The sequence below is a fragment of the Callithrix jacchus genome, chromosome 1 (assembly GCF_049354715.1).
Source record: "Callithrix jacchus isolate 240 chromosome 1, calJac240_pri, whole genome shotgun sequence".
NCBI classification, from domain to species: domain Eukaryota; kingdom Metazoa; phylum Chordata; class Mammalia; order Primates; family Cebidae; genus Callithrix; species Callithrix jacchus.
Window position 1 is genome coordinate 143,795,767 of NC_133502.1, and position 288,358 is coordinate 144,084,124.

General features: G+C 47.7%; 2 protein-coding genes, 2 long non-coding RNA genes and 1 pseudogene across 26 annotated transcripts in view; 3 read left to right on the top strand and 2 right to left on the bottom strand.

The window, feature by feature from the left end:
* Nucleotides 1–18,548: 18,548 nt before the first annotated feature.
* PAX5 (paired box 5) lies at nt 18,549–203,862 on the bottom strand. 3 transcript variants are annotated; one of them, XM_008999523.5, is made up of 10 exons: nt 202,694–203,862; nt 196,846–197,011; nt 191,544–191,741; nt 183,353–183,417; nt 179,126–179,254; nt 143,305–143,480; nt 105,399–105,528; nt 66,782–66,883; nt 32,636–32,722; nt 18,549–25,495 (listed from the first exon to the last, which is right to left on the bottom strand). In XM_008999523.5, exons 1-10 carry the CDS (start codon nt 202,734–202,736, stop codon nt 25,419–25,421), a joined length of 1,173 nt encoding a protein of 390 aa, XP_008997771.1. In that variant the 5' UTR covers nt 202,737–203,862; the 3' UTR covers nt 18,549–25,418. The 3 variants fall into 3 exon arrangements, 2 of the variants coding, with proteins under 2 accessions (XP_008997771.1, XP_017830260.2); XR_013526846.1 differs by lacking the exons at nt 18,549–25,495; nt 32,636–32,722 and adding exons at nt 52,092–59,023; nt 59,752–59,998; XM_017974771.4 differs by lacking the exons at nt 18,549–25,495; nt 32,636–32,722; nt 66,782–66,883 and adding an exon at nt 85,104–87,621.
* LOC144579407 (uncharacterized) lies at nt 162,994–169,961 on the top strand. Its single transcript, XR_013526847.1, has 3 exons — nt 162,994–166,110; nt 166,466–166,619; nt 169,708–169,961. It is a non-coding gene; the product is annotated as an uncharacterized LOC144579407 (long non-coding RNA).
* Nucleotides 203,863–249,270: 45,408 nt separating the features above from the next.
* On the bottom strand, nt 249,271–254,497 carry LOC144582538 (uncharacterized). Its single transcript, XR_013535434.1, has 2 exons — nt 254,117–254,497; nt 249,271–251,311 (listed from the first exon to the last, which is right to left on the bottom strand). It is a non-coding gene; the product is annotated as an uncharacterized LOC144582538 (long non-coding RNA).
* A 336-nt stretch (nt 254,498–254,833) lies between these two features.
* Nucleotides 254,834–288,358, top strand: part of ZCCHC7 (zinc finger CCHC-type containing 7) — a 264,591-nt gene continuing 231,066 nt past the window's right edge. For 4 of the 21 annotated variants that reach the window (XM_078372398.1, XM_078372378.1, XM_078372382.1 and 1 more), the window contains exons 1-4: nt 254,834–255,997; nt 265,280–265,404; nt 267,128–267,655; nt 277,450–288,358. The exon at nt 277,450–288,358 is cut by the window's right edge. The gene's annotated coding sequence lies outside the window, so the exon portion shown is untranslated. Of the gene's footprint in view, nt 255,998–265,279; nt 265,405–267,127; nt 267,656–272,755; nt 272,990–277,449 lie in introns of all 21 variants that reach the window. The other 17 variants (XM_078372414.1, XM_078372389.1, XM_078372442.1 and 14 more) reach the window with 17 other exon arrangements.
* LOC100409428 (coiled-coil-helix-coiled-coil-helix domain-containing protein 2 pseudogene) overlaps nt 270,994–288,358 on the top strand; it is a 24,041-nt pseudogene continuing 6,676 nt past the window's right edge.

Genomic DNA, 288,358 nt, shown 5'->3' on the forward strand with positions numbered 1-288,358 from the left:
CCCTACCAGCTTTCTTCTGAGGACTGCTGGAACAAGTGATTTGCGATTAGTTAGGAATGAACTAAAATTCAGTGTTCCTGGAGGCTCCTGGCCCTGGCCCCACTGACGGGAGCCCACACAAAGGGCAGTTACCAGCTGTGATTTCTAAGAAGCAGATGCATAGAGTCAGAGACCTGGATTGGAAGGTCCCGAGTGGTTCCTGAGCCAAGACTCCCATCCTATGCTGGAGGTTCCTCCCCAACTCCAGGAAAGTGCTCCTTTAGTTGCTGCTGTACACCACCACCCGTGACACGGGGCTCACTTCCATCCTTGGACTCCTTGACAGTCCAATTTACCTGTAACATCTCCCTACAGATCCCAGTGCAGAGAAGGGGATTCCAGGCAGCGGGGATACTGTGTGCCAAGGCCCCAGTGTTAGGGGTGAAGGACAGGAGCGAGAGAGAGACAGAGAGAGGTCGGAGGGAGCTAAAAGCTCAGTGGTAGGAGCAGGCAAAAAAAATCGGTCAGACCTCAAAGGCTGGAAAGGAGCCTGAATTCTGTGCCTCTGAAAGGAGTCAGGGGAGAAGCTTTGCCCTTTGGAAGGTCCCCCAAGTGTGATGTGGAGGGAACTCTAAGCCCGAGGGAGGTGAGAGTTGTCTGCGCTGGGGAGCCAATGGGGGATAGACAGGTGGGAAGGCTGGAAGGTGGGCTGTGCCACATTTGGTGACACATTAGACACAGGGTACACTCGGGTTGGCGGGTGGGGCTGCCGGTGCCACTGGCTGGGATGGGGAGCCCAGGGAGGCTCCGGGAAGGAGCTGTGTTCACTTGAGCACCTGGGCACATGGGATTTACGGGGAAGCTTCTGGAGGTTTCAGGGATAGTAATAGAGGTGGGAGGTTCAGACCAAACCCCCAGATTCATGCCAGCCCCAACAGAGGCCTCCGTAATGTCTTACCAGCCCTGGGCCTTTGAAAGAAAGAGTTAGTCCAACTTTAGCTGGTGCCACCATTTCTGAGCAGGCATCCTGTTTAAAACAGGGATATCATGAGCATTTTGGGAGGCCGAGGCAGGAGGGTCGCTTAAGCCCAGGAGTTTGAAGATCAGACTGGGCAACATAATGAGACCTCAACTCTACCAAAAAAAAAAAAAAAAAAATACAGAAATTGGCCAAGTGTTGTGGTGTGTGTCTGTAGTCCCAGCTACTTGAGGGTAGGAGGCTGAGGGTGGAGGATTGCTTGAGCCCAGGAAGTCAAGGCCGCAGTGAGCTGAAATTGTGCCACTGCGCTGTAGCCTTGTTGGAGACAGAGCAAAATCATGTGAAAGAAGAAAAAGAAAGAAAGAAAAGAAGGAAGGAAGGGAGGAAGGAAGGAAGGAAGGAAGGAAGAAAGGAAGGAAGGAAGGAAAAAGGAAGAAAGAAAAGACAGAGGAACCCAAAAAAGAAACAAAAAGCAGGGATTTGACTTTCTTCTGGATCTCCCTCTGGAAGGCTCTGGATCATGGGGTCCTAGGGGTAGCAGGGCCTGTGGAATGTGACCAGCTGGGGACCTAGGCAGCCCAGAGTCGCCCCTGGCTCTCTGGGGACAGGGAGATGCTCTGCCAATTCCCTTCCTCTGAGGCAGTTCCGGGGCAGCTTGGGAGTGGGTTGAGGCTGGAAAGGGAGGGTGGCTGAGGTACCAGCTTCCCTTGTGCAGGCTGTCCAGTGGGCAGGGCTGGCCTCCAGCACGCTCTGCGAGCGTCCATTTCTATTTTACTAAACATTCCTTTCTCATGAGCAAGGGGCCGACTGAGAGAATATTAGCACTTACCTCTGCTTGAAAACAGACACAAGCTTCTTGGGTCTGAATGAAAGGAAATCAGAGTTACAGCCCTTTAAAGGTTTTAGAAACTGCCAAAGAGGGGAAAGAACAGATCTGAAGGCTGTAAAAATGAGTTTACATAAAAAGAAAAAAAGTTACGAAATTATCAGGCAAGCAAAGCATTATTTTATTTGTGAATTAGAAGGTGTGATGTGGGCCAGGTACGGTGGCTCACGCCTGTAATCCCAGCACTTTGGGAGGGAGGCTGAGGCGGGAGGATTGCTGGAGTCTGGGGAGTTCAGGTCAGCCTGGGCAACATAGAATCTCAGGAAAAGGAGAGCACCTCGGTCTCGGCCTCCTACTTCCCTTTAGGCCTGGGGCAAGGGAGGGCCTGGGTTCCCCACCCTGGTCCAGGAGGCCCAGCTGAGAACTCCCAGAGGGAGGCTGGCCCGCAGCTGGCAGGCCTGATGCTGTGGCCCTGGACTTGGGCCGCCTTCTCCGGAAAATGGGATGAGAGGAGGCACCAGCAGGAATGGGGTACTGGGGTACTGGGGGTGTTGCTGGCAGAGGGAGTGTGGGGGCCGGGCTGGTGACGGCATGAAGCAGGGACAAGGGAGCTGCTGGAAGCTGGTAATTAATAAATGAAACGCCCTGGGACTGCCGCCTCGCCGCCTCCGATGACATATCTGTCTCGGGCTCGGCAAACCATTAAATGACCATTTTCTGACAGAACGACTTCCCTGCCGCTGCAAGCTGCCAGGACTTGCAGGGACACGTTTTCTTTCCTCGCCCTCTTTTCTTGTCCATTCCCCAGCCACCTCTGGCCCTTCCTGGACTGCCCCTTACAGCGGTGACAACTCTGTCCCCACTCCTAGGCCACCAGTCCTGGATGCCTCTCTCGTGCTGTCTCTCCTCACTCTGTCTCTCTGTCTCTGTGTGTGTCTCTGACTGTCTCTCCCCACTCCCTGTATCTGTGTATCTGGGAGTCTCTTCCTTCTGCCCTCCCAATCTCTTCATCTCTCTGTCTCAGTCTGTCTCTGTGTGTCTGTCTCTTTCCTCCCGCTCCCACCCTGATGTCTCTTCTCTCTTTCCTGGGCCTCTGACCCTCTCTTCTCCCAGGCTGCTCTCTCTCTCCCACCCCCCCCAGGCCCTGGCTCTCTCTTGTGCTCTCACTCTCTCCCTGCACTCCCCTTCCCCCACCAGCCTCTCTGTGTCTGGCTCAGCCTCCCCCTCCCGCATCCCCTCCCCGGCTGCCTGACGGCTCCAGTTCATTTCTGCCTGTTTAATTGGGCCCCGGATGAGTTTGGTCGACAGGGCCATTCATCATGTGGCCGCGGCTGGCGGCGGAGCCCGGGGGAGCGGGGCTGACAGCTCCGCCAGGCTGGGATGCGGCCTGCGTCGGGAAGTTCACATATTTGGGCATTAGTGCAGCTATTAGTTTAACAAGCTTCGTTTATCCTTGTCACTACCACTTCAGCTTCCCATGTAATCATTTGAAATGTAGATTACAGCCAGACAAATGGGACAGCGCAGGACGCGCAGGGTGGAGGGAGTGACACGCAGCAGCTCGTTAGGGCCGCCTTCCCAGTCCCATCCCTTCCCAAGCAAGGCTTTGATTAGCTTAATATTCGCATGATTTCAGTGGGAAACTCCTGTCACCTGTGCTGGTGGAGGTGCCTGGGGTGCTCCAGGTGAGGGTTCAGGTCCTGCCAGGGTGGGGTCAAGTGGATCCAAAGCCCCACCCCCAGCCCTGCAAAGACACACATGGGTGGCCAGGGTCTGCCCTGGAATCCCTCCTGAGGGGGTCTTTCATCCAGGACGAGGCGGCTCCAGCCCCTGGCTGTTCCGTTTCTCCTCTCCCTGATCCCAGGACACTGCCTCTCTGTGTGACCTGAGCAAGATCTGGCCCTTTCTGGGCCTGTGTCCTCGTCTGGAAAATGGGGGTTTGGATCAGCTGGTATAGGTTCACTTCCCCCATTCGGCTGGCAAGCCACCGTATCTTAGTTCCTCTGAAGGAGTAACCTGCCTCCTGCTCGATTTGTGTTCCCCACGCTGTGGGCAACGGGCTCTTTTACAAATGTAAATCTGGCTGAGAATAAAGGCAGAACCCCTTAGTAGGGCTTGGAGTGGGGTAGGGAGGGCTGCAATTCCGCAGGCCCCCTTCACAGCTTTCTCTCCCCACCCCCCCGCCCCCCCATCCCTCCTCTGTGGATGCACTTCAGCTCCCGGGGCAGGTAGGGCAGCTCTCAAATGCCCCCCTCCCTACTCCTGATCTTATCACCTCTGGGGATTCCTGCACGCGGTTTCCTCCATAAGAAACACCCCTGTCCCTGCGCCTCTCCCCCAACTCCTTTTCTCAGACATCTCTTTCCCATCCTCCAGATTCTCAGTGTGGATGTTCTTCCTCCTAGCTTCTCACCCAGCGCCTCTCATCCTCTGCTGCTCAGAGCCTGTGCCTCCCACAATATCACCTAACCCATGACGGTAAACTCCTTGAGGGCAGGGCCTGCCCAGCATGGAAACCGGCCGCCCCCGCCCCAAGCTACCCAATCAAGGCTTGCTGAAGGCATAGAGGAAGCAGGCACAGTGTCTTGTGGCAGAAGCCTCGGCCACAGGGGCACCCCAGCACCGACATTGCTCACGGAGCATTTGCCCTAAGCCCCTGCTCCTGCTTCCACCTCCCACACGCATGTGGCTGTGGACGACCAGGCTCCTCGAGTCAGTCCCTCCCAGGAGAAAAGGGTGGGCCCACTCAAAGAGTTTAAGGGAGGAAAGTTTAACGATGAGATGGCGTGCGGTGGTGCAAGCTAGCGGGGCCTGGGAACCCACTGTGGGAGGGTGCAGTCCCAGTGAAGAGCTGCGCTCACCCTTAGGCCTGAAGGACAAGGGGCCGGAGCATTGTCACCGGAACCAGGAGAAGGACCAGGAGCTCCAAGAGGGGCTCCAAGAGGAGGTAACTCCAGGAGACAGCCACTGTCGGAATTGGGGTGAGGCAAGGACGGAGTGGGGGATACATCCTCTGACCTCTCACTCCCCTCTCCAGTCCCCTGTTGCCTCCCATTGGCTGGATCCATCCCAGCAGAAGCTAGAGGGCCAGGGAGTCGGCCGATGTGGTCCTCAGAGATGCAGAACAGGGCTGAGGAAAGCCACGAAGCTGGGGGTGTTGGGGGCAGATGGAAAATGCCCGGCACGCCCCCCCACGGCACCTCAGACCAGCCCCTCAGAGGGAGGCCGTAACCTCTTCAGAAGAGCCACAGAAAACATATATCAGGACCACACGGAGATGCGTCCACAGAGGGCTCTGATGATGTGGATGCGATCACCAATGCCTTTTCTATTCGTCCGCTTGTCTTCTGCCTGCCCAGCCCAGCTCGGCAAGAGCCCGTCCTGCACTCTGAGCTCCTTTTTTTCACCTCTCCCCCTGCTGAGGAGCTTGTCTCCGTTTCCTTCCTGACACCTTCTGAATAATGACACCAGACCTTGAAACCAACGAGTCGTGAATCAAAGTGGCTTCTTGCTATCATAAAAGAGATGTTCTAAACCCCAAACATAAAGATCGTTTTATCTTTATTAATAGTTTAATGCATCTGAGAAAGCTATTTGACATTTTTTACACCTCCAACTCTTTCCTTCATGCATTGCTGGTCAGATTACACCAGGGTTCAGCCACTTAAATCCACTTAATAACTGACTAAATTCTACACTGAATTTACATTGAGCTACAAGCTGATTCTAGGATACAGATGAATTTTCTAGCCGAAAAAAAAAAAACACCCAACACCCTGACTCCAAAGTTGTAAATCTGTTGTAATAATGAAAAAGGAATTAGTCAATCTATTGGGATTGGTGTCATGTTTAACGACATTTCGTGAGGAAGACTCTGCCTTGCGTGGTGTAAGAGGCACCTTGATGAAAAATTGGGAGTGAGACATTTTCTTCATCTACATAATTAAAAAACCACACATGGAAACATACATGTGAAATTAATTGAGAGCACATGGAATTTGAGGCATCGAGAACAATTTGACCCTTCCCAACCGCTGGCAGGCCCTGCACACATGCGTACATGACATTGTGAGCAGAAAGATTTGGTCATTGATGACATCTGAATTAGAATCACATCTAATTGGCTGATTTTTCTTTTGTACACACACACACACACACACACACACACACACACCCACCACCATCACATCACAAGCATACATCCAATACATTGCGCTATACTTAGCATGTCCATGTACACACAATGTAGCCCAGCAGCCCCTACACAAACACGTAGCCTCACAAGCTGCACACACACATACACCATTCTTTCTATAAAAGAGGCACAGGCACAGGCTCATATGATGCTCACACATACTTTCAAGCAAGACTTAATGGGAAAAAGGGAAAAACACGTTCTCTGCCTCTCCCCAACTTCACAGAAAGAAAAAAAAAATTGTAACTGTCAGAAATGTGATAGGAGTGTCAAAGACATATGGAAGAAACCCAAAGAAAGCGTGGAAGTTGTGAAACATAAATCCCAATTCTATTTGTTCTACGACAGTGTATAAACCACACATTTTTCATCAAGATAGAAAATTAAAACCCTCGCCAGGCTCAGCATTGCTGTGCAAGTTGGATAGAAACCCTAGTGTCCTCACAGAAGGAGAAGCAGCTGCTGGCGGGCCTGGGACTGAAGGAAGCTTCTCAACCACGGACTGCAGGGCTTAGCTGCCTCCCACTCTCCACGTTTTAGTACCACTGTGACTGTGTCCACATACCCAGGGCTGTGATTAGGCAGATATGCCATGGGCATATTCCCTATTTTAAAAGTCCCTTGATAAAGCATAGGTTCAGTGTCTGGGGAGCTCCCAACCAGCCTTGATGTCCACGTGGCTCATGACTGTGTCTTCTACCCTCCAAGCGATGGGCTTGGACATTTGAACCTGTCACATCTCCCTGCCCAAGCCCATAGCTTGGAGTTCTTTTCCCCACTGAAGCCCACCTGATTCACCTCCAAGTAGCCTGACACCTCCTCCAGAGCCTTAATTCTGATGGGCTTAACTTCTTTATCACAAGAAATTCTCCCCAATACCTACCAAATATTAATTAAAACCAGTTAATTCCAGTCCCTAGAGAATTAGACAGTGCTACTGTCTTCTGTACAGAGAAGAGTCTATTTTCCCCTACTTTTGGCTTTTCTTTCCCTAGGCCAGTGTGTTAATCATGAGGAAATGTCCCAAGACTTCTTGAAAAATGCTGTTTTTAGTGGATTTCCCATGGAAAGTCTCCAAGGCCATTTAAAGACTAAATAATAACCTCTTTCACTTTATTCTCATTCAGCCATCATTCTTCCTCAAAACACCTCATGGATCAGGCAGGCAGGCTTCTCTTTGAAGAAGTCACACTCCTTCTTCATAGTCTGGACCTTATGAACCCCCAATTTACCATTTTTAATAGTTCCCCTTTGGAAACTTCTGTTGCTGAGCAGTCTGCTGTATTTTAGTTTCTCCCCAGCCTTTGGTGGATGCTGGTGTTCACTGAGACCTAGCCCTTTGGCTCAGCAGAATAAAGTGCCTGAGGGCTTCAAATGGCCTCTTGAGGGATGAGGGTCACCACAGGGAAGGCCAACTCCAGGGGCCCTTGGTCTCTTTGATCTCTCACCCTTGACTTTCAGTCTTCATGGTGAATGCTTGGTCCCTTGACTATGATTCATTTAGAACTACACACTCATTGAGATTTTGAGATGGAAGGACTGGAAATCATGTGGCTCAAACTTATGTCTCCAATCCCATTGTTCAGATGGAAAGACGGAGTCCTGGGTGAGGATCTTCTGATACAGGTATGAGAGTAAACAGTTCTCTCATACCTATATCAGAAGATGACAACAGTTCTCTCTAGGGCTCAAGGGTGGTGGTCTTAGCTGGTCCCTTGTGAATTTTTGAAGGAGATCTGGGTCCTCTGTTATCTCTACACAAGTCCTCTCCTTCTGCCATCTCCCTTTAATCCAACAAACATTTATTTAATAACAATTGGTTGAATAAATGAAGAAATATGCCTCTACTCTGACCAACTGGGCAATGGAGATAGAACAGAAACTGCTACTCACAATCCAATATCCATTCTCTCCTTTTCCCGGAATAACGGAATTTGTAGCTGGACAAACAAGGCTACTCAGAGTAGAGATCAGCTTCCCCAGCCTTCCTTGCTGACAGATGGGGCCTCGGGCTTCGATTCTGGTCTGTGGCATACACGCGGAAGTGCCAGGTGCCAGCCTCCTGGAACCTCACTCAAGAGGCAGCAGGTTCTCTTTCCTGTCTCTTCTGTTCTGCTGTCTGCAGTCCTAACACTGCCGTCTTGGGCCTTGGGGCCGTGGGGTGCAGTCTCAGGAGGGCCACAGATGACTGAGCCTGGGCCCTGTGGGCCCCCTCCGCCAAGTTGCTGTAGCAGCCATGGATCACTGGCCTCCAGGCTCCAGATGTGAGAGAACATAATCTGTCCTGTTTTAGCCACTGCTGTTCTGGACTTTTCAGTCGTTCATAGCTGATCCAATTCTGACTACTACAGGCAGTAAAATAAATATGTAACATGGGTTTGAAAAAAATACTATTCTTTCCAGCTTTGCCAAGGAAAAGTTGGACTTCCTCAAAAGGAAATTTGATGAAGAAATGAGAGTCTATGGCTGAGAATATTTTAAATAAAGAGATATGTGTATAAGCACACAAATCAGCAATCTCTCTCTCTCTGTGTATATATATATATACATATATAACATATGCATAAATTATCTCTGGAAGAATACACAGAGACTGGAGTCATGAGAAAGAGATCCGGGAGCCTCAGGATTGCGGTGGGGGTGAGACCCACTGCCTACTTTTTGTTTGAAATTTTTAACTGTGTGTATGTGATCTTTTCTTTTAAACACCAAAATTTAAAAATAAACGAAAACCTATTTTACACATAGGGGGCCTCAGTCCAGTCTCTGTCAGATGGGACTCAGTGTTGCCAAATGGACATTCAGCTCCAGCTTGGGCATCTCAGTGACAGGGTGCTCGCCTCCTCCCCAGACAGCTCCATCTGAACCCGTTTCCTCATCTGGGAAACATAGAGACTCTCCTAGCAGGACTGTGGCGAGCACACCCTAACTGCTCAGAAAAGGTGCTGGTTCCCAGTGCCACACCCCTGTCCCTCGGGAGCCTGTCATTCTTGCAGTCCCACAGTGTCTGCCTCTTAAGATACTGCTCGTAGACTCACAGATCTACTGCACTGCTGTGAATTTGCTCCTCCACCCCATGTGGGGCACTCCCTGAGGGCAGAGACCACGCCTGTTCCTCTTTGTCCCTGGGGTCCCTGTGCCTAGCCAAGACCCTGGCACGGAGCAGAGATCAAGGAGGGCTTACTGGCCCAAAGAAGGAGAAGACAGCCGGCAATTCATTCTAAGATGCAGACGCTGACACCAGTTCCAAGTCATCCCAGTTGATCCATGATTTTCACTGGAATTTTAGTTTTTCCTGGATTCAACTTCCAGCCGCCTCAGAGCTGCCTAGGTGAGATGAGGTAGAAGGGCCCTGGGGACTCTGCCTGGAGGTGTCACCAGCCAGGCCCTTTCTTGTGAAGGGTAAGAAAATGCCCTCCTATCTCCACTGGGACTTCGCTACCTGCTGCAGGGTTCAGCTGCTGGGAGTTCATGAGCTGAGTGGGCAGCAGCAACTCCTGGGGACCCTCCATTCTGGGCACACATGGCCTGGCTTCAAGTCTTGGCCATGGCTTACCGGCTGTGTGACCTGGGGTGAGATAGCTGGACTCTTCAGCCTGAGTTTTTACATCCATAAAAGTGAGGATGGTAAAAATTGTCAGTACCTCATAGTGTTATTGTAAGGAGTGAGATACTGCATGTGAAATCCGCTTATGAAGGGGCCATAATTCTTTGGGGTGTAAACATGACATGAGCTAATTTCTCCCCCAGTCATGCTACATGGAACGACTCTCCTCACATTGCTGGTAGGGTGGTGGCACCTTTATTGACATCTTGGTCAGATTCAGAACCTTTGAACAACTTTCAGTTATTAGAACAGTTTCGTTGTGGTATTTCACATTCTGTCCTGTTTGTTTTGAAATTTCAGTCTCAGACGTAATCCTAAACCAGAGTTCTCTGCCATCCCCCGGGGCCGACTGGCCCTCACTGTGGCTCCAGCAGCTGGTGGAAAAGCTGCATTGGTTTTCTGCTGCTCCGTAACAAGTTACCAGAAACTCAGTGGCTCAAGACAACATAAGTTGATTTTTTCAGTTTCCGTGGGGCAGGAGTTGGGGTGTGACTTATCTGGGTCCTCACCCTGGGGTCTCACGAGACTGACATCAAGGTGCCAGCTGGAGCTGCAATCTCACTTAAGGCTGGGGTCCTCTTCCACATTCCCAGGGTGTTGACAGAACTTGGGTCCTTGTGGTTAGACAGCAAGGGGCTGCCCATCAATCCCTGCCATGCGGTCCCCTCCACAGCCTGACCCTCTGCTTCTTCAAGACCAAAGGGAAGGCATCTGTTTCTCAGAGAGCTAGACCTTCTTTTAAAAGGACCGCCTGGTCAAGAGATCGAGACCGTCCTGGTCAACATGGTGAAACCCCGTTTCTACTAAAAATACAAAAAATTGGCTGGACATGGTGGCGCGTGCCTGTAATCCCAGCTACTCAGGAGGCTGAGGCAGGAGAATTGCCTGAACCCAGGAGGCAGAGGTTGCGGTGAGCTGAGATCGCGCCATTGCACTCCAGCCTGGGTAACAAGAGTGAAACTCCGTCTCAAAAAAATAAATAAATAAATAAAGAGATCGCCTGATGAGGTCAGGCCTACCTAGGATCGTCTCCCTTTTGGTTAATTTAAACTCAGCTGACTGGGGGCTTTCATGACATCTGTGGGATGTGTCATCTTTACTCCCTTTTTTTTTTTTTTTGAGGAGGAGTTTCACTCTTGTTACCCAGGCTGGAGTGCAATGGCGCAATCTCGGCTCACCGCAACCTCCGCCTCCTGGGTTCAGGCAATTCTCCTGCCTCAGCCTCCCGAGTAGCTGGGATTACAGGCACGCGCCACCATGCCCAGCTAATTTTTTGTATTTTTAGTAGAGACGGGGTTTCACCATGTTGACCAGGATGGTCTCGATCTCTTGACCTCGTGACCCGCCTCGGCCTCCCAAAGTGCTGGGATTACAGGCTTGAGCCACCGCGCCTGGCCGCCATCTTTACTCTCATTTGGTTATCCCATGTGCCTCCTTTCCTTGACCCCTGCATGCAGGTCCTGGATGGTGGGAGACGTGGCTCTGTTTCTTCTGTTCCTTCTCCCAACCCTCATCAAAGACCATCCACCGCACAGCTTCCAGATGTTCCCAGTCCAGGGAGAGGCTTTTGGGGTGGCTCTCATCAACGGTGTCCCACAGCTCACAAGGCGTATGCATATCTTTACCATTCTCCTTTTCCTTGCTTCAAGAAATGTAAGGACAGGCCACCAAATCTTTTGGCCAAGCAGATGTCCATACAGAAAGCAAAATCTCAGGCTCCTCTTTTTGAAGATATCTCCAAACTGCCCAGGGAGTCTCTTAAAACCATTGTCCCCTGGCTTTGGGGAGAGGAAGCAGCAGCTCTGCCCACTAGCCTCTCTCCTGAATCTGCATCTGCCTCAAGCTGACCGTCTCATCCTCCCTCAGTCTTCACGTGTGTGGTGATGCTGGTGGTGGGTTGAGTGGGGGGTGTAACTGAGGGGTCAACTTCATTCTCTGAATTGTCACCTCCCCACACTGCAGGACCGGACCCAACTATTGGAGGCTCCATGAAATTTCAGTTTTCAACTTTGGCTTTGGCTGTGCAATTCTGGGACAATGGGAAAAATTTCACTAAGCATCAGTGCCTAGTAGATAGATAGTGTTCAGTAAATGCTAATAGATATGCTTGCTAACAACTCAACCCAGAGTCCTGTGTTTAGAATCAAGGCAGAAGACCAGAGTAGACCAAGAGCAGGGCTGCTGATGACAAGTTCAGAGACTCCCTTCAGTTCTTCCAGGCCATGAATGTGCTTGTTCTCCAAGCCTGGGGTCAGCTTGAGTTCAAGCAAGAGCAGAACAAAGGTGAGGAGCAGGGTGCTGAGCCGGGCCAGGCATAAGCATGCCATTCTTTTGCTTCAGCTAATTCTGCCTTCCACTGCCCCGGAGATGGGAGAAAAGAACTGAACGAAGCTGGGGTTGAAATTCTTGAACTCACGAGAGTCATGAAAATACTGCTTGGCTAGCTATCCCGCAGGCCCATGTCTTCCTTATCCTTAGAAGAGAGCTAGGCTGCATTTCTCAACCTCCTTGAAGTTGGGTAGGGCCACAGGACTGGGTTCTGGTCACTAGAATGTGAATGGAAGTGATGTCTACCACTTGAGCCCTGCCCATGAACACCACCCAGCACCTGATCCTCCGTGCTCTCTTTTTGCAGGCCAGATGCAGACAAACAAGATGAAGTTGAAGATGGCAGAGGCAAAACAGTAAGGGAGCCTGGATCCCTGAGCCACCTTGTGGAAGGCTGCCTGCCCCAGGAATGCTGCATTTAACATGGGGTGTGACTTGTGGGGGTCCTCTCCCTCATGAGACTGACATGTGAGTGAGAAACAGGTTTTTACTGTGTTAAGATGTTGACGTTATGGGGTCTGTTTCTGAAATGAGCTGGTGTTGCCTTAACCAGTACACAGCTTTGCACTGTGAATGAGAAAATGAGTCTGTATCCACATTGCTCACACATTAAGAACTTCTAGGAGTTTCAGGAGTTTATTTGCCATGCTCTATAAAGTCTGCACAATGTTTTAATTCCACTTCACAGAAAGGTTTTCTTTCCAAACCCTCTTCAGGGGCCTTCCCTATTAAAAAAGCTCATTTATAGAAACTACTACTTAGCATTTTTGGAACTTGTTATCCTATTCAGCAGAGTCTAAGTCAGGAAGCTTTGAACTTGGACAATTACTGCTCTTGATTAACAACAAGAACTGATGAGTTGGCCTTTCCAGTGTGCTAAGCAAACTCAGCCAAGCAGAAAATATCACTGAAGGGGAAACAACGGGAAGTGATTTTCTTGGTTACATTACGCGCCGTCGCGATATTTACACATGTTTGTGGATAATGTGGGAAGCTCTGCTGCTTGCATGTCCTTCCAGATGACACCACTGGGCTTGAAACGCTGTGTTTCCCACCTGACCTGGGCTGTAAATGTCGTTCTGTGACTGCACAAAGCCAACCCCAGGGTAAAACCCACAGCACTGTGGGTGGTCAGGCCCCCTGCAGGATCCCCACCCCAGCCTTTCAAGTCCCAGCCCTCCAGGGACCTTGGGGCCAGCACCTAGACCTAGAGATTTCTTTTTCTTTCTTTCTTCTTCTTCTTCTTTTTTTTTTTTTTAGAGATAGGGTCTTGCTATGTTGCCCTGGCTGATCTCAAACTCCTGGCCTCGAGCCATCCACTCACCTTAGCCTCCTGAGTAGCTAGGATCACAGGCATGAGCCACCCTACCCGGCTGGGGGTTAGAGAGTAACAGCAGTCTTGGCCTCTTATTGTCAGACAGCTCAGCGGCAGGGTAGAGGGGTGTTCATTTCCTCTCACCCTCACCAGCAGTAGGTGTTTTTTAAAAATGATCTTTGTGGGCCGGGAGTGGTGGCTCAAGCCTGTAATCCCAGCACTTTGGGAGACCGAGGCGGGTGGATCATGAGGTCAACAGATCGAGACCATCTTGGTCAACATGGTGAAACCCCGTCTCTACTAAAAATACAAAAAATTAGCTGGGCATGGTGGTGCGTGCCTGTAATCCCAGCTACTCAGGAGGCTGAGGCAGGAGAATTGCCTGAACCCAGGAGGCGGAGGTTGCGGTGAGCCGAGATCGCGCCATTGCACTTCCAGCCTGGGTAACAAGAGTGAAACTCCGTCTCAAAAAAAAAAAGATCTTTGTGAAGTGGAATTGTGTTTTCCGTATGGGGCTGAACACTGTGTTCATTCATGAGTGTTCTGTGCACACCTTTACCCATGTCTCTATTGAGGGTGGTAGGATTTTTCATAAAATTGCAAGCAAATGTTTCATGTATTCAAGGCATTACACCTATTCCCATTTCTTAGATTTTCCAACTTCTTTTTCTTTGTATTTTGTTAAACGTTTTTGAATACATAAAACAACAACAAAAAAGCAAATCACATGATCAAATATTTTAATCTTGTCTTTTGAGACTTTTCCATCTTTTTAAGTTTATAAAGTCATATTTCATATAGAAGTCTGAAATACATTCATCTATAACCCCATTCATTTTATCTATCTATATATCTATCTATATATTTTTTTGACACTGAGTTTTGCTCTTGTTACCCAAGCTGGAGTGCAATGACACGATCTCCACTCACTGCAACCTCAGCCTCCTGGGTTCAAGCAATTCTCCTGCCTCAGCCTCCCGAGTAGCTGGGACTCCCAGCTAATTTTTATGTTTTTAGTAGAGACGGGGTTTCACCATGTTGGTCAGGATGGTCTCGATCTCTTGACCTCGTGATCCACCCACCTTGGCCTCCCAAAGTGCTAGGATTATAGGCCTGAGCCACTGCGCCCGGCCTATCTATATATTTTAAAAGAAACTCTTGGCTTCACTAGGAATTTCTTTGGATGGATGGTATGAAGTAATGATCTTCCTGGGGGTCACATTTGGGAGTTCAGATCTGAGGGGCAGAAGCCTCTGGCTTGGACAAACAGGGGCAGATGTCCCTGGGTAGAGGTGACATAGCACAGGCAAAGTTGGGGTTGAAGTGTGAAGAGCAGATCCCAGCTGCGATTGTTCTTGGATCTGGGGGCCTCTTTCTTCTCAAGTAGTGTTATAGACTAAATTGTGTCACTCCAAATTTATGTGTTGAAGTCCTAACCCTCAGTACCTTAGAATGTGACTGTATTTGGAGATTGGGCCTTTGAGAGGTAATGAAGTTAAAATGAGGTCTTCAGGGTGGGCCCTAATCCAGCATGACTGGTGCCTGTGTAAGAAGAGATTAGGACCAGAGACGCATACAGAGGGAAGAGAGTGTGAGGACACGGAGAGAAGGCTAAGCAGTAACCAGCCCTGCCTGACACCTTCATCTTAGACTTCTAGAATTTGGAGAAAATAAATTGTTGTTTCAGCCACCCAGTGTCTGGCCCTGGGCCATGCAGCCCTGACAGGTTCACACAGGCAGCTTCTTTGCTAAATGTCCTCAGAGCTGGTCTGTAGTGGAGCTTGCAGAGGCCCCATCACCATAGGCTGGGAAGACCAAGCAAAGAGAGCAATGACAATTTTTTAAAATTATCTTCAAATTGTGTGTAATGCATGTCCACTGAAGAAAAACCAGGACATGTACATAGGTAAAATAAATCACTAAGATCACCTGGGGTGCTAATGGCCCCAGTGGTCTAAAATCATAGCAGCTGTGTCTCCTGCAGAGCCGGCCTCCCAGTGATGGCCTCCATCAGGGTTGTGCAGGCAGGCGTCCCTTCCAGAGACAGTTATTGAGGCAGCGTGCTGAGGAGACCACAGCAGCGCTCAGTCGGCCAGAAGGGTCCCCTTCTTCACATCACCACACAGCTATGGCCAGGAGGCTCCACAGCTATTGGATCTTCCGGGCTGGAAATCCACCTGCTCCCACCAGCATCTGAAACATGCTCCCCTTTGCTGCCTCCTAAGGAAGATGGTCACCCCCTGCTTGAGTTTGCCACCTCCTCTCCTCCCTGGGCAACCCCATTGCTAGGAAATGACATGAGCCCAGGCTAGCCCTCACCTTTGATCCAGAACACAGGCTACCCCTTACCTTTGACCTGGTGGCACCTACAGAGCCTCAGAAGGTAGGCTTTGGGAAAAGGCCACCGTGCCTGCTTAACTCAGGGGCAAGTGGTTCAGTGTCTCCTATCACATCCAATTTCCCACCCTGGGGCTTTGTTTACACTATTACCTGTGCCTAGAATGCCTTCCCTTCCTGCCCTTTCTAAAATTTCCTATTGAAATTCTGCCCGCCCTTCACAGCTCAGCTCAAAAGTCATCTCCTCCAGGAAGCTTTCTCTGGCCACCCCTCCCACAACTGAATGGAATCCCTCCTCTAAGACCACACCTTCCTGTCTGCTCCAACTGTAGGTGATACTGACCATATTAGGCCTGGAATTCAAATACACACATCACCTGCCCCCAGAGAGCAGGCTCCTGGTTGGTTCATTTCTGCATTCTACCCTCCTTCTGCACCTAGTAGGGAGGAGATTCTGACTAAAGTTTGACCTTGGGGCATAAAATTTTGACTTCTTTATAGTGGAGAAGACATCCTGGCAAAACTCCCATTTGTCACTTGGAAAAACGTTCACACAGTGCATGACATTTGTTTCTCATAACACCCTTCAGGTAAATGTGTCAGGTTTACACCCACTACGCAGATGAAGAAGAAACTGCTTGCATCAGCAAACTGACCACCAAAAGCTGGAGCTGAGACTCCCAGCCTGGCTCTCGGGATGCTTTATCTTTCTGCCCTGTGGCAGTCTCACTCCCCCAGGGAGACTTCTGCCCCAGCACCCAGCAAGGGGCCTGGCTCTGGTGTGGGGGAGGGGTTTGAGGAACACCTCCCAGGCAGATCTCAGGTTTCTCTCTCTGCTCCTGCTTGTCCCTGAGTGCAGAGGGGCTGCTGGAGGCTGCCTGAGCCGGTCAGGGCTGGCACTTCCACCTCCATACCTGGAGGCCTGTCCCACAGCCTCCACTCTGCTGTCATGTGGGGGCTGCACATGCCCTGCTTGCTGCAGAGACTCGTGCCCCATTTCTGGGGAAAGCAGGCCTGAGGCTTCTGTCCCCAGAAAACCGGGGACAAGAGCCACGGTGTCAGGAAATGGAGCGCCTGGCCTACCTTGCCAGTGCTCATAGGTTTGGGGTCCGATTTCAGTTAAAAAACACACCTACTTCTCTTTGAAGTCTGTGCTCTAAGTCAGGAGCACAGAGAAGGAAGGCGCCAGGCCAGCACTCTGCCATGGCTCACTCTCACTCCCTCAGGAATCACCTTCGCCACCATCCATTGCAGAAATGAATGGAGGCCGTGCGCTGCTTTATTAAATATGAATGAGTTGCTGTCCACAGCCCCCACGCGGTCACTCGCCCACTCCATCTCTGGCAATTACTGAGTTGCACACACTGTGCCAACGGGCGCAGCGGTCCCTGCCTGTCCTTGCGCACTGACATCGCCCGGCAGGGGCAGGACTCAGGTCTGCAGCTGCCCTACCCCCTGACGAAAAGCCACCTCTGGGCTCCTATGCTCCCGAAATGCTCCGTTTCAAAGGCTTAAGGACAGGATGGAAGGATTTCGGACTCTTGCTCTCTGAGCTTTGACTGGATACGGCCTATGGCTTTGGGGCCCAAAGGCGAGGAGGTCTCCTGGTGTGAATGACTTCTAAGTTCTGCCTGCACTCAGGCATTTTAGGTTTAAGAGGCTTGACTGGATCAAAGTGAAAAGCACATATGGGATGGGGGCAGTGGCTCATGCCTGTAATTCCAGCACTTTGGAGGTGCTGAGGCAGGAGGAATGCTTAAAGCCAGGAGTTCGAAATCAGCCTGGACAACATAGCAAAACTCAAGTTTTAAAAAATTAGCTGGGTCGGGCACGGTGGCTCACGCCTGTAATCCCAGCACTTTGGGAGGTCAAGGTGTGCAGATCGAGACCAGCCTGGCCAATATGGTGAAACCCTGTCTCTACTAAAAATACGAAAATTAGCTGGACATAGTGGCACGGGCCTGTAGTCCCAGCTATGTGGGAGGCTGAGGCAGAAGAATTGCTTGAACTCAGGAGGCAGAGGTTGCAGTGAGCCGAGATCGAGCCACTGCACTCCAGCCTAGTGACAGAGCAAGACTCCTTTTCAAAAAAAGTTAGCTGATAATATGTTAGTTTGTAAATAGGGAAAAAAATTATTTAAAAAACTAGCTGGGCTTGGTGGTGAACACCTATAGTCCTAGCTACTTGAGAGGCTGAGGCAAGAGGGTCGCTTGAAGCCGGGAGTGCAAGGTGAGCTATGACTGTGCCACTGGCAGCAGAGTCCTTGTTGGCCCTGTTCACTTCTGTGTCCCCAGTGCTGGGGACAGAATAGATGCTCAATCAGTATGTGCTGAATGAATGAATGAATGAGGTGGGAATTATTGACCACTGGGAACTGAAGAAGTTGATGTTAAATCACAGTTAGGCGTCAAATCCAGAGTGGAGGCTCACCCACGACTCCACCTGCCAAGCCTGGGCACATCTCAAGGGCAGACTTTACGGCTGCTGCTCCCTGCCCAGGACCGAGCCCGATTCTGCAACACGTCATTCTGCATGCACGGATTTGTTTTGACCTCAATGTAAGCGGGAGAGCCGTCAAACGCCCCACAACCCGCTACGGTACAGTCAAAGTTGTCAAAGGCAATCCTCAAAATAGTAAAAACAAATGGGATCAAATTCTTTTTCTGAACTTAAAAAATTACTTTTATTTTAGGAACCAATAAAATTATGGCAAATATTTACAAATAATTATCTCACATAAAGGTTACATAAAATCAATTCTTCACAAGTAACAGCCACTCATGAAAAGACACACAGATATTGAAACTACGCCAACCTTATTGCATGTTTCTTCAACTAATCTAAAATAAAAGTGTTGCAACCATTTAACTTAAAAGGAAGCCACAAATTTCAGGTTTGACAAGGAAAAAAAAGTGAAAAAAATTAAACCAAAACCCCACCCCTGTGTTCTCCCAAATCCCACCCCTAGCCCTGCCCTCCTTCCCCAAAAAAGAAAAATATGTCCAACATCTTTGGCAAATTGGCACTGCTGTAATTACATTCAAATATTATTACACACAAAAGCAACACACGTCACTAAGAAAAAAAAACCACCAATATTTCAAGTCAGTTATTTTCTACTAGAAAAAAAGAATACAAAACATACACATTTTTTAAGAAGCATTTTTTTTTCAATCTGTTGGAGACAGATCATCTCCCACTTTCAAAGGCAATTCAATTGTGGTTTTTGTTGTTGGTTTTTTTGTACTTTTTTTTTTTTTTTTTTACAAGTAAGCGTCTATGCAGGCATCACAAACTTTGGCGGATACAGTAGATATGTATTTCTTTGATGCTGAAAGGTCGGTCCCTAAGACAAAGTCAAATGTCTCAAAGAATCAAAAGCAAAATCCATGTGTCCTCCTGGCAAGGGGTTCCATTTGCAATGTAATCTGCATTTCTAAAAATACTCAAGGCCACTAGAGGGTGAAAAACCAGGGCAGCATCTTCCAGCAGGAGTCAGGGCAAACCCAGAGCCAAAACTCCATCCTCAGCCCAACCCTGGAGGCCCAAGAGCTGGGGCTGAGAAGCGAGGCCCAGGCAATGCCAGGCCCTCACTGCCGGAGACCCTATGCTGTGCTGGGGGCTTGGGGCCAGGGGATGGGCCTGCCTCTTCCCAAGCCCTGGGACAGGCTGCTGCCGGGTCTGCTCACCTTCTCTGACCAAAGTCAACAAGAGCAGGCAAGAATCGGCATGGGGAGACTCAGTGCTGTTTCTGAGTTTCGAGTATGTCTGAGGTGTAGGGGAGTGAGTGTGTGTGTGTGTGTGTGTGTGTGTGTGTGTGTATGTGCTCATGCATATTAGGAGGGGAAGCCAGATTCTGAGGCTCTGAACTTTTTGCAGAGTGTTTAAAATAGACTCAGGATTTATTTATTTTCTTTTTAGCTTTATAGCAATTAATTGGCTATTGATTGGTTGGAATGTTCAACTCTCTATTTCCTCAAATACAATAAAATAGTTTCATTAAAATGTATTCATGCTTGAAAAGAAGGGCGCCATTAAATGGTTTCCTTTCTGTTCCACTCCAAGGGAAATGCACCGTTTGTAAATCAAAAATCCAACATCCAAAATCACTTGTTCTTAATGATGCTTTTGGAGAAAGATGAGGGACATGGCCACAGGCATGGTGATTTTGGGGACAAGGGTGACCAGCGGCCATAGCCACAGGGTCACAGCAGGGGACTCGGGGGTGGGTCAGAGCAGGTGAGGCTGGCATGGCCTCCTCCTGCCAGGAGTCAGGGAGGGGGTACATGACTGTCAAGTCACCCCCACCCTGGGCCCCCTTTAGCCACCTGAAGCTGACAGGCGGGTGGGTTCCTGCCTCTGTCTGTCCTGCCACAGGCCAAGTACCCTACCTGAGACGACTCCTTTGAGGCTTTCCTGATTGTCCCTCAGTAGATATTAACAGGTAAGCAACTGCATTTTCTCCTTGGGTTGCTCAGGGGTCTAAGATGTGGGAAGAAGAATTTCTGGGCTTGCTGAATGGTGGCTATGTTTACCCGTCTTGGAGATGAGCTAAAGGGGATCCCTTAGATTGAAACTCTAGAATGGCAGGGACATGATTCTGAGGTCCCCTTAAATCCTGGGGTGCCCAAGAATGGTGCCGCAGTGCTGAGGAATTAGCAGAAAAGGAAGGACAGATTGGTGCCTGCCTGCTCCTGTCCAGCAGCTCATTTCAGAGAAGCTGCTGCCTCATCAGGGGAGCAGGCAGGCAAGGGGCTCACGGCCTGGCCTCTGCAGAGGCCCCTCGGGGACCTGGCGCCACATGAGGTGCAGCCCAGCTGACAGTGGGGAAGTGCACATCAGCACTGTGGTTCCCTCATGAATATGCAAGAGGGAACCCTGAGGTTGGGGCAACAGGGGACAACAGGGAGCAAGGGGCTGAAGGGGCTGCTGGGAGAAGGGGCACCCTGTGGGCTAGGAGTCATGGCCTGACTGTCCAAATTTCCGATAATGCATTTTATTACCTTTTAAGAAATGGACTTGCCTCGGACCTCTCTGAGGCCAAAAGAATGAAGGAAACAGATTCCCCAGGAGGACTGGTGTGTGGCTGGGAACCATCAGCACAGCCTCTCGATGGGTGACAAGGCCAAGCCTTCAGGACTGGCATCATAGCGGGGCACTGTGGAGCTGGTCTAGCCCAGAGCCCTGTGGGATCCACCCACGCCTGCCTGGGCTGGCCTGGCCAGGGGCTGGAGTTGCTCTCTCCGCCCTCCCAGGAAGCTGTATCTCAGACTCATCGTGTTTCTAGGTCTGTGTCAGCGTGGCCTGGTTTGTTTTTAAGATTTGCTTCCCTGGCTTGGAGCTCAATTCTGACTGAATATCTTGAGGAGCGGGTGGCAGGAGCCATCGGCTGCCAAGGCAGGGCAGTCGTTCTGGGGTGTGACTTCTGGTGAAGGGATTTCACCCCTCAGTGCACTGTGGTCACTTCTGAGGTTCTTCCCTGCACATGTGAAAGGTGTCCAGGCAGCACTGTCCCCCCCCGAAAACCCAGCAGATCCCCCATCTCCCATCCCAAGTGCCTCTGACCTTGCACCTAACTCCACCTTCGAAGCACAAGGTTTGCAAGAGCCCCAGATGAGAGCTGGGGGATTGGCAGGCTCGGGGTGTGCCTGTTTCTGCCTCTGCCTTGCTGGACACCCTGAAGCACATCTCTCACCTCTGTGGGCTCCCATGTCCTCCAGATCTGCAACATAGGACAGGAGGTGAATAAGAAAGGGGAACTGATAGGCACTGGAGCTCACAGGCTGGTGGCCAGTGGGTCAAATTTGACCCATGGACATTTTTCTTTAGGCCTTGAGAACATTTTACAAGTTTTCCAATTTGAATGCCACTCAGGGAAGCAGGCACACTTCTGGGCATCTCGGGCACTGTTGCACCATACTGCTGGGTACCCTGCCTGAGTGGCAAGGTTACCCCACCACATTCACCCAGGAAGCAGTTCATTAAGGGGACTTGGGATTGTGATCTGTGTTTCCAGGGGCTGTGGACACCCAATGGCCCTGGCTTGGGCACTCCTGCATACTATCACAGCCAGGCCTGTAGCCTGTTCCAAAATGGGAAGGCAAAGAAAGGGAAGTGAGGAGACAGAACATGACCCTCGCACCTGGATGCCTGGATTCAGGGCTGGACCCATGTCTAAGCTGGACCCATGTCCAGAAATTATAGTGTGGCCTTGAACTGGCTCTGATCTCCACCAAGCCTCAGGGACAGCTGGGAAAGAGTCTGGATGAAACCTCAGAAGCGCTGGTGTAGATTTGGTCAAAGACTCTGCAGGTTTCAATGTTCATAGGAAACAAAGCCACCAACCTCCAGGCCCCTAGATCAGGCCAGCCTCTGGGTCCCTGTTCTTTCTGGCCTTATTATGGGTCAGGGGTGTTTCTAGGGAATGGGGGTGTGTCTTTAAACCATACACTCCCATGACAGGAGCACAACTCCATGGAGAAAGAATGGGGCCTGGAGATCTGAGAAATCACTTCACCTCCATCTTGCCATGTGAGCCCCAAATGTCAGTTTCCCTGTCTATAAAGTAGGCATCACGCTCTCTGCCCCACAGGGTGGTTGAGGATTGCAAAGTACCGTACAATGTTAGTTACGTAAGGGCTAGCCCTAACTAAGGTGCCTTGGGAAAGGAATGTTGGGTTTGATATATCATCAAACTGTTCTAGGTTGAAGCTAGTATAATGGTATGAAAAATTTTCATAAAATCCATGATGTCATTTTCCAAAAGTCAGAGCTAGAACACAGAGCAGAAGGCCCATGGAGAAATGCCCCAGGCCTTCTGCCATGCTGCTGGTGAGGCCCTGAACTTGTGTTTTCCATTCAGAATTCTCTGGCATCTACTCAACGGCTTATGTCCTTTGGAACTGTCTTCACCAAGCTCCTGGGCAGCTTGCCGGACCTCGAGGGAGCTGTGAACTGGTGAGAGCAGGCGTGCGTGTGTGAGAACATCCATGTGCATCCGTGTGCGCTTGTGCTTCTGCCTGGCAGCCCAGGAATCAAGTGGTTGTCTCACAAATACAAAACCAATCTGAGGACCAGCAAAGCCTCAGGTGAGAGAGGAAAGGTATGGGGGAGCTCATTACAGGGCAACAAGAGGAACAGGATGGGGAGAGGGGACCACCGTAGGCTAGGTGGGCTTTGCCGAAGAAGGATGCTGTGTGCCTTGGGCAGCTGGTTCAGGGGAGGCTGACCTCCTCCCAACAGCCTGGAACCATAAGGAGGGGAGGATCTGAAGATGTGGGTGCACATCATTCCAAGAGAGGGGTGGCAGGGGGCAGAGGCCCAAGATCCCTGTGCTGAAGACCTCTGACTCCACCACCTCCTGCTAAATGGAGGGAGACAGGGAGGGAGGTGCCAAGTAACATACCTTCTCCTACCTTACCTGACAGGTGGAGGCTGCAGCCAGCTCACCCTGGCTCCTGGAGGTGAGCTCTGGCCCCAGCTAACTCCCTTCTTTGCCCTTCTGGGGGTGGTAGTGGTGGCTGTGCCTGCTGTGAGCCCGCTGGGCTCCATCTCTGGGCTGGGAGATTGGGCTTCCTTGGCAGTTCTTACAGACTGTCTAGGGCATGGGGCCCAGAACCCTCTCTCACTGCTCTTACTGTCAACTCTCCCCTGGAATAGGAGGTGTAGATAGACCAGGGTGACTGAGAACACCATGGATTGGGAGTCAGGAGCCTGAGCCCCAGCCCCGCCCCCACCAGTCACTGCTTGGGGACTCCACCTGCTGAGCCTTAGTTTTCTCTTCTGTTCCACCACCCTGCGGAGGGGTTTGGGGAACAAACTACTTAGCGGTGGCCAGAGAAAGTCTGCTCTGCCTCCCTGCATGGTCCTGGCCTTCCCCAAGCTGGGCCTCAGTTTCCCACAAGGGAAGGTCTTTTTCCAGGATCTTCTGATTCCCGCCCCTCCAGGTGTTCTTGTTTCCCACTTGGTCCAAATATTAGCGGGACTCAGGTTCCTACCTCCCTTTGCTTGCTTGCTTAAAAGTGGAGAGCTTGGCCCAGATAATCCTGTCACAGCCCCAGCTCCCTGGAGAGAGGAGGGGAAGGAGAGAGCTGTGGGGTGACCCTACAGGTGACCCTGCTGCACCAAGGCAGCCAAGGCTCAGAGAGGTGCAGGATTTTGTCTGAGGTCCCACAGCAAAGACCTGTGGCCATGACAAGACCTGCCTGGGCTGCTGATCCCAAGTCCAGCCTCTCTCTGTCCTGGCTCTCTGCCATCTTGGTGACATGCAGACATGGGGGACACTGCTGCATAAGAAGATTAAGCCCTGTCTCATCACTGTAATTCAGCCCAGGTTTGGACAAGGGCTCTACCTGGCTGTTCTGAGTTGACAAGAGAGACTATGCAAGGAACTGAGGCCCTAGGTAAAGAGATGGTGGCACCTGGCACCTCCATTTCAAAATCACTCCCAGGTCACACAGCAAGTCCTCATGCTCTCCTGCCCCTCCTCCAGGAGGCCTTCCTCTGTCCCCCGCATCTTCCCAGCTGGCTTCCTCTGACCACCCTAGCCCACCGTGAGTTCTCCAAGCCCCCTCTCTGAGTTCCCATGGCTCTTGGCCATGGCTCTGACCCTTGCAGCCCCTTAGATCAACAGGTGGGCATGCATTGTGCGAAATTAGGCAGCTGCCTCAGCCTCCATGCTCAGCTGCCCGCTAAGCTCTGCGAAGACGGGAGGGTCTGCTCTGAAAGGACATTCACAAGTCCTGGGTGTAGGCTGTTTGTAATCTGGGTGCAGGGGAAAGTCCTCTGTGTTAATCGTTGTCTGTATCACCGGAACAGGCTTGCCCAGAATCCACTTGCTGGGGTCCTGGAGGGTGGGTGAAGTGTCCATGGCAGGTGTCCAAAGTGACCTGAACCTGGGCATGCCTCAGAAAGCACAGTTCCAGGGCTGAGGGAATGGGGAGATCCTCAGGCCCCTCCTTGGCTGGGATCAGATGATCTCCCAAATCCCATCCAGCTCTCACATTCAAAGTCCACAATGCAAGCAACACCTCAGATGACATTCTGCTTCAGAACAGTAGCTGAGGAATCTCCCAGACAGTTTTCTTTGAGTTCTTTGATCTAGAAAAGAGCTGCTTGTACTGCATTGGCCCAGAGAAATGGAGGCAGGAAGCCAGGACATCTCCCCAAAGTGTGCTCCTCTTGGAGAGGGGCCTCCGGGGGAGCCTGCAGCACAACCAGCCAGTGAGACTCCTCATGACAATATTAAAGAAGGAGGGATGAGCAGGAGGCTGGGGCCCAAGGGGGGCATCCTCCTTCTCAAGGACAGCTCCGAGCTCACCTGCCAGGGTCGCCCAAGGCAGAGAGGATGCTCTGCCACAGGTCTAAGCTGTCCGGTGACACACCAAGAGTGCAGAAAGCATCATGGGTGGAGCAGTCTTCTCAGTCGGACCTTCAGGCCCACAGAAAAGCAAGAAGGTATTTACATGGGTGCTGCTGAAGCAACAAAAGCAAGCTCTCCTTCCCAGGCCTGGGGTGGTTATGATGGATGGATAGTCAGACAGCCGGGGGACTGGCAGGCTGGGCTGGGGCTGCGGTCATTTGCACAACAGTCTGTTGGTTTGCAGAGACCCAATGGCCACAGGGAGAATCTCATAGACTGGCTTTTAGAAATGGACAAGCATCCAGATTCCAACGGTCCCACCTTAGGGCCCCAGAGTCCCTGGAGGAAGAGGGGAAGAGGGGTGCTTCAGGCAAGTGGGGGTGCTGAGGGACAGTCTCATGGGTTCCTCTGGCTATCGTCAGGAGGGCTGGGCAGCTGTCACCCTCAATGATATGTGCCATCAGTGTTTGGTGCCCGCCTGGCTCCAAGGGTCAGTGACGGTCATAGGCAGTGGCAGCTGCAGGTGGGGCAGCTCCTCGGGCGGCAGCACTGTAATAGTAGGGGGAGCCTGGAAGAGACGGGAGAGAGCACTGAGGTCAGATCTGGGGTCCCCTTTCCACCAGTCTCCTCCACTGCTGTCCTTTCTTCCCCTAACCCAGTCCAGGCCACCATTCCCTCTCACCAAGATCTCTGTCCCAGTCTGTTCCCCAAATGACAAGTCCCATCAGGGCCACAGCCTGCTCTTTGAGGCTCCTCCCCATCTAGAGCTGGGGTCCGGAGCCTGGGCCCTTGGGTCCAACCCTCCCAGCTCCGCATAACATGATACTGGAACACAGTCTTGCCTATGCATTTGGGCACTGCCCATCACTGCTTTCCTGCTATTACAGCAGAGTTGGGTAGTTGCAACAGAGACACTATGGCCTGCAAACCCTAAAATATTTACTCTCTGGCTCTTTACAGAAATCATTTGCCAACCCCTGACCTAGAAGATAAACCCATGAAAAGCATTCCCTTTGTTTGGCCTGCAGGTGCTCTGTGATCTAGCCCCAGCCAACCTCTTTAGATTCATTTCCCTCAGGGAAGGCCCCTCCTGCTCATACTCATATATCACGCTTAAGCTGAGCAAGACTCTTTGCAGCTGTCTCAGATATACATAATGCTGACAGATGAGCACATCCTCTGGGCCTGGCCCTGCTAGGGCCTGTGCATGTATTATCTCATTTAATCCTACAGGGTAGGCATAGTTAGCTCATGCTAGCATACTCTCCTGCCTTGGTGCCTTTCCCCACAATTTGCTTCCTGCCTGGAACTCTTGGCCTGTGCCCTCACCCCTTTTCCCATCTGTTAAACTTCTATGCCTCTTTCAAATCTCAGAGCCCTGTCTCCTCCTCCAGGCAGCCCCCTGCCCTGAGCTCACACTCCCCTGTAGGCTGTCCCTTTGCTATGGTTATTTATTTCTGCACTTCCCCCATCCCTGTATGGAGAGGTCCCAAAAGGCAGGAACTGGGTTCTGCTCTTCTTGGGAGTCTGTCCCCTGTTCCAGCCTGGAGCTGTATGTGGCACATGCTCAGCTAGATTGAAGGTGTAATGAATCAACTTTGCTGAGTGAGAAAACAATAGTGAAGACAACCGCCTGCCCATTCATTCATTCACTCATTCATTCACCACTCATTTCCTGACCCTGCTGGGGGCAGGTCTGGGCAATAATAAGGCAAACGCCAGCAAGACACAGGTCAATATTCAGAGCAAGAGGGGGATCCAGGCTCAGGAAGAAGCTCTGGAGAGTGCAAGATGGTTCTAGCAAGTTGGCTTTCTGGAGGGAGTGGGGCTTGGAGGACAGGGGGACTCTGGGGAATGTGTGTGAGAGAGGGTGGAGTACAGGCCCCTTTTGTGGCCTCAGGAAAGCAGAGTGATGGCCCTCTGGCAGACACTGGGCTCCTTACATTGCCTCTGGCTGCTTTTTTTGACTGCACCTTTTGGCTGAGGCCTCCCTCTCAGGGATGAGGGGGCCTGGGAAGGCCCAGGGCCACTAGCAGATTCCTTTTCTACAGAACCACAGAAGCTGAGGCTCTCGGCCAATCTCCTCCTTTTACAGGTGGGAGAACTAAGGTTTAGCAAACCCAAGCCCAAAGTCTCGGAGCCTCTCAGCACGGGGCCCGGCCAGGATCTAGGTTGTCTGCCCCAGCTCAGGACTCTTCCTACTATAGTACAGATGGAGGCCCACACATCTATACAGAAACAGGCCTATGCAAATGAGCAGCTGGGGCTCCCCTAGCCTGTCACTGACTACACGCCTGCTGGGACATGACTCGAAAGCTTCTTCGCTCCCCACGTGAGGTGACTCATATTTATTCTGCACTCTCACCCAATTCCAAGCCAAATCCTGGCACTTCTCCCAGACACAGGCTGTGCATCCCACATCCAAACATCCGAAATCTGAAATGCTCCAAAATCGAAAACTTTCTGAGCACTGATAGGACACTCAAGGGAAATGCTCATTGGAGCATTTGAATTTCAGATTTTCTGATTTGGGATCTGAGCTGGTATAATACAAATGTTTCAAAATCTGGAAAAATCCGACACGCTTCTGTTCCCAAGCATTTTGGATTAGGGGCAGTCAACCTGTGCTGTAACTGAGTCCTGGAGTCTGTCAGTCACACTCTACAGCTTCTTGGCTAGCAGACCTTGAACAAGTGACTTCACACCCCGGGCCTCAGTGTTTTCATCTGTAAGAGGGGGTGGCAAGGGTGTGGCTGCATGTACACCATGAGATAAGGTCATGAAGGAGCCATGAAGTTTATATCCCCTAACCCTTTTAGTTTCCAATCAGGTAGGAATGATATTGTTCCCATTTTACAAATGAGGGGATTGAGACACAGAGAGGTGAATTAACTTGCCCAAGGTCACACAGCTAATATGTAATCAAGAGGGTGGGATTCAGGTGACACTTTGACATGCACTGCCTCCCCTCCCCATTCAACCCTGATGATCGATGTACTGCTCCCTCTCCCAGCAGCCCCCAATACCCCCAGGGAGGCAAGATGTCAGTGGAGGAGCCAGTGCCTCGCTGTACACTTCAAGATGGCAAGGACACCAGCCCCATGGCTAAATATTCCTGAGATGGGTTTTTTCTGTCACCTCTTCTGTCACCTCGCTGGCTGCAGTCCCAACTCAGAAACCCTGCCAGCCTTCCTCTGTTCTCTCTTCTGTGGGATGGGGACAGACACCCGTGGAGTGTCTGTAGAGCCTGCCTTCATCCTGCCTGCAAGTAAGCCCAGGGAAGGCAGAGGGGGATGCCAGGAAGGCAGGGCAATCCCAGGGGCTGCCTATACACACCCCACAGGGACAGGAAACGGGAAGTAGAGGCTTCTCCTTGGAGGATCCCTGGCTCCACCCTCCAATCCCCCACCCCGGCCACCTCTCACCCTGGGCTCTGATCCACTCCCTCCTAAAGCCAGGCCAGATCCTCCAGCGGGCCTCGGTGTGAGAGCTTGCATTTACCGTGAAAAATGAAAACATCACCTCACAAAGCACTCTGTCTTCCTGGCGCCCATTAGACCTCCATCTAGAATAAACTTGTCCTTTCTTCTGTCATTTTTCCTCTCTAATTCACATTATCATCAATTTACTGCTTGACACAGTCATTGCCGGCTCCGCTTTCTCTCTAATCCCTTTACAGCGGCCACAGGCGCTCCCATTCTAATCCTAATTGACCGCCGCTGGCCTTTCTTCCTGCTGGGACCGCAGCCACCTTGCCAGCCTGGGGCCCCTTTCTATGCTGAGTCACAGCTGCCCTGGCCAAGGGACATTCCCCCAAGTCAAAGTGCCCCAGTCCTTCTGCTGCATCCCATGGTGTCGTTGGTCCTCGCCTTGGCCAGCCATTCCTGTGAAGGAGGCTTCAGCCAGGCTGGCCGAGGTGTTGGCATCACGTGCGAGGGTGTGTGCGAGTGGGAGTAGGGATGTGAGCGTGTGTCTGTGTGTGCGTGCATATGTGTCTGTGTGTGCAGGTGTGTGAGCGTCGGTGTGCATCTGTGTGAGCATGTGTGTGTGTGTATATAGGGTCTCGCCTGTTCCACAAAGCACACCAGTCTAGCAGGAGCACGAAGGGGTCTCAGGACAGGTTTCCATACCCTGGTGCCCTCCCTAGATGGCACAAATAACCCTTCTAGGTCTCTCTGCCCTGGGTCATTCCCTCAGGCCATGCCGAAGACACTGTGGGATAGGGCGGACAGGGAGAGGTGAACCGTCCTGGAGCTATTTGCAAGGCTGTGGGGTGGGGAGCCAGCAATCTCATCCATCTTTAGGAAAGTGGGATCACGTTTCCTCAGCCCTGCACATCTCAAGAGATCACGCATGCAGCTCCTGTTGGAATGAGGCGGCAGGGACCACTATCCTCAGTTTACACCCGAGGCAACTGAGGCCCAGCCCTGACTAGGCTCCTCCAGGTTATAGACTTGGGCAGTGCAGGGACCATTTCTCATGCCTGTTGCAGCCCAATATCATTTGCACTTCTGTGTTTGTACAGATACTGCAGTAGGAGGCCTGCCTCTTTGAGCCAGAAGTCAGAACTCATCTTCCCAGCTTCCCTTGCTGCTAGGGCACAGGTGTGCTACGTGGGCTCTGCTAATTAGACTTTCTCGTATATGACCTTGATTGAGAAGGGAGTCACTTGAAGCAGCGGCCTGGGGGACTCCATCTGTTGGAAATGGGTGGCAAAGGCATTCAGCTTTGGCTGGGTGCAGGGCAGAGCTTCTGGGGCCTGGTCCCGAGCACCCTGGGTAAGGTTTCAGTGGAGGAGAGCTGCAGGCTGGGTGCCGGCTGGCAGCAGGGCTGCTGACGCTACTGCAACTCTGGCTGTGTGGTGGGTGTTGTCCTGGCTGTGTCCCATGCCTACCTCTTTTTGGTCCTCCTGAAGATTGTAGGAGTCCCAAATATCCCTTAATAAATTTGTTTTCTGCTTAAGCCGGTCAGAGTGGATTCTGTTGTTTGCAACTGAATGTCTGACAGATACAGACAGTAACCTGCTTTCAAAACCAGACCAGAGCCATTCTTATCACTCACACATAGGTCTGAGTATTCAGGACCCCCAAGGCCTGTTTCCACAGAGGGGTGAGGCCTCTTTTCCTGGCTTCAGTGTTCAAAGTATGCATCAGTCAGAGAGAGTAAAGTACCACATCACATACCGGTTCTAAAAATGGGATCTGGCATCAAGGTGACCTGAATTTAAGTCCTCCTTCTGCCACCTGAATGCTGTGTGATATCAGGTGAATTAGTTCACCTTTCTGAGCCTCACTGTCCTCTTCCGTATAATAGAGATAATAATATGTGCTCTGTTGGGTTGCTGAGAGAACAAAACCAGATAACCCATGTGAAGAGAGTTTTGGGTGCCTGGTACAATTAGCAAGTGCTTATGTAGATGCATGGAGTTTTGCTTCCTCTTCCTCCTCTCCACACTGTCTCTGGCCACCTAAAGGTACTGAGCACCTCCCAGCACAGACACCCCTGCCAGAGGCTCCCACCCACAGCCTGTGAGCTCCCTGGGACAGAGCATGCATCTTTTCCACACAGCCCAGGCCTAACAATCAGAGGTGTGAACTGGATTCATTCCAGCTTGAGCAGCAAAAGCCTCGATGCAGTCTGGTCCCACTCCCTCCCTCCCTGCCTCATCCTCTGAGACACCTTGCTGCCTACACAGTCAGGTCTGGACTCCCCAGCCTGGCCTTCAAGGGCCCCTCTCTATGCACACTGCACAGATTGCCCCACCTCCTAAACCAAGCCTTTGCCACAAATGCCTGCACCATTTCTTCCAGTTTCTCTGCTTCTTAAAAACCCAGGCAAATAAATGAGACCACTTGTAAAATGAGAAAAAGTGTCCTTTGGAGCAGGTGCAGCCCTGTGCCAGGGTTCAGGGCTTCGTGCCCTGCATGGCCTGGGGTTCAGTTTCCACTTGTCCCCTTGGGCAGTGCACAGTCATGTGTGGCAGCCCTGGGCCAGCATGGCCTCCTTGGGGTCACCTCTCCATCAGAAGGAACCTTTCCCACAGGCCAATGTCCAGGTCTCCTTTGTGCCATATCCCCTGGGGTCTCCCAGCAGGACTGGGATCAGGGCTCTGCCTGAGGCAGATTTCCTGGGAAGGACTCCCAGGTTTGGGCCTCAAGACCCATCTCCCTTCCCCCACCCCTGCTAGAAGACACTGGTTCAGGGAGCCCACAGCCAGCCCATGTCTCCTGTTTCCTGAGATGGACATCTGGGTCAACTCGAAGAGTCCACTTAAGAAAAAACATTAGGTAAGTGGATATCCTGGTTCGATACTTAGAAATGATTTTGACCAAAACCAAAAAAGGAGTCGGAGAAGAGATCAATCTGCAGATTCTGCACCTCTGGGAGACGACAGATAATAAGAACCTAGGAGTCTTCCACAAGGCTTGAAATCTCCCGAACAGGGACGCGGGCACTAATGGGCATTGTTTCTTGTTTAATCTCCAAGTTACACGTGACACACCAAGATGCTTTGGACAGCCCAAGGCCCCAAATGCAAAGAATGGTAGTAGCAAGAGAGAAGTGGTTTCTATACTATGTGTCTGTCCTAACCACCAAATCAGGTTTAGGAAGAGGTCAAGGCTGAGATTACATGGTCTCTTTCACAGACCTATGGCTTGGCAACTTGAGTTTGAAGATACCAGGTTATGGCTTTTCTGATGAAGCCTATGTTTCTCAGTCCTAAATAATTAAGGATCCAGGGAATTAAAAGGTTCTTCCTTAAGGAGGCCTTGTTAAGCCGGACAGATAAACCTGGGTGGTCTCAGAGGGCCCTTCCATGTCTGACCTTTTACTGCTCTAAGTGGAAAATTCTTAGCTGACTGCTGAGGGAGGGCTCCATGTTGCTGCCTGAAGGCTGATTGGCTCGCTCCACCTCCCAGATGGTGAGTGACAATCTTTGGGCCCACACCTCGGCTTCATGTCCCAGAACCTTTAGCTCCAAATGGCACTTACTAGCTGGTTTCACGTAAGGTCATGCCAACAAAGCAGAAGGCTCCTCTTGGCTTTTTGAGGGCTGAGTTAGCGCTGCATGGTCTTTGCAGTGGCCCAAATATCTTTACAATGTTCACAGATCAGGCTGGCACCAGTCATGTACAATCTGCCAATCTGAGGCATGGGCAGAGGGTGGGCACCTCCTGAGCCCTAGATGGCATGCCTTGTCAGACCTCTAGCCACAGGCAACCAGGTTCCAATGGAGCTGGCTCTGGTGATGTCCATGCAGACATCACTAATCAATCACTGGGAATCAGGGTCTTTATCAAGATGGTCTCCAGGCAGCCACTACCAATCAATTCAAGTTGGTATCTTTACTGACACTTACTTAGAGTCCCCACCTGAATATCTCATGATTCTTAAGAAATACACGTTACTCACAGGTAGGCACTTTTCCTACCTTCGTCTTTCTCCTCCAATGCCCTTTTTCCCCTCTGTTTCCTTCTGCACCATTTTTCCTGACCCACCAAAACATCTTGGGGAGGGAGGAGGGCATGGGCAGGGCTGGAGCAGTGTTAACTGCCCTAAGGCCCCCGTCGAAACACCTATACTTCAAGCTCCCCACTCCACCTCACTGACCAGACCTCAGGATGTCGAGGGACCCAGGCACAATGAGAAGGCCTGGATGGGGTAGCCGATGGCCCAGGGGCCCCACAGGGCCTCCAACAGTACTCACCAAGCAGCCCCGGGTTGGGGAACCTCCAGGAGTCGTTGTACGAGGAATACTGAGGGTGGCTGTAGGGACTCCCGGAAAACTCACTCCCTGCGTTTGGTGGGTGGAGAGAGAAACAGGAACCAAATGTCAAATCCAGTTCAGAAAAGGCCCTGGGTCCCAGCCAGCCTGGTTGCCAATGGCATTTGTCTCTTCTGTGAGCTACAGGCGCTTTTGTAAACAACAAAAGCAGGTCAAGTCCACATCCTTACTGAGTGGGCAGCCGTCACTGGCGTTGTCTGTCTTTCCCCTCCTTATCAGTGGGAGTGGACAGCAAACTCTCACATGTGTACCGCAGAACTCCCATGTTGCTTCATGGCCCCAGGTGCTAGGTGTTCCTTGGGCCCATTTTACACATGAGAAGGCCGATGCCCAGGGTGTCTGACAAAGTGGTCTTGATATACCTTGCTAAGTTCAAGGCTGCAGACTGCTTGGTTCTCATCCCTGACTGAAGCCACTCCAGGATCCCAGGATGGACTCAGTTCTACTCCCCACCTGCTCCCTGAGTGGCTCTGGGCAGAGAAGCCAAAGGTAATGTCAATCCTAGCCTGGCCCTCTGTGCTGTGAAGGCAGAGGTGGCTGTCCCCGGGGCCTCAGTCTCATCAGGGAGATGAGAAATCAACCCAGGCCCTCTGCCTGGAGGAGGCCCACAGAACTATGCTGAAATGAAAGGACAAGCCAAAGGGCTAGGGGAGCACAGAAGAGGGAGTGGTTGGAGCCTTCTGGGTACTGGGGAGGGGGCAGCTGTTGGCAGCTGTGGGTGTGCTTGGGCAGGAGCTGTGAGGTGTGCCAGGGTGGGAAGAGCACTGTGTGTGGCATGGTGGGATCTGAGCATGGTTCACCCTGGCTCAGGCGCTCATGGAGCAGTGATGCCTGCCTCTGGCCCTTCCCTGGTGATCATGGGGAAGTGATGCCCACCTTTGGCACTTCCCTGGGCTCTGGCTGCCAGTCCCAGGAGAGCCTCTTTACCACTGACTAGGTCACCAGGAGGAGGGTTCACAATTCTGTAGGCTTGTAGCCAGCAGGGCCGGCCTGACTTCCCCCATGGCTAGTGGCTCCCAGAGAGGAGGCTTCAGCCTGGACTTAATTGCCGGGTGCCCAGTGCCCAGCAGAGTGTGTTCAGTAGAGGTCCTGGAATGGGGCATGGAAAGCTGGCTGCTGCTGGGTACAGAGCAGGGGGGCCTTTCTCTGCTGGAGGTGATAGGAGTTACACAGCCCCATGAGCCTACCTGCAGCCCAAGCCCACCTCCACAATTCCCCACAAGGATATCTACAAAGGACTGAAGGGTGAGAGACTCTGGAAGGGGCCAGCCAGAATCTGAGACCAAGAGCCTGCCCTCTCCCCTGCAACCCAAGCTCAGGGGTGGGCCCCTGGGGCTCTGCCAGGTAGGGCAGGAATAATGAGGCAGGACTGAGGGACCAGCGGCTCCCACCCCCAGGTCTAGCTGGCCTCCCCTGCACCTCACAACCACAGGCAAAGCGTGTACACACACACACACACACACACACACACACTCTCTCTCTCTCTCTCTCTCTCTCTCTCTCCTCCTTGGGTCTCTCTGGGGGCCACTCCCAGCCTGACAGGCTGAGCCTTCCAATTCTCTGTTTTTTATGCCTCAGTGGTCAGGGTGTCAGGTTCCGGCATGCAGAAGGAGAGCCTGGTGACAGTGGGCCGCAGCCGCCCGGCCCGGCATATCCATCAGCGCCATGGAGCCTTCTCCTCCTCTGGGGCTGGTGGGGGAGCAGGGAGACAGTGCAGCCCGGAGGACAGGGCCAGCACCCTCCCCGCAGGGCTCCGGGCACCTGTGGAGCTGCCCTATCAGAGGCACTTCTTGACAGTGCTGAGCTCAGGGCATTGAGCTACTTGGCAAAGGCCACCTCTGCATTTCTGTTTAGCAACATCATCTCTGCTGCCTGGCCCAGCTCTAAGGCCACTTCTTCCAGGAAGCCTCCCAGATATCCAGCCCCCACAAAGTGCAAGTCTTAGGTCCATCTGGCTGGAGTTGGTTCATGTGGACATGTTATCCATCCCCAAACTGGCACTGGCTCCCGCAAAGGGCCATAAACAGCTTCCAACTCCTTTAGAGGAAGCACCTAAGTCAGTGTCACTCAACATCCTCGACCCTATCCCCACCTTCCTAGCCTTACAGTGGTGAGTGTAGAGGTCCTTGGATACCTCTTCTTCTGGGAAGCCCCTCTCCCACACCTCCTCAGCCAGCTCCAGTCTCCCGTGAGGTTCCACGGCACTGGCTTTGCCCTGACCTGCATGGGAGGCCGCAGTGCGTGGGTGTGCCTGGCCCTACAGGTCCATTGGATTCCTCTCTACACCTGTGTGCCACCCTCACCCCAGCTTGATGCCTGGTCCACAGCAGACGATGGGTATCTGAATAATCCCCGGTTGCTCGCTAGCTCTCTGTAGCACAGGAAGTCTTCCCTGATCACTGCATTTACAAGGGAAGCTCCTTCCACCCATCTCTCTTTCCTGCTTTTTTTTTCTCCATAGAGTTGATCACAATCCAACCTGTCTTGTTTATCCTGCTCATATTATTATAATCTGCCTCTTCCACTAGGACGTAAGCTCCCTGGGGGCAGTTTTGTCTATTCATGTCTTGATCCAGCCTCTAGCACAGGGCCTGGCATCTAGTAGGCAGGGATAATTATTTGTTGAATGAACGAACGAACAAACGAACAAATGAGACTTCTAGGTCAACCAGACACACACTTCCGGAGCAGACTCTCTTACTCAGGCAGCAGCTCTCGCTGCTTCAGTTATTAGTACCCATAGCCAGGGCTGTGTTGGACACCTGCTATTTGCCAGGATCCAAACCAATTTCTCCTATTCCATTGCCCACCATGCCATTCTACCCCTTGGTGGGAGAAATGAGCCCAGCAGGGACCAGCTTGCCTGGCATGCTAAGAATGGTAGTGTGGTGGGCAGGGCCCAACATGGGGCCCTTGCCCCGTGAGACCAATACACTCTGGTGGGGCATTTGACCATGTACAGGTCATGAGGCTAGAGGTCATGAGGCTGACCTAGAGGCTGGTTTACCCACCTGCTGGGGACCCTGATGGTGTCTGATTATCTGAGGTTCCACACAGGAAGCTGCCTGAGTGTAGAGAGCCCTCATCCCATGAGATATGGAGAAGCCAGGTCCTCAGTCACCAGTCCAGAGAAGGCCTGGGGACACACTGGGAACACTTTCTGGGAGTAGAAAGGACCACATGAATCAGGCCTTAAAGGGTGGGTAGGACTTTGATGGCAGAGAGAGGCAGACATTCCAGGCATAAGCAAACATCTGGCAGTGGGGTTGAGCAGAACGTGGCCCCTGAATGGTCAGGTCTTCCATGAGGCCCCAGCAGAGATCGCTTCAGGGCAGAGCAGGCGTGGGGCAGGAGTGTAATATTTTTCCCCCATTAGGGCTGGGATCAGCCAAGGCTTCAGACTGGAGCCTGCCAGAATCTGGACAGGCTGGAGGAGGACAGCCTGCAGTCAGGGGCCCCTTTAGGTGGCTGCAGCCATAGTCTAAGCAAGAGGGACAAGACCTGGAAGATGACATAGCAGTGGCATCCTCAGGCACGAAATGATGTTCCTCATGGGCAGGAAGGGCATTCTTGGGGAAGGAAATGAAAGCTGCTGCTTCTGTCTTTTGTTGGGGCCTCCAGAGGTGCAACCAGCAGGCCCAGGGCAAAGATCCCACAATGAACCCCTTTCAGATGACCATGCCCATCGCAAGGGACACCATGGATCCTTCTAATTGACCCATGCTTTTGACATCTCTCAAAAATACTAAACCCTGGAATTGGGAAACTTTTCTTTCTGAATCCGTTATACTTTTCTATGAATACATAAAAAAGTGGCTGTGAGTCCTGGTAGGTGCCAGCTTACGCCGGGGTGGCTGTAACTCAGTGGGCGGTGACACCCGCAACTGAAAGACACCAGCACATGGCCCTCCTCAGAGACAGCTCCTGGCACTTTCTGGAGTTGGTCACATGGAAACCCCTAAGACTCTTTCAACAACAAAACACATGCTTCCATATTCTCCATCGGCAGAAAGCAGTACTGGACCCAAAGCCTCGTGAGACCAGCCCTGGAATCGGCTCTGTAAACTGGGCCCCAAAATGGTGCTGTGGGGGCAGAAGGCAGGGGGGCATGTGGTGGGTACAGGCATTGCTGCGGTGGGGCTGAGAGCACGCTCTGCCATCACCCCCTCTGCTCACTGGTTTTGTGGCCTTGGGCAAGCGATTGAACCTTCCAGGCAGAGCCTCCTCATCTTGAATATGGGCTGAATAAAAGCACCTACATCATAGGATTGGCAAGAAGTAAGTGAAAGAATGTTACTGGAAGAACAAAATGACCCTTTCCCCAGGCCGAGGAGGCTGGGGGTGCTGGGGAGGATGGAAGAAGAAAGAGCCCTTCTGAAAACTGACCGAGGCCCTAAACATCATTCTATAGCTTTCGATGGGGCTGGAGGCAGAACACTGAAGAAGTGGGATGTCCAGGTTTGCGTTTTCAGTTGTCTGTCAGGTGGTTAATCTACCCTCTGCCGTTTCTGTGCAATCACACTCAAATGCCTTGGATGGCCGGGTGGGTGTTTTATCCCCACAGGCAAATCAGAGGAAGTAGCCAGCGGGGTTGAGGTGAAAGAAAGTGGTTGAAGAATGTCCCGAGGAGCCTGAGCCTGAGGTGAATGTGGGAAAGTGAGCCTCCACCTGGAAATGGGGCAGAAATCTTAAGGAGAACATAGGATTTTTCCCACTAGGTGGCAAATGAGGGTTTGATTTTCTGTCCTGTTGCCCAGGTTGGAGTACAGTGGCACAATCTCAACTCACCGCAACCTCCATCCCCCAGGTTCAAGCAATTCTCCTGCCTCAGCCTTCCGAGTAGCTGGGATCACAGGAGTGCGCCACCATGCCCAGCTAATTTTTGTATTTTTAGTAGAGACAGGGTTTCTCCTTGTTGGTCAGGCTGGTCTCTACTGACCTCAGGGGAATCTGCCTAAAGTGCTGAGATGACAGGCATGAGCCACCACGCCCAGCCAATCTTATCTTAATTTCAAGGTGCTGGGTGATGCTGGCCAGCTGTTGGGATTGATGGAATTAGAGGAAGATGTGGTGGGGCCAGAGGAGGCAACTGCATGAACTAAGGCAGGGAGAGTAGGGCAGGCAGATGGCCTACGATGGGATTCCAGGGCACATGAGCTGATCCCCCTTCTCCAGCTGCTGTCGACAGAACTGAGAACAGAGGGCTTGTCCCCTTCAGGCCATGTTCTGAGCCACACCCAAAGCGTTCTCTGCTCTCTGCTCTTACCCAGAGCTGCCCACACTGGAGGAGAAGACAGAAAATGGCCTTTGAAGTCACAAAGACCTAAGCTCCAGACCAGGCTCTGCCTCTTCCAAGCTGTGTGGCTTTGGGCACATGCATTCACCTATTAAGTCTCAGTTTCCTCATCTATCAAATGGAGGGAAGGAAAATCCCTACTTCTTAAGCTTATGGAGAAGATCAAATGACTTCATGTTTGCAGATGCTCTTGGCAAACCCCAGTGTGGTGGGAACTTGGTACCTTTTCTCATTGATTGGAGAGAGAATAAACTCAGAAATTCCACCCCCGCCCAAGCCCTCTGATCCTAGCTCCTCCTGTTGCCCCTGTACCCTTTGATCCTGGGCAGGTGGGAAGAGAAAACCTAGTGACGGAAAGAAATAGAGCTGCGGAAATGTCAGAACAGGAAGGGATCGTGAGATTAACATGCTTAACATGCCCTTGTGTCACAGATTGGAAAACTGAGGCTCAGAAAGGAGAAGGGACTTGGCAGGGGCTGGGCACAGGTGGTCCCACGAAGGCAGGGAAGATAGGAGAGGACGGCTGCATGGGAACTGTCTGGATGGTGGCCATCAGAGAAAGCAAATGACAGCGAGACTAGAAACAGAACGCTAGCAGGCAAGGAGCAGCTCCAAGGCCGTGGTGCCTCATCCTAACTGTGACCCCGGGGAGGAGGACATGGAGCAGAGGAGTCCGGGCTGGAACAGAAGGAACGTGGCTTCCCACTGGGCATCTCAAGGCTGACAGTCATTCCCCACATTTGGCCTAACCCTGAGCAATGCACTTCTTCCACTCTTCACTTTTGTTGAACATCACCAATCTGTGCCATCACTCACAGTCAGAGATGATCAGGCCTGGGATGAACCTTTCCATCCCCAGGGTCTTCTAGCTAGTCAGGAACAGAGCAGGGCTTGGGACCTGGCCTGTATTCCCAGGCCCCAGGGCTCCCACCATCCCAAGGAACACCTCCTTGAGTTGGGACAGCAGGGGAGAGGAAAATCTTCTCATCACATACTTCTTCACCCCGATTCATTTGAAACTTTTCAAACATACAGCAAAGTTGAAAGAATGTTATAGTGAACACCTGTGTAGCCACCACCTGATTCTACTATCAATATTCTCTTATGCTTCCTTGTCATATGTACCTCCATCCCTCTAGCCTTTCCTTCATCTTAATTTGTATTTCATTTCCAAGTAAATGCAAATATCAGTACACCTTCCCTTAAGTAATTCAGCACGCATTTGATCAACAGAAGTTCCTTATTTGTGTTATGTGTCAAATTTTTCTTTTTGGTGTCCCAAAGAAAAATTAATACTGGGACAAAGAATCTCTCAGCAAAGCAATTCTTTTTACTTCCTGCAGAAAGGGTACCCCCATTAGCAATTCTGCCACGAGAGTACAACGAACAAAGGAAAGCAGACATATTTATTTCTTATGCATTTGGGGTTGTCCTTACTGCTGTGTCTGATCTCTGCTGGCTGGAGCCAGATCTCACAATCTAAACTAAAACCTCATTGGCTAATAACTTGAAACTTTTCTAAACAGGTAAAAGCAATGGAGAGCAAAAACAGGAAGTCCAAATAAGGAAGGGGCATAGTCTGTAAGCTGGGACATGCCTGTGAGCATGTCCAGCACAGATATCTTGGTTAAAGTACAAGGACATAGAATGCACTACGTGCCTGTAAGCAAGTCCAACAGCTACACAGGATAGGGCTTAACAAAGAGCTGCTAGCAAAAAGCAAGAAGGCTTTTGAAGAAAGTGTTTAAAACAAACTATTATTTCTAACACTTACGAATTTTTCTTAAACAACAAAGGAAACTTTGAAGAGGAAATTTTCCACTTCCCACAACTTGTTTACCAGTTTTTCCATTTTTTCTCTGGATGTAAAATTTACACATAATGAAATGCACAAATCTTAAATGTGCTTTGCTGTGTTTTGACAAATGCATAGACCTGTGTGACCCAAAGCCCTACCGAGATATATTAATAGAATGTTATCAGCACAGAGAGAAAATTCTCTCATATTGAAGAAGAGGGTCTTCTTGATCAACCAAGAACCCAGCTATCTGGAGATGTAACCGAGTCATCCCTCCATGAACATAGAGCTCTGAGGTTAGCATTGCCAGCCCCAAACCCTGATGGGTGAAAGGGCCCCCGACCTGCAAATTCAAAGTCTCTCCAAAGCGGTTGAACAGAACAAAGCTAGAGGAATCTATGTTCCTTCCTCAGAGATGCAGAGAGAAAGCAGAGCCTTAAGAAATTTCAGATAAATTGTGGGTTTCCCCAAAACAGTACTGTCTTCCAAATATAGAAGACCTGACTATAAAACACCAGTGCACTAACCAGAGAACATAATTAAAATAAAAAGTTTAAAAAGGGGTATGATAAATGCACATAATGCAGCTATCCTGGAGATCCCAGAGGCAGAAACATCAGATTCAGAGGTGTTTTCAGTTTTCTCTTCGCTCAAAGCTCAGGGATGGCAAGAAAGTCAAAGTTTCCTAAAATTCTCAGAAGTGACAGGTAAACGGGCTCAGTGTAGCTCTTAATTAACCCAAAACGACACCTGCCAGATGACGGGGATTTGCAGAGCGCACTGGGGGCCGACCCTGTCTGCAGATGGTGGGCTCCCACCTCTGCTCCAGACCTTGGCCGGCTGCAATTAACATACGGAAAGTCTTTCAAAGTGACTTCACGGCCAAGTTCTGTTTCTGAAGGATTCAAACTGGGCTTTAAGAGAAAATCTTTGCAGAGGAGGAGGAAGAAACAATTTGAAAAGAAGCAGGAGGGTTCTTCAGCAACTCTCCATGGCTTCACAGAACTGCATGAAGTGCACGGTAGCTCAGGGATGGATGGGTACCCGGGATGCTGTGAGACAAAACTGTTGACGACTAGAATGAACGCAGGCACCGCACCGCACATAGGCACAGCCAGTCTTTCTTACATACACAGGTAGAGACACTCCCGATATACATGTACATATGCATATATTGTACATGTGTCTGTGCACATCATATGTATAATATATGATATACGGAATGTATGTTGGATGTGTATATTCACACACTTACACACACTGGATTCTGAAGCTATGTCAAAGCCTCTCAGAATGACCTTGAACAAGTCATTTCTCACCAAGTCTCAGTTTTCTCACCTGTGAAAGAGGCACGTTTGGAAGAAATTGAAATGAGTGACCTCCAAGTGCTTTCAGCTCTTAGAAGCTGTCTTCACTGCACCCACGCAGAGCCTCACCCCATTGCAGACCAAGGCTTCTCGTCATCCCTCTCACCACAGCAAGACCTTCCTAGGCTCCCAACAGGGAGACGAAAACCTGAGCTCAGTAAAGGTCAGCCCTGTCAGCCCCGACAGCCACGCATCGATCCATTGCTGGGAAAAACCTCTCTCCCACCAGCTCAGACCAGCCACGAAGGCCTTCAGAAAAACAGAGGGAAGAGAAAAACCGAGAGAGAAGGTGAGCGTGAGGAGCAGAATGCATAATGTGTCTCACTTCTGCTTCTCCCAAGAGCCGCAGACCCCACAGCTGCACAGCAGGGCTGGGTGAGCCCCGGGGAGACTGGTATGGAGGCCAGGGCTCTGCCACTGGCCAGCTGTGCGGCGGCCGAGTGGCCTTTCTGGGCCTCAATGTGGTCCTCTGTAAAGAAGAGGCTGCGGTGTCCCCTTCCTGCTGACTACAACTACAAAAACCCAGATCCGAGGATCCTTTAGGGAACTCAATGGAAACAAACTCCACTACTGCATCACAGCGCCTCTACCACAGGGCACGGGTCTGACTCCACCAGCTGGCTGCCCGTCACAGGACACATGGAGCCAGGAGGGACCATTGATGGGCTCCCTGTGTTTGAAAGGGGCAAGTGTCAGTAGCCACAGGGCTTCCATCTATCTAGATCTGTTGTCTTTTCCTGCAAGGCTGATCTCCTTTACTTTCTGTAACCTGCCTGGCCCCTGCAGGCATTTCCACTTGAGACCCTGGCTATGCCGTGGCATATTTTGAGCAGCTCTGGCCCAAGTTTAATGCACTCTGCTGCTGTGGTCTTGTTCCAGAATTCTGTCCTGTCCTGCCCTCATCTAACTAAGGAAACAATGAGTGTGTGCAATTGACCCCCTGAAGCCTCACTAGGGTGCAAGATAACATCTGATTTGTGTGCATGTGTAGGGGAAGGTTAAGGAGGGACTGCAGTGCCCTGTCCTGGGAGTGCCCACAGGCAGCACTTTGTGAAGATCAACACCCAAGAAGCCTCCTGGTGGTGGTCAAGGCCCTTCTGGGGCTGGTTCCCATGGAGCTTCCCAGCCACATCTCCTACTGCTGGCATCCTCCCCTCAATCCACTCCACCCACCACAAGCCATGTTCCAGGCCAACCACACCACCGGCCTTTCTGCTTCTCCCAAGAGCCGCAGACCCCACAGCTGCACAGCAGGGCTGGGTGAGCCCCGGGGAGACTGGTGTGGAGGCCAGGGCTCTGCCACTGGCCAGCTGTGCGGCGGCATCCTCCCCGCATTTCCATCTCTCATGCTGTTTTCTTCATCCAAAACACCATCTTCCTTCTCTTTCTCGTGTCCAATTCTACGATTTGTCAAGACCCAGCTCAAATACCACCTCCTCCAGGAAGCCTTTCTAGATTAATCATCCCAGCTGAGAGCAGTCCTGCACTGGTCTCTGAGTTCCCAGCCCTAGGTCTATCACTGCCCATGTCCAAGGGCACGCAGATTCAGGGCTGTCCGTGACCGTATCTTGCTTCCCCCTGCCGTGGGGTCTGGCTCCTCCTCTACAGCGGGAGCCAAGGCTGACCATCTGTGACTGACAGGTCCCCGCGGCCCCGCCCCCAGCCCAGGGCCCTGCCCACAACGTGAATGCAGACCTAGTGAGCACTAAGCGTGCCCAGCAGATGTTCCTTGATCCAGCCCCTTTCAGAGTCAGAACAGAAAAGGTCATGAAATCCATGCCAGAAAGAATTAGCGAAACACCCTGATCTTTGCTAGAAACATGGAGACAGAGAGGCAGAGACAGGAAACAAAAAACAGAAAAGAGAAGTGGGCTGTGTTTGCTGCAGGGACCACTGTGCAGGTCCCATGAGTGAAAAGGGACACTGGTTATCTCCAGAGCAGCTTAGCACTCACCCCCAGGCCTCAATATACCTCCCCTGCCACATAATGACTGCACTCAGTCCGGCTCACTTCAAAAGAGCACAAACATAAAAGCTAAAATAAAAACACACACATTTTCTAAAGGGAGAAGCAAAAAAAGAGCAGGAGCAGGCTGAAGCTGGGTGAGGCAGTTAGGAAGGCTCTAGCTTTTCTCCTTAGCACCTCTTCTCTGCATCCATTTGGCCACTGGCGGATGCTTGGTCTGGAAACCTGAAGAGTTTCTTTGAATGTCCAGAATGTTGCCAGAAGCCCCCATCCCAGGGCCTAACACACCCGCCCCAGGTTCTGCAGAGTTCAGTGGGAATAACATTGAATTGCATTCCCAGGAAAATCCAACTCACGTATTTGTGATAAGAGTCTAATAAACTCACTATGTTCTCCAGTGTCCAGCCTCAACTGGGCTCGTACACGCAGTCATACACACTTTCCACGGTTCCACTTGGAGCAACTTCAGAGTTGGAATGAATGATTTAAAAGGTAGCCCATGGTAGAAAGTAACATTTCTCCCCAAGTTTCTAAAGTTTTTCACTGTCCATCTACTCTAAATTTGGGGAAACTTACCTTAAGCTTTGATTTGGGGACTATAGTTTACTTTTAGACCCGTATACTGGTGATGCTCTGCATTTTGGTAAATCCATTCAATTCAGCATCCACTGTGGTCCCGCTCCATTCTGAGCCCAGGGCTAGGCCTCCAGTAGGGCATACTCAGTAAAATGTGCCTACGGCTTCAGTCCTCAGGGGACTCTCTGAATTAAAGGAAATTCTTAGACCCAAAACTAGACATTCAGGTGCCAGAAAAAGGCAAGGTGGATTTAGAAGCAGGATAGAAATTGAAATTCATTCTAGCTAGGGTATCCAGGAAGGCTTCCTGTAAGAAGTGGCTGTGATATGGGCTTCAGAGGACATCCAACTGTCATTATTTAGTGGGTACCAAAATCTGTCCCATCATCTGCCAGCCCAGGCTGCATTCTTGAGTCAAAGTGTACTGCCTCTGTCCCCAGGGAAGGAGTCCTCACTTTTTTCCAAGCAAGAGGCCAGTAAGCAGGATGCACACAGTGCTGGCACAGAATGAGCCACAGAGACACGACTCTCCCTGGTTTCAACTCCCCAACAAGGTGGCTGAGATTGTAGGACACTGGTCGACAAACCCAGGACCCCTGACAGCTCTGAACCATGTCACAGTTTTTGTTAATAACTGTAGAATGGAGAGCACTGATTTCTGAGCAGGTACTGAGGGCAGCAGTGGCTGCCACTCCGTGTTGGTAACTGGCAGGATACCAACATTGAATTGTGTTCCCAGGAAAATCCAACTTACGTATTTGTGGTACATGAAAAGCCCCTGGCTGTGCAGCCAGTCAGTCCTGGCCAAAGCCCAGCAGCCACTTAGCTGGGCAGCCTCAGAGAAGTCTCCTGAATCTCTGAGCCTGAGTTCCTAATTTGCAGTATGGTGATGACAACACTCAGAGGACTAAATAATGGTGCATTTCAAAGCCCTCTGTGAATTAAGAAGTATTATACAAATCTGAGGGACTATCTGATGCCTACGTCAGTCCTTGGCACATCGCACATGCTTGTGTGTCTGTTGCAAAAACAGATACACCAGGGCTTGTTTTTTGTTTGTTTTTTGTTTTTTTTTAACAAAAATTTTATTTCCAGATGTTCTCATATTGCAACTAATGCCTAAAATTCTTGATTGTAAGGAAAGCCTCAAACTTGGAGTCTGAACCCCTGATCTTCTTCTGTCTCTGCCTGTCCCTTCCAGGTTCAGTTAGCCTCAGTTTCCCCAAATGGATGCTGGCAAGGTCGGAAACAGACAAGATTGGTTTCCAGTCTTTCTGCCACTAAGGAATAGTTTTCCTCCCCTCCATTTCTGCCCAAATGACTTTTTGCTTGCTTAAATTATGAATCCAACCCCATACCTTTAAAAAATGTTCTATGAGGCTTTGTGTGTGTGGGGGGGCAAACAGACAATTTCCACAAGGCTAAAACCTGCCTCCAGCCCCTATTACTGGCTCCAAAAAATATTTTGCTCCAAAAATGGCCCAGCCCTTTCCAGCTTGGAGACCCTCGCACCTCCTGGCACATTCCCAAGGCCTTTGGGAACTCCTTCGCTCAGCCCGAAGCTGACTTACTTTCCTGTGGCCCAGACCTTGGCCTGTCCCTCAGAGCAGCCAGGGGTCCTCCTCGGAAGAAATCATCTCCCCGGGCTCGGCGCTGAGGCCTGAATGTCCCGCAGCTGACTAATGAGATGGAGGGTGAAGGTGTCATACCTTGCTGGGAAGTCGCAGTGCTAGTCCCGACCTGCACTGCCTGCCATCAAATTTTAATGCTTCTGCTGACATATTTATGGAAGGCCTCACCAAGTGTTTGCGAGGAGACCAGACAAGATTTACCTCCACAATTACCACCACCACGCTCGGGCTTGGCTGTGTGCTGAGAACTCAGCAGCGCAGAGGCCCCACTTTCCCCTGTGCCCCAAGGAACGCGCTCAATTCTTTGCACCCTTCCTGCCCCCAGCAAGCCAGTCCTGGGGCCAGGGGAGGCGGAGATGAATCAGACACGGTCCCTGCCCACGGAGAGCCCACAGTCTGCGGGAGGGGCGGGCGCGCACATAAATTACTTGCAACCCTGGGAGGCTGGGGCCAGTGCACTAGTGCAAGTACAAGAGGCTGGTGGGGCTGAAGTAGGGATGGGAGAGTTATTTCCCCTAACAGAGTCAGGGTCAAGGAGGACACCAAAGACCCAAGCTGGGCCACCCAGCTGCTTTGGCTCTCCTGGTCACTCCTCTGCTTGGAAGAGCTCTCGGGGCCTCTCCCTCCCTTCCCCTGCCAGTCTGAGGATCTCGGTGGCCCCTCTCCTTCAGCGTCTGCACCCTATATTAATTCCTTTTGGATTCATTCCTTTGGGAGAGCGCTCCCAAGGCTGACTGACAATGGGATGGGCCCCCCACCCATTCCCTGGCTCCTTACCCTTCCTCACTGTGTCCACAGATTCCTATAAGTGTTACTGCACTGCCGGCAAAGCTGCCATGAGGAGAAGCAGAGGCAGGCAGGAATAAGGCACAGTGCCCGGAGCCAGTGGCTCTCAAGCCCTGCTGCACATTAACAATCATCTGGGAAGCTTTAAACATCCAGATGACCAGGTCACATCCCATACCTGCTCATAAGGAGCTCAGGTGAGAGGGGGCCGATCGCAGTATTTGTCCCAACTTCCAAGGTGACGCCAATGTACAGCAGGTTTGAGAGCCGAGGACAGCACTCAGTACTCATGTGCAGCATGAAGGAGCAGCCTCCTGCGCCCACCCGAAGCTCTCTCAGCCAGAATCTGCTCTGTGAGGTGATCCCTGATGGTTTGGGTGCAGCACAGTTTGAGAGGCACTGATCCATGTTAAAGAGCCTCCCCAGCATCCTCAGAGGCAGGCTGGTGTCCAGTCCCCATGGCCTCCGAAATGGGGCCCCTAAGGAGGCTGACTTCTAAGCAGGCAGCCACCATAAGCTGACCACGAGGAAGGGCTGGCTTCTGTGGGGGACTCTAGGCAGGCCATGTGGCAGCTGCCACCATTACTCAGTGAGCTTGACAGGGCCATTCCAAAGAGAGAGCTGAATTAGGACAAGACTCATGGCTCCCGAGGCCGGACCAGGAGGCAGGAGCCCAATGCAGTCCTGTGCTCATGAAGAGCCATTTCTTCTAGGAGACCTAGGGGATCATATGGATCCCCTGTGACCAGTCCACACACCTGGCTGAGAGGCGGCTCTGCAGGGAGGGCATCGCCAAGAGGAGAGGGGAGGGGAGGGGAAGGGACGGGAGGGAGGGAAGATATCTTGGGAGGCCAAGGAAAGAAAAGTGAAGAAACCGCCTAGGAGAGCAAACGCAAGGCTCAGTGGGAGGGAAAGATGTCTTGAGGAGCCTGCCGCGGACAGCGGCATTTTCATCCATCCATTCATCCACCAGGCATTGACTGAGGGCCTACTAGGTACCAGGCACTGAGGATACAGCCCTGAACAAAGCAGACAACAGTGCCTGCCCTCATGGAGCTTATATTCCAGCGGTATGACAAAACAATAAACCAGGCAAGTCAAAACGAAGCGTCTGGCATGCTAGAGAATGATGCGTGCTAAAGAGAAAACACAAGGCAGGTGACAGAATAAGACATGTTGGGAGGAGGTGGGGTTTTAGATGGAGTGACTAGGACGACTCCACTGAAAAGGCGACTTTTGAAGAAAGAAGGAAGGAAGTGAGAGTTTGCCGTGTGAATATCTGTGGGAAGAGTCCTCCAAGCAGAAGGAACTGCGAGTGCAAAGGCCCCGAGGCAGGAGTGTGGGTGTGTGTGGGTGAGACAACCAGGACGCCTGTGTGGCTGGAGAGAAGGCAGAAGGTGGGGGGAAGAGGAGGCCAAGGAGGGAAGTGGGGTGGGGGAGACAGGTCCGGACATTGGCATCTGCTCTGAGTGTGCACAGGAGGGATGCACAACAGGCTCGCTGCGGCATGTTGTTGAGGATAGACTAAAGGAGCAGGCCGGCAGTGGGGAGACCAGGAAAGAGGCTGACCTTCCCACTGACGGGACAACTCTGGCCCTTTCAGGTCTAATGCCACAAGACTGGGAAGGGCCAGGCCACGTGGCTGTGCAGAGGGTCAGCTGGCCAAAGCCAAGTGCACTCCCTGAGCGGGGCCAGGTGTGTGGGGCCTTCTGGCGGAGGGAAAGCGCACTGGATTCCCGGCTCTGCATGACCTTGGGCCGGCCCCTTCCTCTCGCTGAGCCTGTCACAAAAGTCGTAAAAATGGGTACCTACGGGGTTGTGGTGAGGATTCTATGAAAGGATGGGAGTGGAAGCTCTGGGTAAACTGAGGAGGGGTGTGGGTGCGGAGTCCTGTCTGCCACACACCAGGAAGCGAGAGGACGATGCATCCCGATTCTCCACTAGGGGGCGCCTGGGCAACTCTCTCTCCCGCAGCAATGAACTTTGCAGGCAGCAGCCTGGCCTCCCTCATTTCAGAAGTCCCCAGCACCGCTCTCTGGGGTGGGAACAGATGTGCCCCTGAGCGGTCCTCATGCTGCCTGAGATCCTGTGGTTGGCAGGACATGTTCTCTCCAAAAGGTGTTCAGCACAGCCCAACAGCAGCCATTTGAGAGGTTGGCACGTGGAGCCCTAACATTCCAACATGCCATGACCCCCCAGTAAACGAAAAAGAAGATGGACAGGAAGCCAGGCACAGGGGCTCATGCCTGTAATCCCAGCACTTTGGGGGGCCGAGGTGGGCGGATCACCTGAGGTCAGGAGTTCAAGACCAACCTGGACAACATGCTAAAACCCAATCTCTACTAAAAATACAAAAATCAGCTGAGTGTGGTGGCGGGCATCTGTAATCGCAGCTACTTGGGAGGCTGAGGCATGAGAATCACTTGAACCCAAGGGGCGGAGGTTGCAGTGAGCAGAGATCACACCATTGCACTCCAGCCTGGGCAAAAAGAGCAAAACTCCTTCTCAAAAAACAAACAAACAAAACGGAAAGGAAAAGCAATATGGGAAAGAGAAGCCACCCCTGGCTGGGGGCGTTTGGTTTGAAGCAGGCAGGTGGGTGGCTTTGGGTTCAGCCCTGCCCAGGTTTGCATGCCTGTTTCCCATCTCTGTCCACCGGTTCTTTAAGGTGGCTCCTCACATGTTCACTGGGCATCTGCCCTGTGCCATGCTGTGTGCTGGGAGCAGGTGGGCGGTCCTGCAATGCAGCAGAAACTCAGGCTCCCACCTACTCCCCAAAGAGGTGGGAACCAGTGAGGGCTTATTAGGGTGTCTCTCACCTCTTCACCTCTCCATTTATCTGAAGATTCAAAAGGCCCAATAAGATGCCCTTAAAACAGACCAAGGGGGCAGGGCAGGCACGCAAGGAAGGGTAGGTTGTTCACTGCACCAGAGTCATCGGCTGACTGGACAAGTGGGGACTGAGGTCCAGCCTGCTCTCCACACGCCACACCCTATGTCCTGCTCTCCACACGCCACACCCTACGTCCTGCTCTCCACACGCCACACTCTAAGTCCTGGTGTGGGGCCTCATCTGCTCAAGATAAGGAAGGAACAAGGTGGGGACAGCCCAGGGGAAACTTTGAGACAAACCCTATTGCATGACCTCTCCCTCCTGCAGTAGCTGCTTCACAATGCTGTCATTGATCAGGGGAGGAACAGAAGGATGAATACAATGGATCTATACTTAACCTTATGTTCTTCCCCTGATCAACGACAGCAGGTTCTTTTCTTTCAATCTGCGTTTATCTTAGTCTTTTATATTTTAGAGACAGGGTCCCACTCTATCGCCCAAGCTGGAGTGCAGTGGCACCATCATAGCTCACTGCAGCCTCAAACTCCTGGTCTCACATGAGCCTCCCGCCTTGGTCTCCCAAAGTGCTGGGATTACAGGTGTGAGCCACTGTGCCCAGCCTCAACCTACATTTATTTAGTGTCAATGATGTGCCAAGTACTGTGAGAGGCACAAATGATCGGTCGGGTGATGTCATCATGCCTTTCACCAATGTGGAAGCCAAGACCCAGCACAATTCAGGAACATGCTCTGGGGCACACTGCCAGGCAGAGGCAGGCTCCAGCTTTCAGGGTCCTGTGTTTTCACTTGTTAAAAGGGCTCTAGAACCCATGAGTCTGCTAGGCTCAAGATCTCAAGTGATCTTGGTACTATCACTTGGGCAAGTTACTTAGTGCAAGCTGATGCCTCCACTTCTTACTCTGAAATGGGACAACATCAACAGCAGCCTGGTGGGGGCGCTGCAAAAAATAGGCAGGTCGGGAATGAAAGGCAGTTAGTTCGGGGCTGACATATAGACATGCTCAGTAGGGCCGGGCACGGCAGTTCACACCTGCAATCCCAGTGCTTTGGGAGGTCAAGGCAGGTGGCTCATGAGGTCAGGAGTTCGAGACCAGTCTGGCCAACATGGTAAAACCCTGTCTGTACTAAAAATACAGGTGGCATGCACCTGTAGTCCCAGCTACTTAGGAGGCTGAGGCAGGAGAATCACTTGAACTCGGGAGACGGAGGTTGCAGTGAGCCGAGATTGCACCACTGCACCCCAGCCTGGGTGACAGAGCGAGACTCCATCTCAAAAAAGAAAAAGAAAAACAAACGAAAACAAGTGCTCGGTAGATGTCAGCTATGGCTGTGAAGCAGGGCCTCCTCCCTCCCACTTCTCCTCACAGGAGCCCTGGGGGGAAGACCAGAACCATGCAGGCTGAGGTTCAGAGACAGGAAGGTGACTTCCCTGAAAGGCTGGTAAACCTACAGACAGGACTAAGGCCAAGGGTGCCGAGTCCTGGTCCATGCAGCTTCTCAGCCTCCCTAATTTTCCACTAGAGCCTGAGGAGTTCCAGGAGTGGACCTGGACAGAGATGGTCCAGGTATGGGGGAGGGTGAGGAGGGATGTATTAGGTCAGTACTAAAAGACAAAGAGGGGGAACAGGGCAGAACTTGAACTTGATCCTTGTGGATGATCCAGGGGGGAGAAGGTTGTCCAGAGTCCTCACGGGGCCACTCTCAGAACCCACCAGCTGTGAGAGTCTCTGTGCCCTAACCGGACCCTGAATCAGGAGACCCCAACTCCACCCTCACCTGCCCCCATCACCCCAGGCCAGCTAAGGCTGGTGGGCTTGAGCGTGGGCCAGCCTCCCGCAGCAGCCCACCTGCCTGCCTGCCGCCTCCAGCCCGGCCGGCATGGTGGCAGGCCCTGCCTCTCCCCTGGGAGCCCGCCGCCAGGCCTGATGGCGCTGACGGAGGGAGGGAGGCCGCCAAGCTGTCAGTCTGGAGGTGCCCCTCGGAGCCCCTCCTGGCTGGAGCGAGGAGGGTGGGCCGGCGCCGGAGCCGGGCTGTCAGGGCCTTCACAGAGACGAGGCCGGAGAGGCGCTGCCTGACAGCTCGCCCACCGAATTAGGACCATTTGCATGCTAATTTCCAGCACTCTAACGGGCTGGCAGGCGGGCTGGGGTGTGGAGAGTGTGCAGAGAGAGGCGCCGCAGCATCCCCGCCCGCGACGGAACAATGCTTGACTGATCTAGCTGCGTTAACGAGCAAATTATGGTAATTTTGTTATTACAAATGCATAGAAATTTCCAAAGCAGGCAGCCATTCAGGGCAGCTCCCTGCTCCTCCCCACTCCTAAATACAGAACCCCCTATTTGCACACACGGCCAGGTACCCAATTCAGACTATGATTTCCAGGGGCTTCCCTTAGTTTGCCCAGGGAGGCCCAGGGTGAGCCCCGCCAGAGCCGAGCACTGCTCAGGGCATCCATCAGGGTCAGCAGCCCTCAGCTCAGCCCACATCTTGCCATCTACTGTCCCCCGTAGTCTCTGCCTAGCCTCTGGGCCTAGCAATCCCGCAGAACCTCCACATGCAAGCTGGTTTCTTTCCATCTGAGAAGGTAGCACGTGTGATTCTCCTAGGTCTTGGGAAATTTACTCAGTCATTTCTGTGCCCATTCTTTGAACTAGGCCCAGCACCCAGGAGGGACTCAGGGACTGTTGTTGGATGGATGAATGAATGAGTGAAGGAAGGAGTAAGGAAAGGAAGAAAGGAGGGAGGGCAGAGGGAGAGGCTGGGGAGAGAGGGAAAGAAGGAAGAAACGGAGGAAGACCGGAACTATCCCACCAATGGAGACAATCGAGAGAGACCGCACACGGCCAGCTCACGGGTGGTGTAATTAATCCAAGACTTCACCAGAGGAGTTTATTTGCCAACCAGTAACCCCTCCCAGTATTTATAATTGTCCACTGTCAAAACCACAATTTGTCCCAGTTTTTCTGGTAGTCTTCTTTTGATTTAAAGCATGTTTTTGTAAGCCTGCTTTGGAATACATCCAGACAGGAGCTGTTTCTGAAAAAGTGAGCTCCCAGCTCCCAGCAGCAAAGCGTGGGTCGCTCCAGGAGCAGAGCTGGGCACGAAGGACCACTCAGTGGTGCCACGCTGTGAAGTCTGCCCACCCTTGGGCAGGTGGGGCGGGCCTGCATCCACTCCTGCTCCCCTCCCCGCCCCGGGAACTACTGGCAGTCCTCCTATTTTATGACAGGGATTTCAGGTTGGGTCTGATGTTATTGAAAGGTCAGGAAGCTGCCTCAAATCCATTTTGGAAGTCAGTAGGGAATAATTCGTCAATTAGGGGGAAACCAGCGGTGAGGAAGGTCTGCTTCTGGTGGCTGAAGAAGCCCGGGTGGGCCAGGCCTCACCGGGGAGCATTCGAGGCAGAGGCCTAAATAGAAACCAAGACTTCAGAACCTCAGCCGGCGTTGTGGTCAGATTTTTCTATTTGTCTGATTTTCTAACTGGGTCATGACTTCCAGAGTGAAACTGAACCCAAGAACAGAAAACAATCATTTCTTTGTGTCTGGCTACCTAACCCTGCATGCCTGCAGGTCTCAGGCCAACCTGGGCCAGGTCTGGGGAGCCCACCGTCACCTGGATCCACTCAGGCACAGAAGCCTGAGGCCCTAGAGAAGATGTTTTTGTAGCTGGCCAGGTCCCAGGACCAGGGAGAGGATCTGGGTTCAGGAAGAGCACCACAAAAGTTGGGGTGAAGGTGGGGGCCTTGATTTGGGTTGCTGTAGAACCAGGACACCCAGGAACCATCCCTTTTATACAGGTTCTACGGAAGGATAGGAGACAAAATTGCTTCGTTTTTATTGCTTCAGTGAGGAACTGGGGGGTGGGGAAAATAGGGCAGAAAGAGGGCCCCGGCTTTCCCTCTGACTTGCCATGTGACTTTGAACAAGTCCTTTCCTTGTCCTCATCTGCAAAGTCCTGGGTTGATCTTTAAGGTTGAGTCCTGTCCATCAGTGATGGATGGAAAAGCAGCTATGGAACACATAAGGGCCTCTCCAGTCCTCTCTGAGGTGGGGGTTAAACGCCCCCACCCCCAGCAGGCACAGCTCAATCTACACAGGGGCTAACAGCCTTCAAAGCTTCTCCTGCAGAGTGGATTTCCCGAAGCCAAAGGCAAGGCCCTTGGCTAGGGCCGCTGTCGAATCAATGTCTTTGCTGCTGCCCCCAGTGGCTGACTCTACAGCCCACAGAAGGTCCTGAATGGGGTGGCAGGTGGGACGTAGCTGGTCTCCTGCTTCCCAAGGCTAGATTCCAATTTCTTTGCATTCGTTTTTCCAAATGTTTCTGACTCATTCCTGGGGAGTTCTTCTCTTCCCAGGAAGCCCACACCCAAAGTGCTCATGGAAGAGGTGTACATTCACAAAGCTCCAGTGCACGGTTCTACGGACCACGGGAAACGGCGCCAACCCACCCCCGGTATACACCTGGTGTCCCTGCTTAGACCTCCTTGTGTCACACCATGAAAGCAATTTCTGAGCTGTAAAACAGTGTTTCTTAGAGTCACACTCCAAATTGGCAAAGTCCCTCCCTTGTCATCTAGGCTGAGCCACTTCCTAGCAACCCACTTAAGCCTCAGTTTTCACCTCTGTAAAATGGGGCTACCATGAGGCTCTGCTACAATTACACGTGAGAGGGGCTCGTGAATAGCAAAGCTCTGTCCAGATGGGGGTTCGTCTTCTTAGCATCATTGTGAACAAGACCTCAAGATGGCCACAGTGGTCAGGCACCCTGCCCTGGCAGGACAATGCCCACGGCAGTTTTGACCTGGGATTGCTCTTCAGGCAAAGGACGTGGTAACACAGTTGTCATTTCATATTTTCCTTTCCAGCCGCTTTCATCTCTCTTCTTTTTCTACTCCTTCCCTCTTCCTTTCTCTCTTTCTTTAAGCCCTGGATTTAGTCTCCCTGTTTCGGGCCCTTTATCTGTGCCCGTTGCTCATAGACTCCTTATAAAGAAAATTCATTTGTTCAGGGTCACCGCATGGTTTTTCATTAAAAACAAATTACCCGCATTCAGGGAGGACATCTGGGCTTCGCGGGTCCCATTAATGACTATATTTCCTGCCTCCCCAGCCCGTTTGGGCTCCCCTTGCCTGTCACCCTGCGTTCCCGGCCCCGGGAGGACAATGAGAGTGACAGTCAAGTGAAAGGGAAAACATGAGGGATGAGGGCGAGAGGCGAGTCCCCTGAGAGGGGAAGGAGGGAAAAGTGAAAAAAATAAATAACTCAAACAGAGGGTAACAAGGGCCATTGTCACAGCGTCTTCCTGTGAGAAGCCAGAGCAAATATTGGAAGAAGGACTGGGGGCGTTTCAGTGGTGCTCAAGCTCTGTTTAATTACACAGTTGGACCCTAAGCCCTGGACTCTGGACCAGGCAAGATAGGGAGGGGCATGTGCTATATTCCAATAAATTCCACCCACATCCACTGAGCACCTACTGCAGGCTGGGCCAGGATATCAGAGGAATTCCAGGCAGCCCTGACCTCAGAAGCAGCTGGGAGACGGGTGTACTGGGTCCCTACGGCAGACCATGGGCAGTGCCTTGCGGGTGCACACAGTGGGGAGGCGAGGAACTGGGGTGGGAGGCTTCCTGTAAGAGAGCGCCTTTAATCTGGGTCTAGGAGCATATGTCAAACACAGACAGGTGAGGATGGGGAGGAAGAAAGGAGTATACCGGAGTTGCAAGTGTGAGCTCCCTGGTGTCCCAGTGGGATGAGCTCTTCCTGGGCCATAAAAGAACTCGAGTTAGGAAGGCCACCCATATCCCTGAGTCAGTGCCTTCCCTGGGCCCAGAGCCCATAGATAGTCTCCATTCCCTCTCAGTGTCCATGGACACCAGGGGCTCAGAGACCCTAAGTTCCAGGCCCCAAGGCCAGCTGTTCCCTGACTGGCCATGTCCCCTGGCAAGGCAAACCCCCCCCCCCGAAGCCAATCAGCCTGCCTCTGAGATGGATATGCACACTCCAACCTCACAACATGCTTTCAAATGGCAACTGGGGCTAACAGCTGTGTGTCCCTTGACACACTCTAAAGCACCATGCAGGCTGGGGGTGGAGAAGCATGGGGCTTGTTGGTAGAATGAGCTTCCAGACATGGGAGGTTTGGCCTCGTTTGAGAACACTCTCCTTTTGGAAGGCAGGAGCCAAGCCCCACTGGCTATCACTGCCCTGGGGGCTTCAGGCACTGCCAGAAGTTCTCTGGATAGCAGTATCCCAGGTGGAGCGACCCTCAGGGCTAGAGGCCACGGTTGGTCCAGATGAAGACTGACAGCTGTCAGGGTCTTGGAGACAGGGGCTGCAGATCCCAGCAAGTCAAAGGGAGTCAAACTCCAACAGTCCCAGTAGACTAAAGCTGGGTTTCAGAAAGACGCCAGTATGTACAGAGCAAAGCACATGTCTGTCTCCATTGTCCCTGCCCGGCCTGAAACACTCAGCTCCTCCCTCCTCACTCTACCTCCCACTGGCTAACATATGTTTCTCTCTCAACAACAAACCTGAAAATTGTCTCTTCCTAGATTCCTCCCATGACCTAAGGGCAGAACCTCAGATGACTTGGAAAGCTTTAGCTGTGCCCCTATTCTTTGATGTGTTTTCTCAATCTTAGCAAAACTCTCTGCAAAAGCACCTTTAGACATGCCTCCCACCCAGCCCTGCCATACAGATTCTGAACCTCTCTATGCCTGACATCCCCAGTCTAAGCTGGATCCCCCTTCTCTGTGTTCCCAGAGACCCTGGGCTTGCGTGTTACTACAACTGGCCCCCATAGCCCTTCACAGGTTTGCCTGACAAGGGTCATGGCTTTTGATCTTGTGTCCTTAGGCTAATGCCGGGCACATGCAGATGCTCATGGCCCTGCACTCCCATTTAGGATGCTGTGGGAAGTTGGCTGGGACACCAACCACCTTTTCCAGGAGCTCAAGCCTGGTAGTGGTGGAGATGCACTTGTAAATAATGTGATAAAAAGTCAAAGAAAAAGGAAGAAGTGTGTTGGGCCCCAAGCCCCAAAGGGCCAGACTGCCACTGTCCAGTGGATGAAGGGGCTGGTCTGAGCCCCGGATACTCCTGCATCTGGTGCCCTCAAGGCAGGGGCTGCCTGGTACAGGCTCCTCCGAGAGCTTCAGCCTTTCCTTCCCATCCCACCTCCAGGTAAGCCAACCCCAAAGTACTTTCTCCTTGTTTTCCCCCAACTAAGACTCAACCACAAAACAGAGGGAATTGCCACCGGCCCTCTTGGCAGGCCTTTTGGCAAGCAGTGCTACTACTGGGAGGCACCCCTAGCAGCACGGCTTAAACCCCAGGCCCCGTGTCAGGCTGCTGTGCCACCTGCTGTGTGGCAGTGGCTGAGGATGGCTCCTGCCGCCACTCGGCCAGGCCTGTGTGTTCCTGGGCTGCAGTCCTCCTCCAGTCCTTGAAGTTTATCTCCTGGGTTCATGTCCACTCTGTCTCTGGTCGGAATCTGTCTTGGCCATCAGGACTTAGGATAAGAAGGTCCAACATTCAGCAAGGCCACCATCCTCAGAATGCCTTCACTTTGGGCTGTGTACCTCCAGGCTCCTCTCTGCACTAACTGGGGACCCCCAACCTCTCAGGGCTGGGAGAGCCTCCAAGTCCTCCAGGCCTACCCTGACCCTGCCTCAGCCACCCAATGCTTCAGTTTCTTCTAAAGCAAATTCTGATAGCATTCCCCTTCATCTCCTAAAAAGCCATCATTGTCCAGTTGTTCTGTTTGTTGTCTGTTTTTAAGAAACACCATTAGTAAAAGGACATCAGGAAGAAATGGTAAGTTAGGATTCCAAACACATGTTCTCACATACTCATGACCGGGTTGGTGCAGTTGGATCTGGGTCCTGCCAACCACCATCAGAAGGAGCTGGAAACTGGGGAAATCTAACAAGTAGACTCAGCCCAGAGCAGCATGGAAGCAGATGAAGCTGCCCCCAGGCCCTGGCTCTGAGCTCACCCAGCAATGCATGCTTCCCAGGCGGGCCCGAGAGCACCGGCTTTGGACAGGGTATTCTCCCAGTTGAGACTCTGCTTCTCACCTGTTCTTGCGATGGGGTCATGGGAAATAAGAACGTTTCCCGGTGCCTGTTGAGCCTAGGATATTCTCTCGCCTCATCTCCATGCTCCCAAAAGGGACTCTTTGCTTTCAAAGATGGAACAAATGATGGTGATCTTTACTACCTCTCTCTCACCCTAAGGCTGCAGATTCTGGTCTGTGAACTCTCCTCCCAGGTGCACAGGCCCTGAAAGCCAGTCCTGCCCCACCCCAGCAGTTTCTGGGGCCTTCTCGATGGAGACATGGGAGCAGTATGTAAGGTTAGCGAGTCTTCAGGCTCCCCTCTTTCAGTCCAGCCCTTGGAAGTGATTACCAGATTACACATGACACCCCAGGGTCACTGCCTTATCATTCACAGCCCCAGATCTGAAGGGAACTTGGAAGCATTTGCTGCTCACTTAGAACAGAGATGGCAGGGCTCAGGGAGCCCTCCAGTCTGGCCAGGAGCTGACATCAGCAGGCATAAACATCACTGACTTAGAAACCTCGAATGGCAGGAGCAGAAAGCCCCTGGGGTGCATCCAGCCCAGCCTCCCCAGGCCCTGCCTTCTGCTTTAAGAGAAAGCAGGAAGTCCCAAGGTCATGTCCCAAGATAATGCTGTGAGTATCTGGCAGCTAGAATCAGAATCCAGGTCTCTTAAATTCAAGTAGGACCTTCATCTCCCGAGTCCTTTCCATCTCTGAGGCTTTCGTAATTATTTTCTTTCCAAATGCAGACAAGAGCTGAGAAAGCCTACGTGTGGTATCAGTTCCTCCTAACTCCCAGCATCACTTCAATGCAGGGTTTCTGGATCTTCAGTCACATAGACTGTCCCGATCACATCACTCCAGACCTCGTCCCCTACCCTATGAGGGCACAGATAGCTCTGGCACTCAGACTGGTGTCCACATCCACCTGGGCAGAGCCTGCCCTCTGCAAGGGGCAGCCAGGGCTGAGTGTGAGTTTTACTGGGGTCCCTCTTCCCTAGGTTCAGCCTTCCCTTCCAGCTCATCTCCCACCAGCACCACAAAGCTTTGGTCACTCCCAGCTCCCTCCCTGATGCCCATGTTCTCTGGTCCCCCTGGGGCTTCTCACACACTCGTCCCTTACCCAACAATATCCCTCCAGCTTCACAGACTGGCAAACTCACTCTTCAAGGTCCTCCTCAAATGACCTCCTCCGAGAGTCTACCCTGATTTCTCCCACTCCCCTGCATTTCCTCAGCAGACTCAGCAGCCCTCACCTGCATTTCCCTAACACTTACAGATTCTTAGGTCTTAGCTCTTAACCTAGCACATCTGGATTCTCTTCTACCCATCTCCCCAACTAGACTGTGAGCTCCCTGAGGGCAGAGGCTGTGTCGGCAACTCCACCCCCTAGCCCAGAATTGGCAGCCATGTTCCCTCAGGAAATGTCTGGAGAATGAATGAATGCATGAACAAATGAATGGCCACCTGCATTTCATCCTGGCTGTGTCTGGAAATTCCCCAGGGTCAAGTCTATATTCCTGATGTGGCAGAGTAATTGGGGGCCACTAGAGGGCAGCAAAGAGTCAGGAACTAGCAACAGGTATGTGCCCCAGAGCCCAGGCCCAGGGTGGCAAAGGGATAGTGTGCCCAGGCCAGAGAGCTACCAGGAGCCCCAGAAAAGAGCTTAGAAAGAAAGTCAGAACTCCCCTTCATCGTGGGAAGTTAGTGCTGAGAACAAAGCCTGTTCATTCCCTGAGCAAACGCTCCCTGAGCCTGGGGCTTAGGCCATGGAGGTGCTTGGGTAGCACTGGTCCTATCTCCATCTGATGGTCAAGTCCCCGCCACCAAGTTCTCACCAGTGTCTGCTGGACCCTCGCAAGTCTTCCCATTCCAGTGTCTTCAGTCCTTGGACTGAAGGAAAGGTTCTTGATACAAGGCTGAAAAGGGTGGCCCTTGAATCCTGTTCACTGGTCCTGGCCATGCCTATGGAACTGGGCAGGATATATTTTCCCCTGGTTCACATGTTGAACCAGACTCAGAGAGCGGAAATCATATGTCAGATGGCACAGAGTGTCCCTGCTGAGCTGAGGCAGGACCCTGCCTGGTATTGCGGCCCCCACCCCTAAGCCCGCATGCTTTGCATAGGGCAGGCCTGTCAGGCAGGCAAGATGCAGAATCAGGGATGGTCTTGCCAGACCGCAAAAGAAACCTTCTCCACCCCACTCCAGAACCTCAATACCCTTTCGACCTTACACAAGCAGTGCCTCCGTGACTGCACGGCTGTCATTTCAGCCAGCAGCAAGGCAAGCTCCGAGAGCTCTCAGAGCTCGTCTGTGGTCACTGCTAATAATGGTGAAGCTCCATTCTTGCCGAAGCACCCTTCGCTTCTCTTGGGGCATCTCCACATCTGTCTGGACTGGGTCTCACACCATGCTCCTGGCCTGCTTTACCACCTATCTGCAGAAGACCTCACCTGCATGTCTACTTGGCCTCCAAAAGTTGCCAAGCTCAGATCCTAATCTTGCTGGCCATCAGCCTCCACTCAACTGGCTCCCCTCCCTGCCAATCTCACTTGCCTGGCCTGGGCTGACTGGGCTGGACTCCCACCCCTGGGAACCCACACAGCCACTAGGCTTAACCTTCTGCCCCACCCCAGAGCTCCCACCCTCCTCTCCAGAAAGCCAAGCACACAAGGTTCCCAGCCCAGCTCCAGGGTCACCTTTGCCAGAACACCTTTGTCAGCTGCACAACCACGGCTGCCTCTGTTTGCTCCAGACCCACTGCATTTGGAGACTGCCCCGACTCCTACTTGGCAGAGTTCTTGTTTGTGGCTGGATTCTTCTCTAACTGGCTCTCCCATTGAGCCATGGGCTCCAGGGGGCATGGGCTCTGCTGGAGAGCTCTTGATCTGAGCTTCAGGCATGTGTGTGAGGTTCTCCGTTCACTGCCCTATCCAGCCCAGGCCCCTGTGTAAATAATAACAGCAATAATAATGAACACTTACATGTCCCTCCATGTGCCAGTCAGAATTCTAAGAGTTTTCATGCTCAGGTTCATGCTCTTAACCACCCAGCTTTCCCCTGCTTCCCCAGATGATGGCCGCTCGAACAGTGCTACCACTCCCAGTCCTGGGTCAGCCCCAGCCTCCTTGGTTGTATCACCCCAGCCCCAGACTTGGGGCCACACAGACCTGGCAAAGCTCTCCTTGGCAGCTCAGCCTAAAGTTCCCCATTTTAATTTCAGCTACTGTGTCCTGAGTGCTACTAGGTGCTAGGCACTGTGCTGGGAACTAAGGACACAGCAGTGAACAAGACGGACACAGCCTTGATTATTGCACAGCTCTTACATATCATACAAGGAAGCCAGAGAGGAACGAGTAAACCACATGCTAAAAGACTTTGGCTGGGCTTAGTGCTGCACACGAAAACAGCAGGAAGCTCTGGGAGAGGAATGATGGGAGTCCTGGTTCAGGAGGTGTGTGGCAGGCAGAATAGTGGTCCCCCACCGAAAATGTCCACATCGTAAGCCCCAGAACCCATGACTATGTCAGGTTACATGGCAGAGGGGAATTAGGTTGCAGATGAAATGAAATGTGCTAATCAGCTGTCCTGAAGATGGGTAGATTATCCTAGATATCCAGGTGGGTTCAAGGGAACCACAGAGTTCTCTAAACAAATGAGGGAGGAGGAGCAGCCGGACAAAGACTTAGCCCAACATCACGGGTTTCAACAAGGAAGGAAGGGGCCAAAAGCCAAGGAATGCAGGCAGCAATAAGCTAGGCCAAGAAAGTAAACCATTCCCTCCTAGCACCTCCAGAAGGAACAAGCCCTGCAAACACCTTGACTTCAGCCCAGTGAGACCTACTTCTAGAATGGGAGGGTGAGAACTGTCTGTTGTTTTAAGTCACTCATTACAGCAGCAACGGGAGACTCATATATATTTGATCACTGGCAAAGGCCTCTCTATGGAGGGGAAACCCAGATGGGTGAAATGGGACCAGGCAGGCTGGGCAGAGGGCAGAGGAGGGCTGAGCCTTTAGGCACAGGAACTTGTGGGTGCCTCTCACTCCTTCTGTGGCCCCTGTGCCTGCCTGGTCCACCTCTTCTCTGCCCCCAGGCCCCCACTCCACCCTGCACCCTCACCTTCTTCTTCTTTAAAAAAATAAAAGCCATCAGTTTAGTGAGTGCCTCCATTGAAAGGCATCTAGAAAAGATGTCCATCAGTCCATGGCAAGTAGAGTGTCCAGGACCACAGGGGTCCACCTAGCGCCTTTGTGCACATTGTTCTGGCAGGTCATGTGGGATGGGGCACCCACTGTTTCCTCAAAGATAGAGCCTTGTGTCTCAGACTCACTAAAGCCAAAGGGCGGTGAACTCCCTAGTCCAGAATTTGTAAGAATTTCAAATGCCACGTCAATATCTGTTAGGTGGCAAATTATCTTCAGGCAGAAATCAGCTAGTTACACTGATCAAGACACTATGAAACCTTTGGTGCAAAACTTTCAGCATTTTCTGGGACTTGGTGGAAATAAAATTTGAAAACTGTCTCCTTTCTAAGCTAATATAGGATGCTTTCTTCAACATAACTGCTCAGCAAAGGGCAATGCAGAGTTTTCAGAGCTGCAGAGTTTACTGAATCTTCCTAGAAGTCTCTTCCTAAGAGACCAGGAAGCTATGTTTTGCAGACATGCGGATGCGCTGGAGGCAGAGGGGCAGACAATACTCTGATGACAAAATCGGAATTCAAACTGAACATGAGTCCAAGCTAACAGGCTGACATTTAATACAGAAAAATGTGACGTCCACTTTTTCAGGCCCCAAAGTGCAGCTGTGGAAGCATAGTCTGGAGGCCTGTGTGCCTTCCTCTGTTTGTCCTCCAAGCACGTTGACAATAAAAGACTTCACTTAGAAATGAAGTGGTGGCTGGGCACGGTGGCTCACACCTGTAATTCCAGCACTTTGGGAGGCTGAGGCAGGAGGATTGCTTGAGCTCAGGAGTTGGAGACCAGCCTGGAAAACATGGCAAAACCGGTCTCTACAAAAAATACAAAAATTAGATGGCATGTTGGCAGGTGCCTGTAGTCCCAGCTACTCAGGAGGCTGAAGTGAGAGGATCACCTGAGCTCAAGAAGTCAAGGCTGCAGTGAGCCAAGATCATGCCACTGCATTTCAGCCTGGGCGACAGCCAGAGTGAGACCCTGCCTCAAAAAAAGAAAAGAAAAGAAAAAGAAGTGAAAGTAGTGGCAGCTAAATGTTTTCTAAAGCCTGCAGTGGGAAACACCCCAGAGATTTTGGGTTTCCCTCTAGATTGCACCATCAGCCCACCAGAGGCCAGGAGGGAGTGAAAGGGACCTCGTAGCAAAACAGACCATTGCAGCGAGAGACAAACATGAGAGACACAGGTGTCCCGGAGCCTTGCTCCACTTCTTCCTCCAAACATGCCAACAGGCCCTCGGGGTCAGTGAATGGCATCATCGCCTTCAGCACCATCACAATTCAATGAATGCCTCCTGGATTCGGATGCCCAAGAGGTTATGAATCAGAATCTGAACAAACACTAAGTTGAAGTTCTCCAGCGGGCTGTGGTATATCCACATCCTACTCCCTGGAGCCTGATATGGGAAAGCTTCTTATATGCAACCTGTGAATGTGACTCCCGGTGAAAGGAGAAAAGGGTCTTTGCAGATGTGACTGATTAAGGATCTTGCGATAGGGAGATCATTCCAGATCCTCCAGGTAGGACCTAAATGCGTACGTATCCATATGAGAGAGTATGAGAGAGAAGAGGCAGATTTGTAGGCGACGTGAAGATGGAGCAGGGGAACACTGAAGGCTCCTGCACTGGAGCAATGCGACTGCAGCCAGGGAATGCCGGGAGCCACAAAAGCTGGAGAGGAAGGAATGGCTCCCCAGGGCCGCCAGAGGGAGCACAGCCCTGCCGACACCTTGATTTTGGCCCAATGATACTGACTTCAGATTCCTGTGCTCCAGAACTGTGAAAGAACACAGTTCTGTGGTTTTAAGCATCAGGTTTTGGGGAATTTGTTACAGTAGCCATAGTAAACTAACACACAGGTCAGTATAGTTTCCCTGGCCTTTCTCCCTTAGCCAGCATTCTCAAAGAGGACTTGATGTGTGTTCTCTTTGTGAATGTTGGCTAAGGGAGGAAGGCCATGAAGGGTGCAGAGACTGATAAGGTCCCAGTGAGAGTGATGGACGTGGCATAACTGACTGCCTTCAACCCGCTGGGCCATGTTGCAGCAGAGCCAGGCACAGGCATCTTCCACCAGAGGGGGCCATCTGGGAAGCTTTCTCTGAGCAGGGAGGTTTGTGCTCAGCCCTGAAGAGTAAAGCTGGATTCTGACAGGTCAAAGTGGGAAGCCATCCAAGAATGATGAAGGAACTGATGGGTAGGAGTCCAAGGTGTGCTGGGCACCAGAGAGCGGTCAGGGACGGGGAGCCTGGGAGAAGAGGCCAGAAAGGCAAGTTGAGGCCAACCAGGGTGAGGGCCCCTGCTCTGCTGAAAGGTGGGCTCTCTCTGTTCTGTGGGACAGTGTCGGGGGCAATGTCTGCAAAAACAGTGTGCACAGGCCACCCAAGAAACAGATTTGGAAATTTTCTTGGAAACAAGAGTCCCAAAGACCTGACCCTGTTTGGCCATTGAGAAGCTGGAACTAAGGGCTGTGCAGCTGAGCTTGGAATCCCAGCTCTGATGCCAGGCCTGGCACTACATAAGTGCTGGGGGATGTAAGAGAAAAGACAGCAAGGAGGCCAGGGCAAGAGGAAGATGGGAGAAGAGGAGGCAGGAGGAAAGAATGTAGGGAGAGAGGGAAGGAAGAGTCATGGGCTCCCGGGCAGCAGGCTCCTCTGCTGAAACGCTTGTTTTCCTCCCTCCACACTGTGCAACCTCCTCTGTGCCCAAGGACAGAGTCCCATGGGGCCCCGGGGTCACCCCTGTCCAGCTGCTGCCAGGTTGGCGAGGCTGTGCCCTGCTCAGGCCTATGATTCCTGCTGCCCAATTAATGGGCAAGGAGTCACCATCGGTTCCCACTGGAGGCTCTGCCAGGCCTGCACCCATGTGTGTCTTGAGCCTGGTAATGAGGGATGGAGAAATCCTGGGGGCCAGTGGGCAGGCTCTATTTGGATAAACTTGGCAAAGTTCAGCTGCTTCTCTGAACTCCGCCTCTGGGGTTTCCAGTGGGGAGCTGAGAGGACCAGCCCAGTAGCCTCAGCTTCACCACTGACTTGTTCTCAGAACAGGTTCCAGGCCTGTCCCTGCCCCTCTGCCATGACAGATAAGCTAGAGTTGACTGAATCAGAGAGCACACCCAGGAAGCCCAGTGCAGAGGAAGAAGTGCTCCCGGGTGTGGGGAGTGCTGGGAGGGAGGTAGAAGGGGCCAAAGACCAGGGTTCAAGTCCTCCACCTGCAAGCTGCATCGCCCCCAGAGATTCCGTGGCTTCTCTGGGTCTTCTCTGGTCCTTTTGGAAAACAGGGATTACTCTCCTGACCCTGCCCACCTTGTGAGGCTGTTGCATCATGGGACTCAGGGTAAGTCTGTGTTCTATAAGGCCCTACATAAATATGATAGGCTATTCACGGACACGGCTTGAGATCCATCTCCCAAGGACACCAGGACTTGCTAAAGGTTGGAAAATGAGGAGCCAGGGTTGGGGGCAAGGGGAAGGATGGTGTGTGTCCCACCACCTCTGTGATCTGCCATGGGTCCATCCTCACAGCAGAAAGACCAAGGTTTTGCAGGTGGAACCTGGCAGGTCTCCCCGGCATTGGCAAGGCCCAGGACAAGAATACACACGGAGGCCATTTTCCACGTGTCTCATATTTAAAAGTCATCAATGGAGCTAGCAAACTGTTAAATGAAATATGTTCCATCCTCCTACCTTGTTAAATACATCTTTGAAACAACCTGGAAGGCTAGGATCAAATGTGGAATTTTGGGCCTCCTTGGCGTTCTGTGCCAGGACATGGCTGTGGCGGGAGCCCCCCTGGCTAGGATCCATCCTGCTGAGCTCTCCATGCCGGGCTCCTCATCACCACGCGGGGCCTTGTACATGCATGTGTGGACACCCAGCCCTCATGTCCACCTCCATCCACACTCCCGACAAAGAGCCAGCCCCAGGCCCAGGGCTGCACACACCAGTAACATGGACTGGCTTTAGGAGGATGGCCCTGGGGAAGAGGCTTGGACCTATTTGGGTAAGACTCCAGTGTGAGCTAGTAAGAGGGGTGTGGGCTGTCCCCTTGACCCTGTAGGCTCTCCCCAGTGTACGGGAGACAGGGGCACGGCTTCAGCAGGTCTGGAGTGGGGCCCTCTAAGAGGTGGCTCCCTTATTTATTTATTTATTTCATTACTATTATTACTATCTTTTGAGACAGAGTCTCGCTCTGTCACCCAGGCTGGAGTGCAGTGGCATGATCTCAGTTCACTGTAACCTCTGCTTTCCGGGTTCAAACAATTCTTGTGCCTTAGCCTCCCAAGTACCTGGGATTACAGGCATGTGCCACTATGCCCAGCTCATTTGTGTGTGTGTGTTTGTGTGTGTGTGTGTGTGTGTGTATGTGTATGTATATATATATATATATATATATATTTTAGTAGAGACAGGGTTTTGTCATGTTGGCCAGGCTGGTCTTGAACTCCTTGTCCCAAGTGATCTGCCCACCTCCCCCTCCCCTGGTGCTGGGATTTCAGGCATGAGCCACTGTGCCCAGCCTAAGTGCCAGAGAGAGTCAAGAGTGTGTGTTAGGAGGAGATACAGCCCTTGGAGACCAGGCCCTGAAACCAGCTGTGTGGCCCCTGCAAATGACTCTACCTAAGAGACAGCATGGTGACTAGAGTTAATAACGCATTGCATATTTCCAACAGCTAGAAGAGAGGTTTTTAACAGTTCTCACTACAAAGAAATGATAAACATTTGAGGTGATGGGTATGTGAATTAGCCTGATTTGATCATTCCACAATTACACACTGTCGAAACACCACACTGTACCTCACAGATAAACTGAATTATTAGTCTATTAAAAATTAAATTAAATAAAAATTTTTAGAAATAATTTTTAAAAGGAGACAATGCTAACTCATTAAAGAAATGTAACAACTTCCAATCGAGGTCTGATTTTTTCCCCTGATTTTTAGAAACATCTTTCAGAAAAGAATACTTTGGGTATTTTTGCTGTGGGAATGCCCTTAACACCCAGGCAGCCAGCCCCACTTTCCCCAACACCAGGGGCGATCAGGTTCCAGTGGCCACAGGGTGTTCCGTTTAGAATCAAGTGACAACTCCACCATCCAATATTCCCAACCCCAAGGAGTAAGGCCACCGAGAGCACCCTAGAGCCTTCTACTTGCTCATGTCACACGACTGTGTGGGAGAGAGAGGGTGGGGGCCAGGAGGGAGGGAAGCTTGGGGAGAAGGCCTGCTCCACACTGGCAGGGTGACCTGAAGCCAGCCCCTGCACCCTCTTTGTTCAGACTCCCCGTGTGGCCAAGGAGGCGCTGTTTGAGTGACAGTCAAAGACCCTCCCCCCTGCCCCCAGTGTCCTCCCTGGTACGGCTGCTGGCTGGTCCAGGGCCCACTGCAGGCCCAGCTGCAGAGAGCGCAGACCTCTGCCTGATTTATTCAGGTCTGCTTCTCAGAAGCGTAGAGGTCACCCAGGCTGTTTGGGGGGATGCCCCCCCACCGAAACCCCATCCGCTGCCTGCTGCGGAGACGCCGACAGTGCAAACTCACCAGGCACCATCCCTGTCAGCGTCGGCGCTGAGTAGCTGCCCTGTCCAGCGGGGGGGACGTGTGGAGGGTACCCGGGGAGGGTCGTGCTCGCCAAGTCACGGCCTGAGGAATCAAAGCAACAAATCACAGGGTGAGCATCTCTGCGGCCAGCCGCTCATGTCCACAGCTCCCTGCACGCTTCTGCACATTTGTCACGTTTGGACGCTGAATGGCAATGTGCCCCCAGCTCCCCCCTGTCGCTCACATGCGCTCTCACAAACACACATACACACACAAATACACACACATGCACACACATCTCCAGCCACCCTGGCTCCACTCAGCAAGAACAGAGTCAGAGCTGTGGCCTGTCCCTGGGAAATTGGAACCTCCTGTTTGGGGAGGTGGGGCAGTGCAGGTGCCAGCACACTCCAGCCAGCTCTCCCTACTCTACTCCCCAAGAATGCCTGGGACCACTCCACCTCCACACTGTTGCTTCTGCTACGTCCTCTGCACAAAGTCCCCCTTCCTCCAACTGCACACAGCCCGCCACCACCTGCCTTCAAAGACCACCTCAAATGCCTCCCTCCTCCTCTCCTCAGTAGCCCCCCCATAGTGAAGAGGGGGCATATCTGCCTCAAACCCTATAGTCCCACATCTGGTCTAGTACAGAATTCTTCCTCTTTTGGCCTAGAGCTGTTTATTCATTCAGCAAAGATGCAGAAAGCACCTCCCAGTACCAAACACTGTTCTGGTGCTGGGAGATGGAGGTTAAGGCCTCGGCCCTCAGGGCCTGCACACTCCCACGGGCGAATGCAGGCCACTGTGCTTCTGATCATGAGTCCAGAGTCTCCACATGTCTCTCAGCTGGGACACAGTCACCATTGCTGATTGGTTCCATCGTGCAAAAGAAAATTCAATTGCACAGTTTTGATGGGTGTGCATGTCGGGGTAGAGGCCAAGAATACATAAGGGGGTGCTGCCAAATCTGCCTCCTAAAGATGAGGGGCATTATCCCAGTAGAAGCCTGCCTGGTACAAATGCTCACACCCTGCCTGGCTGCCTTCATTGGATAAGAGGATGCTAAGAGGGAGGGGACTTGCCCAACGATACTCGGCTGACCTGAGGCAAGGCTGGGACTGAGAGTCAGTCTCCCGCCTCCTGGGAGTGGATCCTTCCTCCAATGAGGCATTGCTCTCTGGCTCATTTCTGAAACCCAACAGTTTCTGCTGCTGTTACACATGTTTTAAAACCTGGATCCCTAGAGCAAAGGTTTAGAAGATCAGTGCCTCACCAAAGCACTCAACTCAAGAAGCCAGATAAAAACCAATAAAATGAACCCAGGAAAAGAAGGAGGAAGGAATCAACAAAATAAAAGCAGAAAAGAATGAATTAGGGGCAGCTGCAGTGGCTCACACCTGTAATCTCAGCACTTTGAAAGGCTGAGGTCAGGAATTCCAGGCCAGTGTGGCCAACACAGTGAAACTCTGTCTCTACTGAAAAATATACGTAAATTAGCTGGGCATGGCGGCGCATGCCTGTAATCCCAACTACTCGGGAGGCTGAGGCAGGAGAATCGCTTGAACCTGGGAGGCAGAGGTTGCAGTGAGCTGAGATGGTGTCACTGCACTCCAGCCTGGGCAACAAAGAGAGACTCCATTCAAAAAAAAGAAAAGAATGAATTAGGAAACAGAAAAGCAGACAACAGTACATCACCCAATAATTTTTATTTGAAAAGACCAATAAAATACACAGATCTATCAAGATGCAAAAAAAGGCACAGATAATCAAAATAAGGAATGAACAAATAATGTAACCAGAGATGATATTTAAAGATATAAAGAAATATGCTCCACACAAATAAACATAGAAATCTCAAGGTACAATTTTCTAGGAAAACAAGAATTTCCAATAGTAATTCAAGAAGAGGCAGAGAATACTAACATCCCAATAATCTTAGAAGAAATAGAATACGGTTTTGTTTTTTTTAAATAAGTGCCTCATCCGTTTAGTTTCTTGGGAAAGTTTTTGTTTGTTATTCTTTTTTGGCAAGTTCTTTTAAACCTTCAAGAGACACATACCTCTGTTATTAAATTGTTCCAGGATATATAAAACTAAAGAAGTCTTCCCAATTCATTTTTCCAAGCTAGCATAATCCTGATCTAAAAACTTAACAAAGGCAGCACAAAAAAAAATCAAAAACTAATCTCATGATTTGTTAATATAGATATAAAAAGTCTACTATCATAATGATTGGGCAATATTACAGAAAGAATAATGTACCATGACCAAATAAGTTTCATTCTAGGTATGCAAGGATGGTTCAATATTAAAGCATTGTTCAGCACATCTTATTAATGTATCAAAGGAGGAAAATTACATGATTATATAAGATATGTGGAAAAGGCATTGGCTAAAATTCAATATTAATTCCTTATGACACCTCTTAGTAAATTAGAATTGAAGTATACTTCCTTGTTCTTATATTGATGCTACATCTAAAGTTAATACCGTACTTAATTGGTGAGATACTTGGAGAGTTCCTGTTAATGTCAAGAACATGTCAAGGAAACCTATTATTAATGTTATCACTGAAAATTGTTCTGAAAGTTTTAGCCAGTACAATAAGATAAGACAGAAACACAAGAGGAATAAACACCAGAGGGCAGGGGAAAACCCAAGATTATCATTAGCTAAATAAGTCTTAGGTTTGGGAAATCATAAGAAAATTGGTTCATCTCCTAGAACCAATGGAAAACTTTGGTGAAACAGCCAGGTAATGGGCTGTGTCAGCTCTAGCCTTGTGCAGGACTTGAGCAGCCATCATGCTGGGGGTTCATTTCGTTCTCAGGTTCCCCCTCCTAGCCCACCAGGATGGCAGTGTGCACTCAGAGGAGCTAGCACATGGCCACATACACTCTACAAATCACTCTGCCTCTGTGTTCCCATTATAGAGGGGCTCCTTTGCCTTGTCCATGGCTCCAGTTTTATGCAAGCCAAGTCCCTAGAAGCAGAGGCTTCACCTGTGCTGCATCTACTCTCCTTGGACTAGTCATGAAAACAAAGGGCCTGGGTTGTCAGTTGCAAGGAAGGGCGAGAAGCTGATAGCTTTCTGTGTCCTCCCAACCCCCTGAATTGCTCCAGTGTGCCAGGCACTGGTGTGGGCTGTTGAGCAGCATTATTCCACCATAGCCTCATGGCTTACAAAATTCCCAGCATAAACCTATGACACTGCATGGGGAGGTCTCCGGGAGGCTGAGGCTCACCAGAGAAAGGAAGACAGCAGGGTACAGTGAAGAGGAGTGTCAAGTCTGCCCAGGCTCACGTCCTTGATTTGCCACTTACTAGCTGTGTGACCTTAAGAGAGTCCCTAAATCATTCTGAGCCTCAGTTTCCTCATCTTTAAAATGGGGATGATAGTAACCAACACTTATAGAGAGTAAACTGTGAGTTAGGCACACACATACTCACTTATTCCTCACAATTACCCTATTAGAGAGCTGCTATTATCCCTGTTTTACTGAGTGGGAAACTGAGGCACAGAGCGTTTAAGTGATTTGCTCAGAGTCACACAGCTAGAAGATTAAAAAGCAAGGTTTCAAATGCAGCCAGTCTGGCTTGCAAGCCTGCCCTCTCCACCCCTGCCCTGTGCTATCTCTGCAGCCACACAGCAGCATACCTTCTTCCCAAGGCTGTAGTAAGGAGGCAGAGGCAAGACATGCGAGAAGCACATGGCACAGTGTGGAAGGTGGAATTACTGGCATCAGTCCTTCATCCCGCCCTCACCACCATCGGCTTGAAAAAGAAATAGCAATTTAACACCAAAAAGTAGGAAGGACATATATTAAACTGGTTTTAAAACAAATAAATTCAGTTTTATGAAAAACTGAAAGGAACCCTTTGCAGCTTTTCCTGCTGGAGCACAGTGGCCTCCTCCGACCTTTAAGTTTAGGTTCAGCCATGTGCCTTGCTCTGGCCAGTGGGATGGAAGCAGACAGTTGCCAAGCAGAAGCTTGATGTATGCTTGTATGGCTGGGTGCCCTTCTCCCTTACCCTGAGAATGTGTCCTGGCTAGCCTGCAGATCCGAGGAGGAGGGGGCACGAGTGGAGCAGAAGTGGACCCAACCTGTGACTGGAGCCCAGCCCACCCTGGGGCAACCAATCCCCGGCCGACCCCAGGTGCATCAGCAAGAATCAGTGATTACTATGTTAAGACCTGAGTTTCAGGGGCATTTGCTAAGCAGCAATGTTGTGGGAATTGCTGATTGACACAAGATTTAATAAATGTCATCACTGTTCTCTACTTAAAAGCTTGCTGCCTGGAACCTCTAAGAACACCTATCCAAATCCAGGTAGAGGCTGCCCCCACCCCTCGCTGGGAAACCCACTCTGAATTCAAGCCTCAAATCTGCTCTGAGGCCCATCAGAACTCTCCTGGAACCAAGCTGAAGAGTCTGTGACCTCGGAGGGCACAGGCAGTTTCACCTTCTCAGTCCCTTTCCTAACATGTCTCAGGCGTCTCACCAGGGTTGGGGGTGTTTAACAACCTGTCAACACAACGCAGCTAAGGAGACACTACTGCCCCTTCTTAGCTCTAATTCAAGCCTCTGGACTGGGATGGGAAACCAGATTTAATGCTTCTAAACATGCTGTGACCTCAAGGCTCACATTTCTTTCACATTTTTTTACCAAGGAAGAAATTATTTGTATCATTTGCAATGGCACTGAATGTTATTGATGGCCCATAATACGTTTGCAAATAACCAACAAAATGAATCGATTTGAGTTCCTCTAATAATTCCTCCTATTAATGGCATGTAAGCACATCTTGTCCAACTCATGCGGGGCCTTCTCTTACCAGGGAGAATAACCAAGACTTGGCTTTGCTTACTATTGGCAAGGAGTCCAGGCGAATTGTGAAACTCAAGACCAAGACAACTCCTCCAGAAGAGACACATTTGGTTTAAAATAACTCACTCTTTGGCAATCCTGACAGGAAGGGGAAGAACTGGGACCTGGCCCTGTTGTACAGGTGAGGAAACTGAGGCTCAGGGATGAGGTTTGCCAGGCCCAAAGTCACAGAGTAAGCGGTAGAACAGGGACTTCAACTCAGAACTCATAATTTCTACTTAAATGCTACTCTTACAAGATCATTAAAAATGTTTCCTCTTGAGGGGACTAGCCCTCCCAGATGCTAAATCATTCTACATAGTCTTTATAATTAATATTGTGATACCAGCACCTGAAGAGAAAACCAATGGAATAGAATGTAAAATACAAAAAAAGGCCCCAAAGATCCAATCAATATTGGATTACAGACCCAATAATCCAATGTATAGATTATATGGAAATCCAGCATACAATGAAGGTAGGATCTCAAATCACTGGGGAAAATATGGACATTTTATAAATGGTTTTAGGACAACGGAGAGCCATCTGGGAAAAAATATAAACTAGATCAATTCTTCCTACCACATTTAAGAATAAACTACAAATAGATCTGAGAAATAAATGTAAAAAAAATAAAACTAGACAAGTACTAGAGGAAAACACAGGTGAATTCCTTTCTAATTCAGGTGCAGAAAGACTTTCTAACTATGACTCAAAACCAGATACACATACCACTATAAAAATTAACTCAAAAATGAATCAAAGACTTAAATGTAAGAGTTTAAAATACAAAATTCTTAGAAGAAAATGTAGGCATAAATCTTCATGACCTTGGATTTGGCAAAGGTTTACTGGATATGACACCACCAACAACAAAATAGATACACTGGATTTCAACAAAATTAAAAGCTTTTGTTCTTCAAAAGATACCACCAAGAAAGTGAAATGATGACCCATGGAATGGGAGAAAATATTTGCAAATCGTACATCTGATAAAAGGCTTGTATCTAGAATATATAAAGAACTCTTGCAGCTCAACAATAAAAGACAAATAAATGAATTTTAAAATGAGTAAAGCATCTAAATAGGCATTTGTCTAAAGGAAAATAAATGAAATGGCTAACAAGCACATGAAAAGATGTTCAACATCATTAGCTCTCAGGGAAATGCACATGAAAACCACAATAAAACACCACTTCATACCCACTGGGAAGGTTATAGTTAAAAAGACATATTGTCACAATCATTGGCAAAGATGGGGAAAATGGGAACTCTTGAACACTGCTGGTAGGAAATGGTACAGCCACTTTGGAGAAGTCTGGCAGTTCTTAGACATAGAGTTACCATGTGACCCAGCAATTCCCACTCCTAGGTGTATACCCTATATGTCCATGTAAAAACTTGTACACAAATGTTCATGGCAGCATTATTCAGGATAGCCAAAGTGGAAACAACGCAAATATCCATCAATTAACAAATGCATAAAGAAAATGTAATATGTCCATACAACAGAATATTTGGCAATAAAACAGAGTGAAATACCAATACAACTACAGTAGTAACATTCACAATGAACTTGAAATGACTATGCTATGTGAAAGAAGCCAATCACAAAAGACTGGCTCTTATTGTATGAATATATTCATATAAATATACAAGATAGGCAAATCTACTTACAAAAAGTAGATTAGTAGTTGCCTAGGGCTGGTGCTGGGGAATGAGGGGAAAGGAGTGACTGCTAATGACTGTAAGGCCTTTTAGAGGGGTGTAAAAATGTCCTAAAACTGACTGTGGTGATGACTGTACAACTCCGTGGTTATACTACAAACCACTGAATTGTACACCATTAAGATGACTGAACTGTATGGGATGTGACTTACAGCTCAATAATGCTATTACTTTTAAATTGCCATCTATTGTCACCATCACCTTGAAAAAGAAATGGTAATTTGACACCAAAAATGTAAGAAAGACGTAACATTAAATACTATTAAATAAATTGATTTTTAAGCCAAATAAACTTACTTTTATAGGAAAAAAGATACAATGAAGATACATTATACAGTAGAGATTGAGACACTGGATTACTTAGCAATCAAAAACTCTTGGCTGGTAAAAACAACAATAAGCAAAGTCAAAAGATAAATGACAAATTGGGAGAAATTATTTGCAGCATATACAACAGATAAAGGCCTGCTACTCCTATGTGTCAATACCTTGTAAATATTGAAGCCAAAAGATTGTTAAAATCTCACATAAAAATGGGCAAAACACATGAACATAAAACTCACCACAAATACATATATATACACATATGACGTGTATATATACAAAACAGCCCTTAAATGAATTGAAAAGATGCTCAATTTCACTCATAATGCCAGGCATGCAAGTTAGTTGCAAAATGGTACAACCCCATGTGGAGGGGCATGTGGCAATATCAAACAAAAATACACATGCACTGACCCTTTGAACAAGGAATCGCACATCCAGGAATTTACCCTGAAGACACATATACCTTCAACAATACATAAACAACGTATGGACAAGGTTCTTTGTCACGGCATCATCTGTAACTGCAAACTATTAGAAACGATCTAATCCCAAACATCGGGAGCTGGGTGAATAAATAGTGGTACATACACACATGGTACTGCACACCTGCATAAGAGAATGAGGAGCTGGTAGGCCTCAGCATGGGCAGGTGAAGCCTAGGAGCTGCCTCCCCAGGCCTCTGTGGGAGGCTGCCATCCTCTCACCACCTCAGGTCAGAACCCTTAGGGAAGTGTAAGGTCAGGTTCCCAATGAGGAACGGAAAGCCTTGTGGGGACTGTAGAGAAGGGACAAAAGTAGACTACTGGCCCCAGAAGGTGAGTGAGTTTGGAATGCTCACCAGGCAAAGAAATAAAGGGAAGGTATAAAGTCTCAGGCTGTATCTGGGGAGACAGCGGGCTGGGCAGAGGCAAGCTGTTGCTGATGCTGGTGGCAGACCTGGACTCCAGAAGGCAGACCCACCCCCAGGGAGAAGACCTCTAGCCAGCTCTGCAGGCGACAGGCTTGTGGGGGCAGGAAGTCACCCACATCTGCTCTCTCTTTCACACGGGCTCCCCCATTGCCTCCAGAGCCAAATCTAGCCCCCTGAGCATGGCAGGGAGGGGTGGAATTTGGAGTCACACAGGCCTGGCTTCAAATCTTAGCTCCACCACTTACTAGCTGTGTGCCCTTTGGCAGGTAATACAATGATCTGAGCCTTGGGCTTTCTTCGATAATTGGAAAAAGAGGGTATTTATTGGAAGTGTAACAATGGTGCTCTCTGTAACAGGATTAAAACATGTCGGCAAACTCTTTGTTACCCTTCTCATGGAGAAGTGAGGTCTCTGACCCTGTACCCTGAATCTGGGCCACCTTGGTGACTGGTCAGCTGACAGAGCTCCAGCCTTCTTGGAGGTTCCCACGAGCCAGGCCCTGGCCAGGCACTTCTGTGTCTTGCCTCATTCAATCCAGCAACTCCATAAGGTTGTGGTTATAATTCCCATTTCTCCCAAGTACTTGACGTGTCCAAGGTTACACAGATGATAATAATAATAATAATAGCAACAGCTAATATTTGTGTAGAATTTCTTGTATGCCAGACAAGGCTCTACAGTAGGCAGTGTTCTAAACACTATTCACTGTGCTTTACAGATATTGATGCATTTAATCCTCAGAAACTCTGTAAGGTGAGCCCTATTGTTATCCCCATGTTACAGATGTGGAATCTAAAATGCAGTGAGATTAGGCACCTGCCCAAGCTCCTATGGCTGGTCAGAAATGAAGCCTTATCTGAATGGAGGCATTCTGGCACCAGATTCCTTCACATTACCCCAGCACTGGGCACTCATCCTTCTCCGGCTTCTAGACTGGAAGTCCCCAGAGACCAAGAACTGCTGTCATCCCTCCTTTCCTTGCACTGGCCTGGCGCACAGTAGGTGCTCAAAAAATGTTTGCCAAGATGAAATTCATCAAATGACATTGGCTCTGCTCCTCAGAAGGAACTATGGTTCCCGGCGCATCAACGTCTCAGAAAAGCCCTTCATCATGAATGCCACCAAATAACTAGGCCTGATTTATCAGTTTTTGCTTAGATGCAACTTTTTCTTTTTCACAGAGCCCATTTCTAGGTAGGCTCTCTCTATGTACACTAATAGGGGGGAATGTGAATCCAATTAACTTCAAATTTAGCTCATAATGAACTTATCTCATTTTGCTACCAGCTCGGTTCTCATCGTGTGGCAGTAATTAACCACTGGGGGTTGTCACTCCCAGACACATGACACAGAAATCCTCCCAGTCCTTCGCTTCAAACCCTTGCAGAATTCATTACCCTGACAGTGTGAAAACCCTTCACTTTGAATACCATAGGGCACCAACCAAACTCCCCCTCCATCCACCTGACTGTGTGTGTGAGTGAGAGAAAGAAGGACGCAAGCCATCGAGCAGCCATTAATTATTGTGAACAAGAGGGGATGTGGGGGCAGGATGTTGGCAATGGCTTGATGGCCCAAGAGGGTCTGCCAGCCTTGACAGCCCTGGGGCAAGAGGTCCTGCCCAGAGGAGGGAGATTGGAGCATACAAGGCTGGGGCTATAAGGGAATATGGTGGCGCTGGCTGGGAAAGGCAGAGGCCTTTGCGAACTAGCAACTCTTATCTGCTGGAGAAGGTCCAGGAAGCCTGCACACTCCAGACAACACTGATTGCTGTGTGACCTCGGGTAAACTCCACCTCCTCTCTGGGCCTTGGTTTTCCCATCTGAACACTCAAGCAGTGGAAACAGATGGCCTCTGAGGGTTTTTTCCACAGCAACATTCTGTGAGTCAGTGGCATCATTTTACCCCCATGTTGATGGAAAAGAAGGCGGGTGTTGATTCCCATAGAAACAGATATGGCAGCGCCTGCTCTCATGACCTCCACACTCTCACCTACAGTGTCAGACTCCCTGGAGCCCCTGAGTTGAAAGGAGGGTGAAAGGAGGCTAAGCATAACGGACTTACAGAAGGAGATGGGAGTGGTCAGTCTGCAAATGAAATAAAAATCTTCATATTAGGCCAGGCGTGGCAGCTCACACCTGTAATCCCAGCACTTTGGGAGGCAGAAGGATCACTTGAGGTCAGGAGTTTGAGACCATCTTGGCCAACATGGTGAAACAGTGTCTCTACTAAAAATACAAAAATTAGCGGGGCATGGTGGTGCGAGCCTGTAGTCCCAGCTACTCAGAGGGCTGAGGCAGGAAAATTGCTTGAACCCTGGAGGTGGAGGCTGCAGTGAGCAGAGACTGCACCACTGCACTCCAGCCTGGGTGACAGAGCGAGACTCCATCTCCAAAACACAAAAAAACTTCATTATATATTGTTCACTTCATATTTGTACAAGTGTTATGATTTTAATTTGTTCTGGAGTATATTTTGACACCTGGTGTAGGAAAAGGTGAGCCATGCCATAGACAACAAAGTGAGCTGAAGATTTTCAACAAACTCCAAAGCAGATGATAGTGAACAACTGCCACCTTAGGGAGAGGGGGAGAAACAGCCCAATACCCAGGACTTGGGGCGGGGATTCGTCCTGCTACACACATGTGGGTTCGTGTGTACACGTCATGCATACGCCTCCAGGCTCATTCGTTCCAGCTGGTGTTTGAAGTGTGTGACAGTTTGAACAGGGCTGCTCCGGAGTCTCCCTTTGTCCAGACCTGCCACTAGCAGAGGATGTGCTGCTGGCGGTAGCTGCAGAGGGGGCATATTTCACCCAGAGGGGAAGGGCACTGGGAATGGTGATGTAACAGCCTACCTCTGCCTGCAGACAGAGGATGTGCTAATTGCAGATGAGCTGTATCCAGTCATTAAAGCGGATCTGGCAGGCTCCTAATGACAGGTTTATTAGCCATTAGTTTGGGTGGTGTTATTGACTTAGAAATAATAACCCAAAATTTCTTTTCCCAAAATTACCTAATCCTCACTTTTAGCTAATTCTGACTGACCTCTCTCTAATTGCCCTGGCTAAAGATCTAATTTGGATTTGCAGAGCAGGAAGACAATCTGAGAACCCACTAACCAGGGCGCTGTTTACTTTGCTGACTCTCCTCATTCCTTCTCTGAGCTGACCGCTCCACCTCCCTGGAAGCTCTGGAACTATCAGACTGTGTTTATATTTTGGAAGCGTGTTTGAATTTCAACTGCCTGGCATTTTAGAGCAGACACGGGGACTCAGTCAATATTTCCATGCACATGTATGACACAATCCCCCTAGAACCAGCAACTGTTGATCCAACTTAATGAAATGACAAAGGCAGGGTTTCTAATTAGGCAAGCAGCAAAGCAGCTCTACCATGCTGATGGCTCCAGGCCTCCCTGCCAGGACAGGCACCGCTCCAGAGACAGGAGGAAGGCAGTATTTATGGCGCAAGGATTCCCAGGGCAAAGTGGGCTAGCTCATTCATTCATTCGCTCATTCATGCATTATCTGACACTAAGTTCTAAACACTGTCCTGAGTGCTCTAGAGGATAAATCATAACAGTAACAATAACAACCACGACAACAGCAACTATCCTTTATACAGCTCTTAGCACCAAGCACTGTTCTAAGCACTTTGTATGTATTATCTCATTTAAGTACCACAGCCACTCCAGGAGATATCATCAATCTTTACAATCCCCAGTTTGCAGATAAGGTACTCAGCTCCTAGGAGGTAAGCTGGATGCATGCTGAGGCTGACTTCAGAGCCAGTCACTCCTGCCTCACACACACAATTGTTTCAATAGGTGAATCACAAAATTCAAAATGTACCCTCCCCTGTGACCAGTCAACTTCTAGGACTTCACCTATGGAAACACACAGGAAAATACACCAAGATATTTCATGGTAAGGAGGGAAGGCAGCAATATTTATTGCTGGGATAAGTAAATTATGGCACTTGCCTATGATGAAATATTTATTACACAGTTTGGAGAAACAATGAGGTAGATTTGTGGAAATTGTAGAACGATCTCCAAGGTACAATACTAAGTGAATAGGCAAGTGCAAAAGAATACTATGGACGGTAAAATTCCATCTGTGCTAGTAGAAAGAGGATAAAATCTGGAGGCTGATAGAGGCATTAAAATGTTACTGAAAATACACAGAAGACACTGCTAACTGTGGGGAGAGGGATTATAGATGGGAGGGCTTAGGCTGGGGTGGGAGATTTATTTTTCATTTTCTATTTTTCTGTATGACTTGAATATTTAACCACATGCATGTATTACTTTTTATCCCAAATTAACTTTTTGATTTAAAATTAACGTTTTCTTAAAACCAGACACAGTCTGTGCCCAAGGGGCTCACTCACAGTCTAGAAGAAGAGTTGATAATGAACCAAGATGCGTGAAGCGCAGTTGCCCCTTCCCCCACTGCAGCCTCTCTCGGGCCAGGATGTGGTGGAAGGAGCGTCTCACTTTCAACGGCAGCATCACGATGCCAGCAGCACCTTGGCCAGGTCCCATATTCAGAGCTCCTGGCCCCACCAGGCCTCTCCCAGGCCAGCATCCAGCCCTCCGTGGTGGCCTGCCCTACTGATCTGAAATGCAGCATCAGCAATCTCAGCCTCTGCAGTCCAGCTATGAGTAGCCAAAAGTGGGCACCAAGCCTGTCCCTAAGTCCTTCCTGGCACCAACTCTGGGAGGCTGGGAAGGACTCAGGGACAGGCTTTACACCCGCTTTTATTTGCACATAGTTCCAATGAGCTCAGTGGCTTGGCTTCCCAGCCCCCAGCAGATTAAAAACAGCAAAATTAGAAAGAGAGAGACTTCTAGGTCCAGGAAACTGACATTAGGAAAAGTGATAGGTGGCAGGTAGGCAGCAAGGACGGAGACAGGAAAACAGTCTAATCAGACATAAGCAGTCCAAGCTGCGATAGTCTGGGGAGGCTGGTGGAAGAACAAACCACCTACTTACAGACATGCAGGGGCTTTGCTACTGTATTAGGCGAGGTTCAGCAATGCTGGTTCCCAAAGATGAACCTTTGTCATCAGAGGAAGATGATGGTATGTCACTTTAACATGATAATATGCACCTCTTATCCAAGAAACTGATATGACAAACCAGTGTTTGACAAACCTATGTAATCATAATTAGCGGGTGGAGAAAGCCCAACTGTCCATCTGGTTCTAGAGTGGCTCCCTGGAGGGCCCTTGGGCAGTGCATGGTGACAGAAAGACCTCCAGGAGGTTAGCTGCTGATCGAGACCCACCATACCCCTACTCCTGGGTTTGATACATGCCCATGCCAAGCCATCTCCAAATTGGCTGGCAGACATAGAAGACAAACCCAAAGATGCCTCATGTTTCAGCATCACAGAGTCCCAGGGATGGACTGAAACCTGGAGGTCACCCCACGCCCTCCTGCCTGGAGCTGGCAGTATTTCTATCACATGTTTGCCCAGCACCTCTTGCCCATCCTGGATAGGAGCTAATTCAGAACATACCTGCCAAATTTAATGGTTGGGAAAATCTCCCTTCCTGGGAGACAGATTTTATGCAAACAAGATGATTGCTAAATGAAAAAATGGAATAAACAAATGAATGCACAGAAAGGACAGCGTTCTCCAGAATGGCCTTCTGAATCTGGGGATGTTAAATCTTTGTAAATGGGGGCAGCATGTGATGGTAGGCAGTGTGCGATGGGACAAGAGACACAGGGCTGGTGGTCTCCACTTGGATCCACACTTACTGGCCATGTGATCTCCAGCAAGTCGTTTCGCCTCTCTGCGTGTCAGTTTTTGCATTTGCAAAATGAGGATAATCCTATCTTCCTCGTCACATGGATTAAATTCACAAATACAGGTAAAGTCCCTAGCACAGGGCCCAGCACAGAGGGAACACTCAATAATGCCACATTGTTAATCTCCCTCACTCTACAGCCACCTTTGGTCCATGCCAAGAGCAAGGCCAGATCCGGCTTTGAAAGTGCAGCTCTGTTCACATGGAGCTGCTGTCAGAAATCCTCAATGGCTCCCCACCGCTTACACAGCAAAATCCGCATGCAGCTAAGAGCCTGGGCTCGGAGGGCTCAAATCCCAGCTCTGCCACTTACCAGCTGTGTGACCTTGGGCAGGTGACCCAGCCTTCCTTTCCTCATCTGTCTAAGGGAGGAGGAAGGGGAACTGCAACAGTTCTTCTCTGATGGAGTGATGGTAAGGGCAAAGTGAGTGAGACAGCTCTGAGAACACAGGTAGGCTGGCGCCCACAGCCCACTCACTCACCGCACCTCCCTACCACACACCTTCATTTGTGCTGAGCCTCCGCCAACTCCAGGATCCGAATAAAACATGGGATCAAGATGGGGAAGAGAGAGGCACAGAGGGAAGCAGTCTTGTGCACAAAGGCGGAAGCCTCTGGAGCGGCTCACCCCCATGCCTGTGTGCGCCCCCGAATCCGCCGAATGCATGCATGAAAAATGAAGGATGGTGGCCAGCACAGGGTTCTTTCTATTTGCCAGAAACTCTTCTAAATGCCTTACTTGCATTACCTCATTTAGTCACTGGAAGAATCCTGCGAGGTAGAAATGATTGCTATTATTATTGTTGTCATTGTTAAGAGGCTCAGCTTAGCAGTGAAGGGCTAAGGTCTGGGAACAGACTCTTTGTTTTATAACCTTGGGCAAGATGACACCTCAGTGTTCTCATCTATAAAATGGGGATAATTATACCTCCTTAGACTGTTTAAAAGTATTCAAGACTCAATGGACGTAAAGCACTCAGGAAGCCGCCAGGCCCATGTAAGTGCTCCCAAATGTCAGTGATTACCTCCGATGCCTGTTACTGCCACCAAGGTACAGAGGAGGCCATGGAGGCTGAGAGAAGTGAAGTAACTTACTCAAGGTTGCATAAGCAGAAAATGAGACAGGTTGCGGGGTTTCTGGGATTAGAAACCCTAGCAGTCTGCGCTCTTAACCACCAAGTTCCACTGGGAAAAGCCCTTCCTGGGGCTCAAATCTAGGATGGATTTACAAGGAAGCCAGGCATGGTGGGAGGGACCTACTGGACCTTTCAAGCTAAGGGGTAAGGTCAGGGCGGGGGACCAAGTGCAAAGCCCATGGTGGCACAGCCAGCCCTGGGCTTGGAGTCAGAAAGCCCTGCACTTACTCACTGTGCCCTCAGGCAGGTCCTTTTTCTTCTCTAAATATCCTCACCTGTGCACCCAATGCCCATCCCCAGGCCACCCACTGGTCGGGGGGGATAAGCTAATGCTGCAGAGACTGGAGGAATCCACAGTTATCAGCTTCTCTGCTCTTTGTCCACGTCTGGCTGACAGCTCATATTATTTTAAGAAAAAGTCAATAGGTAAGTATCCGAGCCTCTGATAGCCTTCTGATTTCTTGTAAAGGGACTGAGGCCCATCATGAATCCTAAACAGGTGCCTCGGCTGGTCCAGGGGGTAACGGGATAGTTGATGACAGTGCTAGGCTTGGAACCAAGGAAGTCCAACCAGACAACGCTGATATTTTGCAACACCGGCTCCTACACCTCCAATTGTTTTCCCAAAACAAGCAGCAAGGAAGCCCATAGACAGTCAGGCTGAGCAGGTGCATTGCTTGCCAAGGAAAACCGAGCCCATCCCACAGAGGCACCTCCCAGGGTGCACAGCAAATTAATGTGCTGCAGAGAACATGCATTAAATTGTGCTGCTGGGCTGGTGCTGCAGGCTACCGGAGTGCCAGCCCATCCCTCTCCAGCCCTCCCTTCCCTGAGAAGCAGATCAGGTGCCAGGGCTGAACTATCTCACAGAATCACCGGCTGCTTCTGCAAACCACCAGCCTAGCTCAGGCTCTTGCTTGCAAGCCAATGCCGGTTCTGGGTCTCGGTTTCCCCCTTTGTAAAACGCGATTGATTACTCCTGCCCTGCCTCCTCCATGGGCTATGGGAGCCCCAAATGGGATCGTAGAAGTGAAAATGCTTTGTACAGTGCAGGGGTAGGGATGCCACTAAACAGGGAGAACCATGTGGGGACAGGTACAAGATTCAGTCAGGCCTGGGTTCAATTTGTCCACCCAGATGGGGAAACTGAGGTTCTGAGAGGTGAAGGGTCCTGCCCAAGCTGTCACATGTAGCAAAGAGCAGACTTGAGATTCTGTTTCTGCAGACAAACTGCAGACTTCCTGGAGGAGGAGGCACTGAAACAGGGCTTTGATGGTTAGGGTTCCTCCAAGAGGACCCAGAAGGGGATTCAGGCTGAGCTGGGGCAGGGTGGGCAGTGCAGTGGGTGTCTAACTGCTGCCTCCTATGATCCTCGAGGGGCAGATGTGCCTGGGACTCAGCCTGAGCTTTCCTGAGTCCAGGCAGCAGCTAGGGGTAAAGTATGAGGGCTGTGGCCCCAGAGGTGGGAACCAAGAGCCTGGCTGAGCAGAGGACACGCGTCTGTGAGCTGCCTTCATGCTGGCTCCAAAACCAGGGCAGAATCAGGGAGCATGGAAGCTCAAAGGATACTAAAGGTCAATCAGTTTGGGAGAGGGGTCGATCTGTTCCCCTGAGCCTCCAGGGGGTCCTCAGGGACCTCTGGGGCTCCCACTCTTTCAACCAGTGAACTTCACTTCTAACTAGTTTACATCAAGCTTCCCAGGAAGATTCATCTGAATAAAGGTTTCTATACACACATGTGCGCGCGCACACACACACACACACACACACACAAGCAAGAAAAATACCAAAACGTTAACAGTTGTTTAAAAAAAAATCACAAATTGCTTATTCTGCAGGTGAGAAGAAGAAACCCCTGCAAGGGCAGGGTCTTGCCCAGAGGGCTGTGCACAGCCACGTCTGGGTCCTGGACCCAGTATGGATCCCGATCCAGGTGTCCTTTCCCAGGTTTTTTTCTGTGGCTTTCCTGCCCTTCCCTCTCTCTTCACAGAACACCTCTCAAGCTCAAGGAACTGATTCTCAATTTTCTTCCTGTAGTCCAGGGTGCTTACGTCCCTGATGGAGAGAATTACAACACTTGCTTTTGTGAGCGGATCTAAAAATGCCAGCATCTGCTTGGGCTCTGCAGATTTGGCCAAAGTCAGCCACATCCCTGGAGCCCAGGAGATGGGACTGAGCCCTCCTTGAGCCTGACGGTCAGAGCCAGGTAGGGGGAACACACACAGAAATCGGACTTCACGGAATCTGACACTGACTTTCTCCTTTGGTGCTACCAGCAAATGCCTGTGCCTTGATGAGCCTTGGTTTACAAGCCTGAAAATGGGAACAATCTCCCTTGCTCGGTCTCCCAGGGTGCGTTCCTGGGCTTTGGAAATGGAGGATGGAGACAGGGGAGGAAAGAAAATGAGAAAGAGGAAGAAGGCAGTCTTCTGGTTAAAAAAAAAAAAAGAAAGAAAGAAAACAGAAACATTCAAACGTGCAATTCAACGTAGCATGAGCTTTAGTGTTAACGCCCCACAGGCCGGTGCTTGCCAGCCCAGCCAACTGCACATTATTTATGTGGCCTCAGGCAGTTTAATCTCTGCCCCTCAGTTTTCTTGTCTACAAATTGGGGCTAGTGGCACTATCTACGCAGTGTTGTTTCAGGTCTGAGCCCCATTGCCCAGAGAAGGAGGTGTGTGGGGTCTGGATTCACATGGGTAAAGGGCTCTCTTTTTCCCTCCAGCCTCCAGGCCCTAGGACCCCAGCAACCCCTCCCATCACAGGCTCCTTCTGCCCCAGCCACCCCCACCAAATTGAAACTCACTGGGCAGGAGGACTAGGAGAATTAAAACATGCAATCAAACAGCTTCTTGACGGGAAATGCTTTGGAAATTTTCGGCTCCATTTACTTCTCAATCTAATTTTGTCCTCGGATGCACATTATGCGCGAGATGGGATCTCATGTGGTTTGCCCGCTCTCCGCACACCAGCAGGAGGCACCCAGCGTCTTGATTGCAGCTCCCGGCTCTCCTCACCGTGTGAGGGGCATAATGAGGGCACCCAGCAGGCTCTGGGGGCGCCCCTGGGCAAGAAGGGCTGGCTCGGACATCCTGGCACCCACTGGCCTAGCCTCTCCCACCAGCACCCCTGGGGCAGAGTCTGGGGGTGTCATCCACAGCCAGCTCCAGCCACACTGCAGCACCCATTGCACTGCCACCCACCTGAATCCCTGCCTGGCTCCAGCTACCTCTGATCCATGGGGTCCTGCACTCCTTGGCTCCCCATCGCCTCTGGATCAAGTCCAGACCCCTCTCCTCCTGCCTTTTCCCAGACATCCCTACTGGAGTGGTATCGGTTCCAGCATCCCCACCAGTACCACAGCCCTAAATAACTTGCTTTCCCCCAGCTTGCCTCCATGCCTTAGCAAATATTGCCACAGTGTCCTGGCAGGTACCAGGCAGACACCACCAATGTCATCTTCTGTGAAAGACCCCCCAGATGCCCCGGCCCTGTCCCCCACAGTCCCATGCTCCCTCTTCAGTGCTCTGAGAGCTGTTGCACACAGCTCCACAGCCCAGCACGCATCAGACTGCTGGGACAGCTGTCTAGTAGAAGATACTAGACCTAACCCTTCTGGTGCACGGACTATGTCCTGTTCACCTCTGTTTCCCCATGGTGCCCATCACAATGTTTGGTGCAGAGCTGATGCCAAACAAATGCTTAAGCTTATTCTTTCTTTCACTCAGAAAACATTTCGCAAGCTACTCCTCTAGCCTGTGCTCGGTGGTGGGGATTTCATGCCCATAAGGACAGGAGCCTTTTTCTTTGAGCCCAATTAGTGTTACTTACCATCCTTTCCACCCAGAAAAGCCACCAGCCAAAGCCCAGAAGCTGCCCAAGTGCTAGCCAAAGGGAAGTGCCTGCCAGCCAACCCCCAGGACTGCAGGGTCAGGGCCAGGCCACCACGTCCTCGCTTTGTCCTTCTCCCTTACTTCTTTCCAGTCCAGGCTTCCACTGCAAGTCACTCAAGTCCTGAAAGACAGCCCCAGCCCCACGGCCTCCTGGCTCAGCCTCCTCTCCTCACCAGGCCTTCCCAGAGCTTCAGGCCTCAACTTCCACAACTCCCATCCCAAATCCAGTGCAAGCATGTCCCCCTTTCTTTGGGTGGTTTCTGGCCTGTGCAGATGCCCTTGGGCTTTAATTTAATGCTGCCTCGAAACCTGTAGAATCGAATGGACCATGGGAGATAACTGGCCGGAAGAACAAGGCCCTCCTAACTTCCTAATCCAAAGGATTCTTTCCAGCCCTGTTATCTTCGATCTCTCTGCTCATGCTCTAATTCTTCAAACATTTTTGGCTGCCTGACATCACTGAACATCCTGCTTTTGTCTAGGGTATTTTCCACTTTAAGATTTCAGGCTTCTTGAGGCCGACTTCAGAGACGTGATTTCCCAGCCTCCCTTGCCGCAAGGGCACAGGCATATTTCTGGGTCCCCCACATAGATACACATGTGTGAGTTTTTAATTCAGAAGCTGGCAACACAAAGAAGCAGACATCACACAGAGTCCATCTGCTGAGGCAGAGGTCCTAGTGGTGACATCCGGTGTCCAGTGACTGTAGTGTGAACCAAAGGGTCGTGCCCACAGGCCACAGCGTGGCAGCTCCACAGAGGGGCCCTGCAGGTGTTATTCCTGGCTGTGAAGCCTCCAAGCCTCGCTCTGTGGCCCTCTTGGAGACCCTGAACACCCTAACATCCTTAGAAAATCTCTTTTCCGCTGAACAAGCCGGAGAGAATGGTTGTTTACAGTGAAATCCTGCGATTGCTACAGCCACCAAGATGGAGCGCTTCTGTGGTGGGCGTGTCATTTACCACTCACTCCTCCCAGGCTCTCCATGGCGTCTTCCTCCGAAGCCACCCTGGTTTCCCAGAGTCCTTCCCCAGCTCTGCCCCTCCCCACCATCCTCGTCTACAGCTCTTGACTGAGTGACTCACGTCCTCCTACCACCTGTGTCCATGCCTCCAGCCCTGCCCCTGCCCCCAAATGCCCTCTGGACATTCCAACTGGCCACCTCTGGGGCACCCCAAGATCAAATATTCAAACCAGCTCCTCTTCCACAATCCTCTTCTCAACCACTGGCTCCATTTTATCCAGGGTCCCCCAAACTGCAACCAGGGAAGCCATCATCGATGGCTGTTCCCCACATGTGACTATTGCCAGTTTCACCCCTCAAAACGTTTCCTCCAACCCTCTTTCCACAGCCTGGGTTCAGGTCCTCATCCGTTCTCTCCTGGGCTTTTGCAGCCACATGGAGCAGGGCAGGTCTTCCTGCTGAGTCTCATCCTCCTTACGTCCACCCTCTGTCAAGCCCCACAGAGAATCCCTTAGGGATTAGACTCCCCTCTGGGCTCCCAGCACCTGCAGCATCTGCCCCCAGGTGCTTGGTAGCCTTGGGGACCCAGCCCCTCCCTCATCGCCAGCTGCTTTCCTCACTCACCCTATATCACACTGTTCCCTCTGCCTGGAATGCTCTTCCTGGCCTGTTTCCCCAGCCTGGCTAATTCCTGCTCATTTCCATGTGCTCAGGTGTCACCTCCCTCAGGAAACCCTTACCCAACCTCAGGAGGTGGCCCTGGTGAGCGTCTATGACATCTGTCACATGCTTCTCATTATCATTTTACCTTTTAAAAACGTTACTGAGCACTTTTGATGGGCCAGGAACCAAGATAAGAAATCTGCTTGGTCTCATTTAACCCTCAGTACAACCCAATGAGGACAGCTTGTCTCACTTCCAGGTGAGGAAATAGAGGATCAGAAAATGTAAGTGGCCTTCCCAGGGTCAGCTGCTAAAAGGTAGGGGATCTAGGATTGGAGCCCAGGGCTGTCTGACCCCACACCCTAAACGCCTAATGGTGATGCTCTGCTGCTTCACCCAGGGCACTCCTCTCATCAGCCCGGGTGGCATAACCATGGGCAAGGCATATGGCCTTGCTGAGCCTGTTTCCTCTTCTGTAAAATGCGGGTCCAGTCTCTCCCTGCTGCCCTCCCAAGATGGTAGGACGATCTGAAAAGTAACAGATGTAAAATCACTTGGTAAACTGTAGAGGGTGGTGCACATGCAAGAAGGCATTAGCATACTTTTAGGAGTTTGTCTCACCAAACAATTTCCTTGCTCACATTGGAATCAAAGGCCTTCTATCTGCTCCTTCTTTGAGAGTGAGGGTGAGGGAGGGATCCCATCTCCTCCCTAGACCAGGGTGTCCCTGCGATTTTAAAATTCACTCTCTAGCTGTCCCCATCCCCACTCCCAAAACACAATTGTGATAGTCAAGCAAAGAAAGGCGAGAGAAAGGAGAAAATCCATAAAGGCTCGGCAAAGCGGTGGCCGGTGGAATTCTCCAGCTCCTGACCACCAGTTAGTGACGTCAGGATTTATAACTGTATTAAATGGTGTGACAGGCAGCCTTGATATATCAGTTCCCCCTTCTTCCCAAATCACAGACAATAAAAGCTTTGGCAGTGAAAGTCATTCATCATCATAAAGACCTGAGACATCCCAGTCATCAATTTCACTCACATCCTTAATACACTGGAGAGAGTGCAGGAGTTGAGCACCTCAAAAAGGGAGGAGGAAGAAAACACGAAGGAAGATTGAACAGGAATAATTACAAAGGTCAAAGAAGGGATTCATCCGGGAGGGTGTTGTGGGCAGAGCCTGTCCCTGCTGGAAGTGTGCTCAGGCCACAGAGAAGCTAGGCCATTGATGGGCCCAGCCCCTAGAGAGGCCCTATAAGCCCAGGTGGGGAGGGGCCAGAATGGGGCTGCAGGACCCTATGGGGAGTCTTGGGGGGATGGGGAGCCACACCCTGGCTCCACAGCCTTAGTCTGGGTTCCACCAGGGCCTTTTACTCCATCAGCCTCATTAGCACAAGAGGGATTTTAAAATAATGAAGCCACAAGTATCTGTTCAAAATCTACCCATGCCCACACTGGCATAGACAGCTATTTGTGTCAACCACGGTTTTCTTTTGGGCAACACCTTCTGAGCAACTATAGCATCTGGGGCTGATATAACTGGTTATGAAAGATACCATGAGGCTGCCAATCCAGCTAGAAAAGAGTCGCTGCCCAGAGCCCTAAGTGCAGCCTCTGCCCCCCCCTCCACCTTCCCCCAAACCCAGACACCTGGAACACACCTGGAAGACAGGGAGCCCAGAGAGGAGACAGATGCCAAAGCTCCATGGACTAGGTGAGCCCCTCACCCCTATCTCAGCATGAGGACAAGACCGCCTTGAAGAGCCCCTGCTCCCACCTCCTGGTCCTCCTCTGCTTGGGTCCCTGCTGGCCTGCCCTGGGGCCTGGGCTGAGGTTCCCCAGCCCTCACCACCAGGACTTGGCACCCTTCTTCCTCTCAGGTGGGCTGGGCAATAGAGGATAAAAAAGCATGAACCCCGTGGGGTGCAGGTGTGAAGAACTGGGGACTTAAGGACTTGTTCCTGAAGAGAACCAGACCTAAGTGGCATGACCCTTACCCTGGCGCTTGGCCTTCTCTCTCCCCAACCAAGGAAGGAGGAAGAAAGTCTGTCTGAGAAAAGCAGTTGACTGGGCAGGGTGGCTCACATCTGTAGTGCTGGCTCCTCAGGAGGCTGAGGTGGGAGCACTGCTTGAGCCCAGGAATTTGAGACCAGCCTGGGCAACACAGTTAGACCCCATCTCTAAAATATTTGTTTTTAAGTAGTGACAATTATCTTTCTTATGCTGTTATTTTTTTTCTTGAAAGCAAAAGAACAGAAGGAAGCTTTGGCCTAGGTGGGGCGTTCCTTGAAGCACAGAGCTCCCCATAGCCTGGGGGCTGAGAGGCTGCACCGCCAGGGCTGAGAGCTCTGAGGCTGCTAGGGTGTGTGCAGGTGGCTCTGCCCAGGTGGGAACATGGCGAGAACACAAGACAGAAGGAACAGTTATACCTGCTGTGTCTGCCCATCCACTCACCAAACCTTCACCCGGGGCCTGCTGAGGCCTGGTCAGGCTGCGTGAGGTCTGTCTGAGCAGGAGGCTGGCCTAAGGGGATGTCAGCTTTTCAGGGGTGAGTCAAACCACTGCCCTTCAACCAGATACCACCCAAGATTAAAAGAAGCCCCATCAGTCCCGCCCCCCAACGTGGCCTGAGATCCACCTTCAGCTCTGTTCTTCAGTCAGGGGTCTGTCCAACTCAGACTTCCTCTGGATACACTTCCAGGCTGCCATGACTCACCAGGCTTTATGAGGATAGTGTGGCTTAGAGGTCAAGTGTGTGGTCTCTGGAGTCTGCCTGCCTTCATTTGAAACTTGGCTCCACCACTTACAAGCTGTGTGACCTTGAGGAAATTTCTCTGCTTCTCTGTGCCTCAGTTATTACATCAGTAAAATGGGGATGAGAAGAGTGACTCCCACAAAGGGTTGTTATGCAGATTAGGCAAGCTATTCATAAGTCAAGTGCTTAGAACAATGCATGTTTCAGAGGGAGTAGATGGGAGCATCAGCTGTCACTCCTGCTGGTGACTCTTGGCTCATAGGACCCTAGCTTGAGCCTGCCTCTGTGGCTATTCGGGATTGAAACTAGCTCTGGGGGAATAGCCTCCTAGAGCCCTATCCTATATACCAACCTTCTAAATAGGCTGCTTGGCCACGCTATCCTTAAGATGGGCATGTCACCCCATCCTGAACCTGGGTTCACAGAGGCAAACAAAAGGAACTAATGGGTCTGAAAGGCAAACACTTCTCTGGACAGGTTCATCCAGACAGGCAGCAGGTGCCCTAAGCATTCATGCCAGAAACAGCCTTACTAAACATTTATAGATGATCTCAGGTAGGAGTAGAAGTTCTATGGCCTCACAGATGATGAAAATAAAAGCTAATAGAGATAAATTAGAGAGAGATTTTTTTCCTGAGCTGTGAACATGGCCAAGAAAAAAAAAAGGCAGCAGACCACTAGAAGCTAATGCATTTGAGGAGAAATAATAATTATGATAATATCTTGAATTCAAATGTGCCTTTATGCTAATCAAAGATGTGTATGTGAGTGTGTGAATCATGTCAATAACCTTGACAATGACCTAGAAGGGTGGAGTGCAGGGTGATTAGTAACCACCAATTATAGTAGACAGCTCATTGGCTTATTAATTCATGCATCCACCCATTCATCCCTTCATTCATTCAATAGGCACTTCCCTAGTACCTACTATATTCCAAGTCCCACACTAGGCTGTGCTGGAGAAGGTGGAGACAATTAAGAATCATGCAGACTAAGGAGAAAGTTAGGCGGGACACAAAGAATTATAAATCAAGGCACAATGGGCTAACAGGCATGATGGTGGGCTGATCAAGGGCAATGTGGCTTCTGACTGTAGGGTAACTGCAGAGGGCTTCCTGAAGGAGGCAGCACTTGGGATTGCTCCAAGGAGACATGTACTGAAGGCACATGAGCAGGGACTGTCAGGTCTGCTGGTTTTTAAATCCCTCAGCAGTGTTGCGATATCCTTTTACAGGCAAAGCCCTGGACCAGCTCATCTTCACCTTCCTGCCAGGGAGGCAGGACCCCTGGCAACAGTCAAGGTGGCCGGCTCTCCGTGAGCTCACAAGAAAGGGCCCAGCCCCTTACACCTTCTGGTCCATTGCCACACACTCTCTTTCATGTGTCCCTCACCATAGTCCTGCAAGGTAAGAATGAGCCAGGATTTATAATTCCCACTGGGCAGATGGGAAAACTGAGGCTCAGAGAGGGGAAGGGAATTCTCAAAGTTACCAGGAGTTATGGCAGAGTTGGGATGAAGATCTGTGACCCTGACTCCAAGTCAGGCCCTACTTTCCCTTTCACAGCAGACTGCCGCCACCTCTGGGCAAACGACAGAAGATCTGAAGTACAGGAACTAGCAGGAGCAAAGGCATGTCAGGGACTCCACACAGCTGAGTTGAAAGATGGCAAAAAGATGGGCTTGGATAAAGGGTTCCACTGGGCAGCTTCATAGATAGGCAGATAGGGGGTAGTGGATCAACCAGGCTGAGAAATGAGGATAGGAGACAGAAAAAAAAAGTCCCATTCTGCAGGGACAAAGGCTGAGTTCCACATGGAGAAAAGAGCACTGGAATAGGAGTCAAGGGATATGGATTCCAGAGGTGTCTGACTTTGGAAGAACTTGAGTTCTCAGTCCTCAGCATCCCCATCTGTTCAGTGACGGAGCTGCACTTGGCAATATCTAGGGTTTATCCAGCACCAATATTCCAAAGCCTCTTGACTCTGGGTACCAGGGGAGGGCACAACTTGTCTCGACATTGGGGCAAGTGGAGGAGACAGAGTGAGAACCAGCCAGTGCTCACCGAGAGAGTGGGGGAAGAACAGGCAGAAACAGAGCAAAAGAGGTGCCCATCTGACTCTCACAGACGATGGGTCAACCAGGGGAACGATGGGACGCAGGTGCTCAAGGAGGCCTTTCTATTTGGCCCTGGAGATGTGGTAGACAGAAAAATAATCTATCCCCAAGATGTCTACATCCTAAGTCCTAGAACCTGTGACTATGTGACCTTACATGGCAAAAAGGGACTTCGCAGATGTGATTAAATTAAGGTCTTTGTGATGTGGAGAATGTCTGGATCATCCAGGTGGGTCCATTGTAACCACAGGTGTCCTTAGAAATGGAGCATTGGGGTGAGAGTCACAGAGAGAAGATGCGACAACAGAAGAGGAGGCCAAGGAGGAGAGAAGATGCTACTCTGCCGGCTATGAAGATGGAGGAAGGGGCCATGAGCCAAGGAATTCCTGTGTCCTCTAGAAGTTGGAGAAGGCAAGGAAACGAATTTTACCCCAGGGCTTCCAGGGGGAATGCAGCCTAACACTGACCTCCAGAACTTTATGATAGTAAATTTGCATTGCTTTAGCCCCTGGGATTGGGGTAGTTTGTTAGCAGCAACTGGAAGCTTCAGGGGGTCAATGGAACATCCAAGGCAGGCTGCCATCAGGCCTGCTCCATGCTGGACAAATCTAGACAGATCCCTCCCCTGACAAGCTCTCCCACCAGCCGCTCTGTGGGGAACCCCTAAGTCTGACTCTCTGACTCAGGTTGTTTTCCTGAGCTCCAGATTTTCAAAGCCACACTTAACAAGCCCAGGCAGGGCTTTTAGTGCTTTGCAAATGACCAATTCACTTTATCTAGGTAGCGAGTTATATCCCCATTTTATAGATGAGGAGACTGAGGTCTGCACACGCGTGCATGTACACACACAGGTTGAGAAACTGAGGTTACCAAGCCATAAGTGGCAGAGCTGGGATTCAAAGCCAGGCAGTCTGACCCAACATCTGTACACAGGACTGCACAGCTTGATCAGTGTCCCAGATCCCGGTGTGTGCTAGCCCCACTGTGCTGCCGGTGAGCAGGAAAGAAGTCTGAGGGGCTTGCTACCAAGGGAAGCAGGACAGTAGAGGACTTGTGAGAAAACCATGCCACCACGCACTAGCTGTGTGAACTCACAAGATTTCTTTAACTGTCACTTGGGACAAAAATAGTGCCTGTGTTTCGAAGAGTAAAAGATTAAATGAACCAAAGTACATAACAAATGCTTATTATTAAACATTAGCTATGATTGTTATTATCTCCTGAGGTAGCCTATGCAGCTTTCAGAGAGCTCAAACTGCTCAGAAGTGCTGCTTCTCACCAAACTAAAGCTTCCTCCCCGTGGCCTCCCCTTGTCCTCCTGGCAGCCCCCCTCCCCGCTGAGTACAGGGGAGGCCGCTGCCAGGCCCCAAGTCAGCTGTCTCTATGCCAACAGCCCTGGGCCTGCTGTGGATGCCAAGGTGCCCTGCCCTCTCCCTTTCTTGGGTTTGTTCACCTCTGTCTGCAACCCCATGTATCAAATACTGAGAGAGATTCGCCCCCTAGCCCTGAGGATCAGGGCTGCTCAGCCATACCGCCAGAGAAAAGTCCATGATGGTTCATCCAGTTCATCAGACAGGGTGGAAGGGTGGAAGCGCTTTACCTACTGACAGCTAGGGTGTCCTTAAGACATTAATAACCTTAAAAAATTAAACAACAATGCAGAGACTATGCATCCATTTATAGGAAATAAACCATATGTGCACATCCTGACATGTTTCTTTATGCACAGTGAAGGTTCTGGAAGAACACATACCAAATTGTCAACTCTCACGACACCTACAGAATGGCTTAGGAATAGACGGAGGAGACGCAGGAACAAACTTCCGTATGTACGTCTGTGCCATTTGAATTTGTCTGACAGTGAGCATGTATCACTTTGCAACTAAAAAGGAATTATTCACTTTGGGAGGTTGAGGTGGGAGGATTGCTCAAGCCCAGGAATTTGAGACCAGCCTGGGCAACATGGTGAAACTCGGTCTCTACAAAAAATACAAAAATTAGCCAGCATAGTGGTATGTGCCTGTAGTTACAGCTAGCTGAAAGGCTGAGGTGGGAGGATCCCTTGAGACTGGGAGGTCAAGGCTGCAGTGAGCTGTGATCACACGGCTGCTCTCCAGTCTGGGCCATAGGGTAAGACCCTGCTTCAAAAAACAGAGTTTTGTTTTGTTTTTTTAAGAGGACGGTGAGAGATTAAACCAAACTTCAAAGCAGAGAAGCCAAGAGTGGATGGCTTCCCTGGAGCAGCTCAGACGTTGCTTCCTCCGTAAAACCTTCCCCAGACCCTACAAAGAGAAGCACCTGTCCCTTCCTTCATACCATCAAAAGCACTTGGCTTCTCCCATGGTATTTCTCTTTCTCTTTCCTTTCTGTTTTGTTTTGCCTTGTACATGAATCCATGTTTGCCTCTCCCATCAGACTGTGAGTTGGTTGAGGGCAGGAACTCTAAAACCCTCAAGGCCTAGGCTAGGCTGAGGTCTGCCATGAAGGAGGAGTTCAGTTTTGATGGAGAGGTGAGTGAATGGGCGATGAATGCCAAAAGCTCTGCAAATTGCCCGGGTGCTGTCTTTTGCTCCCTTCCTCCTCCAGACAATGACAAGGCAGTGGAGATCTGTGACCACTAGAACAAGCAAATGAAATCGCTATGTTAGGAATATGGACGGCAGCAGGGTGGGCTGGAGGCTGAAGGCCCCGAGAACTGCTTGAAGGCTCTTTGGAAGGGTGGGCTCCCAAGTCACTCACAAGTGTAAAAGATCTATGAGAGCATCACCAGAGAGCCATCCAGCTTCGTTTATTTTTTACCTTATAAAATATAAGGTCGGAAACAACTGGAGTACTTTCCACTGAAATTATTTTGTTAATTGACGCTCCACTTTACACAAATATTAATTCATTTTATTCAACAAATATTCCTTGGGCACACTGTGCTAACCTGAAAGCAAACCATATTTTTCTTTTACATGCATTTTAATTACAAAGATGCTGGAGTTTCATTTTGGCTTTAACATGATTGGACCTCTGGCATCTCTGAACCTCTGAGTAGCCTTTCAAACTCTAAGACTCCAAAATTCCAGGTTTCTAGGAATCCAAGAATCTATAACTGTGCATCTATTTACCAGTGAAAAAAACAAATACTTTAAATCTCAATAGAATTCACTCCAAATCGTTCTGGAATACAAATAGCTCTGTACCTCTGGGGAGAGTCCAATCTTGGACATGGAGTTTTCACGACACAGCCAGTTAGTGGCTCGGCCTGGGGTGTGGTGCCCTGACACAGTCCACTGCTTCTGCAAAGGGCCCACAACATTGAGTCTGGAGAGAGTGTGGTATCACCATGCTGGGATAAAATGCTGTGTTGCTGCACATTCTTGAGAACTTTGCACTGGCTGCTCCAGGCCTTTCCCAGTGGGTGGTTTGCACACTGAGCTGATGCTGAGGAAAGCCATCCCAGGCGGGCAGAACAGCCTGAGCAGAGGCCTGAGGTCAGGCACAGGTAAGGCCAGCTGGAGAGCCTGTGGGCTGCCCTTCCTGGCTTATCAGAGGGGTTTCTGTTGGGCAGGAGTAAGGGGAAGAGGACACAGGAAAGATGGGGTGATGGAGTTAGAACAGGGTTGAAAACCCGATGCCCACAGGGGCCAGCAGGTAAGGTAAGTGGGTGAAGCTGCCAGGTGGGCCTGGGATGAACAGGAGCCTGCTGCTTCACCTACAGGGGCAACCACTTCTCAACTCTCCTCAAGTGTGGCCACATGGGAATGCAGACCCAAGGTGACCAAGTCTTCTGTTTTTTCCAAGAGAAACGACATTTTAATTCTCTCTCTCTCTCTTTTTTATTTTTATTTTTGGATGCAGGGTCTTGCTTCTTCACCCAGGCTGGAATGCAGTGGCACAATCATGGCTCACTGCAGCCTTGACCCTCCCAGGATCACGTGATCCTTCTGCCTCAGCCTCCCGAGTAGCTGGGACTATGCGCACCACCACATCCAGCTACTTTTTGTAGTTTTTTGTAGAGATGGGGTTTCACCATGTTGCTCAGGCTGGTCTCAAACTCTTCAACTCAAGTAATCCACCCATCTCAGCCTAGGATTACAGGCGTGAGCTGCAGTGCCTGGCCAACATTTTAATTCTTTATGTTAAATCTTCTGATTTTTAAGGCACTTTTAAATTTAACTTTTTGATAGCTGATACATTGATAAGTTCAAAAAATTAAAACGTAAACGACACTCAGTAAAAGGTGCTCTCCCTACACCCTCTGCCTAAACATGGTTAAGTCCTGAGTACCCTTCTAGAGTTTCTTGAACTCTCACAAACACAAATATGCATTCCATTGTCCCTTTTTTACACAAAGGCAGGATGCTGTATATACTATACTTTACCTTGCTTTTTTCATAAATAATGTATTTCAAAGATACACTATTTACATCCCCTATGAGGATATAAGGAGCCTCCTTGTTCTTTCCCATTCCATTGTGTGGATGAGCTATTCTGTGTGTAACAAGTCCCCCACGATGGACATTTGGGTTGATTTCCTTTGGTTTTTAAAATGTTAGCTTTAATTTTTTGTCTTTTTTTTCTTTTTTACATGCAAGTGTTACCTTCTGTCATGAGTAAGTTAGGTCTAATTTTTTTAAGTTTAAAAAATACTCTGCAAATCAAGCCATCTTTGGGCTGGACCTTGGAAGCACACGCCAGGCTGAGGGACGTGTTGGGCACTGCCTGGTCTGTGAGTTCATAGCATGGATGCCTCCCTGGACTTTTAGACACCTCAGCTGCTGGCCTGACAGCGGGAAAGGAAATCACTTCAACTGAGAACAGCTTCGGGTAAGTACAGCTGGAAGAGACTTCACCTTTGGGGTAGTCAAGTCCCCAATACCGAGGTGACCAAGCCCTGATGTGGAACTGACCCCGGGCTGCGTGAAGAGTCAGGCTGCCTGACTACAGTTTCCTCTAACTCCATGAGCCTCCAAGGCCTGATTTGTGGACTGAGCTTAGCTGGCAGCAGAGAAAGAGTGGAGAAACCAGCACCATCTTTGGGCTACCCATGTCATTCATTTATTCATTTGTATATTTAAAATGCTGAAGCTATAATTTCTGCCAGAATGCCTTTCCCCCACCTCCCCACAAAATTTCTCAACATTTAGATCTCAGATCGAACGCCACCATTTTACAGAGACCCCCCACCACCACTGGACACCACTCCCTGAGTTTCTCTCCTCTCTCCCGCTTATTTTCTTCAGAGCACTGCAAACTTATCCTGTGTTTACTGTAAATTGCCTGCCTCTGCCCCACAGGTAAGTCCAGTGAGGGCAGGGACTGTCCATGAGGGGCACCATGGTGCTCCCGGCCTGGCACAGAGTAGAGCCCAATAAGCTCTACTATCTCCTTTCCAATGCACAAAACAACTTTTTTTTTTTTTTTTTTTAATGGGGAAGGTCTCCATATATTGCCCAGGCTGCTCTCAAACTCCTGGACTCAGGTGATCCCCCCGCCTTGACCTCCCAAAGTGCTGAGATTACTCTGATAGCCTGGCATCTCCTGTGGGTCCTGAGGATGCTCTGTGGCCGACACCCAGTTGCAGGGCATCATGCTGCATTGTAGCTCTTGTAATTTTTCACAGCACCCTGGATACATAAGGTGTTTCTCATATTTTGCTTTCATTATTCATTACGATTTCACTCTGAGGGAAGAGGTATTAAGTTGCATCTGATGAGCCTCAAAAACGCTCATAAAAAATGGGTCAAAGGCGGCATGGCCCATGGAAATAGGAACAAATGGCTGTTCACGGCTGCCTGGCACCCTGCCAGAGGAGAGTATGACAGAGGAGGCAGAACGTATTTCCTGAGGAGGAAAACCCCAAAGCCACTATGCCCAGCAGAGGGTCTCTACCGTGCAGCTCTCCAGCCGCTGAGACTGCCCCAGGTCTGGAGTCTGAGGGTTCACGGGCCGAAAGCAGCACCATGCAGTGCTTACTGTTTCCCTAAACCCCAAACGCACAGTAGACACCACTCTCCTGGTGACAAACACTGGGACTCTACACAATGGAAAAGAGACCCTTTAACACATTTGGAGCTCTGTACCCCTGCCCCTCAGCCAGACGTCCTGACGGGGGTCTCCAACACTCCACCACCTTCTGTGGATTTCTGCGGGATCAGGGCCCCTCTGAGAGCATCCCCATGTAGAGAGCTGTCGCTGGGCAAATGTCTCTTTGTCTTATGCCCCCAGGGCAGAGATAAGGAACTCTGGTACAAGAGCCCAGACACATGGTAATAACTCCATTTATGGGGTGTTTACCATGTGCCAAGCACTGTGCTAAGCACTCCACAAGGACCACTCGTATAATCCTTGCCAGAAGCTGTGAGAAAACTCTAGTGCTGGCCCATTTTACAGATGGGGAACTTAGGCCCAGAGGTTAGTAACTCGCCCGAGATCTCCCAACTAGAACACGGTGAAGTGGGTTTCCAGCTCCGGCAGTCTGGCTTCCTTGCTGACATTCTCAACTGCACACTAAAAGAGACGCCTGCAGGAAATTTGAACTGGGATTTTAAAAATTCCATTTCATCATATAATGGCAGCAGGCTGTGGAAGCCAGGGCTCTGAGGAGCTAGATCGGGGGCTCCAACTCTCACTCACTGAATGTGGCTTGAGTGGGTCGCTTCCCTCTCTTGTCCTCAGTCTCCCCAGCTGTGAAGTGAGGAGTGGGACCACAGGATCCTCCCGCCCTGCCCGGGTAGGGTCAGAACGTCTGCTCTGAGGAAGGCTGGGACTCGTCAATGCTGGGTCCCAAACCCCTCCAAGCCTCCTTCTCCACAACTGCCCACATGCGCTCAGATGCCTCTTCCGTGGCTCTTAATCCCCCTCCTGCCACTGGCTCATTTTATCCTTGAAACAGCCAAGAGGCAGGGGCAGAAATTGCTACCCTCATTTCATAGATAGGAAAATGAGCTTGGAGAGAAGAGGATGACCAATGTGCCCAGAGACAGGACCATTTAGGTGCAAAGTCCAGACAGAAACCTGCTCCTCTGACTCCTGTTCCAGTGCTCTTTCCCTCAGCCCTTGGCTCTTGCACAGGTTAAAAGCCAGAAGAGGGTGGACTTTCTTGGGCTACCAGGTTTTGGGTATTGAGGCCCCAAACGTTGAACCCAAGGAATGCTGCAAATCAGAGCAGGTGGACCCAGGGACTTGGCAGCCATTTTGTCTGTCTTTGTGGGTATTTCTGCTACTAAAAAGGGGCAATGCCCAGGGGGAACCTCAGTCCCCAGGGCCTGGGTCACCTACCAGGCTAGTGTTTCCCAAACTTGTTGGTCCACAGGAGGCCTCTCTCTGTCTCCTCCTGAGAGGCCAACTTGCTTATGCAAAGAGATGGGCCTCAGGGAAAGAGGCCAGCAAGACACAGTCTGGCCCCATTCCTTGGTTCTCTTCAGGCAAAAGGTCAGGTGGACCCAGCTGGGGGCAAGGCTGCCAGGTCCTTCACCAATAGAGAGGTGAGCAGAAGTGGGGGGCCTGGTGCCCTACCCGCTGTCCTCTCTGGCACTTAGGGACAGTGTCTACCCCATCATTAGGCCTGTTGCTCAAGGACGAACCTGCAGATAATTAGTTCCAATCAGGACAGGCCCAAACTGCTGACGGTGCAGTAACAGGCTGGCCATGTCACCAGTTTGCAAATGGTTAGCAGTTTTGAAACTGTGGCCCTAGCTGGTAGAACAGGTGTTTAACTTAATATGTAATGCAGCATATATCTCCTTAACTAATGAGATCTTTTCCCTGAGCAGCCCGGAGTGTGAGGGCTGAGATAGAGCAGCACAGAAGCCACCTGCCCCCAGACCCTAGGTAGAGCCCTGGGCTGGGCTCACCACCCAGCTGGGCACCTATAGCGCTCTGGGCTTTGCGGGGAGAGAAAAGGAGGGAGGTGGGGCCAGAAGGCTCTGATTGTCCCTTGAAGAGCTCCACACTGTCAGCACTAACACGGGTGGAGTTAGATGAATGCCATGTGGTGAAAGAGAGCCTCCCCCACAACTGCTTCTGGGGGCGTTACTTCAAGGTATTTAACAGTTCTCAATGGAGTTGGGAACTGCACCTCCAGAAGCTGTTTTGAAAATTTGTGGGGGCTTCTGCCTGCCTGAGGGGTGTTACTGCCTTGCAGCCGGACAATCCCACGCAGCGAAGCATTCTTCTCCATCCTGCACAATTCTCATGTCCTGCCAAACATGCAGGTAGGTGAGAAATCTGTTTATAAGTATTTGAATCTAGAACGGAACTTCATTTACATATAAATGTGAACTTGCCATTTCCATGGTCTTAATATACCCTGAATTTTCTAGGAATGCAACTACTGTGTAAATGGAGCAAAGCTTGCACTTTGTTTTACTTGGAACTTAGCCAAGGATTCCTCACCTATTTGTAAAATCATGCTTGCAGGATGAGTCAGTATCAGTCCCTAGTCCACACCTGTGCATAAGTCTATGTCTGGGGCTGTTGCTGTCACCGAGATTCTGTGCATGGGGAAAGCCCTGGACTCCCTCATTATGTCTTGCAGTTGAAAAATACAGAGTATTTACAGATCAAAGTACATATTATTTAATTATGCATAATTTTGCTCTCATCTCATTTACCTCATAGGGCATTGTTTTGATTTTATTTGAAATAAGATATGAAGACAGACCTACATTCCTAATGAACATAATTTCAGGAGAGTAAAGGGCACTGTGAATATTTGCTATCCCAAGGGGATGCTGGGTGGAACTGGATGGAGAACTCGACTGCAATGCGTCCCTACCACAGCATCATAATGCACCAAAAAGCAGAGGAAAGGGTGTCAAGCTCTCCCACTGGATCTTCACATATAAGCATCTGAGGTGTGTGTGTGTCTGTGTCTGTGTGTGCATCTGTGTGTCCATCCTTTATATTTTTTCATACAAAGTAAACACATGCCTTGTTCATATAAATGAAATAGATGAATGCCATGCGGTGAAACAGAGCCACCCCCGCTCCCCACAACAGCTCCTGGAGGCATGCCTTCAAGGCGTTTAACAGTTCTCAATGGGGTCAGTAACTGCACCTCCAGAGGGTGTTTTGAAAATTTGTGGAGGCTTCTGCCTGCCTGAGGGTGTTACTTAGAATTTACTTAAAAGTATGTCTTAGACACTTATTTACATCAGTACAGATAATTCTATTTAATTCCTTTTAGTGGCTGCATAGTATTTTACTGTGCGAAAAAGACATAATTTATTTAACCAGCTCCTATTGATAGATGTTGCATTGTTTGTATTTATTTACCATTATCAATAATTGTTAGTATTATATATATATATAATTGTGCATCTATGTGAATATATCTGTGAGATAAATTTCTAAAAGTGCATATAAAAGTTCTGAGTCCAGCAAGTAAACATATGCATTTAAAATTTTGATAAATCCCATTCCAGTACATATATCTCTAAAAAAAGTGATAGATATTGCCAAGTTTCCCTCCAAAAGAGACTGCATCAATGTATGTTCTTATAACAGTGTGCGAAAAGATACATTTCATCTCCAACACTGAACTTTAATCTTTGTTAAGATAATGTTTTTAAGTGCCTCATGATTGTTATTACAGTTTTAAAATTATGATTCAGGTGAACATGTTCTCATATACTGTTGGGCATTTGCATTTTTTGCCAATGAAAAGATGTTCAGGTTGGACAAAACTTTAAAAAAAATCAGTAGGAAAAATTAGGCAAAGGATTTTTTTTTCTTATTCATTTTTAAAAGCTCTTTGTATATTGAGGAAATTCACTTTTTGTCATCCTTGTTCTATACTTATTCTTTCATTTTGTTCTTTGTCTTTTGGATGTCCTTCCATATACATACAAAAGATTTGAATTTTTAATACTTAAATTTATTTTTTTGTCTTTTGTATTTGAAATATAGTTTAAAAGATTTTTCCCACTCTAAAATTACAAAAATTTTCCAGACCAGGCACAGTTGCTTAATTCTGTAATCCCAGCACTTTGGGAGGTCAAGGCGAGAGGATCATTTGAGCCCAAGAGTTGAAAACCAGACTGGGCAACATAGGGAGACCCTGTCTCTACAAAAATAAAAAAAAAAATTAGCATGCCTGTGGTCCTAGTTGCTTGGGAGGCTAAGGTGGGAGGATCACTAGGCCCAGGAGGTTGAGGCTGCAGTGAGCCATGATTGCACTGTTGCATTCCTGCCCGGACAAGAGTGAGATTGTCAAAAAAAAAAAAAAAAAAAACCCTTGAATTTTCTTTTTGGTTTTATTATGACTTCATTTTTTATATTGTTTTCAACCTGAATTTTATTTTAATATTGTGAGGTAGTTACCCAACAGGCCCAATTGTCTCAACACCATAAATTGAATGATTTATCTTTTTTCTACTGATTTCAAATGCTGCATTTGTGTATGCCCATGTATAATTGGATCTATTTCTTAATTCTCTATGCTGCTCCCTTTGTCTGTTTACTTCAGTTTCAGTAACAGACAGTTTTAGTTATTGTAGCTTTATTGGATATTTTTAAATATGCTAAGACTTACTCATTTCTCTATGTTAAAATTTTTCTAGCTATCACTGAGTGTTAATTTATGTATTATTTAGTATCATTTTGATAAAGTCAAAAGAAATCTGTTGGTATTGTGATAGGAATTATTTTGAATTAATAGATTACTTAGGAGGAGTTGGTATTTTATAATATTTAGTCTTTTATCCAAGAATAAACTAGATCTCTCTGTTTATTTTATTATGACCCTTAGGGGAATTCTGAAGTTAGGCTTATTCAGAGGTATTCAAGGGAGGGAGAGAAAGAGAGAGAGAGAAAAGAGAGAGAGAGAAAGAAGTTAGTTTTATTCATATATATACATATATATGTATACCTCTCTCTATATATGTGTATATATATATATATACATCTACAGAGAGAGAGAATACCTAGGAATAAACCTAACTTTAAACTCCCCTAAGCATCATAATAAAATAAACACAGAGATGTAGTTTATTCCTGGATAAAAGACTAAATAATATAAAATGCCAACCCAACTCCTCCTAAGTAATCTATTAATTCAAAATAATTCTATCAGACGGGGGAGAGAGAGAGAGAGAGAGACAGAGAGAGAGAGTTCTTCTCTTTTATTTATTTATTTATTTGTTTGAGACAGAGTCTCAATGCATCACCTAGGCTGGAATGCAGTGGCGTGATCTCAGCTCATCACAACATCCACTTCCCAGGTTCAAGCGATTCTTGTGCCTCAGCCTCCAGAATAGCTAGGACTACAGGCCTGTACCACCACACCCAGCTAATTTTTATATTTTTTGTAGGGACGGTGTTTTGCCATGTTGGTCAGGCTGATCTTGAACTCCTGACCTCAAGCGATCCACCTGCCTCAGTCTCCCAGAGTGCTGGAATTATAGGCATAAGCCACCGCACCAGGCTCTTTTATTATGTTTTCTAGCTAACTATTGTCTATTTAATTGTTTGCTTATAAGAAAGCTAATTATTATATTGATAATTCGAATATTTCTAATATATTTTAGTCAAGCATAATTTTGACTTTGGCCTGGATGTTTACATTTTTTTTGCTCTGTAATGAGATTTTAAAATAAATAAATCAAAGTATAACAGGTCATTGGTCAAGGGTTTACTTTAAAACCCAATCCATGCCCAGGCTTGCTGTCTGGGCCTACCCAAGAAGCCTTCTCCTGCAGACCCGAGGTTAGCTAAGCCACTGAGCTGGTGCAGCACCAATCTTCTAGATCAGTTTCACTCGCGTTCCTTGCCAGACTTGTAAGATACATGAGGAAGCAACTGAGTGGGGCCCATGGGGACCTGTCTTCAGGGGGCAGCAGCTACTGCTACTGAACCCCAATTCCCATGACCACATGGGAATATGACCCAGTATGGCCAGATTTTCCAGATTTACAAGGGAATACTGAAATCCAGAGTTTTATTTTCTAAATGTTGACTTAAATTTTTAAAAAGCTCTTTCTAGACCCAACTAAACATGTCTATGGGCTAGATTGGCCCTTTGGCCAGCTGGTCACCACTTGACCACTTCTGTAGACAAGATATTCAGAAAGGCAACCACAGCCTCAATTCTTACAGGATTATCTTCCACCTAAAGAGGCACGTGCATACACCATAGGATGCCCAAGTTCTTGCCCCATCTCAGGTCAAAGTCACTCTTGCCACCTGACTGGTCCTCACATAGTGCTCAGAGCCACAAATAAGACCCTGCTGCTTCCACCTGAGCCCCAGTGCTGACCCGTCAGCCCAGGTCTCAGAGCTGGGCCCTCCCTGCTTTGCTGCTTTGGCCTAAGTGACCCCATCCACTGTTCTAACCCGAGTCTAACCCAGCTTCCCAGAAGCACCCACAGTCCACCTGCTTGTCTATGAGTCCCATGTCACTGTTACTATTCACTGTGCCCTGCCTACCAGCCCAGGTGTTCTGCTACCTCAGACTGGACCCACGGCTCTGGCCCAAGTGTGGCCCGCCAGCCCCCTGTCTATTTGTGCAGTATCCAAAAGCACAGCCAAGAGCTGGCAGCTGAATCTGTCTGTATGGAGTCGGCTCCACATTATCCCAGCACAGCTGGGCCAGGGGTCTGCCCATCCCAGCCCACACATCCAGCCCTTCTGCAGCAGCAAGCCAGCAAGCCCCATGGTGACCTGTCACAGGGAGAGGGTTCTGAGAGGATCCTAACAGCTACACATATTGGGCGCTTATCGTGTGCCAGACAAGAGTCCAAGCACCTTCCACGTAGGAACCCAATTCATTCTCACAGCAGCCCCCGGGCTAGGTGCCAGCACTAGTCCCACTGTGCAGCTTAAAGCCACAGCCCAGACGCATACATGATTCACCCAAGACTGCACAGCTAGGAAATGGCACAATCCCACTCAACAGTGTGTCTCCAGGACCCACACGCCTCATCTCTACACAGACAGCTAAGGAGTCTGGCCCTGGGCCTTCCAGAGGGCAGCTACTTTGCATCTGCGAAGCACCTTCCAGCCTAAGCCGCCTGCCCTGCTTGACTCAGCCTCTGCCTGGAAATCTGAGATGCCAACAATGATCTGCAAGGAATCCCATTCCTCCTTGAAGCTGGGGCCCAGCAGGGCAGCCTTTCTCATGAAAGCAATAAACCCCAGCTCTCTGAACACTCGGCCCCACCCACGGAGGCCCCTCTGGCAGGAGCTTTCCTGCCCTCCCAGCCCCCTCCAGCCCACAGTCCATCTAGCATTTGTTCTCCCCGGCTTTGTTGGAACCATATCCAGCCATGTCTCAACACAGCTGCAACCCTGGCCCCAGCACCCGACCTGTTCCCAGACCTCATACCCTTGTTAAAACAAAAATGGCCAATCACATTCAAACGCACCAAGAAGCCACTCTTCCCACCACACACTCCTCTATCTCTCTTCCTTCCCCCCTCATCCCCCACTCCCCAGGTGCCCTCACCTGTCACAATGGGGTAGGACTGTGGGCCTGGCACGCTGCTCCCGATGTCAGCAGGGGTGGGGCTGGCCAGGTTGGCCTTCATGTCATCCAGCCCACCAGCCAGCGAGGCCATGGCTGAATACTCTGTGGTCTGAAAGAAGAAACAGAGACATCTCAGCACCAAGACTCCGCAGTTCCCTAGTCAAATGCCAACTCCATGTTCTGAGCTCAGCCACCAAGCCGGGTTAATCCATGCCTGTGCCAAGGCCCAGAGGGGACTCATGAATGCCCCCAGTGTTGAAAGGGCAGAGTCAGCTTGGTGGAACGAGACAGTTGTTCAGAGTCAGCAATTCTTCCCAGGAGATGAGGTAGGCAGGACTCAGTGCAACTTCACAGGAATCCGGACTTAGCTCCCTCCAGCCTGCAGGCTGCCCTCGCCCAGCTCCAGTCAGCCAGAGACCGCAGGCTCCTCCATGCAGGGATGGAGGGTCAGTAACCAAAGGCAAGGCAGAAATAAGTGTCTTCTTGCCGAGATAATGGAAAGAATGGTTTCTGATATCTGTGCTCTTAAACCACAAAAGTAGAATCACAGAAACAAGGGTTACCAGGAACCTGGGAGATCATCCAGCCCAAATCCTCATTTCACAGGTGAATAAACTGAGGCTCGAGAGAGGAGGGCTTTACCCACTGTCAACAGGGCAGAATACCAGTTGGGGTGGGTCACCATGAATTCCCATCTTAATCCAATATGTCAAACCAACTGAACGACCATTTGGCAAGTGTTTGTGAATTCTGGCAGCAGGTAAACACCTGTATGCTGAAAACCACGGAGTGCACACATCTGCTTTAGCAAGTGCACGCCAACCATGTGCATCTGGCCCATGAGTAACGCTGCTTTCTTTAAGCCATTTCACGAAATCAGAGTTTGCAATGAGTTATTTCCTTGCCATCCAAGCCATTGTTAGAATGTTCTCCAGAGAAGGCAGTAAAGGTGCCAACCTGGATCGTCCAACTCAAGAATAGACTAAATCATAAGCATGAGTGACAAGTCTCTTCTTCCCTCCCAACCCCAGGGCCTGTTTTCGGGTAAAGAAAATATATGCGGCTGGGCGCAGTGGCTCACACCTGTAATCCCAGCACTTTCGGAGGCCAAAGCGATGCATTGCTTGAGCCCAGGGATTCAAGATCACCTTGGGAAATATGGTGAAACCCTGTCTCTACAAAAAATACAAAAATTAGACAGGTGTGGTGGCATTTACCTGTAGTCCCAGCTACTCGGGAGACTGAGGTGGGAAGACTGACTGAGCCCAGGAGATCAAGGCTGCAATGAGCCATGATCATGCCACCGTACTCCAGCCTGGGTGACAGAGCAAGACTGTCAAAAAAAAAGAAGAAAAAGAAGGAAGGGAGGAAGGCAGGAAGGCAGGCAGGAAGGAAGGAAGAGAGGGAGGGAGGGAGGGAGGGAGGGAGGGAGGGAGGGAGGGAGGGAGGGAGGGAGGGAGGGAGGGAATTTGCAAACACTTAAGCCAACAAATTTGTGCATGTGAAGATTTGGTACGGGGAGTTTCCTCCAGGACCCTGGCATTGCTGATGGAGGACACACCCCTGTTGGTCCAGGTTTATGTCCTTGTCAGCCAGGGACACAGAAGCAAGCAGTCTTCTGGAAGGAGCTGTAGGCACCCTGAGTAAGCTGGGAGGGAAACCAAAGGAGCCACTGGGCAAGCGGCAGGCAGGAGGGGCTCAGACTCAAGCACAGTTCTGGTGTCTTTCCCTTCAAATCAGAGAGTACTTCCTGGGCAGCTAAGGTACCAACTGGGGCTGACAGTAGCAGTGAGTCCAGGAGGTGCTGCAGTCCCAGGCGTTAGATGACTCATGCTGAGGACAGCTTGTCCAGAGTTCCCCAGGGCTCTTCGGCCCTCATCCATCAAAAGCTGGTTCTGAAACATGTGGAGAAGAGCACTGGCCCAAAGCAAGCCCAGGTCTTTCTAAGGGAAAAGAACAAGGCTGGGGGACAGGCTTACCAGGCATCAGGAATCACTATAGAGCTACAGTAATTAAGACAGGGTGGTATTGGCACAGGGGTAGATAAATAGACCAATGAAGCAGAATCCAGTCAGACCCTGATCCATGCACATATGGAACTGTGATATATGAAGGAGGTGGTGTACAAATCAGCAGGAAAGGATAGACTCTTTAATAAACAGGGCAGGGGTAACTGGTTATTCATTCAGAAACGGGGGGGAAAAAAAAGAAATTGGATCTTTACATGAGACACAAAAATCAATTCCAGGTGGATTAGAGACCTAAATGTGGAGGGCAAAGGCATCTAATGTGGTCAGCAAGGACCCAGCCAAAAATCCTTGGGAACAAATCTGCCCTTCATGGAAGGAGGAGTGCCTTTTCTGGCCTGGGATTCTCACACAGGGTTCCTGCTCACTGTGGGATTAGTAGAGAGACCCAGTCATCCTGCTGCCCTGTCTCAGTACCTCCTCCTCCAGGAAGTCTTTCCTGACCACCATTCCCCAGGAAGTGTGAGTCCCATGCTCATTCTGCTGGCCCTGTCAAGTGGTGCCAGGGCAGTATCAACCAGAGTCTTCACAATTGCCTCAAACTCTCACACTCACTGAGCATTCATTCTGTACCAGGAGCTTCTGCTGTACTATCCCATTTAAACCCCTTGAAGCAGGCTCTATGACATGCCCAGTTTAAAAACGAAGAAACTCAGGCATCTGTGATAGAGTGGGAATGACTTGCCTAAGTTCATACAGCTTCTAGGTGCCCACACCAGGATTCAAACCTGGGTCCCTCTGACTCCAAAACCTGGACAATGACCCTAATGGTTTTTATACTGTGAGAACCTGATCCATTAAAACACAGTGAAATCAACTTGCTGGTCCCAACATTTTTATAAAAGGAATTGAACAAAAAATACCCACGGGCGTCCCACATAGAAAGGCTAAGTCCTGTTCTGTGAATCTTTGTTTCCAATGTCAGTGGGCATGTGTGTACAAGGTAGAGATTCAGATATATTTCTTGCTATAGGTCACAGCCAGCAAAGTTTGGAAAATACAGCCTTCGGTCCATGCAGGAGGAGCTATTGGAAAAAGGTCGCTGTCTAGACTTCCTCTTCTGTAGAACGAGACTTGGTCGTGCCATTAGCCTCCTAATATTCTGAGAATGAATTGGGCATGAATTTGGAATTCCAAACGCAAATCCTTCAGTTGACTGCTGTGTGCAAAGACAGCAGGTCAAAATGCTTCCGACAAGGGTCTTTTCCTAGATGGCATCTTCTAGAGTTTCTGGGCCCCTAGGGGTAGGTCCCAATTCCTCCCTCCTTTCTGCATTCCCGAATGCCCTAGTGAAGGCCTGAGCAGAGTGGGCATGCATTCATTCAACCTTTATTGAGCCCTGTTGGGTGCAATATAATGTGTGAAGACCAGACACACTCTGACCCTTACCCACAAACCCCAAGAGAAGACACATTGGCCCAGAAATTCCATCCAAGAGGGACAGAAGCACAGAGTCATTAATGTCTATGGGGTGTGAAGCAGTCAGGAAAGGTTTCTTGACGCAGGCTGTATTGAACCCGGGACTGAACAATCCCTAACTCCCAAGGCTGAGAACAGCCGAAGGCAGGCTCAGGGGTAATAGGACAGGAGTGACCCAGAAACAGGGCACTGTGAGGGGGTGCAAGTGTAAAGGGGAAAGATGGAAGAGTAGAGTAGCTGGACCTCAATTGTGAAGGGCTTGCACAATGAACACTGGGTGAACCGATGGAGGAGTGTTCTTCCTAGGGCCAGGCAGGATCCCAGCTAAGAGTCAGCATCCCTGCGCCCCTTCCAGCCACCCTGGGGCCTGTGCTGTTCCTAGACCTCAACCTCTCCTCTCTGACATGGGCTGGGCTACAGGGTCTGCAAGGGAAAGCCTTTATTTCCCCCAAGAAAGCAGAGCCAACCTGGGTTTAAGAGAACTGCAGAAAGGGTGGCCAACAGGATATATCCTACCTCTTAACATATTTAATTTCCAGATGGAAGAGGAGTGTTTTGCTATTTGATTTTTGTTTTAGTCAACAAATTCAGTATCAAAGCTCATCCAGCCATTTCAAAATTTGGGTTTGGATCATCTTTTTAAGATACTAAATCTTCAACTTACGTTATGCATGCAATGGGAGGTCCAAAAATTCAGGCATCCAACCGGAAAGCAAAGCAAATCTCACTATGAGCCAGGCCCTGGGAGATGGCAGGACTCAGAAATGAGTCCTCAGTTGCACTTCACCATCTGTGCCTGCCTTTCTTTCTTTCTTCTTCTCCTTTTTTTTTTGGAGTCTTGCTCTGTCACCTAGGTTGGAGTGCAGTGGCGCGATCTTGGCTCACTGGAACCTCTGCCTCCCAGGTTCAAGTGATTCTCCTACCTCAGCCTCCTGAGTATCTGGGATTACAGGTGCACGCCACCATGCCCTACTAATTTTTTGTATTTTTAGTAGAGACGGGGTTTCACCATGTTGGCCAGGCTGATCTTGAACTCCTGGTCTCAAGTGACCTGCTTGCCTCAGCCTCCCAAAGTAATGGGATTACAGGTGTGAGCCACTGCACCCGGCCATCTGTGCCTTTCACCATCACCACCTTGCAGGGCTGGAGTGCAATGGCATGATCTTGGCTCACTGCAACCTCTGCCTCCCGGGTTCAAGTGTTTCTCCTGCCTCAGCCTCCCGAGTACCTGGGATTGCAGGCATGCACCACCACACCTGGCTAATTTTGTATTTTTAGTTGAGATGGGGTTTCTCCATGTTGGTCAGGCTGGTCTTGAACTCCCAACCTCACATCTCCCAAAGTGCTGGGATTACAGGTGTGAGCCACCACACCCGGCCTCCTGTCTTCTTTGGTGGGATTCCCTCAGCCCTTACGCTGCCCCTGCATGAGCCAGAGGAAGCTGTCAGTTTTGGTGTTTAATTGTTCCCTAAGTCCTCATCACGGTTTGTCCTTTTGAGGTGTTTGTGATTTTTAAAGGCAACTGCATTCTCCCCAGTCTCTTGGGCTCCCTGGACATTGCTACAGCACAGCTCCTTAGCCATTCCAGGCACTGTCCTCTGCCCAAACCCATCTCTCCATTACTCTATCACTTAGCGAACTCTTATATTATCCACAAGACCCAGTTCACATGTCACCTCCTTGGTGAAGCCATTCTTGAGCTCCACACTTCTACAAAGAAATAATCTCTTCCTTGTCTATGCTTCCATACTTGATGGCTTTTTGCACAGACCTCCATTATCACCATGTAGAATGGCTATTTGTCTATCTCCCTCCCGGTTGCTTTGAGAGTATGGAACATGGAACATACCTAGTGTCCCCTAAGTTGAATGAATGAATGAATGAGTGAGTGAATGAGTGAATGAAGGTCCAGTAGCATGATATGAGCTACAACACTCAAAAATTAATTGAAATGTTTGAACAAGAGCACTAAGTGATATGCTAACATCCCCTGCCCTCTTTTCACCTCTACCCGACATCAAGTCAGGTTACCAGAAAGCAACATCCCTGTCCAACATGTCACAGCCCCTGGGTAGTGCTTTCACCAGTCTCTGATGGAATATCAGGCATTCAACACTTTTATGAGGAAAAAAATAAATAAATAGCCATGAAAAGAACATTGTTTAAAACCTCTGGAAATACTGCTCATTAAAATATTCAAATTCATTGCCAATCCCTCCTACAATTCAGCACCAGTTAAGTTTTTCCCCTGATGAGTCATTAATCTGCCTCTGACTAAAAACAAGAACACTGGAAACCACTGCATATCCTTTTTTGCTTTGACTGCCAGGAAACTCGGTCAAATGCAGTGTTCAGCCACCACAATCACATCATCGCTGGTTCCTGGTACAATGATCTTCCCCTTTTCTCTACATAATTTCTGAACGTTTTCCCAGACTTAACTTAGGTACACATCATTGCTTATTTTGCAGGTCACTTCAAGTCCTTTGTGAAAATAAAGACTGGGAAAGATGAACTGACAGAAAAAGAAAGATAGGAAGAAAGTAAGGAAAGAAGATCGGGGAGAATAAAAAGACAAAGGGAAGAGGGAAGGCATTCCTAGTGCCTCTTTTCCTGGTAACCATGGCACTATACTTCCACTCCTCATAGTGCTTTGGAAGCCAAGGACTGAGGGGGTGCAGAGGTGCGCACACAGTCGCAGGTGTCTAAGTGTGTTGGTGTACCTACATACTTGGGTACATTGCCCCTGCCCCACCCCAGTCACTGGCAATCACAGGGCACAGCTATGTTCTCCATGTCCTGCTTCTTGGAGCCCTCGGGATTCTTTCTTAGGATGTCATTTAGGCTTCTTCTCCCTCTTCATCAGGGACCCCTGGTGCTATCCTTGACCATGACCCAAGAACAGAAATGAACTGAAGTCATCAATTCACAGATTTCCCACTGAAATGTAACCAATTGGGTAAAACTTCCTCTGCCTGCTGCCAGAGAACCTTATTGTTCATTTATTTATTTTTTGAGACAGAGTCTCACTTTGTTACCCAGGCTGGAGTGCAATGGTGCAATCTTGACTCACTTTAACCTCTGTCTCCTGGGTTCAAAGGATTCTCCTGCCTCAGTCTCCTGAGTAGCTGGGATCACAGGCACCACCCCATGCCAGCTAATTTTTGTCTTTTTAGTAGAGATGGGGTTTTACCACGATTGTTCAGGCTGGTCTCGAACTTCTGACCTCAGGTGATCCACTTGCCTTGGCCTCCCAAAGTGCTGGGATTACAGGCATGAGCCACTGCGCCTAACAACCACAGACTCTTAAAAAACCTCAAGGTCAGGGCCGGGCACGGTGGCTCACGCCTATAATCCCAGCACTTTGGGAGGCCGAGGCGGGTGGATCACGAGGTCAAGAGATCGAGACCATCCTGGTCAACATGGTGAAACCCCATCTCTACTAAAAATACAAAAAAATTAGCTGGGCATGGTGGCGCGTGCCTATAATCCCAGCTACTTGGGAGGCTGAGGCAGGAGAATTGCCTGAACCCAGGAGGCGGAAGTTGCCGTGAGCCGAGATCGCGCCATTGCACTCCAGCCTGGGTAACAAGAGCGAAACTCCGTCTCAAAAAAAAAAAAAAAAAAAAACCTCAAGGTCAAGACCACCAGCCCAAGGACCGTGCACTGTCCTCACAGACACCACGCTCCAGATGATGGAACAGCTTGCCCTCTCAAATGTCAGAAGCATAATTGAAGGACAGTCAGGGTCATCTTTCCCAACATAGAAAAACTGGGGTACAGGGATAGGGATCCTTGAGAGGGCAAGACCTTGTCTCAAAAAAAAAAAAAAAATTAACATCCTTAGTTAATTTGTTTATGAGACAAGGTCTTTCTCTCTCACCCAGGCTGGAGTGCAGTGTCACAATCATGGCTCGCTGTTGCCTCAACCTCCCAGGCCCAAGTGATCCTCCCACCTCAGCCTCCCAAGTAGTTGGGACTACAGGCACATGCTGCCATGCCCAGCTAATTTTATATTTTTTTGTGGAGATGGGGTTTCACCATGTGGCTCAGACTGGTCTTGAACTCCGAAGCTCAAGTGATCCACCCACCTCAACCTCCCAAAGTGCTGGGATTCCAGGCACGAGCCACTGCAGCTGGCTCTTAGTTAATTTTTCTCTGCCTCATTGGTAGCCTTTGACCCAGTGGTAGAAAAAGGACTGAACTAGGAGTGATAACACAGGGTTCTTGTCCCAGCCCTGCCCCTTTCTCACTTGTGTGGCTGTAGGTGAGCTGGGCCAGTTCTATGAACCTCATTTTCACCATGAGTAAAATGAGATTTTAATTCTAGTCCCTAGCTGCCTGCCTACCTCGGCAATCATGAGAACCTGAGGGATAAGGAGAGGGACAGCACTTTGGAAACTAAGAACATGAAAGGGTCAGGAATTCTAGCAAGGGACTCAAGGAGGCACGTGCCCCAGGAGAGTGTGCACTGGGCATCATTTGGGTCCCTAGGAAATTACCTGGAAAAGGACTGCCTGGGGCTGCACCAAGTATTGTCTCATCAGCACGGGGCACCACTGCCATAGCATGGAGGAGAAAAGAAACACAGACACGTGAGAAGGAGGGCAGCACGAAGGAGGGCAGTGCATGGGGACAAGGCTGCAGGGCTGGTCACCTCAGATGGCCACCTGGGGCCAGGAGGCCTTCCCGTCACCTGCTGGGCTCTTGTAGGCTTACTACCAGGCCTCAGGTATCCCTTGGGAGCTTGGCCAGAGCCAGGCCAACCACTCCCATTCTGAAGGACCAGACACCTGTCACCTCTACACCTACCCAGAAGGAGGACGAAAGATGGAGTGGGCGAGGCGTGTCTCCAGGGCCTGGCTCCAGGGACTGAGACTGAGCAGGCAGAGGGGTCTGCAAGCCCCTCCCTTCACTGGCCTCTACTTCCCCACATGTCTGAGGACGTTCACTGAAGGATCTCTAAGTCCCCTTCCACTGCGGACGCTCTTTGCCGCTATCACTGGCCACATGACAAAGTCTAAATTCTCTCTTCAACAAATGAATGGCAAGAACAAGATATGGTGAACCTGTAAGTTAAAGAAGGCTTAGAGACACATCAGTAGATCACAATGTGGACCCTGATTCACACAAACTGTAAAAGATACAATCATGAAAAAAATCATGACATATAATGAAACAATTGGAAATGTGAATGCCAACTGGGTATTTGAGGACGTGAAGGGATGTGCTAACTTTGTGGTGTGATAATGGTAATGCGGTTATGCCTTTTAAAGGTCTTGTCTGGCTAGGCACTGTGATTCGCACCAGTAACAGCATTTTGGGAGGCTGATACAGGAGGATCACTTGAGGCCAGGAGTTTGAGACCAGCCTGGGCAACATAATGAGACCCCCATCTCCACAAAAGAATTAAAAAGTAGCTGAGCATAGTGGCATGCATCTGTAGTCCCAGCCACTTGGGAGAATGAGGCAGAAGGATCACCAGAGCCGAGGAGATTGAGGCCACAGTGAGCCCTGATCACACCATTGCACTCCGATCTGGGCGACCTTGTCTCAAATAAATAAATAAATAAATAAATAAATAAAAGATCTTGTCTTTTAAAGATTCATTCTAGAATATTTACAGGTGAAGTGACATAATGTCTGAAGTTTGCTGAAAAATAAAGTGCAGTTAACAAAATGTGGTATATCTACACAATGGAATACTATTCAACAATGAAAAGGAGTGGAGTGCTGATACAGGTTACAACATGGATGAACCTCAAAAGTGTTGCGCTAGGTGACAAAGTTCAGACATAAAGGATAGCCTAGCCTGTAGAAATGCCAGAAGTGGCCAATCTACAGGCACAGAGCACAGATTCATGGACGGTTGGAGATGGGGGTGAGATCAGGGATTAACTATAAAGCAGCATGAGGGATCTTTCTGGAGCGATGAAACTATTCTCAAACCGAACTGTGGTGATAGTTGCACAAGTCCTTAAATCTGCTAAAAAACATTGACTCACACACTTACAATGTGTGAATTTTATGGTATAAAAATTGTATTTCAATAAAGCTGTTAAGAGATAAGTGGAATATGTGGGAGGGGCATGTCAATGCAACCCTGAGTGTGGCGCTGGTCCCTGACCCGGAAGCAGAGTTAGAGTGGGAGGGGACTCTACTGCCTCCCCTGAAGGTGCATCTCAGATACTCCGTGAAGGGCCCTGGCCACACACCCACTCTCCTCCTCCAGCTGGGGGGAGAGCGCTGAATCTGCAAGGAGGAACAGCCCACGTTCTTCAAACCTGGATACAGAAAACTCCACCTGATGAAGTGTATGTTAAATAGTTCTGTCTTGATTACGACGGAGCTGATGGGCTGGAAGGGGGCCTGGACCGGGGTCTGCCCTGGACTTGCCAAGCCTCAGTGACTCCATCTGTCATGAGGGAGATGGACCAGATCCATTGGGGCCCTTCTGGCTCACTAAAGTCTATGCCCACCAAGATGGGGTCCTCACCTTGCAGAATGGGGTTCTCCGTCCTTGCCATGATCCCAGGCAGGGCTTAGGCTTCCCTCTGTGGGCTGGTGAAGATGTTGCCCATTTGACCCCAAGTCCCTGAATCCAGAGGCCTGACAGCCACCAGGGGAGGCAGCATGGCCAAGGAATCCCACCGGGCCTGGGGCCAGGAGGACAGACTTGAAGCCTGACACAGCCAAGTCTGTGCTGTGTGAAACTAGGCCAGGCACCTCTCACTCCAGGCACCTTTTCTTATTTGTGAGGGGCTGTGTGACCGACCTCGCAGGGTTGTGAGAAAACCCAGCAGGGAGATGGGAAGTCAAGCCCTGGAGGGCAGGCCTTTTGCCTTTCAGTTTTTGAGTTCCCAGTGCCAGATTCATAAATAAATATCTTGAAAATGTCTACTGAAGAAACAGCAGGAGGAATCCTTGCCGTGATAGAAATAGGCAGTATCTTGGACTCAGTGTCTATCAGTGTCAATACTATTATGGAGGGAAACTCGGTATAGGAGCCCTCTGTATTACTTCTTACAACTGCATATGAATCTACAATTATCTCTTTTTTTTTTTTTTTTTTTTTGAGATGGAGTCTTGCTCTGTTACCAGGCTATAGTACAGTGGTATGATCTCGACTCACTGCAAACTCCACCTCCATGTTCAAGTGAGTCTCCTGCCTCAGCCTCCCAAGGAACTGGGACTACAGGCACACACCACCATGCCCACCTAATTTTTTGTATTTTTAGTAGAGACAGAGTTTCACCATGTTGGCCAGCATAGTCTCAATCTCTTGACCTCATGATCCACCTGCCTCGGCCTCCCAAAGTGCTGGGATTACAGGTTTGAGCCACCGTGCCAGGCCTCTGCAATTATCTCAAAATTAAAAGTTTAACTGAATGACCCTTTCAAAAGTACTCCAAAATCTACAAAGTGCTACCATTAATATTGACTGAAGGAAGTACTACAAAGGATGTTGAAGGGCCTTTCTCTTCCAGGAAGCCCTCACTGATTTCCCCTTCTCTGTGTTCCTAAAAGAGCTGAGTGTGCTTCTCTCTGCCACAGCACTTATCATTCTGCATTGTACACTTAACCGTTTAGAGACCTCATCCCCCTGCTAGAGTGTGAGCTTCAGAAGGATGAGACTGTGTCTCCCTCATCTTTGTGGCAGCAGCTCCTGGCCCAATGCCCAACTCTGAACAGATGTGACATAAATGCCTGTGGAACCAAATGAACTGGGACAGGTACCATGGCCTGGCTCTTCCAACGGTGCCAGAGGTGCTTCCCAGGGTCATTGAGAGGATAAGTGATGTCAAGGTGCTTTTATTCATCAGAGGTTGCCATGGACAGGGACCAAACATGCTCTTTATTCATTTGTTTCTCCAGAACTGTGCTCATGGCCTGGGTCAAAATGGTTTGCAACAGAATTGAAGGGGCTTCCAAGAAGAGACTGGTAAAGTTTCAGTGACTCATCTCCCCCTGTTCTGTTTACAGTCTGCCAGGCACCCCTCCAGCACACCCCCAGATGTGTTCCCAAGTGGTGGGTGCCAGCAGGGGAAGCCCAGGGAGGCAACTGAAGTCAGACATTGTGACTTCTGTCTGAGAGAAACTTTTCAGCAATGACTAATCAGAAGACCCTTTTCTTCCCCTGTCCTCTTGCAAATCTCAGGGACTAACAGAACTCAGGAGCGCTGTAGGCTTATCTTTACCTACACTTGAAATCCACCAAATGGGTATCTCCAGTGATGGGGAACTCACTACTTTCCGAGGCAGCCACACAGCTCCAGTGTGAGAAAGTGCTAAATGCTGGTCTCCCAACATTGGTCCTGGTGTGCTCACCAGAACTCCAGTTCCAACAGAGGCCCTATGGGTGCCAGTGCCCTACCTGCCTGGATCCAGCGCGGTGCCCAGGGCCTCCCCTCCTCCCTCAGACATGCTGTCTGATGGGGCCATATGACACTTGCTTCTGCTTTCCTGGTAGCTTAGAACCTGACTGATTCATACTGTTCTCACAGTCAAGGCAGGGATCACTCTAAGTTCATTAGAAATGGAAAGTGACTTGGTATATGATTGAAAAAAAAAAAGTAAGCATTCATTTCCTCCTTTCCCTAACCAGTGTGCTATTTGCAAGCTCACAGGTCTTCCCAAATACGTGGACAGAAAGGTTATTCTGACAGGGCTTAGATCACAAAGCTCCACTTCTGGAGAATGAGAACTGGGACCCAGTGGCCCAGAACTTGGTAGTCAAAGCCTCCTGAACAGAAGATCCCAGTAGGGTTGACTCCTGCAGGGAGGAGGGATGGGGACTCCCTGTCTGGGAAGCCCCTGCACCTGCTACAGCTCTCCCTGGCTGGGTCATGAGCAGCACAGAGCCTGATGTGGACAAAGGGAGGGAAAGTTCCAGGGACAAACCTCCATCTCCAGATGGCCAAGTACCACAGGCTTCTTCCAGGCAGACCATGACAGGGCCCAGCTGCCCTTCCCACTACAGGGCTAGTAACGGGCAGGGAGGCCATTACCTCCAAGGGAGTGCAGGACTCTGGGCTACAAAGGGGCCTGAATGAGCTGCAAAGGGAGAATCTCCATCCTCAAGTAGCTGGCATGGGAGGAGAGGGAGCACCCCAAGATTCTCCTAGTTCACATTCTTTTAGCATGATTTCCCAGCTACGAGGAAGACAGAAAGGCTATGCTAGGGCCATGGAGAAATGAAAAGAGAAACCCTCCCTCTGCATGACCAGATCAATAGGGTGGCAGGGTGGGGACAGGGAGGTGGGCCTGGATGCCCCTCCCCACCACCACCACCTCTGGCCATGTGGGAATCTGCATGTGTGCGTGCGTGGGTGCACACACACACACACACACACACACAGGCACACACACACTCCTCAGACCAAAAGCCACCTCTCTGCCCTTCCACTCCCCGTCAGAAGGAACTTCCTAGCCCATGATGCTCTGCAAAGCCATACCCAGCCAGCCTCGGGAGGGAGCGCCCTCTTGGTCACCAGGGATTCCTAGGACCAAACAGAAACTGTGCAAGGGAACTACCAAAAAAAGAAGGCTGCGACAGCCAGGCCTCCCACAGCGAATTCAGACTCCTTGGCTTGCCATTCGGAAGACTCTAGCAGCTCTCCCGAGACCCTCACGCACCTTTAGTAAGGGGCAGAATAACTTGCATAGACTGGATGCTTACTGTGTGCTAGGTACTGTTCTGTGTATTCAAATGTATTACTAATAATTCATTTCATCCTTACAACAACCCACGGGGTAAGTATTACTACCCTCCCTTTACAGAGGATGAAAATGAGACACAAGGTGCCAAGATAATGTGACTAGTTCACCCCCCAGCAGTGCAACTCCACAGTCCAAGCTCTGAATACCACTCTGAATGCCCCCTGCTCCTGTTACTAACCCCATCATGTTCCAGATGAGAACTCTGAGGTTCAGAGAAGTCAAGTAAGTTGTTGAGCAGACTCAGACCCAGCTTCTGCCTGACTCCGACGCCTGTACTCTTCACTCTGATTGTAAACTGCTCCACGATGCACTGGAGTCCTGACGGGGATGCCACCTGCTAGACCAGGCTCATCTTCCCATGTTTGGTGGCCTCTTCAGACAACCCACCTGACTCTGCACCTTTGACACAGCCACACTCTCCCCATCCGGCGCCCTCTCCCTCTCTCTCCTCCAGTGCCTGTCTATCTGGCCCTTCAAATCCTGGCTGAAGAATGACCTGTAGGAAAGGTTTCCAGATAGGTTTAGCCACAGATGTCATTAACTTTCTCCTTTATTCTCCGCATTTAGACAGAAAGCTTCTACACCATCAACTCAGGACAGGGTGCTCCCATTCAAAGCCAACATTAGCAATTCATCTTAACATCGGTGTGAAACAATAGAGAAATAAACAGTAACATGTGGCACTGTTAGCAGGAAAAACCAGGCATCTGACTGTTTGCTTAGTTCAAGCCCTCTCTGTTCTTTCCTGAAGGTGCTATTCTGGCTTCTAGAAAAACCAGAAACCACAGGAAGGAGACACTAGGCTTAGGATTTAGCTATGATGTGTAAGCCCAAATTTTAGCTAATGTTAATAATCTAGACAAAACTAGAACAGTGATAGTGGTGTTTCTGCTTCTATGCCTTTTAATCAGGGTTAACTTTATTTAAGAGCCTCTGCTTTTAATTATGGAAATATATTTGCATTTCGAGGTTGCGTGTTAATTCCATGAATCTTGCATTTCATACCTAGAAACAAAGCATAATAATTATTTTTTGCTCTAATACCTATAATTGACTTAGACAAGCAAGCCATTTGCCTTGAGGTTAGATGTGTAAACAAATGCATTTCTAAAGGCTTGGTCTGAGTTGGATTTTTAATAATTTCTTCATACACACACACACACACACACACACACACACACACGCACATTAATTTAGACTCCTGATTTTATTTCCTTCATCTCTTTCCCACAAATCAAACCTCAAATAACATAAAACTGCTGGCTAGAAACAGGCTTCCCACAAACAAACAAAAGCTTTCAAGCCAAGAGCAACTGAGATGTTCCCATCTCCCCATCCAACTGTCTCCACCTCCTCTGCCTGCTCCAGCAAAACAACCTCTCTCTGCCCAATTGCCCTGGAAAACCCTAGAATATCTCATTTTTATTTCCAGGAAAGGAAGAGGTTTTATCCCCAAATAAAAGTTCAGTAATAGCAGTAGGCTGGGAAAACCCAGGCAGGAGCCTTCCTGCCACCCTCTGTCAAGCTCACAAAGAGAAAAATCGTACCATCCGACATGGTTGGGAGACTTTAATCCAAAGCAGTGCTAATTAACATCCTGGGCTTTCCAGAAACCAGTGCCACATACAGCTGCGAGGGCAACAAGGCTGTTCTCCCTTCAATTTTATGGGAAGAACATTCTCATTACAAAGCCTCCTCCCAGACCCTCCTCTCTCAGCCAGATTAGCCTCGAGAAGGAAGCGGATGATCCATATATCAGAACTCCTTCTCTCCCCATTAATTTTATTATGTATATCCCATTTTAAAAGTTTATTGGTGCAACTCCCTATGCACCTGGCCAGAGCCTTTCTGACAAGCAGCAGCCCCCTCCTGAGTCCCCTTCTCAGCGGGAGTGTGTACACTCTATCACCGAAAGGGCCAACTTTTTGAAATTTGCCCTGGAGAAAAAGCTCCAATGCTAGTCCCCCCACCACACTCTTTTTTTCTTTAAAATAAATGTGGAAGGTTCTAAACTGGCCCTTTCGTGAAATGTGTGTGGATTTTCCCACTCAGTGTGCACTGTGGGTGATCCAAAGAGACCCTGAAAGCCCTGGGGGGTGCCCTACATGTCCCCTCACCCCCAGTCAAGCATCCTTAGTTATTTGGGCAGGGCTGACCCATTTTTAACCCAAACCACCAGACCCTGGGCAGGCCTGCTGAGACCACATGTCTTGCCATTTTGTTCTGAAACCCCACGTGCTCAAGGCTGTCTCTTTCCAGCCTCCTAAAGGGACCCCAAATCCAATCTAAATCTCTTGAATTTACCTGTTTGTCTTTTATACATATAAATAGCTGCATTTCCATTCTCTCTTTGTTTCTCATTTTCATTTGGTTCTAATATCTGCATGTAAATGTCGGAAAATAGCATCTGTAATTGGAGATTATGAAGTATGGCCAGCTCCTGACAGGCTGCTAAGGAAGATGGATTATCCTCATTTTTCTGTAAATTTTGTCAATTTTGGAATTCATAAGCTATCAACACTGATCAAAATGGGACTTCACAGCTGTGTCAAAAAAAAGGGAAGAGAGAGAGCGAGAAAGAGGAAGAGAGAGAGAGAGAGTGCTCGCGGGCGGGCGTGCACTGGCGTCGTGTGGGCACAGCAGATTGGATGCCCAGCATCGTCGTGGCCACCCTCCTCCTGTCACCCTCCCCTCCATGTGGGGCCTTACTGGAACTCGGGCTGGGGCTGCCTAGTCCCCTGGCTAAATCAAATAGCTAAATCACAAGGCTGGAAGGCCGCAAATCCTGCAAGGCACCCACTCCAGCCAGGGCTTAATTTATTGCCGGGCGCTGCCTTCCTTATTTATCCTGAAGAGTCTGAGGCTCCCCTGCTCAGCCTCAGAGATGTTCTACTCCTTCCAGACCATCACGGCCCACTTGAGGCAATTGTGTTGGTCTCTCTCTCTCAATTTTCCCATTACTGGGAGTAAGTACTGTTGGGACTCTGTAATGGCCCGACTGCAGCCCATATCAATAACAGATGAGGTTTAATCGTCCAACACAAAAATTATTTAGGCGCAGTAAGGACATTCAATGTCATTTGCATAATGGCATTTCTATCGCACGCACCTAACCCGTCTTGCATAAACAAGGCCTTGGGACTATAAATAATAATAAATCATGACGTCTGCACGCCTCTTGCGGTAATAGGAGCCACTCTTTGTGGAAATTATTTCAGCAGGAAATGGGCACTGTAATTTTAAAGACATGTGGCACCGTGAGGCAGGCTAAATCATGTGCCTGCACCCACGACCCCGAGGAGCAGCCCTGGGACCCACCCTGAGCCCACGGCCACATCCCCAGGGTGCCTGAAGAAGGAGGCCAGGTCTCCAGGGCAAAACAGACCCTCTAGAAGTGGACACCAGGATGTGCTGTTGTCCCAGGAACAGCAGCGGGCAGGAGAATGCAGGACCCTCAGTGCCCGTCACCAGGGAGAATTGAATTTGGGTCTGGAGAGGCACCTAGGCCTCAGGCTCAGAAACCACCTCTGTCCAAGAGACTAGAAGCACCACGAGGGCAGTGATTTTCATCAGCTTTGTTCTCTGCTGAACCTCCAGGTACCTAGAGCAGTGCCTGGCACCTGGCAGGTTCTTGGAAAATATCCTAAAGAACTGCAATTAGAAGAGAAGATTCTGGGCCCAGGTTGAGAGTGAATAATAAGAGCCCTGAAAACAGGTGAAGTGGGATGGACAGAGGCCCAGGCACAGGGGGAATGAAGGCAGGAACCGGCCTAGAAGTGCTGGAGCTGCTGCTGGTGAGCGACAGAGTGAAAAGGCCCAGTAAACTCTAAGCCATATTGGAAGGCTGCTGTAGGGTAAGAAAAAGCACAGATTAGGTTGCCAGGGAGCGGCCTGCACAGCGGCTAAGCCAGCAGGCTTGGGAAGCAGGCAGAGCTGAATTAGAACCCCAGCTCCAACCATCGCAGACCGCTGGCCTCGTCCCTCTGTGCCTCAGCTGCCTGTCTGTGGAACGCACCTCATAACAGTTTTTCCCTTACAGAGTTGTTCTGAGCATTAAATGAGATGATGTGTGCCAAGTGGACAGCACTGATGGAGCTTTGCTATCTATTGTTTTTACTACCACTATTATTCCTCTGGAAGCAGCAGAAGTGAGTCTAAACACAAGCTCTGCCTCTTACTAGCTGTGCGACTTGAGAGCATCTGTCTTGAGGGGTACCCTGTACACCCCTGCATCACCCAGTGTGCCTGGCATGAGTCTCCTGTCCTGGCTCCAGCTCATGCCCTGGAGGTCAAGCATAACCATTGGAAATGAGGGATAGGAAAAAAACGGGAAACAGATTGGAGCCACCACCTGTGAGATGCTAGGAGCCAGCCAGGTAGGCACTGGGGAGGATCTGGGGACCTCACACTCCCCCTCTCCACCTGGGCTCCCTGCTTGTCCTGCACCCACATCGTGGTAATTTCCCTGGGGAGGCAAACTTGGTGGACCCACAAGTCAAGGTGATTCTGGTCATGTCACAGGGAACAGGGAGAAAAGAATGTGAGGCAGTGGAGGTGGAGGATAGGGGCAGTGAGGTGGAGAAATGGTTACACCTGGCCTCCAGGACATGAGACTTGAGCCAGGCTTGCTGGGCAATGCGGGGGTGCAGAGGGCACCTCCCAAGACAGATGCTCTCCAATCACACATCTAGGAAGAAAAAGAGCTTATACTTGGACTCACTTCTGCTTTCTGAAGAATAATAGTGGTAGTAAAAAAAAATGATAGCAGCGCTCAATCAAGTGCTAGTCACTTTGCACGTGTTATCTCATTATCTCATTTAACACCCCAGCAGTGTGCCTGGGGTGGCTGAAACATGAACCCGTGTGCACACCTGCATGTCCAGGAGCCTCACCCTCTCTCTCCTCAGCTCAGCCCAAGGACCCAGGCCTCCTAGGTGAGGCCCATAGCTCCAGGCAGCGTCTGAGCTGAAAGGGATTTGGGGTCACCCCATTCCCATCCCCTTGATTTTCAGATGGAAGCCGAGGGGGAAAGACTTTCTCAAGGGGATACTGTTGCAAGACAGGAGGCCTCAAATTAGAGCCTGGGGCTCAGGTAAAGCAATGCTTGAGTTAGGATGAGCAGAGAGATTGCATTTCCCTGGCTCGCACTTGCTTCGCAGGCAAAATGGGAATCATCGCATCTGCCTGCCTTCATATCACAGAAGTGTTCATAGTGATCAAACAAGGCCACGGATATGAAAGCAGTCAGGTCATTTCACAGCACCCTTTGCACACAAAGTCCCCCTCCCTGTGCGAGGCGGGCTTGAGGAGGACCCAGGGTGGGGTGTGTGCAAGTCCCTGCTCTGTTGTAAGAGTCGTGCTCAGCTGCTGACACAGCTTTCATGTTGGGCTTTGTTCTACCTCTACCAGAGGGTGTCTTCCTTTTTGCAGATGTAGAAACTGAGGCACAGAGAGATGAAATGAGTTTCTCATGATCACGTAATTAATAAAATTTTAACCTAGATTATGCAGCTACAAATGCTGATGCTGGAAGCAGAGCTTTTATCAGAGGAGCTGCTAGAAGTTGTGGAGCCCGGCTTTCTCCCTAAGAGAGTGAGCCCAGGAAGAGCAGTGCCATGGAAGGGCAGGGCCCGGTGACCAGGCAGCTCCTTCAGCACAGCTGATGCTACCCTACACGGTTGCAAGTGCCTCAGCCTTTAACCACAGAGCGCAACACCCACTGACCCTTGTCTCCCAGCTCTCCTTCTCTGCACCCAGCCCTCAGTTTCCCCACCAGAGCCTTCTGTGTCCTTGGCTTACCCTCCTCCAGTGCAGGCCCACCCCACCCACCCCAGCCCTGCCAAATCCATCTATTCTCCATCTCAGACCCACCACCCCCAACCTCCACCGCTTCACATTCTTGTTGTTGTTGTTGTTGCTGCTATTTTGAGACAGTCTCGCTTTGTCACTCAGGCCGGAGTGCAGTGGTGAAATCTCAGCTCACTGCAACCTCTGCCTCCCAGGTTCAAGCAATTCTCCTGACTCAGCCTCCTGAGTAGCTGGGACTACAGGTGCACACCACCACGCCCAGCTAATTTTTGTATTTTTAGTAGAGATGGGGTTTCACCATGTTGGCCAGGATGGTCTCAATCTCCGGACCTTGTGATCCACCTGCCTCAGCCTCCCAAAAGGCTAGGATTACAGGCGTGAGCCCCTATGCCCGGCCTAGATGCAGCTTTCTGACTACCAGTAGTGGAAGGGAAAACTATGTGCTAGAGGTAGGTTACAGTCACTGGGACTCTGCGGTTTAAGTCCATCTTAAGTTATTTGAAATCCACTGGTGAGATGGGAAGTATCCCCGGGAGACTTGAGGCAACTTCTTCACCAACCACCAGGCAGGGCCCAACCAAATTGGAAAGCTCCATGACTACTTCCTGCTCCTTACCTCCTAACCCCCAGTCCACGTGTAAAATGATGAGTCAACCACGGCCAGGGCCAAAACAGGAGGGAAATGGTCACTTTCTCCAAATCCCAAATACCCATTCTAAGCAGGATCAGAAGCCCAGAAAAAGAATAATAGCAAGAGAACTAATAGTGCTGACCCCAGGGCACATAAGATCTCTCCAGATTTATTCCATGGGCTATAATGTGACATCAGATTCTATTCATAAATGAATTTGTTCAGGGGAACCCACATAAATGAATACGCCTATTCCTAAAAAGCTGTCCCATAGAGAAGCAATGTTCCCCTTCCCAGCAGCTCCAGAGACAGCCCCATCAGGCTCACCACTGATCCTCACACTAGAACATCCAAAATCAGAAGCCCTGACATTTAAAAGATACGAAAAATTAAACTGTGGCTCCAAACCTACCATAAATGACCTGTCAGGCTAATACAACATAAAAATTTTAAACCTTGCTTTGGACCACATACCATTTCCCCAGTTTCCTCAAATTTTATGTATTCACTTGTTTATTTATTATTATTTTTTAAGTCAAGGTCTCACTCTGTTGCCCAAGTTGGAATGCAGTGGCACCGTCATGGCTTACTGCCGCTTTGAACTCCTGGGCTCCAGTGATCCTCCCACCTCAGCCCCGCGAGTAGCTATCACACCTGGTTAATTTTTAGTTTTTTTGTAGAGATGAGATCTCGCTATGTTTCCCAGGCTGGTCTCAAATGGCCTCAAGTGAAAGTATTTAAGGATATGCATACACTGTCCAGCTATTATATTACTATATGGTATTATTTTATTATATTATATCTGTGTGTATATGTGTATGTGAACATATACATACACATATTTTTAAACAGAATTTCCAGAGCCATCACCCGCACCCCCACCACACCTCATACTTTGGCCACCTGAAACTACTCTCCCTTTCCCAGACAGAACACACATGCATGTGTCTCCACGCTTTTGTTCTTCCTCTTCTTCCTCTTTCCACTTCTCCACCTGGTGCCCTCTTCCTCATCCTCCTATCCACCCACTCTCTGTGCACCCCACCCCCCTTGCGAGGGGCAGAGCTGTGTCTATATCTCTGAGACATTCCCTGAGAATATAAATAATAATGATAAATATCATCCTCTGAATGTCTCCCATGTGCCAGGCCCTGTCCAAGACTTTGGAGACACACAGGAGCCTCACACCAGCTCTGTGCCAGCACATCAACGTGGCCACCCCCATCTTGTGGATGGAGAAACCGGGGCTAAGTGAGGGGGAGGAAACTGTCCCAATCACACAGCCAGCAGGTACACACACCAGGTTCCAGGACCAGGGACTCCAGAGCCCTGGCTCTTACCGCCTTGCCATGTGGCCAACACAGGTGCAGCCCGGCCATGAGTGGGGGCAGCGAGTGTTCCCAAGAACAAGGCTACCAAGGGCTGGCAGTCCCATCCCTTCCTCCGAGAGGGACAGGACACTTTCCGTTAGGCAGGTTCCTTAGAAGTTTCACAGCCTGGGCTAAATACCTCTTCCTTCCTTTTGAGGCAGATCTAAGAGACTGGAGAACTCGTCTGCTGCTGCACCAAAAAGGACATGTGAAACTGTTTGTTTGTAGGGGAAAATCCTTACAGTACAACCCAGAATTAATAATTTATTACAGAGGTTTCTTAGCTCCTCAGGAAGAAGTTCTAAAAGTGATACAAATTGTTATTTTGATTGCTTTAATGGAATATTTCCCTGGAAGCCTCCGCTCATTTGCCTATGTAATCTGTAGCCAGGCAAACAGTAAAAACAGAGAAAGCCTGGGGAAGGAAGTTTCCAGCAACTCTCCAGTGCAAATGCTCCATCACTGCAGGTCAGATAGGGCCTTCTGGTCTGTCTCTCATCCCTCCCACCAAGACAATTCCTAGTCATTCGGCCTCCCTGTGCAAACTCCCTCCTGCCTCCTCTCCAGCTCCTTCTCTGCCCAACCCAGCCCTACCCACCTGGGCCTTCCCGATCCCTTTCCCACCATGACCCTGACTCTCTGCCCTGTAGAACCTCTGTTGTAGCAGAACGCTCCTTAATAATAATAACAATGATAATAAAGGAACATTTGGAGTGCCTATTTTGGGCTGAACCCTCTGCTAAACCCTCTTTCTGTGCACCTCGTGTAATCAGTACAAGCAACTATGACACAAGTATCGTTATTATCCCCATTTTATGTATGAGAAAACTGAGGATAAAGCAGTGGTAAAGCCAAGTAGTTTTGAAATAATAGCTTTGTACACAAAGGAAGAAAAGCTAACGTTTGTTTGAGATGCGATGATAACCAGTGTTCTCAAAGCTAGGAATAAAGGAAGAATCACATAAACTCCAGATCACTTTGATTACCATAATCTCCCAATAGATTACATGAGCTCAAAACTAACATCATAGGTTGCAAAGTCACAAGCAGCTACTTCCAAAGCCTGTGCTCTTAATCACGACACTCTACTGCTTCCAGCAGTCCTCCTGACCTGGGCCCCTGATGAACTCCCCAATAGAAAGCATACCTTTGTCCTCTCCCCAGGGCTTTCTGGGCCATGCTTGGAGTCTGCACAATTCCATGCCACTGATCACCACACCATGCTACCATAGCACCTCCTCAGAATTCCGCATCACCTGCCCAAACCAATCCCCTCATACTGCTAGTGATATGGAGGCATTCTTCCTGGCAGAATCCCCCTTCCTCGGGACATCCCACCATCATCTTCACCTACCCTCGACCTCCCTGAGCTACACCTCTTTGACTCCACTAGTCTTAATCTCCATTCCCCAGCTCCAGCCCCACGGATGGCCACAGATAGGACCTCAACCTGGCATTTGGAACTGGTCTAAGTCCCTAAGCTCCTTCTGAAGGCTTGTTTGTCACCATCTTCCCTTCATGCTCTCATCTTGATGAGGCGGCTCTTGCCAGGAACCTTGAAGTACTGTAACCAACAGGTAGGTAAAGTTATCTGCCCTCTTGGTGAGCCTGAAACACAAACATCATCAATTCTATTGCCCTGACCCAAGAATGGTCTGCATCCTCTTAAAAGCGTTGACACCAAGCTAGATTACACGATCGTCTTCAATAAAGTCATCCCATTTGGTTTCATAGCCAAGACATCGGGAAAGAATCAACAAATTCGTCTTTTCTCCAAAATAGAAGAGAGCAAATGCAACCACATGCATCACACAATGCTGAAGCTCAGAGCTGAAAGGGGCCCTAGTGATTACCACTTCCAAGCCCCAATCTGATGCTCAAAACCCTCCTCAGTCTTCCTCCTAAGTGGCCTCACTGCCCACACCAGACATTCTCAGTGACAGAAGATTCACAGCCGAATCCACATTTAGGCAGCTCTGCCTGCTTGGAAGGTTTCCTTCAACTGAGATGAGAGCTGCCTCTCTCTAATTTCCACCTGAATCCTGGGTCTGCCCCTTGGAACCACAAAAAAGTCTGCTCCTGTTCCTCTTGCACAAGAGCCCTTCTGAGCTCAGATCGAATTCTTATGTGTCCACTGAGTTTTCTATAGGCCAGTCAGTTCTATTCCCCTACAAGTTCCTTATAAGACATATTTGGGGATAGGGAAGCAGGGTGTGGGGTAATGAAAGTAAGGGGCAAGATAAAGGGGCATTCATGGAAGTATTCCTTCCACTTGTTTGAAAAGCAAATGTATTTTCTAATTATTTTCCTTTCATATATCTATCTATTTATTTATTTATTTTTGAGACAGAGTTTCACTCTTTGCCCAGGCTGGAGTGCAATGGCTTGATTTCAGTTCATTGCAAACTCCGCCTCCCGGTTCAAGCAATTCTCCTGTCTCAGCCTCTCAAGTAACTGGGATTACAGGCATATGCCAGCATGTCTGGCTAATTTTGTATTTTTAGTAGAGATGGGGTTACTCCATGTTAATTAGGCTGGTCTTGAACTCCCAACTCAGGTCTACCTGTTTAAGCCTCCCAAAGTGCTGGGATTACAGGTGTGTGAGCCACTGTGGCTGGCCTCATATGTCTATTTTATTAAGCTTGTTAATTATGTTGTGCAAATCTTACAAATATCCTTGCCAAATTTTTGTCAGCTTGATTTATTCATTAACAAGAGGGGCATTTTAGTCTCCCCAAAATATCATGGGATTTGTTCATTGACATTTTTTGCTTTAAATATTTAAAGACTGTGTTGCTAAGTGCATACAGGTTCAGGAGTGTTATATTTTCCTATAAATTGTTCTTGTTATCATTAAGTAATAATCCTCTTTGTCTTCAGCATACTTTGGGCTTTAAACTTTCTATCATCTGATAATGAGATTGCTCTATTATATTTTATTTGATTAGTATTGCCTGGTCTATATTTTCCTATCTCAGTCCTTGCTACCTTTCAGTACCATTTTGTTTTAGGTTAATTACTAAAAACACTGTATTTCTGGGTCTTGGTTATTTTACATATCTTCTATTTATTTTGCAAATCCAATCTATTTATATTTATTAAGACTACTCAAATATTTTTATTTCTACCCTCTATTATGTAATTTTATATTTTTAATTTACCATGCTTTTTCCTTACTTCTTTCTTTCTTCTCTCTTACCTTCTACTGGATCCACTAAGTATTCTAAACATTTCTTTTTGCCTCTTTTGGTTTGCACATTATGCATTCTGTTACCATAATGGTTACCCTTTCATTGTTATCCTTAATTCGCTCTCCTGCATCCCTGACCTAACCCAACCTAACATTTATCAATATATCTATCTTCTTCCTATGAAATGCAAAAATCTTAGAGTGTTTTAACTTAGCTCAGCCTCGTCTCAATCTTATATATTACTATTGCCTTTTTTTCTACTTCGCTTTAAACCTCCAAAACTAGTAATTACATTTACAGGTGACATTATTTACTGAACAAACCTATTTAGATTATTGTTCATTGTCTATGTATTTGGTTACCATCACTGCTTAAATCCCACTCTCTCCTTCTGTACTTCATATCCTTCTTAAAAGCAACATATTGTTGAGCCTTTGTGCTTTTTAATATCTCTCTTTTTTTTTTTTTTTTTAAGTCAGAGTCTTGCTCTCTCTCCCAGGCTGGAGTACAATGGTGCAATCTCGGCTCACTGCAACCTCCACCTTTTGGGTTCAAGTAATTCTCCTGTAGTAGTCTCCCAAGTAGCTGGGATTACAGGCGCACACCACCACGTTCGGCTAATTTTTTGTATTTTAGTAGAGACGAGGTTTCAGTCTCTTTTAATGGGTATATTTATACCATTCACATTCAAAGTGATTATTGATATAATTAGATTCATATCTACCATGTTTGTGACTTTTCTACTTGTTGAACTTGTTCTTTGTTTTTTCCTCCCTCCTTCTTCCTTCTCAGGTTTCGCTTGAACGTGTCATACAATTCCATTTTATCTCTTCTGTTAGCATTTTAATTTCTTTTTTTTTAAGTATTATTAGTTTCCCTAGAGTCTGAAATATACATTTATAACTAATTTAAGTTCACCTTCAAATGATACTATTCCTCTTTAATTGTGAACCTTCTAATAGAATATTCCCCTTTCCTCGTTCCTGTCTCTTAGGACATTGCTGCGATTCACTTCACTTATCCATATGTAATAAATCATCCCATACATTGTTGTGTTATTACTTTACATGGACAGTTACATTCCAGATCAATCAAGAATAGAAAATTATTTTACCTTCATTTATTCTTGCTCTAACTCCCTTCTTTCCTTATGTGGATCTGAGTTTCTGAACTACATCATTTTCCTTCTGGAGAACTTCTTTCAACATTTCTTCTAGACCAAGTCTGCTGGTGATAAATTCCCTCCATTTTTGTTTGATTGAGAAAGTCTTTATTTTTTCCTTCACTTTTGAAGGATCATTCCCCATGATACAGACTTCTAGGCTGGTGAGTTTTTTTTTCTTTCAACACTTTAAATATGTCACTCCACTCTCTTCTTGTATGCAAGGTTTCTGACAAGTAATCCACTGTAATTTTTATTCTTGTTTCTCTATAAGTAAGGTAATTTTTACCTCTGGCTTCTTTCACGATTTTCTCTTTGTCTTTGATTTTCTGACATTTGCCCTGTGACCTCAATTCTCTGATAGGCTAAGAAAATGTGTTGATTTTCCTTTTGCTCAGCTTTACTTCTCATTGTAAAGATTGGAGTGATGGTGTCAAAACTTTACCTGTCAAGAGCTGAAACTGCAAGTCACTCATATCTTTCTTGTTGAAGTACATGATTTAGCAGTTTAGCAAGAGTCTGTGAGTGGTAAACTCTCCCTGCCATTATCTGAAAATGTCTTCATTTGCCTTCACTAATAAATGATCATTTATCTGAGTATGAGGTAATTATTACTATCTCTTAACACTTGAAGATATTTTCTTTTGTCTTCTGACTTCTAACAATACTGGAAAAAGTGCCTGTCTAAAAGTTATACCTTCTCTCTGGTTGCTTTCATAATTTTCTCTTTGTCTTTGATGTTCCTCAATTTCACTAAAGTATTGTTTAGATGTCTGTTTATTTTTAATTTGCTTGGGATTTAGTATGCCTCTTCAATCTAATGATACATGTCTTGCAAGTTTTGTTCCATAAAGTCCTTAGCTATTATTTCTTCAAATATTGCCTCTCTTCTCTTTTTTTATTTTTCCAGGCCAACTATTAGGTGTATGTTGGACTTTCTCATGATATTTTGTTTTATCTCTTTTATTTTTTTCATATTTCCCAACTCTTTAGCTTTCTATGCTATGTTCCTGATAATTTCCTCAGCTCTGCCTCCTCCCAAATCACTAATTTTCTATTCAGCTACATCTTATCTGGTATTTAATCCATCAGTTGAATTTTTAATTAATTCTGACGGTCATGATTTTTATTTCTAGAAAATTTGTTTGATTATCTTTCTGGTCTGTTTCTTCTTTTTTATGGTATTTTATTCTTTTATAATGGTTTCTAATTTTTTTCATCTCTTTAATCATTTTCTAGTCTCTTTCAAATTGTCTGTTATCTTGGGTCCTTGGAGTACTTTTCCTCTTGGTTATGCCCCCTAACTTCCCCTCATTTTCTTGGGTGGTTTGACATTTTTTAATTGTGAGCTTATTTAGTAGTTATTATTTATTCTGTAGGCATGGTGTACATACTAAATTGTGGAAGGATCCAGATGAAAATTTTTTAGATGTGTCTGTGAGGCACTCAGGGATTTCACTAATATCATCCAGTTTTTATATTATTTCTATACTTGGATTTTTTTTAGAAATTTTTGTTTTTCTCTGAGTCCCATGCAGAATCAAGTTTCCCTACTGCTTCCTTCAGCCTGTAGGTAAAACTTATCTAGCGCCCATTCCATAAAAAGTGCAGTCCCTCCAGGTTTCCAGTTTTCTACAGGTATTTTGGTTCTCACTCCCATATATCACACTGTTCTAAGGCTATATCTTTTGTTTCAGCATCAGCATCAAAACCCCAGCCCCTGTTGGGGACTAAATTGAGAACCCATACCCTGGGCCACCAGGATATTACATTGGCTCATGTACTTAAAGTCTGGCTCTGAGCTACCTTTTAAATTCCAGCCCCTGAGGATTTCCCTCTTTTTCCTTCATAGATAACACACACACACACACACACACACACACACACACACACACGGTTTTATATATGTATATGGTTTAATATATATAATGCTTTATTGTTATATTTGATCCAGCATTTCTATTGTTTGCAATAGCAGGAGAGCCTACAATAGCTCAGACCTTTTTATAAGAACAAGAAATCTATGTTCCTTTTTTAAAAAATAATTTACAAAACAATAAACGTTTATTTTTATTGTTTCTTAAGAGCTTTGTAAATAGCCAACTTCCTTAAGTCAAACTTCTGATGCACTTCAAAACAAACAAGCTGTAAGACCAGAATTATCTGTCCTTTTGTTTTTTTTTTTTTTTAATTGCAAACACTGGTCAGCCTTGTTTGAGGGGAAATATCTCTACCCAAAAGTCAATTCTCACACAGTATCTTTGGCTGCATCAGTATCTTTATGCCACACAACACAGCACAGGTGGTCAATGTCACTGACATGGCATATCTGTAAAAATTTCTTGGATGAATGAATGAATAAATGAATGAAAGAACATCCAAGCAAGGTGCAGGCAGCTCTTTGACAATTTGCTTGTAATCTTTAAATCCCACACACAGAGAATTTGCCTGCCATCAAAAAGAGTGGAACAGACAGGAGGAAAAACTGTAAATAAGTCAAAATAAAAATAAATGATGGATTTCCTGTTTGTTTGATCACTCACAGAATGTTAGAGCAGGAATGGGTCTCAAGGATGATCCAGTGCAATGTCCCACCCCAAATGCCAAAACCATGAGCCAGAGTGACTAGTCCAAGAGCCATCGTTAAAGCCCAAAGCCCCATGCTTTTCACTATGGCAGCTTGCCCAGTGTTCCTCAAATACCTCCCTGCCTTACAAAACAGACACACTGATTTTTATTAGGGAACCACCTTTGTGCTTGATCTACAGGAAGACAAAAAATACTCAGCTGTTTAGAAAATATTTCAAAAGCTATTTAGAAACAAATGGGCATCCCGAGGCAATATTCTTGGCAGCAAAAAAGTGAAGAAGGCTGAGGTCCCATACAGTCCATGTAATTTTCATCCTTGGGTCACTTTGAGATGATAACAATAGAAGGATAAGGGAGAGTATGGCTGATCTAGAAGCACCCAGCACTTCTAGAGATCTAGGGAGCAACAATTCCAGAATAATCTTTGTGATTATCTCATTCCAAAGGCAAGGAAATGTCCCAAGTTAAATCTTAAACAGCTCAGTGTTCAGGAAGGTATTTCTACCTCTTCTCCTCCAGCTGGGAACAACTGGGAATGAGAGCCCCTCTCCCCGTGTCTCCACTGTCTTATAGCTCCGTGCTATGGGTGAAGTCATTTATCTTATTGGTCAGAGCCCAGAACATGCAGAGAGCTATGTTCGCTGGTGGGTGGCATCACTGCACTTTGCAACTCAGCAGTCTTTCTCCGGAACTTCAAACTTCCTGTGCTTCAGGCTTCCCGTGGGAAGGCCCAGTTAAGGCCCATCTCTCAGTGTCTTCCCCACCTGCAACTGGGTGGGGAAGCCAGAGAGGGTCTGCTCTACAGGGCAGTCAGATTTGGAAGTAATGTGCCAGAAGTTTTACTTAGGTCTCCTCCCAGGGGTGCTTAAGTTAAGCCTAAGTGGTGCTGCCCAGCTCAGGTTTTCAGAGCCCCCAGAAATGGTTGGGAAGGTATGGAGTGAGTACTTGGGTACTTGCTCAGTACCCAAATCAGCACCTTGTCCATTTTCGCTAGGCTGGCAACCCTACAGAGGAAGAATAAGAGAGAAGATTCAAAGCTCCAACCAAACCCCAACTCTTCCTGTTCACACAAGCAGAGCCTTACAAATAGTGTGCCAAGATATCCAATGCTCTCAGGCTTTGGATGACCAGGGGACATGTAGGGAAGCTAAAGCCTGCAGGACAATTGCCTTCAGCCACGAGCATCCTATTTGTCCTGGCATGTTATGCAAATATTAACACTTTCTATGTGTGCTGTGGTGAACTGGAAGTCCTGAACATAAGCACATCCAGCCTACCATCTGCTTGTTTAATCTCTAAAACATATGACTTCTCCCTCCTTCAAGATTCCCCAAGTCCCTGCATACCAAGCCCCCAACAGAGAAGTTAAATGCAAACTATGAAATTCTTGTTCTCCACAAGAGTCGAGCTGATGCAATTGATGATGACCACTTGAGGCACCTTCCTACAGATTGAACCACTTCTGCCTGAGGAGGACATTTTCCCACGGGTACTGTTGGGGCGGGAAAATGTCTCAAAGGGCAAACAGCTGCTTCCAAATCTAGAAAGTCATAAGAATATAGAGTTACAGCTGAAGTCTGCCAGATTCACATGAAACCTTACTTCAGTCCAATTACTTCATGTATCATATACAACTTCCAACAAAATATTAGGCAAGAAAAAAAATAAGAAGAGATAAAGTAAGCATCAGAACCAGACTCAGACTCTGGAGTTATTATATAGGTAATTTTTTTTTCCCTGGTGACAGGGTCTGGCTCTGTCAACCAACCTGGAGTACAGTGGCTTCATCTTAGCTCACTGTAACCTCAACCTCCCAGGCTCAAGTGATTCTCCCCACTCAGCCCCACAAGTAACTGAGACTACAGGCAGCACCACCATGCCTGGCCAATTTTTGCATTTTTTGTACAGATCAGGTTTCAAAGCCCCAAGGCATATCTTCCCAGAGCATCAAGTTGGATAATCTAGGAGGAGCTACCCTAGAGGGTCTGGGATTTTTCTTCACAAGTTGGGCTATTAGAAAGGCTTCCTTGAGCTGCATGGTCACAGTAGCCCTGCCCCTGCAGAAATGCACTGATTAGCATGCAGGTATCATACTCACCCACAAGACAAGCTCTATACAACCTGCTTTAGGGCCTCTAAATGTGCTGTTGAGGACCATAACCATTGCCTCACTGGTGTGCCCACTGAAAACTCATGTGAGAATCTCCTTTACACTCCAAATGTCAGGAAAAAAACATGGCTTCCATTGAGTAATTGGACTCTTATCTACTGGTGGACAATGAGAAGAAAAAAACTGATTGCATTTCCCATTTTGCTTTGACCAGCAGGAAGCTCAGAATCAAATTCAAGTTAATTCTAGTAACACTGGGGGCCTGGCTGGAGATTTGGAGGGTGGGTGCAGGGAAGTGGGAGGAGGTGGGGAAGCAGAAGGGAAAGGAGAGAAGCTGTGCATGATGGGGCCACACTTCCTGAGCAATACTACAGACTGGAGAGAAGCCAGCTGCAGGCAGCCATCTTCAAGGGTACAGCAATGTCGCTTACACCCTGGCAATAGCCTCCTGGTCCCTCAACCCTCCAAGTCTCATCACAGCTGCAAGAATCATCTTCCAATCTGTGTTGGATTGGATCCTGACATTCCCCAATTTAAAGTCTCACAGAGGCCTCTCTTTGCTCCCAAGATAATAAAATCCAAGTTCCTGGCCCTGGTCCATAAGTCTCCTCCCACCACACTAACTCACCACATACCGCTTTCTGCCACTGTGCTGACCAGCCCACCCCTCCCCCATGGGACCTGGCACTGAACTCCTGGGCAGAGGAGGCCACATACTGTCTGGAGGCAGCAAGGCTGACAGCAGCCACCAGTGCCCTGGCCCTAGCATCTTCACCTGAACCCCAGCCCTGCTCCATGCATTAGAGGAGCTAGAGTCATCCAATGGCCTCCCAAGACCCTGTAGCCCCCACCCGTTTACTGCTCAGGGCCATGGGTCCTGTGACGCAGACTGACCCTCTCTGCCCACCCTAATAAGGATTCCTGGGGGGAACTGCCCTTCAGTGCCCCTCCTTGTGCTTCAATGTAAAAGATCTTCTCTACTCCTCCCCCTCTTCCCACCAGACCCTTCTCATTCTTCTTATCTTAGAATCATTCTTTCAGGTTGGAAAGGCCTTGGCATTTAGATAATTAAGCCCTCTGATTTTAAACTTCTAAAACCACATATATGAAAATGAATAGATTCTACTTGCATGCCTCTAGCAATGGAACGCTCACTGATTAACAAGGAGGCCCATTCCAGTGTCAGAAAGCTTGGGCTAATAGTGAGTTCTTTTGGCCTGTCTTCTTCCTTGTTCACGACCTTAAGCCTTCTCTTCATCAGACCAAATTACCCCAATCTCTCCAGTCATCCTTCCTAGGTAAGAATTTTCAGTTGCCTCTTTTGCACAAATTCTACTTTGTCTGCAAGGAAGGAGCTTGGCCCTGACCACAGCCCTGTGAGGAGAGAAGCAGAACTAGCTCAGAGGAGAATGGGACAGTCCCAGCCCTATACTTCCATTTATGCCCCCAGAGACCACACTGGTTCATGTGGCAGTGCCAGCACCTCCTAACTCATGCTCAGCTCCTTGCACAAGCAAATGAACCCCCAGGTTGTATCTCCAGGAAACTATCCATCTCTAAGAGTCAGAGTAGCCTGACTGCACTACAACTAGGAGTATTCCAATGGCCACCAGCACAGGCTCTGGAGCCAGGCACCTGGCTTCTGATCTTGGCCCTATATTTACTGTGTGCCCTTGGCTAAGTCACTGTACTCATCTCACCAAGCCTCAGCTGTTCTGTCTGCACAATGGGGATGATGGGAGTTGGTGTGACTTGGTAATGTGGTAGGGTAAGTAAGGGTCCTCCAGAACAGAGCCAGGCAGAACAGAGCCAGGCATACCTTAAGCAATGAATACACAGTAGCTACAGCAATCATTAAAGCATTTTGGTTTTAATGTAACAATGTAACATTAAAACAAAATGTAATAATTTGTAACAATGCATTTAAGAGCTCAGATGAGACAAGTTGGTGCAGGCTGAATTGGGTCAGTGAAGGCCTCTTGGGGCAAGCAGGACTCCTCCTGGGCCTAGACAGGGTACTAAAAAAATACAAAAATTAGCTGGGCATGGTGGTACACACCTGTGGTCCCAGCTACTTGGGAGGCTGAGGCAGGAGAATTGCTTTAACCAGGGAGGCGGAGGTTGCAGTGAGCCGAGATTGTGCCACTGCACTCCAGCCTGGTGCCTGGCAACAGAGCAAGACTGTCTCAAAAAAAAAAAAGAAAAGAAAAGAAACAGGCTGAAAGAATGTTCCGGGCAGAGAAACAGTGAGCAGGAGTCTGAGTGTAAACCACATTAAGAACGTAATAACTACAGTAACTGTCACCAAACACACTCAGAGCCTCCCCAGGATTCACATGTTCCCGTGCATACACACACACACGCATGTGCACGCCAGCCCTGGGAGAGGCAAGGCCATGGGTAGCAGCCCCCTTGGACACAGGAGCAGCCCAGGCTGTGTGGGCAGTGAAGGGTCAGGCCTGGCCATAGCCCGAGCTTCTTGTGAGTAAGCAGAGGGACATGGGGACGGTGAAGGGTCATAAGGGGGATGAAGGTCTGGGGTTGGGGTTTCAAGTGGTGGAAACCACGAGGGACTCTTGTGGGAGGTGGGCTTCAAGAAGAAAGACGTCCAATGGTAGCTGCAGAAACAGGATAAGAGGCAAGAGGTCCCAGTGAAAGCTGCTTCCAAGGTGAACAGAACAATCCAGGCCACAGATCCCGGGCTCTGGGACACACTGCTCTCAAAGCAGCCACACCTCCTCACCGCTACGTTCCAGCCCTCTGAAGTAGGGTCCCCTCCTGCTCCTCCACCCACTGTGCCTGACTTCCTTTCACTGCCCGTCATTTCAACCATCCAGGACCCCTGCAGCTCCCTGCCCACACCTGCATTCCTCCAGCCCTTTGCCTGTGCCGCTCCCTCAGCCTAGAGTGCCCTTTCCAGCTGGCCATCTGCTACCACAGATCGTCATTCTGCCCTTCCCTCAAGGCACCTCCTCCAGGAAGCCTTCCCCTTTCTCAGCCTGGCACACCTGTCTCCGCACCCCTCCTCTCTTTCTCCCCTCCTCATGGTGAGACACAGATCCACAATGAAGGAAAATGAGCTCCCTGAAGAAAAAAAGCACATTCTCTTTCTCCCCAGAGTACCCAGCCCTTTTTCTGCCTCATGGTTGAGGTTCAGGCCATCCCTGACAACCAAGCTCAGTCATGTCAAAAGCACACACCAACCCCTTCGCAGGAACAGGATGCCCGCAGAAGGCAATCCTAGTTGGCCCACCAGCCTGGAGAAGTGCCACCATTGAGAGGGCAAAGTGGCTGATGAGAGCAGGAGGCATTTCTGGTGGCTTTCTCTGTTAGACAAGGGACAGACCTTCTCCCGGTTTAACCCCCCGTGACCTTTGAACTTCCTGGGAGGTCAGCAGTGCGTCCCCTTCCCCAGCTGTCTCTCTGTCTCTGGCCCAATGGGAGGGAGGGCCCTGGTCCGTTCCATTTTGCACCCGTATTGATCTGTTGGCAGCAATGGGCTGGATAATTAGCCAGGAATTAGGGTTTCTATTACAGCCAGGAGGCTGCTCCAGCTGATTTATCACCTGAATAATTTACTGTGATTGAAAGGAAATTAAAATGAACTCCATTTGACAACTGTGAGCTTTTATGGGCTTTAGTGAAGGCTCAAAAGCCAGATTAATAGCCTGGTGTTGGTTAATAGTCTGCCGAGAGTAAATACGGCAGGCTGTGCTCCGCAGCCTTCCTGTGGCGGCCGGAGGAGGGACCCACTCCCACCAGGAGCGCTGCTCCAATGACAGCATCAACGGGAGTTTTGCTGAAACAGATGCCACTGTTGGAAACACACACACACACACATATACGCACACATATGCACACATACATGCACCCACACACTCATCCCCAGCAGTTTTTTTCCTTCTCTTCCTTCCAGGTGATTTTTACTCACTCCACATGTAGGGAATACAGAATTGCTTTTTCAATAACCGTTTTGAAAAGGAAGTGTTTCATTGCCCCAGGAGCAGTCAACGTTAACCCCTTCCACCCAGGGCAAAGGGTTTACTAAGTTTCCCTATAAAAGCCAGAAGCCTGGGCAGCCCACCCAGGTAGATCTTGGTGGGAAAAGCTGCAGAGTGGGGCAGGCTCTGATCTAACAGCAGTGTCTGCCAGAACCCCCGCCTGGCCCCAATGAGGAATGTTCCTCCCATGAGGGACAGGTGGGGGATCTGGGAGGATGTGGCCTCTCCAAGACTATGGCAAGCTTCTGAGAGTTCTGGAATGACAGGCAGACTCTGGCTGCAAAAGGCCAGATCTGATAACCAACCAGACAGAAAACTGGTCCCTGGAATTGTCCAGACCTAGAGGCCCATGGAACCATCTTGCACAAGATGAAGCCAGAAGACCTTGAGATCAGATTCCAGCTCTGTGGTTCAACAATATTTTGGAAACTCTCTGAGTAAACAATCTGGGAAGAAAAATATTCCAATCTATAAAATGGGGCTCACAAATCATGCCCAGCCTGTTTGGCAGGCATCTACACTGGGGGTCCAGTGAGAAGACGGATGTGAGTGGTCTTTGTAAACTGAGTGCTATGGTGCACAGGTGAGGAGGATCGTGATTGCCACGTTCAGTTTCAGCTGCTGCTGCTGTTCTTGTTGTCATCATCAAAATCATGATTACTCCTACCACAGATATGGAAACTGAGGTCCAGAAAAAAAGTGACTTGCTCAGCAGGGTGGTGCCAGGACTCAAATCAAGCTTCCTGACCCCAAGGCCAGTAAATGCTCTTTCTTCCCCACCAAGCTACTCAACGAAAGTGACAGCAAGGCCCCCATCCATGCCACTAGACCACAGAGACACAAACTCAGACAGCACAATCTGCTCGAAAATGGAAGAGGCAGCCAGCCTCCGTGGCCAGCACCGCAGGCCCCCTTCCTGTTACCACTGCCATGCCACGCTGGGACTCACAGGCAGGGCCTGTGGAACCTTCACCTCTCAGAGAGCTAGCATGAGGAGCTCAAGGAAGCTGTACCCTTGATGCACATCCCTTCCCAGCCTGCGGCGCCTTGCTCGGTCATGATTTGTTCAAAGTGATTGGGAATCGGGCGTGAGGGTATGTCATTCATAGTCCAGTGCCTGTGTGTGTACCAGGCAGCCCCACCGCCTCACCTTCCATCTCTCCTCATTAAGGCACATTACAGGGAGGTGAAGCAGATTAACCAGAAAACACTGGGTCAGTCATTATCCCGCCATGCAGTTCACCTGCAGGCCCTATCTCAGAGCGCACACAGTCAGAGACAGGCCTGCAGATGTGCCTGCTCATTCTGAAGGACACTGCTAGATGCTGAGTCCTCGAAGAGTTTGTAATCAGGTCTCCTCCCCATCAGACCTCATCTCTCCATGAGCCCATGGGACCTGTCCTCAAGACCCCCATCCAACACTGCTCACTCTGCCATCATCCTTGATGCTCCCAGCCCAGGTAATGTCCCCCTCACTGGCTGACGCCTCATCAGGACCCTCTGAATGGTCTCTCTTGTCCTATGGGCTTTGAGTCCACAGCACACTGCCCCTGCATGACTGGGCAGAGCTGATGAGCGCCTGGCACTGTGCCTGGCTCCCAGCCTGTGTTCAGGGAAGATGTTGGGTGAGTGGCATGTGAGTGAGTAAGAGAGTGAGTCCATGGGCGGCTTCCATACCACTGGGGGATGAAGCCCTGCAGGCTGCATGGTCTTCCTGGGCATTCGAAGCTACAGGAGCCATGGTGCAGATTCTGAGTCTCCATGAGAGTCATGAGAAACACAGAGGGAGTCTTACACTGAGTGTCTGTGTTGATAAGGGGTTCATAGAAACACTTATGCTGCAGAGGCCAGGTGGAGTGCAGGAAACTTGCCTCTGTGGTTCCTGCCAGCCCTAAAATTATATGATCTCTTACGTCAGCAGTTAGAAGATAAACTTTCTTCCACTTTCTGGAGGGAAAAACAGGCTCATCCAGGAAGGTTTCTCAATCAAGTCCACTCTCACTTTCCTCCCATGTCAGAGAAAATGTGCCTTCTGCCCTCTCTCAGAAGGGTTCTGAGCAGAGGGGAGATGGTGCTTGTGATGGAAACAGCCTCTCCTCTCTGAAGCCCAGGACCTACAGTGTGTGGGGTCGGCTGTGTCCAGCACCATAACCGTGTCCTACCCAGCAGAGGCATCACTCGGCTTGTAGGAGAAAGTCTAAAATCCTCGTCCAAGTCTACAAGACCAGGCCCACCTCCCCAGCATCATTCCCTCATCTGCTCCATCCTTGAGCCACAGCCACACCAACTCTCTCCGTTCCTCATTTCTGCCACCTCCCTCTCAACTCAGGGCCTTTGCACTTGCTGTCCCCTCTGCCAGGCACCTTCCCTCCACCCCCACACCCCTTCTCCTTGCTACACCCAACCCCTTCAGGCTCAGCTTAAATACCTTTCCCCCAGGAGGACCCTGAGCCTGGCTCAGTCTTTCCTTTAGGCTCTCAGAGAACCTCAGACACCTCCTCCTCAGCACCAAGCACACCTGTAATCCATGACTCTCTAGCTAACTCTTTCATTGGGGTTCTTCCACAAGTCTGTAGGCTCCCGGAGGGCAGGTCCAAGCCCGTCTTGTTCACTAATGTGACCCGGTGCATGGCTCCATGCCTTGCACAAAGTAGACACTCGTCATATTTGTTAAGTGAATGCATGACTTGCAGGGTGGCCTTAGGCAAGTCGCTTTGCCTCGGGACCTCGATTTTACCACCTGAAAACAAAGTGGCTAGAAGGTCTGTAAGAGCTCTCATAGAAACTGCTCAGACACAGACAGTCACAGACTGGTGGCCCCAGAGGCCCTGCTCTCTCCTCACCACCCAAGGTTCTCTCCAGCACCTCACCTCTCCGTGGGAGCTGTGCAGGGAGCCTACACTATTTGGAATGACTTTTTGGAGAAAATTCAGAAGTATCCTCTAATTAGCATTTAGAGGAAGCTCATGCAGCCAGTTCTCACCACTGGTACCAGCGAGAAACGTGCTGGGGAAAGTTACTGTCTGTAGGGTCTCCCTGGTTGGCCCGCCAAGTGGGAGCTCTTGGCAATCCAGAGCCATGTCTAGCCTGCAAGGTTGCCTGCCAAGGCCCTGGCACACACTGGGTATCAGGAAATAGTCTTATGAATTGAATCTGTTACTTCAGGGGCCTTAGACCTCAAGAGCCTGTCACTGGGCCAAGTCTCGTGATCCCACCTCTATAGCCACAGGCAGTGACTACTCCGCCCAGGGTACAGCACACGGCCAGTCAGCCAGGGCTGACCCTCCCACTCTCTCCCCTCACCTGCAAATAGCCCAGGTGGGAGTTTGTGCAATGAGATATTTCTTCATCTCCAGACTTTTGGATTCAGTCACTAAAAGCATGACAGGGTGACCTGGTAAGAGGGCAGACGGTGGGATACCCACCCACTCCTTCATTCCATTGTTCAGCTCCCCAGGACACGTGCGGGTTACATATTTCCACCATCACCCTGATTGACAAGATAATGACCCAAGACCACCTCAAGTGGCCCAGAAGATCATTACACCCCTCTGTCCAAAGAGCCCTTGGAAAGGACACCAGAGCAGCCAGAGAAGTCACCCACGCCCTGGCTGGCCAGCAACAGAAACACCAGGGCAAGAAGCCACTGGAGCCCAGACAAGCCTTCCCGACCTCATGGGATGTAGTGACTGCCTAAGTTTGGCCAAGAACACTGAAGAGCCCTCTCTGAGCAGAACCTGCTACGCCCTCACCAACACCCTGCCAGATGCCCCTGCCTTCAGGAGAGTGGCTGGGCCGGTGTGGCGGTGGCCAGCATGGCCGTGGCAAGTGTGGCAGGCGTGCATTGCAGGGCGTACCTGCTCGGGCTTGATGGGCTCCGTGGTGGTGAAGATGTCCGAGTAGTGCTGCCTCTCAAACACGCGGTCCAGCACCTCCAGCTGCTGCTGTGTGAACAAGTCTCCCCGCATCTGCTTCCGGAGGAAATCTCTGCCTGGAAGTGAGTGGCCGTTTGGCACTGGAGACTCCTGAATACCTTTGATGAGCAGGAGAGAGGAAGGGTGAGTGGAGGTTATACACGTTGCTAAAGAAAGACAGGTCAGACCCTGAGACTACAAAGAGGACCTGACCCCAACTCCCTCCCTGACCAGAGGAGACATGGGCAGGGGCTCAGGTAAGGGACTGCCTTGCCCTAGATCACCTGCTGGTAAGTGCAGAGCCAGCCTCCTGCAGCTGTGTGCCAAGGACTGTGCAAAGCCCCTCCCCTTTTTTTTTGAGATGGAGTTTTGCTCTTGTAGCCCAGGCTGGAGTGCAATGGCATGATCTTGGCTCATGGCAACCTCTGCCTCCCAGGTTCAAGCGATTCTCCTGCCTCAGCCTCCCAAGTAGCTGGGATTACAGGCATGTACCACCATGCCCAGTTAATTTTGTATTTTTAGTAGAGACAGGGTTTCTCCATGTTGGACAGGTTGGTCTTGAACTCCTGACCTCAGATCATCCACCCGCCTTGGCCTCCCAAAGTGCTGGAATTACAGGCGTGAGGCACTGCACCCGGCTGACAAAGCCATTTCGACATGCATCGTCTCATCTAATCCTCATAATGACCCTCAATGTAGGTTATTTTCCCCACTCTGCAGATGAGAAGATTGAGACCTAAAGAGATTTATTGATTTTCCTGAGGATTCAAGCTTGGGCTGACCCACAGGCTTAGTCATCAGGTGCTCCTGCCCCTCCTGTCCTAAAGATCCTCCTGGAAGGTACCATTTCCCCAGAGCTGATGTTTTTACCCTGGACATTTGCCATTCATAAGACTATTTCCTGATACCCAGCGTGTGCCAGGGCCTTGACAGATTGTAGGAAACAGTACTCTCATACAATTCTGGCGGAAGTGGTAACACACCTGTGCTGGACAAGTCGGCAAATCTATCAAAACCACAAATGCACATTCCCTTCGATATAGCAATTGCACTTCCGGAAATTTATTTTACAGCTCAACTTACACATATGAGAAGTGATGTAGGTTCAAGGTTCTTGTAGCAAAAGACTGGAAACAACCCAAGAGTTTATTTGTGGGGGGTTGGTTAACTAAGCCAGGCATACTTGCATAACAGAAAACTGCAGCAGCACAAAGGAATGAGCTTCCTTCTGTGAACTGACAGGAAAAGGTCTTCAAGATATACTATTATGCAAGAAGTAAAAAACAAGGTACAACACAGCATGTAAAACATGCAACCTTTTGTGTAAAAAAGGAAGAAAATAAGACGATGTGCAGTATGTATCTCTCCAATACATGAGGAGCATTTATCGTGGTCACTCATTCAGGGAGGTAGGAAGTGAGTGAGTTGAGGTGAGTGGGGAGAGACTTTCCATGGCATGCTTTTCTTTGGTTTGGTTTCAGAAGTTTCAATGTGCTGCCTATTCCAAACGTGAATAAGTAAGTGTAAGGTTAAATCCCCTCTGTGTTCTGTGTTGTTCGCTGTTCACGCTGTGACTGCCTCTGCTGATGACACTTACGTGTCAAAGGAAACATGAGTCATCAATAAAGAAACAAATGGATGAACTGTCCTCTGTGAGTCTCAAGCTTGAACTGTTAAAAAAAAATCAAGCATGGAGGGCAAACAGTTTCTACCGAGAAAATGGCCTCCGGGGGGTACATCATCGGCCAGTGCTCTCTGGGACCACATTGCTCTCACAAGGCTGACCAGAGGCACTCTTGAAACCCAGGCCCAGAGGTGGGGCATCTGCCTTTGCAGTTGGAAAGCCCTGGGGAAACCAGCGTGGATCTGCTCTCATGCTAAAAGGTGCCCTTACTAAGGCCTTGTCTGACCCCTGCCACCACAGCACACCGCGGCCCTGGACTAGACTTCATCTGTCATGTCAAGCACCCACCCATGTGAGGAGTGAGGCCAGACTAAGGATGTGGCGTCACCAAGACTCAGCCAAAAGTCACTGCTTCCTCAACTGTACTTATCTGGGGACAACTGCAGCACAGTGGCTGACGTTGGAATAAAGATAGCAGCTTTGAGTGTTGGCCCTTCAGACCCTGGGTGGGAGCCAACAGGCTCAGAGGATCCAGCATACTCTATAGGACAGGCCTCCAGAAGCAGCTCATGAGCCCTCTGAGAAAACGGATCCCCCACCAATTTTGACCCAAGAGGATACTATAGGCTGGGCCACAGCCTGAGTGACCAAAATCCCCCACATTCAGGCCAAGGCAAAAGTTGGTCTCTCTGACCAACATTCCCCAGCCTGAACATTCCCCAATGTGCTCCTCCTCTGGCAGTCTGTGACCCTGGCCTTCCACAAGACAGGTGCCTGGTCCTGCCGACAGGACATTATCCTAGAGACCCTTCTCCCATCATGTCCCATCCCCCTGGGGACCATTCCCACAAGGTCACCAGGCCTAGCAGGTATGAGAGCTCACCGCCTAGTCTGTCTGCCCAGCAGTGTTCTTCCATTGGTCAGCACCCACCGAATGACCTTTTCTCAAATGTTCTATGCCCACACACGCACATGCACACCCACACACATACACCAGGAAAGACGGCTCAGTTTTTCCCTACTCAGCTGTTGCTCTACCAGTCATCCTGGTCCCAGCCACTCCTGCTAAAGCGTGATGTTGGCCTTGGTCACCAGTCCACTGCCAAGTTCCTCCCTGTCAGAAGGGACACATCCACTTTCAAAGGACTTCTCCCTCCACCAGCTTCAATTATACTTCCCAGCCCTGATCCCGCCAGCCAGGCCCGAAACTCAGTGATGCCACCTTCCTGTCAGCCACCTCCTAAGGACTCCCGCCGAGGCCTCACTCTGTCCACAGCCAGGCAGTGCCCGGCTCCTCCCGCCCACCCAGAATGCTCCATCAGACCCCCTCAACTCTGCCCCTCTAGGGGGCCTCTCCCTGCCAGCCAGGCCATCCTCCCAGAGACCTCCTCAGGCTTGATCCCTCTCCCACGGGACTCATGGGCCAGGCTCTTTCCACGGCTCAGAGACCAAAGCTCAGAGAGGGTGGCTTGACTGAGGGCCGCTGTGGGCAAGGTCACTGTCTGATTACCCAGTAGAGCCCAGCACAGAGTAAAGGCTCAGGGCACACAGGCCCTCAAGGGTACACACAGGGTGTGTTGGGAGACCCTCTTCCTGAGGACACCACACAGACTCTAAGCACAGGCAGCCTTGCTGGACCCACGCCCCTCTCTACAAAGTCTCCCCGGAAGTGGAATGGCGGCATCCAGCTCTGGTTCTTTGAGAGTCAGCCACAGTCCCTGTCAGCTGAGCCTGTAAGGATATCCAGGCTGCCAGGTGCAGTGGCTCGTGCCTGTAATTCCAGCACCTGGGAGGCCGAGGCAGGTGGACTGCCCTCGGCAGGCTGCGAGCTGGGCACAGCCCACCTCCCGGGCATTCACCCTGACCCATGACTGCCCTCGCCCCAGCAGCACCTTGCTTGCTTTCTTTACCAGGGAAATAAAGACAACAGTGTCTGTCATTTCCTTAAGAAGGCTTCAGACACTTCAAAACACATAATCAGTTATTCACTGGTTTAACAAATTTTGATAAAATATTTACTCTGTACCAGGTAATATTTTTTAAGTAAATACATTTTAAAAATAGACAAAAACCGGGATATAGTGCTGACCAAGACAAGCCTTTCTCTCTACAGTCTAGAGAGGGCAGCCCACTTAAGAAGTCACACGAGTAAACATAGGATTACAAACTGTGACTGATGCTAAGGAGAAAAGAGAGCATAAAAATATATCCATGTGACCAAGTAGAATGGGGAGGGGAGCAGCCTGGTGTGGGAGGAGTCAGGAGTCAGGGAAGTCTCCAAGAGGAACTGCCAGGAAAGTGAGGAGTGAGCAGGGAGAGGGGGCAGAGAGGGTGCCAGACAGAGGGGACACCTGCATACAAAGACCCTGAGAGAAGGGGATGAAAGGAATGGAGGGAGAGAGGAAAGAGGCCCCAGGAGAATCTGGAGAGGCTGGGAAGGATCCAGCCAGACAACCCCGGAGGCCAGAGAGAGGATCTGAGCCTTGCTGCAGGAGTCTTGAGGAGCTACGAGAAGGGCTGGAGAGACATGTGCCCGCCACATTTCTCAGTCCCAGGGTCCAAATCGCTTGTTCCTTAAGGACAGGCCCTGCTTTCTAAACTCTGCTTCCAAGCCTCCTCTTTTGGTAGAAACTAGGGGCCAGCTGAGGTAGGAGCTTGCATTTGTGGGTGTTGGAAGGCAATGCGGTGATTGGCCTGTTTAGCCATAGGTGATCCGCTGTACCCATATGGAATAGAAACCATTTCCCATGGACACGGGCATCATTTTCCAGACAGACACAGCCAGAGAGCACACATGCCTCCTCCTCCAGGATGCCCTCTTTCATGCCCCAGCTGGTCCTCTAGCTCACGTTCTTAGGGCTCTGGCCACTTTCTCCCCTGTCTTAGGAGCTACGTCCCCTGGGCCCTTCGCTTCCACACTGTGCTATGAGCTACCTTTGAGGTAAAGGTGGGAGGTAATTCATCTCTCTCTCCTCCAAAGGGGATATCTGTGGAATAAATGAACAAATTGCTAATACCTGTGACAAGTGTGACAAGCACCATCACTCTGCATGTCTGGTCTGAAAATGCCAGGATCCCTCCCACTGACTTCACTCATTCATCATTCTTTCCTCCACCAAGCTTAGTGAGTGCTAATGCCAGGGACACAGCAATAGGCAAAAGCTGACCCGGCCCTTGTCCTCATGAAGTCATGTCCAGAGGAGGTGGCAAACAGTAATTAAAAGATAATCACACCAGTAACGGTGCAAGCATCAACCAAGACGAGTACTCTGACTGAAAAGGCACATGGTCCTAGGAGGTGAGGGACCCTCTGTCCTGCCTCTGGTGTCGCCACAGTGGGTACTCAGTGAGAACGAGCCAACAAAAAGATTATATGCTCAGAGACAGCTACAAAAATGAATACCAAAATCAGCCCCTGCACAAGGGCAGGTCTGAACGTCCAGGCCTCCGGTGTAAGCTTCCGTAGCTTTTCTCATCGGCACCGTGAAGAGAGGTTGCTGTCCGACTTAATTGGAGAACGTGGTCTTGGAGGCAGGCTACAGAAATGCTCAGACCCATTTTATTCCAGGGAGAAAAGTCTGAGCTCACAATGTGAATGGTATGCTTAAATATATGGACAGACACGGGCAAAAGTACAAAGGTATACGGGGGCATGGTATCTTTAAATCTTTTTTTTCTACTCCAAATCAAATAATATGTAATAGACCTAGTGCTGGGCTTAGTCAACCATGGCTCGTAGAATTAACATTCTGGAAGCTAGCTTCAGGGGAGCAAGGGGCAGGAAGCCCCGTCTCAGGGAGCAAAGAAATGCTGGCTTTAAATTTCAGGTTAAACCAATGTTATTCACAACCCAGCTTTGAAGCTAAAAGCTTTACACAATCGGGTCTGGTCACGCAAAAAGGGAGGAAGCAAAATAGCCTCAGATTCCCATTTGTCAAGAGAAAGCTGTCTCCTGTGTGTCTTAAAAGATCATAAACCCATTGCATTTTCTTCAGAGCACAGCAGATTCAGGGGTTTTGCATTTTTCTTGGAGGGTTCTGGTTTGTTTCTTTAAAAATCATCATGTGCTTTATGTCTGCAGATGCTCACTAGGAGGAAAAAAAATAAAAACCAACAGGAATCTCTGAAATCCCTTCTAGCATCACGGCTTTTGGGCTGTAACCCCAGCTGGAGGCTGAGGAGCCCCAGGAAAGGAGGCTAGAGCTGTTCTCAGAATCCAGTTTCTCTGCGGAGCCCAAGCCAAAGCCAGAGCCCTTATACAGCTTCCTTCATCCCCACAGCTGCTCCTCAACATGGCAGGGCAGTGGCAGGGCCCAGTGGGAAAAGGGTTGGGAGCCAGCAGACCTGGGTTCTAGCCCCAGCTCTGCCCTTACTTGCTGTGTGGGCCCAGGCAAGTTCCTCTCCCTCTCTGGGTCTCAGAGGCCCCAATGGTAAGCTAAGGAAGCTGAGTTGGCCATTTCTAACCCCTTTCTCCACCAAAATCCACCAAGATTTTGTCTTCTAAGTAGTATTAAATGAGCATTGACTTATTTTCCCATTTTGGTTGTTGTGCAGTCTTTATAGAGGACCCTTTGCCCATGATTCATCCCACCCCTAAGAGACTGCCTGAGCCAACCAAGGGGACCCCATTTCCTTGAATGAACACTCATGCAAGGAGAGGCCTGTTGGTTGTGGGCAGTGGGTGTTCTGGGGAAAAGTCAGAGACAGGAGTAAATCTCTTTTTTCTTCACAGGGATATATTTACTCTTAAGCTGTTTGAAACTATGAAAATAGGCAGAGCACAGTGGCTCATACCTGTAATCCCAGCACTTTGAGAGACCAACACAGGCTAATCACTTGAGGTCAGGAGTTCGAAACCAGCCCGGCTAATATGGTAAAACCCCAATTCTATTAAAAATACAAAAATTAGCTGGGCGTGGTAGCGGGCGCCTGTAATTTCAGCTACTCAGGAGGCTGAGGCACAAGAATCGCTTGAACCCAGGAGATGGAGGTTTCAGTGAGCCAAGATTGCACCATTGCACTCCAGGCTGGGCACAAGCGAGATTCAGTCTCAAAAAAAAAGAAGAGGAGGGGAGGGGAGGGGAGAGAGGAGGAGAGGGGAGGAGAGGAGGGGGGGGAGGGGAGGGGAAGAGGGGAGGGGAGGGGAAGAGGGGAGGAGAGAAACTGTGAAAATAACTCCCAGATCCCATTCCTGTTTTATGCACTACAACACTCCCAGCTTACCCCAGGGTCCAGGGCCGTCTCTAGAGCAGCCCAGTTTGCTGCTTGTAACCACAGGACTCTGGCACTGCTTGTACTTTTAGACTTGCCTCCCCTGTGAGGATGGTGGACAGAGCTGGTCCTGATGGGTCATCTGCCACATCTTGACTGGCAAGATGAACTGATGTGACGTGGGGCATTTTTCCAGTTTGAGTCTAATGGAACCAAAGAGCTTGGAGTTGGCATCTTCAGGTGGCTGCAATAGCTAACTTTCAAAACAACCTATAATGCTATAAATGTGAGACCCACCACATTCAGACCATGCTAATTCGTAACTTTAAAACATTTTTTCAGGCTGGAAGCAGTGGTTCCTGCCTGTAATCCCAGCACTTTGGGAGGCCAAGGTGGGAAGATCACTTCAGGCCAGGAGTTCAAGACCAACCAGAGCAACACGGCAAGACCCTACCAGGAGTTCAAGCCAGGTGTGGTGGCACATGCTGTAATCCCATCTACTCAGGTGGTTGAGGCAAGAGAATCACTTGAACCCAGGAGATGGAGGTTGCAGTGAGCCAAGATCATGCCATTGCACTCCAGCCTGGGGGACAGAGTGAGACTCCAACTCAAAGAAAAAAAAATTTTTTAAATTTGGGTGTGGTGGTGCAGGCCTGTAGTCCCAGCTACTTGAGAGGCTGAGGCAGGAGGATTGCTTAAGCCCAAGAGTTCAAGGCTTCAGTAAGCTATGATGGTGCCACTACACATTAACCTGGGTGACAGAACAAGACCACCTCTAGAAATAAAGAAATAAATACTTTTTTTGAAGGGATAGGAAGCCGGGGATTGGTTCTGGGATTATGCCAGCAAAGTGTCTCATGCAAGACTGAGAGAGCATCATCTGTCCCCAGCAAAGAATGAAGTGGGGCTGACAAGAGATAACAGGGCTGCAAAGCTCCCACACCTCCTGTTTTCACCCCGGATAGACTGCTGGTCAGTGCCAGGTGCTGAGCCAATTTATTTGTGCATTCTTCAGTTCCTTTGATGGAGTATTCCATTTATTCCATTTTACAGATGGGAAAACTGAGGCTCAAAGCAGTGAGGCTGGGATTTGTACCTAGGTCTCTTAACTGCAGATCAGCACTCAGGACACCTCCCTTTACGCTTCCTGTCAGCTACTAAGATGAAAGCCCTCAGTTTCCTCATCTGTAAACTGAAAACAACAGTATGCAGGACAACTCATGGGGCTTCTGTAAGGATTCAATGAGATCATCTCAATGACACGTTTAACAAGGTGCCTGGCATGGAGTTAAGTGTCCAAACAATGCTAGCTGCTGACATCCTCATTTTCATCAACAAAATCCTTCCAAGACTCCTCTGGGACAGAGCCTGAGCCCCCCAGACCTCAATAATCTGCCCCTCCAGTCAGGCAGGGTCACCCCCAACTTCACCCCACAATGCCATCCCAGCAGGCTGTCTGCACTCAAGTGTCCCTTCACCACTGCTCCCCAGTTCCCCCACCCTCCCACATCCTGCTCCCTCTGCTGGCACACCCTTCCCTCCTGCCCAGCAAGACTCAGTCTAAACACTGCCTCCTCTCTGAAGCCTACCTCCAAATCTAAAGGCTGAATTCATCACCCTTTCTTCTGGGTCTCCTCAGCAAGTGGCATGGGCCATCACTATGGCCTGGATTTTACTCTTTACAGCCCCTACTGTGAGCTCAGTCCTCTTGGGATCTCCATTTTACAGCTAAGGAAGCTGGCATAGAGAGATTAAGTGATTTGCTCAAGATAACACAGCAGAGCATATGCACAGCTCCTATATTCGTTAAAGTGAGGTGGAGCACTGCAGCAGACCTGGTACAGAACAGTGGGGAAGCCTGGGCACTCCAAGCTCATGCAGGCCCAGGTTCAAATCCCAGAACTCTGTCTCTCACAAGCCCATGATATTTGAGCAACTTCTTTAACTGCTCTAATCCTCAATTTTCTTAACTGCCAAATGGGATAATAATAGTTATCTGGGGTTGATGAAAGAATTTCATGAGAATACATGTAAAATACTTAGCATAACTCCTGACACATAGTAAGTGCCCAGTAAACATGAGCTGTTTCTAGAATTACTATTTTTTTCCCTGCTAAAGTATGAGCTGAAGGCAGAGTCCATGTCCCACTTACCTCAAGCATAAGAGATGCTAATCAATGTTTGTTGACTGAATGAGAAAGCTAGGAAGCGTTGAGGGCTTGCAAAGCTGTATGGCTCAGAAGTCAGCACTAGGACAGCTGCCAGCATCACTGGAGAACTCAGGAGTGCCCTCTATTATATCAGTGATCCCAGGAGAAGAAAAAGCGAAACAACTAGGAGTTTATGTTCCACCTACTTCTAAGACAGATTTGAGACAGTTCATAAAATTTTGAACCAGAGAGTGTGATAAACTATTAAAACTCAGTTCAGCTCTAAGCTCCCTGGCAGCATATACCAAAAGGAAAATGCAGCAAGTCATATATTGCTCGGAATCCAACAACAACAAAATGCTGTTCACAGACTCAAGCTCAAACTCATTAGAGACCATCTTTTCTCTGCACGATGCTGTTTGGGGTGTTTAGAGTGACCCAGATATGACTAACAACAGGGAGGGGGGTGCTAGAGGAGGGACCATCAGAGCCAGGCCTGGGAAACAAGATGCCAAGGTGAGAGATGGGATTCCAGGTACAGGCAATCAGGTTATGTTGGCAAACACTTCTAGGACATCAACTATGAGCCAGGCCCCATGCTGGGGACCAGGGTAGCAGGGCTGGAAATGTCCCTTGGTAGCCCAGAACAAAAATCAATGTTGTGAGTCATTTTCTAAATCCTGTTCTAAACTGGGGCTGTAGACTGAGAAAAATCAAGATGGCATGGAGAAAAATTCCATTGGAACTACCATTATTCAGCCATTAGTTTCACTCAATCTTTCTTCTCGGAGAAGGAAAACGCAAAATTGTAAAATTGCCAAATACGTTAGGTTTGACCAGAGTGAATCTGATTGTGCCGGGTGTTACCCAATGAGTCATAGGCTGTCAGTGAGGAAACAGCCACAAGGGCTGGTGATTCCATATCTGAGGACAGCAAAGGGAAGGTGAGACGGCAAAGGGATCTGTCAGGGGCTGGACAGCAGACTCAAGGTGAGCTTGGACATGAGGCCTCTGACTCCTGCCTCAAGCCTCCTGGATCTGTTGATGCCTGAGCAACATAGTGGGTGTCTGGCCCTGCCCTTCCCACCAGAGCTGGAGAGAGCTTCAAGTCTTAGCCCCTGTCCTCTAGCAGAGGATGAAGACAAGGGAATAACTGTCATGTAGTGTGATAAGTGTTCGGAACCTGAGAAGCAGAGACAGTCCTGGGAGCCTAATGGAAGTGGCTAGACCCTATTCAGAGCTCACTCTGTGAGACACCGTTCTAAGCACCTTCCTTATTGGATCCTCACAAAAACCCTAAGATGTCAAGTCTGTTATTGCTTCCTCCCACTTTACAGATGAGAAAACTGAGGCAGGGGAGTTAAATAACTTGCCCAGTTACAAGATCTAAAGATGAGGGCTGTGGGAGAAGGAAGAAAAAAAGAGTAATTTGCCCAGGGTCACACAGCCAACAGTGGAAGAGCTAGGGTCCAAGCTCAAACAGTCTGGTTCCAGAGTCTGCCCCTAACCCTACACAAACTCACTCCACCTATTCCAAAGTAGGGGCAAGTGTAGGCCAAGAAAGTCCCCCTGGAAAAGATATAGCCTGAGTTTTTTTTTAATTTTTTATTTTTTTGAGACAGAGTCTCACCCTGTCGTCCAGGCTGGTGCAATGGCACCATCTCGGCTCACCGCAACCTCCGCCTCCCGGGTTCAAATGATTCTCTGCCTCAGTCTCCTAAGTAGCTGGGACTACAGGTATGCACCACCACATACCTGGTGGTGCATAAAAAATTAGGTAGGCTAATTTTTTGTATTTTTAGTAGAGACAGGGTTTCATCATGTTGCTCAGGCTAGCCTCCCAAAGTGCTCGGATTATAGGATAAGCCACCACATCCAGCCTTACCATGAGTCTTAAGGATGGAGTTAGCCAAAGAAAAGGCCAGGGAAGAGGAAATGCATTCCAACCAGAGGGAACAGCATCTGCAGCAGCCTGGAGGCACAAGAAAGCATGGTGCAGGGGAACGACTATAACACAGCATGATTAGAATGCAGGGGCTAGAGGAGGGGAAAGGGAGCGAAGTGTGCAAGGCTTTCTGTCCAGCTGTTCGGCGTCACTGTCCATTATCCAGAACCTAATATACACCCTGATATACAAACAGTGCAAATACATTAATGTAGCTCTCATGGTGTTGGTATGAAGAGATGGGATTTCTCTGTGCTAAAATGAATCAAGATGACCTCAGAGAAGAGGCAGAAAGGAAGTAATACCTCGTGCATTGCCACAGGGCAAGTCTGTTCTCTGTAATCCATACCGTCCAAGTCCATTACCTCGTACAGTAGTCCCTAATTACTCCACCTTACAGAGGGATACGCACACTAATGAGAATGTTAACCACCATAGTGAAAATATTCGGAAGCAAATGAAATATTACTAGAAGCAAAAGGGTGATTTGTTTCAGTGAATTGTGCTTTTAAATGAGATCGAAGAATGCTAAAGCCTTCATTTTAATTATACCTGGAAAGACTTCTCCCACATACATCCCTTTTATGGCCTTCATGCACACAGCAGTCCATCTCCCATCCCCCACTGCGCAGAAATAAATAAATAAATGGGTTTAAAAATCATATTTACTCTGATATCTTTGCATTACCCCCATTTGAGTTTTTAAATTACTGTCTGCAGTTTTTTCCCAAGGATGATACAACTAAAAAGAAGGTTCATATTTTGAAGTGTATCTGTCTGATCACTGCACAAATGTTTTCAGGAGAAATCACTATATTTCTCCAAGATGGGTATAGGTTTTGTCATAGATCAAAGTGAGAGGGAGGAAAAAAAAGATAAATCATCAGAGATCCAAAAATACTTTTCATTTGGAGAAGATATCAGGCCATTTCGATGGGGCTGATGGAGTCCCTGTTCTGTCTCCATTACCCGCAGCAGGCAGCCCCAGCCAGGAGCCAACTACCAAGATTATATTCCCCATAAGATAGTCCCCGATATCTATCTATATATATATATGATCTTCAACCTCTATTGATTGACCAATTTCACAAGCAAAGACTGGTGAAATGAAGCTGAAATGAACATCATGCTTTAACTCATTGAACCTATCAGGCCTGAGTTAATCTCACTGTCCACTGTCTCTGATAGAATTCAATTGATCAATCATGTTTCGGTGATAGTACCATTTCACTGGCTTATTGCTTCTTCATTTCAGAGCTTGACCTGTTAGATGTACTTGGACTGGCTCTACTCCTCTTGGATACACAGAGATCAGCCTCTGTCTGCCAACGTGTGTCATCTCCTGGCCCAGTTGAAAAGAATTCAAGAGGCTTTTGTGTATGTCTGGGATGCGTCTTTCCACCAAACATGCATACACAGGAATGGTGGATTTATGAGGGCGTGGAATTGAAGCACAAATTATAAGAAGGGCTCTCCGTTATTCATGGAAGCACCATTATTTCTCTTTCATGTAGTTAAATTGACTTGTTTGGGCTCTGTACCCTATAGGGGCATAACTTGTATTATACTGGCAAGTGTGTATGCCTAGACATCTGAAAAGAATAACAGCAACAAGATAATAACAATCGCACCCCTCAAATACATACTCCTGTGGAATACGAAGCATTCATCAGCTTATCTGATTGGCAGGAGATTACAATTCCCATTTTGCAGATGAGAAAATGGGCTCAGAGAGGGAAAGTGGCCTGCCCAGGGTCACACAGCAAAGTTATCAGGCCAGGTAAGACTGAGAGCCCTGGTATCTCAACTCCACAGTACCTCATACCCAACGGAGGCCAACCTCCAGGCAATTTTAGAATTACCAAGCATTTTGAACAAATCACTTTGTCCCCAGCTCATTGGATGGAAGAATTCTCAAACTAGAGAATCCTGGAGCTTAGAGTAGATTCCAAGCCTGTCTGCGGCATCTTTGCAGCTTGTAAATTGAGGCCTAGATGGCAATAAACTGTTGCCCAAGATCACCAAGATACTCAGCAGCTAACAGAGATTTGAACTTGGGTCCCGGATCCTCAGCTCAAGACTTTTACCACTTTCTCTCAATGCCTCCCTAATTTATGTCAAAACAATGAGCTCCTATCAACAGAGAGGACTTCATTCTCTACTGTCAGCATGGTCCAATGCATTGCTACGGTTCCTTTGTGGCATTTAATTTAATTTTCCCAACTCCAAGCCAAGACTATGCTTAGGGAAATCAGGAAAGCAGCTTGCCCTGGTGGCTGCCTGAGGGAGGTGGCTCTTGGAGGCACAAGGCTGAGCCCAGCATGAGAGTCTCTGGAGGAGGCCAGGGCAATGACAGTTTGCAAATAAGCTTTGCATCTGCTCAGAGCTGACAGAGTCTGCAAACATACTAATGGACTTTCCTCTGCCTGCAGGGAGTTGGGGAGAAGCCATAAATAAACCAGGTGCCTCTGGGGGGAGCCATTGCTGAAGCCAGAGACAGGGCTGCGGATTAGGGGCTAGTTGAGAGTTGGGGGAGGGGCTTTGGACCACCCACTGCATTGCACTGCCTTCCCCACAAAATGACAACCCACCTGCCAGCAACCCCAATCCCCACCTCCCAGATTTCCTGGTCTCTGTTTCAGTCAGTCAGTCCCTTGTCTAATGATATCCATACATTCACAATTCCAGACACAGAAGAGTTGGGGGAGGAGGGTCATAAGGTCTAATCTGGCCACAGTGTAGAGACCCCTTTGGAGGGAGATGAGACAGAGCCCAGGGTCCAGTGGGAGCCCTCTGACAGGACAGAGCTCATGGTGGGAATGGTACTCAGAGAAGGGGGCGGGTCCGGGAGGTGATTAGGAGGGAAGGGATGCTGGAGTGAGTGACTCACTGGAGGTAGGGAGAAATGCACCTCTGCAAGTTCCCTGCTGGAGGGCCTAAGCTGCCATCTACTCCCAATCTGAGCAAAACCCACAGTCCCTCACAGCTTACCAAGTCTTACCAGGCCTTACCTGGGTACTGCCCCCTGCGATCACACCTTTCTGACCTCATTTCCTCCCGCTCTCTCTCTGCACCTACCACACCAGCCTCCTGAGAGCTCCACAGTCACACCAAGCTCAACCCAGCCTGGGGTTTTTACATTTGCTGTTCCCTTGCTCTGGAAACTTCCTTCCCCAGATATCTGCCTGGGGAGATATCACTCCTCCCTCCATTAAGGCCTCTGCTCAAATGTCAGCTCATCATTAGGACCACCCTCCCAAAACAGCAAAGGCCCTCCCCTCAGCCCTGCTTCATTCCCTGTCTCCTCACCTAGCTTTGTTACCCTCCAGAGCACTGAACAGCATGCTGCTTATTTTCCTTATTTAGGTATTGTCTTTCCTCCTTGGAATGTCACTCACGTGGGCAAACATTTTTGTCTGTCTTGTTCATTGCTGTGTCTCCAGCAACTAGGACAATACCTTGCCTAGCACACATAGCAGGTACACAATAAATACTTGTAGTGAATTTCACTGAAACTGGCAAAAACAAACAAAACAACAACAACAAAAAAAAACAGGTATAAAGGAGAAGGGAGACAGCTGCTCCCACGTAACCTCCTACTGGGAAATGGTGGCCATACCTTCCCAGGGGGCATCTGATGCTCCCCTTCCATGCCTGGCCTAAGGAAAAACAAAGGGGTCCCCTAGGGAAAGTCCCTAAGGGAAAACAAAGGGGTCTCCCAGGTCTTACCCACCTCTGAGACCACAGTGCCCAGTACCATGTCGGGAGCCAGTAAATGGGTGAATGACATCCCAGGGAAGAGGCTCTGCCTTGGAAGTGTTAAAGTAACCAGAGAGGTGGAACAGAGGGGGCGAGCTCCACTCTGCTACTTGCCAGCTGTGTGATCTTACACTTCTCTCAACTCATCTGTGCAATGGGGTCAATAAATCATGCCAGGCCTACAGCACTGGTCAGAGCGAGTGAGCTGCTGGACTCCCAACGAGAGAGTGCTGTCTGCACAGCGAGCATCTCGTGACAGTCAATGAGGACTAAGGGTGAGGACAGAAAAACAGAAGCCATTTGCTAAATTAAAAAGAACAAGGGCTGGCCTCTGTGGCTCCCACCTGTAATCCCAGCACTTTGAGAGGCTGAGGTGGACAGATCGCCTGAGGTCAGGACTTTGAGAACAGCCTGGCCAACATGGCAGTACCCCACCTCTAGTAAAAATATGAAAATTAGCTGGGTGTGGTGGCATGCACCTGTAGGCCCAGCTACTGGGTGGCTGAGGCAGGAGAATCACCTGAACCTGGGAGGCAGAGGTTGCAGTGAGCCAAGATTGCACCACTGTACTCCAGTCTGGGCAACAGAGTGAGACCTCATCTCAAAACATAAAAAATAAAAAGAACAAGATGCCTACAGACAGGAGTACTGGGTTCCCTGGCATGGCTATGCCTGGGGCCAGAGCACCAGCAACAGATAACCAAGGTTCCAGCATTCATTTATCCGTTGCTGGTGCTCTGGCCCCAAGCATAGCCCTGTCAGGGAACCCAGTCTCAGCCTTCAGGGAGGCCATCTCCAGCCAGGCCTGAAGATGGACTTAGAGTCCAAGCTTGTGAAACTATTCTAAGAGAGCCCTCAACAGCAGGCAATGAGAGTCTAGAGACAGAGCGAACCTGTCCAGTGCAGGAGGAATGCTTCCTGGAAGGAGAAGGTGGCATCTGAGCCAGGATTTGGATTTGGGGGCATGAAGGAGGAGGCAAAGGGCATTCCAGACAAGGATAAGATGTGGGTGGGGGTGTGCTCACTGACTAAGGCCCCTGGAAGCTTGGCACCCCTGAGAGCTTGGCACCCAGGTAGCTTTCACAGTTCCACATATAAATCAGGCTATACGTCTGTGTTTCCCAGGGCAGGTCTTGCACACAATGGCTGCACAATACATGCAGATTCTGCTTTTTAACAGACTCCACAGAACTTCTCAAAAGAATGAGATCCTAGAGAGAAACCCATTCATTTCAGTGGTTTGCTGGGCACGGTAGCTCACATCTGTAATGCCCTGCATGGTGGCTCACACCTGTAATCCCAGCACTGTGGGAGGCCTAAGTGGGCGGATCACTTGAGGTCAGGAGTTCAAGACCAGCCTGACCAACATGGAGAAACCCTGTCTCTACTAAAAATCAAAAAAATTGGCGGGGTATGATGGTACACGCCTATAATCCCAGCTACTCGTGAGGCTGAGGCAGGAGAATGGCTTGAACCTAGGAGGTAGAGGTTGCAATGAGCCAAGATCATGCCACTGCACTCCAGCCTGGGCAACAAGAGCAAAACTCTGTCTCAAAAAAAGAAAAAGAATCTCTGGCAGTTTGTCGATAAGAGTGATCAGATAAGAGGGGATTTGGGAAATCTATGAATTATTACTATTATTGTTATGGGAGAGGAGTTACAGCATTTAATGGATGGGGCCAGGGATGCTACCCAGCATAGTCCAGCACAGTGAAGAACTGCCCTGCATCTCACACAGCTTTGGAATGACCCATCATACACTGAAGTTGGTGAAAACTCTTTATAAATATGTGAGCCATGAACTTAACTCTGTGTTACTGATGGACACAGAGACTTGGTGATTTCATCTACACTGACTTTTCCAAGAATACAACCACCACACACATTGAGGGAAGATTATGCTTTGCTTTGGTTGGAATTTTATCAGGACATGTTCATAATTTCAGAGAATCAGTTCGCTGATGGCAACACCACCAGAGATATTTATATTGCCAAAAAACACAGCTGTCCACATTTGTAGCTGCTGCATTCATGGAGATTCTATGCCTAAGTACAAGCAACTAACTAGTTTATTATGTCTTCTGGTGTAGTCATGTATGAGCATTTACATAATGAAAATATATCATTTTATTATGATTTTACTTTTTTCCCCTTTTTGTTACAATTGGGGCATTAAATAGATTTTTTAAATTATGTGTATGGGTAGATTATATTTTCTCTAAATTTCATTTTAGGGTAGCAAAGGAAGTGTTACAAAATACTTGTTTTAGAGAAGGAACATTGGATTGACATGATTTTTTTTTCACCACATTTGGCTAATTTTTGTATTTTTTGTAGAGACGGGGTTTCACCATGTTACCCAGGCTGGTCTTGAACTCATCAGCTCAAGAGATCAGCCTCTCTTGGCCTCCCAAAGCGCTAGGATTACAGGCATGAGCCACCTCACCTGGCTGGGTTGACACGATTTAAAATAACTATATATGATTCCAAGGCATGTCCAGTTTTACCCTTCAAGACTATCTCATATTAGGGACTATCTTCCTAATTTGTTGCTAAAAAGGGGATATCTCTAGAGAGAAAGAATTCTCCAGACCCCTTTTGAGGGACAGAAAAAGCAAAAACAACTGTGAAATAAACGTACTTCCTTGATCAGCAACAGTAAGAGCTTGTTCCTAAAAGACAAGATCTGGATTCCCTCTGCCCTTTTTAGAAAACCATTTCCCAAATACAAGATTCCAGCTAGGTCTAAGCCAAGAAGGGTCCCAGGTTCCTACAGCAGCTTCTCCTTCCTGCTGGAGCCTTCTCTCAGCTGTCTGTACTTAGGTCAAGAGGGAAAGGCCAGCAAGAGAAAAGTCACCTTGAAAAATCAGGGCTCCTGCTGCCCTGAAAACGTGCAGAATGCGTGCTGGAACTCCAAGAACAAGGCAGGTGGGACTAAGGCTGGAGAGAGGTGTGGGGGCAAGGGAGGGGTGTTAGCGGGTGTTCTATGCTGCCTCTGCCAACTAGAGGGGTTATATGCACAGGCTCTGAAAGCAGAGTACTTGGGTTTGAATTCCAGCCTTGCCACTTACTGACTCTGTGACCCTGAATTGCTTAATGAACCTCTCTCTCTTTTTTTTTGGTAGTGGGGGGAGACGGAGTTTTGCTCTTGTTGCACAGGCTGGAGTGCAGTAGCACGATCTCAGCTCACTACAACCTCCACCTCCCGGGTTCGAGCAAGCAATTCTCCTGTCTCAGCCTTCTGAGTAGCTGGGATTACAAGTGAGCACTACCACACTTGGCTAATTTTTTGTATTTTTAGTAGAGATGGGGTTTCACCATGTTGGTCAGGCTGGTCTCGAACTCCCGACCTCAGGTGATCTGCCCGCCTCAGCCTCCCAGAGTGCTGGGATTACAGGCATGAGCCACCACGCTTTGGCCTCATTTTTTCCAACAGCCGAAGGAAAACAGTATTGGTGCCTACACACTCATAGTGCCTGTCACACAGTGAGTGCTTCACTCTAATCATCAGCCTAATACAGCTCAGGGTGGAGGGCAATTTTTTCCCCCAGTGGTCACACTATAAGGCCAAAGAGAGCTGGGCTGGGAGCAGAGACCTGGGTCCCTCTTCCTCACACTCAACTGGCCCTCAGAGACCATAATTTGCAACTCCCCCATTTTATAGGTAAGGATACTGTGGCTCAGAGAGGGGGAAAAAATGGACAAAGCTCACACAGCAAACTAGTGTTACAGTCCCAGGTTAGACCCATTCCACTTCATCATACAGGTTTTCAAACATGCTGGGCATCAGTTTGTCCATCTGCAAATGGGAGGAGGGGTGATTGTCACGGGGTGACACCAGGAATCACTGAGTACCATGACAAAAGGAAAAGCCCTCAGCAAGCATGTATTACACCTTTGCCAACTCTGAGTACATAATAGGTGCCTGCCCACTATCACACGGGTTACATTATCACTCACTGGCCAGGGCCTTCCTTGTTGGATGAAAGGTTGGTTCTCACTTGTTTGTTGAGTGAGTGAGTGAATGCCATCATGCCTGAAAACAGAGCTGGAAAAGGGGACTCTGGTGTCTGTAACCAGAGGGAAAGCAAGAGATTGCAAACAAGAGAGATGTTCACTCCCTCACTACTGACACATGAGTCCAGGCCCTACACTGGACGCTGAGGGAGTCTGAGACGAATTGGGAGACGACTTCTGCCCTTGGAACTCAAGGTCTGACGGGGGAGGCAGGAGAAGGCTGTCGGGCCTCAGAGCCAGCCTTCTCGGTGCGGTAGGCTTCTGTGTGGGGCAAAAAGAGCTTTTTGAGGCGGCACCTGGCCATAGAGCATGGGGATACACACAGGGGACAGAGATGGAAGGAAGGCCTTCTCTCCAGGGGCAAGGCACACGTGGCAGGGTCCAAATCCAGTCCCGAACTTCTCAAGCCACTGCAGGTCACTGGAAAAAGGGATGCCTTTGTGTTTGTGCCTTTTTCTAATTTTCCACCGGTACAAGAGACAAAAAGTGTATGTGAAGTCATCATCCACCAAGACCAGAGAACCCACTCAGGCTCGGGGACAGAGGAAAGAAAAAGAGTGGCAGTCACATCCAGGAGGACCGGCCTGTCCAACAGCAAGGAATGATCGACCACTCCCTTCCCGGTTCCGCGCTGCGTGTCCCCGATCCGTCCCGGCCTCGCCCCTCCAGGCCCGGTCCGTCCCTCCAGGCCGGGTCCCACGCCAGCTCCGCCCAGCCCCCGCCCGGCGCCCTCGCCCCGGCGCGCATCATCTGCTCCGCTGCCCAGCTCCCGGCTGCCGCCGCTCCCGAGCCCCCCGGGGCCCCGGAAAGCTGGCATCCGTTGTTACCATAACAAACTCAATTGTTCTCTGCGGGGCCCCAGCAAATAAAGTCATTTATTACCGGCCTCTCCCGGCCGCCGCGGGCCGCGCGGCAATCAGCGGGCCGAGCCACGCGCCAGCGCCGGGACCTGCAGGGCGCGCCGCCGCCTCCACGCTGCGCCCCGGGCCCCGCCGCGGCCGTGCCGGCGGGGGCAGCGCGGGCCGCCGATTAGTTTTATCTCGGAACGTCAATTGACTTAGACTGATTGGCTTCCTGCCGCCAATGTCAATTAAATTGCAAATGCTTGGCGAAGGCCGGAGCGAACGGGCGGCCTCCTTCCCGGGGGGCGCAGCGCGCTGCCTTCTCTTTGCGCCACCTTCTGCCGCGGCTAAATTCATTTCTCCTTCCACGTCGCGCAGGAAATCCAGGTGCCCTCCGCCCCCTGCTCTGGGGGCTTCCCGGTCAGAGCCCGAACCCGGAGACCCCCCGGCTGGTGGGCAAGGAGCGAGGCCCAAGGGGCGCCCGGACCGCGGGGCCGAGGAGGAAGGGACGGGTCTCCCTGCAGGAACCTCGGCCTCTCTGCCGGGCTAGCACCGCGGCATCCCTAGACATCCCTCAAAGACCTTGGGATATGACTCGGTGAGACCCTGAACAACTCGCTTCCTGCTCCCATCAGGCCTGTTTTTCTTCACCCGACAGGAATAGGCTCCAAGAAGATAATGGCCGGGTCCCGTCCAGCCCACGCTCAGTGTCTGGGTGTCTAGAGGGAGGAAGGCCGGGCAGCATCACCAACGTTCACCTGGTGCTGACTCTGTGCCGAGCCACGGATGGGCACGGTCTAATCTTCCCCACAGCCCTCTGAAACAGATACTGGTATTATCCCTCTTCTACAGAGGAGCGAAGTGGGGTGCAGGTCAGAGAGTGGCCAGTTGGGTTCAGACGCCTGCGGCTGCGTGGCTACGCGCGGCACTCAGAGAACAGCGCTGTGAAGGAACAAGAAAGGGAAAGGGAAAACGGCCCAACCTAGACCTGGGCACCTCCCACTGCCAAGAACTGTGCCAGGTGTTTTACCTCTGTTATGGAATTCTCAGCGTAATGGTATGGCCTAAGTCCCCATTTTACAAATGGGGAAACTGACCCTTGGAGATGTTAAGAAATGTGTCCCTCGCCACAGAGTGGGTATGTGAGATGAACTGCAATGATACTCTCATAGGCAATAGAGCTTTACAGCTTACAAAGCTGCTTCTCGCTGAATTTGCACAAGAATTTGAAAAAGGTGTCCTGCTGTCTCGGTTGCCAGTAGGAAAATCGAGGCCCAGCATGGGTTGCCTAGGATCACCAGCGAGGGAATGCCGAGCCAGGACTCCAAGCCCCACCTCAAACGCCTGAATGAGATGACTCAGGCACAGGCTCTGCTCGTTCCCTCTCCCAATTCTTTGGGGAGCTAGGAAGGAGTCATAAACTGGACTCTGCTGGAAGATCCTCGGGGCCATGGGGAAGAGCAGGAAAGGGGGCTCCCTGGAAAGAAGGCATTTGCTGGAGAGACCATAAATTAGGCCCCCAAACAGTTGTTTTTCACCCATTGTCTCCCATAAACGCTCCCCTCTCTGCCTCTCTGCCTGCCTGCCTGCCTCCTTGAGGTTGCCTCCGGAGAGGGAGGTACGAAGGTTCTTAACTGATAAAATGTGCCAGCAGTTAAAAGATACAAACCTGACCAATCGTCCTTTTCAGAAAAGAGATGTTCACGGAACAAAAGTACTATTCAGAAGTGCTGGATGGCGTTTGTGTCTGAGACAGAAAGGAAACGAAGAGCGAGAAGATGAAGGAGGGAGGGAGAGCGGCGGGGAGCGGGGAGGAGAAAGGATCAGGAGCTGGAAGGGTTGTCCAGGCTCAGTGCATCCTAACGAGGCTCGGGAGGGGCGGGGATGGGACTCAGACCACACCGCAAGGCCGGGCCGAGTAGGGACAAGAAACCCAGGCTTCTCCAGTGTCGTGCCAGGCTCACCTTACTTCTGACGACTGTCCTCATCTACAACTTGAATTGTGTGGGTTTCTGAAACATGGAGTTAAATTCTGCCAGCATGAATTCCAGTTGATATTTCTTTCCTTTTCTTCTGACCCTAACCTGGACAATCCTATCATGAAACTTAGTAATATAAATAAAAGACCATTAAAAAAGAGAGAAACCCTCTAATCCCAGCATTTTGGGAGACTGAGGCAGGAGCATCACTTGAGTCCAAGAGTTCAAGACCAGCCTAGGCAACAAAGCGATACCTTATCTTGACAAAAATTAAAAAAAAAAATAGCCAGGTGTGGTGGTGCATGCCTATAGTCCCAGCTACTCTGGAGGCTGAAGTGGAAGGATCACTTGAGCCCAGGAGGCCAGGGTGCAGTGAGCTATGTATGCACCACTGCACTCCAGCCTGGGCAACAGAATGAGACCCTGTCTCAAAAAAAAAAAAAAAAAAAAAGAGAGAGAGAGACAGAGAGAAAGAGGAAACAAAAGATCTGGGAACTTAAAACGTTCTCAACAAGATCTTTTTGAGGAATCTAGATTCAGGCTAAAAACACTTTGCCTTGATAATAAAAATGATAAAATAGTAGGTGATATTTTTGAAACTTGCCATGTGCCAGTGCTAACCAAAATATTATAGGAAACATTTTCCAAGGCAGGAATTATCATCCCCTTTTGACAGGTGAGGAAATCGAAGCTCAAAGAAGCTAAAGCCAGCGTGAGTCAAAGCCCACACTGCTAGTAAAAGGGAAGGCAGGACTCAAACCCCAGTCTGCCCACTGCACCACCTGCTGTGACTTAAAACCCACATGTGATCAGCCGACTGCACTTGAAGGTAACCAACTTGCAGGTCTGACAGGGAAGTGTGCAGAGCAGTGTCAGGAAAGCTTCAGAAATGGCGAACCCCTGAGTTACAAAACATTCTGAGCCAAGGTCCCTCTGAGCTCAGCCAGACAGGATGATGGGGAACAGGCAGAACTGCAAACAAGTAGAATCAACACCCCATGCTGGAGAGAGCTGAGGACATTCCACTGGAGAACACAGCCTCATACTGATGTCATCCTATTGTGACGCTCTCTGTGAGAGGCAGACTGGAGTGGCTAGTAAGTACCTGGGTGCTAGTCCCAACACTGCCATTGCTGATCTGCATGACCTTGGGAAATTTTCTCACTCCCTCTATATCTCTGTAAAATGAGAATAACACGAGTATCCACCTGGTACAGTGGTTGTAAGTATCACATGAGTTAATAATTTAAAATCCACATAGTCAGCACTCAATAAATGTTAGCCATTATAGTTGTCCCATATTGTAGTTCCTATTTGGGGCTGTGATCTATATTCGTCTGGAGCATATGCTTAGCTATGGCAAGCAGGAAGAGGACCACAGGCCCCAGCATGCATATGTGTGCATGTATATGTGCAGTGTGCATGTGTGTATTTAGATCACGAGAGAGCTCCCTCCCGATCTAGAATGACTGTCACAAGATCCTGGAGGATGGAGGCTCTGGGGTCAGGCAGGACTGCAGGGATGCTTGAAGTGCAAGGCTCTGGGTTCCACTCAGCAGCCTGCACTCATTCCCCAGATGAGCCTATGGCTTCTGTGATATCCATGGCCCCCATTCAGTACATATTTGCTGCTGTGAACCAGCCCTGTGCTGGGCACTAAGGTGACATTGGTGACTGCTCCAGATACAGTTCCTGCATTCATGGAGCTCAGTCTTCCAGCTGGGAAAACAGGTGAGTGACAAATGTGGTATTTTGATGAACAGGCAGGTTCTGTGTGCTGTGGTAGCTGGGTTGGAGAGGAGCATCAGAGAAGCCCTCACTTAGGAAGTGGTACAAGCTAGATCCTGAAGTTTAGGATGTCAGCCAGGGTAGGGTGAGGGAGGAAGACAGTTTTTCAAGCAGTGGGAAGAGCATAATAAAGGGCACTCTTTATTGACCACTTATTATATATGGGGTCATCCTGAGCGCTTTACATGCATTATCTCATTCAATTCATGCAACAGCCCAATCACAAGCACAATTGGGAAACTGAGGCTCGGAGAGTAGTTTGAGGTCACAGGAGTAGTCATTGTTGAGTCAGCACTAGAACCCTGGTTGTCTAACTGCTAGAATGCAAACAGGAGAGAGCCCATGATGTTTAAGGAATGGAGAGAGGTTTGGTATGACTGGAATGGGCATGAAAAGAGGAGAGTGGAGAGGGCCTGGCAGCCTTGTTAAGAAGTTTGCACAGCTTCTGAGAACAATGGGCAAATTTGAAGGTTAAAATTCTTCAGGCAAGTCACTGATCAGAACTATATTACAGCTGTGATGTGGAGGGCAGACTGTTGTTTGGACAAGTCAATGACATTGGAGATGGGGACCAGACAGGAGACTACAGCAATGGTCCAAACGAGAAGAGAGAGTGCTTGGACCAAGGCAGTAGCAATGGGGATGGAGAGAAATGAGCAGATTCAATGGATATTTAGGACAGAGATGCAGTGATGTTGAGCAAACACCTGCCATAAGGCAGGCCTTTTTCTGTGGTCACATATAGAGGCACAAACTTTCTAAGCAGTGAAGATGGTAGAACACCTGCTTCTGGCTAATTTAAATTCCAAGGAAGGCTGGATGCAGTGGCTCCTGCCTGTAATTCCAGCACGTTGGGAGGCCAAGGCAGGTGGATTGCTTGAGCTCATGAGTTTGAGACCAGCCTGGGCAACATGGTGAAACCCTGTCTCTACAAAAAATACAAAAATTAACCAGGCTTGGTGGTGCATGCCTATAGTCCCAGCTACTCGGAGGCTGAGCTGGGAGGGTGGCTTGAGCTCAGTATCAGGAGGCAGAGGTTGCAGTGGGCTGAGATTGTGTCACTGCACTCCAACCTGAGCGGTAGAGCCAGACCTTGTCTCGAAAAAATTTAAAAATCCAGCAAAAATTATAAATCACAACACTCCCCCTTTCCTAAAGCACCAAAAAGATTTCAAAAGCCTTTTTCAATCTTTTATTTTATATAAATCTATGAGGGAGATGTGACTATAATCTCCATAGATGTGAGCAGTGACCTGCCCAAGGTCACATGGCTGACAGAGAAAGATCTAGAATCTAACTCCAGCTCTAGTACCCCCTGGTACACCACAGAGTCTCAGAGCCCAAAAGACCCTCAAAAATCATTGGCTCCAATTTCCACATTGTAACATGAGGAAAACAAGGCTCAGAGAGAAGTGACTTGGCCAAGATCACACAGCAAGTAAAGGCTTAGAGTAGAACCAAGGACTCCACTCCTGGAATGGTTTCTATCAAGACATTTGGGATCATGGAGGTGAGAAAGGACCAGATTAATCCCTAGTAGCAATGGTCCAGCTCCCCTCTCCCTGACTGAATGCTGCCAAAGAGGTGAGACTTCAGTGAATAATCAGCCACATTAGCACTGCCACCTCTGAGCTTGGTTACAAGCATACCAAGCTCACAAATGGCGGACACACACTGCCCTGCTACCCCTCTTGTCCCTAACCCTGGACAGCAACTAAGCTGTCCTGGGTCGATGGTGCCACCTGGTGGCTGGTGCTGGGAAGTGTCTGACCCCCCCTCATCACGTTCATCCTCAGTTTAGTCCCTCAAGAGGCTATGCCTTTCTCTCTGCCTGTTTCCTCTCATATATCAGTTAATTTTGCTACAAGCAATCTATTTCTCACACATACCTTCTCTCGACCTTTTATCCTTCTTCCTCTCTCAATTTTTCTGAAATAACTTAAGACATTCTCTTGTTCTCCCTCTCCCCCATTTAATTCTGTCACTGGAATAAAATGCCCCAAGGAAGAACTAATACAAATGTTAATTTGTACTAATAAAAATGAAAACTGGATATTTCAAAGTGAAATTAAACACATGCAGGCACACACAGACCTCGCCCCCAGACACACACACACACGAGTCACCCAGAAACATTCCAGAAACACACCCAGAAGCCCTGTGGAATCAGAACAAAAATCTCCCCTTTCTCAACCACGTTTTAGATCTGCTTTTCCTCAAATGCCAGGAGTCAAGATAAATACCAAATCCACTTCCTTATTTTATTTTGTGTCATTCCCAATCAATAGCATTGCTAGGTTTTTTGGGGGTTTTTTTCCCCCTTCAAAAATATGCCCCAGATGCAGTCTCCAGGCAAGTGCAGAGCTGAGCTGGATGAGGACACATGGCAGGGTTCTGAAACACCCACTCCCCAGGCTCTCGTGGAGCATGAGGCAGCGGCTGCTGGTACAGAAGGAAGCCTGCTGAAGGGAAATCAGACCTCAAGCCTGACCGACATTCTGCTGGGAAGGAGAGGAGGCTCAGTAGCTATGTCTTTCTGTGGGAGCTCAACCTGGGATAGAAGCAAGAAGCACTACATATCCCGATCTGCTAGAGGAGGATTTCCAAAGCCCAGTGTGTCTTGTCACTTCCTCCTAGCTCAAAGACCTGCCTTCAGGAGCTAAGAACAGGAGAAACGACTGACAGCACCTTTCTCTTAACTGAAACCACTTAACTGCTCTCCTTATCTATATGAGTGATAAACAGGCAAGTTCAGACTTTGCAGCAGCCTGAGGCAGAAATTTTCAAAGTATAGTCCAGGGAGCCCTGCCGGGGTTGGAAGAAGGGGTCTCCAAGATGCTTTCAGGTGATCTGTGAGGGCAGAATTATTTTCATATTTTTTTAAATTTACTTTAAGTTCTGGGATACGTGTGCAGAATGTGCAGGGTTATTACATAGGTATATATATGTGCCATGGTAGTTTGCTTCACCTGTTATTTTCATATTAATGCCAAGGTGTGATTTGCCTTCCTCACTCTCATTCTTTCACAAGTCTACAGTGGAGGTTTTCAGAAGCTATAAGATGCGTCCATCACAACAGAGTGGATACAGAAGCAGATATGAGAGTCCAGCTGTTTTCTGTTAAGCCAGACACTAAAGAGATCTGCAGAACCGGAAGCCAATGCTGCTCATACTAAATTTGGGGTTTGGAAGATTTGGTTCTTTCTTATTTCAAAAATATTATTTATGTTACTTTTTTGTTACTTGTTATTTTTAATGACTATTTTAAACTTTCATCCATATTAATTAACCCTCATAAACTAAAGCTTCTTGAAGTCCTTGATAATTTTTAAGAGTTTAAAGGGACCCAGGAGCAAACATTGGAGAACTCCTGCTCTAAAATAATGCCAAGAGGGCTTGGACGGAACCAGGAGAAACTCAGAATTTTGGTGCTAGAAGAAACCTCAGCAATTCCTTGGTATCCCATTTTAGATGGGAAAACTGAGGCCCAGGCAGAGAAAGGGACAGAAGGAAGTGACACAGCAGGGGCAGGGATTTGAAGCCTTGTAAAGTCTCTGAACCACAGACTGTGCGGCCAGGGATTAAACCATATTCCCAAGCCAGAGAGAAAGGACTGTGGGATTTTCTGCCCCAAGGGGCGGCAGGGCATGCAGGGTGGAGAAGCAAGCCAAGGCCACTTCACCTTGAGCTCCAGACCACCTTGTCAGGGGACTGCCCACTGCAGATGAGACTCTACCCCCTCCATCGCCCCACCACTCTTGTACTGGCTGGCCCCCAGACTGACTCCCTGAACTGAGATCCCCACATGGCAGCACCCCACCATCACCCATTATCCCCAGGGCTCTCCCGAACACCAGCACACCACCCCATGAGAAAAGGAACTGGGGGTGAGAGGAGGGGGAGGGGCTGGGGCAAACCAGGTGTGCAGAGAGGGTGGGGGTTCAGTGGTGTTGGCTCTCACGCGGGCTCTTGCTCACTGAATCAAAGTGAAACTTGGGGACCCAGGAGCTGGGAGGAACCGAAACCTCAACCCCCACCCGTGGGACAGGCCCTGGGCACTAGGGAAAGGCCCCAGGAGCCCCTCCAATTGGCCACCTGGCCTCAGATGCTCTGCGTTACCACAGAGGCCTCCAGCAGTTGTCTTTCTGGGTCTCAGCTGAGGTGCCCATGGCTACAAGATCAGGACAGGGGACAGTGACCAGCCAGGCAGGGAGATGGAAACCAGGTCCTCACCATCTCTGCCACTATGCCCCCTGTATACCCTTGGGACAAGCCTGTGCCCTCTGTGCCTGGACTACCCTACTGGTAGGGTATGGAGTACATGACATGCCAAGGAGTGTGGCTGCTTGGCCCCTGCCCTACATTCTTGCCTCTGCCACCCTACCCACGTGTAGCCTGTGAGCCTGACTACCCACTTCCCTGACCACACACATAAACACACATGCACACGCAGCCCCACCTGCCGATTCCAGGACCTGCCTCCTGTTAGCTTCCGCTGCCGCAGGCAGACTGAGCCAAACTGGTTTCTTTAGAGCTCATGCTAGGACTCCAGAAGCTCAAAGGCCAAGAAAAACAGAGCACAAGTGCCGAAAGCAAGTTGAGTGGGGTGCCGTGAGCACTCAGGTCCCGCAGCCCCAGATGACTGTCGCCTTATGGGAAGGCTGCCCAGGGTGGCCAGATCTGATTTTTCTTCAAAAGAAGCCAGGCATCTGTCCATACATGAAATTTCCTGATTTTGCAAGGTTGATAACTAATTCAAAATCATCACGAATAGAGGGCAAGTCAAGGGAAGCATGGCTGCCAGGCTGCCAATTGCCCCCTGGGTTCTACGTGATGCCCTCACCACCACCACACCACAGTGGAACCTTGGTCCTGACCCCCGCCTGGACAAAAAGATAACTCAGGGAATGCCCCATCCCTCTACAGGAGGGGGCATCCAGGGGACACCTCATGGAGGGCCAGGGAGGGGACCTGCCCTAGGAAAGCCCCAGCAGATGCCAAGACGAAATGGTGGTAACCTCTTTCCTGCCCCCAAAGCCACTCTGGGAAAAGGGGATGCAGAGCCTGTCTGGCCACCCATACCCCACACTGGCCCCTAAAGAATCCTTGGGCCTCAGCCAGTGGTAAAGGACCAATGACCCAACACAGAAAACCCCACAGGGGAGCGGGCTGGTTCCGGAAAGCCAGGTCCAGGTTCAAGGACAGCATTCCAGGTGGCAGGTCCTGTGTGAGCAGGGGCCTGGAGACGGGAGGCTGAGTCAACACACCGGGACTGGAAGCACGGGAGGAATGAGCAAGAGGAGTGGGAGGCCCGCGAGGGAAGAGCAGAGGTCAGCACAGGGGGATGTGTGGGCAGTACCCCATGGGGAGATAAGACAGTGAGGACAGCAGACAGTCCTGTGAGAATGGAGGGAAGGAGGGAGAGGAGGACTGAATGTGTCACCTGAAAAGGCAGCGGATGCCAAGGATTTTCCATGGAGCCATCCTCTCCCTCTAGGTTTTCTGGGTTTTACTGTGTGATTGGCAGACCTCCTCTCTTCCCCAAGCCTGTTTTCTCATGTGAATGACACAGGGCATCTCAGATGCTCTCCAAGCCCCTTCCAGCTCCCACAGGGGAGTCTCGAGGTCCAGGCTGGTGGCCCCAACATCCCTTTAGAGGCCCAGCCCTGCCAGGCCCGGTGCTGCCCTCTGCCCCCGCCCTGGAGGCCTCCACCCCTGTGCTCCCTGTGCTTCTCTTCATGGAAAACTGGGGCCTGACCCTTCTCTTCTGCCTTGAAGCAGGCTGGGAGACTCAGTCCTGAAGGCAGAGGAAGAGAAGAAAAGCCAGTGGCCCTTCGTTTTGCAGCTGACACCTGGGGGCACTGTTGTTCAGCCTGGACACCCTGGGCTCCCAGCTGCAGGCGCTCAGCTCCTTCAGTGCCATGGAATAGACAGCAACAAACAGGAAGGCGGTGGTGAGCAGACCAGCCAGTTCCAGCTGCCGACAGGACGGTGCCTGAAGCCTGCTGCCCTCTGCCAGGACGGACCTCACGTCCTCATACACAGGCCTCTCAGTGACCATCTATTCAGTGCTTACTATGACTAGGCCCTGGGGCCATGCCCTTGGCAGCTGTCACTTCTTTTTATCCTCACAGTAACCCACAAGGTTTGCATTAACCCTATTTGCCAGATAACAAAATGGAGGTGCAGAGAGATGAAGTAACTTGCTACAAGAATTCCACAAACCATTTCATCCTTGCCCACGAGCCTGTGCCCCTGACTCATCACCTTGCTTGGGGCTCTCCAGGAATCAGAGATCTGTGGAATCTCAATCCCACAGGGACTGCCTATAACTCCTGACTCAGGAATCCTGAGCTTTTCCACACATCCATCCCTTCTGGGAGCTCGGAGAGGGCTCTCCCCACTTCCTGCTTCCAATTTCTGTCCTGATCCGGAAGTGGCAGACAGCATCTACACATCAAGGGAAAGAAAAGGGTCCTAGAAGAGAAAAGACCAGGGCCTGCCCATGTCAGAGGGGCCCAAGGGCCCAGCACGGTCTGTGAGCTTCTGAAAGCCCTTCCCTCTAGCCAGAGCTCCCAGGGAGGTCTGCTGGGCAGGGCTGAGGGGGCGTTGAGCCTGAAAGAGACGGAGGAAGAGGAATCTGGGGAGAGAGAGATAACAAGTGAGAACACAAGGAGACAGAAGGGAATTGAATGAATGAACGAGTAAGAGAGAGAAAGAAGGAAAGGGAGAGAGAGAGTAGATGAGAGAGTGTGTATGTGTGAGAGAGACAATATATACGGAAAAGAAAGCTAGTGAGATCTAGACCAGGAGACAGAAACAGACACAGAGGAAGGCTCAGTAAACAGGAAATAAAGCCAAATAACACAGAATGAGATGCACACCAAAGACATGAGGAGGGACACAAGACAGAGAGGAAACAGGCATCCCCCAAAAGGAAGTCATAATGGGAGCCCCTGGCTAAATGCCCCCCAACAAACCTCCCAATGAGGGTCTCATCGGACTTGGCATCTTCTGGAAAGGACAGGCCCCCTCTGGACCCTGGCTGCCCTTCCCGTGCCCTCCTCAGAAGCCAGTCCAGAGCCTGGAAGGCTGGAAACTCACTTGCAACATATTTCTATGGCCCAAAAAGAAACCTCTGGTCCCCACAGTCCACCCTGGTGCTGGACCAGTCAGCTTTCTGAGCTGGTGAAAGGGATTCGCACTCCGCTGACCTCAGTGTGTTCAGGGCCTTTCAAACTCAGGGCCCTGTGAGTTATTGTGAGGGGGACAGGGAGGGGACCTAAGTGGGGAGAGCGGCGGAAGGAGGTCTCGCCAGAGATCAAAGGCCCAGGAAGGAACCGAGGGTCTGAGGCTGCCCTTTCACCCATGGCTCCTATTCACAGCCCTGCCTGCTTTGCCAAGTCTCTCCCTGCCACCTCCTCCTCTGGGCCTTCCGGAGAGGGAGGTGCCGACTCAGCCTCTATCCCCCGTACCCAGCAGGATTCCTGAGCCATGCCACAGCTGCCTCCATGAAAGCTCTCAGTTCTGACCAACCAAGAGACAAAGCTGCATCTCATAACTGGGCAGCACCCCAGCATGACCCTCAGGGCCATCCCACAGGCCTCGTGGGCATCCCTGTGGACCAGGGCTATGCCGAGAGGCTGGGTCAGGGATAGAAATGATTTGTGGCCTCTGTTCTGTCCAGTCCACATGAGTGGAAGCCTCAGAGTCAGGCAGCAGAGGGGAAAGATAGGGGGATATAAGTACAAGCAGACACAGTACAGGCACAGAAGCACTGGCCACCCAGACAGGAACAGGCCTGCCTCAAAAGTCACGAAGTCTGAAGCAGAATGTCCTCCTTGACTCTTCTGCTTCTCATTTGTCCAGCCCCTGCTCACACCTCTGATGATGGAGAGCTCAGTACCTTTCTAAGATAATGCTTCCATTCTTGGCCCAGACTGGCTGCTTCTAAAAGCCATATGTTGCACTCAAGCCATTATCTGCCTCCTGTAGCTTTCTTTAACCAGCCCCAGCTCTGCCTCCAGAGGCCACAGAGAACTCACCTGTTGCTGTAGAACAGTTCTTCCGAGACTTGGACATAGTGGCCGTATCCCCAAGTCTGGTCTTGAAGGCAGACATTAGAACCCTAGAATTTCTAGACTGAAAGGGCCTTTGCCAATCCACTGGTCTAACAATATTCTAGTTTGTTTGTTTGTCTTTGCTACAGAACTCTACTCAGAGCTTTCTATGGAAGCCCAAAATACCAGACAGAAGCACCCTTGACTGAGGAGACTAGAGGTCCTTCCATTTACCCTGGTTACTAATTGTGAACCCTCTAAAGGAATGTGACTGATCCACCCTACCAAAGAGCACTTATTGAGCACCTACTGTGTGCCAAGCATTTGTATTAGAGCAGTGTTGTCCAACACAGCAGCCACTAGTCCTATGTAGCCACTGCACACTCGAAATGTGGCTAGTACAATCCAGGAACTAATTTCTTTATTTCATTTGATTTTAATTTAAATTTTAAAATAGAAGCAGTGTAAAATATTTTTCCCACTAAATACAACTTTATTGTTTTGGTAGGACTACATCTAACTTTAACCGTCAAACGTTTAGCATCCAAATTGAGATGTACTGTACATGTAAAATACACATCTGGTTTCAAAAACTTGGCACTAAAAATAAGAGAAAACCTAGCATCAAATTTTTTATATTGATGTGTTGAAATGATGATATTTTGGGTATACTGAATTAAATAGAATATGTTATTAAAATTAGTTCCACTTGTTTCATTTTACACTTTTTAATGTGGTTACTAAATCATTTAAAATCACACATGTGGCTTGCATTCTACTTCTATGGGGTGGTGCAGGGCTAGTCACTTCATGTTGCCTTTATATCTGAAACACTCAGCACACTGTTTCTTGAGTATCTAAGACACACGGCTCAAAACCATCCCCCTAATGCTTCTAGACTAAATGTTCGGAAGCCTCGGTCAACATCTAAGCCACCCACATCTCTCTACCTCTCTCCCTTTCCAAATCCTGCCAAGCGGGTCCTCTCCCTGCACAGGCTCACCAGAGTCCCAGACTTGGGACAGTCTCTCTTGCCTTTGATTGGAATGCCCTCTCCTCCCTCTACCCAGCCGCCTCCTATAAGAAGCCCTCCCAGATCCTTTCAGTCAAAACTGGCCCTCCCTGCCTTACCCTTTCCCCCGGTGTGACTTCACCCACTGCCATGCTCATCAGAGGGCTTTGAGCTTGCCAGTCTTGCTCTCCAGCTCACCCTCTGTGTTTGGATCCTAACACGTGCTCACCTCTGCCGAGATCTGGGCAGGAGGGTGGCCCCAGGAAATGCCCTCAGAACAAAACTCAAGTCCAAGCTGGGGATGACTATGAACCAGGCAACAGAGTAAGCAACTCCACCTTGCAAAGCCTCAGTCACCTCATCTGCAAAATGGGCAAGGACCCTCAGCTGTCTTCCTCTTAGCCCTCCAACACCTCTCACCCATGATCTCTCTCAGGCTGCTGATGGCACCACCCCAGAGGCCAGCACCCTCACAAATCCATGGTTTGCAGCCTCCGTTGGCCGACTGGTCAGTGTGCCTGCAATGTCCCTGTTTCCCCAGTGGCTGGTTCTTACTTTCTCTGCTCTCCCCCAACCTCTGGCCTTCAGGTCTCACTTCTCTCTCTGCAGCATCCAACCTGCTACTCATGCCCTTCTGTTTGAAACTCTTTCCCACACAGGCCCCAGGCTCTGCCCAGTCCCGGGCTGCTCCACCTCCAAAGGGCCTCTCCAGAAGGACTAAGGGGCAACAGGTAGCTGGAAAATACCAGGGAACTGAGGCCCTAGGGCACTGCAATTACTCCCGACTCCCCAGTCCATGCCAACTGTATGACTGTGGAGCCTCCATCACCTCCCCTAGTAACATGGAAGTGACAGTCTCTGTGTCTTTACTTCCCACTAGAGCTTCTGCAGTGATCCAGAGAGATACAGAGAGAGGATGGGAAAGATCAGAAGGAGGCACTTATGCAATCGCCCCACAGACACTTCCCTGGTGTGAGCCAGGCCATTGCTGCCTGGGATCAAACGTGCACACTGTCAGCGGTGTGGGCAGCAGCGAACAGGAGGCTCTGGTTGCTGCTTGGGTTCATCCCCCACTCTTTCCACTCCATCAGGCTTCCAGGACCATCAAGTCATTCTCCCTTCCACCACAGACCACTGACTGAACTGCCTCTCATCGTCCTGAGGATCAGGACTCTTCCATATATAACAGAAGTGGAAAGAGTTCAAAGATTACCCAGGCTGGGAACAGTGGCTCATGCCTGAAATCCCAGCACTTTGGGAGGCCTAGGCAGGTGGATCACTTGAGTCAGGAGTTTGAGACCAGCCTTAGCAACAGCAAAATCCCATCTCCATTTATTAAGGAAAAATATGTAATTAAAAAACTAAAAGTAATCATCCAATACCACATCTGATTCTTGATACTCTGTACGGCAGCCTGACAAGTGGTCACTCAGTCTCTGCTTACATATCCCCAGAGATAGGGCATCACTCCCTCTGGAGGCATCTCCTTTTATCCCTAGGCCACTCTCATATGTGCAACTTGGTTCTTTCTTAAACTGAGGTGAAATCACCTCTGCATCTGCTGTACACTTTAAGGCCATGCAACAAGATTTCATTCCTTCTTCCTTCTCAGCCTCCAAACACTTGAAGGCAGCAATCCAGTCTCTTTGCTCTTCTTTGTGCCAAAATATCCCTAGAGCCTTGAGGCGTTCCCAGGTGCTGTATCAGATCCCTCTTCACTTAGGACCCAGCCCCATTTGTCACTATCCCTCTTAAAAGTCAATATACCCAAATGGGCCACAGTCCTCCAGGAATGATCTGAGTAGTACAGAGTAGTCAAGACCAACACCACCCACATTCGGACCACACTGTACCTCATAAAGGAGCTCGAGGGCCCAAACCATGACTGCTGGTCAGACTGCCAGCCAATATAGCACCCCGAAAACAAAGTAAAACAATGCCCCCAGGCCAGAACTGTCTGTTGGTGGTAAACATTAAACTAGATTTTTTTTCCCCCAGAAAATCACTGCCTGGATCCCTCAGCCTCTAGGGGAGCCTCACACAATCTGTCCTTCCACCCATGAACAAATATAGCCAGGCCCCAGCTTAGGCACATCTGCTGTGAGTCCAGGTGACAATGGGAGAAAAGATAACACCATCAGCCTCATAAACCAACAACGATGGCAGGCCCACTGCCTCCTGCAGCACGTAGCACCGCAACCTACTGAGTTAAAGACTTCTGACATCTGCTCAGGAGCGGCAGGAGGAGGAGAGGCAGGAGGAGGAGAGGCGAGGCAGGTTCCAAAAGCCGTGAATCATCCCCACGCACCCCCATGGTTCCAGACTGAGGCCACCAGCTCGGCTTCTGGGCTGCTGGCAACACGCAGACCACAAGCCAATCCACGGCTGGGCCAACTCAATTTTCTAGTTACAGATCTTAAGTACTTAGGCATGTGCTCACGAGAACACACATTCCTTACACGGAGCTGAGAAAGGGAATTGTGCCGAGGAACAGAATAATTGAATCAAGATTTCTGTCACGGTGCTCTCAGGCCCTCGACCACAGCCCTGGCTTTTTTTTTCCCCCCTTTTCCTGACTAAGGTTTTACAGACTCCCAGGGGGTCTTTTCTCTCAAACCCATTAATGTCAGCCAGTGCTGGCAGCCCATCCAGAGGAAAGGAGCCCCGGTTAAGGTGCCCAGTGTCCAGGATGGAGGCAGCCAGCTCTGGAGACCCAGGTAGCACACGGCTGGTGGAGGGGCTGAGAAAAACCAACCGGGAAGATTGTCATCTTTGTAATCCCCCCCAACACCCCCGCACTGCTTCCTTCCAGACCCAAGGGCAAGGATGAGATGATTATTAATTTCCTCCACACCACCCCCAACACCATCACCGGGGCTGAAAGCCTTCTCTGCTGAGGCGAGTGCAGGCCTTTCAGAGAACCCACCCCTCCACCCTCCCCAAGTGTGCCCCTGTCCCGGCTTTGCCCAGCCCCCTTTCTCTGGTCCAAAGCTCCTCCACAAAGGGGACTTGGGTGTGGAGCCCAGCACACCCTGCCCTCGGGCCGCATTATCTGCACACACACAGGGTCTTCTTAAAGGCCAAAGCTCAGGCCACAAGGGCTCTGCCAGGCCCACTTCTTCTACCCAAGGGGCGACTACGGCGGACACCGGCAAGAATGCCACAGTCCCACCCTGCTGCTGCTGTCTATCTGGCGGAGGGAGGGCTCAGCTCCTTCAAGTGTTCTCGAAGGGGACAGCGTGCGGGCTTGGGGACTCTCTCCTCTGCAGGTAAGGGAAGTGCTCGCAGACACCTCTGCTGCCACCCACGACTGACTGAGCGCCGAAAACTGACCCCGTGGGGCGCATTCCCGATGGGGCTGCACGGGCGTCTCTTACCTTCGTCTCTCTTGCGTTTGTTGGTGTCGGCGCTGGGGGACGTGATGCCCAGGATGCCGCTAATGGAGTACGACGAGCCGGCCGAGTCCGTGCTCACCGAGGACACCTGCGTCACGGAGCCCGTGGATACTGCGCGGGGAAAGACGGGTGGTCAGGACCGCAGAGAGCCGAGGGCGGCGGGCCGGCTAACACCGCACGCGGGGCTTGGGGCGGCTGGGAGTGAGCGAGTGCGGGGGGTGGGGGTGGCGCTGAGGACCCTAGCCCTACAGAGGCGGCCACACCTGGGCCAGGGGCGCGGGCCTCGGGCGGGTGGTTTGCCCCGGTTCTCTGCGCTGTGGGGAGTAAGAGAGGGGTGAGCACTGAGGAGGACTGAACCTGGCAGAAAGGAACATAGGGACAGGAAGGGCGCTTGCTCAAATCCCAGCCTAACCTTTGACGCAGGTAGCAGGGGATGGAGAGGAGAAAGAGGCGAGCCGGGGCCCACCAACAGCCAGTGCTAGAAAAAAAAAACAACAACAACAACAACAACAAAACCTGAACTATTCATTAGGCATTTCACTACCTGCCTGCACACCCAGCCGTGAGTGCAAACACAACTACTTGAGCACAAACTCACATGCACAACTAACAAACTCCAAACCGCAGAGCGCACCTTCTTTTCAGTTTCTTGCTGTCTTTTCTTCTTCCAGTTTCCTGGGATTTGATTTTTCGTATTAATTATGACAATAACGATAACTAACATTTTCTGAGAACTTACTCTGTGCTGGCATTGAGGCATTATCTCATTTAATTCTGAGAACAATCTAAGAAGCTAGGTAATTGTGATGATCCCGTTGGAAAAGAAAGGGAAGGGGAACCCAAAGATGAATGGCTCACCCAGGGTCGCACAGCTAATAAGAGGTAGAGTGCCTGGGCTGGGGCTCATGCCTTTAATTCCAGCACTCTGGAAGGATCACTTGAGCTCAGGAGTTCAAGACCAGCCTGGCCAACATAGTAAGACCTACCAAAAACTTTTTAAAAATTAGCCAGATGTGGTAGCACAAGCCTATAGCCCCAGCTACTCAGAAGGCTGAGGCAGGAGGATCACTTGAGCCCAGGAGGTCAAGGTTGCAGTGAGCTATGATTGTGCCACTGCACTCCAGCCTAGGGAACAGAGCAAGACTCTGCCTCAAAAAATAAAAATTAAAAAGGCCAGGCACCATGGCTGATGCCTGTAATCCCAGCACTTTTGGAGGCCAAGGTGGATGGATCACCTGAGGTCAAGAGTTCAAGACCAGCCTGACCAAATTGGAGAAACCCCGTCTCTACTAAAAATACAAAATTAGCTGGGTGTAGTAGTGCAAACCTGTAATCCCAGCTACTCAGGAGGCTGAGGCAGGAGAATCACTTGAACCCAGGAGGCAGAGGTTGTAGTGAGCTGAGATCACACCATTGCACTCCAGCCTAAGCAACAAGAGTGAAACTCCATCTTTAAAAAAAAGCAAAATAATAATAATAATAATAAATAAATAAAATAATAAAAGAGAACAAAAAAGAAAATTAAAAAAAGAAACTCCATCTTAAATAAATAAATAAAGAGAGAGACTGGTGATTTTAACCCAGAGACTAAAGCCTTAACCCCTATAACTAATCTGCTTCTCACTAATAAATAATGAAGAGCAATAATATACTTCACATGAACGCGGTGCTATGATTGCAACAGCCCAGAGTGCTATTACTTATCCCCATTTATCAAATGAGGAAACTAAGAGTCCACAGGGAAAGTGATTCAAAGTCATCTAGCCAATAAACAGTGACGCCAGAACTCAGCATTGGGTTTACTTACTTAAAGTCTAGATTTCCTCTGCCCAGAAACAGGGGCAGTGGTTGGTGACTTATTGTGACTGAGACCAGGTCTCAAAGTTCCTAAGAATAAGAATTAGATGAAGCAGGGGGTGTGCAACTTTTGTGCAAGTTTCACATTAACTTCTGGTCCCAGAATCCTAGGAAGAGACCAGTCCATCAGTAGGGGTCTCTCCACCTGTACAGCTGAATTGCCACTGAGGGCTGTGGGAATTCTTTCTTGGTTCATTAAAACCTACAGACCAATCTCAGACACACTTCCTTGGGCTATAACCAGCTGGAGACAGGTGGAGTCATCTTTGACTCTTAAGTGTAGGAAATTACTAGAAATGGTGGCGACTGCCTGAGAAGCCCTTCATGGCTTCCCTTTGGAGCAGATCCAGCTCCTGGCTCCTACAAACCCAGAGGGAACCCTGCCTTTCTTCTCACATTTCAGTTTGATCTTACATCTTCCTTAAGAGACACAGAAACAGAAATCATTAACTTCTCTTTTTCTTCGCCAGAAGCAGCTCCTTAAAATAGATTTATGCAAATCCCATAACCTTTTCTGTATTAATGTGTAAAAAACAGAGGAAGAAAGAAGATCCCAGGTCACTTGGTACTTTAAACAACAATCACCATGTATAACCAAGGCTCACCATGTTGCTGACAGAGCCCATGACATTCGTTTTGGTGTTTTGTGATTGCTCTAGGCTCAAAAGACCCAGACTCCACTTCTGGCTCCACCACTTCCTGGCAACATGACCTAGGGCTAGTTATTTCTTCTCTCTGGGTTTCAATTTCCTCACGCCTCGATAAGTTTTTGAACTCTAAGAGGCTATGTGTATGTGAGATGTAGTTTTAATTTAAAAATTTCTGGGACAAAACAAAGCATTCTGCTGACCTACAATAGAATTATCCCTCTAAACCAATTGAACGAATATTAGCAGTTACACCTAGTTTGATTTTCAGTGCTATGTGACCTGAAATAGTTGGTCAACTACAAGTGAAATCTCAGCCACAAACATTCCCCCAGGAAGCCTTCCTTCACCCTCTTCATCCTAGCCCAGCAGAGCTGGTGGTTCCTTCCCTTCTGCCCCCACAGCATCCATCCCTTCTTCTTGAGCTTCATCTCTGTTTCGCAAACTTCTCTTCATTATATTCCGCCTTTAGACCTAGAAAGAAGCCCTTGAGAATGGGGATCATGTCTTCCCTTTCTTGTGGGCTTGGCCTCTGATGCTAAGGTCTGCCCAGCAGACACTTGGCCTCTGATGCTAAGGTCTGCCCAGCAGACACTTAACAGACACTTTCTGAAAGGATTACTAAGTGAGGAATGATTTCCTGGCAGGGAAGAAATCTGTCTTACCTTTATCCAAAGAGCCAACCTTGGAGGAGCAGAGTCCTCAGAGAACACCTGGTTAGTGCCCCTCCATCCACAAATGAGGAAACTGAGACTCATGGAGGTGAGAGGACTTTCTCATTTTACTGGGTGAGTTAATGACAGAGTTGGAACTAGAGGCCAGGCTTCTGCCCAGTCCCCATCACTGTGTGAGTGCAAATTCTCATTTAAAGAAGGAGTAACAAAGTGTGGAAAGGTTACACAATCTGAAGTGTGATTCTGCAGGATTGACTGTGGCAACCAGGAGTGTCAGAGACTTTCTGAATCATTGTCCACTTTCTTATAGCAGAATAACCTTCCCCCCAGCTAACCAGAGGTGTTTTCTGTATCCCAAGTGGATAAATAATACACCTTAAATAGACAGTGTCCTTTCACAATCTTTGAAGGGAAGACAAAGGACATTTCTGAACTCTTGAAAACTAGGAAGTATGACCCCCACTCTTTCGGGTCACGGCCACCCTCAGACTTCACCTGTGACTGCCGGAAACCCCACCGGCAGCCCTTGACGGTTCAGAGTACGTGAGATCGAAGCAAGAGAGAGAGAAAGTAAGTTTGAGAACTTTTGCCACATCTTCACTCAAGACTGCAAGTGCACAAAGAATTGTAGAAGGGCTGGTTGATAGAAGAAAAAAACACATTCAAAACTACTTACTGACTAATGATGCAGAAAATGTTATGAATAAGTATCCCTTTCTTGATTTATTACTTTAATTATCTGACATTCTATAGACCCCCATTAGTGGATTTTTTTTTTTGGCTTAGATTTCAATTTTCTGTCTCATGGTGAAAGCTATTTATCATAATAATCAGTAAAATTCAAAACCTTTTAGCAGTATTTATAAAATTCATTTACCAGGTTCAGCCCTTGGAGAATGACAAAGAAGGCGCATTAGTACGTGTGCTGAAGTGTTTTATGCAGAATTATCTGTCCATAAGAATGATTAAAAGTTCTTTAGAATATTTGGAGCCCATTAGATTTTTAAATTTTTTTAAAAAGTTCTTCTTACCTATGCTGTGACTGGAAGCTGGGACTGGTTGGTTGGGTGGCTGCTGTACTTTTGTCCGGATGATCCTGTGGGCAGTTGAAAAAAAATGGCTATTTACCATCAGGAAGGAGAAGAGACCTCAACCAGCTATGCACAGATAACCAGAAACCAGAAAACTCATACCCAAGCTGGGCCATGGATGGAACTGAGGCAGAGGGGCAGAGGTGGAGGGAAATTATAAACCCAGGCTGGGAATCAGGAGGATGGAAGATTTATGGACTAGTCCCAACTTTGCTTCTATTTCCCTGGGTGTCTTAATGTAATTTGCACCCCGTCTCTGGGATTCAAGTGCCTCTTCTGAAGAAAGAGGATGATGTGTTAACATTACGAGTAGGCGTCCCTTTCTTGGGTATAGCTCTAGCTCCATAAGAGACTCATTGAGTGACTTTAGGGAGTCCTTCCTTTCCCTAGACCTCAGCCTACCATCTATCGAATGAAGGAACTGAACCAGGTAACCTCTCTGTCCTCTGGTAGTGCTCACATGCTGGTTTCTCTGCCCTAGAGAACGTACAAGGAGGGATAACACCCCTTCCCCTAGGAAGTGCCAAGGGAGGGGATGTGTGTGTTGTTCTGATACTCGAGAGTCAAAGTGCTGCCAGGAGACATCTGATTTGGCTGTGCTCAAAGAAAGCCTACCTTGCACCAGACCTCGCGAAAAGGATCCACAGGGCTAGAGCCAGGGGTATCCTGGCCTGTCTTTTTAGAGACCTTGCTCATATTCTAATAGAAACTCCACTGTGACCTTGACCAAGTCCATTTCATTGTGGACCTCAATACAATGATGGAGTTGGAACAGACCACTATTTGCTTATTTTAAGTAATCAAATCACTTTCAGAAGAGAAAGAAGATCTTATGGAAAAGCCCCATACTTAAAAGAGATAATAGCAGTACTGCCTTCCCTTGGCCACCTGGCCGCTGTGACGTCCTTCTCCAGAACCTTAGGCTCTGGGGAGTTTGTAGACAATGTGTGCGCAAGACCACAAGCCCAGAGCATCTGAGAGCAGCAGAACAGGGCGGTGCCAAAAGCTCCTCGGGATCTACCAGAAAGTGCCTTCCTTGGTATTTGGGAGAAGAGTGGGTCACAATAAAATGTCCAGCTTCTTTGGAAAAGTTATATTCCAGTTTCAAACTATTACCTTTTGAAAGGATGTTTATTAGAGATTTTCCTCATTGTAAAAGTAATATGCATTCATTGTAGACTCTGTGGACAGCATGGGAAAGTATAAAGAAGACATCTAAAAACCATATTTTGGTGTATTTCCTTTATACTAACATTCCTGTGCATACTTAGAAATATCCATTTTTCTCTGAACAAAGTCAAGATTATACCGTGTATACAGTTTTTGTTGTTGTTGTTGTTGTTGTTGTTGTTGTTGTTGTTTTGAGATGGAGTCTCTGTTGCCCAGGCTGGAGTGCGGTGATGCGATTTTGGCTCACTGCAAACTTCGCCTCCCTGGTTCAAGTGATTCTCCTGCCTTAGCCTCCTGAGTAGCTGGGATTACAGGCACACGCCACCACAGCCAGCTAATTTTTGCATTTTTAGTAGAGACGGGGTTTCACTATGTTAGCTAGGCTGGTCTCGAACTCCTGACCTCATGTGGTCTGCCAGCCTTGACCTCCCAAAGTGCTGGGATTACAGGCGTGAGCCACGGTGCCCAGCCTCCATGTATATACTTTTGCATCCTACTCTTAAGCTTTCTATGAGAAGCTTTTTCACATTCCAGAGCATTAATATCTGAAAGTTCATTCTGAGGCTGCACTGGGTCTCCAGCTTATACAAATGAAGGACGAAGTAGCAGGTGGGTGACTCCCCTTAAATCTACTGGGCCATAGTTTCTGCCTTCTCTGATCTTACGGCTTGGTGCTGGGCACCAAGGGCACTCCATGTCCTCAGCTGATAGCCTGAAGGGACTTTTCTATTCACCCTACAGTCTCACCAGACACACAGGCCGTCTAGAGCCTGGCTACTTGAGCTCAGCAAGGGGCCTCTTGCCCTTTTCTAATCAGTCAGCTTAAGTGTTCCCTCAAATACATTCAGATTGTTTGTTTTCCCTAATATTCAATCCACTTATTTTCACTAAGCAAACTCAAAGCATATTGGAAAAAGATCTGGGAGGGAGGTAGTCTTTTGGGCCACCTAGAATTAAGCTGGCATCTGATCTAATGTTTATATTTTTGTGTATGTCACCTTCTCTGTGTATATGTGTTTACAGAGATATTTCTGGATATGTCATTATATGGATATAACACATAAATATAGTTATATATAAATATATGGCAAGAAAATCACTGTAGTTCAGCTTAAAATCCTTACTTTTCAAATCATTATCTGGCCATTAAATTTGTACATAAGCAAAGCAAAGAAAATTATGTTTTCCTCATTTTCGTTTAAAATAGTTGTAAATATCACTGGGAAAGCATTGTCGATTGTTATAAATCATTAAGAGGCAGCAGCAGCACCATGTACAGGCTCTGGAACTAGACTACTAGAGTTTGAATCCCATCCCTCTTGCAACTTGCCAGCTACATGACCTTCGGTAAATTACTTAACCTCTCTATGCCTCTCAGTCTCTTCATCTGCAAATGGGACTAAGAATCATTCCTATCTTGTAGGGTTACTATTAGTATTAAATTAATTAACTACTTAAAACAGTGGCTGCTACATAGTAGGTGCTCCACAAATGTAAGATGTTATTTTCAATGGTGTCTTCATAAAGATTAATGACTAGCTTCAATCCTAAAATGTTCATATTTTTCATATTTGCTTTAAAAAGCACAAGGAGAGGGCAGGTGGGGGTGATGATGAAGATGCTCAATGGGTACAAAAAATTAGAAAGACTGGATAAGACCTAGTATTTGATAGCACAACAAGGGGACTATAGTTAGCAATAATTTAACTATACATTTAAAAACAACTAAAGAGGGTAATTGGGTTGTTTGTAAGACAAAGGATAAATGTTTGAGGAGATGAATACCCCATTTTCCATGGTATGATTCCTACTCATTGCATACCTGTACCAAAATATCTCATGGACCTTATAAATAAATAAATATATATATATATAAAATGTACCCACAAAAATTAAAAATAAAATAATAATAAAACACAAGTGGTCACCTTGGAAGCTGGGGAGGGAAGCCATTCTCACACTCTGTTTTAAGGCTGCAGTAGGGCTATCCTTTATGGGGGTCTCAGAGTTAAAGGGAAGCTTCTGAAGCCACCCCAGGGGTGAGAGATTTTGCTCATCTGCCTTTAGCAGTCACCAGGTAAAAACAGAGAGCATCAGCTTCCACTGAGAAGAAACTGTAGTGGGAAGAACAAGACTATAATTGAATCATAGCAACTCTAAACAAATTTAAAATTTTAAAAATAACAGGCTGTCAAGACTCATCCAATAAGAGCACACTTAGGACCTTTTCTAAGCCAGAGACGGTTGGGCTGAGTTGGCAGTCACACCAAACTGCACATCCTTTACCTGCTGCGCGTGAGCAGGACCCCGGCTGCCATACTGCAGAGCACACTAGGCGGTCCAACAGAGGAGGGAGCTCACATCAAACTCTTCCTGTGGATAAGGAAACTAAAGCCCAAGATGCTCAAATGACTTGCCCAGGGTTGTACAGCAAGTCAGCCCAGGCTTCCAGCTTCCATGCCCAAGCACTTTACTTTAAGCCACATTCAAAGGAAGCTCAGTCCCTTTGCTAAATACTTCCTATGTGAGGCATAAAGGCTATTTGGATTAAAAATCCACTTCGAATTTGAGGTTTAAAACTCTGAGGGACTTTGTGGCATTTAAGGATCCCATGGAAACATCACTCTTCCTTCTTTGAAAGGCTAGGCTTCTCACCATCATCCCACGCCCCCCACCCCACTGCCCCACCACCAGTCCTCACAAAATTACAGTGAAAAAGAAAATCATGGTGCCTTGAAAAAGGAAACAGGGAGATAAGGCTAAAGAAACACCCGCATCTATGGCACTGATCAAACTGCCATCAGTACAGTAAGAAGCTTGGACCATCAACTGTGTCAAGAATCCAAAAGCCAGGGACCCGACAGTGCCAAGGCCTGTGACTGTTGTGGAGAAGAAAGAGGACATGGATAGAGGTTGATGTGAGTGGATCGCTTGAGTCCAGGAGTTCAAGACCAGCCTGGGCAACATGATGAAATGCCATCTTTACAAAAAATTAGCCAGGCATGGTGATGGCACCTATAGTCCTAGTAACTTAGAAAGCTGAGGTGGGAAGATCACCCGAGCCTGGGAGATCAAGGCTGCAGTGAGCCGTCATCATGCCTCTGCATTCCAGCCTGGGCAACAGAGTGAGAGCCTGTCTCAAAAAAACAAAAAAAGAAAGAGGAAATTGATAAACAATCTCGGAAGGCCTGCCACCAAAACTAGAATTAAGAGCAGAACTAACAAAACATCTTCCCCAGGTCACCTCCAGCTCTAGACAAGTTTTGCTTACCCTGCAGAGTATATTTGTTTTTATTTGAATTAGTTTCTAATATTTTTAAGTTGGGAGATTTTTCATAAACATCTGATTTCTAGCTTCTCTTGAAAAATCAGAACACCCAGCAATACTGGCCCCACATCTCACATGACCCAAACAATTGGTGCTAAATAGAGCTGCCCCTCTAAACTGGGAGTGCCACCTGTAGTCACTACCCCTTGGCCAAGGTGCTGGAATAGAAGGAAGACCCACTCGCTATTTGGGTCAGCTTTGGGATGGCCACCTCCAGTGGACACTCAGACTGGATTCCAGCAATCCCTCATGCAGGTTGTGCAGCCTCCCAGCACATGTTTGTCCATAAGATGTCAAATGAACAATGTGATTTGTGTCCCAGGAAATCCTCCACAGCCTAACAGAATTAGTTCAGTGTTGCTTCACCCCTTGTCAGTCATGGTTTCCTAGGTTGGTCCCCTGGAAGATCGCAGGAAGGCACACACTCCTAGGGGTGGACAGTTGAGACACCCCTGTGGCTACTAGACTAGTGATGACATCCAGGCATCACTCCTTCCCCAGCTGTTTGAAATCAGAAAGAGTAAAAAGTTGCCTCGATGGGAGGCAGGGGCTGGGAAAGCTGTGGACCCTCTTTTACAGTGTCATTTGCCAGGCAGGCATTTAGAAGCTGCATTCATTTGATTGCAGTGGGAGCTTTGCCTTCATCTGAAAAATAAAGCTGTGTGGTGGAATGGCTCTGGCTTTGGGGGATTGAGGGTGAGGAAGGCAGCAGCATGAGACTGTCCTACACTTAGTGAGCTGTCACTGAAGAGTGCGGGGAGGAGCCGGAGAATACTCCCAAAGAGGAGCACTGGAGAGGGCTAAGGAGGAGAGAGGGCAGGCAGCCAGGCAGCAGAACAGGCAGCCTGCAAGGATCTGAAATGTAGAAGGAAAGACTTTTCCTCCTCCTTGTCTCTCGTCTCACAGATCCTCAGTTCTGTCACTTGCAGAGTCCGACAGGGCAGTGGTAGAAAGAAACTAGCCCTCCTCTTACTATCGGGAGACCTGGGTTCTACCTCCATGTCTATCTCCAAGTCACTGTTCCTCGGCACTCCCCATCTGGGCCTCTGTTGCTACACCTGCCACAGGATAGAGTCAAGCCTTAAAGACTATAGGAGACCACAGACGTGAAAGCACCTTAGAGTCATGGCCTGCCTGGCCATGGCTTTGGACTGAACACCCAGGATGCACCTGAGGCTAGCCATGGCCCTGCAGCCAGCAGTTAAGAGTCTCCCCACAGCACAGCTCCAGGCGGAAAGCATCAGTGGGTCCATGATCTGTCTCGGCCACACATCGCATGCCCCTTCCCAGCCTTTGCCACATCTGTAGCCACTGCTCTATTTGCCTCAAACGTTTCTTTCACATCCCTTCATTTTTTACTTAAATAAATTTATTGTATAAGGCAATTGTAGTTTCCTGCTGTAAGCGGGTAGGTGGGAGTGTTGGGGGGTGTTCACAAAGTTCACAAACTCACCAGTTTGGCGTGCTACTTTTATTTTTCTAAAATACATTAAAATAAAGGTATTATAAAACATCCAATGTGCATCCTCGCATTATAAAGGATGTAAACCGATGCTCTGTAAATAAGTTATGCTTGTCCTGCAAGGCATTTTTAATTGAAATTAGTTGCCTCCATAAGAAATATAAAGATTAAGCTAGGTGCAGTGGCTCACACCTTAATTCCAGCACTTTGGGAGGCTGAGGTAGGAGGATTGCTTGAGCCCAGGAGTTTGAGACCAGACTGGGCAACACAGGGAGACCCCATCTTTACCAAAAAAATTTTTTTAATTTAAATATAGAGATTTCACTTACAGAAATACACATACACACAAGCCCCAGCTTCTGCCTTCTCTTGAAGAATGCAAAAAATACTGGCAAACACCGGACCCACGTTCCTGGCAGCATTCTGCTGGAGCTGAGAAGCACTAGCCCTTTAATAGCACTTGTGCTGTCTAGCTTGCCAGGGACCCAACCTCTCCCCATCGTCTTATGCCTGGTCTGCTTCCCTCATTACCTTATCTGCCTGGCCCCATGTAAGGCATTAGATTTTGTGACCCTCATGGACCACCTAAGGCTATCTTGCAAACCGCCAGTTATACGTGTTGGGAAACCTGTAGACCCCCAAAGCCTGACCAGGGGCTTGGTGGATGTTTCTCTGCAGAGCAGAACAGCTGCCTGTCATGTTGTTTTGCGCCATGGAAATCCTGCAAGGAGCCCGAAGTAAGGAGCTCATAAAACACACTGGAACCTCTTATAATCCAGAAAAAGAACAGGAGTTATCCCCCTCCTCCCTAAAACCCACCACCATCATTGCTACCTCCTCAGCAATTTTGTCCAGGTGCTTCAGGCTTCTAAGAGCATGTCAGAACCCCACCCTGGACAAGCAGCCCCTCTAGAACAGACCAAGAAACTGTGTGCCTGATACTCCTCTATCTCCCCTGCACCGTGCATGATGTCAAGGCCTCAGTAAAGGTTTGCTAAGAGAAGAAAAACAGGCTAACCATTTATGAAATAGCAGGACTCAAAATGTGAACACATGCACTCCACAGCGATCTGTGCATTTGAGTCATCACAGAAGGAATGACTATCAGGACAAGAGGCTCTTATTCTAGTCTGACCTCCTCTTTCTGCCAGGAGTAAGGGTCCCTTATGCTCACACAAGCTCTGCACTGATGATAGGAGGGTGTGAACTGGAGAAACAGAAACTGTCCAAGTTTTCAGGCTGCGGCCTTTTCTTCTTTCTGCAGAATTTAGAGAACCATCATTTCTGTTCATCTCTGAACTTCATCCTTGACTCTGTGTTTAAATGGAGTTGAGACTGCATCATCTACAACAGAAAAACTTTCTTCCATACATTTATTTTTAAAGCTCTGAGAGTGCCCTTCCATGTATCTTGGATCAGACTGTAAAGGAAAGGGAGCTGTGTGGTTCCCAGGAAGATCGTGTGCATGACACACAGCGTGTTTCTCTGGTTCTTTCTTTCCATGTGTGAGACTCCATGTGTGAGTTGGGGAGAGGGCAACTCCATAGCTCCAGAGCATCTTAGGATGGTCAACACCCCTGGAGTTGAAGACAGACATCAGAACCACCGGGGTTCTGTGCTCTCAGAGAGAGGAAGAGCCTTGTCAAGGTCCCACTTTGAGTTTGTGGCAGAGCTGGAACAAAGAGCCAAGTCTCCCAATTCCAAGACAGGGCTGTATTCCCCACACTCACTGACTCAAGCTCTGCCCAAACTGGAGGCAGGATTTTCTTCCTGGGAAGCTCTGAGATGAGCCAGTGCTAAGACCTTGAGCCTAGGCTTGTAAGGACAGCGACATGTGATTGCCTAGTCAGGACAATTCACTGCAAAGTGTTCCACACATATAGGTGGGTGGTGAAGGGAGGGATGGAAATCACTCTGGGCTCAGAAGAACCTCGAGCAGCCAGGGTATGGGCGTGTTCCCCTCTCCTGGGCCTAGGACTCCTACCCACTTTGGAAAGAAAAGAAGAGTAACAGAGACCCAGCAGGCCCCATTAGCATCCCTCTGGTTCAGTAACCCCTAAGGGGCCTTGGTGAAAAGAGAGACCAGATCTTCAGGAAAGGCACATGCAGAGCCTCCAGGACGCCGTGCCATCCCCCCAAATCCCCAACCCCCACAGGCACAAGCCCCTCACCTGTTGATGGAACTGACACTAGGCACGGTGTCATTGTCACACACCCGCTCTGCCAGCAGCCGGTCCCTGATCTCCCAGGCAAACATCGTGGGATTTTGGCGTTTATACTCAGCGATTTTTTCTACCACTTTGGGTGTGGCGACCTTTGGTTTGGATCCTCCAATTACTCCAGGCTTGATGCTTCCCGTCTCATAATACCTAGGACCCAAAGAGAAAGAAGCTTAGCCATGAGGAACGAGGAAAGTGGATGTTGGCAACAAAATAACGGGCTACTCTGTCCAAGAAACATCCGGATCTGCATGTTCCAATACAGTAGCCACCAGCCAGATGCAGCTTTTGAACATTTGAAATACGGGTAGTCTGAATCAAGATGTGCTGTAAATATAAAATACACACTGGATAAAACATAGTACCAAAAAAATGTAAACTATCTCAATAATTTTAATATTAGTTATATGCTGAAATAATCATTTTTATATATTGAGCTAAATAAAATATATAATTAAAATTTAGTACCCCTTTTTTTTACTTAATGTGCTACTAGGAAATATTAAACAGCATACACAGCTCTCGTATTTCTATTGGACAACACTGGCTATACATTAACAAAATTCTTTCACATTCATCTACCCTTTTATAGTTTACAGAAAACTTTCAAGTCAGTTTTCCCATTTTATCTCTAACAGTTCTAAAGCACACAAATTGTTTTGTATTAATGAATGAGTGAATGAACAAATAAATGAATAGGTCCTGATCTACAGGTATAAAGCAGAGACTCACCAAGGTTAAACAGCCTTCCTAGGGTCACACAAGAGCAAATGGCCACGCCAGGACTGTGACCGGCCTCTGGAATTAAAATTTCCCCGGTAAGGTAGCTTACACCTTGGACAGCTCTCCCAACCCCTAGCAGAATTCTCCAGCATTGTGTGAAACTATCCCCTGAAATGCAACTTATTTTTCCATAAGAGAAAAATAATAATCCTGATGTAAAGTTAAAAGGAATATTGAATTGCAGAATTATCTGAAAATATGTGTTGTAAGTTAAAACCCAAGCAATCAGAAAAACCAACCACAAGTCACAGCAGCTCTTCCAGGGACCTCCCTGAGGTAAATGGCTGTTTCTAAGGACATTTCCATGCTATCAGCATTTGCTCATTAAGAAAAACAGGATGTCAGGGTTTTACAGTAAAACCGAGACCAAGAAGAAGAGTGCCATGAAAGATCATTTCAGGGGGGAAAAAAATGACATGATTCCTTTTCTGAATCTGAGCCATCACTCACTGAATCTGAGTCTCTCTCAATGTTTACAGAAGAATTCTTGAGTTCCTTTTCCAAGGAAATTATCTTGCAGTTGAATTAAAAAAAAAAAGACATTTTAAAAATGACTAGTAATTTTTAAATCTAACAAGAGTTGATGATACGCAAAGAAATGGGGTGACTCTGAGATGGTAGAAAATGTTACCCAGCATGGCTGATCACATTTATAGAGATGCGGAAATCCTTAGCCTGGAATTTCAGGCTAAGTTTGGGCAAGGCTAAGTTAGTGAATATTCTAAAAGAGATGAAATAATTTGGAAGAAGCGATGTGAAAGTGAAATGTCTATTTTTCATTGAAAAGAGTGAGCCATTTACAAATTTTGACCATAAGGCAAAAACGCAACCTATCTTCCCTCTTTCTAAAAAATTGCTTTCAGTAATTTTTCTGTAATTGCTAAAAAATTATTACTCACAAACAACTTTTTAACAACATCCAAAAAAAAAAAAAAAACCACAGAAGTCTAGAAAAGCACCCTAAATCAAGGCACATAGCAATCTCTTCAACCTCTAATTGTCCTATCAATTTTATAATGTAAAGTCAATTTTTACTATAATACAACTGATTGTAATTCAGCCACAGCACCCTAAAGTTTACAGAGCTCTTCGTCCAACTATCTTGATCCTCACACTAAGCCAGCAAGGCCACAGGGCTTTACAGAAGGGAAAATAAATGATCAGAAGACTAAGTGACTTGCCTAACTCCCTTCTGTAGTTAGGGGCAGCCCCAGCTTTCAAACCTGACTCTAAATTCAGTGCTCTTCCCACTACAGCAAACTGTTGCTTTGCTTATAAAAAATTTAAATAATAATAATGATCCCTTGCAATTGCAGAGAACTTTACTATTTACTAGGCCAGGCATTTTCACATACATTTTTTATTCATTCACTCACTCAACCAATAGTTATCGAGTGTCTGTAAGAGCACATAGAATCTCAGGGAAGGGGTTACAGACATTTAGACAACCCTATCCTGGATACTCAAAATATGTTAGTTGAATGGGACCGCAACATTCACACAGCAACTCTGAGAGGGTGGCAGGCTGAAGGCCTCCCCAACTCAGCCCCCACTTACATGGCTGGTGGACAGCAGCACACAGAGCTACCCGCTCGTCCCACCTGAGCAGTGCCAACTGTGGGAGACTGCGGTCTTGACGTGAGAGGTCTTTCTTTTGACTGACACATGGGCCAGGCACTTAGAAGGCAAATCTGACACTCCCAAAACCCCAACTCAAAACTGTGTCAAGTGAGGATTCAGACTTAATAACTATCCTTTCATCTTAGCAAAACAGCCATGCAGCCCCTTGGCTTACAGACAAAAGACAAACGGCAGCCACCAACACACAATGTCCTTCGGTGCAAAGAGCATTAGTTTAGCAGTCAAGAGGTATAGGTGTTAGTCAGTGGCTCTGACGCTAACTCGCTGTGTGATCTTGGCCAACTTAGCCTCTCTAAGGCTCGGTTTTCCCATTTGTACAATAGGGGAAGAATGTTTGCCCTGTTTGCTTTGTGAGGCTGTTTTGAAGGCAGAAATACAGACAGCTGAGAATAAGCTTTGCAAAACATAAAATAAAGAGCACGTGCGGAGGATTAAGATCCCCTCCGTGTTTCTTATTACTGTGTAACATACCACCCAATTCCAGTGACCTGAACCTCCCAACCAGGCTCCAGTGAAAAAAGACAGCAGCCAAGTCCTGGGTGGATTTAACTCGGCCTCAGATGCCACCGAGCTGTGCCTCTCAAGCGCCTCCGAAGCCTTAAGCTCTGTAGACTGAATGCCCACACTCCTGGCAGACTGCCCACCTTCCTGAGATGACGGGGGTCCCTGCATGCCCCAGGGACTTTTCCTGCCTTGCCACATACTCTGAAAACCACAGCCACCACATATCACACTCTCCCTACAATCTGTCACCTCTTGTGTGCCCATCAGATTCTTCGGTAATAAAAAAAAAAAAAAAATGTGGATTGAACAGCCCTAGTTCAGAAATTCCCAGTTACACTGTTTTAGGGCTGAACTTGTTTCTTAAAAGGCAGTTCTAATTAGAGTGACATTTTGTCCACTGTGGTTCTTAGTTATGAAAATAATGAGCTATGAAATTCCAATTTATTGTTGACAACTTAAACGGCCAGGCACCAGAGCGGCGCGTAACTTCCGAGTGCCACTCTACCTAGTGACAAATCTATTCTGGGCTGCTGAGGCTGCCGGCTGGGCTTGGAAGGGTCCCTGTCCCCCTCAATCTCCCTGGGAGATTTGGAGGCTCCAGAGCACCAGAACATAAGGACCCCGTGTTTGGATGTCCCCTCTGAAGAAGGCTCAGGATCTTGCCCTGAGATTTCAAACAGCGAGCAAAATGTCGGCTCAGCAAAGATGTCTCAGCAAAAACAAAGGAAGGGCCTTCTTTCTCTCTCCCTCTCTCTCAGTACAATGAAGAGGCTCCACAAAAAGACATCTAGGAGCCTTTTGGCTCTAGAAGTCTGATGCTGAGATAGTCTAAAATATTGTGCTCTCTCTTTCTCCTGTCTTGTCATTTATCTCTCTCTATTTCTCTTTTAAAAATCACTCTTTTTTCTGTCTTCTTTTTCTCTCTTTCTTTTCTCTGTCTCTCTTCCACTTTTCTTTTCTCACTCTCATCCTTCTGCCTAAAACAACCACCTAACAAGAACACCGTGCTAATGTGCCGCAATTGTCCCCTAACTTTGGGGTTCATTTGCTTTCTAAGTGCTAAACAGGAGTGAAGCCCACAGCCTCCACAGCTCAGGTAACCTGCACTGGGCTGGAGGATGAGGAATGAAGCCCGGAGCCAAGGTCCCCAAAGGAGCTACCAGACCCCTGGTCCTGAAACTTCTCCCCTTGGCCTCAAGCAAGCAGCCTCCCCAAGGTTATTAGAAGCTGTTGCTCCTTCCATCTAAGAGAATTTCTCGAATTCCAGTGGATGAAAGGGAAGGAGCCAGCAGAAAGTCACAATATCACTGACATACTTCAAAATATTTATTTCCTATTCAGGCATCTGTGCTCATACCATAATGCAAACTACAGGACAAAGGCTGTTTTCTGACCCGGGGAAAGAAATAGTGAGAACGCAACAAGCAGCTAAACCCGAGAAAGCTCTTGCTTGCCAGTGCAGACCTAAAACAAGATCACATGCCCAGAAACAAACCTGTGGCTTTATTTGGGGGGTATGGTGAGACTTGGATGGTCGAGGGGTCCTTTAGGTATCACTGCAACCCAAGTGCTGCCTGGATAGATAAACCTGTGTCAGTCGCTTTGCCTCTCTAGGTTTGTTTTCTCATCTTAAAACATGTTTCATTGGATCATGCAGAGGCTAGTGAGAAAATAAACGGGAGCACTAAAAGCCTGCACCACCCTATGGGAGAAGCCTCATTGTTAGTATTTTGCTTGTAGCAAATCGCTGGGTCAAGTCGCAACTTTCAAATGTCACATTTGAGAGTTAATGTTTGGGTGGTGGGTTTTTTTTCTTCTCTCTAATATATACTTTGGATGCTTGTCACTATGAAGAAAATAAAAATGTAGAGAAGGAAGCTTGTTATGTGGCCCAACATAACAAGGTTGACAATGATCCAAAACTGGAAATGACGGTTGACTTTTAAAAGTGGAATATGCTTTTGAAAACATTAAAATATAACACTGAACTCTGGTTATGTGATATTAAGGATTTTCCAACCAGTCCTGCTCAGGGACCTGGGCTCACCTAGGATAGCAAGGGAAATTCCCAAATTTAGAACAATTCACTAGGATTTCAGATAACATGTCATCCTTTCTTACTAAGCCACCCTATTCACATGTCTCTAGAGACAGGGGTTTCCCAGGGCTACTTGGAATTGGGGCTTTGCAAACTCTAAAGTGCTCTGCGTGTGAAACAAAATGCACCATGGTTCTCACTATGACACTGTCATATTGGACAGCTGCTGGGTCGTATTTTAGGTCTTCATCTGAAAGATCAAGGGAAGTCTCAAGCTCCTGCCTTTACCTGCCAAGAATTTTGCTGACACAACCATGGCTGACCCGAAGCTGCCTGGAGATGTCGCAGGGCCTGACACCTTGATGAGCAAGTTCCACTATCCTCTGGCGGACTACGTCCGGGAGTGGCCGTCCATTCACAAAAACCCCCCCAAGCTGATTCACTCCTCCATGTCCTGAAACAGATCAGAAACAAAAGGAAAGGGAAAGGGTGGTTAGAACCAGTCACACGGGAGAAGCACCGCTGTGAGGACCCAGAGCCCCTCTGATCACAAATGGCCGGCAGGCTGGATGTCTTGCGCCTGGAGTCCAATTGTGCAAACTACACAAAGTCCTCAGATTACTTTTTGAAATTAATCTTAGCCTTTGTCCATCCACAGCCAGTCTATTGAGCTATTGACAGCAAACATCCCCATACTATTATTAACATTTTCTCCATAATTTTTCTAAACAATGAAATGTGTGAAGACCTCAATGTAAACGAAATGGTCACAACTTATTATGTGATGCTGAGGTCTAAGGAAGATTCTGGGGAGAAAATATGCTTTAAAATATGTCACATTTAAAAAGGAAAAAAAAAACTTGTTTTCTTTTAACGAATGTTTTTAAAAAGTGAAAAGAACAACTTCAATAAATGTATATCTCAGGGAAAAAAACGTTTTAATTTGCAATCTAATTCAAGGACTAAGGAAATTAAAAAAATTTTTAACAGCATCTGCAGAGTACTGAGCAAAGAAACAACCATCGCCTTGTAAAAAAGCCTCCCTTTAAGAAGGTGAGGCTGACATACAGACTTGACCACTGTACCTTCTGGAAGCACACAAAAGAAATGGATCATAGCATCTTCTACACACAGCACATTCCACTCCACTGCATGGGGATTCGTTATAAAGTCGTTTCCTTGGAATTTTTACAGTGTTTTGCAATTGGCAAACAGCTTTACTTTGGTTCCAGGGGAAATAAAGAAACCTAAGAAAGCCTCTGGGTCCCAGGTTTTACAAGGGTCCTGGGACAGATTTTAAGTAAAAGCAGTCTGAGAAAGTGCCTCATCCACCCTTCTCTTACATCAAGGTCCATCTGGAGGGATGTAGGACCCAAGTAAATGAAGAGCCAAACCAATAAACACAGAATGATCCAATGCAGCAACATCATTGACCTTATAGCTGTTAATTAGTCACTCACTGACGTTGCTAAAGACTGGAGCCCTAAGCCAAGTCAAAGCATTTCTTGATGCTGCTGGCAGCTCAGAGGCAAAGGAGGGGAAACTCCTTCTAAACCAGGACTAGGCTAGGACTGGGCCGTACAAGGGAAAGACCTCAAAGGTCACACACACATATACACTCCAACTCCAAAACATGAAATACCACCTCATCTCAGCAATTTCTCTCCAGTACTCAACTACTTCTCAGGTTCATGAACCACGTCTGAAATAAAGGGAACAAAACCCCCCATAATACAAGCTATTTCCTAAAAACTGTCCAAGCAGTCCCCTCAAGTTTCTCATGAATATTTCCCAAAATGTCCAAGCTCAGGCTTATTTTAAGAAAAAACACAATTTTATAGATAACTGCAGTACTTAGTTCCAGTTCTAAGCTGGATTTCTGATTTTCAAAATGATCTTTATTCAGTTTTGATTGTTCTAAAACACTCCAGACATAAGGAAAAGGAAAACCATTCCAAATAGGATTTTGCAGTTAGAAACATAATTGCATAGTTTTCTAAAACAGACTGCAACCACCCTGGTCAAAAGCCTTCAGAAGGCTTTGTTCTGGGTCTCGGGACACCTATTAAAAAGGGTTGTACAGATCTTTCAAGAGCAGGCTGGATTTAAGTAAAAAATACATTCAAAATTGGTATGAGCTCATCTGGGAAAACAAAGGGCAGGCGAAGGAAGCTGAAACACCCAACACACTTTTGATATGACTGGGAGTCCAGGTATTATGGTCCATCTGCAATAGCCTGTTCCCTATATCACAATTTCTGCCCAAGACACAGTGGCAACCTTCAGAGGACTTAAATTCCAAAATCAGTCCTTCAGGACAGGTGTGAGCACCAGGGGCTGTTTCGTAACAAGGGAAAAACCCTAAAGGTCTCCTAGAGCCTGGTTTCTCAAGGTGAGAGCAGGTCCCCAAACCCTCTACCCTTGACCACATAGGCTGAGGTACTAATGCTCTTTCACAGTCTTATCTATAGGTCCACAGCTGACACCAGACTTGGGATGACCTGGGAGCCTCTTACCTTCCTCGGCTTCCTTGAAATGTCCCCAAGCCCAACTGGCCTTCTTCACCATCACATTCTTACCCAATGGAGCTCTTAGAGGGCAGTGATGAGAAGGTTTACAACTGTGGTGTGAGGAAAACCAATTACTCTGGGATTGGAAAGAAGTGAAGTCCAAAGTCTGAATGAGGTGAGGCAGGACAGGGAAAGAAAAGAGGGAAAAAGAGGTGTGTTGACAGAAGTGCAAAGAGTGGGAACTAGATGAGATAGACAGCCAGGAGAGAGCCTGGAAAGGAAGCAGCAGGTTAGGCAGGCAGAGGAGAGGGAAAATGAATGGAGAAGCTAGAATAGGCAGAGAAAAGAAAGATGAAGATGGCACACCACAGGAGGCAACAAGAAGAGAAAATGGAGGAAGCCCAGGAAGGGGCTTCTGGAGGACAGGGGCCTTCTGTGGACAGGAGGCCTTTGTTTTCTAGGGCCCCAGCTCTGGCCCTGCATCTTCTTGGAGAACTCAAGTCCCAGACTGTACTTCCTATGGACTCCAATTAGCTGAGTACTCATTCTATGAAAGGGGGATTAACACAGAGGCAAACAAATCAGGTGAAGACCAGGAAACAGACCCACAGATACAAGAAAAAGACCAGCCAGGACAGGTCAGACTGGGCAGGGTTTGGAGGGGATGAGGAGAGAAAGACTGAATTGCAGATGCCCCTGAGGCCTTTGTGGCTCTTATCTGGAAAGGGCTGGCCTCCACAGATGCTCCTCAGGCCCTGATAAAGACATGCTACCCATCACAGGCCCTCCCAATACCTTCAAAGACCGTGGCTGAGCATGAGATTTTGGGGAAAGGGTCCTTGCTGACTCAGCCACAGAGCTCCAGGACCCCCACAGGATCACTAACGTTTTTCCTAGATGCACCAGAAAGAATGAAGGGGTACACAGACAGGCAAACAGGGGCACAGGGAAAGGGCAGGGAGGGAGTCTTCCTAGTGGACTCTCCAATGCACAGACAGGTATTGACACACGTGGACCGTCAGGCAGTAGACATAGATATGGTTAGACAAGACAGAGAGAGAGCTTTGCACTGCCCTTTCCCTGGAATCTGGGTCTCTCCTTCTCCCCTTCTATGAACCCTCTGAAGCCTCATGTTTATGCCTTTGTCAGCCGGTCAGGGAGACCCAAGAACCAGCTCTAGCCTGGCCAATGTGAACTTCCTGAGTCAGTCCTTTTGTCTCTCTGACTTCAATATCATATTCTGTAAAATGGGTGAAGATGAAGGGTTAGGTAACCCTCAAGTAGGACGCTGGCTATAAGTGTTTTACAACTGGCAAAGATACCTAGAGAAACAGCTTAGGAAGGGAGAAGGAGGTTATTGTGCTGATGAAAATGATGAGCCTGAAATAGCAGGTGGGGGCTCCTCAGAACTTAGAAGCCCATTTCCTGGAAGCGCCTGCCCCTCCCCAAAGAAGCTATCCTGCTCTGAAGCAGTGGTAGGGAGAAGGGGGTGGGAAGAGATAACAGGGAGAATAAATTGACTGGGCCAGGAGGAAGATGAGGAGCTGGGACTTGATCTGAGCCTCTACTACCTCAGCTACCTCCCAGGATCTACTGTGCCCCCTCACTCCCCACTGCTAGCAAGTTGGGGCCCCAGAGCAGGCCTACCTTATGCAAGAAAACAGCTTTGGGCCTCAGAACCAAGAGTGCTTCCAGAGAAGCCAAGGGCTTGCATGCTTGCACCAGCTCTGGAAGCTAGGCTGGCTGGGGCCCAACCCCCACTGCTGCCAGGGAGATTGAAAATGGGAGGGAGCACTTCCCATGAAGGGGGCAGATTGAAGGCCCAGACGAGGAGGTACAGACAGTAGAGGTTGGCTAACCCGCACCTGAAAGGAGCTGCCTTCTCCAGGCTGATGCTCAGCCGAGAGACCACCACCGGGTCTGATGCTATCTCCCAAAGGGCCAGGGCACAACCTCTGGGTCGTGAGCTCTGGCCAGGACGACACAGTGAGGGCCTGTGGATTTCTGCCGGTGAGGAGAGAAGTACAGGGGCTGGTCGTCCCTATCTGTCCCCACAGTTGCTCCTTGGCTGAGCCAAGGGCTTGTCCACCTCTCAGAGCACTGCCCCAACTGGTTTGGTTTTGGGCTTACACTGCGAGATCGGAGCCTCCCCAGAAGCAAGCTGGAGTCTGAGCCGGAAAAGGCTGTGGAGGGCACTGGGGTCATCACGGACTGGAAACGGTTGGCCACAGGCCCCAAACCTTGAGGAATCGTTTGGGCTGGGACCAGAACAGGCAGCTCGGCTGCACAGAGCTCCCCACCGATTTGGTGGATTACTGCAGACTCAGAAAATTGACACAAAGAGAAACTGACCTGCAGCCAGCCCTGGCTGCCTAGACAGGCTTTCCCCTACTTGCCAGGCCACTCAGCCCTCCATGGCAGACATAGACACGCTCGCCCCGGGAAGCTCGCCTTCTCTCCAGCCGGGTCTCTGCTGCCTTTGTTAAATAGGGGACCGCGGCTGGGAAAGCTGGATCCCAGACTGTTGGGGGGAGGGGTGAACCGGGCATGGGGAGGGCTCCCAGCCCGGGAGCAACTCGCTGACCTGCAGCCCGCAAAGACCCTAAGCAGCACAGGAACGGAGGCTGCTAAAGCCTGGCACCTTTCTCCAGCCTGGCTCTGCAGCAAGCAGAAAGGAAACGCGATTCGTTCCACTTGGAATTTCCTTGAAATCTCCGAATCTAATCCGGCGGTTAACTCACCGTGAGAGAAGCGCTCATCTCACAGGAGGCTGTGCTAATGGGTGAATTGGCAGGATCCCCAAGGGTCGGGCAGCCCGGCCGGCCCTGCCCTCGCCCGAAATGACCCTTCCCGTCTCCTACGCATGCTGCGTCTTTCAGAGGTGGAGGTGCCTGCGTGGTGACTAATTGGCTTCCTCTTTCTTTCTTTCTTTTTTCTGTTTCCTCTTATTTTAAAGGGGAGAAGCCAGGACGGACAGGCGTCCTGCAGAGAAGGACCCGATGGGGGCTTTAAGAGTCTCAGTACGAACTGGCCGTCTCCCAAGCAGTTGCTGAACTCAGAAACCGTTACTTCGTTGATTTTTCAAATCCCCCTCCTCAACACAGGACGCCTTTGGAGCCCTAGCCCCAGTGTTCTCTCTTAGTTCTCAACCTCTTCCTCCACACAAACAGACACGGGTCAGGGCCCTACTTTCCCTCCAAGCTCCACTGGATCAGCCCCACTGCTGAAAAAGGCGCCATGCGGGTAGGGGTGTGGGGCGCTGAGACTCAGACTGATCTCTCCCTGCAACTTAGTGCCCTTCAACTGGCCTGGTCCGGAGCCCTCTACGGGTCCAAGCCAGGGTTCTCCGAAAGAGCTGAAATATCGCCGCTGGAGCCTTGAGAGGCTGCAGCTTGCTGCCCACTCTAAGCGTTGCCGGAGGCGGGATTCCAGGACCAGGTGCTCCAGCCCCGGCGGCCAAGCACGTTGTTCCAGGTCCCCCGCCTGGGATCCCTGCACTTTGCAAAGTTGGCTGTGCGGCTGCAGAGGTCCGGGATCCTCCCGGCCTTAGTACCTGACCCACGGTCCGACACCCCCAACCCGGTCCCGGCGGGAGAGTGAGAGAAGCGAGCTCGCCGCCTACTTACTATGCATGGATGCAAACGGGTCGTGCTTACAGTGTATTTCCATCGGGGCGCTCCAGACTGCAGGCCGGCCCACGCCGCCGCCTCCCGGCGCCAAGGGGCTGCCCAGGGCGGACAGGGAGCCGCGCCACCAGGCCAGGCACTGTGCGAGCCGGGCTCAGAAAACACTGCTGTAGCTTCGGGGTCTCTCTCAGAGCCTCGCTCCTGGAGACTACCGGGAGCTGCGCGGAGAGGCGGGAAACGGTGCTAGCGCAGCCCGGCTAGAATCGGATGCCCAACTCCGGCTAGCTTCTTTCACTGGTTGGCTCAAGCGGTGGCTCCGGGCCCAGCCCGGGGTAGCTGCGGCCAAGGCGCCCGCGGCTTCGGGGGCATAGCGTAGGTGCCCGCCTCCGGGACCGCCAGCAGCCCCGGCCCGGGGTAGGGGAGGCTCTGAGGAGGCCGCCGGAACGCTCGGCCCTTGGCTTCACTCAGGGGGCTGCGAGACCTGGGGGCTACCAGGCTGGTTCCGCAGCCTCGATGCCTCTGGGGTCCCTCCTCGACCCCTCGGTCTCCGCCAGATCCTTTCTTTCTCTGCTTCTCCGAGTCTCTGCGGCTCAGACTTGCGCCCCCAGCCTCTCTCCGGCTGGCTCTCCGACGTCTCGGACGAAGTTGCAAAGAACTTCCTCTCCGGCAACGCGGGGTCCTGGCGGGTTTGGAGATGCTTCCGCTCCTGACGCTGGGGCCGCGACTCCGGAGTCCCCGGGAGCGTGCAGCCCTCCAACCCCGAAACCCGCTGCCTTCAAAGTTCCCGCTGCCCCCGTTGCTCGCCCATCGCTGGGACCAGGACCGGGGACACCAGCGACGGACTCTTCCTCGCCGGGGTGTCTACCTCGTGCCTACCAACTCTTCAAGCCCTGCCGCCCTCCCTCGTGGGTCTGGTTTCACAGTCTTTCCGCTGCCTCTTCCGGGACGGCGGCCGCGCCTGCCCCAGGGGTGTAGTGAGGAACAGAAGAGAGAGCGAACAGTCCCCGTCACCAAGGCCGCCGGGGCTGCCGGGGCCGAGATGGAGTCGCAGCCAGCTCTGACTGCCTGCGTTGCTGCCGCCGCCGTCGCCGCCGGCGCTAGCCCTCCGCCTGCTCGGCGCGCACAGTGCGCCACCGCGCCGCCCCGAAGCCGCTTTCAGGACCCGCTGCGTGTGGACAGCGCCGCCCGGGGCTCAGCTCCCTCCGGGCGGGGGCGGGGCGGGGCGGGGGCTAACCTGCCAATCACGCTCCACTACACCAATCAGAGTGGCGGCAGCCGGCCCTAGCCCGAAACACCGCCCCATTGGCTAAGCAGTCCACGGGCTCCGCCTGATTAGCCGACACCTGGGCAATGGGAGAGAATGGGGGGCGGGGCCCAGGCGGCGGCGCCACGTTCATTGACAAACGCGCTGGACTAAGGCCTAGTGGATCGCGGATGTGGGGAGGGGGAAGGGGGCCCACGCAGTGTCCAGAGAGTCCTGTTGCGGGCCCCACGCGGGCTTGACCTTCCCACCTCGACGTTGGGAACCTGGGACGTTCTCAGGGCTTGGGAGCAGCAGAATGAAGAATGATAATGGGGGAATAGTCTCCAGAAAAAACAAAAATTGTATGTTGAAGGAAGACAAGGAGCGCAGTAGAGATCCCGTACCATCAGGCTCATGATGGACTCGGAGTGTGTGCCTATCTGCCAGTTCTTACCTCACTTTCCTAATCTGTAAAATGGGCAGAGTGGGGTTAACTAGATTTTAGTGAAGCGTCTTTCCACGGAAATCTTTCCTAATTTTATCAAGGACCTACAAAACCACTGGCTCATCCTCGTCCACCCTACTCCCTCACTTCCACCTGCAGGGCCCTCAATGCTGCCTTAACGGAAGGCAGAGAAATTGGGGAAGGGCGAGAATATCTCACACTCCTTTAAAGTTAGTAACTGGGGCTCACCAGGGCGCACCTGAGTGGAAGGGCTAAGGCTTTGGACCAGGTTCCCCAAGCAGAGTGACTGGCCCTCTTTCCTGCCTCAGATCGGCAACTGCTAGACACGTTGGGAACTGATGTTGGCGCTTCTATCCACCAGAGCAATTCTGCACCTGACTCAAGGCTTCTTGAGAACCGATGAGCCAAGTCGCGTCTAGTGCTAATGAGGGTCCCTGAAGCGGGCGAGTGGGCAGACGTATTCTATCTCCAAGGGTCAAGCAAAGCGGCCAGGCCGCTACAATGCGGAAAACCTGACCTTCCGTCCACTGGGGAAGTTCCTGTCCCTATGTAGACAAAAATGGATGGATTTGTAGCAGAACTCTCCTCCTACAAAAGGGATCTTTGACTAGCGAGTCCGTTTCTTGGTGGAATTTAAGTCTCTGAGACAACAATCAAAGAAACTGGACCTTAAAAAGGAAGCATGGGACAGTCATTCTTCACTCAGGAAGCTATAGTTCTGTGTGCCTTCCGGGCTCTGGCACAAGAAAACGCTGAGGATTCCCTTGCCCCAGCAGCTCGTGGGAGAGGTCGGAAGACCTCTCAGTCACTTTTTATTTCATGAGTGATGATCCGCTAGTATTAAACATAAATCCACCAAAACAAGGGTTTTGAGATGTCTGCTCCGGGACTGGGCTTGCAAGGAAGACAGGGCACCGGCTGATCATGGGAGGATTCCTGGGTTATCCTTTTGCTTTATTCTCTGCCTCGGTTTCCCCTCCTCTTCTTTGTCTCTATTCATGTTCCACTTCTCAAACTCCTACACTAGGTCGGCCCTTGGGCCCACCTTCTGTCCCTGTTCTACACCCAGCTGTCCCTGACCAGTAGACAAGTTTCCGGCGCTGACACCCGTCCCCACCCCCCAGCAGGGCACAGCTGCGGAAAACAGCCCCAGGCGGGCCTCTGGGGACCCAGGAAACTGCAGTGAGCGCGGGGGTGGAGTGGCGGCGTTATCTCTTCTTTGTCTGGAACCCCTGCCTGTCCGGATCTTTCCATTCCACCCCGGCCTTGGAGCAGGAAGATCGCAACAGCAGAGAGGGACCGGGAAGGATTAGAGTTCCCGTACTGGCTTCACCCAATGGCCCCCAGTGGGTCGGAAACGAACAGAATTCAGAGCCTTGGCCCAGACTCAACATGGCGACTTGCACACCTACTGGGGAGGCGCGAGTGCGGGACTCCCTGAGGTTTGCAGCCAGTGACACCCCCACCCCCAGCCTCTCTCGTTGAGCCCAAGTCTACAAACCCAGGTTCTCTAGGGTCTTAGAGCTAAAGGGGCCCCGAAGCTATGCTTTCTCCATTTCGCAGGTGCAGAACCCGAGGCCCAGAGGCAGAATGCGACTTGTCCAAAGTCCCACAGCAAGTCTAGAAGAAAGACTGAGGGCTGGAAACCTTTCTCAAAAGCGCCTCCCGAGAGCGACGATCGAAATGGTGGGGGAGGGGCGGTGGTGCCAAATCAAAGAACTCGGCTGGACTATGCCCGCACGCGCACGTCTTTCTTCCGATACCCGAGAGGCTTGGATAGACTCCCCGGGGCATAGCCCGAACAGGAGTAGCTCCGATTCCCCATTTCAGACAGTAGGTGTTCAGCTTCGGGACAGTGTCCTGCTGCGAGGCACACACGGGACCAGCCTTACCTGTGCACCCAGAGCAGCCCCCTCCCGCACTTCGCGGCGTTATGGGCGGAAGGAGTTTCCCCCCGGGTGGGGGTGATTCATCACCGCCCGAGCCGGCGGCCTCTTAAAAGTTCCAACCCCAAAAGGTGCGATCAGACCTGATACCATGACCACCTAGTCCAGCCTTGCAGGTCACCAAACGGCAGCCCAGAGAGGTTACGTGACTAGCTGGAGGCTGCACAGCAAGTCCATGGCGGAGCCGGGCTACTGCGCCTCAGTCCTGTCTCTGAACGCCCACGAGCTGCAGCCTGGGTCCGGGAGAGCGAGACTAGCAGGGGACTGGTCTCACCTCGACTCTCAACGCTGTCGGGCCTCGCTGTGCTGTACAACGATGCGCTTTCTTTCTCACAGTAGCAGAGCTTTGGGCCGGGTCCTGTGCTAGGTGCTGGGGATAGAAGACCGATAAAGGAAACTATCCAGGAAGAAACTCAATTTAAGTAAACCGAATTGCCTTTGAAAGTTTTAATACTGAAAAACAGCCCATTGAGAATGATGTTTGAGACGCCAGAATCCAGAGACCTTGCTTCACTAGGGACACACCCCCTCCCGGTGTCCCTTTCCATGGCTCCCTGCGCCCTGCATTACCGCAGCTTCAGGATGTCAGGGCTGCTACAGAGCTCTATTAGCCTGACATTGACTCCCTCAACCCAAGTTTAGCCCATTTCACTGTCCTTGCCTCTGGCAAAGTGAGGCCCAATAGGACTCAGACTGGTTGCTCAGTTCTGGAAAGATCAGGAATGCTGCCGGCATGGCTGTCCCAACCCATTGAGTGCCCTCTAAACTTCATTTTTTTTTTTTAATAAAAAAAATAAAGTATCGGGGGAAAGAAATTGACCTGAAATTACACAGCAAGTCCAGGCACAGCAGACTCCTGCATGATTCCTGCTCCTGGTTCAGGATTCTGATCTACCTGATCCATCTCTGTTGGCAGTTCTTGAAGAGGGTGGAGAAAAACATGAGAATTTCACCATGTTTTTCAAGAATCATGTAAAACTGCCTTAGTCGGGGTATGTTATCATTACCAGCATGCCCTGCAGGCTGGGATCACTGAGACTAACTCTCTCTCCCAAAGACCTGAGACAGGCAGCCCCTTCTAAAGCCTCTCCTTCCTCGTTTATTTAATACAGGGAACAAACCCTGTGATGTGACTTCCTAAGGCTCTGTGAGATGAAGTTTCATGGATAGGGGTTATTACTTTCTGTCACTCCATCCCAGGCTCATTCCAGAGCTGTGAGACTGGATGCCAATGCCCAGTGGGAAAGTATTCAACCTACCCAGGTCGACCTGGGCCTAAGGACTCAAGGGCTCCCATGTCAAGAAGATACTACTACTTGCCCAAAAGTAGTTTTTCTCCAAGAGGTCCATGGAGAGAGGGGGGAATCTGTCTCTTCTCCCAGCAGGAACAGGAGGTCTAAGGGCAGAGAGGTCACCTTCCATTCCTATTCCCTCCATTACTCATGTTTTATGATCTCTTACAAGTCCCTGCCTCTCTCTGAACCTATGTGTTTCCTTTCCCTACAGCAAGGAAGACATTAGAGGAGAAGGTATTTAAGTGGCTCCTTGCTTAGTGCTGTCCTGGCCTTATCTCAGGCTTAGAGTCAGAAGGACATACTCCCTCCTCACTGGGCAGATAGGGAGATTGAGGTTGAGGTAAGAAATGGAACATGGTTCTGAAGGAAGAAAAGAGAAGTTTGTCAGCCCATAAAATACCTAGAAGTTGGGAGAAGGAAGAAGCTCTCACAAGAACCAGACCTGGACATGCCTTTGAACACCAGCCTGGACAGCTTCTCAGCTTCTCTCTCTTCTCCAGCCCTGACCCAGGCTGAAGTGGACAGGTGGAAGTACAGTCTGACTTGAACGGTTGCCCTTTTCCAGGTAGGCAGCTTTTCCCCTACTAGCAGAGAAGACGGGGCGTGGCCCTCTAGACTAAGCCTTGGCCAGCCTAGGGCTCCCCTGTCACACCTCACCCCACCCCACCCCACCCCAAGCCCCACCCAGTCCAGCTGTGTGGAGGAATGAAATGCTTTATTGATTAAACGATTATTCAGGCAATTGAACTAATCAAAGAGCCCATCGACCGCCATGAATTACATTCTTCTAGACAGCTTGTCGAGAGAGCCAGCCCTCAGGACTGCGCAGACCCTCTCCACGACATTCACCCATCCCCAGCTTATTCCCAGCACATACACAACCACCACTTCCAGGCTCATGTCTCTCTGAAAGTCCATCTGCGGACAAGCCCACCGCCAAGGAGAAGAGCCTTCTGGGAATTGAGGATGGAGAGTTGGGGTTTCCAGTTTCCTCTTCCTGATCCCTCATCCTGGGAACTCTCTACTGCCTCAGATCTCTGCCCTCATTTCTCTTCGGCTGCAATTTTGGAAAAACCGTTGTACCCTAGGAGTTGTCCTGGGCTTGGGGGTCTAAGTTTATCCTCTTTGCTCTTAGGCTTGTATTTGAGGCTGGATTAGAGGTGGGGGCTCTCAGAGGGCACAGGGGTGAGTGAAGGGTGCTTCTTGCCAGGCCCAGGAGTGTGTTTGTTTGGGAGTTACACAGTGGCCTAGTGATTGAAAGAGGCCCCCCAAACCTGACACATGCCTCAAATGGAGGCCTACTGTCTCTACTATCTTCTCTCAGACATAAACACATCCTGCTACCTACTTCTAAGGCCTGTGGGAGGCACACGGGGACCTATGCCAGGGAGGCCTGTGTGCATATAGGCACTAGAGCTGAATGAGCTGAATGCCCAGACTATGCACACGCATCCACCCACTGTGCTGTCCTCCACTGGAGCGGTACCCACAAGATAAAACCTGAGGACACTGTGCGTGTGTGTGTATGTGTGTGTACAAATACACATGCCAGTGTGAGAGCCTTGTCTAGGTGAAAGTGAAGGTAGGCTGGGGGTCTCTAGAAATGCCACAACTAACCCCATAGGTGTCCACTCTCATCTGCAAGGTTGTGCCTGCCACAGGAGACCTTTCTGTACAAATGGTAGCCTCAACAGTGCCCACTGCACACCAAGAGACTACATGCCCCAAATTCACACCTTTACTCCTGGTTCCATCTCCCAGTAGAATGGAAACTGTACCTTAATATGGACATGCTAAGCACCATGGATCTCCATAGGCCCCGGACCCACATCTATGCCTAGAGACACACTGTGAAAATTGTCATGTACACATTGGACAGCTGCTGACATCGAAAAATGGAAAGGTCAGTGTAGCCACCTCTTTCTCACTTCCAAACTCACTTGGGATATAACAGATAAACACAGGCCCTTAAAATAGTGGATGTACACTCAGATATTTCCCAGTTACATAAATAACACTCACAGTAGACACACGTTTTGGTACTCAAAAGAACACACAAATACTAACTTATAAACACACACGAGTGCCTCACGAGTGTAAAGATACACACACACGCAGGCAAACAAACTTTTGGACACAAACTCATATATTTCCATATCTTTTGAAAATACAGATACAGGGACACACAAACTTACTGTCAGTCATGCACACACTGAGCCCCTTAAGTAAACCCTAACTTGCAGACCCTGGCAAGGACACTAGCACAAACGTTCAGAAACCGAGAAAAACACAGACAAACTCACAGATACTTGGACTGATGCAGAAGTGTGTAAACAGGTGAAAAGACATAACAAACACGCCACAGTTAGACATACAGTCAATCTCTACGAAAAGGCGGCACACCCCCTCCTTCTCTAGGGTCACCCTGCCTGGGGACCAGGGCCTGGCTCTGTCCCGGAGTTTGCAAGTCTGGAGCCCGCATCGCTGTCCTACCTGTCCTGCTGGTCCGAGGAGTCGGGTAATTTTTCTCTAAATCCATTTTGATTTTTCAGAACTTGATGGGATGGACAGGGAAAAAAAAGTTTCCACTTTTTTGTGCCTTTTTTTTTGTGTGTGTGTGCCAGAGGCCGCTCACAGGTCGGAATAATTCAAGCCTTCCGCTCCCCCGCGGAGCTGGGGTAGCTGATCACTGAGCTGAAACTAAACGTTTTAGGTGGAAAAAAAGCGTCCGAAGGCACCGTGAAATGATTAAGGAACTAAAGAGCTTCTCGCCATGTGAGATCATGTCCTGTTCTCGCCAACATCACAAGATGTCCCCAGACACGCCGCGCCCCCAGCGCGCCGCCCCGCACTGCCGGCCCGGAGCGAGGAAAGGGTAGGCGCTGTGCGGCCGGGCCTGCTCCGCTTGCCAGACGTGGCGGGCCGGGCCGGGCCAGAGTAGAGCGGGAGGCCGGGAGAGCAGCAGTGCTGCTGCCGCGCCGCCCCAGACTTTTATAGGGGCTGGTGGGGAGGGAAAGAAGGCTTCAGACTGCGCCGGGCGCTAGCAAACGCACCTACGGAAAGGGGCAGACCGAAGCCGAGCCGGGAGCCCGGGCCTCGCAGCCGCACCCTCTATTAAGCCCTGCGCCCTGGGGTCGCGGCCCTCTGCGCTGGGCGCAGGGCCTGTGACCTCTCCATATGCAAACCCCGCCGCTTAGACGGGTGCAGGCTAGGTTTTTGTTTTTAAAGAAATTAACTGCTCTGCCAAGCAGGTGCTTTTGAAAGGGGATGCAAAGGCTGTCAGTATTGCCAGGCACAGAGGGGGCCTTCTGGTTTACTCAGACTCACCCCTAGGGCGGCGCCCGACCCCAGGATTCCCAGCCACCCTACCCCCACCCCAATTTGCAGTTCCAATACTATTGCTGGGCCTTTGACCCTAGGGCAGCATCAGATCCCTAAAGCCCCCAGGTCCCATCCAGTCTCCTGGTCCCAGAACCCCTCCCCACACCAAGTTCCATTCTGGCCCAGGGCCTGTAGGTTAATCTGTGAAATGCTGGAGATGAAATCCGGGCTTCCGATTTGGAGCACCCAGGCAGAGGAGAACATCTCAGTAGTTCCCGGAGATTGGCGGGAGTTCCAGACACCTTACCCCGGCCCACAAATGGTATCCCATTGCCCTCCAGCCCTGAGCCATTGCGGAGTCCCAGAGCGCCAGGACTTGATTCCAGAAAGGAAATTAGATCCAGAGAGACCGGGCAGAGATGTGGCATGTCCAGCACTCTCTCTTCGGCCCAGGCAAAAGCCTCCCCTCCCTGTTCTCCTCCCCAGTCTCGAGTTAGTTCAGCTGCTTGGCCTGGCCACTGGAAGCCTGTGGGGCCCTGCAGCGGGGTGGTCGCTGGGGAAAGGTTCTCCAGGGCGGGGGAGCGCTCCGTAGGAGGACTCTTGGTCCGCCGGACAATGGCAGTTTTGGAGAGTGAATCGTCCTCAGCAAGAGTGTTGTTTGTTTTTTGGAGGGGGTGGTCACGAGGCTGGGTCGCAACCTAGGGGGAAGAGCCTAGAGCTCGAGGAAAGGGGGGCCTCCGGCGGGAACTGGACATCACATATCCACTGAGCAGATTTCGCCACAATCGGAAATGTGGCTGTGAATTCCTGGGCGGCCCCCCCACCAAGTGGTCTGCGCAGTTCTCCAGCGCCGCCTCCTCCCTGCAGCCTGCGGGCCCGTGTCCCTACCCCACGATTTGATTTTTGGCCACCTCCGAGCGCTCGATTCATTCCCGCCGCAGCCCAGCCCCAGCCCAGGCTTCCCGCCCTCCCGCCTCGCCAGCGCCAGGAGGCAGCGCCTGGGAGGAGCGGCCTGTCCGCGACTGGAGATCAAAAGCCTTCCCGGAATTGACATTTCACCCCGGGCTGGGGGCGGGGGTTGTTGATGTTTTGTTGTTGTTGTTGTCGTCTCCATTTAGAGGGTTTGTTTTCTTTTTGTTTGTTTTCTGTGAGTTTTCATTTATCCATGGGAGATTCTTTTGTGTAGGGTGTTTTGCGTGGGATTGATTTTAGCGGGTTTTACTCTGTAAGTCCTGGTTTTTGGGGTGGGTTTTGATTTGGGGTGGTTTTGTACTTTATCCTTGTAGGCTTCTTGTGTGTCGTTTTAAGGCTTTTCCTTCTCCGCGGTGTTTAGATGTGTTTTGATTTCATGTGAGTGGATGTCGTTTGTGTGTTGCCTCAGTGAATTTCGTGTTGTGTGTGTTCTGTTTCCTCGATTTGGATTTTATTTTTCTGACCTGTTCATTTTGATGGGGGCTGGGGTTATGTTTTCATGTATTGGCTTTAGTTTTTGTGTTTGTGGGATGCTTTGGTGAGTTTGCTTGGGTGTTGTGGCTTTTGTGGGGCTTTGGGATTAGTGAGGGGACATCAGCCACTACTCCGTTCCTGCCCGCACCGATGAAGGGCAGAGGATTAGGCCAAACATCATGAATCGTGGGTTTGCCCTGCTCCGCCGCATCGCGCTCTGGACGCTCGAGACCAGCGGAAAACAAATGTGGTTCCCGAGGGGGCGCCCGCTGGTTGTCAAAACCTCGCTGGCCCCGAGGCGCCGGTGCTGGGTCAGAATCACAGAGCCCCCCTCGCGGCATACCGGGGCCCAGCCGCCATCCCCTTGCCCACCCTGTCCGCTATGAGTCGGTCTCCCCTTGGGCCTGGCCAGCGTGCTTCGGACGGTCCGGACTCCAGCAGTGTTGGCCCCAGGGGCGGCTCCTCGCGGCAGCGCAGGTGACAAACCACTTCGGAGGACACGGAATTGAAGCAGCGGCCCTAGAGATACGGGACAAGGGGCCAGAACTCGGGGATTCTAGGCTCAGAGTGGCGTCGGGATCCCGGGAAAATCTCCCATCTCCTTTGCCCGAAGCTCTAGAATCCCAGAAACCCAACTTCACGCAGCTTTCGGTTTGGAGAGCCTGCCCTGGTTTGCAAGCACAGATACATGTGCCCACACCCGAACACACGCAGACACCGCCAGAGAGCGAGGCAGCGCGAGCAGGCGCCTCCGTAGCACCGGCCTGCGGGGCGGAACCGGCGCTGGCGCCGCCTCAAGGGGAAACCGAACTGTAGTGACCGGAAATGTTTTAAGGACAATATAAGCCATTTCTTCTGTCCACGTTGCCGGGACTTCTCCAGCTCAGCACACCTTGGTTTGTTTAATGCTACACGAGGGAGAGGAAGAGAGGCAAATTTAGAGGCAGGCACATGCTGGCTCAATCGTCAAGGAAATACAAGCAGAGTCTGTACATAAAGAAATATGGAACGGGGGAGACTAGACTGTGGGGAAGGCAGATTGGAGGCCCAGGAAAGGGGCTGGTGCAAAGGCTCCTCCAGGCCCCTGCGCGCTCTGGCATTCTGTGAGAATGAGAAAGCAGAAACCGAGAACAGAGAGTGACAGGAAAAGAAAAGAGACGCAGAAGGGGTTGGCCTAGGCACGCTGCGAGCTTCCCTCCAGCTAAGATGCTGCGGGCAAGGGAGGGGAAGGCCGACGTCGCCCGGCGAAGGGCCAAGGTCGGGCTCTTTAACTTGGCCGGGAAACACCGTGGGGGGCTCCAGGGCTCCTGGAGCCCGGACTGGGGCTCAGTTCCGGCCCGGTGTCCCTCTTTCCCAGACCCCCAGCCTGGAATCTAGCAAAGGCTGGCCCGTCGCCGTCCGCCGCGGGGCCTCCCTCTGTGCAAGCCCCGGGAGAAACCTCCGAGAACGACGCTGGCACTAGGGCTCTGCTCCGGCGCTCGCGCAGAACACGGGTGGGAGCCGACGTCCAGGCAGGAGGCAAAGAAGAGGCCCCGCCCTAAAGCTGCGGGCCCAGTTCTTTGAGAGCCTGTGGCCGGGGCTGGACTCACAGGATTCGGGGTCCGCACAGCGCGCACGTGGTACCGCATCTTCGGCAGGCGGCGCCCCCAATGCCCAGCCCCGCCCCGCTTCGTTTGCCCGGCCTGAACGGTGTCAGCATTGAGGGTGGACGCCGAGTCGCGGCGAGTTGGTCCCTTGCGGTATAAACTTGGGGCCTGCCTAGAGGCGGTGCCGGGATAGATGGGGGCGCCTCTCCACCTGCAACTCCCCCAGCGCAGAACAGAGAAAGCGCACATCGCTGGCCAACTGCCGCCTCCGGATTTCAGGCAGCGCCCACGGCAGAAAGGAGCTAAGGATTGGTTTGGGTCAAAATACGCATTTCAGCTGACAGTGGGGTCCTCTGCGCCTACAGGGCTTCGAACTCCGGGTGACGGCTCGCTGGGGCACCGTGTGCCAGCGACTTGCCCCCTAGAAATCCCTGGGTTGCGCTGGAATACGCGATGGGTCTGTGTTCGGGTAACCTGGTGCTCGTGGTAGGGTATTATTACTGTTGTTTTGCTTTACGGCTTTTCTTGCTTTCATTAGAAATGTTATTGAGAGAAGCCTCAGAGAGCGCAGACCTGGGTCGTTTGGATGGGTTCGCTTCAACTCAAATCCAGTAATTCAATTCAGTTTCACGAATGTCTTCCAGCGCACAAGTACACATGGCAGACGTCAAGGGTATGCCGTATGCATATGCACAGAGACGCGATTTGAAGGCAACTCTTGGAGAATTTTGAGATAAAATTCACTCTCCTGGAGTTACATTCGCAATGTATGAATATGGAAAACAGGCAGTCAGTTGTATTTAAAATTTGCTAACGTGTCCCAGCAATCCACTCACACCTAAGAATCCAAAATGGGGCATTGAAAAGATTTACTGGCATTCTGGTTGTTGGACATTGAAAACAAGTGTAAATCAGTTTATTTATCTTTATATTTCTTTTCAAATTTAACAATACCATAATAAGTGTAAGTAATAAAACCAGATTTTGCTAAAGAAAGTTTGCACGTAGGATGTTTTATTTCTATCGGTATTTACACGGTGTTCTGTTAGCTCTCCTCACCGCCTTTTCTTCTATTTCACCATGTAATGTGAGTTTTAAATATTCATGCATCGGCCCAGACTTACATTTATTTAATGTGTTTTAAACTAATAACATTTTAATGTGATATAATTTGATTCCATGAAGTGCTGTAACATGGAAGAGCCTACTTCACAAGTGATTGTGAGTGAGGGTGAGTGCACAAGCTGAACGATTCTTTTAGTTTTGGACGCAGATCAGACTGTTAAACGGAAGTGAAGCGCGCCTTTAAGTAGGCCCTTTAATATTCTCGCTTACTTCATTCTCCATTTTTCTGTAATAACTTCAGAGCTGTGGCAGAGGATCACCACAGGATTGGGGCGCTTTCCCTGGAGCCTGCCATGTGAACCTGCAGATCACCAAATGAATACCTCAACCTCAGGCTAGGTTGTGGGCTGATTTTTATTTTTTCTTTTGGGACAGAAGTCTTTTGGAAAGGTCAGGGGACTATAGGATATGAAGTCTGGATTTGAGAATGTGCCAGAAATAAAATTGTGCTCTAAAAATCTTTCAGATTTGCTGCTGATTAGTTATCTTCAGCAACCCAGCCCAGAGTAAGATGGAAAAGATGAGCTAGACTTGGGCCAAAGTGTCTTTGAGATGAACCCAGAAGCCAGTCTCAGTGTTTAGCCATCACCAGAGACACTTCCCAAAGCCTTAACTTCTTCTTCACTTTGTACTGGAGTTGGGGGCCAGACCTTCTGACACTGAATGCAAATCTACTAAAAAAAAAAGTCCTCTAAAAAAGAAAAATTAAAGATATCTCCTAATTTATTCTCAGTCAGATGAAAACCATTTGAAGCATCTCGTATAAGGAGCTTATGAACATAGAATCAGAAAGTCATTTTCCCCCAAAATCATGAAAATATTTCTAATGGGAAATCATGACATTGTATCCTGTTTATAAACACTTAATGTGGACTATCACATAAGGAAACTCTGGCAATCTACTATTACCTAAGAATCCAAAATGAGACAATAAAAAGATTTGCAGTCTGAGGACAACATATTCATACTAAATACATACCAAAATAATCATGCTAAATTATTCATACTGAAATGCTGCTATCCTTTTAACTAAAACCATTTTTAGAATAGGCATTGGTAATTGTCTGGACAGAGCTTTATAAATCCTCCCAGCAAAACAATTAAGGAGTATGTACTCAGACTTTATTTTTACAGTATATGTGTGTATATGTATATATATTTTATGTATGTATATATTTACATACGTGCATGTGTGTGTGTGTTTGTATGTGTAAAGTTCTCTATCATAGGCCAGCTAAGATATTAGCTAAGACATTACCTTGGAAATGCCTCAAGGACAGGCATTTCCTTATTAGGTACAAATTCTTATACACAAGATATAAGATGGAAACAGTTTAGTGAATTTTTTCTTAATTTTGTAGAGCAGTTGGTATCTCATTTCTCATGCAATTTGCACGTAGACTCATGTACCCCATGAAGGGACAAAAGAGAATCAGGGATGAAAATCTGCCGGTGTCTTCAGGCGGTGCCTCAAAGGACTCCTTTGGACACACGTTCTTGGTGGCGGGGAGTTTGCTGCCTCTAAACCAGGCCTAACCTTTTGTCTTTTGACCTCTGATGCATGAAATTAGGTAGCAAAAGAAAATGTGAAGAAAAGGATACAAAAACATGGAAAAACAGCCCTCCTTGACAATAGTCATTGTATCAGATCATAGCAGAGCTGCCCTACACAGCCCAAAGTGCTTGTTTATAAGGCTGCGGGTCTTCCTGGCCACTGATGTTCCCGTTCTCCTTTGTGGGTGATCCACATTTGTTGGGGGAGGGATTAAGCACTCTTTTTAATTAAGCTCAGAGCTGGGTTTTGTCTTGGCTCCTTTCACTAAAGCCCGTTTAGTGAGCATTTGGCTCCTCCATTTCCTCTGAGGTCTTCGGTGTAGGCTGGGTGCCTGGGTGTACCACCTGGGGCAGCTTCCAAGACCCAGAGAAAAACTCTGCCCTGAAGCCCTTCTGGCCACCCTGAAGCTGAATCCCAGCTGGCATGGAGGGGAGAGGGTGGCGAGGGGTGGGCATGCTTCTTGGTCCTGAAGGACTACATATCCCAGGTGAATATCCCTCCACTCTTTCTCCAGACCCAGTCAGAAAGCCTGAAGCACTAGAGTTCCCTACCCCCTTGGTCTAAGGAGTCAGCTCAGTACCCTCCTGTCATGAGAGCTGGGGAGGAGGGCAAGAACATTTGCAGAGATGCCTTCAGCAAGCCTCACACAACATTTTTTGATCTTCAAAGCCGCCATGGGAAAGGGTGCACAGCCCTGGGTCAGGAGTACAATGCCACAGTACAATGCCACCTGAGCCCCTGGCCCTGTCCAGAAGGGAGACAGGCCTCTACTTACTTGGTAAGAGAGTGAGGATGTGTGGAAGCAAAGAGTGATCTGGGAGAACTGCGCAAGGTACTAATGCCAGACTCTGGAAAGGCAGAGGCTGGAGGGGACCCCTCTAGAGGGTGACCTGAGATGACTATTGAAGGGTAAGTAGGACTTTGCTAGATAAATAAGGAGCAGATGGCATAATTAAGATCCCCATTTTGCAAAAGATATCAACATACAGGCAAAATGCTAAGAAAAGAGCTGCCCAAGGAACTGGGAGCAATGTAGGAATGGCAAATGCTTCTGAGGGAAGGAATTAATAGTGGTTTGAGGAATGGGACAAAGGAAGATGGATAGGGTGGGCAGACCCTGGATGCACCTCATTAAGATTGTCAGAACAGCAGCTAAGGTGTATATTCTCCCCTTACCATATGAAGTAAATGGACCCACAGGCCAAAGGGAAGAGATAAGAGAAAGGCCCTAGGACCAAAGAAGAGAAACAGAGGGAAGCTTAATCTCCACCAACTTTTGGGTTTTTTTTTTTTTTTTAACCTTCTCCGCTGTGAAGTTTGCACAAACTTCCCTCAAAAACCTCAGTCTGGAAAAAAACCAACCACCCACAGCCTGGAATGCTCCTCATGAACCTTACTAAATCCTCCCAGGCTGTAAAGACCCCCAGAGCCACAGCTGGTGGCCACCAATCCCCTGCTCAGGCCACACAGCCCTAAGCTCCCCCTTCCCTTTACCTTATGGGTTGGAGATCAAGTGTCTGTTTCCCGTGCTCACCACTCCTCCTAGTCTCTTGGCTCCCACAGGCAGGACTTCTCCTCTGGGCACCAGCTCTTCTGGTAGTAAGTCACTCTGTTCTTTTATAACAGTATCTTCTCTACTTCAGTGTGAGAAGAATCACGCAGATCCCTGGGCCTCAGCCCCAGGGAGCTTGGTTTAGTGCTATGAGACTGAGCTTGGAACCTGAATGTGTAATAACTTCCCCAGGTGAGTTGAATGCAGGAATTACCTGGAGCATCCATTGAGGAACATTGGGTTAAAAGCTTTTTCAGAGCAAGTACTAAGCCATTGTGATTCTCTGACCCCTGCCCCCCTCACCAGGTCTACACCTGTCTAAACACCCTGAACTAGAACTTGTGAGGACGGCAGCATCCAGATCCCCAAAGTACCAGCAGCCATATTTACAAACCATTCCTGATTTGCCCCAAAAGGACCAAAATCCATCAGACTTTGGTAGTGGATATGCTTTCACTTCTCATTTTAATTCCATTTTATTCAGCAAAGACAGCCTTGTGCTTAGTCCTGGAGGGAGATGAGATCCTCCTGCCCTCAAGTTGCTGGAAGTCAGACTGAAGAAAAAAGGCTTTAATCCAAGGTAGAACTTGATACAGCTTTTTTTTTTTTTTTGAGACAGAGTCTTGCTCTGTCACCCAGTCTGAAGTGCAGTGGAACAATCTCGGCTCACTGCAACCTCCTACTCCCAGGTTCAAGTGATTCACATGCCTCAGCCTGCGAAGTAGCTGGGATTACAGGCACGCATCACCACACTTGGCTAATTTTTGTATTTTTAGTAGAGACGGGGTTTCACCATGTTGGCCAAGCTGGTCTCTAACTCTTGGCATCAAGTGATCCTCCCGCCTCGGCTTCCCAAAGTGCTGGGATTATAGGCATGAGCCACTGCACCTGGCCCAGGCTTTTAATTATATACAATTAGGAAAACAAAAATGGAGTCCTCCCTTCCTGCCAAGGAAATCTATGAAGATTTCTTAAAGGCAGCAGCATTTGACCTGGGTCTGGAAGAGTGAGTTGGAAAAGAGGGAGAGAAGGATGCTACAGACTGAGGGTTTGAAGTGATGAGCAATGGCTTGGAAGTAGAAAATACTTGGCTTTTTTAGGAATTGGCAAGGCATGAGAATAGAGAGAATTCCCTGGAGATGAAACTGAGACCAGTTGAGTTCTCCAGGAGATATATTAAGAATTGCACTAATTTTTTTTTTTTTTTTTGAGACAAGGTCTCACTCTGGCACCCAGGCTGGCGTGCAGTGGTGCCATCGTGGCTTACTACAGCCTTGATCTCCCATGCTCAAGTGATCGTCCTACCTCAGCTTCCTGAATACCTGGGACTATAGGCATGCACCACCATGCCCTGCTAATGTTTGTATTTTTTGTAGAGACAAAGTTTCACCAGGTTGCCCAGGATGGTCTCAAACTCCCGGGCTCAAGCCATCCACGTGCCTTGGTTTCCCAAAGCACTGGAATTACAAGCCTGAGCCACCACACTCAGCCTAGAGCAATCTTAAGGGCTGATTCTCTCACACACCCCAGGGTTTGCTACTCCCAGGTAACACCCTTGGGAACATCTGAACTTCTTCGGAGATTTGCAAGACTCTCTTGCTGAGCCTCCCTTGCTGAGCAGGAGTCACTACACCTGCTTTTGTGGACTTTTGTGTCTAGGCACAGCCTAGGGTTATTCCACAAGTGAGCATATCAGACTCCTCCTAGATGCCACACTTCTGCTAACGTCTTTGTCACACTGTCATAGCTCCTTGTCCTCTTCCCTTCCTCTCACAAAAGCATTGAGACAGTGTCTGATCCATCTCTACAACCCCAAAACAGCACAGGACTTGCACATAAAAATGCCCATTTGAGAGTGTGATGAATGACAAAATGTGGTGAAGGGAAAATCCTCCCTGAACTGATCCTCTGCAGTCCATGACTCTAGCTCTCACTTCACCATATCCGAGAAGTGTGACATCACCTCTGTGCCCCTCAGTTTGCTAACCTGTAAAATGGGGAGAATTAGTTCCACCCACTCAACCTATTTTTAATGGCAGTTGTGAGGACCAAATGATATAACAGCTGGACACTTGCTTCACAGAGTATTATTAGGATGGGTTTACAGTCCCCAATGCTGTTTACAGAAAATATTTTTTGGTCACCTAAATGCATTTCTCCTTTGGTAGAGGAGCCAGTGGCCCAGCATTTGACAGGAGCTATGAATGCAGGTTTGTATAGGAAGAGGCTGACAGTACTCACGAGTTGAAAAATTGTGTTTCTTTTCCAGCACGGAAAGAGAGAAAGCAAAGAACAAAAAAATTCAACTGAAGCACATCTAAGAGCCATAAGGTTAACAGCTGTCATGATACTGCTGCTAAAATTCTGAAAAGACAATGTTGGATCTAGACTTGCTGGGATAAAACACAGCTGGGCAGAGCTGAAAGGGGGGAAAAACCCTCAGATCCTAGAGGAAAAATGAAAAGACAAAATTGCAGTCAATAGTGCATTAATGAGGTGAATTCTAGTGTGTACACACACACATAAACACACACACCCTGTAAATTGCATAAAGAATTTCACCCTGTAGAAAAGAAGGCTCAGAAAGATGAATCCTAAGTGTTTGATCTGATTCTCCACCAATCCTCATCCTCTTGAGTCTTCCAGCGGGCATTCTCCTGGGAGAGAAGCTGGAATAAGTCAGAGCCTTTAAGATGGTGCGACCAGTAGTTTATTAACTAATGTATAGGCAGGGCGCAGTGGCTCACTCCTATAATCCCAGCAATTGGGAGGCTAAGGTAGGTGGATCACTTGAGTTCAGGAGTCTGAGATCAGCCTGGGTAACATGGCAAAACCCTGTCTCTACAAAAAATTACAAATATTAACAAGGGTGCTGATGGGTGCCTGTAACTCCAGCTACTCGGGAGGTTAAGGTGGGAGGACCACTTGAGCCTGGGAGGTTGGGCTGCAATGAACTGTGATGGTGCCACTGCACTCCAGCCTCAGTGACAGAGTGAGACATTATCTCAAAAAAAATTAATGTACAAATGTGCCCCAACTTACAATGGGGTTGCATCCTGATAAACCCACCAAAAAATGAAGATACCTTCAGTCACAAATGTTTTTAACACACCTACCGAACACCATAGCTCAGCCTATCCTACCTACCTTAAACATACTCAGCATACTTATTAGCCTACAGTTGGGCAAAAATCATCTGGTCACACAACACACTGCAGACTATCAATAGTTTAGCCTTGTGATCACAGGGCTGACTGGGAGCTGAGGCTCACTGCTGCTGCCCAGCATTGAGAGAGCGTCTTACTGCGTATTCTGGTATGTTACCCTGGGCAAAGAGCAAAATTCAGAATTCAGTATGATTTCTACTGAACACATACTGCTTTCACACCATTGTCAAGTTGAAAAGTCCTAAGTAGAACCATCATAAATTTGGGATCATCTACATTGCTAATTAAGTGATAATCAATTGGTAAATAGTTCATTAGTAGCATAAGGACTTGGGGTAGTGGGTCTCATTAAATTCTATGAACTGTATTCAGGCTGGCCTCTCTACAGTATCCCAGTGAATAGTGGTCCATTCTAAGGTTGAATACCTCCAGGGACAGTGAGCTTGCAAGCCCCTTGCCTGCTACGCTGTCCTTTCCCTCACTAAGCACAAATCAGCTTCTTGCCATTGGTCCAAGTTCTCCTCTTTGGGAGTCATCACACTCAGGAAAGAACAAAAAATGTGGCACAGTATAGGATCCTATGAAAAAAATCTGCTCTGAACTCCCAGAGGAAGAGATCTGCTCAGACAGATCTTTTCATGGGAACACTAACTGTGCCACCTTGAGGGGCATTACAACATCGCCTCTATGTCTTGGGATGTCTTTGGAATAATCCAAGCTAGAAGAGATGGGTGGTCTTGGAATGTTAACTTGATGAAGCATATTCAGGAGTAAAGCAGGGGTAGGATTATGGAGCTGAGAGCCTAATCTTACAGAAAACTTCTGCAACCCCATTCCCATGACTGTCCCATTGAGCTACAAATTTGCATATGATCTATTTTTAAAAGGACATTGCCTGCTGGGTGTGGTGGCTCACGACAGTAATCCCCTCACTTTGGGAGGCCTAGGCAGGCAGATCATTTGAGGTCAGGAGTTTGAGACCAGCCTGGCCAATATGGTGAAACCCCGTCTCTACTAAAAATACAAAAATTAGCTGGGTATGGTGGCGTGAACTTGTGATCCCAGCTACTCAGGAGGCTGAGGCATGAGCATAGCTTGAACCCGGGAAGCAGAGGCTGCAGTGAGCTGAGATCGCGCCACTCCACTCCACTTCAGCTTGGATGACATAGTGAGACTCCGTCTCAAAATAAATAAATAAATAAAACTAAAAGGACATTGTCCCCTCTTCCTCAGTGCTGCCTATGGAGATGGCAGCCACCTCCTACTCACATCATGGCCACCTTCAGACCCTTCATGAAGCTCCAGATTTTCAAAAAGAGGACCAAGAAGTTCATCCAGCACCAGTCAGACTGATATGTCAAAATTAAGTGTAACTGGCAGACACCTAGAGATATTGACAACAGGGTTCCATAGAAGGTTCAAGAGCCAGATCTTGATGTGCAACATTGGTTATGGGAGCACAAAAAAAAAAAAAAAAAAAGCACATGCTGCCCAGTAGCTTACAGAATCTCCTGGTCTACAACATCAAGGAGCTAGAAGTGCTTACAATGTTTCCTCCAAGAACCACAAAGCCATTGTGGAAAGAGCAACCCAGCTGGCCATCAGAGTCACCAGTCACAATGCCAGGCTGTCCAGTGAAGAAAATGAATAGACAGCTCATGTGCACATTTTATTTCTGTTTAAATAAAAACTGCAAAAAAAAAGAAAGAAGGAAAGAAAGAAAGAAAAGAAAAGAAAGAAAAGAAAAGGACATTGCTACAAGAACCACTATGAAATCATAGGCCCATATGCTAAAACAGCCCTGGTAGACAGTTGAGTCACCATCTCTCCCATTTTGCAGATGGAGACATTAAGGCCCAGAGAAGGAAATGGAATTGCCAAAGGTTCTACAGTGAATTCATGGGAGGGGCAAGACTAATGAGAAAACAAGCATCTCTTGGGCACTCACTGGGCACTGTGCTTTGCATACATGATCATATCCCATCCTCAACTCTGAGGCTCAGAGACACAGGGAGTTGCCCAGGATCACACAGTTAGGAGATGGCAGAGCTGGAATTTGAAAGCCGGTCTGATTTTTCCACACAGATCATTTGACCACTGACACTTTAGGGTTGCCTAAAACCCAGGCCCCGTCTCCCCGCTTCTCTCAGTCCACTCTATCCCTGTAGTCCTCTGTTATGTTACATTGACTCCTAAAGAAAAAAGATCCAAATGGACACAGTTCTAGAGGAGTTTCAAAGCACTTGTGTCTTCCTGCACATCATCTCAGGAGATCCTGACACCAGACCCAGGTTGTAGCCTGGGCAGAAATAGCAGGAACTCTTGGGTTTCCTTTAAGACTTCATCACTGTATGCAAGAGCTGAGCAAAGTCAGCAGGTTAAGAAACTCCTGTGGTAGGAATGGGGACCTGTGACAGACATAGAGAACTTGGAATAAGGAAGAATAAGGAAGAACAGACAGAGAACTTGGCCAGGGAAACTTTAATCCAGAAGAAAAAAGTGTATTTTCTCTCCTTATATGTTTTAAATAAAATAATGAGATAATCCTGGATTTTAAAATTCAACTCTGGTGTTTATATTTTAATTTATTCTCAGAAGGCTGGGAGGGTCTAGAGGAAATGCAAAATGTGAGTCTTATTTTATGATTTGCTATGGTAAGCCACATTTAATCCCTTTCTTCAGTGAAAGGATTTGCAAAGGATACAACACAATGTATCTATCTGTTGCTTTCATTGTATTTTTTTCCCAGATTTTTATTTAGTTTATAATGTTACAACAGTAAGGGAAATTAAAAGGAATGAAAATTATCCATAATCCTAGCATCCTAACAAATGAACTGTTCAGTGTTCCTCTTACTTGCAGGCAAAATTTACATAGGTGATTTATGAGTGTAGTTAAAGCTTCGTATTCAGTCAGCTTTCTCATTTGACAGTTTACCATTATAATGCCACAGGTCTTCTTAATTATCATTTAAAAATAAATGTTTTAATAATTATCGTAATGGCTGCTTAATACTCTTTTAAATGGATATATCATTCCCTAGTACTATATATTTAGAAGGACTCCAATTTTTCACTATCACAGATAATCCTAAAGTACATGTCTTCATACATATCACATTCTCCTATTTTTGTCATTTCTTTAAAATCCCCAGATCTAGATTTGCTGGGTCAAAGGTCCTGAATGCTTACATGGCTCTTGATATATATGGGCAAATCGCTTTGCAAAAGGCGTTTATACATTTGCCTTGCCTCTGGTAATGGATGAGTAGAATAGTCTCATACTATGCTTTTGCCACAACCAAGGGAAATCTACCAAGAAATGAAAGGTAACTTGATAAGCAACGTTTTTACTTCATTTTTGCAAATGACTTAACAAACCCATCGCAGGCTCTCTGTTCTCTCATCTCTGTTGTCATAAATTAGGTGTCTATACCAAGAATTTGGGAAGGTGGCAAGGCAATTATTATACCCATTTTATAGCTGAGGAAACTGAATCTCAAGTCAGGGTTTTGCCCAATAGGCTGCACAGTGATTAAGTGGAAGTGCTGAGACTTTGGTAATATCATCAGCTGCTGTGAACCAAAGATGGTGCATTGGTTTTTTATAACTTCCTGGAATGTCTCCTGGGTTTTGTTTTGTTTTTTAATCCCCCAGGTTTTTGGAGAAGCTGGGAAAACATGTTCACATCAGGTATGTTTGTAACTTCTATTTAACAATTATCATCGACCTCTGCCAACCTCCCATTGCTACTTAAAGCATGGGTTTAGTTTGGAGGAGACTATATATATATATATATATTTTGCCAGAGAATCTCTGACCTTCAAAACTGAAAAGAACGTCAGAGAGAATCTAATACCACAAGCTTATTTTGGAGATGGATAAACTGAGGCCCAAAGCGGAGAAAGGATTTGCCCCGGACTTATTCACAGAGTAGGCAGCAGAGTTAGGATCTACACTCTGGTTTAAAATGTTGCCTAGAGCACGTTAGTGGGTCACTTGTGTTTTGTGAGATATTAGTAAGTTAATACCGATCTTTTATTTTTTTCTCACTCCTGTCACCCAGGCAAGAGTGCAGTGAAACAATCACATCTCATTGCAGCCTCAACCTCCTGGGCTCAAGTAATCCTCCTGCCTTTCCTTCTCTCTCTCTTTTTTTAAATTATTTTCTGTAGAAATGAGGTTTCACTATGTTATCCAGGCTGGTTTCCAAACTCCTAGGCTCAAGCGATCCTCCTGCCTCAGCCTCCCAAAATGTTGGGATTTCAGGTGTGAGCTCCCGCACCTGGCCCACAATGAATATTTTTTAAAAGCAGTGCAAACCATTTGAGAAACACTAGATACCTTATGTTTCTTTTGGAGCTCCCTGGTGAAATAAGTCTTGGTAACACTAAGCTAATGTGAAACAGATTTATTTATTAAAGGCCTTCCCAAAGTGCAATACCCCAAATGACATTTGTTTATTTTTATTTGTTTTATTTTTGTTTTGGCAGGAGTTTTTTGGTGTGTGTATTTTGGTTGTTGTTTTATGCTAAGCAAACATTTCCTTTTTTACTTTTAAATTATAATTTCCTCTTTTTTTTTTTTGGACTAGTGAGTACACACATGTGGCTCAAATTTAAAAGGTACAAAGGGAACCTGAGGAAAAGTCTCTTCCTACCTCTGCCCTTCAACCACCCAGTATACCTCCCTGGTAACCTGGTAATCAGCGTCACCGTATACTTGCAGAGGTATGCGCACACTTAACAATATATTTCTTGGTGATTGTTCCACACTGGTACTTTGAGGGCTCCCTTGTTGTTAATCGTATATTTTTCCTGCAGCGGCATATTCTGATTAATACGCATTTGAATCTCCAATTGGAATATAGTCTCATTTATTTTTTATTTTTTTCCTCTATCACATCTGTCAATGTGCACTGTTGGAATATAGTCTCTACCCTCGGGGAGCATACATTCTCCTGGAAAAATGAGGTGTGTTCATTATGACTACTGAAAGAAGAGGGCAGGTGCACTGGGAAAGATAGAAAGTGTGGTAGGCAAGCAGAGGAAAGAGGTCACTCTCAGCTGGGTTTGGGTATTGGAAGGGAGCTGGGACCTGAGAAGCTGCCTGTTGCAGGTGAGTCTCTGAGGGCTGATGGACAGTGACAAGCAGTTATTCAACAAACTGAACTTTGTTTTAAAACAAAGAAGGGCAGCATGTGTATAAATCTGGCCAACATGAACATTTAGATACTGAACACAAAAACTTGATTTTCATTAGCAATATTTGTTGCCCATATGTTGGAACAGATCTTAAAGTGGAAGTCAGACATGTATTATCAGTTATCATTTGGAGTAATGAGTGTATTTTCCTAATCTTTCCAACACCAACCTAACAATCCATCTCCAAAAGCATGCATACTAATTAATTTGTTTTCCATATAGTAATAAGATTAACACCCTCGCATTTACACGGGGTACGGAGTCATGCTCAAATAAAACAAGTTCTAATGAGAAAAATGGAATGCGACAGCATCATGTCCCACCCAGCAATCCAGGTTTATGTGTGTTTGTCTGTCTTTGCTACATGTATTTTTGTCAGGATCTCACTGTAAACCAGATGATTTCCTTCATGTTGGGTTAGTCTGGGTAAATTTGTTTAATGAACAACAAAGTCATTGTAAACACTGCATAAACCTGAGTGCCTGGCAGCATGACTGGGAATCTTTTAAGCTGCTTCAAAAAATGAAACGTGTTCACCAAAAAAAAAAATATTGAGAGAGAACACTATTAATATGTCAAGGCTCTTAGACATGCAGGCTGGGTCAATTCTGTCCTGAACAATGGAAGAATTTGTGGTGGAATGACGTGTGATCTTGCACAATCACTCTACCTTGCCTAATCTGGGCCTCAGTTTCTTCCTCTGTCAACTGGATAGAATCCACCTGCTAATCATCAGAATCAGTTGGGAGTGGAGGGTGGGAAGTGAGAACTTTTTTTTTTTTTGAGGAGGACTTCGATTTTTTTTTTTTTTTTTTTTTTTTGAGGAGAATTCCCAGGAAGTAAGAACTTTAAAATATACACACGGTCAAGCTGTACTGCTAAATTCCAGTTCTATCAGACCCCAAAACCCTAATCTCTGGGGGCTGGGGTCCCAGGATCTACATTTTTAAAAACAAATTTTTCATGTGATTTGATGATCACCAAGGTGTGGGACCCTCTGGACCAGACAGATTACCACTAAGATCTTTTACAGATTTCATGACCATCAAAACTGATGATTCTGAAAACTCATCTTGGAAAATACTGTTGAGTGTCTGGGCAGAAGAAGAACACTGGTAAGGGAAGAGGAACCTGGATTCAAGTCCTAGGGCTCCCATCAAGCTATTCAGGGGACACTGGAAAAGCCATGCCAGGCAGAGGTGGATCACACCTGTAATACTAGCATTTTGGGAGGCCAAGGCGGGTGGATCACCTGAGGTCAGGAGTTCAATACCAGCCTGGCCAACATGGTGAAACCCCATCTCTACTAAAATACAAAAATTAGCCGGCCATGATGGCAGGTGCCTGTAATCCCAGCTACTTAGGAGGCTAAGACGGGAGAATTGCTTGAACCCGGGAGATGGTGGTTGCAGTGAGCCAAGATCACACCACTGCACTCCAGCCTGGGTGGCTGAGCGAGACTCTGTCTCAAAAAAGAAAAAGAAAAAGAAAAAAAAAATAGCCTCTTCACTCTGGACCTTTGTCTCTTCATCCACAAAGTAAAGGCATTAGAGCAGGTAGTGTCAGGGCCCTTCCACTCACATTCTGCAGCTTAATTCTGATTTGTTTGGGATTCATTGTTTGCACATAAACCACCCTTATGTGATGGTCGAATACAGACTGGTCAGGGAGGCTGGTTGGGTTCATCTAATGTAGCCTACCTATTCTTCCTGAGGCCCAGGGAGTCTCTTCTACCTTCTACCCTTGGTGGGTCCCACCCTATCCAGCACTTTGAGAGGGGCTGAGGGTATGTTCTGGCCCAGCGCCAAGCACTTCCTCACACCTCACTCCTTTCCTCCATTTAGGACTCAACTCATTCCAGCTCTTCCTGTTGCTTCAAGACAAGATCTATGAAAAATCCCTTGATACCTTATCCCCCACATTCCCAACCCAGAGATCCCCTACACAGTAAATCCTCAAAAGTATCTGAGAAATGAATGAATGATTGCATGGGTGAATGTCATATGAACTTCCTTCCAGCTCTAACATTCAATACCTCTGTCCTCAGAGGGTTCATCCTCAGTGAGGTGAAAGAGGACAATGTCTTGTTAGGTCTACTTATTGTATAGGACCATGCAAAGAGTGGGCCCCTTCGGCCAAACATCGAGCCTGTCAGTTTTACTAACTTCATATAAATGGGATTATACTGGATGTATTCTCTGTGTCTTGCTTTCTTCACCCAACATTATATTTTATATTCTTACTAGGATGAGGATTATCAGAGATCACCGTTAGTTATTAATTAAACTATATATGTATGCATATAGTTTATGCATTTTCAGTATCCGCACTACACTTCACAATAAAAGAATTCAGGGCACCCAAGACAATTACCATTTGTTTTCAACAGACAACCTGGAATGAGTGTTCTCTTTTAGTCTTTAAAAAAAAAATTTGACTGAGTGTAGTGGCTCACATCTGTAATCCCAGAACTTTGGGAGGCAGAGGCAGGAGGATCACTTGAGACCAAGAATTCAAGACTAGTCTGGGCAACATGGCAAATCCTCATTTTTCCAAAAAATTAAAAATACCTAGGCAAGGTGGTGCATGCCTGTAGTCCCAGCTACTCGGAAGGCTGAGGAAGGAGGATCACCTGGCTGCAATAAGCCAAGATACAACACTGCACTCCAGAGTGAGAGCCTGTCTTAAAAAAAGAAAAAAGGAAAAAGTGACTTAGAACCTGCAAGATCTTGACAAAAGGTAAGAACCTTGGGGAAGTTTTTCACATGGGAGCTTTATGTCAGAGCTTGCATTTTTGTCCCTCCTTGGTGGGTATTCCGTCAACAACAGCATTGCCCTCACTGTATGGGTCACACATCACATGGGGCGGAGCTCTCCTACCAAGTGGCCTAGTCTGTCTGAGCTTCAGTTTCTTCATGTGGAAAACGATGATGTCACTGGCGGCACGGTGCGGGGTGCAGAGGATGCCCGCATAAGTAAGGTTTGAGGACCCGACTTGCCATACACTATGATTGGGTCTAAATCTGTGCATGTGGCAAGGTAACAGTGTGGAAAATAGGAGTTGTAGGCTTTGTGCTGCTAAACCTGAGAAAGAGTTGGGAGAAATCATTTTCCACTAGGAGACTCAGTTCAGCAACACTTCCGTATTACCTGCCTGGGCTGCCTCATGCATTGCTCTGTGGGGAGTCAGGGTTTAATGAAGTAGGATAAACCACACACGCACATTAGTTAGCCTCAGCACAGGCAGGATTAACTTTACACTCCATTTGCAAGAGCAAAGCTCCTCTCCTAGAGTTTGTTATAAAGGGATTTAGAATCACAGAATGATAGAGCTGGAAGAGAGCCCCTAAGACATCATCATAATCCTGCCCCGTCATTTTACAGAGGGTCAAACTGAAGTCCAGAGAGCAGAAGAGACCTGTCCAAGGTCACCAACTGAATTAGCACAGAGCTCAGGTTGGACCCCAGTCTCCAGATCCCCAGGCCTGCATCCTCTCCATTTTCTCCTGTGTTGCTTAACCACTGCCTTGTAACAAAGGCGGGGTAGCACATTTCTCTTTCTGGCTTTGCTCTGTACCCCTTGGTATACCCTCCATATTCAGCTTTCATGGGTGTATGAGCAAGATTTGCATGTACCCAACTGAGCCAGCCTCCCGCACAACAGTGTAGCTTTGCACTTGGTGTTTCCTTTGTCTTAACTGGTCCTCCCAGAAAGACTCTGCTCAGTGTTGCCTTCCCCAGGAATTCTCTGAATCATGCTGTCTCCCATCCCTCTAGACTTTAAGCTCCTCTGGAGTAGGGACTACATCTTTGTATCTCACTGCCTCGCAGAGGAAAGGCATGTGGCAGACACAGGGTGAACATTTGTTGAATGAATAAATGGACAGAGGAAATAATAATTAAATGCATGAATGAATGAAGTCAAAGGCAGGTAGGAAGCAGTATGGATCTCAAGCAAGCGTGAGCTCTTAACAACTTGCCAATTCAGCTCAAGTCCTTCCTTATGGAGCTCTGGCCTGTTCTAGATGTTTTCCATGACTACTATGGTCCATGAGCTGCCTCCTTGGGATGGCCTGGACTCTGACCACATATCGCTGAACTGAGTCTACCATAGCCCTGGGCTTTCATCTCAGGGCCCAATAGACTGGCAATGAACCATCATTTCTGTCCTTGCCACCATCTTCAACCAGTTTTCCCAGGGCTGCCTGTGCTTGGGGGCACACCTAGAAAATTTCCACATGAGACCTGAAGCCAGATTTCTAGACTAGGTGACAGCGCCCCTCAGGATGGAGTGTCAACACACATTCCCCATGGACATCTCAATTCTAGCAACTTGATTAAAGAAGGCATCTTCAGCTGTCCCTTGTTATATACAGACTCCTGAGAGGGAAAGTTGGGAGTGTGCATAAATGTGTAAGTACCTATATACGTGTACATGACTGTGGAATAGGCATTGAAGTAGAAGGAGACTTGAGTTTCAGCCCCAACTTTGTCAACATGGCAAAATGGTTAAGCATATGGACTCTGAAATTGTACTGCTGGGTTTGAATCCCAGCTGTACCACTTACTAGCTGTTCAGCCTTGGGGAGGTTACCTGACCATGGTATGCTTCATTTCCCCACCTGTAGAATGGAGACAATGATACTCTCTGCGTTATAGAGCTGGTGTGAAGAATATATGAGGTAGGCTGGGCTCTGAGGCTCATACCTGTGATCCCAGTGCTTTGAGAGGCCAAGACAAGAAGATCACTTGAATCCAGGAGTTTGAGGCTGCAGTGAGCTATGAACATGCCTCTGAACTCCAGGCTAGGTGACAGAGAAAGACCCTGTCTCTGAAAAAGTAATGATAAAGGAAGAATACATGAGGTAATATATGTAATGTGTTTAGAATAGTGCCAGGCACATAGTGTTAACTAAATGTTAGGAATTACTATTTTCTCAGACCCTTAGTTCATGTTATTCCTCCTGCCTGGATTGTTCTACCCGCTGGCTTTCTGCATGCCCAGCTTCTTCTCCTTCAAGTCTCCATTTAATGTCATCTCCTCAGGGACATCTTCCTTGCCCTTATCTAGAATATATTCTTCCCCTCACCCCTGCATCACTGAGTACATGGAGGATGGACCAGGGTGTCTCTGAAGCTCTCTGGTTCTCTCTGTGTATTTTCTAAATGTTACCACTTTTTAGGCACACTGTTCCTCCCATAAGCCTAAGCTATTCATTTATGTGATTAACACAGAGTAACAAACTTGTAAACTGCAGGCATATTTGATTTGAAACGGGCTGAGGAATCTGGCACCATCAAGTGGGCCACTGACCATATTTCCAGTTTGCATCTGGTCCTTCTTGTTACATCTTTGCTCTGTGCCAGGAGTATCGTTGCCAAAAGTGGCCGGAGACTTAAAAGTTTACTTTTTCCTTTTGTCAGAATCAGTAAACTGGATTGTTAAAGTTTTGTCTTCCCTCTTTGAAACTCCCAGAAGAAAAGAAATCACAAGAACAAATCTTGGCATACAAAGAAAATGAGACAAAGAATGTAATCATAATAATACTAGTGAATGGTTTTCAGACTGACATCTGTACATTAAGAATATGTAAAAATACCAATTTCATGCTCTGACAACTTATTCTGCATCAGGGGTGGGATAATGCCTTGGGAATGCCAAATGTCAAAGCATTACATAATGTCAGCTATTCATGTGCTTCTTTGATGAGATATCACTGGGAATGGGAATTCCTAAAGAGAGAGATGTCTTAAAAAGTGGAGGGGAGAGGGAAAGCATAAGAAAAGGAAAGAAAGGAAGGAAAGAAGGGACAGAGGAAGAGAGATCCTGTCAAAATCATAATGTGTGATAGTGTAAACAAAAGATGTGTGTGTGTGTGTGTGTGTGTGTGTGTGTGTGTGTTTTAAAGAGTCTCACTCTGTCACCTAGGCTGGAGTGCAGTGGCACAATCTCAGCCCACTGCAACCTCCAACTCCTGGGTTCAAGTGATTCTTGTGCCTAGCCTCTGAGTACCTGGAATTACAGACACCTGCCACCAAACCCAGTAATTTTTGTATTTTTAGTATAGACAGGGGTTCCTCATGTTGGTCAGTCTGGTCTCAAACTCCTGACCTCATATGATCCACCTGCCTCGGCCTCCCAAAGGGCTGGGATTACAGGTGTGAGCCACCATGCTTGGCTTATATATTTTTAAATAGTACATACAATCCTAAATCTAAGCTACCATATGTAGGGTTTACTTATCTCTGTTTTGACTTTTCACAATCAGAACGTGCATGTTTAATTTCTTTTCTTTCATAGGTGTAACTATGCTATATTTTTTTGCCTGAATTTTTGTAACATCCACAGAAATTCAAGTGGAAAACATTTCCATCATCCTGTTGCTCCAACTAATCAAATTTCTGATATTTTTTTGTTCTGTTCTAGCTTTTGTCCAAATGTATAATTTCCCACAGTGACTATTATAAGTAAAAATTCACATGCCTTCTAAAATTGTATCATAGGAATTTCCCCATATTATTATATGGACTTCATAGTGACCACCTTAATTACTTAAGAATATTCTGAAGTATATTTACTTGTACTATAATTTACTTATCCATTCTCATGTTATTGTACTTTAGGGTTCATTCCCACTTTTTATAGTTACAGCTAGTGTCTGTTAAACATCTTTATGCATTTAACATACTTTAATGCATTCAACAAACTTTTTTTTGTTTGAGAGGGGTTTGTCTCACTCTGTCACTCAGGCTGGAGTACAGGTGGTGAGATCCTGGCCCACTGCAACCTTGGCCTCCCAGGCTGAAGCAATCTTCCCACCTTAGCCTCCTGAGTAGCTGGTACTACAGACATGTGCCACCATGTCTGCTAATTTCTTTTTTCTTTGTAGAGACAGGTTTTCACCATGTTGCCCAGGCTGGTCTTGAACTCCCGAGCTCAGGCAATCCTCCCACCTTGGCCTCCCAAAGTGCTGGGGTTACAGGCATGAACTACCACTCCCAGCCCACGTTGAACAAACTTTTATATGAAATGTGCTGTGTTTGACAGTAGGGATTGTCTGGAAGGATCCTGCTTCAGGGTCTAGGGACTGAGAAGGACAAATGGACACACAACTGCAATTCAGAGCCCCCGTGCCTCGGTTCCCAAAGTGTGGTTCATTGACAAGAAATATCAGCATCACCTGTAAGCTTCTCAGAATGGAAACTCTCAGGCCTTGCCCTAGATCTACTGAATGAGAATCTGAATTTTAACAAGATCCCCAGATGATTCAAGTGTATATGAAAAGATAGAGAAACCCTGCCAATCCCAGGGTTTTTCTACCTTGATGGGTCACTTGAGTGATAATTCCCTGTCTCTTCAGCCTCTTCTCTACTTTTCTACCGCCACAAACATGCTCAGGTCTATGTTATCTTTAAACATCCAGTAAAAACCCCACAAACCTCCCTTGCCCTGGGTCCCTCTCTAGTATGGGCTTCATAAGAAGACTTTCTGTGTGCTCCTCCAAAATCGCATCTCGCACTCTCTCTTCCATTCAGAGCACTCTGGTTTCTGCTCCCCACTTCACTCAGACTGCTCTGAAGATAGGTTCCAGGGGACCCCCTAGCCCCCCACACATCTAGTAGCCTCTCTAGTTTTCATTTCCCTTTTTCTCCCGGTGTTATCTGACACCACAGTCAATCCTGTCTCCCAAACTCTCTTCCTGAAGTCACCAGTCCCTCTCAATTTTCTCCTATTTCTCTTACCATGCTATAGTGGTATCCGATCCTTTCCCCTCAATCCTTCAGCTCCCTGGTCTTCCCCTTATACCTTGAGGTTCAACCGCAGGGTGCTGTCCTTGATTCTCTTCCCATTCTATACATTTCCCCTTAATAAGTTTATTCCTGCCCAAGATTGCAATGATCATCTCTTGGCTGAAGACTCCCCAGTACACAACAAATGTAGATGCAGAACTCTCTCTTTCTGTGCCTTTCTTCTATCTCCAATTGCTCACCAGGCTTTAGCACCTGGATGTCCCAACACATCAAAGTCAATGAGTTCAAAAGTGGTCCCCTTAAACATCTACTTCTTTTCTGCTTTCTCTGTCTCAATAAATGGTTCCACCAGCCATGCAGTGATTCTCCCTTCCTCCCCCACCCGCAACAAGTCACTATGTACTGTTGATTCTATCTCTGCCCTATCTCTCAGTTCTATGCCCTATGTCATTCCCTTGGTTTAGTTCTCATCACCTCTCTCCAGAATGACTGCCACAGTTGCTCAGCTGGTCTCCTTGCCTCTGCTTCCACTCTCATAACCCCCCCCTTTTTTTTTTTGACACAGGGTGTGTCACTCTGTTGCCAAGGCTGAAGTGTAGGTGAAGTGATCAAGGCTCAGTGCAGCCTTAACCTCCCTGGACTCAGATCCTCCCACCCCAGGCTCCCAAGTAGCTGGGACTCCAGCCACACATGCCCCCATGCCCAGCTAATTTTTGTGTTTTTTGTAGAGACAGGGTATCGACATTCTGCTAAGCTGGTCTTGAACTCCTAGGCTCAAGAAATCTGCCCACCTTGGCTCCCAAAATGCTAGGATTACAGGTGTGAGCCACCGTGCCTGGCCTTGAAAATATGATCTTAACATATCCCTGTGACTGCTGTTAAACCTCTCCAAGGATGTACAGAGCTATTCAATCAAAACCTCAGAGAGGTGGGATGAAGACAGGGTTTTTGCTATTCCACTCTCCCTCAGTTGCAAATTACTGACCAACAACATCCTTGGGCCAGGCACAGTGGCTCATGTCCGTAATCCCAATACTTTGGGAGGCCAAGACAGGAGGATTACTTGAGCCCAGGAGTTCAAGACCAGCCTGGGCAACATAGTGAGACCTGTCTCTATTTTAAATAATAATAATAAATAAAAAGACCAAATAATATCCTTAGCCCTGCACTTCAGTCACTACAGAATCAGCAGAGTCCTTGGGAATTAAAAGAATACTCCCTTCCCTCTGCAAGGTCTGTGTTAGACTTTAGAACAGCACAGCACCCTGCAAGGCTACTGAAGTAGGGGAGTTCTTAAAAACTAGCATGTTGACTCTGTCAGCCCAGATGTTGGCCAGAAGATTCTACTACTTTCCCTTTCTTGGACCATGCCTCTCCAGGCCATGGACACCCCATGCAATGGTGTGCTAATAACTGGCTCTCAGGGGAGAATGTCCAGATGTAAAGCAGCTGCCGATTTCCATAGTATGTAAATATTCCCATAATGATTGATTTCAAGTTACCACCATAATGGTGTTGAACACTTTGTTAGGAAGAGATGCGCAGCAGCACATCACTGTATAGGATCTCCACCAGACAGATAAAATACAGGTAATTTACATTAAGAACTAAGACAATAGTATAATAATTAGGGCTGGCTCATGCCTATGATCCTAGCATTTTGGGAGGCTGAGGCAGGAGGGTTTCTTAAGCCCAGGCATTTGAGACCAGCCTGGGCAACATAGGAAGACCCGTCTCTACAAAATGTTAAAAAATAAAGTAGCAGGTATGGTGGTGAACACTTATAGTTCCACTTTCTTGGGAAGCGGAGGTGAGAGGTTCACTTGAGCCCACGAGTTTGAGTTTACAGTTAGCTATGATTGTGCCACTGCAGCCTAGCCTTGGCAACAGAGCAAGACTCTGTCCCTAAAACAACAACAACAAACAGAATTAGGAAGTGATGAATTTTGAATGTTTATTACCGTTTGAAAAATACATATTTTTTTGTTTTTGTTTTTGAGACAGGGTCTCACTCTGTTGCTCAGACTGAAGTGCAGTAGCGCAATCTCGGCTCACCACAACCTTCACCTCCCAGGCACAAGTGATTGTCTTGCTTCAGCCTCCCAAGTAGCTGGGATTGCAGGCAAGTAACACTACTGCCCAGCTAATTAACGTATTTTTAGTAGAGACAGGGTTTCACCATGTTGGCCAGGCTGGGGTCGAACTCCTGACCTCAAATTATCCACTCGCCTTGGCCTCCCAAAATGCTGGGATTACAGGCATGAGCCACTGTGCCAGGCTTGAAAAATATAATTTCTTTGATTGTAAGTTTATATAATTTAATTTATAAGAATGACTGGGCCTAACAACCAGCTTGCAAAATTCCTTAAAATTTGACAATCAGCTGTCATGAGCCAGTCTGAGCCAGCTGAGCACAATGCTGCTCGTATCCCACCATGAGTGTGTTACCCCCCACCTGGTCTCAGGCACTAGTACCCTAACTGGCCTCTCACCTTTAGTCTCACCTTCCCCACACTAGCCATACAAAGGGTGTATAAAACAGGTAATTGATCATGTTACCCTTCTTAAAACCTTCCATGGGTCTTGATTGGCCTGAAGATAAAATCCAATTCCTTACTTGCACACCTGGACTTTTTGACCAGACCCAAACCTTCCTCTGTAGCTTCCCAGTGAGTCTATTCTTTCGTGGTGTTTTCCTCTCCCTCCATTCCCAGCATGCTGTGCTCCAGTCAGGCCAGCTCACTTGCAGTTTCACACACACACAAGGCTGGGTCATGCTTCTATGCCTTTGCTCTGGCAGAGCTCTGGCTGGTGTGCTTCAGCCAGATCTTGGTTTCCCCACACAGAACACCCACTCCTATGTCAAGATTCAGAGTCACTCATGCAAACTTTTCTCATTCTCTTAGTTACATATGAACTCCCACTCTTGTGGTATGCCATGAGCTCCATAATATTTCTATCTTAGAAGCTGTGAGCATCTTTTTTCACATTTCTTTTTTTTTTTTGTTAGTAGAGATGGGATCCTGCCATGTTGCCCAGGCTGGTCTTGAACTCCTGGCCTCAAGCAATCTTCCTGCCTTGGTCTCCCAAAATGTTGGGATTGCAGGCATGAGCCATCGTGCTTGGCTGCATTTATTTATATATCTTTTTTTTTCTTCTATCAGATTATAAGCACTCAATATAAGACTGGCAGAGATATCTACAGAGCAGGAGCTCAAGTAAGTATCTATTAAATGACTCAACAAATGAGGGCCAAGGAAGCTCTAACGTTGAGTTCTCAAGGGCCTGGATGCAAAGATAGTGTTTGGTGAAGACCAGGAGGTCAGATCAGTCCTGTTCTTGCTCTTGTTTAATCAAAGAAGACCTGTCTTCCCTCTGTGAAAAAGGAAGTTAGCATTGGAAGGGAATCTGTAGCTCTCAAGAAGAGTCGGTTTCTAATTCTGACACATGCTACAACATGGATGAACCTTTTTTATTTTTTCAGACAGGGCCTTGCAAGTTGGTACTACTTGCATTGCAGGGTAAAATGCAAGTGGTGTAAACACAGCCCACTGCGGCCTCGACTTCCTGGGCTCAAGTGATCCTCCCACCTCAACCTCTGAGGTAGCTGGGACCACAGGCACACATCACCATGTCTGGCTAATTTTTTTAGTTTCTGTAGAGACAAAAATCTCACACGTTGCCCAGGCTGGTCTCAAACTCTGCCCCAAGTGATCCTCCTGCGTTAGTCTCCAAAAGTGCTGGGATTACAAGTGTAAGCCACCTCACCTAGCCCTGGATAAACCTTAAAGACGTTACGCTAAATGAAGTAAGGCACAGAAGGACAAATATGGCCAGGCGCAGTAGTGCTTGCCTGTAATGCAGATGGCATGTGCCTGTAGTCCCAACTACTCGGTAGTATGAAGTGGGAGAATCATTTGAGCCTGAAAGGCGGAGCTTGCAGTGAGCTGAGATCATGCCGCTGCACTCCAGCCTGGGTGACAGAGCGAGATCCTGTCTAAAAAAAAAAGGATAAATATGATGTTATTCCACTTATATGACATACCTAGAACAATCAAATTCTTTGAGATGGAAAATAGAATGGTGGTTGCCAGGGGCCAAGGAAAGAAGAGAATGGGGAATTATTGCTTACTGGGTACAGAGTTTCAGTTTGAGAGATGAAAAAGTTCTGCAGATGGATGGTAGTGATGGTTGCACAACAATCTGAATGTATTTAATATCACTCAATTATACTCTTAAAAATGATTAAATTGGTAACATTATTATTATTATTGAGACAGAGTCTCTGGCTCTGTCACCCAGGCTGGAGTGCTATAGGGCAATCATAGCACACTGCAGCCTCAACCTCCCAGGCTCAATCAATTCTCCCACCTCAGCCCCACATAGCTGAGACTACAGGAATATGACCCCATGCCCGGCTATTTTTTTTTTTTAGACGAAGTCTCCCTTTGTCACTCAGGCTGGAGCACAGTGGTGTGATCTCAGCTCACTGCAACCTCCACCTCCTGGGTTCAAGCGATTCTCCTCCCTCAGCCTCCCAAGTAGCTGGGACTGCAGGTCCGCACCACTACACCTGGCTAATTTTTGTATTTTCAGTAGAGACAGGGTTTTGCCATGTTGACCGGGCTGGTCTTGAACTCCTGATCTTTAATGAGGTCAGCCAGCCTATTTTACCACAATTTTTTAAAAAGGAGAATCAGGCTGGGCACAGTGGCTTACAGCTATAATCCCAGCACTTTGGGAGGCTGAGGCAGGTAGATCAGTTGAAGTCAGGAGTTTGAGACCAGCCTGGCCAACATCACGAAACCCTGTCTCTACTAAAAATGCATAATTAGCCAGGCATGGTGGAGCGGGCCTGTAGTCCCACTACTCAGGAGGCTAAGGCAGGAGAATTGCTTGAACCTGGGAGGTGGAGTGAGCTGAGATCGCGCTACTGCACTCCAGCCTGGGCAACAGAGGGAGACTCCATCTCAAAAGAAAAAAAAAAGAGAGAGAATCAGTCCCTGGATCTGAGGACCTGAGTTTAGGGGATGAGAGGAGGAGGTTGGGGGTGAAAATAGAGCAGTGATGAAACTTCTCCTATGAATGGCCTCTCTGCCTTTCTCCCTGCCTTTTCCCCTGCAATACTGTCTGGGCCACAGGCTATTTTGGGGGCAAATGCATGTGCTTGTGTGCACTCAGAGATGAATAAGACAGAGCACCTCCCCTGGAGGAGTCAATGATACAGACAAGTCAGGGAGGAGGTTTGCAACCCAATTCCACAGGTGGGATAATAAGGAAGCTTATACGTCACGATCCTAAATCTCCCCATTCTCCTCCTTTCCCCTCTTAGCCCAGTGCATGCTTCTGAGTCTCCATGAGAGGAAACCACACAATATTTTTAGAATCAAGTTTAGATGAGAAGATTTAATAGCATTAGGAGAAATATCTGGGTTCAGTTATGGAGTTTTAAATGGAGCCTTTATATTTCACCCTTGGAATTAAAGCTAGTGAATCCTCCAGTTGTTTTCAAATAAGCCAAACTATTGCAAAGATAACAGGAGAGTAATTGGAAATGGACCAAGAGAGACCTTAAGCATAAGCAGTCTGAGGAAACAGTTTAAACAAGCCCACAGTATCTTTTGCAGAAGATTTATTAGCTACAGATGCATACTTCAATGAATCTTAGAATTGGGGAGCTTAACAGGACCTGCCTTGGCAATTATTAAGTCTGTTTCCTCCTGAACAGAGATAAAGTGGCTTGAAAGTTCACACAGGAAAATTATGTCATACCTGGCACTATAATCCTGTCTTTTGATTTTCAGTTGAGGGCTCTTGATTTTTCTGCTCACCTGTTGCTTTGCTTCAATAAAATGTAAAGTTCGCTGGGAGGGGTGGCTCATGCCTGTAATAGCAGCATTTTGGGAGGCCGAGGCAAATGGATCATCTGAGATTAGGAGTTTGAGTCCAGCCGGACCAACGTGGAGAAACCCTGTCTCTACTAAAAATACAAAATAAGCCACGCATGGTGGTGTATGCCTGTAATCCCAGCTACTTGGGAGGCTGCAGCAGAAGAATCGTTTGAACTCAGAAGGCAGGCGTTGTGGTGAGCTGAGATCGCGCCATTGCACTTCAGCCTGGGCAACAAGAGCAAAACTCTGTCTCAAAAAAAAAAAATGCTTATATGTGTTTTAAAAAAATACTGTAACGTTTCCTTTTTAGTAGGACTTTCTCTTCTAGTACTGGAATGAGTCAGAGAGGGAGAAGTGAGTCCTTACAAATAATAAATATATATTGTTAAGGGTTGAACTGTGTCACCCCAAATGATATGTTGAAGTCCTAAACCCTAGCATTTCAGAATGTGACTTTATTTGGCTGGTTGCAGTGGCTCACACCTGTAATCCTAGCACCTTGGGAGGCCCAGGCAGGCAGATTCCCTGAGCTCAGGAGTTGGAGACAAGCCTGGGCAACATGGCAAAACCCTGTCTCTACTAAATATACAAAAAATTAGCCAGGCATGGTGGCATGAACCTGTAGTCCCAGTTATTCTGGAGGCTGAGGCACAAGAATCACTTGAACCCTGGAGGCAGAGACTGCAGTGAGCCGAGATCGCATCACTGCACTCCACACTGGGTGGCAGAGCGAGACGCTGTCTCTCTCTCTCTCTCTCTCACACACATACACACACACACATACACACACACAAAACACAGAAAAAAAAAACAGAATATGACCTTATTTGGAAGTAGGGTCATTGGAGATATCAGTTAAGATATGATGGTTTCTTAACTCAGTATGACCAATGGCCTTATAGAAAGAAGAAGGAGACACACAGGGAGAAGATTTAGCCATATGATGACAGAGGCAGAGGTTAGTGATGTATCTACAAGCCAATGATTGCCAAGAACCTGCAAAAGCCAGGAAGAGGTAGAGAAGGGTTCTTCCCTAAAGCCATCAAAGAGAGCACGGACCTGACAACATCTTAATCTTGGACCTCTAGCATCCACACCTGTGAGAAAAGAAATTCCTGCAGTTTTAAGTCACCCCACTTTGTGGTAATTTGTCGTGGCAGCCCTAGGAAATGAATACAGTACATAAATGTTACCAGCATGTGAGTTTTTTTGGGCCAAACGAGGTGGGTTCCATCAGGCCAAGTTATGAACCAAAAGTTGGGCTGGGCTCAAACATTTGGTAGCATTAAGCTCCAAAGTTCAAGCAGCCAGCATGTCCTTATCAGAGTCTAATCTGGGATACGGACAATGGATGATGAGCAGAATCAGAAGCAAAGATGGAGGAAATACTTTTCTTCCCATTTGAAGAAGTTGCAGTTCTAAATCATCGATTCAGCAATTCTGATTGGAATAAGAAGTTTTGTGATTTATGCAAGTTGCATCTCTCAGGTACCTGGCATCACTGACACAAAAAGCATCAAGTTCTCTTCCTTGTTCTCACCATACTACTCCTACCCCATACCTGGTCACAGACTTACATATGCTCAAAAGCCAGAAAAGACTGTAAGGTAATTGTTAAAACCTCAGTCACTCTGGAGTCTTGCTGGACTACTGCAGGCTGACTTCAGTCCAGAGAGATGTGCCCGTTTACTTGGTGTTAATTTTTGAATTAGAGTCCTCGCAGGATAGAGGTGTACATTCTAAATGAGTAATTGAGGAAAGTTTCAGCTCTGTTGCCTAGGCTGTAGTGCAGTGGCATGATCTTGGCTCACTGCAACCCCTGCCTTTTTGGTTTAAGCAATCCTGCCTCAGCCTCCTGAGTAGCTGGGACTACAGGTGCACACTACCACACCCAGATAATTTTTTGTATTTTAGTAGAGATGGGATTTACTACAAAACAACAGTAATCAAAGCAGTGTGATACCATCATAAGGATAGACATATAGACCAACGGAATAGAGCTGAGAGTCCAGAAATGAACCCAAACACCTATGGTCAACTGATTTTCGACAAGCATGCCAAGACCATTCAATGCAGGGAGAAACAGTCTCTTCAAAATGGTGCTGGGAGAACTGGAAAACTACATGCAAAAGACTGAAAGTGGACCCCTACCTCACTCCACATATAAAGAGTAACTCGAAATGAATCAGTCATCTAAGGGCAAGAGCTAAAAGTATAAAACTATTAGAAGAAAACACGGGGTACATCTTTATGAGCTTGGATTTGGCAATGGACTCTTAAACGACACGAAAGCACAAGCAACAAAAGAAAAAATAGATCAATTAGATTTCACAAAAATTAAAACTTTTGCAAATCAAAGGATATTATCAATAAAGTGAAAAGGCAATCTACAGAATGGGAGGAAATATTTATAAATCATATCTCATAAGGGTTTAGTATCCAGAATATATAAAGAATGCTTACAATTAGAAACAAAAATAGAAACAAATAAAAAATGAGTAGTGAGGCCAGGCATGGTGGCTCATGCCTGTAATCCCAGCACTTTGGGAAGCCACACGGCAGGTGGATCACCTGAGGCCAGGAGTTCAAAACCAGCCTGGCCAACATGGTGAAACCCTGTCTCTACTAAAAATACAAAACTTAGCCAGGCATGGTGGTACATGTTTGTGATCCCAGCTACTCAGGAGGCTGAGGAAGGAGAATCATTTGAACCAGGGAGGCAGAGGTTTCAGTGAGCTGAGATCATGCCACTGCACTCCAGCCTGGGTGACAGAGTGAGATCCTGCCCCCTGCCACCCTGCCCCCAGAAAAAGAATGAAGTACTGATACACGCTACAACTTGGATGAACCTCAAACTTTTTGTGTTATGTGAAAGAAGCCAGACATAAAAAGTTATATAATGTGCTTGCCTCAGCAGCACATATACACAAAAAGTTACATATTGTATGATTCCTTATACATGATATACCTTGAATAGGCAAATCCCTCCAGACAGAAAGCAGATTTGTGGTTGCCAGAGAATGAGGAAGGGGAGATGGGGAATTAATACTTAAAGCATATAGAATATTCTTCGGGGATTGATGAAAAAGTTTTGAAACTAGAGCGAGGTGGTGGTGGTTGTATTAGGTTGGTGCAAAGTAATTACTTTTAATGGCAAAAACTGTGGTTACTTATGCACCAACTGAATACAACATTGCGAATACACTAAATGCTGCTGAATTGTACACTTTTAAATGATTAATGGGGCAGGGCTCTGTGGCTCCTGCCTGTAATCCCAGCACTTTGGGAGGCTGAAGTAGGGGGGATCAGTTGAGGCCAGGAGGTCAAGACTAGAGTGGGCAACCTAGCAAGACCTAGTCTCTACAGAAAATTTAAAAATTAGGTGGTGGTGGTATATGCCTCTAGTCCCAGCTACTCAGGATGCTGAGGTGGGAGGCCTGCTTGAGCCCAGGAGTTCAAGGTTACAGTGAGCTATGATTTTGCAACTGCACTACTGCCTAAGCCATGGACAAAATTCTGTCTTTTAAAAAAAAGAAAAAAAAAATAGGCAAGCATGGTGGCTCACACCTGTAATCCCAGAACTTTGGAAGGCAGAGATGGGTGGATCACCTGAGGTCAGGAGTTCAAGACCAGAATGGCCAACATGGCGAAACCCGTCTCTACTAAAAATACAAAAACTAGCCAGGCGTGGTGGCAGGCACCTGTAATCTGTTACTCAGAAGGCTGAGGCAGGAGAATTGCTTGAACCTGGGAGGCAGAGGTTGCAGTAAGCCAAGATCATGCTGCTGCAATCTAGCCTGGGCTACAAGAGAGAGACTTTGTCTTTTTTTTTTTTTTTTTTAAGTAATAATAATAATGATATGCATGTGAAATACACCTCAAAAATATTTTCAAAAAGAAATGCAGGCCAGGTGAGGTTGCTCACGCCGGTAATCCCAGCACTTTGGGAGGCTGAGGTGGGTGGGTCACCTGAGATTGAGATCAGGAGTTCTAGACCAGCCTAGCCAACATGGTGAAACCGCATCTCTACTAAAAATACAAAAGTTAGCTGGGCATGGTGGCACATGCCTGTAGTCCCAGCTGCTTGGGAGGCTGAGGCAGGAGAATCACTTGAACCCAGGAGGTGGAGGTTTCAGTGAGCCAAGATCAGGCTACTGCATTCCAGCCTGGGGGACAGAGGGAGACTCTGTCTCAAAAAAAAAAAAAAAAATACAGAACTATATTCTGTCTACCGATATGCACCTTATGCAAAGACAAATTGAAAGCAAAAGGATCAAAAACAATGTACTACGCAAATAGTTACAAAGCCTGCAGACCTATACTAATATCAGATAAAGTAAATGTCGAGAAGAAAGTATTAAAGATAAAGAGGTACTTTTCTTAACAAAAAAAGATTCATCCATGTAAGTGTAACTGCAAAATAGCTGAAGGAAAAATGATCTCAAATAAATTGAGAAACATGTACGTTTTCCATTATGGTTGTGCCACATGTTATTTATTCTTTTTCTTATTGATGGACATATGATTGTTTCTGTTGTTTTTTACTTTTTGCTGTTGCCACAATGAATATATTAGTGTGTGTATATCTACATATACTTACGTAATAGTATCTATTTAGGATAGATCCTTAGAATGTATTTGCTAGGTCAAAGGTCATTGTGTCATTTTATTACATTTTATCAAAATCATATTTTATTTTGATTCAATACAGCCAAATTCTTCCTCTAAAAGACTTCACAAACTTACCCTCCTACCAATGGTGTATGAAAGTGTACAATTTTTTTTTTGTTCTAACACTATTTTCCCATTTGCTCCTTGGATAGAAATCAAAATTCTTCCCATTTATTCAAAGCCCCACAGTCTGGCCCCTCCTTATGTCACCAGGCCCTCCAGTGTTCCTGCTCCCTCTACTCTCTTCTCCGGCCCCAGTGACATTTCACTCTATTGATCTGCTCCAGGACCTTTGCTCCTGCTGTTTCCTCTGCCTGGAACACTTTACCCTTTGTGTTGCTTTCAGTTTATTCCTACTTATCCTTCAGATCTCATATCCCAACTTTGTAGAAGCCTTCTTTAACCTTCCTGAATAGGTCAATATCTCCATTGTAGTTTCTCACTAAGCCTCTCACATATAGCATTTATCTAAGATACAATTTTGCATTGGTTTTATTTATTTATTTGTTTGTTTAAATAGATACTTTTTTTGTAGAGACATGGTCCCTATGTTGACGAGGCTAGTCTCAATCTCTTGGCCTCAAGTGATCCTCCTGCCTCAGCCCCCCACAACTGAGCCACTATGCCTGGCCTGCACTGGTTTTCTTTCCTTCTTTCTTTTATTTTTGAGACAGCATTTCATTCTGCTGCCCAGACTAGAGTGCAGTGGCATGATCATGGCTTACTGCAGCCTGGACTTCCTGAGCTCAGATGGTGCTCCTGCCTCAGCCTCCAGATTAGCTGAGAATACAAGTGCATGCCACCAGGCCCAGCTATTTTTTTATATTTTTCCATAGAGATGAGGATTTGCCATATTGCCCAGGCTTCTCTCAAACCCCTGGACTCAAGGGATCCTCCAAGCTTGGCCTCCCAATTGCTGGGATGACAGGTGTAACCCGTGCCTGACCATTAGTGGCCTCTTATCAGCCTGGAGCTTTCTTTGGATAATATTCATTCAGATGGGTGGATTCTCTCTGTGCCAAGAAACCAACATAGATGATAACAAAACCTCTCTTATTATTCCTCCACAGCTGAGCATAGGCACAGGAGGAAGTTAGGGAGGGAGTTCTAGGAGCAACAGCATAGCACAGTGAGAAAAAAGCCATTCTCAGGAGAGAAACATCAAACATTCTGAAGAAACTGTGTGGCAGTTCCAGGATTTTAACAGATCTGTCCATAGCAAGCAAGAACAGGGATTGCTAGAGCCATGCAAATAGAGTTGGTGAAGACTGTACAGAAAGGAAGTTTCCGGTATTGGGGATAAGGAGACAGATCTTCTGCAATTAATAGGTCTGATAGAAGAAATACACCACCCATATGCAGACTGGTATCAAACACAGAAGAAGATCAGATTCCCAAAGGGAGGCAGAGGAAGAGGATATCACAGAGACAGTCCTTTTAAAGCCCCATATTGCTAATGGTTTCACCAATTGAGTATGAAACAATGGTTAAGGGTTGAAACATAAAGCACCACATCTATAGTTTATCATATGTAATTGTGCTTAAGTTGACTGTAGTAAACTGTGGCTCATATGACAGAATGATCTTAATTCTTTTCAGTTAGTTTCTTTTGTGGTTAATCTAAAATCCCGAGTAAAATAACTCATGGTAGCATTGCCACAAAGACATGTGGAAACCGAAAACCGTAGGCATAATTCTGGAGTCCGGGATGGGCAGCCAAAGGGAGCAGCCCCACTATAGATGACACCTGAAGAAGCCCTGTCCTTGTTTGAGCATGCGTGATCCTTCTTGCCTCATAATCTGTGGATCTAGGGTTCATGGACATTCCAAAGAAAGGCATGCCTTTTGGAGTAGGCAGCTTCTCAATGCATTACTGATGACATGCTTCAAGATTTCTTGTACAGAATCTGGTGATTCTTAAATAAATTAGAATCCCAATAGTTTTGCTAGTCAGTATTCATTATATAGTCACTTGAGGCTAAGCCTTGAGGAATAAAATTCTAACTAGGAATAATAATAAAAAACAGGAATGGTATCCTTGAAATACTAGTTCCTATTCCTACGATTGTATTGTAATGAGAATATTATCATTTATATAGTTTAATTTATAATATATATTTTTAAATTTCATGATTTTATAAGGAAAGGCAGTCTCCAAGAAAAATTAAAAGCCATCTATATGAATGTCCAAATTTTCAAGAACGATTACATAGCCTGGTTGAAAATTGCGTGCTCTCTCCATCACCTTGCAATTTGAAGAACTGCAAAATCATGAATAATACAAAAGGATGTTAAACTTTTCAACAAATCCAGATGGGTACCAATGTCATTGAGAATTCCTGAGAATCACCTTGATTGCTGCTTCAGGCCTAGGAGCCTGAACTGAATACCACTTACCAGTTGGAACCTGTTGGCTTCAGTGATGACAGTTTCTAATATCACATTGGTATCTATATTGTTTACTTTTAAACTTGTGCAGACATTAAGTTTATATTTTTGGCAAATAAAAAACATCCAAGGTTAACAGCCAGTCATTTCCCTTGCCAGCCTTCTATTTCTTCTGCCTCATCCCTTAGACTTTGGTGCAATATGAAGAATGACGAATTGTAAACTGGAGACCAGGTTGTTGTTTTTTTTTCAGACGGAGTTTCACTCCTGTTGCCCAGGCTGGAGTGCAGCGGGGCAATGCTGGCTCACAGCAACCTCCGCCTCTGGAGTTCAAGCGATTCTCTTGCCTCAGCCTTCTAAGCAGCTGGTATTACAGGCGTGTGCCACCACAGCAAGCTAATTTTTTTGTATTTTTAGTAAAGATTGGGTTTCATCATGTCGGCCAGGCTAGTCTTGAATTCCAGACCTCAGGTGACTCACCTGCCTTGGCCTCCAAAGTGCTGAAATTATATGGGTGAGCCACTGTGCCCAGCCTACAGGCCAGTTTTAAGACTAACTTTTACTGGGACCTTGCAAATCTCTTCTTTAGCATTTTAGTCATCCCTTTTGCAAAATGAGAGATTTGGACTAGATGTCCCTTCCAGCCATGATTCTAGGTTTCCATTGTTCCACATAGTCACTGGATGAAGAAACATTGCCAATGCAAAGACTGAGCAGCCATGAAAACTCAAGTTATGTCTTGCAAGGCTTGCAGGTGCATATGATATAGGCCTAAAGCCTTTATTTCCAGTCTTAGGTAGCAGGGAAATGTGTGCATCTGTGAGTTTTGCTGAACAGCATGCCTCCACTCCCCGTCTCCCCACACCATGCCACGTCTTGGCCATTCAGAGTCAGGGCTTGTTTCTCAACACACAAGACTCTCACACTTGTCTGATGCTTTGGCTCATCCTGTTCCTTTGCCAGAAGATCCCCTTGCTTCTCTACCTGGCAAACGCTCGATCTTTTCATTTTGCCTTTTAATTTTACATTTTGACATAATTTCAGACATGGAGAAAAGTTGCAAAATAAGTGCAAAGAATCCTCATATACCTTTACCCAGATCCTCAAAATGTTAACTTTTTTACCATATTTCTCTCTCTCTCTCCCTCCAGCTCCCAGAAGTTTTTTCTGAGGCAGTTAAGCATCAGTTTCAGACATGATGCCCCTTTACTTCAGGTACTTCAGTGTGCTCAACCTGAAAAGTCAAACCAAGATGTTGTCTTACATAATCAAAATGTAAATGTAAAAATCGGGGAAATAATGTTAATACAGTACTGTCCTCTAACTAGATCTGGATGTTATTGTTCTTTTAATGGGGTACAGTTCCTCAGCCTTTCTTTGCATTTCATAACACTGACAGTGTTGAAGAGATAAGTTCAGTATTACAGAGTGTACTTCAATTAGTGTTTGATAGGTTCCTCATGGTTATATTCAAGTTAGGCACTTTTCATGTGAATGGCACAGAAGTGATGTGCTGTTTATCTCAATCAATCACATCTCGCTTTTTTTTAAGTGAGTCATTCTTTAATCTCCTCCACGCCTACTCCCTTCCTAAGAGATGAATAACCACTGTTAATGATTGGCATTCGTCTAGTATTTTGTCTACACACTTACACACATACATATGTATACATAGGCACAATTGTACCCTTTAAAAACATAACAAAAATGAGTACACTATACACTTACTGCTCTGCAATTTACCTTTTTTCATTTTAAGTGTATGTCTTTGGGAATCTTTCCATGTCAGTACATGCAGATTCCCTTTATTCTTCTAAAAGTGGCACATATATATATATTTATTATTCCCACCACCACCACCCCCCTCCCAGAGACTAGGTCTGGCTGTTTCCCAGGCTTGTCTCAAACTGCCCACCTCAAGCAATCTGCCCACCTCAGTCTCCCCAAACAACAGGCAGGAGCCACCGTGCTCAGCCAAAAGTGGCAAAATACTTTTTAATAGTATAAATGTATTCTTGTTTAGGTTGTTCCCTACTAACGAATATTTGTTTCCATTTTTCTATCACAATTTCTGTACATACATTTAAGAACATACCACATTTATAATTGTGATAGATGCTAACAAATAGCTCTCCTAACACAGTTTTCCAGTTTGTGTTCTCATCTTCTGTGCATGAGATAATTGCATTTTTCTGTTAGTGACATGGAGCACCTATTCATGGCCTTTGGGTTTCCTGTTCTGTGAACTGCCTGTTCATGTTCTTTGCTGTGAGAATGCTGAATTGTCAGTCTTTGTCTGACTACTTATTTCTCCAGGTCTCACTCAGTTCTGTTCCTCTGCAGTGGCTTCTCCATTTCCCCTAATCAGCCACCATCCCCTGCTCTGCTGTCCCATAACACTGTTCACACTATGCCCAGGCCTTCATTTACAAACCATTCTATACAGAATGTACTCATTCCAAAAGTTTCCACTGTGAGCCTCTCTGCGCTTGGCCTTGGTTGGAGAGACATGAGCCGGTCATCATAGACTCCATGCTAAAGTTCAGTTTGGAAATGCAGCTTTGAGCATAGAAAAGAGCATGAGTTTTAGATATAGACATAACTTGTGTTCCAGCTTCAGCACTTCCCAGCTGTTTCATTCAGAACAAGTCACTTAATCACTCCAAGTTTCCCTTTCCATACTAGTGAGGCAGGGCTAATCCCTCCCTTACAGAGTCACTTGAGGCTGGACAAGAGACAGTATATCTGAAGTGGTTAACAAGGGCCCATCACACAGTAGGCTTGCAGTAAATGAATGGTAGCTGAAAGGAACTGTTAAGAGGTCAAAATCAGTTAGTTGTCAGAGGTTCTAGGAGCCACTAATAAACTGGAAAATAAAAAGGAAGAGGTAGCTCCTTTCTTTGCAATGCGAAGGATATGGATGAGTGCTGCTTGGCCAGATCCTGCTACGGAATATCCTCTATCTTTTCTGCTCTCTGCAGCAGATGTCTGCTTTGTCCTGGCCCCTCATCCCAATTCGGCTGCTCATTGTTGATGTACTACTGCCATTGCCCTGGGGAGAACAGGTGCTTCCCTTCTCAAATAAATTTTGGTCTCTTTAGAAGATGCTCTGTAAGAAAGATTTCAGGATACTTGTGCATGTCACCATCCATGATTTCAAGAAGTAGGGGCTGTGGATGGTGGTTCAGGAAGATTGCTTGAGCCCAGGATTTTGAGACTAGCCATGGTGAGACCCCATTTCTACAAAATATATTTTAAAAAATTAGCCAGGTGTGATGTGGTGGTGCATGCCTGTAGTCCCAGCTACTTGGGAGGCTGATGTAGGAGGATCTCTTGAGCCCAGAGGTTGAGGCTACAGTGAGTTCTGTTTATACCACTGCACTGCAGCCTGAGTGACAGAGTGAGACCCCGTATAAAAAAAAAGAGAGAGAGACAGAGAGAACTTGAAGTGGAAATGCTATGTGTGTGTGTATGTGGAGAGAGGCTCAGAGACCTGGATTATAGACAAAGCTTTGCCTCTGCTGGGTGAGTCCTGGCAATCTTCTTAGCTTCAGTTTTCTCATCACTGCATCTCATGATTTCTAAAGGTCTTCTAAATTTGAATTCACTGTGTAAAGGCATGGTGTGTGAACACTACTCTCTTTAGTCAGAAATCTCCATATTCTTGGACACCAGCAGCTCCCATGACCTGTTTTAATGTCATGGAGAGCACACTGTGTTCCACTTATATGGTCATGACATGGTTTTTCCACTGAACTGACAGCTGGTGAATCCCAATATGGTTCTTGGGTTCCTAGAGCCTACCTTTTATTGAGTGCTAGGCTAGGCACTGTGTCAGCTTGTGAAGATACAAAGATAACATGTCAGCTTCTGTCTTCATGGAGTCAGTCCACAGTCCAGCTAGGAAACAACTGTAAGATAAATACCACTGCCTTGATGGAGGTTTGTCCAAAGTGTACAGAATCCCTGGGAAGGAACGCTTGTCCTGTCCAGCTGAGGTTGACAGTTTCCCTGAAGACCGCAAAGCAGAGGTCAGCTGATGAGTGTCTTTTATGGCATCCAAAGGACTCTAGTTTTTAAGACATAACCTATAAGGTTTGACTAAAACATTCTGAGCATGGCAAAGCAGTGTAAATCTTTGTTGAATGCATGTGTGACAGTGGGAAGAGGGGACATGGTAATTAGGAGTACAGTCATATGTCGTTAAAGACCAGGATATGTTCTGACAAATGCATCATTAGCCAATTTCATTGTTGTATAAACATCATCGAGTGTATTTACACAAACCTAGATGATATAGTCAACTACACCCCTAGGCTATATGGTAGAGCATACTGCTCCTATGCTAGAAACCTGCATGTTACTGTACTAAATAATATAGGTGATTATAACACAATGGTAAGTATTTGTGTATCTAAACACGGAAAAGGTAAAATAAAAATACAATAAAATAATCTTATGGGACCTCTTATGTGCAGTTGGCTTTTGACCAGAATATCATTAAGCAGCACATGGCTATATTTCCTAAATTGTGGCCTTCTGTGTTACTTAGCCTTTCTACATCTGTTTCCTTTTTTTTTTTTCTTTTTGTGAAATGAGAATTTTAAAAATCAACTTCAAAGTGTTGACCAGGTTTTGTGACTCACACCTGTAATCATAGCACTTTGGGAGGAAGAGGCGGGAGGACTGCTTGAGCCCAGGAGAGTAGGAGTTGGAGACTAGCCTGGGCATGGAAATACCCCATCTCTACAAAAAAATAAAAACTAACAGGTCACAGTAGGGTGGGCTTAAAGTCCCAGCTATGTGAGGGGTTGCGATGGGGAATCAATTGCCGGGAAGGTAGGTTACAGTGAGATGTTATAGTGCCACTGTACTCCATGCTGGGTGACTGAGCAAGATTCTATCTCAAAAAAAAAAAAACCCACAAAGTGTTGTTGAAATTTAAAATATTATCTATAATAGATATACAGGAGTAATCCTGGCATTTAATAAACGCTCAATATTTTTTAAAAGGTGACATTTGTTTTACACAATACACATTACCTAAACAAGCAATCCAGTAATCTATGAGCTGCTTCTATGCCTCTTTCCTTATCTGCTAAATGGTTCTCCAATTTTACCTCTTCATAATACCCTGTCCTTCTCCTTCCCAGAACTTGCCATAATGTTAATTAAATGCTCTAATAATAATAATTATTATTATTATTATTTGAGACTCCGTCTCACTCTGTCACCAGGCACGAGGCTGGAGTGCAGTGGCACGATCTCAGCTCACTGCAACCTCCGCCTCCCAGGTTCAAGCAATTCTCCTGCCTCAGCATCCAGAGTAGCTGGGACTACAGGCATGCGTCACCATGCCCAGCTAATTTTTGTATTTTTTAGTAGAGACAGGGTTTCACCATGTTGGCCAGGATGGTTTCGATCTCTTGACCTTGTGATCCACCCGCCTCGGCCTCCCAAAGTGCTGGGATTACAGGCATAAGCCGCTACTCCTGGCGCTTTCTTCTTTTTTTTTCAGATGGAGTTTTGTTCTTGTTGCCCAGGCTGGAGGGTAATGGTACAATCTCGGCTCACCACAACCTCTGCCTTAGTAGAGAGGAAGTTTCTCCACGTTGGTCAGGCTGGTCTTGAACTCCTGACCGCAGGTGATCCACCTTCCTTGGCCTCTCAAAGTGCTGGATTACAGGTGTGAGCCACTGCGTGGTGGCCTAAAATTTTTAATTTTTATTTACTTTTTATAAAAAGATTTTGTGAAAATTTTTATTCTTTATCTTATTTTTTGAGACAGGCTCTCAGTCTGTCACCCAGGCTGGAGTGCAGTTGCGACCATGCCTGGCTAATTTTTAAAATTTTTTTGAGATAGCTTCTTGCTATATTACAGAGGTTGGTTTCAAATTCTTGGCCTTAAGAGAGCCTTCCCCCTTAGGCTCCCAAAGTACTGAGATTACAGGTGTGAGCAACCTTGGCAGCCCAGCCAGGCATTCAAACTTTACCAGTCCCAAAGCATGAGACTTCAGTCAGCACCATACCCATGTCCATTAGCAATTGCTTAAAGGCACTTGTTCTTTTCTTCCCTATACAAGCATCACCCTTTATCTTTGTGTTCCTAAAATTTGTGATAGAAACAACAACGTTAGCCAATGAATAGGCTGTTATTTTATTTTGTTTTTTGTTTTGAGACGGAGTTTCGCTCTTGTTACCCAGGCTGGAGTGCAATGGCGCGATCTCGGCTCCCCGCAACCTCTGCCTCCTGGGTTCAAGCAATTCTCCTGCCTCAGGCTCCCGAGTAGCTGGGATTACAGGCATGCGCCACCATGCCCAGCTAACTTTTGTATTTTTAATAGAGACGGTGTTTCACCTTGTTGACCAGGATGGTCTCGATCTCTTGACCTGGAGATCCACCCGCCTCAGCCTCCCAAAGTGCTGGGATTATAGGCGTGAGCCATTGCGCCCAGCCAGGTTATTTTAATGTAAATTACTGGCATATAATTTAGCAAGAGCCTGTTTTTTTCTCTTTTTGTCTTTAAAAATTCACTTGTAGCAGGGTACAGTGACCCACGCCTGTAATCCCAGTACTTTAGGAGGCAGAGGTGGAAGGATCAATCTGTTCAAGCCAATAGTTCAAGCTGCCTGGCCAAAAAACAAAGAACTCACTTGAAACTGCTTCTAAGATCATGTATTAAGGGGAACTTGAATTGATGCTCCCAGGTTGCATTCCTGAGACTTGGCCCAAATAAATTCTCCATTTATATTAACTTTGCCTCAGTTTTTCCTTTAGATTGACAGTTATTTCTAAAGTTGTACGGATGGATTTACCTTGAGTATTAAAATAAGATGTGAGAACGGCAAATGAAGCCAGAGGCTCTCATCACAGTCTCGTAGCCTTCGGAGGCTTCCAAAGGACCATCATTAACTCCAACATTTAGCAGGAGTGCAGCTCTTCAAGATTCACAAAGTGTTAAATCTGTTGCCTGGAATTCCAGAAAGAAGGGAGGAAGCGATCAGTGTGAACTGTGTTCAACTTAAACATAAAGATAAAAGCGATCAGCCTAAGATCAGGAGCGCCAGGAAGAAACTTGAAGCCATGCGCTCTCAAGGAGGCGTTTCCTGCTCCAGGGTTGCCCTGGTCGGCGGGCCAAGCAGCCAGCCGCGCCGACCCTCATCGCGATCAGCTCAGCTCCCGCGCCACGTAGCACTGGGACCTTGACTTCCGAATGCCTGGGAGAAGGAGGCGAAACCGGGCCTCAATCCCGCCCGGGTCCTCATGGGAATTGTAGTTTTCTTCGCAGGAGTAGAGGGAAGGAACTCCCCGGCTTTTGCCCGGTAAATAGCATCTCTTTCGTACAAGTCATTCAAATTATACAAGGAGCCTACGTAGCTTCAACAGAAGATGGGAAGGGGAAGGGGCAAAGTCAGGAAGGCAAACCTAAATATTATGGGCGGGCAGAAAAAGCCAGTACGCATGTGCAAAACGCCGCGGCAGGTAGGCGGGGACGGAAAGGCGGTGCCGAGAGCTGTGTTGTGCCCGGAAGTGCCTTCCTTCCTCCCGGGTCTGCGCGGACGGGGCCTCCTTAACTCATTTGTCCTCGCCCCTCCCCGTCCTGCTACGCGTTTTGGTTCCCGGTTGGTGCTTCCTGTTTGCAGCCGTTGCAGTGAGTTTGTGAGTGACGTACCCCGAGCCGCTGGCGGCTCGGGACCCCGGCCTACCCTCCATTTCGCCTGCCGGGCTGTGGAACTAGCGCGTGCCCCCTCGCAGGCCTCAGCGTCTCCCGTCCGCCTCTCATTCGTGGCGGGGTGCAGCTCATGGCCCCTCTGCGCGCCGCCCCATGCAGCTGGGCTACGGGTCTTTGGGGATCGCCGTCTCCCTGGCCCTCCAGGATCTAAGGCCGTGGTTCAGGAGCTGCTGGGCGTCCAGGGTCTCGGTGGGGGTGGCGTATCTGCCCTTTTTACATCCCCACAAGGCCCCCCTGTCTTGTAGGGAGGCCAGTCAGTGAAGCGCGGAGCCCCGGCGTGTCGAGAGGGAGTCCAGTCTTTGAGGACCGACTGGTCCTGGGCCACCTCTCGCCTCTGCTGTCAGAAGCAGAAGCTACAGCCGTATCCAGTATTTCGGGAGCTGTGTCCCTTTCCTCATGCAAAACAAGGAGACTTGGACTGTGTTTACTAAGGCGCCCCTTATCCCTCCCATTGTGTGAGCGGACAGATGCCTGCAACTTTGGGGAAGCGGCCGGTGCTGTGGAAAAGCTGTGGCTGGGAGTCAGGAGGCCTGGGTTCTAGCCGTGGTTCCAGCACTGACTCGCTGGCCACTCCAGAAAGCTCTAATTGAGGCTGAATTTACGATGATTTCAGATTACACGGTTGAATTAGGGGCTCCATTAGGGCCTTTTTAGCTCAGTGAATAAGATCCTCTGAGCCCGTTTCCCCAAGTATAGAACGAGAGCGTCAATTTGATGACTTTTCAGGTCCCCTCAAAAGTTTTTTTTTTCTTTATTTAAAAATTTTTTTCCTAGGACTGTTAGAGAAATGACTTTGTGTTTTGAATGCTTAGGCAATCACAAAAACTTTTAAATGGATTGTATGTATATTTAGGAAAGTATTATGCTTTGGAGACAGTTTAGCTTTGCTGCTTTCTAGAGCATCTGAGAATGAGGAATAAACTCAGGAAGGATCGCAACTGAGGATGATTATTAAAGTTACCGGGTAAGAGACTGGATGGCCGAAGGAAAAGGGCTAAGGGAAAGATGAAGGAAATGTTTCCAGATAGGATTAGTTCTCCTAAAAATCATGTATGTATCCCAAGAACAGCTGGGCTAATGTGACTAAATTTAGCTTAATTTTTTCCCACTGAAATACTGTGCTCTGTATTTTGTGACCTTTGTTTTACACATTTGGATATTCCACCCTGGTCAGATTGATTCAGAGTGGCCGTCGCATTTGAAAAATGGGCAGACATTTCAACCCCTTAGTCAATTGTGTTTCACCTGTCACTGTCAGGGCAGCTCACTAAGAGTAAAAAAGAAACTTTACGTCACTTTCCAATGCAATTTGGACTGAAAATGAGGCTGTGGATTTAAATTGGCCTGAGATGGACGCCTGTGTCATCAAGAAGGAACATCTAGGAAAGCTAAAGGTGCTTTGGAAGTAAATAAGAGCAAAAGGTCAGAGTGACAAGTAGGTGGACTGAGAGAGCAGGATTAATGAAAGATTGTATTAATTGGGGCCCGCATGGTGGCTCACGCCTGTAATCCAGCACTTTGGGAGGGCAAGGCGTGTGGATCACTGGAGGTCAGGAGTTCAAGACCAGCCTGATGAACATGGAGAAACCCCATCTCTACTAAAAATACAGTTAGCCAGGCGTGGTGGCGCATGCCCGTAATCCTAGCTACCCAGGAGGATGAGGCAGGAGAATGGCTTGAACCCAGGAGGCAGAGGTTGCGGTGAGCCGAGATCGCTCCATTGCACTCCAGCCTGGGCAACAAGAGCTAAAACTCCGTCTCAAAAAAACAAACAGCAAAAAACAGAATGTATTATGTAACTTCTGAAAGCTTAAGTAAACCTTAAATTGTCTAGTTCAAAACAATTCAATGAATGAATACTGCTCCCTCTTTTGAATGAGAATAACCTTTGCAGTTATTCTATAGTTGTTTTATATTTGTTGGGCTATTTTAATGCTTAGGTAAGTTTCATTTACATGATATTTTAGGATCTTATATAGGAAACATCTTTTCTAGTCATGGGATTGATAAAGTCCTTGAGTACTAACTTGGAAGATTCTTCGATTATCAATTGACAGAAGTGTGTTTTCCTTTCAACTAAAAAAGTGTCATTCATGGTTTTTAAACTCTGCTAGGAGGATATTTGTGACGTGAAATGGATATTTGTGAGGTAAATTTAGGTGTTAGAACTAATGCAAATATTGTAGTGAAGGAAGGTTTTATTTTTTAATTTTAAATTACTTATTTGAAAATTTTATTTAAAAATTTTAGCAAACAGTTGGTTGAGCATCACAGAAATGTGATTCACTTCTTGCTAGTCCTTATCCAGCCGTATAACCTTGGATAGGCCTCCTGTCTCTTTGTACTTCAGTTTCCTGATGTGTAGATTGAGGAGTCTGTGTGAGATAATCTGATTTTGTTATCTAGTTAGTATACTTGGGAATCATGTACAGGGATCAGAAAGCTGAGAAAAAGCCTTCTGAGTCCAGAATGTGTGTATGTGTGTGTGAAAAACATATATATTGTCCTCTGAGAATACACCTTTTTAAAATAAATTCATTTGAATGTAATTAAAGCAGTAACATAAACCAAAACAGCCTCAGGCAGACCTTAACCCTGGCATACATAAGCTACCTAAATAAGAGAGCATGTTACGCCAAGCACAATTTTCAAGTACAGACGGTACAAAATCCTCTTAAAGGCCATAGGGGCTAAATTGTTAAATTCATTTTTCTGCATTTCAGGGAAAGAGATAAATCCTTAGACCCAAGGAAGTCAGTTTTTATTATGGTTCTGTAGTTTATTTTTGGCATACATTCACAGGTGTGCCTATGGCTCTATTCTTAATCCTTTTCCTTTGGGATGGCTCCAAGAGTAGTACAAATTTGTAACTCTGTAATTTAGCTCTTTAATTTTTTCTGTGCTGCACTGGAATTGTGTTTTATCTTAAGTCCACACTGGATCCTCAGGATGGATCCAGTGAGGATTTTGAAAGAAGCATAATTCCTTTGACTTCTTCTAGAATTAATTTACCTATTAAATAAAAAGGAAAGGATTCGTCTTTTATTTCAATTCCTCAGGCTAACATTTCAATATAAACTGATAAATGCTGTGAGCATTATTCAGAAAGCCACATTCAATTTGTGTGACAGTAACAGCATAGGAAGGACAGTGCAACAAGGGCACAGGTACATGATACCTCTGCGAAGAAAAGCGCTACAGGTTGGTTTATTTATTCTGCAAAACAAACAACTACAGTAGGAATGTAGTACGTTTTTGGCTCTTGTCCATTTGTTTCTTGGATTTAAGCTGGTTCTGTGACCAGAACTACCATCACCATACCCTGACATTTTGGGCAGAAATTTGGGAGACTAAGATAACGACTATTTTAATTTTATGTGTATAGCTAGAAGTTGAAACAAGAATACATTGGCATTGTTATTGCTCTCTGGGCTCTCCCTGATTTTTGGACACACGCTTACTTTTCCAGAGCTCTCATTTTAATCAGTAGTCCATGATTACCTAATGGAAACATCTACTGTGTAGAGTTTTGGTTGAGGATATGAGAATTTCTAAGACTTTGGAGTAGTTAAAAGACAACAGAGAAATTTATCCCATCATAATTTCTGTATTTTAAGCACATACTAGATTTGTCAGGGCTGAAGAACAAATGGCTGGTGTTGTAATTCATCTATGAATTCAACAAACACTTAGAGATGGCCCCCAAAATAGCAGTTATTCCACTTGGCTTTGGCGATTCATTGTTTAGCAGAGTGCATATAGTTCCTGCCTTCTTGGGATTTGTGATCTGTGCTTCTGGGATAGTTACATTGAATAAGTAATTAGAAATGTGATGACTGTTTTGAAAGGTAAAGTGCTATGGAAGCCTATAAAAGGGGCACTTAATTTAGTCTGGTGGGAAATGATTTTGAGTTTAAAAAATGAAGGCTGAGAAGAATTTAATATGCTCACAGTACAAAGTACATTGTTTCACTTTATGTATTTATTCCCAAAGTTGAGGCTTTCTCTCAATTTTAATTAGGTCTTTATTAAGTTTGTATTTTGTACACATTTTTATAACTAGCACAGATGTAAACGGCTTTATCAGTTTGTGTTTTTTTAATTTTGGAATTGGGGTCTTGCTCTGTCACCCCGGCTGAGTGCAGTGGTGATCATAGCTCACTGTCACTTTGAACACTTGGGCTCAAGCTATTCTCCCTCAGCTTCGCAAGGTGTGAGGTACATGAGAGTACTCCATCCACCTCTGACATTGGCCCTGTGCTCTCATTCAGCCAATTCTGTTAGTACTGCCTCTTACCAAAATATTTGCTTACCCACAAGTTAGATAACAAGCATGGGGAATGCCTGGCGCACAGCATGTATGGAATGAGTATTAGGATTTCAGTAATGCCACATTCAGAAAGCCAAGAAAATATGAAGAGCCGTACATATAGGGTAAATTAGGAGAGAATTTTGAGAGCTACATCATCAAGGATTAAAATTCTGCTGTTAGTTTTGTCTCTGTGACATGTGGTCATCTAGTCTTAATGCTTATTCCTTCAAAAATGCATTCTTTTCATTTTCCTCCCTTTATACCAAATACTCATTCTCTTGCACTAGTTTCTGAAATGGTCTTCTGTTATATCTGCCCCATATGCTGTTTTTAAAACTGATATTGAAATGCTGTTTTACTCATCGTACCTTATTGCTCCAGAATTTTTAAGAGCATCCTGCTTCCCCAGGAAACAATGACATTGAATGTAAATCATGCTTGGAGCCCCTGGGATTGGCAAATGTTTTTATAAGAAGCCAGATAGAAAATATTTTGGGCTTCTAAGCCATGTGATATCTTAACTACTCAACTCGGCCCTCGTGGGAAAGCAGCCTTAGATAATACCTATGGGGGTGGCTATTGTCAATAAAACCCTACTTACAAAAACAGGTGGCTGGCTCAGCCTATAGTTTGCTAACCCTGAGAACTTGGCAGCAAAAAGAAGAGATAAAATAGTCGTTAGAACATAGAGCACAATCAAATAAAGTTTTTTCCATATAGGTGAGATCTGATAATGTGTTTAGGCAGAAAGGAGAAAACTTGTGAAGAAGGCGAGACTAAACCTGTTGATATTTTTGCTTGGGGGCCAGGTTAGAGATAGGATCAGTTGTTATATTTTGATGATTTATTCCTAAAAAGGAAGAGAGACACCATTAATAGCTAAATCATCAAATACTTATAGAGGAGAAAGAATGAATTCAGATGCATTGAGGCAGTTGAGAGTACCTGTGAGGATGTGTTTGATTTCCTTGGGAAAATGAAAGAAGAAGTAGGAAGAGGGCAGAGGATAACTGGAAGCTTAAAATGTGGAAAGGATGTTTAAGTGCTGTGGGGAGTCCTTTCAGGCAGTGGTTACCAGTGTTTTGTGTTTTTTGTTGTTGTTGTTTTTGAGACGAGGTTTCGCTCTTGTTACCCAGGCTGGAGTGCAATGGCGCGATCTCGGCTCACCGCAACTTCCGCCTCCTGGGTTCAGGCAATTCTCCTGCCTCAGCCTCCTGAGTAGCTGGGATTATAGGCACGTGCCACCATGCCCAGCTAATTTTTTGTATTTTTAGTAGAGACGGAGTTTCACCACGTTGACCAGGATGGTCTTGATCTCTTGACCTTGTGATCCACCTGCCTCCGCCTCCCAAAGTGCTGGGATTACAGGCGTGAGCCACCGTGCCCGGCCTACCAGTATTTTGAAGATGACAATTTGTTTAACTTCAAAACAATTTGTGGACCACCCCATGATTGTAGTTATGTTTTTAGTATTCACCAATGGATAATATGCATATTAGAAAAAGCTACTAGTCAGTTCTCTCTTAGATAACTTTGTATTTTATTAACCACAAAATTGACTGCACATTTGAAAAATGTACATGAGAGATAGTCTTTATGTAATGCATTTCCCTGGGTACCCACTGAGATAACTAATTTTGCAGCTTCCCAGGAGGCTGAAAGCTCATAAGTTAGAAATCATTGCACTCTAATGAATCCACAATAAGAGAATAAACAATTGCTCAGAAGTAGTATTCTGTCAAAATTAAAATGGACTTGTAATGAACTCACTTTGAAGGATTCCGTAACTTTTCATCCAGTAGTACTTGACAGCTTTGAGCAAGATGACAGAAACAAAGTGATCTAGGGTTAGGCATAACATTATATAGAAGGCCAGAATAAACATTTAGCTTTTTCTGTCTCTAAATTACCTTTTCCTGAGAAACTGGGTGTGAACCCAGTTTCATTAATTATTCTGCAGATGAACCACATCCAGGCATTGGGGAGGTGGAGGACGTAGAACAGCTAAATCAATGTTTGATCCAACACTTTCATCTCATTACAATGAGTTTGATTTTTCTTTTCTTTTTATTTCATGGAATACATGAGAATCTCTTAACTCTTGGAGTTTCCAAGGAGTCATACCTCGTGACTTTAGTTGGTGGAAAAGAACAAAACTAAAATGTTGTATGGCCAAAGCCACAAAGGGAAGGATCTGCAATTTACATCCTTGGAGCTACCATCTGTACTGTACTGTTGTGATCTACTGATTGGCATAGGCAGAGTAGTAGGGGTCAAGTGACAGAATCTGTGCCAACAGTCTCCAGGTTCAGAACGATTCAATACCCTAATGGTAGCTCTCCAGCAACCAGCACATGGTGATTGTACCAACTTGTTGCTCAGTTACAGTGCAGGGCCAGTGATTGATTGGTTTAAGTCAAGGCCATGGTTGAGATTATTTGTCTTTAGTCTAATAACAGTAGAATTTGAGTCTCCAGGGAAGGAGCTACTTGACCAAATTAAACTAGTAGCAGATAGAGTGCAAATGACAACATATTATACCATCAAGATGTTCTTAGAGCAGTGTCTGGATGGAGCTGTTATACTGCCATCAGTTGTGACTGATATTGTTGTATTGAAGGAGAAAGAGAAGCTTGTTTAGAAAGCACTTTGAAAGCTTTTTGAATATGGGTATGCCCTGTGTCACCCTGTTATGGTTGAATTTTCTCCTTGGAAATTCCCAAACTTGGCAGCAGTCTTGAACTCTCAACTTCAAGTGATCTGCTCTCCACGGCCTCGCGAAGTGCTGGGATTACAGGCATGAGCCATTGCACCCGGCCAGGCTTAGGATTTTAAAAATATATTCATTTTGAAAATGGAAGAATATGACATTTTTGAGTTGAAGATACCTTATTAGTTCCTAGTTTGTGAATTTTATGGTATGTTAATGTAGAGCTCCTTCAGTATGTATAATCTGGAACACAGCCCCTTTAGTTTGTCAGCCTTTGGTACATAGGGGATACCTAACAAATTATAGGTAAATTTAACTAGAATTCTTCCTTTGTGTATAGAGTAGAGCTCTTCACATAGTATTATTTTAAGTGAAATAATGGCTTAAGGTAAATTCTTTTGAAATTGAAATTATGGCTTCAACAACTTAGGGCAGAAAGCCTTCTGTTTTATATCAAATCCCTTTTCTCCAAAAACATGTACATAAAAGTTTTGGATATAATCCTACAGGATGAAGAACTCATCTAGAAGCAGTTGCTGTATTCCTGACATTTATTAGGCACTCAACCAAGACTTGATAACTAATTAAAATTTGAGTAGAGTGGGTTACCTATTTGAATTTTAGGTGATATTGATATAATTCACATATTTTATTTGATCTGGGTCTTCACATATACAATTTTTTATTCCTGTGTGGGTTAATTTCAAACTTGCCTGGCTGATATATACTCATCCCTCAAATATCAGTTTAAAAGGTCACTTCTGAATGAGGTGTAATGGTCATAGGTTCTCAGTGGTTTTTGTTGGGTCTGTTAGAACTCTACAGTGCTTTGACTTTGGGTAACTTAATTATTGGTTAAAAAAAGATACATTTTAAAAATTAAAGTTATAAAGCTAAAATTGGAGAATGGATAAACTTAATTTAATAGGCAAATATTTTGATAAAAGTCTTCATAACTACACGAAAGGTTCATGATCATTGTGGCAAACATGGGCTTATTATCTTCCACTCTGGTTTTTTCTGTTTTTTGTTTGTTTGTTGTTTTTCTTTTTCGAGGAGGTCTCTCACTCTGTTGCCAAGGCAGAGAGCAGTGGTGCTATCATGGCTCACTGCAGCTTTGACCTCCCAGGCTCAAGCAATCCTCCCAAATAGCTGGAACTATTGGCATGTGCCACCACACCCAGTTAATTTTTGTATTTTTTGTAGAGATGGGATTTTGCCATTAGGGTATTGCTACAACCACCAGTGTGAAATCACAGGCCCATATGGGAGATAAAACAGCCCTGGGAGATAAAAGTTGAGTCCAGCCTCTTCCCCCATTTTGCAGATGGAGACATTTAAGGCCCAGAGAAGGAAATGGAATTGCCAAAGGTTCTACAGTGAGTTCATGGGAGGGGCAAGACTAATGAGAAAACACACATCTCTTGGGCACTCACTGGGCACTGTGCTTTGCATACATGATCATATCCCATCCTCAACTCTGAGGCTCAGAGACACAGGGAGTTGCCCAGGATCACACAGTTAGGAGATGGCAGAGCTGGAATTTGAAAGCCGGTCTGATTTTCCACACAGATCGTTTGACCACTGACACTTTAGGGTTGCCTAAAACCCAGGCCCCGTCTCCCCGCTTCTCTCAGTCCACTCTATCCCTGTAGTCCTCTGTTATGTTACATTGACTCCTAAAGAAAAAAGATCCAAATGGACACAGTTCTAGAGGAGTTTCAAAGCACTTGTGTCTTCCTGCACATCATCTCAGGAGATCCTGACACCAGACCCAGGTTGTAGCCTGGGCAGAAATAGCAGGAACTCTTGGGTTTCCTTTAAGACTTCATCACTGTATGCAAGAGCTGAGCAAAGTAGGCAGGTTAAGAAATTCCTGTGGTAGGAATGGGGACCCATGACCTGCCAATAAGGAAGAACAAACATATAGAACTTGGCCAGGGAATCTTTAATCCAGAAGAAAAAAGTGTATCTTCTCTCTTCATATGTTTTAAATAGAATAATGAGATAATCCTGAATTTTATTTTATTTATTTATTTTTTATTTGGAGATGGACTCTAGCTCTGTCGCCTAGGCTGGAGTGTATTGTTGCAATCTCAGCTCACTGCAACCTCTGCCTCCTGAGTTCAAGCAATTCTCCTGCCTCAGCCTCCCAAGTAGCTGGGACTATAGGTGCCCACCACACCTGGCTAATTTTGTGTTTTTAGTAGAGACAGCGTTTTGCCGTGTTGGCCAGGCTGAGATAATCCTGGATTTTAAAAATTCAGCTCTAGTGTTTATATTTTAATTTATTCTTAGAAGTGTAGAAGGGTCTGGAGGAAATACAAAATGTGAGTCTTATTTTATGATTTGCTATGGTAAGCCACATTTAATCCCTTTCTTCAGTGAAAGGATTTGCAAAGGATACAACACAATGTACCTAACTGTTGCTTTCATTGTATTTTTTTCCAGATTTTTATTTAGTTTATAATGTTACAACAGTAAGGGAAATTAAAAGGAATGAAAATTATCCATAATCCTAGCATCCTAACAAATGAACTGTTCAGTGTTCCTCTTACTTGCAGGCAAAATTTACATAGGTGATTTATGAGTGTAGTTAAAGCTTCGTATTCGCTCAGCTTTCTCACTTGACAGTTTATCATTATAATGCCACAGGTCTTCTTAATTATCATTTAAAAATAAATGTTTTAATAATTATCGTAATGGCTGCTTAATACTCTTTTAAGTGGATATATCATTGCCTAGTATTATATATTTAGAAGGACTCCAATTTTTCACTATCACAGATAATCCTAAAGTACATGTCTTCATACATATCACATTCTCCTATTTTTGTCATTTCTTTAAAATCCCCAGATCTAGATTTGCTGGGTCAAAGGTCCTGAATGCTCGCATGGCTCTTGATATATACGGGCAAATCGCTTTGCAAAAGGCTTTTATACATTTACTTTGCCTCTGGTAATGGATGAGTAGAATAGTCTCATACTATGCTTTTGCCATAACCGAGGGAAATCTACCAAGAAATGAAAGATAACTTGATAAGCCACATTTTTAACTTCATTTACAAATGGCTTGACAGACCTGTTGCAGGGTCTCTATTCTCTTGTCTCTGTTGCTGTCATAAATTAAGTGCCTGTACCAAAAATTTGGGAAAGTGACAAAGCAGTTATTATACCATTTTATAGCTGAGAAACTGATTCTCAACTCAGGGTTTTGTCCGATAGGCTGCACAGTGAGTAAGTGGAAGTAATATCATCAGCTGTTATGAACCAAAGATGATGCACTGGTTTATTACAACCTCCTGGAATGTCTTCTGGATTTTGAAGCTGGGAAAGCATGTTCACATCAGGTATTTTTGTAACTTATTTTCAACAGGCCTTATAGACATTTTAGCCTCCAAATTGCTACTCAAAGCATGGGCTTACTTTGGAGGAGACTGGGTATATTTTGTTCGCCAGAGAATCTGTGACTTTCAGAGCTGGAAGGAACATCAGATATTCTCATTATCCTGGCTTATTTTGGAGATGGATAAACTGAGGCCCAAAGAAGAGAAAGGATTTTGCCAGGTTCATTCATGGAGGTGGCCGCAGAGTTAGGATCTACTTTCTGATTTAAAATGTTGCCTAGGCCGGGTGCTGTGGCTCACATTTTTTTTTTTTTTTTTTTTTTGAGACGGAGTTTCGCTCTTGTTAACCCAGGCTGGAGTGCGATGGCGCGATCTCGGCTCACCGCAACCTCCGCCTTCTGGGTCCAGGCAATTCTCCTGCCTCAGCCTCCTGAGTAGCTGGGATTACAGGCACACGCCACCATGCCCAGCTAATTTTTTTTTTTTGTAATTTTAGTAGAGACGGGATTTCACCATGTTGACCAGGATGGTCTCGATCTCTTGACCTCGTGATCCACCCACCTCGGCCTCCCAAAGTGCTGGGATTACAGTCATGAGCCACCACGCCTGGCCCTATGGCTCACATTTTTAATCCCAGAACTTTGGGAGGTCAAGGCAGGTGGATTGCTTGAGCTCAGAAGTCGAGACAAGCCTGGGCAAAATGGTGAAACCCTGTCTCCATGAAAAACACAAAAATTAGCAGGGTGTGATAGTACGCACCTATAGTCTAGCTGTTTAGGGGGCAGAGCCAGGAGAATAACTTGAGCCCAGAAGGTTGACGCTGCTGTGAGCCATGTTTGCACCATTGCACTTCAGCCTGGATGACAGAGACACTGTCTCAAAAATAGATAAATCACAACAACAAAAAAACTACTTTAAAACTTGCCTAGATCATGTAAGTGGACAACTTGTGTATTGTGAGATATTCAAAGATGAATATTTTTTCTTTTTTTGGTGGGGGGGGTTTGAAGTCTCACTCTGTCACCCAGGCTGGAGTGCAGTGGCACAATCTTGGCTCACTGCAACCTCACCTCCCAGGCTCAGGCGATCCTCTTATCTCAGACTCCTGAGTAGCTGGGACTACAGGCAAACGGCACCAAGTCCAGCTAAATTTTTGTATTTTGGTAGAGATGAGGTTTCACCATGTAGTCCAGGCTGGTCTTGAACTGCTTGCCCAGGCTCTGTTCTTGGCTCCTGAGCTCAAGCACTCCGCCTACCTCAGCTCCCCAGAGTGCTGGAATTGCAGGCGTGAGCCACTGTGCCTAGCCCTTAAGTGAACAGTTTTTAAAAACAATGAGAACTATTTGAGAAACACTGGATACCTTCTGTTTCTTTTGGAGCTCCCTGGTGAAATAGTCTGGGTAATACTATGTTAATATGAAACAGATTTTTTTTTGTTAAAGGATTTCCCATAGTCTGATACCCTAAATAACAATTTTTTATTAATTATTTAGTTTTAGTGTTTTGGGAAATTTTTTTTTAACTTTGAGCATATATGTTCTTTTTATTAGATTTTATTTCTAGCATGTGCGGTTTATTTATTTATTTATTTATTTTTTACCTGGTAATCAGTGTCACTGTATACTTGCCAGAGGTATGTGTACACTTAATGATATATTTCTTGGTGATTGTTCCACACTGGTACTTTAAGAGCTTCCTTGTTGTTCTTCATATATTTTTCCTACAGCAGGTATTCTGATCAATATGCATTTGAATGTCCAATTGGAATATAGTCTCTACCCTCAGTCTCCTGGAAAAATGAAGTGTGTTCATTTTGACTGCTAAAAGAAGGGAGCAGGTGCACTGGGAAAACATACAAAGTTTGATTGGAAACAGTGGTGCCTGTGATTTCAACACTCTGAGAAGCCGAGGTGGGCTCATCACTTGAGCTCAGGAGTCTGAGATCAACCTGGGCAACATGGTGAATTCTCGTCTCTACTAAAAATATAAAAATTAGCCAGGTGTGGTGGCGCATGCCTGTAATTGCAGCTATTCCAGTGGCTGAACCATGAGAATCATTTGAACCTGGGACACAGAGGTTGTGGTGAGCCAAGATCACACCACTGTACTCCAGTCTGGGTGGCAGAACAAGACTGTCAAAAAAAAGAAAAAGATATAAAGTGTGGTAGGCAAGAAGAGGAAAGAGATCATCTCAGCTGCTTTTGGATATTGGAAGTGAGCTCAGACCCGAAAACTGAGAAGCTGCCTGTTGCAGGTGAGTCTGGATGATGGACAGTGACAATCAGTTATTCACGCGTGAATCTGACCAACATGAACATTTAGATACTGAACACAAAAGCTTGATTTTCATTAGCTATATTTGTTGCCCATATATTGGAACAGATCTTAAAGTGGAAGTCAGATGTGTATTATTAGATATCATTTGGAGTAATGAGTATATTTTCCTAATCTTTCCAACACCAACCTAACAATCCATCTCCAAAAGCATGCATACTAATTAATTTGTTTTTCATATAGTAATAAGATTAACAACTTCGAATTTACACGGGGTACTGAGTCATGCTCAAATAAAACAAGTTCTATTGAGAAAAATGGAATGCAATAGCATCATGTCCCACCCGGCAATCCAGGTTTATGTGTGTTTGTCTGTCTTTGCTACATGTATTTTTGTCAGGATCTCACTGTAAACAAGATGGGTTCTTTCATGTTGCTTAGGTAAATTTGTTTAATGAACCACAAAGTCACTAAATATTGCACAAATCTGAGTGCCCTGCAGTGTGGCTGGGAATCTTTTAAGCTGCTTCAAAAAATGAAACGTGTTCACCAAAAGAACCACATTGGGAGAAAACACTCAACATATCAAGGCTCTTAAGATATACAGCCTGGCTTAATTCTATCCTGGGCAATAGATTAATTTGTGGTGGAATGGCATGTAACCTTGCACAATCACTCTACCTTGCCTAGTCTGGGCCTTAGTTTCTTCCTCTCAACTGGATAGTCAGCCAAGTCTGTGAGTGTCCTACATGCTAATCATCAGAATCAACTGTGGGTGGAGGGAGGCAAGTGAGACCTTTAAAATACACATGGGGGCCAGGCACGGTGGCTTACACCTATAATTCCAGCACTTTGGGAGGCCAAGGCGAACGGATCACAAGGTTGAGAGTTCCAGTTCAGCCTGGCCAACATAGTGAAACCCTACTAAAAATACAAAACTTACCTGGGGCTGGGCACGGTGACTCACAACTGTAATCCCAGCACTTTGGGAGGCCAAGGTGGGCAGATCACTTGAGGCCAGGAGCTTGAGACCAGCCTGGCAACATAGGGAAACCCTGTCTCTACTAAAAATACAAAAATTAGCCCAGCATGGTGACACACTGTAATTCCAACTACTCGGGAGACTAAGGCACAAGAATTGCTTGAATCCAGGGGGCAGAGGCTGCAGTGAGCCAAGATCATATTACTACATTCCTACCTGGGAAGACAGTGAGACTCTGTCTTAGAAAACCCAAACAAAACACATGGCCAACCTATCCTAAATTCCAGTCCTACTAGACCCCAAAACCCCAATCTCTGAGGTGTGGGGGTGTAAGAATTTGTACTTTTAAAAACAAATTTCTCATGTGATTTGATGATCATCAAGGTTTGATATCCTCTGGACCAGACAGATTACCACTAAGATCTTTTCCAGATTTCATGACCATTAATACTGATGATTCTAAAAACTCATCTTGGAAAATACTATTGTGTGTCTGGATGGAAGAAGAGCACTGGTAAGGGAAGCAGGAACCTGGCTTTGAGCTCTAGGGCTCCCCACAAGCTCTCCAGGGGACTCTGGAAAAACCACTTCACTCTGGACCTTAGTTTCTTCATCCACAAAGTAAAGGCATTAGAGCAGGTAGTGTCAGGGCCCTTCCACTCACATTCTGCAGCTTAATTCTGATTTGTTTGGGATTCATTGTTTGGACATAAACCACCCTTATGTGATAGTCGAATACAGAGACTGGTCAGGGAGGCTGGTTGGGTTCATCTGCTGTAGCCTACCTATTCTTCCTGAGGCCCAGGGAGTCTCTTCTACCTTCTACCCTTGGTGGGTCCCACCCTATCCAGCACTTTCAGAGGGGCTGAGGGTATGTTCTGGCCCAGCGCCAAGCACTTCCTCACACCTCACTCCTTTCCTCCATTTAGGACTCAACTCATTCCAGCTCTTCCTGTTCCTTCAAGACAAGATCTATGAAAAATCCCTTGATACCTTATCCCCCACATTACCAGCCCAGAGATCCCCTACTCAGCAAATCCTCAAAAGTATCTGAGAAATGAATGAATAATTGCATGGGTGAATGTCATATGAACTTCCTTCCAGCTCTAACATTCAATACCTCTGTCCTCAGAGGGTTCATCCTCAGTGAGGTAAAAGAGGACAATGTCTTGTCAGGTCTACTTATTGTATAGGACCATGCAAAGAGTGGGCCCCTTCGGCCAAACATCGAGCCTGTCAGTTTTACGAACTTCATATAAATGGGATTATATTGGATGTATTCTCTGTGTCATGCTGCTTTTTTTTTTTTTTCTTCAAGACACAGTTTCACTCTGTCCCCCAGGCTAGAGTGCAGTGGCACAAACTTGGCTCACTAGAACCTCCGCCTCCCAGGTTCAAGCGATTCTCATGCCGTGGCCTCTTGAGTCACTTGCTGATGACAGGTGTATGCCACCACGCCCAGCTAATTTTTATATTTTTAGTAGAGACAGGGTTTCACCATATTGGCCAGGCTGGTCTCAAATGCCTGCCTCAAGTGATCTGCCCACCTTGGCCTCCCAAAGTGCTGGGATTACAGGCGTGAGCCACTATGCCTGGCCTGTGTCTTGCTTCTTTCAACCAACATTATATTCTATATAATAGCAATTCTATATAATTGCTAGGATGCAGGTTGTCAGCATTCACTTTTAATTACTCTATATACATGTTTAATACATATTTAATTATGCATTTAATTAAACTACATAAAATGCTTTATGCATTTTCAGTATCTGCACTATACTTCATAAAAAAAGAATTGAGGGAGTCTAAGACAATTACCATTTGTTTTCCAGAGAAACCTAGAATAAGTTTTCTCTTTTATCCACTATTAGAAAAAGTGGCTGGGTGTGGTAGTTCACACCTGTAATCCCAGTACTTTGTGAGGTTGAGGCAGGACAATCACCGGAGCCCAGGAGTTTGAGAGCAGCCTGGCCAATACGGTAAAACCCTGTCTCTACAAAAAAATACAAAAATTGGCTGGGCATGCTGGTGAACGCCTGTAGTCCCAGCCACTGTGGAGGACGAGGCAGGAGAATCACTTGACCAGGGGAGGTTGAGGCTGCAGTAAGTCAAGATCACAACACTATACTCCAGCATAGGCCACAGAGCGAGACTCTGTCTCAACAACAACAACAAAAAAAAAGGTGACCCAGAACCTGCAAGATTCTTACAAAAGGTAAGAACCTTGGGGAAGTTTTTCACATGGGAGCTTTATGTCAGAGCTTGCATTTTTGTCCCTCCTTGGTGGGTATTCCGTCAACAACAGCATTGCCCTCACTATATGGGTCACACGTCACATGGGGGGAGCTTTCCTACCAAGTTGGCCTAGCCTGTCTGAGCTTCAGTTTCTTCATGTGGAAAACGATGATGTCACTGGCGGCACGGTGCGGGGTGCAGAGGATGCCCGCATAAGTAAGGTTTGAGGACCCGACTTGCCATACACTATGATTGGGTCTAAATCTGTGCATGTGGCAAGGTAACAGTGTGGAAAATAGGAGTTGTAGGCTTTGTGCTGCTAAACCTGAGAAAGAGTTGGGAGAAATCATTTTCCACTAGGAGACTCAGTTCAGCAACACTTCCGTATTACCTGCCTGGGCTGCCTCATGCATTGCTCTGTGGGGAGTCAGGGTTTAATGAAGTAGGATAAACCACACACGCACATTAGTTAGCCTCAGCACAGGCAGGATTAACTTTACACTCCATTTGCAAGAGCAAAGCTCCTCTCCTAGAGTTTGTTATAAAGGGATTTAGAATCACAGAATGATAGAGCTGGAAGAGAGCCCCTAAGACATCATCATAATCCTGCCCCGTCATTTTACAGAGGGTCAAACTGAAGTCCAGAGAGCAGAAGAGACCTGTCCAAGGTCACCAACTGAATTAGCACAGAGCTCAGGTTGGACCCCAGTCTCCAGATCCCCAGGCCTGCATCCTCTCCATTTTCTCCTGTGTTGCTTAACCACTGCCTTGTAACAAAGGCGGGGTAGCACATTTCTCTTTCTGGCTTTGCTCTGTACCCCTTGGTATACCCTCCATATTCAGCTTTCATGGGTGTATGAGCAAGATTTGCATGTACCCAACTGAGCCAGCCTCCCGCACAACAGTGTAGCTTTGCACTTGGTGTTTCCTTTGTCTTAACTGGTCCTCCCAGAAAGACTCTGCTCAGTGTTGCCTTCCCCAGGAATTCTCTGAATCATGCCGTCTCCCATCCCTCTAGACTTTAAGCTCCTCTGGAGTAGGGACTACATCTTTGTATCTCACTGCCTCGCAGAGGAATGGCATGTGGCAGACACAGGGTAAACATTTGTTGAATGAATAAATGGACAGATGAAATAATTAAATGCATGAATGAATGAAGTCAAAGGCAGGTAGGAGGCAATAGGGGTCTCAAGCAAGCCTGAGCTCCTAACTTGCCAATTTAGCTCAATTCCTTCTTTATGGAGCTCTGGCCTGTTCTAGATGTTTTCCAAGACTACCATGGCCCATGAGCTGTCTCCTTGGGATGGCCTGGACTCTGACCACATATTGCTGAGTTGAGTCTATCATACCTCTGGGCTTTCATCTCAGGGCCCAAATAGACTGGCAATGAGCCATCATTTCTTTCCTTGCCACCATCTTCAACGAGTCTTCCCAGGGTTGTCTGCACTGGGGACACACCTAGGAAATTTCCATGTAAGACTTGAAGCTGATTTCTTCAGGGTGACACTGCCCCTCAGGGTGAAATGTCAACACAAATTCCCCTGGAGCAACTCAATTTTAGCAACTCTTGATTAAAGAAGACACCTTCAGATGTCCCTTGTTTATATACAGACTCCTGAGAGGGAAAGTTGGGAGTGTGTATAAATGTGTAAGTACCTATATACGTGTACATGACTGTGGAATAGGCATTGAAGTAGAAGGAGACTTGAGTTTCAGCCCCAACTTTGTCAACATGGCAAAATGGTTAAGCATATGGACTCTGGAATTGTACTGCTGGGTTTGAATCCCAGCTGTACCATTTACTAGCTGTTCAGCCTTGGGGAGGTTACCTGACCATGGTATGCTTCATTTCCCCACCTGTAGAATGGAGACAATGATACTCTCTGCGTTATAGAGCTGGTGTGAAGAATATATGAGGTAGGCTGGGCTCTGAGGCTCATACCTGTGATCTCAGTGCTTTGAGAGGCCAAGATGAGAGGATCGCTTGAACCCAGGAGTTTGAGGCTGCAGTGAGCTATGATCATGGCACTGCACTCCAGTGTGGATGACAGAGTGAGACCCAGTCCCTGATTAAAAAAAAAAAAAAGAATATGTAAGGTAATGTATGTAATGTGTTTAGAGTAGTGCCAGGCACATAGTGTTAACTAAATGTTAGGAATTACTATTTTCTCAGACCCTTAGTTAATGTTATTCCTCCTGCCCGGAATGTCTACCCGCTGGTTTTCTGCATGCCCAGCTTCTCCTTCAAGTCTCCATTTAATGTCGTCTCCTCAGGGAGATCTTCCTTGCCCTTATCTAGAATATATTCTCCCCCTCACTCCTGCATCACTGAATACATGGAGGATGGACCATGGTGTCTCTGGTCTAAAGCTCTCTCGTTCTTACCTTGTGTATTTTCTAAATGTTACCACTTTTTAGGCACACTGTTCCTCCCATAAGCCTAGGCTATTCATTTATGTGATTAACACAGTGTAACAAAGTTGTAAACTGCAGGCATATTTGATTTGGAACAGGCTGCAGACTCTGGCACCATCGAGTGGGCCACTGACCATATTTCCAGTTTGCATCTGGTCCTTCTTGTTACATCTTTGCTCTGTGCCAGGAGTATCATTGCCAAAAGTGGCTGGAGACTTAAAAGTTTACTTTTTCCTTTTGTCAGAATCAGTAAACTGGATTGTTAAAGTTTTGTCTTCCCTCTTTGAAACTCCCAAAAGAAAAGAAATCACAAGAACAAATCTTGGCATACAAAGAAAATGAGACAAAGAATGTAATCATAATAATACTAGTGAATGGTTTTCAGACTGACATCTGTACATTAAGAATATGTAAAAATACCAATTTCATGCTCTGACAACTTATTCTGCATCAGGGGTGGGATAATGCCTTGGGAATGCCAAATGTCAAAGCATTACATAATGTCAGCTATTCATGTGCTTCTTTGATGAGATATCACTGGGAATGGGAATTCCTTAAGGGAGAGGGAAAGCATGAAAAAAGTAAGGAAAGCAGGCATAAAGGAAGAGAGAAGATTTCAAATCGTAATGAAAATTCTTTACATAATGTGTAAAGAAAAGTTAATGCATATATTTTTAAACAATATAGGTAATCCCAAATCTAAGTCAACCATATGTAGGGGTTACTTACCTCCATTTTGATTTTCCATAGTTTAGGAAGAGATGCACAGCAGCACAGCGTTGCATAGTGTATCCACCATACAGATCAAATAGAGGCAAATTACCTTAAGAGCTCAGACACCAGTACAACAATTAAGAGCTGGGTGTGCTGGTTGATGCCTGTAATCCCAGCACTTTGGGAGGCTGAGGCAGGACAATTACTTGAGCCCAGGAGTGCAAGACTGCCTGGGCAACACAGGGAAACCCATCTCTACAAAAATTTTAAAAATAGGAGGCACGGTGGTGCACACCTGTAGTTCTCTCTCAGGAGGCTGAGGTGGGAAGATCACTTCAGCCCAGGAGTTTGAATTTAAAGTGACAGTGATTGTACCACTACACTTTAGCCTGGGCAACAGAGCCAGAGCTAAAAACAAATACACATGCACACACACACAACCCCCCCCCAAAAAAACAATTAGGAAATGATGAATTTTGAATATTACCATATGAAAAAAATATTTAATTGTAAGTTCATATAATTTAATTTTTAAGAATGAGTGGGGTTAACAACCAGCTTGCAAAATTTCTTAAAGTTAGACAATCAGCTGTCATAAGCCAGCTGAGCACAATGCTGCCCGTATCCCACCATGAGTGTGTTACCCCTCACCTGGTCTCAGGCAATGGTATCCTAACTGGCCAGTAACATCTAGTCTCACCTTTCCCACACTCCCCACTAGAAGGGGTATATAAAACATGTAATTGATCATGTTACCCTTCTTAAAACCTTCCATGGGTCTTGATTGGCCTGAAGATAAAATCCAATTCCTTACCTGCACACCTGGACTTTTTGACCAGACCCTAACCTTCCTCTATAGCTTCCCCGTGAGTCTATTCTTTTGTGGTGTTTTCCTCTCCCTCCATTCCCAGCATGCTGTGCTCCAGTCAGGCCAGCTCACTTGCAGTTTCACACACACACACACAAGGCTGGGTCATGCCTCTATGCCTTTGCTCTGGCAGAGCTCTGACTGGTGTGCTTCAGCCTGATCCTGGTTTCCCCACACACCACACTCACTCCTATGTCAAGAATCAGAGTCACTCATGCAAAGTTTTCTCATTCTCTGCATTATATATAAACTCCCAACTCTTTTTTTTTTTTTTTTTGAGATAGGGTCTTACCCTGTCACCCATACTGGAGTGCAGTGGCATGATCTTGGCTTACTGCAACCTCTACCTCCCTGGCGCAAGTGATCCTCCCATCTCAGCCTCCCATGTAGTTGGGACTACAGGCATGTGCCATCATACCTGGCTAATGTTTGTATTTTTGGTAGAAATCAGATTTTCCATGTTGGCCAGGCTGGTCTCAAACTCCTGGGCTCAAGCGATCTGCCTGCCTCAGCCTCCCAAAGTGCTGGGATTATAGACAGGGACCAACGTGCCTGGCCTGAACCTCCACTCTTGGTTATCATGAACTCCATCACACTTTTGGGTATTACCTGGGTGTAACACCATGCCAGAGTGACACACCAGGTGTGGTGGTGTGTGCCTGTAGTCCCAGCTATTTAGCACGCAGAGCTGGGAGGATTGCTTGAGCCAGGGAAGTGGAGGTTATAGTGAGCTCAGATCGCACCACTGCACTCTAGCCTGTGTGACGAAACCAGTCCTTGTCTCAAAAATAAATAAAAAGGACAAATGTTTTGTGATTCCACTTACATGAGATACCTAGAATAGTCATTCTTAGAGATGGAAAGTAGAATGGTGGTGGTCAAGGGCTGGGAGAGAGGGGAATGGGAAGTTATTGCTTAATGGGTATGGAGTTTTAATTTGGGAACAAGAAAAAGTTCTGCAGATGGATGGTAGTGATGGTTGCACAACAATGTGAAAGTATTTAATGTCACTGAACTATATGCTTAAAAATAATTAAATTGGTGATTTTTTTTTGAGACAGAGTTTTGCTCTTGTTGCCTAGGCTGGAGTGCAGTGGTGCGATCTTGGCTCACCACACCCTCTGCCTCCTGGTTTAAGTGATTCTCCTGCCTCAGCCTTCCCAAGTAGCTGGGATTATAGGCATGGGTCACCACCCATGCCTAGCTAATTTTGTATTTTTAGTAGAGATGGGGTTTCTCCATGTTTGTCAGGCTGGTCTTGAACTCCTGACCTTAGGTGATCCACACGCCTTGGTCTCCCAGAGTGCTAGGATTACAGGCGTGAGCCACGGGGCCCGGCCAAACTGGTGAATTTTTATGTTATGTATATTTTACCACTTTTTTTTCCTTTGAGATGGAGTTTCGCTCTTGTTGCCCTGGCTGGAATGTAATGGCACAATCTCAGCTTACTGCAACTTCTACCTCCCGGGTTCAACCAATTCGCCTGCTCAGCCTCCTGAGTAGCTGGGATTATAGGTGCCCACCATCACATCCGGATAATTTTTTTGTATTTTTAGTAGAGATGGAGTTTTACCATATTGAGCAGGCTGGTCTTGAGCTCCTGACTGCAGGTGACCCCCCCACCCCCACCCCCACCCCGCCTTGGCCTCCGAAAGTGCTGGGATTACAGACATGAGCCACCACACCCGGCCTGGTTTTTAATTCAGAACTATGAGAAAAGAAATTCCTGCTGTTTTAAGTCACCCCATTTTTTCATAATTTGTTGTAGCAACCCTAGGAAATGAATACGGTACATAAATGCTGCCAGCATGTGAGTTTCCTTGGGCCAAATGAGGTGGGTTCTATCAGGCCTTGGGGTAGAGGCAGTTATGAACCAAAAGCTGGACTGGGCTCAAATATTTGGTAGCATTAAGCCCCAAAGTTGAAGCAGCCAGCATGTCCTTATTAGAGTCTAATCCGGGTTACTGACAATGGATGATAAGCAGAACCAGAAGCAAAGATGGAAATATTTGTCTTCCCATTTGAAGAAGTTGCAGTTCTAAATCTTTAATTCAGCAATTCTGATTGGGATATGAAGTTTTATAGTTGATGCAAGTTGCATCTCTCAGGTACCTGGCATTGCTGACACGAAAAGCAGCAAGTTCTCTTCCTTGTTCTCACCAAACTACTCCTAACCCATGCCCAGTCACAGATTTCTATATGCTCAAAAGCCAGAAAAGACTGTAAGGTGATTATTAAAACCTCAGTCACTTTGGAGTCTTGCTGGACTGCTGCAGGCTGACTTCAGTCCAGAGAGATGTGCCCATTTACTCAGTGTTAAGTCTTTGAATTAGAGTCCTTGCAGAAAAGAGATGCTCATTCTAAATGAGTAATTGAGGAAAGTTTCATGAAGGGATGGTTTACAGAGGGATGGGCAAGGCTCAGCTAAAACAACAAGGTACGGTACCCTAGGGCTAGCCATTGCAGGTAGCATTCACCAACCCTAGACCTAAAAGGGCAAGAAAGGGAGGGAGTGGCTGTATAAAGAAGGCCACCTGACAGGAGCTGTTTTCTTTTGTAGGAAAACACAACCAACTCATGGAGATGCAGCAGAGAGGGAGCCAGCACACAAATGGCCTGACTTCAACCCCCTCCTGTCCTCCTGAATCTAGCCCATGCTGCCTATTGTCCACCCCAACCAAAGACCAAAAGACAAGGACGCTTATCATATTCAATGGTGATAGACTGAAAGCTTTCCCCATTAAGAGCAGAAACAATATAAGATGCCTGCTTTCGTCACTGCTACGCAGCATTGTGCTGAGAGTCCTAGCCAGAGCAGTTTGAGAAGAAAAAGTGAAACACTGTCATCATTTGGAATCACAGTAGTCATCCAAATTGGAAAGGAAGAAATATTTACAGTTGCAGAAGACAGGATTCTACATATACAATATCCCAAGGAATACACAAAAAATCGATTAGATCTAGTAAATTGATTTAGGAAAGTTGTAGGGTATAAGATGAACATACAAAAACCAGTTGTGTTTCTATACATCACCAAGGAACAATCCTAAAAAAAAAATTCCATTTATAATGGCATCCAGAAGAATCAAATACAATTCTTAAGAATACATTTGGCCGGGTGTAGTGGCTCACGCTTGTAATCCAAGCACTTTGGAGGCCAAGGCGGGGGGATCACCTGAGGTCAGGAGTTCAAGACCAGCCTGACCAACATGGTGAAACCCCGTCTTTAAAGAAAAAGGAGAGAGAGAGAGAAAAAAAAGAATACATTTAACCAAGGAGGTGAAGGATACACTGAAAAGTATAAAGCTGCTGAGTAAAATTTAAAAAGACCTAATTTAATACAATGAAATTCCATGGTTATGTATCAGAAAACTTAATATTGTTAAGATTGCAGTACTTCCAAAATGAGCTACAGATTCAATGCAATCCCTATAAAAATTTTAATGGCCATTTTTGCCTAAATGGAAAGGTTGATCCTCAAATTCACACAGAATTGCATGAGGCCCTAAACAGCCAAAACAATATTGAAAAAGAGAAAAAAAAGTACTACAAAGCTACAATAATGAAAACAGTGTGGTAAAGTCATAAAGATAGACATATAGTCCAACAGAATAGAGTTTACAGTACAAAAATAAACCCAAACACCTATGGTCAATTGATTTTCAACAAAGGTGCCAAGAACATTCAATGGGGGAAAAACAGTCTCTTTGGAAAATAGTGCTGAAACTGGAAAACTACATGCAAAAGAATGAAGTTGGACTCTACCTCACTCCATATACAAAGATTAACTCAAACAGATCAACTACCTAAATATAAGAGCTGAAAGTATAAAACTATTAGAAGAAAGCAGGGGTAAATCTTTAGGAGCTTGAATTTGGCAATGGATTATTAGAACTAACACTAAAGCACAAGCAACAAAAGAAAAAATAGATCGATTAGATTTCACAAACATTAAAACCTTTGCAAATCTAATGATATTATCAACAAAGTGAAAAGGCAACTTACAGAATGGGAGAAAATACGTATAAAACATATCTCAGACTAGCTGAGAGTCTGTCTGCCCAATGACTCTCACAGTCCCCCCACAAAAAATAAATAAAACATATAAGGGTTTAGTATTCAGAATATATAAAAAATGCTCAGCCAGGCACAGTGGCTTGCTCCTGTAATCCCAGCACTTTGGGAAACTGAGGCAGGCTCATCACTTGAGTCCAGGAGTTGGAGACCAGTCTGGGCAATGTGGTGCAACCCCATCTTTACAAAAAATACAAAAATTATCTGGACGTGGTGGTTCACACCTGAAATCCCAGCTATTCAGAAAGCTGAAGTAGGAGGACTGATTGAGCCCCAGAGGCAGAGGTTGTAGCGAGCTGAGATCACATTACTGCACTCCAGCCTGGGGGACAGAGCAAGACCCTGTATCAAAAAAAGAAAGAAAGAAAAAGAAAAAAAAGGAAAGAATATTTCCAACTTGGAAAATACAAAATACCAAAAATACAAACAATTCAATTTAAAAATTGATAATGGATTTGAATAGACAGTTCTCCATAGAAGATGAACAAATAGCCTACATTCACATAAAAATTTTATTGGTCATTAAATAAATTTAAGTCAAAATCACAATGAAATATCATTTCATACCCACTAGGATTACCGTAACTTAAAAAATTAACAAGTATTGGTAAGTATGTGAAGAAATAGGAATCCTGGTCCATTACAGTTTGGAATGTAAAATCATGCAGCCACTGTGGAAAACAGCTTGGTGGTTCCTCAAAAAGTAAAATAGGCTGGGCGCGGTGGCTCAAGCCTGTAATCCCAGCACTTTGGGAGTCCGAGGCGGGTGGATCATGAGGTCAAAAGATCGAGACCATCTTGGTCAACCTGGTGAAACCCCTTCTCTACTAAAAATACAAAAAATTAGCTGGGCATGGTGGCATGTGCCTGTAATCCCAGCTACTCAGGAGGCTGAGGCAGGAGAATTGCCTGAACCCAGGAGGCAGAGGTTGCAGTGAGCCGAGATCGCGCCATTGCACTCCAGTCTGGGTAACAAGAGCGAAACTCCGTCTAAAAAAAAAAAAAAAAAAAAAAAGTAAAATATAGGATTACCATAATGACCCAATAATTCTAGGTATATCAATAGAAACGAAAACATATGTTCACATAGAAACATGTTTATGAATGTCTGTAGTAGCATTACTCCTAACAACCCAAAGGTGGAAGCAGTCCAAATGCCTGTCAGTAGATGAATGGATAAACAAATTGTGGTATATACATACAATGGAATATTATTCAGCCATTAAAAAGAATGAAGTGATAGACCGAGGTATCTCATGCCTTTAATTCCACCACTTTAGGAGGCTGAGGTAGGCAGATCACTCGAGCCCAAGAATTTGAGGCCAGCCTGGGAAGCATGGCAAAAACCCATCTCTACAAAAAATACAAAAATTAGCCAGATATAGTGGCATGTCTATAATCCCAGCTACTTGGGAGGCTAAGGTGAAGGATTGATTGAGTCTGGGAGGTCAAGTCTGTAGTGAACCATGATCACATCACTGCTGTCCAGCCTCAGCAAGAGATACTGTCTCAAAAAAAAAAAAAAAAAAAAAAGAATGATACATGCCACAATGGATGAACCTAAAAAATGTTTGTGTTACGTGAAAGTAGCCAGACACAGAAGGTTATATACATATGATTTCTTTCTTTTGGAGACAGAGTCTCACTCTGTTGCCTAGGCTGGAGGGCAGTGGCACAATCTTGGCTTGCTGCAACCTCACCTTCCAGGTTCAAGTGATTCCCCTGCCTCAGCCTCCTGAGCAGCTGGGACTACAGGCATGTGCCACCATGCCCAGCTAATTTTTGTATTTTTAGTAGAAAAGGGATTTCACATTTTGGCTAGGTTAGTCTCGAACTCCTGATCTCAGGTGATCTGCCTGCCTTAGCCTCCCAAAGTGCTAGGATTACAGGGGTGAGTCACTGCACCCAGCTACTGTATTTCTTATATATGATATACCCCTAATATGCAAATCTCTAGAGCTAGAAAGCAAATTAGTAATTGACAAAGAATGGGGAAGGAGAAATGAGGAGTTATTACTTAAAGGGCATTTTCTGTGGATGATGAAAAAGTTCTGAAACTAGAAAAGAGGTGGTGGTTGTACAACATTGTGGGTGCACTAAATGGTGCTGAATTGTACAATTTTACATGATTAATGGAGCTGGGTTTGATGGCTCATGCCTGTAATCCCAGTGCTTTGGGATGCTGAGGCAGGAAAATCACTTGAGGCCAAGAGTTCAAGACTAGCCTGGTCAACATAGCAAGACCCCATTTCTACAGAAAATTTAAAAATTAGCCAGGTGTGGTGGTGTATGCCTGTAGTCTCAGCTACTCGGGATGCTGAGGTAAGAGGACTGCTTGAGCCCAGGACTTAAAGGTTACAGTGAGCTATGATTGTGCCATTGGATCCTAGTCTGGGTGACAGAGCGAGACCCTGTCTCAAAAAAAAAAAAAATATATTAATAGTATATATGTGAGACTCACCTGAAAAACATTTTCAACAAAAAATACAGAACTATATTCTGTCTACAAGATATTCACTTTATGTCAGGTGTGGTGGCTCATGCCTGTAATCCTAGCACTTTGGGAGGCGGAGGTGGGTGGATCACCTGAGGTCAGGAGTTCAAGACCAGCCTGGCCATCATGATGAAACCCCATCTTAAAGAAAACAACAATAACAAAAAAAGATACTCACTTTATATAAAGACTACTTGAAAGTAAAAGCTTCAAAAACAATGTACTATGCAAATAGTTAAGAAGGCTGCAGAGACAATGCTAATATCAGATAAAGTATACATCAAGTAGAAAGTATTATTACAAAGATAAAGAGGAACTTCTCTTTTTTGTTTTGTTTTGTTTTCAGACGGAGTCTCACTCTGTCACCTAGGCTAAGTGCAGTGACACGATTGCAGCTCACTGCCACCTCAGTCTCTGTAGTTCAAGGGATTCTCATGCCTCAGCCTCCCAAGTAGCTGGGACTGAGCACCACCAAGCCTGGCCAATTTTTTCTATTTTTAGTAGAGATGGGGTTTCACCACGTTGCCCAGGCCAGCCTTGAACTCCTCAGCTCAAGTGATCCACCCACCTTGGCCTTTCAAAGTGCTGGGATTACAGGCCTGAGCCAGCATGCTCAGCTTGTTTTTGTTTTGAATCAGGGTCTCATTCTGATGCCCAAGCTGGAGTGCAGTGGCATGAACATGGCTCACTGCAGCCTCAACTTCCTGGGCTCAGGTAATCCTCCCACCTCAACCTCCCAAGTAGCTGGGACTACAGTCATAGGCCACCATGCCTGGCTAATTTTTTTTTTTTTTTTGAGACGGAGTTTCGCTCTTGTTACCCAGGCTGGAGTGCAGTAATGTGATCTCGGCTCACCGCAACCTCCGCCTCTTGGGTTCGGGCAATTCTCCTCCCTCAGCCTCCTGAGCAGCTGGGACTACAGGCACGCGCCACCATGCCCAGCTAATTTTTTGTATTTTTAGTAGAGACAGGGTTTCACCATGTTGACCAGGATGGTCTCAATCTCTTGACCTCGTGATCCACCTGCCTCAGCCTCCCAAAGTGCTGGGATTACAGGCGTGAGCCACTGCGCCCGGCCGCCTGGCTAATTTTTTAAGTTTTTAGTAGAGATGGGGTTTCACCACATTGCCCAAGCTGATCTTGAACTTCTGAGCTCAAGTAATCTGCCTGCCCCAGCCTTCTAAAGTGCTGAGATTACAAGAGTGAGCCACCATACCCAACCAAGAGGGACTTTTCTTAGTACAAAAAGATTCATCCATGTAAGTGTATGCATTTAATAACAACTTCAAGATAGCTGAAGCAAAAATGGTCTGAAATAAATTGAAAAACTTAAGTTTTCCATTATGGTTGTGCCACATGTTATTTAATCTATTGCTTATTGATGGGCATTTAATTCATTCCTGTTTTTTTCTTCTTGCTATTGCCACAGTGAATATATTTTTGGGTGTGTACACATATCTATAACTATCTATACTTATGTAGCAATATCTACTTTGGTTGGATCCCTAGAATGGATTTGCTGGATCAAAGGTCATTCTGTCCTTTTCTTTTTCACATTTTATCAAAATAACATTTTATTTTGATTCAGTACAGCCAAATTACTTTTCTAAAAGACTTCACCAATTCACCCTCCTGCAGTGTATGAAACAGTACATTTTTATTTTTGGTCTAATACTGTCTTCCCAATGCTTCTTACATAGAAATCAAAATTCTTCCCATGCATGCAAAGCCCCACAGTCTGGCCCCTCCTTATGTCGCCAGGCCCTCTAGTGCTCCTACTCCCTCTACTCTCTTCTCTAGCCTCAGTGATCTTTCAGTTTTTACTGACCTGCTCCAGGACCTTTGCACCTGCTGTTTCCTCTGCCTAAAGCACTTTACCCTTCATGCTTCTTTCAGTTTATTCCTATTTATCCTTCAGATCTCATGTCACGTCTTTATAGAAACCTTCCCTAAGGTTCTTGACTAGGTCAATATCCCTATTGTAATCTTTCACAGAGCCTCTCGTATATAGCATTTATCTAAGATACAATTTTCATTGAGTCTGTGTATTTATTTCTTTAATTTAATTTTTTGTGGTAGGTATGTGGTCTCTCTATGTTGATCAGGCTAGTTTGAAACTCCTGGCCTCAAGTGATCCTCCTGCCTCAGCCTCCCCAAGTACTAGTGTTACAGGTGTGAGCCACCATGCCCGGCCCACACTGGTTTTATTTATTTTTGAGACGGTCTCACTCTGTTGCCCAGGCTGGAATGCAGTGGCTCAATCACAGTTCACTGCAACCTCGACTTCCTGGGCTTCAGCTATACTCCAGCCTCAGCAACTGGAGCAGCTGGGACCACAGATGTATGCCACCATGCCTTGTTAATTTTTGTATTTTTTGTAAAGATGGGGTTTTGCCTGCCTTTGTTTTATTTATTGATTTTTCTTATTGTTTTCATTTTATTTTTTATAATTTTCATTTTATTTCTTTGACTCCACTGAGAAAGGATGTATTGGTTTTAAATATGATTAACATCTGTTTTTACCACTAGACCATGACTTTCACAAATGCAGGGATTGGGTCTGTTCATCTCCTCATTTTACATGCATGACACATGGTAGACACTCAATAAATATTTATTTGAATGAAGGAAACAATGAAGGTTATCATAAATCTTTTAAAATGTTCCAATCTGACTTATAAAAATTGCATTATGTATTAATTTCCATTTATTTGACTATTAGGGAGATTGATTATCTAATGTTAATTGGCCAGTTTTATTTCTCTCTTTGTAACTATCTATTCAGATCTTTTATTTTTTCAAGGTAGCGTTTAATTTTCTAATTGATTTGTTGAAACTCTTTATATATTATGGGTGATATCTTTTATTATAGGTGAGGGAAATATTTTCTTCCACTCTGTGGTTTGTCTTTTAACATTGTTTATGGTATCTTTCTTCCTAAACCACACTTTAAAAATTTTTATATCTAACACATATGTAATTTTATTTATCAGTTATTTATTTATTTTGAGACAGGGTCTCGCTCTGTCACCCAGGCTGGAGAGCAATGGGATGTGACCTCAGCTCACTGCAACCTCTGCCTCCAAGGTTCAAGCTATTCTTCTGCTTCAGGCTGCTGAGTAGTTGGGATTACAGACATGCGCCACCATGCCTGGCTAATTTTTGTATTTTTAGAAGAGATGGGGTTTCACCATGTTGGGCAGGCTGGTCTCGAACTCCTGATCTCTGATGATCCTTCCACTTTGGCCTCCCAAACTGCTGGGATTACAGCCATGAGCCACCATGCCCGGCCAGTAATTTATTTTTTGAATGATAGGAAGTGGTCTCTAGCTTCATGTTTGCTGCTCTTTTAGCACTGTTTATTGTTTCTTGAATATTCATTTTTCCCCTTACTGATCTGAAGTAGTGTCTGTATCACGTAACAGATAGATGGGTCCATTATTTATGACCATTAATTCTATACTCTTATCTATTTGTTTATTCCTGCTCCAGTGCCACATAAAATCCTTAGTCTTGCATATCTGTGGTTACACTGCTGACCATCATCTGATTGTAGTGCTCCTTGTGGCTACTGCTACTTTCTTATTCTCAAAGATACATACCATTTACTCTCTAGCACCCATTATAACAACAATGTGTGCTCTCTGCTTTCCTAGACACACTACATACATTTCTGTTCTGCTCTAAACTTGTCAAGGATTATCCAGATCGTCTTTGGAGAAAGGAAACTGGAGTCTTTGATAATGCAATCTGCATAGAATCAGTGTTAGTGCCTTCTAATCAGCCTGGAGCTTTCTTTGGATAATATTCATTCAGATGGGTGGATTCTCTCTGTGCCAAGAAACTAACATAGATGATAACAAAACCTCTCTTATTATTCCTCCACAGCTGAGCATAGACACAGGAGGAAGTTAGGGAGGGAGTTCTAGGAGCAACAGCATAGCACAGTGAGAAAAAAGCCATTCTCAGGAGAGAAACATCAAACATTCTGAAGAAACTGTGTGGCAGTTCCAGGATTTTAACAGATCTGTCCATAGCAAGCAAGAACAGGGATTGCTAGAGCCATGCAAATAGAGTTGGTGAAGACTGTACAGAAAGGAAGTTTCCGGTATTGGGGATAAGGAGACAGATCTTCTGCAATTAATAGGTCTGATAGAAGAAATACACCACCCATATGCAGACTGGTATCAAACACAGAAGAAGATCAGATTCCCAAAGGGAGGCAGAGGAAGAGGATATCACAGAGACAGTCCTTTTAAAGCCCCATATTGCTAATGGTTTCACCAACTGAGTAAGAAACCATGGTTAAGGGTTGAAACATAAAGCACCACATCTATAGTTTATCATATGTAATTGTGCTTAAGTTGACTGTAGTAAACTGTGGCTCATATGACAGAATGATCTTAATTCTTTTCAGTTAGTTTCTTTTGTGGTTAATCTAAAATCCCGAGTAAAATAACTCATGGTAGCATTGCCACAAAGACATGTGGAAACCGAAAACCGTAGGCATAATTCTGGAGTCCGGGATGGGCAGCCAAAGGGAGCAGCCCCACTATAGATGACACCTGAAGAAGCCCTGTCCTTGTTTGAGCATGCGTGATCCTTCTTGCCTCATAATCTGTGGATCTAGGGTTCATGGACATTCCAAAGAAAGGCATGCCTTTTGGAGTAGGCAGCTTCTCAATGCATTACTGATGACATGCTTCAAGATTTCTTGTACAGAATCTGGTGATTCTTAAATAAATTAGAATCCCAATAGTTTTGCTAGTCAGTATTCATTATATAGTCACTTGAGGCTAAGCCTTGAGGAATAAAATTCTAACTAGGAATAATAATAAAAAACAGGAATGGTATCCTTGAAATACTAGTTCCTATTCCTACGATTGTATTGTAATGAGAATATTATCATTTATATAGTTTAATTTATAATATATATTTTTAAATTTCATGATTTTATAAGGAAAGGCAGTCTCCAAGAAAAATTAAAAGCCATCTATATGAATGTCCAAATTTTCAAGAACGATTTCATAGCCTGGTTGAAAATTGCGTGCTCTCTCCATCACCTTGCAATTTGAAGAACTGCAAAATCATGAATAATACAAAAGGATGTTAAACTTTTCAACAAATCCAGATGGGTACCAATGTCATTGAGAATTCCTGAGAATCACCTTGATTGCTGCTTCAGACCTAGGAGCCTGAACTGAATATCACTTACCAGTTGGAACCTCTTGGCTTCAGTGATGACAGTTTCTAATGTCACATTGGTATCTATATTGTTTAATTTTAAACTTGTACAGATATTAAGTTTGTATTTTTGGCAAATAAAAAATATCCAAACTGTGACATTCAGTCATTTCCCTTGGTAGGCTTCTATTTCTTCTGCCTCATCGTTTAGACTTTGGTGCAATAGAAAGAATGCTGGATTGGCCGGGTGTGGTGGCTCACACCTGTAATCTCAGCACTTTGGGAGGCTGAGGCAGGCGGATCATCTGAGGTCAGGAGTTCAAGACCTGCCTGGCCAACATGGTGAAACCCTGTCTTTAAAAAAAAAAAAAAAAAAAAAAAAAGTGCTGGATTGTGAACTGGAAGCCACTTTTAACACTAACTTTTACTGGGACCTTGCAAATCTCTTCATTTTGCATTTTAGTCGTCCCTTTTGCAAAATGAGAGATTTAGACTAGATGTCCCTTCCAGCCATGATTCTAGGTTTCCATTGTTCCACACAGTCACTGGATGAAGAAACATTGCCAATGCAAAGACTGAGCAGCCATGAAAACTCAAGTTATGTCTTGCAAGGCTTGCGGGTGCGTATGATGTAGGCCTAAAGCCTTTATTTCCAGTCTTAGGTAGCAGGGAAATGTGTGCATCTGTGAGTTTTGCTGCACATCATGCCTCCACTCCCCGTCTCACCACACCATGCCACGTCTTGGACATTCAGAGTCAGGGCTTGTTTCTCAACACACAAGACTCTCACACTTGTCTGATGCTTTGGCTCATCCTGTTCCTTTGCCAGAAGATCCCCTTGCTTCTCTACCTGGCAAACTCTCATTCATTCTCTTCATTTGCCTTTTAATTTTATCCTTTAACATAATTTCAGACTTGGAGAAAAGTTGCAAAATAAGTACAAAGTATCCTTGTATACCTTTACCCAGATCCTCAAAATGTTAACTTTTTTTTTTTACCGTATTTCTCTCTCTCTCTCTCTCTCTCTCCCTTCAGCTCCCAGAAGTTTTTTCTGAGGCAGTTAAGCATCAGTTTCAGACATGATGCCCCTTTACTTCAGGTACTTCAGTGTGCTCAACCTGAAAAGTCAAACCAAGATGTTGTCTTACATAATCAAAATGTAAATGTAAAAATCGGGGAAATAACGTTAATACAGTACTGTCCTCTAACTAGATCTGGATGTTATTGTTCTTTTAATGGGGTACAGTTCCTCAGCCTTTCTTTGCATTTCATAACACTGACAGTGTTGAAGAGATAAATCCAGTATTTTGTAGAATGTCCCTCAATTTGTGTCGCTTTCTCATGGTTATGTTCAAGGTCCGCGCTTTTGATGGGAGTACCACAGAAGTTACATATTTTTTCCCTCAATGAATCATGTCTCACTTTTTTCTTTTTGTTTTGGTGAAAGTCCTTCAATCTCTTCCACTCCCATTTCCTTCACAAGAGGTGAATAACCACTGTTAATAGTTGGCATCCTTTTGGGATTTTAAAAAAGAAAAAAAAAATTTCAGGGTCAGTTTTGGGGTTTTAAAAAAGAAAACAACAAAAACAAAAAACAATTGGCATCCATGCAATATTCTGTGTACATATATCTATGTACACACATATCTACATATAGACACACATGTACCCTTTAAAAACATAAAAATGGGCTGGGTTTGTTGATTCCTGCCTGTAT

Excerpts from the sequence above, each read along its gene's own strand:
- PAX5 (XM_008999523.5), bottom strand. The coding sequence starts at position 202,736 with ATGGAAATACACTGTAAGCACGACCCGTTTGCATCCATGCATA. Across the intron at positions 143,481-179,125 it reads CAAACGCAAGAGAGACGAAG|GTATTCAGGAGTCTCCAGTG; the intron begins GTAAGAGACGCC and ends TGCTCATCAAAG. Across the intron at positions 32,723-66,781 it reads GCTGACAGGGATGGTGCCTG|GGAGTGAGTTTTCCGGGAGT; the intron begins GTGAGTTTGCAC and ends CACCAAACGCAG.